We start from the raw sequence: 288,358 nt of genomic DNA, 5'->3' as shown, positions 1-288,358 counted from the left end.
TGTTACATTTGGGGCACCTAGAATGCTCGTCTTATACCTTGTCAATCTGGCACCAGTCAAATACTGTGTTTTCGTCCTTATCAGTAAGATCTCAACAGAGTGAGGAACCATTACCGTCAGAGGGTATCCCATCACTACTCCCTCCCATTGAGAAAGGCTTTGACCAACTGCGGCAACGGCACGCAGACAACCTGGTAAGGCTGCTGCGACTGTGTCCAAGGTAGCTGAAAAATAGGATAGTGGGTGATAAGCTCCTCCATGGACCTGTGTCAAGACAGACAAAGAACAAGCATCACGTTCATGACAAAACAATGTGAATGGCTTTGTGTACTCAGGCATTCCCAACGCTGGAGCTCTGCACAAACTTTCTCTCAACTCAGTGAACGCTTTCATCTGATCCTAGGCTAAAGTCATGGGGTCTTTAACCTCCTTATGTGTCAGCTGCTGAAATGGCGTGGCAATCTCAGCAAAATTCGGAATCCACTGACGACAACAACCTAGCATTCCCAGAAACATTCTGACGTCTCTCTGTGAAGTCGGAGGACTTCTCTGCAATATTATTGTGATCCTCTCTCTGGAAATTCTCAATGACCCTTTCTCAATTTGGGAGCCCAAGTATTTCACTGACTTCTGACAGTACTGCAGTTTTAAAGGTGACACTTTATGTCCAAATGTCCCCAAATGATTCAAAAGGGCAATTGAGTCGTACTTACATTCGTCCCTTGTTTGGACGCGATCAGCAAATCATTAATGTACTGCACTAGAGTCGATTGGTACGGTAATTCCAATGACTCCAGATTCTTTTTCAGAATCTGATTGAACAGAGACGGTGACTCTGTATACCCTTGAGGAAGCCTGCACCAGCTGTAGACTCTGTCTAGGAATTTGAAACTAAAAAGAAACTGACTATCCTCATGGATGGGCACATAAAAGAAAGCTTGTGACAAATCAAACACTGTGAACAACTCAGCATCGCAAGGAATCTGAAACAGTATCACTACTGGGTTCGGCACTACAGGACAACACTTGACCACCATATCATTCACTTTTCGCAAATCCTGCACAATAAGCATTTTCCCACACAGCTTCTTTAAGCCCATTTTTGGTGAATTACATGGACTGCTCAACACTTCCTTCAAAACTCCTTGTTTCAGAAAATCTCCAATTATTTGCACCACTTTCATCAGAACATTTTGTGCCATGTTATACTGTGGAAGCTGTGGAAACACTACATTTGGCTTCCAAGTGATCTTAATCGGCTCCACTCCTTTGATCAGGCTCACTTCTTTACCTGTCAGGTCCCACACATTCTACTGCACTGTTCTCTGTAAATCTGTATGCAATTCCTTCACAGTAAACATCGGGAAAAACTCAATCAATGGGTAATCTCCATTAATGTTTTCAGTCCCACTTTCAGGAGTCTGTTCTTCTTCATCATCACTGTTCGTCTGGACCTCTATTCCATTAGTTGAACAACTAATCAAACATCTGTTTTGCACAATCAGTCCCTTCCCAGTAGAGATACTGGAATTGAGTCACAGACTACAAATTTATGTAGCCCCTAGAAGGTGCCAATCCCAACCTGTACTGGATCTGTTATCGGATTTATCAGCTGTCTGTTTGCTACTCCCATAACTTGAACTGTTCTGCCTGATAGAGGTAAGTTTGGAACTTCTGCACTTCTCATTGTAGAGTGAGTAGCTCCTGTGTCTACTAGAAATGAGACCCTATGAACAATCACCTTTCCTTTTACAAAGGGTCCTCTCTGATCTACCTCTAGGGATGCTGCAAGCATACATGGCCCCTCATCCGAACTCTCACACACCCATTCGTCGTTATTTCCATAGTCACTATATAATGGGAATTGGTGCACTGTGTCACTACTTCTGTCTTGTCTCTGACCTGTTGCTGTTCCATCGAGGCTTGAGGTATTTGCATTTGCTGTCTAGGTATCATAGGAACCTGCTCCTGCATTGGTTGCAACTGTGTCACTTGTGCACACAGCACTTGCACTTGCTGCATGGGTTGAAAATTCTGCACTTGAATCAGAAAAATCAGATTAAGTCTTCTCATTCTAGGGAATTTGACAGTTTGAAATGTATTGACATCACCACTTTGCTGAACAACACCATCCGGTACCATCAACACACACTCCCGCTTCCAGTGTCCCACGTTTCCGCACAGATGACACGGTAACATCTTTTTCATCCCTTGCACATCATTCTGAACCACTACAGTACTTAAATCCGGTCCACGATTCAAATTGACTCCACGACCCCTACCTCTCACTTGGGGTTGGAACATGACAGTTCCCTGCTGTTGTGGCATCTGTTGCACGAAAGCTCCTTGCACTCCATTTTGAGCTGTCTTAATTTGCATCACCATCGCCTTCTCCTTCAACTTTTTCTGCTTCAACTCAATCTCATCACTACAGTATTTTGCATACTGCAATACCTCATCAATCGGCTTTGCTTGCCAACAATTCAAATGACTCTTAATCATCTGCCCTAATTCAGGTCTCAATCCTTCTACGAACCTGAACACAAAGTGCAACATGTCTTTCGGCTCAATCACTTCCTTACCACTGTACTCCTTGAACGCTTTCAGCAATCCCCCATAATAGGTATGTATAAACTCCTTTAGTTTCTGCACTGTCCTGTCAATCCTTTGCCAGTCAATATTTTTAGGTGAAATTCTCATCTTCAGGAACTCAATCAGCTTATAATAATGTTTCATCACTTCAGGTGATGGTGCACCTGTTAATCTATCCCTTTCTGGTTCACTCATCGGCCAATCCACTGCTCTCCTGCACTCAACCCACAAGTCAGCTGGAACTACTATCTCCAACAAAGTATTCAAGTCTTCCCACAGACTTTTAGAAAGCTTCACAAATCTATCTGTCTGCTGGTACCACTCAACCGGTTTCTCTCTCAATTTCAGATAATCATTTGTGAATGACAGAATATCACTCCTGTGCCAAGGTACATGAACAAATTGCCCTCCTGGAATTTCTCTCATTGGTAAAATCTTTACTGGATCCTTTTCTTTCTGAGCACTCTCAGACCCTTCTTGTGAATCTCGTTTCCATGTATCCTTCTCCTTTGCCCATCTGCCTTCCCACTTCTCTAATGCTCCCCAAATCTGAGCACCCTGCAATAATTCTCTAAGGTGCACTTTCATCCCTGCAGATCTCATGTGTTCAAAATCTTTTGCCTCAAAATCTAACCTGTAGCTCCTTTTCAAATGTTTCGTTTTCTCAATTTCTATGTCATGTTTATCTGCCAGATCTGCCAATTTCTGATGTATCTTACCCACTTCTCTAGTAATTTTCGGACACAAATATCTCAGCTCTTCTTCGGTATAGGATTCTAACCTATTCACTCCCATCGTTCCTTCAACTAGCTCCGTTATCTCTGTAGCCAATCTTACACGATTAATCTGTTCTTCACCCTTGGATGTGTTTAGAGAAGTATTCAAACTATTCAACCACTCATTCAATTGCTGTGCTGTCAATCCCTGTAACGAGATGTTGCTTGCATTTGGCAATGGCACCTGTTGTTTGCGGTGTCAAAAGCTTCAAGCTCTGACTTGCACTCGGTCCTTTTACCGCATCTGGAAGTGCAACAAGTGGACTAAGATCCATTAATGGTCTAAATTAATCAAAGGTCTGACCCATAGATGATATTACCTGCACATAATCTCTCACCCCCCTCCTCACAAGGCTTTGTGGCATTTCACCTTGTTCTCCAGCAATCGTCTGGTTCTGCACAAACAATGGTACTGCTGGACCAACAGTAATTGGCATCGATATTGCATCTAGTGCCGCTCTGACACCCCCATTTTGTGGAAGGGCTATTCCCATGCTCTGATTCATCACTGGTGTCACATCTGACTGTGTCCCTGTCATTGTTGTGAACTTGGGCAAACCCTGTGGCTGTGCCTGAGGCAACAACATTGGAGTTGGTTCAGTCTGAACTAGCATTGGCCTCGGAACCACTTTCTCCATCGGCCTCACTAAGTTCGAAGTTGTCTCAAGAATTGGTTTCTCTGGATAAATTCTCTGTATCGGTGGAGGGTGCGTCTGCGCTTGAACCACCGAAGTAGTCACTGCATTAGGAGTACTCTGCACTACCCCTTGTACCTGTCAATTTTCTATCTGTACTGGTCCCGCTGTCCTTGACACTTGGGTTGGGGAAGTTGGAGCAGAACTAGTACTTGGACCCCCCCTCCTGCACCGCATATGGTGGAGGTCGGTCCCTCAACGCCTGAGTAATAAGATCTTCAATATCTGAATCTTCTTCTTCCACTTAAGTCTTTTTCTTTTTCTTGCCCCCTGAACTCTTTTCACTTTTACTAGCATCCTCTTTCTCTTCTGTCTCATCTTCTTCTGTAATTGCAGGAAACAACTTAACCCCCTGCAACGTTGTCATTCCTCACTTTTTCTGTTCCCAAACCCATCTTGCCTCTGCTAGAGATTTCTCTACCTTCCTTATTCTCCTCTGGAATTTCATTTCTTGCTGCTGTCTTGCTATGTGCTCCTAAACCGCCAAAACCTCAAACTGTGCTGGTCTCGGAAGTGGCTTCGTCTCATATAATGTCATTTGCAACTGATCCAAAATTCTCAAATTGAACGTTCCATGCTCTGGAAATGCTAAAGCTCCCTGTTTCTCTGTCAATTTGCACCACTGCTTTATCCAAAGACATGGTGCAACACCTCGCTCCTCCATCACAATAAATGCCGGAGAATTTTCCAGTGGGATCGACTCCCCCACTGTCGCCTTAATGTAACTATCGCTCTTCATGGCACTCCTAAACACCTTGAAAAACTTCATCTTTTCTTTTTTATTTATTCGATTCAATAAGGAAATTACTTTTACTCCCAAGATCCCTTTCACCCGCTTACTCAACCAATTGCCTCTTACGGACGGCTGCTAATCCGCTCACAGCTCTTCTCACTAACCAACATATCCCAGCGCGGCTCACTCTGACGTCACACTCACACACTGCGGCTGACAAAGTCTTGCGGCTTGTCATCCTGATCTTCAATTCACACCAAACTAATGCAGAATTATTGCAAGCACTAACCAAAAACCAATAACCAAAACAAATCAGCTGGTTTACTACAGGAAGGTACACAATCGCTTCAGAGACCTTACGGTTTTTCACTGATGGCCCTTTCGCTCATGCAGCTATTCCTCTTTCTCAGTCTCCCACATTAGCAAGAAAAATTCAACCCGCAAATTTTACTCTCAACTGATCAATGGGTCTGTCCTGGTGCACATAGGACTCGCCAAATCTCAGTCGAAGATTTCCCTTACTCTCTTAACTTACACACCGACTTGTTGACCACGACAGATCAACCTACTAAACCAGACAGATAACAACATATAAGCAAGTGTCTCCTACACTTGGCAATATACTCCGGAGTCTTAGACCACGCAGGGTCCGTACATCACCAACAACCAAGTGGACAATGTTTTAGCACAAATCGCCACACACATATGAAGTTTGACAACTTCCCTACTCTCATACTGCGGAGTATGCACAGTCCTACTAAACCTAAACCTCAAATGGAGTACGCAAACTCCCTACTTCCCTCACATACATCACAATTCACCTGCGGTCTGCATAAGCCTTTGCAAGTGCAATCCTACCACTTTCACACTATCGCAAAGACGCCGAGAACATACCCAACTTTACTAGCGGGATCCAGGATCTGGGAAAGTCATTTCTGGGCTTAAGGGGACATCATCTTTGCTACAATTGCCATTTCAGAAAAACAAAATTCAAACCTCATAAAAATGAATAACTAACCCTAATATAAACTACCACCATAACTATCACCACATAACCAGTTCTCCAAGGAAACTAACTATCAAGCTGCTACCAAAAACTGCTAGCGCACCTGGCCCTTAGTAAGTAACTTACAAGGGGACGCGTATAGGCCAATGAACCTTTTGGATCACATGGAGTATCCTATCTATGTAGTAATCGATGAACAAGAATTATCATGTAATCAATCAATAACCACTAAGAGAATCATTAAGCAGGAGACAAATACATAATCATTTCATGAATAACCACAACTCAATTATAAGTTTTATCAATTTTATTTCCCTATTTGTTACAATGCTAAATCATCAGTTTAGATGAAACTTTATTCAATCAGCTTAGAATTAGCTCATTAATGACCACCAATAACATAATCTAATCAGAACTTGAGAAAACGTATGCTCTAATGCTTCAGCATAAGCTAACAAAGATGAATATATCAGCATTAATAGCAGCGTTCAGCAATCCGTTCGTCAATCATTTGTCACTGTCAGCGTCACCCAAAGATTCCTTACCTAACCCAGTTTAGCATTTAGCATGTGGGACTTCATGCGAAAACAATTTAGAAACGTGAATTTGGAAAACATCTAGCTAAAAGAAAAACTTATTCAAACAGCGCAGTTGGTACCTAGAAAGAAAGGTACAAAGTTAACAGTCACATTGTCATAGCTACCTATCCTCAGAATGGATCAGCAACAAGTCAGTCTTCATCCTCAGGTCATCAATCGATCAGCAACACATCAGGCTCTCGAGAGCATGAGTCCAGTGACAGAATCTCGAATCACGTCTCTTGGCGTCATCAATTCTCCCCTCACATCTGAAGATTTAGCCCCTTGTCATGACTTTTTATTAGAGTTTTTCAGTCCATCCCCCTAATTCCTAATTGGTTAATTAATCACCAGTTATGACTCTATCCAGTAATACTGTATTATTTTTGCAAATCTATGAATTCTAATATTTCATCGTTCTCAGTTCATTGATTGGTTCACAGAAAAATGTCCTGTTCATCCGGCTCATCAGGTATCAAAAATGTTGCATCTTCTTTTCCAGTCAGTGCTTCTATTGTTCAAGTCCTGGGAAAGTACATTGAGTCTGTCTCACACCAAAGTTGTTACATATCCTAGTCCCTCATCTCCTGTTCGTTGGTATTTTGCAGAATATTCTAGCTAAGCAGATTTTAATATCACGAGTGGTCAAGGTTAGTTCAACACGTTTGCTTTCCTTCAGTATGCTTTAATAATTCAGCTTCTGCATTAGGCCTGGAAACTAGGCCACAACTTCAGCTAAATTAACTTCTATAATATAATGCAAAACATGGGTTATACATCTTAATATGACATACTACTACATTATTTTTATTCCTTTTCAATACTTTATGCACTTTTAATCATTTTAGTACAAGTTCATATAAGTGGCTGCCACTCTCCGTGGGCACATTTTCAAACGTGCACATACATTTTTCTATGTTTTAGATTTCTATCAACTTCTTGTGACTCAATACACATAAACATTCATTAATACTTTCTATTTAGCATATCTGCTTCAACAACAGTAAAACATATACACTCACAATGCTATTCTTTAATAAAAGTGAAATAACACAAAACACAAGCTAATGCCAATTAGAAACAGCGCATTGTGTTCCAATGCCATTGCCTGCATTCTCATGTTACCAAGTAGCAAACATATGCAAACAGACCACTCGGTTTCAATAAAAGAAAAGTAACACAAAGGAAAAAAATGAAAAGTAAAACAGTTTCACATAAGCAACCCGACGGCGCCATGGGTGTGAAGGAGACACACAAAGGGAAACAGAAGTTCGCTCGCAGTGAAACGTATTGGCAAAAGTGCAATTATCCATGTAAACGGCAAAAGTGTAATTATCCATGTAACCGGCAAAAGTATAATTAGCCATGTAACAGAGTCGATGTCATGCAAAGCACTCAACTGCTACCCAGCAAGATCGCGCTGCCTACTAAATAAGAAGAAAAAGTAGTCCAGACACCCTATAGAAAACACAGAGCTCCGTATGTTTTCAGTAGTATGTTTTCAGCGACCCTTGACCCTGCTCTCAGACAGGCCGCTCCCCTCGCCGCTGCGACTGCACCTTGTGCTGGTCTGCCTGCTGCTCTAATTTTTCATTTTTCCCCGCCGCTGCGCCCCTGCGGCCCGCCCCCCTTTTTCTGCTCTAACTTTCAATTTTTCCCTGCCCCTGCCCGAATTTTTGGTTTCCCGCCGCTGCGTCCCTGCGGCCCGCCCCCTGCTCGCCCATTCGCCGCCCTGCTCCCACCTCCCAGCTGCCCCTCCATCCCACCTCCCCTTATATGGCAGCCGCTGCATGTTACAGGGAGCGACACTTGACCCTGCTCTCAGACAGGTTGCTCCCCTCGCTGCTGCCACTGCACCTTGTGCCGGTCTGCCTGCTGCTCTAATTTTTTATTTTTCCCCGCCACTGCGTCCCTGCGGCCCTGCCCCCCTGCCTCTGCTCTAACTTTCCATTTTTCCTGCCGCTGCGTTCCTGCAGCTCCGCCCCCCTGCCTCTGCTCGAATTTTTGGTTTCCCACTGCTGCGGCCCTGCGGCCCGCCCCCTGCTCACCCATTCGCCGCCCTGCTCCCACCTCCCAGCTGCCCCTGCCTCCCACTTCCCTTTATATGGCAGCCGCTGCACATTGAAGCGAGTGACCCTTGACCCTGCTCTCAGGCAGGTCACTCCCCTTGCCGCTGCCACTGCACCTTGTGCCCGTCTGCTTGCTGCTCCAATTTATTGCTTTTCCCCACCGCTGCGTCCCTGCGGCCCCGCCCCGTGCCTCTGCTCACATTTTTGGTTTCCTGCAGCTGCGTCCCTGCGGCCCCACCCCTTGCTCGCCCATTCGCCACCCCATTCCCACCTCCCAGCTGCCCCTCCATTCCACCTCCCCTTATATGGCAGCCGTTGCACAGCTGCGCTGCAGATGCGCGCAGCAGGCATGCCACTGGCGGGCCAAAGGCGCACCTAAGGCAAGCCCTTCTGCGCCCGTCCGGACCGCGCCCAGCGCCAGGACCTCTGGTTCCCAAGACCGCCACAGCAACCAACCCCACTACACCTCCAGCACCCTCCTCGCACTCAACACCGGACGATCACACACCTGCTTCCTGGCCTCCCCGAAGCACACCCAGTGACCCTTCACCTGCCAGAACTGCAGCTTCACCAGCCTCCAAATCGCCAAACTACCTACCGCAACTACCTTCGATGCATCCTACAAAACACCGCTCCGCACGCAAACACGCCGTCGAACTCTGGGACCTGCTCGACACCTCCACCCTGGACATCGCCTTCCTGATGGAGACCTGGATGAATGCTTCCTCGGCCTGGACATCTCCATAGCCATTCCGGATGGCTACAAGATCACCCGCAGGGATTGCAGCAACGGAGTCGGAATCGCCATCGTCCAGAAGAACACCAGCAGGGTCACGACCTGCACCAACGACATCCTCAGCACCGCCGAACACCTGCACTTCCAGATCCACAACAACCCCAACACGACCCTCAGAGGAACTCTCATCTACAGACCCCCGGGACCACGGCCTCAGGTCTGCGACTCCATCGCCGACCTCCTCAGCAGGCACGCCATAGCCTCCCCCGACTACATCCTCCTCGGTGACCTGAACTTTCACCTGGAGAACAACAACGACTCCAACTCCACCACCCTAATCGACAACCTCGCCACCCTAGGACTCAGACAGCTCATCATTACACCAACACACTCCGCTGGCCACACGCTGGACCCCGTCTTTTCCGCTAGCCCCCACATCACCTTCAGCCACACCACCAAACTCCCATGGACCGACCACCGCTGCATCCACTTCACCTTCCAGAAACCCACGGCGCACCACCGCAACCAACTGGTCCCCCGCCGCAACTGAGCAAAGTCAGCAGAGACCAGCTTAAAACCAGCCTCGCCTGAAAACCACCCACCGAACTCACCAAACCCCGACCTTGCAGCCTGCAACCTCTGGCGCTGGATCGACGACTACGCCAACACTCTCACCCTACTCCATTAACCCTCCAACAGAGGCACCAGCAAGAGAGCCAGCTGGTTCACCTCGGACCTCCGAGCTGCCAAGCAAACCTGCCGGAAACAGGAGAGAAAATGGCTCCACGAACAGACACCGAACAACCATGCTGCCTTCAAGAACGCAAACGCCATCACCTCATCAGATCTGCCAAGAAAACCTCTTCAAAGACCGCCTTGACAACAACGCACACAACAGCAAGGAGCTCTTCAACATTGTGAAGGAACTCTCCAACCCTAGCTCCAGCACCGACATCCCACCATCGCAAGACCTGTGCAACTCCCTCACCACCTTCTTCCACCAAAAGATCACAGACATCCATGACAGCTTCAACAACTAGACCACCCCGTCAACCACCGACTCCTCAGACTCTCCACCCACCTTCAACTACGACCCCCTGCTCATCTGGGCCAACGTGAACGTAGACAACACAATCAAAACCATGAGCACTATCCACTCTGGATCAGGGTCAGACCCACATCTTTAACAAAGCCAGCACCACCATCGCACCCCACCTCTGCAAAGTCATCAACATCTCCTTCCAGACCGCGACTTACCCGAGAGCTGGAAGCATGCTGAGATCAATCCCCTACTCAAGAAACCAATGGCGGACCCAAGAGACTTTCCGTCCCATCTTCCTGCTCCCATTCCCGGCCAAGGTTATCGAGAAAATCGTCAACAGACAACTGACCCACTACCTCGAAGAAAACAACATCCTGGACCGATTCCAGTAGGGTTCTGCAGCAACCACAGTACCGAAACTGCCCTCATCGCCACCACCGATGACATCAGGGCTCTGCTTGACAACGGCAAACCCGTGGCCCTCATCCTCCTGGACTTCTCTGCCGCCTTCGACACCGTCTGCCACCACACCCTACACACATGCCTCCACAACGCAGGGATCCGTGACAAATCTCTGGAGTGGACCACCTCCTTCCTCTGCGGCAGAACCCAGAGCGTCCCCCTCCCCCCTTTCCGATCCGAAGCCTCCAAGATCATCTGCAGCAACCCCCAAGGATCGTCCCTCAGCCATACACTATTCAACGTCTACATGGCCCCGCTCGCCCACGTCGCCCGGCTACACAACCTCAACTTCATCTCCTATACCGACGACACTCAACTGATCCTCTCCCTCACCAAGGACCCCCTCACTGCCAAATCCAACCTCCACGAAGGAATGAAGGCCGTCGCCGAATGGATGAGGAACAGCAAACTGAAGTTGAACTCAGATAAGACAGAGGTCCTTATCCTCGGCGCCAACCCCTCAGCCTGGGAGGACTCCTGGTGGCCGACCGCTCTGGGAGCAGCCCCGACACCCACCGACCACGCACACAACCTGGGCATCATCCTCGACTCAACACTCTCCATGACAAAGCAAGTCAGAGCTGTCTCCTCATCCTGCTCCAACACCCTCTGCATGCTCTGCAAGATCTACAGATGGATCCCCACAGATACAAGAAGAACAGTCACCCAGGCCCTCGTCAGCAGCAAAATTGACTATGGAAATGCCCTCTACGCAGGAGCCCCGGCCAAACTCCTCAAACAACTGCAACGCACACAAAACGCCTCTGCACGCCTGATCCTCGATGCACCCCGCCACAGCCACATCACTCCCCACCTGAGAGACCTACACTGGCTCCCCGTTAACAAAAGGATAACCTTCAAGCTCCTTCTCCACGCACACAAGGCGCTCCACAACACTGGTCCAGCCTACCTCAACAGACGACTCACCTTCTGCACCCTGTCCCGCCAACTCCGCTCAGCTGACCTTGCTCTCGCCACTGTCCCTCGCATCCAAAGAGTGACCACCGGAGGCAGATCCTTCTCCCACCTGACCGCCAAGACCTGGAACACCCTTCCATTGCTCCTAGGACAAACCGAAGACCTGCTGACTTTCAGGAAGCGCCTCAAAACCTGGCTATTCGAGCAGTAGCAGCACCCCCCCTCCCCTCAGCATCTTGAGATCCTCACGGGTGGATAGTGAACTCTACAAATGTCTTGATTGATTGATTGATAGTTGGCCGGTGCGTTCGAGGAGGGCACCGGCCAACCGGAAAAGGCATGACGTATGCATGCCTTTCACAACTGAAATGAAGCAAATGAACCAACCAAACTGATGGGGGTGGTTAAAAGCCCACAGAGAGATTACACCAGGGACAGAGCGCTTTGCATTCGACCCTAAAAATCAGGGCACCCAGTGACGCAAAACAGCAATATTCAAAATAATAGGCTTCTTAGCAAATTCTTGTACATTGCTAATTGTACATAAACAACAGATCGCAATTCTTACTTGAGATAAAAGGCCAGAGCAGTGCCAATTTCTCTAACATTAAGAACCATATTAAAGCGTAGTTTCTTCATTCCCAAAATTGTTAAAATTGCAACCAGTATATACAAACTCTGTAATCGTTCCCTAACACAGAGTAGAATTAAAACATGTGTAGCACAGCCATACATGTTACATTAGTTTTGTTCTAGAGCATTTGTGGCTATGTGGGAGCATATTGTCCCCCTTGCCACTCTGGAATGACATAAAAAAATGCCCATAGACACAAAACAGGTACTCAACCAGCCACCTTACTATCTAGGTGCTTAGTATGCCTCAACCATAGTGCCATTGGATATTTTGCCAATCCAAACACAAGTACTCTACTAAACATACTACAAAGTGCAGTCTGTGAATAGGCCCTTCAGAACTATTCAGCACACTTTCGGGTTGCCTTCATAATGTTAAAGCTTTGGTGATATTTTGCTGGCTCCAGATCAACCATGGAAAAATTTAAATTGTTACTGGTGGCCCTCCCTAGAGACTGTTTACTGTTCCTCAATCCCATTCCCTCTTGTTCCATCGCTGATTTATATGGCCAGGTTATTCACCTCAAACCTTTGTCAGAAACGTCCAGTTAGGTTGAGAAATTACTATCTGATCTCTTGTCTGATGAAAACAAGCAATCATTATAATTTCTTTGCAGGCTTACATGATTAAATAAAGTCACTTCATTAGGCAGTGTTTACATGGGAGATAAGATAACGTGAAACTAACTTTGTTAGCTGAATATAAGGTATCACTTTTGTAACTATTGAGAGATTAGCATTAAGAGAGGACCTCAGCAGTTTAGTTGTCTGTCCTTCTAGAAAGTTATTTAAGGACGCAGATCTGTGGGGACATATGATCTGTGTTACACATGTACTAATTAAGGACTAAAGCATGTATTTGCCCATGTATACCTAAAACTGCCAGGCTAAAAAACACAGGGGCCAAGTGGACCATGCCCTGCTTGTGCCATTTACCTGTACTGGAGCCCCAGTGGATTTATTTGTCACATTTCCTTTCCCAGTAAAATTGATCCCAGTATTCTCATGCTCATTAAAGCTGGGTGTGAGAAAACAGAGCCTCTTTTAATCCAGGGCATACCGCTCTACCACCTTGTAATTAAATCCTAAGATGTACACTCTATCAGAATCTTACACCCACCCTGCCACTACAAAAAGCAGACAGTGTCTGACGCTATGCTCTTATACAGAATCACATTTTAAATATGCAATCAGATCATAGACTGAAAACAGGCTTGGACACAATTAGACAAGGACACAGCCAGCAAGTCAGTTGAATTCACACAAGCCCACACCTGACAAGCCCCTAAAAAAGCATGACTGCAGACAAGTTAGAAATTGTCTCTCTAGTTGGCAGTCAGTTTACAGCCTGTCCAAGTAAGGACCATCAATCTAGTCAGGGTAAGGGAATCACACACCTAACATATCCCCTGCTCACCCCCTTGGTAGCTTGGCACAATCAGTCAGGCTTATCTCAGAGGCAATGTATAAATTATTTGTATAAACACACACAGTAGCACAGTGAAAACACCACAAAAGGACTCCATATCAGTTTAGAAAAATAACGAATATTTATCTAGATCAAACAAGACCAACACGACAAAAATCCAATGTACACAAGAAAAGATATTACTTTTTAAAGTAAAAAAAGAGTCTTCTTCCATAAGAGTCAATGGATGCGTTGTTTTAGCACAAAGTAGTTGGTATGCGTCAAACATACACCTGCAGGAGCCAGGGTGTGTCAGAAAAGCAAATGATGCGTCGCTTCCTCACTCCCAAGGGAGGCTGTGTGTCAATTCTTTTCCCGCCGGGTAAGCTATTCGTCGATTCTTTCCTCGCAGGGAAGGAGTGCGTCAATTTCCGGACAGGCAGCATTGGGTCCGTGCACTGATGTTCAAGATTTGACACCCATGGATGATGCGTGGAAAATCCAAGCACAGTACAATGGTGGATCTGCGCTGAAGCAGGGGATGCGTTGATTTCATTGGCGCTGCGTAGTTTGTTCAGCCACGGTGCAGGCACTGCATTGATTTTTCTGCTGCTCAACTTCATAGTGTGGATTTTCTCCCAGGTTTTACCAGCTTCTCCTTTCAAGGGCCTAGGGATTGGATGTGGCACCACTTGACAAGTCAGGGTTCTCAGCAAGAGAGCCTAGGTGCTGGCAGATGAAGTCTTTGATGGCCCTGAGACTTCCCAACAGGGTGCAAGCTCAATTCAAGCCCTTGGAGACCCCTGGAAAGCAGGATGTAGAAAGCAAAGTCCAGTCCTTTCACTCTGAGGGCAGATGTAGCAGCAGCAGACTAGCTGAGCAAAGCAACAGGAAGAGTGGCAGGTCTTCCTTAAGCATCCAGCTCTTGGAATTCCAGAAGTGTTCTGACGTTGTGAGGTCAGCAGTCCAATACACTCACTCATTTCTGCCTTTGAAGTAGGCAAACTTCAAAGGGAAGTCTTTGTAATGCACAAGACACTGCCTCTCCTCCCTGCCCTTGCCCCAAACACACTCCAGCGGGTTGAACACTGTATTGTGAAAGGAGAGGCACAGCCCTATACAGGAGCAAGTGTCAGCTCCTCCCTCCACTCCAGCCCAGGAAGACCCATGAGGATATGCAGGACATTCCTCATCTCTCTTTGTGTGACAGACTAGAGTGAATTCACAAACAGCCCAACTGTCAGTCTGACCCAGATGTGTCTTCCACAGTCAGACAAAGGCACAGAATGGATAAGCAAGAAAATGCCCACTTTCTAAAAGTGGCATTTTCAAACCTGCAATCTAAAAACCAACTTCACAAAAAGATGTATTTTTTTAATAGTGAGTTCAGAGACCCCAAACTCCATATCGCTATCTTCTCCCAATGGCAAACCACATGTAACCCTATGGGAGAGAGAGGCCTTGCAATAGTGAAAAATAAATTTAGCATTATTTAACTATCAGGACATATAAAACACAATAGTACATGTCCTACCTTTTAAATTCACTGCACGCTGCCCATGAGGCTGCTTTGGGCCTACCTTAGGGGTGACGTACATGTAGTAAAAGGGAAGGTTTGGGCCTGGTAAGCGGATGCACTTGCCAGGTCGAACTGGCAGTTGAAAATGCACACACAGACACTGTAGTGGCAGGTCTGAGACATGTTTCCAGGGCTGCTCATGTTGGTGGCAAAATCAGTGCTGCAGGCCCACTAGAAGCATTTGATATATAGACCCTGGGCACACATAGAACATTTTACTAGGGACTTATTAGTAAATCAAATGTGCCAATCATGGAGGAACCAATCACCAATACAATTTAGACAGAGAACACTTGCACTTTAGAACTGGTCAGCAAAAACGAAGTTCAACACAGGATCATAACAGGAAGACAGAAGCCCAAAAAGACACGGGAAACCATGCCAAGAGCTGATAGGTCTATGACGAGACACCAAGTATTGACGAACCACTGTACAGCACAGCTAAAAAATGATCGGAAAACAAACATTACAATGCGGCTAGCGCTAATGTGGTTTTATTTTTTGCATTAGCACTGGCTGTGCCATTGCTCTTTTTGTTTAAGTCGCAGCCTACCAGACACCATAGGTGTCTGGATTGCTAAAGACATCTTGGGAACATCCAGAAAGCTGACCTAGGAATGAATTCTGTCCATTGATTGCCATTGGCTTTGTGGGCTGTAACTCACTTTTTATTGCTTTCCATTTGTTGGCTTTATTTGTTTTAGGCTGTCCTTCTGGGGTTTGTACCTTCCCTTCCCAAAACCTTACTTACAGTATCCTTCCAAATGCTTCCTTTCTGTTAACAGGCCTGTAAATCTTGTTCTTATCTCATCACATTTGCTGTGCATCCAAAGACCGAGGTCAAATGTCAGGCACTGTCTTTCGAGGACGCTTGTTTACTTTTTTTTCCTCCTGACTTCAAAGTGAGAGGATTTATGTGACAATCTTGCTGGATACTGGGGGCAGGAAAGGTTTTTTAGCACACAACAACATTTAAAAGAATTGTGTATGTCAGAACATATCAGTAATAGGAACAAATGAAGCACATTTTTGTTATTTCTGAAGTGTGTTGTAAACAAATACATTAATATGATTAAAAAAAATCATTACCCTAGGTGATACAATTTTCACACATTTTAGCCTGCGCACTTTATAGTTTCATTAGCAAAACTGTATGTCTGTGCAATTGTAATGGTCATTTCAATTGAAAATGTGTTGTCTGTACTGGCAGTGTGCTACCACGCCATGAATACTCCACTCTACACCAAAGCTATCTATTCTGCACCACTCCACTCCACTGCACTCTAAGCCAGTTCATGCTGTATACCACTCTACTCTATGCCACTCTAATTTACACCACTGCACTCTACACCACTCCAGTCTAGGCCACGCCAATCTGCTTTGCACTGCTCCACTATACACCACTGTACTCTATGCCACTCTGCAACACTGCACTCTAAGCCACAGCACTCTATTCTAATACACTCTACCTCAATGAACTTCAATGTCTAACACTCAAATCTATGCCCCTGCTCTCTACGCCAATCCACTGTGCGCCACTCTAATCTGCTCTGCAGCACTGCACTCTATGCCACTTCACTCTACATCACTGTACTCTACGGCATTATACTCTATGCCACTCTATGCAGCTGCACTCTCCCGTGCACCACTCCACTCTACGCCACTTCACTCTACTCTGAAACCGTCTACTCTAAACCACTGCACTCCACGGCAATCTACTTCACTCTGCGCTACTACACTCTATGCCACTGCACTGTACCCCTCTACTTAATCACTGCACTCTATGCCAATGCACTCTACACAACTGAAGTCTGTTACTGGACTCTTCTCTGCATCACTATACTCTCCGCCACTGCACTCTACTCTCCACCACTGCACTCTGACACTTCACTCTACAATACTGCACTCTCTGCCACTGAACTCTAGGTCACTCTACTCTGCACTATTCCACACTGCTTCACGCTACACCTTTACACTACTCTGCACCACTCTATTCTACTCCACACTGTACCACTGCACCCTATGCCACTCAACTCTGCACTCTACACTACTTCACACTTTGGCATTCAACTCTACTCTGCACCACTGCCCTCTGCATCACCCCTCTCTGCACCACTCTATTCTGCGCTACTCCACTCTGCGCCACTCCACTCTACTGTCCATCACACTAATCTATGCCACTGCACTCAATGCCACTGCACTCTGCAACAATCTGTGGTCCAGGAATCCCTGGGGGTCTGTGAAGTCTTCTAAGAGGTTCTGCGTCTGCTTTGAAAATGTAATAATTTTAACAGATTAGGTCCCCAGCTTTTAGTAATGACTCACTGGGTGTCCCCAGATTCCAATTATGATTCCATGGGGGTCCCGAGGTTCCAGTATTGATAAAGTGGGGGTACACAGAAGTCAAAAGGTTGGAAACCACTGCTCTACGCCAATGCACTCTACACCAATCCTCATTACTCTATGCCGCTCCAGTGTATGCCACTCTACGTGACTCCACACTATGCCACCCCAATACACAACACTCTCTGCCACTCCACTCTACAACACTCTACTCCACTCTTTGGCATTCCACTCTATGACAGCCCATGCCACTCTCCTCTACGCCACTAACTTTTAGCCATGCTGAACAGCAGCCATACGTTTGTACAATATGGCTAAAACATATTGGCAAAGCCAATAGCGCTTGCATAGGCAAGACCTATTGGCTTTGCCACTGCTTGTCTTTAATTATTCTTAGCCATGTGCTCCCTCATCTGATCAGTCCTCTCCCCATCACTCGTGCCCATCTCTCCTGTCCTTTTTCCATGATGTTGTGATGACCCTCTAACCCGCTCAAGAGCACAGTCGAGAGGGATGACGGAGCACAGAGGCTATAGAAGGTGGGTGGGTGGGCGGTGCTACTGCAAACACATAGACAACGAAGGCTGGGTGGCAGGGGCTAGGGCAAGCACATGGATTATGGAGGGTGGGCTGTGGCAAGCACTTGGACAATGGAGGGATGGTCAAGAGGGGCTGTGGCAATGAATGCTGGGTATAAGGGGCAGGGAAACCACACGGATAATGGAGGGTGGTTGGAAAGTGAGTGGGGAGGAAAACAATGGGGGAGAAGTACAAGAGGAAGACAGCTGAAAAGCACACATACTCTTGCAGAGTGCTTGAACAAAAAAAACAAAAAAAGGTAGCACTGAGAAAGAGAGCTGTGGAAGGACAGAGTAATGCATCCATGCTACAAGGGACCAACAAACACATCAGAGGAAGGAAAGCGGAAGCTGATGAATTAGATGCAAGCAAATGAGAGTGACGATAAAGCCAAGCAATAGTAAGTACTAAGCGTACTGAAACGTAACACAATGTCTCTCAACAGGCAGTGAAGGCGCTGTCACAGAAGAGATCGAAAAAGGTAGCTAAATCACAAAAACTGGGAGCCTACAAGCTCCCATCACCAAAGCAGAAATGAAATACATCTACGCATTAACCTGTTTTACGGCTAAATGCTGAATTTCACGCACTGAATGTTCACACATGGTTTAACGGTTTATGGTGAGACGAAAGCAAATTGACTATGCTTCTGAAATCAACTGTATGCGTGACTGAAACCATACAATAATGCTCCTGAGGATGTGAGATAGCACCGCTGAAGAAGCTGCAAGCTTAGTCACATTCAGAACCAGAAACAGCACGAAGTGCTAAATGGGGAGCACTAGCCCTGGGTGGTTTCATCTCCGATGCAGGTGGCTTTGTGAAAGTCACCTGGTATATTCAGAAGGCACATCCGTGTAGCAGTGCAGTTAGGCTCTGGATTGTATACAATTCACAGCTTATTGCCGCCCCTTCAGGCCACCAATGGCATAGCTTTTAATGAACGTAAGAAAATGACAAGCCCGCCTATACAGCTTAATATTAGAAAAACATCAAATCTGAGGGATAGATCATTTCTTAACGTGTCCCAGTTAACTTTATGAAATCTCAAACTTTTGGAACTAGCTGTCCAATTTGAAGTTCATAACCAAAATATGGCAATCAAAGGGTGCCTCTTCAGGAGTCCACTGCAGCTTGCACCACTCCTTGCCTCTAACAGTGCCGCCAATGACAGTACCAAAACAACTACTAACCATCACACTCTTACAAGTGTAACAATTCAGATTCTTAAAATACATTAAAAATTACTAATACCTGCCGCCCCTGCTCTTCTTGTGGCTTTGGTTTGCAGGTATTAGTTATTTTCAATATGTTTTGAATAAATAACTGTGGATGTGGTCATCACAAAATTAGACAAACTGTGCCACGTGTGGCAGGCTGTCATAAGTGGCGGTGTTGACAAAGTGGCGGTGTTGAGCAGCGGAAACCACCAGTTCAAGTTAAGCACGGGAAGTTATTAAGTGTGGAAACACTGTGTACAAATGTCGATAACACAACAAAACATAAGAAGATTGGAATTGTTATATGTTCGACACAATATTCAATTTGCTTCAAAACAAACAAGTTACCTTTGGTAACACTCTTCATAGTAGATACTCTGTCTAAGTAAAGTGACCTTCAAAATCTCCTCAGTTGCTAGACTGGATCTGAAAACGTTTACATAGGAGTCCACCCATGCTCTGGTAGGTGGCACTTTGAGACTCACATTGACTTTGTTCCGTCCGGAAGGGATGAATGAAGTCGAATAAAAGCTCCATCATTGCACGCCGATGTCAGTTTCTTTCTTGACTCTGTCAATGCCCTCGAACGCAGAGCCCAAAAACTAATCCGAGTACTAGTTTGCAAATCTCTAGCTTCAGACCTTTTTAGATGGGAAAAGAGAACATTCCACCGACCACGGAAGCGAGATGGCAATGAGGTATCTACATTTAAATAGAGAATCCACCAGAAACAGCATTACTGAAGGTATGTTACTTATTCTTTTGAAGGATACTTCTAACTGCATACTCTTCACCTTAAAAACATAGATACCAAAGCATTACTTTCAAAGGTAGAGTTTCTATCCAATGGGTTCAGGCCAAAAAGTCCTCCAAAACTGAACAGGTGAAACATTGTACCCGTCAGACATGGCTGTCAAGGACGTAGTGCTTCAAGTAACATGTGTACCGATGCCCACTTTGCAGCCTGACTAATTTCAAGAATAGGCCCTTGGCATTCCAACGCAGTGGATGCAGCACTGGTTCCAGTGGAATGAGCCCTCAGTCTGTCTGGAGGCTGCTTTTGGCAATGCATTGTTGTATAGCTATTTCAGCCATATTTTAGTCATGTTATTTTAGCAAACTAGGCCTGCCATTGTGCATTTTAGCCCAGCTACATTTTATTCAAACATCACTTTATTTATCTAGCAATAGCCACATTTGCGGTGTTGTTTTATTTCTCTCTATCTAATTGATCTTTCGCCTAGGAAAGCATTACGTTCTGAGTAGGAAATTCATTTCACTTTGTGCTTTCTTCAAGGCTAGAGTCAGATAGGTTGCCGGCAAAAGTGGTACACTGTGTCTCCAACATTCACAGAAACATACACACTCATACTTGGGGACCATTTCCTAGAATGTCAACTGTTTTATTATAAAAATATTAGAAAGCTAGAGTTCCAAATGCTAAAGCATTACATCCATGTTGGATTCAATGGGCAACGTATCTGATGGCCACTGATGTTGATTATATTTTTGACTCAAAATTCCAAACTCAAGAGTTTTTGCAATATGAACACGAATATCCGGTTCCAGCAAATACATTGCCTATTGAACAATATCAGATAATTTTGTACACTGATGGCTCAGCCCAACCAGCTATAGGCACAAAACATCAATATTCTGCCGCTTGCGCAGTCGTGAGTAGATACATGAAGGGGGGCAAATTCCATCCACAAAATACTTACAAGCAGACTCTAGGAGACTGCACTGTACAACTTGCAGAGCTCAAGGCTCTGGTGATGGCACTGGAACATACGGACCCTGAGCAGATGACGCTGATTGACTGTGATTCGTACTATTGTGTCCAGTCCTTCAATGAATATCTGCATTACTGGCACCAGAATGGGTTCACAGATTTAAAAGGACACACCATTAAACACAGGCTTCTGTGGGGGAAAGTAGCAGATCTGAAAAAAACGCTACCCAACGTCCATGTTGTACATACACTAGAACACCAGCGTGTTGGAATACCCATTGCAGGCAATACTTTGCTGATGAGGCAGCCAAATCAGCAGTAGCTACGGCGTCTGTTGCTGCAGTAACTCGTTCTAGAACAAAATTGGATGATGAAACACTAACAGCTGTGAAAGCTTCGGCTGATAGCATGCCCTTACCAAAACCATATCCTGCTGAATAGTCCTACTGCATATCATGCCTCAATTCAGCCCTAGTAGTGATACCAGGGGGGGAAATCGTGTAATTCCCAATAAAGACCAAAGACCAGACAGAATTGATTAAAGCAGTGCATGAGGGAGTTGCTTCTGCCCGTGCTGGTGTGGCGGCTACAATTTCATTGTTACAAGCATGTTACTGGTGGCCAGGTCTCTATAAACAGACCAAGCAGTATGTCCTTTGTTGTGACATCTGCCAGCAGATTAAAGGATCCACTGTCAAATGCCCACCACAGACACCCCTCCTAATATCAAATAAACCATTACAATGTGTGTACTTGAACAATTGTGGTCCCCTGACATCAGAGTGCATACAAATACATCTTAGTCGCTGTTGCCTCCAGACGCTCAAACTGTTATTAAGGATTTGCAAGTCTTTATCGGCACATATGCTGCTCTGGCTTTCCACTCGGACCAGGGCCCTGCTTTTGCCTCAAGGGCTTTCAGGGACACCTTGGCTTCGCTAGGGGTCCAACTGCATTACTTGTCTCCATTTCATCCCGAAGGAAATAGTGTTGTGGAGGGACAAAACTGAGATTTAAAGCAATCCTTTACAGCCAGAGTATTAGGTATGGGTTGTAGTTGGCTTACACATCTGTATGGAGTCCAGCGAGCACTTAACAATCTGCCCAGAATTTTCTGAGATACTTTGGTAAACTCGTTGGACAAATATTCGATGCATCCAGTACTAGTGGAATCGCCCATTTTGTTAAGGCTGTTGGTTCTGGTTTTGTTCACACCTTTTCCTCCATATTTGGCTTAATACCTTAAGCCATACACTCAATATTTTCAAGTGTTTTGTTTTCGGGGGATTTCTGATTAATTTGGCTATAATAGGTGACTTCTTGCTGTTGCTATTTTTGCAGCAAGGAGTTCTGAAAGCACTTCCACCGGCACAACTGTGTCATGAACGGATGATGCAGTATTTCGGATCACCATTACTGGAAAAAACTGGAGTGTGACTGGTCCCTGTCATTCTGACCGGTTTTGGATTGTATGCAGCCCGTGTTTTGATGCCTATGGTGCCTCTTTGAATGTGCACTGAAAGTCTGTCTTTCTACGCAGCGCTTACTTTCATTGGACACTGACCTGTTGATGTTCTCGCCTAGGGCTCATTATCAGACATGTGCGCTCTGGGTGCGTTTGCTACAGGAAGTCGTTTATGAGTTGCCCTTTGTGGATAACGTCACTCTTAACTCAACATTAGGCACAACATGGTATGCTGCTGCCTCGGCTGGAGCTCAGGCTTTGGAACACAAGTGCTTTATAGTTTTCCTTGGAGATGATCTGGATATTTTACCACCTGCCGAATTAGAACATTTCCTGACTTCAATTGTCCCGGATATAACTGTTGATTTTCAAAATTAAATTGAACTTTTAATTTGGCTTTTTGGCGTCACTATTGAAATTTTAAATTGTTCTTCTTATTCCTGCTTAAGTGTCTTTTACCTTGCCACTATTGACATTTATGCTTATATGCTTTTATTAATAGTATTTTGTTAGGCTGTGTTTTATCTCGAGCTTTTAAACCACCTTTGAACCGGCAAGGGGAGAGTGTTGTATAGCTATTTTAGCCGTATTTTAGTCAACTTATTTTAGGAAACTAGGACTGCCATTGAGCTCTTTAACCCAGTCACATTTTATTTAAGCATCACTTTATTTTTCTAGCAATAGCCACATTTGCAGTGTTGTTTTATTTCTCTCTATCTAATCGTTCTTTTGCCTAGGAAAGCATTACGTTCTCAGTAGGACATTCATTTCACTTTGTGCTTTCTTCAAGGCTACAGTCAGATAGGTGGTATGCTGTGTCTCCAACATTCACAGAAACATACACACACATACGTGGGGGCCATTTCTTAGAATGTCAACTGTTTTATTATAAAAACACTCCTTTGTCCCATACACTTTAAAGGGAGATTCGAGCCACATGACCACGACTGCATGCTGATTGCCTCACTACAACTGCTTGCTTAGACTGCCGAACCTCTGATCTACATAGGGATGATGTCTTCCTAGACTACAGGCTTCCTTACTAAGGTATGAGGGTTGATGTTTTCCCAGGGGGAAGCCTGAAGGGCGGATTAGGCTTATTATGGTGTCCTCTAAATATAGCATAGGTAGGAGGACTCTACCTCACTCCTAGTGACAGTATGGTGAGACTATTTTTGTGTTTCACTCTCCTCATCACCTTATTGTTTTTATTGTGTTTTATCATCCTAGTTATTGCAATACATACCATTTTATCTAAGATGCAGTAGTTTCAATAAACCCTTATCGAACTATATTCTGCCTCTGTTGTCTTTGCCTGTGTGAGACCCATGTAACTGAGAGAAAGGGATGAGAACTGATCAACCATGATTCCTCTGAGGAGTCTTTCATGTCCTGGGCCCAGTTGCCTCAATCATCCCTGCACTTGGGTAAAGATGAGGCACTGCTAGTCAGCCGGAAAACCCGGATTAGGCTGACAGGCATCACATGGTGTGGAATTTTACTCAGTATCGCACAGTCTATGCTATAATTCGCCCAAATCCAGTAGCCTCATTAGCATAATGAAAACCTGCACTGCAGCATAGCAGATCTTGATACAGATGACTTTCCACCTTGACAAAATCATTTTCTGCACCACCTTCCCCTTGTTTGCATCAGAAAACCCCAGCAAAAGCTGATCGGCCTCCTAATGGTCTTTGGAGCAATTGATTTAAAAGGTCACAAGTCTCTTGGAGCCTAGCCAACTAAGTCTCTCCTCATCTTTCGAGGCTTGAGACATAGGAAATAATTTTGGGAGTGTAATGGATTGCCCAGGGTGAAGGGTACTGAGTTTGCCAGTCCAGTGCATACCCGACACGGATTGCTCCTGTGCCGAATGACCCATATTATTTGAACTGTGCCTTCTATGTGACACCAACACCAGGAATGTACTTGTGATTTCCATTGATAGCTGCTCTCTTACTTGCTTCCATTTAAGGCCATCAGTCAGTCTGCGCTGTCCTAATGAGACATGAAGATTAGTGCCCTTTGGGTGAAAAAAGCAACAAATCACAGGATTATCCAGTTAACTAAACTCAAAGATGGGGATACATTCTTTTTATTGTTGAAACTCATTATGGATACCCCATGTTTTGTTTAATGTACCTATGTAAATAAGTTATTTGCACTGAGCACTTTCTGTACCTTGCACCAATTTGCTCCACCTGTTCGAATTCATGATGTCATGATGCTGTAAAATAATATATCACATTTGCATTGTATTGTGGGCCTATAACTTCATTTATTGATGTACTACCTTACCCATAGTGGATCAGGTACCAGTGGGGTGGTAGATCGTTGAGAAAAAGTGGCCCACTGGACCAGTGTGTATTTCAAAGTTGACCCTGATTCTTTACGGTGTGTGTGGGTCAGTATTTGTATTTAGTATATATTAGGGTGAAAAAGAGTCATGACTTTTGGCAAACAGGCTGTACTGTCCTCAACCCCAGTGTGCCTGGGAAAAAAGTGGTGTAGGACTGCTGCACTATGAAAGCCTAAGCTCATTTACATGGCAAGCTGAAGGGATCACAGCAAGGAACACAGGGGGTCATTCTGACCCTGGCGGTCTTTGACCGCCAGGGTCGCGAATGACGGAAGCACCGCCAACAGGCTGGCGGTGCTTCCAAGCCCATTCTGACCGCAGCGGTAAAGCCACGGTCAGAAAACCAGGACCGGCGGTTTCCCGCCGGTTTTCCCCCGGCTGGGCGAATCCGCCAGGGCAGCGCTGCAAGCAGCGCTGCCATGGGGATTCTGACCCCCTTCCCGCCAGCCTGTTTCTGGCGGTTGTCACCGCCAGGAAGAGGCTGGCGGAAACGGGTGTCTTGGGGCCACTGGGGGCCCCTGCACTGCCCATGCCACTGGCATGGGCAGTGCAGTGCCCCCCTAACAGGGCCCCATGAAGCTTTTCACTGTCTGCCTAGCAGACAGTGAAAAGTACGATGGGTGCAACTGCACCCGTCGCACGCCCGCAACACCGCCGGCTCCATTCGGAGCCGGCTTCTGTGTTGCAGGCCTCCTTCCCGCTGGGCCGGCCGGCCGGCGCTACCATGGGTAGCGCCGGCCGGCCCAGCAGGAAGGTTGGAATGCCGGCAGCGGTCTTTTGACCGCGTAGCGGCCAAATGGCGGGAGTCAGAATGACCGCCACAGTCTTTAGATTCTGAAGATACAATGAACAGCTATGCATCAGCTTGAAGGGAGTACGCAGGGGAAAAGTAAGGACCAAATTGAGATCCCACTGTGGCATCACAATAGGTTTAGAAGGAAATGTGTGTCAAACCTTTTAGAAACCCTATCACAACAGATGATTTAAAGAGGGATAATAAAAGTGAGAACAAATAACCTTTAAAGGTACCCACTACTGTAAGACCTTGTTGGGCCAAAGACAAAACAAACAATAATGTATATGACAATATGCGTGTAATGGGTCTGTGCTGTGAACACCACACCAGGAAACAAAATGTGGGCCAGCACACAGCGTACATGTACTTTGTAGAAGGGTGCTGTGCAGCTCGGATAACATTCGCAACCTCAAGAGGACAATAAACGCAGTCAACTACTGCTGCTCCATCGCCAACACTCATGGAGGTGTAGATAGAGCAGACTTGGGTGAATAATTGTGTACTGTTGTAATAACAGAAGATTCTCCCAAAGCAGAAGCCGGATTGGAAGACAGATGCTCATTCCCAGAAGTTCATGGTACACATTCCCCTTGCCTAATCTGAAGCCACTAGGATGACTTGGGCCTGTTCGTTCCTGACCTTCTTCAGAACTCTGGTTAAAGGAGTCAGAAGTGGAAGGTTGTGCAGGAGCCATGCTCCACTGTAGCCTAAATAAGTCTCCTTAACAAAGCATACTAGGGAACTCAAACACAACAGAAGTTTGGGCACTGCGTCGCCTCAATGGTGGGGAAAAGATCAAGCCAGAATTCTCCCCACTGTCAGAAGATGCCTTGCACCACCTTGGGTTGCAACTACCATTCATGATCCACTAGACACCGTTGGATGAACTCCTCTGCCCTGCTGTTCAAAGATCTTGCAAGGTGGTTCACAAGCAGGGAAATGTCATAAAGTCCAAGCAAACTCTAGAGCTGAGGGGCCACTCAGCACAGAAGCCAGGACCATACACTGTCCTGCTTGTTGTAGTATCACTTGATGGTGGTGCTGTCTGTGAGGACTGGTACTATCCTCCCTTTTAAGGATGGTAGAAAGACCTTCAGCATCAGACGAATGCCTGCAACTCCAACAGGTTGCTGTGGAGTCAGGTTTTTGCAGGAGACCCAAGTCCTCTGATCTCCATCTCTCTCAGATGACCTGCCCTAACCCAGTAGTGGCACACTTGCCACTATCATCCGCTTTGGGTGGAGAAGGGATGGGTATCTGCCACTGGTCTCCTCTAAAACCTGAGTTGAATCTGACAAGATCGCTTGGTGCTGGGTCTACTAAAATTGTAAGTTCCACTGCAGATCCCACATGTGTCACCTTGCATAGCTGATGAGCAAGATGCAGGAGGCCGCAAAGCCTCAGTGCCACTATCACTGTGACCCAGGTTTGAGGCTGAAACATCAGGACTATATCCCAATCATCCTGAACTCCGGAAGGAGAAAAGGCCTGGAAATGCACAGTATACAAGATATCTTCAGTGAAAGGGAGCCTCTGTGAAAGAGTCATATGTGACTTGGGCACGTTGATTGTAAACTCCAGTGATGTCAGGAGTTTTGCTGTCATCTGGAGGAGTCCTATAACTGACTTTGGTGGGCCCACCTTTAACAGCCAGTCCTCGAGATATAGGAAAATTAATATAACCACCCTCCAAAGGTGTGCCGCCACCACACCTATCACTTTCATGAAAACCTGATGGGCACAGGTGAGTCCATATTGAAAATGTTCCTCCATTACCTTGAACTGCACATAATATCTGTGGGCCTGCAGAACGGGTATATGAAAACACACGTCCTCCAGGTTCCAGGGCTTACATCCAGTTTCCTGGATCCAGGACAGAAAGAACCAGGGCCAGTGTGAGCATCTTGAATCCTTCCCTCCAGAGGAAGGTATTCAGAGGGTGGAGATCTTAAATGGGACAAAGGCCTCTGTCCTTGGCCACAAGGAAATAGCGAGAGTAACAACCAATCCTTATTTCAGAGGCTAGCATCCTTTCTATGGCCGCTAAGGGCAAGGTAGAGTGGGCTGGAGGCTGATGCTGCATGGGTGGGGGACTGGGATGATTGCCGTTCCTCGTGACCCGCACATTGTCTGCCTGAACCCTGTCCCTGATCCCAAAAGGACTGGGTTGACTGCTGTGGGAGCCAGGGATCTGGCACTGTTGTGTGCCAACTCTCTGGAGTAACCTCTAAAGAACAAAATTGCTGGGGAAACTGCCTGACAATCAGCAAAAAGCCTTAGGAACACACTGTGGCTTGGCTCTCCTTAAAGTGAGGGCTGAATCTGCCTTCTTGTCAAACAGGTGAGGCTTGTCAAAAGGCGTATCTAGAAGAACTGCCTGGCTGGCCCCAGAGAACCCTTAAGAGCACATCCAAGTAAGGTGATGGTGCACTACACTCGTGTCAACTGCCTGACACAAACAATCAATAGTATCAAGGCCAGACCTCATGACACACTTGGCTGCATCCTGACTACCCTGAAAGGTTTTAGCCATGGATGCCTGTACGTTTTCAGGGACTTCTGGCTAGATCTCACCAATCCTATGCCAGAGGGCTTACGTATATCGGTCAAGTAGGCAAAAAGCATTGACCGACCTCAAGGCTAGGCTGGCAGATGAGAACATCCAATTCACAAAAGCCTCAATTCTCTTTGACTTTCCGTTGGGGGAGATGGGAAACGAATTGGAGTTCATCTTGCTGATGGAAGCTTGAGTCACAAGACTCTCTGGAGTTGGATGTTAAAATTGTGGTAGCCTGGTGCCGCTCTATGGCATCTCGCAGGCAGTGTGATCACTGGAGAGCAAGAACAAGGCTTTGCCAAATTGTCCATCAGTGTGTAAATAAGAGCTTAGTTGAATGGTAGCCAAGGCTCAGAGGAAGCCTGCCCAAGCTGTAACACCTCTGTGAGGACATTAGTCTTTATCTCCACAGAGGAGAAAAACTTCAGCTGCAATCATCATCACAGCAAAGGAAGACTCTCCTTCGTTGGTGGTCCAGGGCAAAAATCAACCCAGTATCAGTGGAAGTATCCAGTCCATTGGGCTCCTACAAGTCCATGTAGTTGCAATTTACAACCAACTTCATGTGGTAACACATTTGCAAATATTTGTAAAAACATAGCTAAAACATGTACTGAACATAACAAAAATGAGGACATGAACTGATCTAAAGATGTATTCTGAGAATCTGGGATAGTGGTGCCACTTGTTCATGTTAAAATGGTACTACAGTTTCTGTTCATATTTGAGCAGTTATGCTTATAGAAACCGTATTCTTTAATTGCTTCTCCTAGGATGTTAAAAGGGCATTAAAGCAGAGCTTTTGAAGAGATCCAAGGTAAACAGGTGAATACAGTTGAGAATTTTGAGGTGGGAGATTAGCAAGATTATTTCCAAAGTTTATGATGATGACAGTATTGTGCAATTTCCTAGTTGTGAAATTTCATCAGCTGACCAAAAGATTGAGGCTTTTGTTAGGATACCCTCTGTATATTCGGTTTGTAAGAGGCAAACAGAAGTTTCCAGCATAATTACACATTAACTGTGACCTTTCCTCCATTGTCTCTCCCACCAAGTAACCTCATACAGCACACAAAATGCCCCCTATGCCTGGTGCCCCACTTTCCAAGACATACTCATCATAATAACTTAGTACCCTCTATCTGCCCTCCCCCCAGCACCCATTGACATTACGGCCTCCTTTCAGCTTCATGCCAACTGTTTTCTAATGTTTCGAAGCACTGCTTGGCTTACTGTTTCTCCCAGAAAGAGGAGCCATTCAGTATAATTCCAAAGCAACGATCCTAAAATAACAAAGCAACTTACCTGTTTTTTTAGGGTCGAGCCTGCGTTGCATGCGCTCGCGCATGCGTATCGCAGCGAGACGCTTTTGTATTTAGAAAAGGGTTCGGAGCCCTGTCAACTTCAAATCAGTGTTTTTTATTGGTTCGTGGGCTTGCCTAATAAAATCTGCTTGCTTTCATTAGTCGAAGGCAAGCATACGTCATGCCTTTTCCGGTGGCTAGCCCTCCTCGAGCGCAGCGACCAAGTACAGAAAACATGCGAGGCTCGCTGTTTTCCATCGGGCTCGTGGACTTCTTTATCTCTCATTTACGAGCGCGATCTCGCTTGGCAGAAGTCGAGCGCTTTACATAGTTAATTTCACTTTTTCGGGTTGTGTACACAAATGCACTTTTGCCTGATAGGTGAAAAGTCGGGTTAGGATTTTACAACGCGATCAGCTCTAACATGAGCAAACGTGAGACCCGTTGCATTGTGAATGCTTGTCTTATCATGTGTTCCTGACTCTGGCTTCTGCATCCGGTCACACCCATTGAGTGTCGTCTTCTCCGGCTCCCAGTGCTCTACCTAAAGACAAAGAAAAGTAAAAACAGTGTTAAGCAACAGCAGACTGGACAAAAAATACACGTGCTATTGCACTGTACCATTGTCCTAAAGGTGATGAAGAAATTATTTTGAAACTCTTTTCAACATTTCCTAAGCCGTAATGTTAGATGAAAAGAAATTATAGACTAAGACTTTGAGATTTATAGTCAGTCTCTTGTTTGTAAGAGACGAAATCTGAGAAGCGAACAAGGAGAACAGTTACAGAAACCACCCTAATGTTTCCAATGCATTATTAGAATACTGCAAGGGTGAATGATATCTTAAGGTTGCTGTGTAACAATAGCTGTTGTTAGGTCTCCAAACGTACTGTTTTTATATATGTATATATATATATATATATACACTCTTGATCACGTCCTTGTTTCCTTTGTATGTGCATAATAGTCAAAGAACAAGATAGAAGGCAGGCCTCCAAGCTGAGCAGTTTAAGAACCCAGAGAAGAGCCACACCATCGCATCCACGAATCCCAGCTGCAGACTTCCATGATTCTTTCATTCATCTGTTGACCTCTCTCATACTAAATCCCATTCCCTTTGGCAAAAGCAGCCAACCGTCATTTATTCCAATTCACTTGTTGAGCGTTGACCAATAGGAGATAGGACTGGCTCTCTTCTCTCCAGCAGAACCTGGAAACTCAGGTGAGTGGACCTCAACAGTTTTGGCCCATTCATGTTCTCCCTATACTTTGACTGATCACAACATTTTTAAGACAATTAAAATGATGGAGGTGAGTATCGCTTGAAGGAATATCTGAACCTGCACATTTCTTTCAAGGGTTGAACCACATTGGGAAGGTTTTACTTCGAAACAAAGGTCAAACTTGTTGAGATGGAGATATCTAAAAAATTAGGCATCCTTCTTCTTCCCAACAAGTTTCATTCTGTAATATTATTGGAACGATTATTAAATGGTTTTGAAATATTTGTGAAGAGGTCCCAGATGTGTTCTCAGTAAAAAAGTGGGTTTCTAAAAAAAAGAGAACACAAGATAAAGTTGAAGGTGAACGCCACCCATACATAAAGTGCATCCGATACCACACCGAAGGGAAAAACCTTTGAAGAAATTGTTGACTAACTTAATTAAGAAAGGAGTCATTGAGTCAAATGAATTTTCAGAGTGGCCTATGACCGCAGTCCTATAAATAAAGCCTGGAAGCAGGATGTTGGGCTTTGCGTAGACTTGAGGGACTTGAACTCTGCTATTTGGGTTGATTGCTACCCACTTTCAGGTTTTAATGAAATCCTCAGTCTTGTTGGAAAGGTCTGTTGACCCAGGATAATTACACTCTGCTTATCAGCAGGTAGAGGTTTACCCAGACTCTAGACCCTGTACTTCATTTATCAATCTGTAAAAGGCTTTGCGTCTCTGCTGCATGTTTTCAGACTTAGCTTATATTGTGGCAGCTTTTCAACATATCATGCATCACCTGTTGAAAGACCTTCCTCAGGATTGTCTGCTTCCAAAATGACGTCTTTATCAATGGAACTGCTGTTTCTAATCACAATCATACCTTCAGAAATTTCTTCAAAAAACAACAGACTTTGATTTTACCGTAAAGAAGGAGAAATGTCAGATGAGGGTGGGACCAGTTACATACCTAGGTCAGGCAATTTAAAAAGATGGAGAGAAATCCAAAGTTGAGTTGGAAGAAGCAGTAAATAAAGCCCTGGTGTGTGAGATGAAAGATGAGTTCAAATCTTTTCTAGAGCTTGTAGAATTCTATTCCAAATGTGTACAGCACTATAAACTCCTTAAGATCACTTTTGAAGAGACACACAGAACATTCATGGGTTCAGGATTATCAGAATGTTTCTAGCAGGTTCAAAAGTGAAATATCCAGCATTAGGAGTGTTTGATGTAAAACAAAAAGCCAATTGGACCACAGATGCTAGCAGTAACAGATTGGGTGCCACTTTGTCACAAGTAATCAACCACCAGAGGGTGGTAGCACCCTTATCAGATCTTTGAGAAAAATTATTAAGCAGCGGAAATAACATGCATGTCATACTATGGAGTTATGAGGCATTTCAAATTTTATTTATAGGGCTTGCCATTTTCAGTCCACATGGATCAGAAACTTTTAATTCATTCCTTCACCACAAAAAGTTCACAGCGCAGTACACCCAGAGCGGCCAGGTGGTTCCTGGGACTAGAAGGATACAATTGTACCATGGAATACTTTCCTGGATTAAGGACTAAAGGCACCACATGCACATCCATTTTCCTTTTGATGGGCGGTGGAAAGAAGACAACCAAGTACAGGACAGAGTACTCACAGCTGAATTATGTAGTACTGAAAAAGAAAAATGGAAGCAATATGAGACCAATGATGAAATACTAAAACAGGTCAAAGGATGTGTTTTACGGGCTTTTCCTGTAAACATATTTTAAAAGAAACCTTGAAAGGGTATGGGAAGTCATAGACCTGGAGGGGGTGTTGCTGAAAGGGGGGACGATATCACCCTTTTACCCTCTGCTAAGAGAGAATTTTAGATCTGGGAGACGAGGAACTGTTAGAAAGGAGTCTGACTCAGACTAGAGTCAGAAACAGGTTTTGGAGGCCGGGGCTCGATTCTACAGTGGACCTTTCTAAGTACGTGACTGTTATTTGTGTATCCAGTGGCAAAATTAATATTACAAACTATAAGGCTGCAATAGTAAATTAAAATCTAATGACTAATTACTAATATGAGAATGGACTGTAGGCCCAGAAACTTTTGTTGCTTTAACATTTAAAAGCATGCTCCTAACTTTATGTAACCTGTGCTGCATGATTTGCAGATCTCGCTAGGCTGGCACATATTTCTATTAAATGTGTCTTCTGTAACCTCTTCTTGACTTGAAAGATGTCTTAAAACAATAGAACCGGTATTATATACAACTTTATCCACCTACTAAACTGCTTTAGTATGTGCTGACGTGTATTTAAAAATAACAACTGCTTGTGTGATTGAAACATCATTATATGAATGATGGGAATTAAGTAGGCATTACATCTATGTAGGTAAAATTGTTCTTGTAGAAGTGAAGGAATGTGTGAGAAAGAAAGTATGAATATCCAATTCTTGATGCTTGTCAAGAAAAGCATTGTTTAATTCTGCAACATCTCAAGAAATGTATAACTTTGTTAATCAATGTAACAATCAGTATAATTATAAAAAGTGTCTTTAGGGAAGAGCAAAATTGAAAAAGTGTGAAAAGATAGAGAGCGAGAGATGACAACTAGGACCTTTGCTTGGGCCACTACTTTTTCTGCTGCTTCTGCTGTCAGAGCTGGGAGTCACAGGTAATTAGAGAACATTAGCTATAGAACAACAGAGACGATATTTCAGAATAAAGGCACTAAGCTGACTATATTAGTTAAAGAAAGTGGAGTTGAGTGTAGAAAGCTTTGTGAGAGCCACCCAGCTTCAGAGCCACTAGATAAATCAGAGTTACTCATTCCACTGCAGATATTGTATTGAGGTTAAGAGAGAGTTGATAAATTGTTTCAGAACGAGTGATAGCTATAAATAAAAGAACAAGATAAACGTGAGAACTGAAGTTAATGTAATAGACTGAATGTTCTTTTGTAACTTTCCCAAGCTATGAGACAGTATTATTCCAACTTGCCACATTCTGTAAGACAGACGAACAGAGTAGGGACAGATTCAGGATACCCTTTATGCGTGGTTTTGCCTGTAGAAGTTTCCAGCAGGCAATGGTTCCATTGTGCCCCTAACATGGACATTGATGGACTATTCTACGGCCTCATTATTGATGGCTAGTTAATACTAGCCCAAATTGATTGCCACACCAAATGGGGCATAACACAGATTGCAAATCAATTCATGAGTTGGGCATTGATAACGTTTTGGAGAGACACGTTTATGGAGGGAAGATACAGTGATGAACAATGTTTTTAAACTCACCTCAGATCAAACAAAAAAGTTCCTGTAAAAGTTGTCTGTTGAATATTGTAAAATTGCCCTTTGTTGCCTGAGATGGTAGAAAGTATGAGCCATATGATAAAGAAGTGTCTTCAATTAGCAACAGTGAATGGCAATCGCTCTACAAAATATGCTGTGAGCTTTTTGTAAACTTTCTACAATCTGTAACAGGTCTGTCCTTCTAACTAAATTGTTGCCAACATGGCTTCATTTGAACCAGATGGTGGAGGTGGATAGGGATAATTTCAGGATTAAAGTGAGGTGAAATCAAACAAAGATACAGGCTCCATTATAACAATACATAAGGTATGAGAAACATAACATGGCATGAGGGAGACCTTGAACAAGTGAGGAAATCAGAGTCTCAGGGCAATAAGGCATCTATGTGCATGACAGGTTAGTTAAAGTAGGTTTTAATTTAGATGAACTTGAGAAAGGTCAACCTTGGGGAATGCAAAGCATTTACAAAACTAATGTGAGGAGTCATACTCATTGCTCACTTATGAGTGTGAACCAAAATGTAAATGAACCTATTTGCAAATCCCAAAGGAAGGTATGCATGCAACACACATTGGCAAAGAGACTACATCAGATATCAGCTCTCTGGAGTCTTACTTCTGTACAATGTGACAAGTGTTCTTTCTAAAATCTGTGTGATTACTCATTGGAGCATGGTAAGCATTTTTGCCTTCTTTGTTATATATAGTGTGTTCCATGCCACCTAAAGCTTAATAACCTACTTGTTTTCCTATTTTATTTTGGAGAGATGAGTTATAGTGAGCATAATTGGTTACAAACAATGTACAGTAACAAATGTTTATCAACTCAGTCACTCTGAAGGTCTTTCTTCCCCCTTCCCTTGGCCAGTGCTTACTTTCAAATGTTGATGTCATAAATTGTGGCTCAGTACTCTGTACTCAGCAGGCACATAGGCGTGACACCGATTGCACTCGCAATGGCTCCTGTCAAGGTAAGGAAAGGCTGGAGGTGGAAAATGAATGCTGGTGACATTTGGTGAAAGGCTTCATGTCTTTGGAGAACACGCTATGTGTCAGTACCAAACACAAACTATATTGGCCATGGTTCCTGAACTTTAAAGTAATTTAGGAATAGGTGGCCATCGTTAATGGAGTCTGTTTCTTGGTGGTCCACAGTGACCTTGTTGGCAATCAAGAAGTATGGTTTGTGCAGCAGGATCTTGCTACCTGAAACCTACAACAAGCTGTGGAGAGTTGTTTCCACAGATGCCTTTAGATATGGAACCCATCACTATGTTCAGAGAAGAATTCTAAGGTTGCAATTATTTCAAGGACCTGATTTTGAACATTTAAACTCAAAGACTATTCCATTTAATACGTTGTGAACTACAGACAAATGACTGGCCACAGGTTAAAGGGATTTCTGAATTATTGTTTCTCAGTTTGTTTGGATTCCTATTATATGAAGTTAACGGTTAGAATCCCAATAGCTTAGGATGTTTATCATTTTTACCATGTGCTTATTTTGTTCCAGTTTCCAGAAGTCCTAACCAGAAACTAATTTTTGTGCACCAATAACTGAAAGTGTGCCAACTGAAGGGCAAGTACTGCTTTTTCAGAAGTGATATAAGGAAAGGCTACAATATGTTTTGGCGCATTGTTCCACAAAACAAAACATGCATGAAGTACCATATGTCACACTTAGCCTGTGGCTAGGCCCTGCCTCCACCCACCGCCCCAAACCCAAGCCTTTGGACGTGTACGACAGGGGTATGGTGTGTGAGAAGGCACCAACATTATTAGAAAAACAAAAAACCCTCTGTGTATGTGAAAAGTTGGTCCTAACCTAAAAGTTTCAGACATCAAATATTTGCAGTATCTTAAATGTTTTCCAAAATCGTGATCGTTACAACATATAGATCACTATGACATCAATAAAAAAATCCGTTCTGTTATAGACTTGCAGTCTTCTCAGCCAACATGTGTGTAGCGTAACCTCTGCTTTTTCAAGGCTGATAAGAGAATATAAACCCTAAAATCAGAAAGTTATGTTACCATATTATTTTCAGATTCACATTACACCAAAAAAGGAAAGCCCTGAGCACCAGAGATATAGCCCTCTAGCTCAAATCCCTCATCAAAATCCAATATGGCAAAAAATACAATATAAAAAATGGAAAATTGTCAATGCTTATTTGAAAACACACACAGTTATCTAATTTTTATATATTTGTCTTGAATTACCATAGAATATGCAATACCATAGTTTATACAGTAAGTCTACTGGTTGCCAGTTCTATTGGTAACCATTTGAAGTGTATTTATCAGAGAGAAAATATAAAGAAAAAGAAATGGAACATTAATAGAAAAAACAGAAGGGAGTACACCATTGTCTAACTGGTAGTCAGAGCTTGTTAATGGTTAGTACTAATTCCAGATAGTCAACCTGCTTACCCTAGAAGGTAACAAAGTTTCATAAAATATATTCAAAATGAAATTATAATAATAAAGATCTTCTGTATGAGATCAGAATTCAGACTGACCAATCTTACCAGTACTATTTGTGCTTAGCATGTTCAACTCTCTAATGTATTTCTTTAAGATTTATCCAGATCATAATCAACATTATCAATCTTAGCACAATCCAAATCTTTTCATACAATATTCTGAAAGACATCAATGCTGTTATCTTTATGCAGAGATAGAACAAAGGTAAATTTAGGTATCAAATGACATTTCCTAGGTATATCAGAAACAATATTCAAATCCATGCACAAATCCTCAATGTCACCAATGTGACCCTCCTGTAAACTCGGCAAGACCATTACATACATAAGATCTTTGATAGTCATGAGATTAAAATCTAACTAGATACCTATATGTAGTCATTATTTGCTTTGTTTGGCAAATATTTTCTTCAATTTCAGTTTCCTTGTGAGCCTTACGAGTTCTGCTTGGGTCTCTAAGTTGTTCCAATATTTTATAGGTACAAAATTAAAATCCTTATCTGAGACTGCTAACTCATCCCTAGTCAAAATTCCATTTCAATCATGTTGATGTTTCTTTCCTGAGCTGCGATCTTGTCCTTACTCCTTATTGGTCCACACCTTCATATCTCTTACATGGGACACCCTCCTCTCATCCCCCTCAGTTTTCACAGTTATTTTCTGTTTTATGTTTCTGTCTTTTAGCGACATTCTTAATTCTGATATCCTCATTTTTTAATTTCTTCACAAAGAGTGGTACCTGCCCTCCCACTTATCTGTGAGGCAGCCACTGCTGGATTTTCTTAATGACATTCACTATATGCCAGACTAGACATACAACCAGTGCTTGGTATTACAATGGTTTGAATGGGATTAGAACTCTTGTTGAGATCAAATTTCTTAGCATACCTGTATGAACATTCTTGTCTATAATCTCTGTCATCATGTAGGAATGTTGATCTTTTCCCATTTCTTAACTAGATTTTATGTTTTTCAATAATTTCATCTAGAATTTCATATTTATTTTTCAATTTTTCGGGCAGTTTAACAGATCCATTTATCTCGCTATATCCTCAATCTCTTTGGTAAATTATTCTTGTTGTTTTTTAATATATCAATTGCCATTCTATTAATTGTCTTGAGGTCCGATTCAGCTGTTCAATTCATCTATTACCACTGGTCTCAAAAAGGTCCTCTTCTACCGGAGATATATATTTTATATTTATGTGTGTGTGTGTGTGTGTGTGTGTGTTAAAAACACAATTCAGAACTGAGTTTTGGGTTTCTGTCACAAACGTAACAAACTACATAGATTTGAGAGTTAGTTTGTGGAGGAAGCCACAACTCATGCCACCCCCTTCATCACACAATATTATTTATAACCTCCAAATAACACCACTGACGATAACCCTGCTTGTCAGTTTGAATTCACAGTTAGTGAAGTATTAGATAATTGTTTTGTTTTATTTTGCCTTTTATCTCCTTTTTCTATTTTTTGCCTGTTGATATTTCTTTTTTTCATCAATTTATAGATGCCATCGGACAAACATGCTATAATTTTCACCTCCTGCCATGTTATTCTCTTGATTCCTTTTTTTGCTTTCTGAACTGTGTACAAATTGATGTTTTGAACATGACAGGCAGCTTGAGATGTGGCATGTGTTTTGTGCGCTCCTAAACACAACTTGCAAAGTTCAGTAGTTTTTCATGTTTCCTTAATTTTAAACTATTGTTTTTTCCATGTATTTCATGTTTTATGATGTGCTACATTTCCAATCTCTGCACCCAACTCGCCACTGGGTATGCTCACAAGTCGTAGGTCACACAGCCTAGCCTGTGGTGAGGCCCCCAATCCAGCGCACAACATTTGGCGTTTTGCAGCTGAGGTTGGCCGGAGAGACAGGTATTTGGCACAGGACCTTGGCTGTGTGTATGCCCTCCAGTCAACCCAATATGGGTGGGCAACCACAACCAATCATTGTGAGCAAAGCCTTCATCCGTGCATTGTGGGGATCAGCCATCGCGCCTAAGCTGCGGTTTCACCCTGTCCCATCCAGTCAGGTCTTCCCGGTACCACATGTATCTTTTGTCTGCTTATTTGTTGCATCATTTCTTTGCCAGGTGCAGTGATGTCATCGGTAATGTGAGTGGCAATGACAGAAGTTATGTCATCAAGGGTGTCACTGTGATGTCATCAATGCTGTGTGTGATGTCATGTGCAGCGCAAGGGGGTGGCACAAGTTGTGTTTTCTGCCAGGAGCCACAATTTGAAAATTTGTGTGGTTTGTTGTATTTGAGCCAGAAAACTACAACAGAGTGAAAAGGCAAAACAGGTATACCTACTTACATCTATTCCAGGACTACTGCCCAGTTGGATACTGGGGATTTCTATTATGAGATACCAATTTGATTGGAAGAGAAAGCCTCACCAACTATTTGGAGCATGCTTCATCATCGGTGACCTTTCCCCACCCTGGTAAGATGGTACTATCAGGGCGGACTCAACCTCAAGGTAGAGGGAGCTCTTTGATAAAACCTTTCTAGACAAGAAGGGATCCAGATCACTTTAAATATACCTGAAGGTAAACCCAGGTTATCACCTTCATTAATGGGTACCTCTGGTACAACTAAAAACAATAATGAGATTGAGTGCAGGCATAATGTCCCCACCATCCGTTATGCACTAACATGTTTCTGCCCTATTTGTAGCCAATACAGGTCATCAACAGTAGGGAAAGTGTTTCACTTTGGAGGGATCAGATTTACTATTCCAATTCCAACACAAACACAAGTTTGGAAAGTGTTGGACCCTGGAGGCATCAGATTTACTATAGATACTTCAACCTCAGCAATACTAGAAACAGTGGGTAGCTTTGGGGTGGTGGTGCTTGGCGTGTTACCCCCCTAACAAATGTATTTTTTGATAAGTAATTGGGTACAGGTGCTTTCAGTTGGTTACTGTGAGATGTCAGTTTTCACCAGGGATATTTACATATACCCAGACAAAACGTACACGCACTCTCTCCCTCTCTGTTTTGAAAGCCCTGGAAATATTGGTTATTTTACTAAATATTGTGTTTTCTCTCTGAGAATCCCTACCAGTTGGCATTCTTCTCCCTTTCTTTTGGCCTTTAGGCCCCTCTTATGCACCTTGCCTGTTGTATGATGTATTTAAACGTTATATTCCAGCCTGATGTTCAGAAAATCTGAAGCTCACAGTCCCCCAACTTTACTGACCCAGCTATGCCCCTGACTAGAAAAAGTGTGGAACTTTGGAGGTGTCAGATTAACTCTTCCCACCACAATTTAAGACCAGTAGGGAAAGTGTTGGAATTTCAATCAGTCAGACAGACTATTCCTACTCCAACATCAGCAACAGTATGGAAAGTGTTGGACCCTAGAGGGGTCAAATTTACTATTCCCGCTCCAAACTGATCAACATTGGTGAAGATGTGGGACTTTGGAGGGGTTAGATTTACTATTCCAACTCCAACATGGGCTAGAATAGAGAAATTATTGGGTGGTGTAGGGGTCACAATTACTATTTCTGCTACATAAGCACCAGTAGGGAAACTGTGGGACTTTGGAGGGATCAGGTTAACTACTCCCACCTAAATGTAATAAACAGTTGGAAACGTTTTTGACTATGGATAGGTCGGATTTACTACTCCCACTCCTACATAAGCAACAGTAGGGAAAGTGTTGGACTTTGGAGGAGTCAGACTTACTATTCGCAATCCAACCTGACCAGCAGTTCAAAAAGGCCTCTGAAAAAAACACATTTACTATTCCCGAACCTAAATATTTAAACTAAATACATAGAAATAAAGGGACTATATATACAACTATACAAATCATAATAACAAAGTAAAAAAGTCTACTAAAGTGTAAACACAATAAATTAAGTAATTCAAATACAAATCAATGACTGTAATGTATAACATTTACAAGTACATTTAAAATATTAAACAAAAGTATAATTTAAATGAAACTTATGAGAAAGTGGATACAAATGTAAAAGTAAATACATTTGTATAAATTCAATTTATGTTATTGTAAACAATTACTTTACATAATATGTGATTTTAACAAATAGAAAATACATACAATGTAAAATAAAAAGATATATTTGAAAGTAATTCCACCCTACTTCCCTATAAACCAAACCATCACCAATAAAAAATGTATAATTCAAATATAATTTTTTTTGGAAATAATATATACATTATATTTTAAAATGTAAATTTAACAATTTTACCAAACAGTCAAATACTCAAAATGGTTGCCTAAATTGTTTGTTTAAATAACTTGTTTAATGAATAAACAAGTTATTGGGATAAAATACAATTAATGGATAAAAGGATAAAAAAATAATATATATATATATATATATATATATACATATATATATATATATATATTTCACAATTCTTCTAAAACCATATAGAAGATTACCCGGACAGCAAATGGAAGTCCAAAAGTACTTTAATCACCAATGCTTCCTCCCAGTACAATGCGTTTCAGCCGTAGCCTTGCCTATCCTATATTTATATATATATATATTTTTAAACACTGTCCATCCTACTCCACTATAACCCAATACATCAAAAAGTGAGAAATATTGAATCATTCTAAAAATGTATCATAGATAAAATGCACACAAATACCGCACTAAAATAATAGTACACAAATTACATTTAACACATTTAATAATATGAAAAATGTAAATATGAAAAGTAAAATGAATTAAACAATTAAATTTAGTGATTTAAAAATGTATTAAGTATTATTAAATACAAATTTTAAAACACTTCCCATCCTATTCCCTTACAAACTGAACAACCAACAACAAAATCTAAAAAATAAATTTAATAAGATGTTTTAAATATATTTCCAAACCAAAAACATTTAAACCTTACTAAAATGATTACAAATAAATAACATTAGAGTCACACTAAACATAACAAAACAGATATTATATATATATCACATAAAACAATATTAAATACTTTGATATTTTTAACTTGGTAGAAAAAATATAATTTTACCTTCAATATTATTGTCATCATAAATTAATAACAATATTACTATTAAAAAAGCCACACGCAAACATGCCTCACACTTGTAAATCTTCTACCCAAACAACTTCCTTTTCACCTCCACCAAAGCTGCAACCAGATCCATTCATACCAGAATCCCCTTTGCTCTCATTCTTCCTCCTAAACCACATTACACAATAAATTAAAAGAACCTTGAAATGAACAGGAGAGGAACACAATGACTATAGTGCTTAATCTTCAACGTAAAATCCATAAACAAAAATTATTGCAACATTTCTTACCTCCTCTCAAAAAGAACACCAGACCTCAGCTTTATTGCAGAGACATGAGCTCTGCAAAAATGTTGTGCCCACATACCACAAAGCCAACCATCTGACCAGATTTTGGCATCAACAACAAAATTCATAATAGCAAACCTGGAGGAGAAGCCACACCCATAACAATAAATCACTCAAAATAGCACAACTTGAAAACAATTCCATGGACAGCTGCAAAACCTTGGTAATAAGATGTCACCCCACTGCAACTATAATGTATTTATTCTCCTCAATAAATAAATCAGCCCAGTAATGCAAACTTTAAAGATGCACTAGATACAGTGACCAGGGCTAATCTGGACAACTCAAAACTACACACTCCTCACATCCTCGACATATGGTTTGTCAAGAATAATCTAACTAAAATCACATTCATCATAACTGTAAGAAGCTGGCCCTTTATGTGGTATGTAAATACAGTGGAAAGGTTCCAGAAGTTCCCCCAGTGAGTGGACAGGGCTTTCTATGCAATCCCAAAGTGTTCTATTTTGGGATAATGCGGTTGAGCAGCATTAGGCTTAACACAGAGCAGTGCAAGACAGCTACAAATATGTACAACAGTCAAGAAATAAGACACATGACCCACAAAGTAGATCCACACCAATTTATAAAAATAACAAGTATATTTATGTATGTTTAGGTGTCAGAGAAAAATCATTCAGGTTAGTACATTTTTAAATAGGAATTCTTTTCACTTTAACAAGTGGACACTGCAATTTCTGAATTCTACAATGTTATCCTATAGGAGGAAAAATATGTTTTGCAAACGGGTAGAGTACAGCAACTTACAAGACCAATCTCCAGGAGTTAAGGTGAGTAGTGGGCAAGGTCCAAGGCAGCACCAGCAGTACACCACCAGTGTCACAGGGGGGCTGAGTGCACGGTGCCAAACAGCATTGGGTGCCCCATGCGTTTCAATGGAGACTGGTCCCTGTGAAAAGAGGCTCCAGGTTCTGGCCAAGAGGCCAGTACGGTTCAGGTAGACACCTTTGGTCTTCCTCTCCACGGCTCAGGAGTGACAGGTTCAGAGTTGTCTTTAGTTGTGGGGTTTTCTTTACCGGAGCGGTTGCTGTGGAGGGGGGCTGCATGCAGAGGCTGCACCCGTGGTCGGGGAGTCCAAAGGAGTGAAACCACAATGGACTTGTACTCTGGAGGGCTGGGGAATATTGTTGGCACCAGTGGTCCACTTCAACTTATGTCGGTGATGGTGTGTGTAGTAGTAACCTCAGGCGTCAGGCATTGGTGGTTCCAGAGGCCTCAGAGTCCCTTCTCTTGGAGTTTGCTGAGGAACAGTTCCACTGTTCGAGGTCTTGAGTCTTTTTCGAAGGCAGGTAGTCCTCCCAGGTTTCTAGAATCACAGCTGCAGGACAAGTCAACTTATGGGAAGATTCCGACGAGGGATGCAGAAGGTGTGGGGTAGTAGCCAATGGCCACTGACATGGTCAGGACTCACCTGGAATCCCATCTAGAGACTTCCTGCAGGTGCACTTGAGGCATTATTTTTGTGGGGACAGGTAGGGTCTACAGTTCAGTGTCCAAGAGCCTTACAGTCATGACACCAAGCCTCACCAAGCCTCTCTAGCCTAAAAAAAAAAACACGTCTTCACCAAAGAATTGCAGCAAAACAGAACCAGTGTATGGAAATGAACAAAACAAAATATATAGAATAAGATGGTTTCGCATTGATGTTAAAAAAAACAAAAAAACTCATGATTATTTTGTTTTGCCTGGGAGTTGGTGGAACTTTTGCAACCTATTACACGTCCAGTTTCTCTTTCATGAAAAAAAAAGTAGTTTTGTATAAATACTGACTGGAATTTCTGGACTGCCTCTGGCCTATGAGGCAGGCCTTTTTCTTTCTCAAGTGTCATCCACTTGCGCCCTTGCTTTTTTAGGGTTTCCACCTACTTGTGCCTATTCTGTTAATTGTATTCTTTCTCTTCCTGTTCAGTCTTTCATTCCTCTTTCTGTGTTTTTACTAAGTCTTATTCTGCAGGGGCTCTCATTTACCCTTTGTTCGCGCTATAATTATGGCATCATATCAGTACTAATACCAATAACAGATTGCTAAAACTTCAAAATACCCTCTGCCTGTCCCTTTGCAGCCTGATGTTTTTGGAGGAAAAAGGTTTTTTTTTCAAACTATTTCCTTTGTAGTTCCTGGTCTTTGATAGTCAATAATACTTAGAATGTAGGGGGTGTGGCCAAGGTGTCAAGATGGCAGTAGCACTTTAGAAGTGCTCCGACGCCTCCATCATCTGCCTTCATCCTCACCCTAATCGCCAGTGCCTAAAGTGATCCCAGGACCGTAAGGACAATATAGGGAGCCGCACTGGGCTGAGAGCTTTTAAAAGAACAAGGAAGTACCCACACGCCATGGCCTCTGAGGCAGATGACTGCACAGCGGCCCAAGATGGCGGCCGCCATCAGAGCATTCCTGGGGGGAGTATTGGGCCCTTGAAGTGAGCGACTCTTCCGGCGAAGGTGCCCCAAAGCCGTAAAAGGGGAGGCCTGGCCTGCAGGGCAAGTCTGCATGGCCTTTTGCCTCCCGGGGGTTCACAGCAGCCTCCCCGGTCTCAACCGTGCCAACGTGTGTGAGTCAGTATGCTTCCAGGGAGGGTAGCGCTGAGGCCACAGAAGCATCACCTGGAGGCTATGTGAAAGGGAGCGATTCGTCTGCGCAGGAGAGGCCCAGGCTCTGGACCTGGTGCAGAGTGCCAGCAAATGGGAGGCGGCCGGTTGGTCACACTAGATGGCTGCTACAACACACATGCAGGAAAGCTGTAAGTGAGACCCATGAAACGTCTTGACTGGTAACAAAGGGGCCTGGACTCCGAAAGATCTAGTCTTGAAAATCTACTCAGCCCCCATGCACCACATGTTGCATGGTTGGAGGGGCTCCCCCTTGGGTTGAACCGCTAGAGATTCTGAAACTGCACTATGGGAATTTGGGAGCTGGGGGACCGGATTAGACATGTAACCAGTGATCCGCTGGCCAGATCACAATAAAACTTGCAGTGAGGACCGGTGGCCCTGAATAAGAATACTAGGGGTGAAAGGAAGTATTGCGACCATCCGGGAGGTCAATTAGGACCTACAGATTGGAGAGGCTTGAAATTGATACACAAGGTTGATAAGGCTATAGCTGTACTGCAAGTGAAGGCCCTGTGGCAGGAGTTCTAGGGGCACCCAGGACTTGATTTCTGTGGCTGTCCTCTCCCTCCCAGGAACGGGCCTTTACCTCTGATTCCCCTGTGTGAGGAAGATCACTAGTGATGGGGCACAAGAGGTAAAGCACTATAGAAAACAGAGGACGCTTGAGGTTGAGGCAACTGTCCTGAGGCGAGGGTCCTGCCTGCCTCACTGGGTCCTGAAAGCGGATTGGCCTCCGCCTCTTCAGTGTTCGCTGTTTAGAGATTTGAGGGCATCACAACATGTGCCTCTTGTTGGGAGTTGCCTTATCATCTGCAGTTAGGTGTAGAAGCGGGACCCAAGATGGGGAAAGATAAAATAGCCCCCTCAGCGACAGCGTGGATGGATCAGTTCACAACGGGCTCATCATCAGCCTGAACCAAAACAGGGAAGCCCGGGCCAAAGACTTTGCCAGCTGGAGAATTGGCCACTATTCTCCAGGCAATTCAATCATCTCAAGTGGTAGTGGAGACAAAAATCGGAGAGGTCAGAGTTGACGTGGCTCTTGTATGCCAAGATCTCCATAGTGCAATGGCCAGACTGACTGAAGTGGAGACCTGGGTCTCCAATGTAGAGGACAACGTGCAAGCCCTGAAGACACAGGTGTCCAAACTCAGTACAAATAATTGGCCTCCCCAAAATATGGAGCCCCGGTCATTGGTCCCTTTCCTGGAGAAATGGTTCAGGTCAATCGTGCCGCCCAATCGAACCCAATGGTTCGCGTTCGAGGAGGCACACCGCGCTCTTACGGCCAGGCCTCCTCCCTGCTCGTCAGCATGACCTGTGATACTTAGGTTCTTCAACTATCAAGACAGAGATGCAGTCCTGCAGGAGGCCCAATCCCAGGGGATTCTATTTTGCGGAGACTCCAAAGTTCTTTTGTTTCCTGACTATACCAGAGAGGAACAGCAACAATGCAGGGCCCACACGGAGGTAAAATAGAAGCTGCAGACAATGGAGGTGCCATACTGCCTGCTCTTCCCGGCTCGGCTCAGAGTGATCTACGCCGACAAAACAAATTTTTTCGGCAATCCTCCAGTGGCCCGGACTTGGCTCACGGAGGAGTGCCAGTTAGCCTCCTCTGATCATAACTCCCATAGGGTCAGTGAGGCAGTGGAATGGATCGTCCATCGGTGCGCCCCAAGCCCCAGAGGAAGCGTAGTCGCTCGAGGAGGAGGAGGTCCCACCGGCCATCGAGGTCTGGGTCCCCTTCTCCTTGGTCCCGGAGTGGAGGCCCCGGCCCTAAGTCGAGCAGAGGGGAAATGGAGCACACTTAACAGAACATAGCCTAGGGGATGTTGCTGGAGGAGCCTTCCCCTGACCAGGTTGAGGCCTCGAACAACAAGGACTTATCCCAGAGCCCGGTGCTGTGACGGGCCGACACAGGTGAATCTGGAACCCAGCAAGTAATTCATTGACTGCATGAGCTTGTATTTTTCTTCAATGTACTAGGTGTTTGTTAGTCACAATCCTATCCAATGGAGGAGTCTGCCACTACTCGTTAATTTTGAAGTTATCATTTTCGGATATAGATGTTTTATAAAGCCTCTCTTAAAAAAAACTAAGCTGGATCCCTCTGTCTTGGATAATTATTGACACATTGCCCTTCTTCCTATATTGGCAAAAATTCTGGAGAAGCACGTGAACCTGCAATTGACCAGGCATCTTGTGAGCCACGATCATTTACATCCTTCTCAAATGGGTTTCAGAACCCATCACAGTACAGAATCGGCACTCCTTACTGTAACTGAATCTGCTCTGCAACTTCTAGATCAAGATGGTCATGCTGCTATTATCCTCCTTGATCTTAGTGCAGCATTTGACACTGTCGATCATACTCTTCTCCTTGATAGACTTTCCAAGATAGGGTTAGGAGGTCAAGCCCTTGCCTGGCTCTCCTCCTTCCTCAAGGGAAGATCCTTTCAAGTTTTGGATCGCTCTTTTTTGTCTGACGTCAGGTCTCTATCTTGTGGAGTCCAGCAGGGTTCATCTTTAAGCCCCACCTTGTTTAACATCTATCTGTCATCTTTGGCCACAGTAATCGCTCCTTATAACCTCACTATGGTCACTTATGCTGATGACACGCAATTGGTGGTCTCCCTCTCTAGTAGTAGGGACTCCCCCTCTGCCAACCTGGCCGACTGCTTGAAAGATATTGGGGACTGGATGACCCTGTCGAAATTGAAATTTAATGACAGCAAATCAGAGGTAATGATTATAGGTAATGGCGCCCCTACCGCCCCTCTGGCTATATACTCTGAGGCTTTTAACAGCCTGCCTCCTCCAATAACACAAGTAAAAAGCCTCGGCTTTCTGCTTGACCCACGCTTAACTATGGAGCCACAAGCTAAAAGAATCTCCTCGATCTGCTTCGGCTTAATTAGAAGTGTCAGGAAGATTCTTGGACTTCTGCCATTCGCTGCCAGAAGAATTCTTGTACAAGCCCTAGTTCTCTCCCGCCTGGACTACGGGAACTCTCTATATCTTATTTCTCCAGATTATGTAATAAAGAGGCTGCAGGTTACGCAGAACGCGGCACCTAGACTTCTCATGAATACACCAAGGCATCTTTCCGCTAAACCAGCACTTGCAGCTCTTCATTGGCTCCCGATTAAGCAGCGCATTCAGTTTAAAGCTCTGTGTCTTGTTCACAGAGCCTTACACAATAAGGGTCCCCTTTCCCTTAGAACACGGATCTTTCTTTACTCGCCCCTTAGACCTCTTAGATCTTGTTCTCCTCGACAGGTTTACATCCCTTCGGTCAAGAGATCATGGGGAGGTAATTCGTTCTCCATCAGGGCTGCTCGGCTCTGGAATGCCCTGCCCTTTGAATGCCGTCAGGAATCCTCTGAACTTCTCTTTAGGAGGAAGTTGAAAACCATTCTCTTTCCCAGTTAATCTGCTTCCCCTGGCTCTTCCGACATTCATGGTGTACTTTAGCGCTGGGATGCCCCCGGGTAGCCATGCGCTCTACAAATCTATAAACTAAACTAAACTTATAGGGGTGACAGGTGCTGGTGGGGGGAGTATGGGGTGGGGAAAGCATGTACTTTGATATACTCTAGTTTGTGTTTTGCATTGTAGTTTATAGGTTTTCCCTTTTCTTTTCACCTCTGCGAATCTAAGCACACACCTCAGCAGGCACGGCGCTCTTGTAGTCACTCACAGGACAAACCCTGATTCCCTATTGGAAGGGAGGGAGGTGGTGGAATCCTGATGGGAACAATCTATGTTCCATACCAAGATAGATGGTAGGTCCCATGCAAGCAATCTCCTGGAATGATAATGGTCTCTTAGATAAAATAAAGCGTACTGCGGTCCTAGCCTTTGCCCAATGTCACTGCCCTGATGTGCTGATGCTCCAGGAGGCCCACCTCCTGGGAGAACATTGTTCCTTCCTGGCTGTAGATGGTTTAACAGGGTCAACCATGCTGGCTTTGTCTGGGGATCAAGAGGGGTAGCCATACTTGATGTCGTTCTTTCCCTATGGTGGTTACTCAGGTACAGAAAGACAAACATGGGTGCTTCCTGGCCCTCACAGGGTCTGTAGAGGGACACACAATCAATCTGATATGTGTTTATGGCCCTCCGGCACCCAACCGCATATGTTTGACCGACCTAGCTGACTTACTCCCGACCCTACCTCAAGGGATCACCCTCATAGACGGGGACTTTAATGCAGTCCCAGATACCAGATTGGACATCTTGAATTCGCCTTCAGCTCATAGGAACACCACAGCCAACATTTTCACGAGCTGATTGACATCACTGAGGCTCTCTGATGCCTGGAGGAAGTGGCACCCACAACGTCGCCAATATAACCACCTATCAGCAGCACTTTACACTCATTCTAGGATAGATCTCCTTCTCCTGCCGACACTAGACTGCTGTCACCTTGCCCACATAGAGATCCTACCTCGGGCATCTCTGATTATGCCCCGCTACAGTGTCTTATTGGCTCCAAGGGAGAGAGGACTCGCCCTATGTGGCGATTGAATGCATGGTACCTGCAACAGAAATCGTGTGTACACCACCTACAGAAAGTAATCCAGGACTACTTTGAACTCAATGAGGGCTCGGTAGCTTCAAAAGGCACCCTGTTGGAGGCAAGTAAGGCCGTCATCTGAGGGACAGCAAGGGGTCCGAAGTGCGCAAGAACGAAGCGCTCTATGCACATCACTCAGCTGGAGGCTCCTGCCCTCCAACTCAAAGCTTCCCTGACATTACACCAACCGTTTGTTAATACGTGAAGGAATCCGGAATTACTCAATGGAAGCTGCTAAACAGTTGTGACGAGCTTAGATAGCCCGGGTTTATGGATGAGGAGATAAGAATGGGAAACTACTTTACTGGTCAGTCTCCCACCATCATCAATCTAGAATGGTCCCTGAAATAATGAACACACAGCCAAATTACAGGATAGGGTGGAGGTATTCGCTGATTACTATAGTGGGCTGTATGGGGAGGGATAGACTGTTGACCCGAATTACACACTCCAATTTTTGGCAGATGTGCCTCTTCCCATGCTATTTAAAATAGAGGCAGAATTCCTGGATGAGCCCATCTTGAGTGCAGAAATTACGGAAGCAATCTCATCACTAGCCTCAGGGGAAACACCGGGCCCAGATGGCTTCCCATCTGAATATTATAAAATGTGTCAAGACATTCTGACACCCAAATTAATGGCCCTGTACAATGAAGTAGACAGAATAGGTTCCCAGAGGGACTGGACATGGCCAATATCGTGTTAATTCCCAAAACGTATCCTCCGTCAAGATCCTGCACTGACTACAGGCCAGTTTCGCTCATTAATGGTGATGTTAAGCTCTATGCTAATGTTAAGCTCTATGCTACCATTCTGATGACTCATCTCAAGAGGGTTTTACCGCTGCTGATTCACCTGGATCAATGCTGTTTTATGTCTAACCGGAGCACAAGACACTGTATCTGCCGTCTACATGTAGCTCTAACCCAGCGCCACTGTCTGTCCTCCGATTTGGCACTCCTTTTCACTGACTTTGAGAAGGCATTCGATAAGGTGGTCTAGGAGTATTTGTGATTGGTCCTTTATCGGATGGGTATGGGACCTCATTTCCATAGGCTGGTCAATGCCCTTTATGTGAACCCAGTAGTTCGTGTTCATCTTAATAGTGTTCTATCCTGTGCATTCTCGATTAGCAAGGGGACACAGCAGTGTTGCCCCTTCTTCTTTTTACCCTGGCCACGGAGCCATTGGCGCAAATGATCAGGGGGGACCCGCTTTATCAGGGCTGGCATTGGGGCCACAACCAAGATCATGTAGCATTATATGCTGATGACGTGCTCCTGTATACGGTAAACCCTATTGACACTGGTCCGCGAAGCCTTCACTTACTGCGTTGTTTTGCAGAGACGTCGGGGCTTCGTATGAATACTTGGGCATCTGGATAGTGCTACTTCCGGAATTGACGTGGTCCCTCAATTTAGTTCCATTGGTACATCGGGCCAATGCAGAGCTGGTGAAATAGCAATGCCTAGCCCTAAATGTGCTGGGTAGGGTGGCACTATATAAATTGATGATCTTGCCACAGCTCTTATACATATTTCAAAAATGTCCACTCCCGATCCCACGCTCCTGGTTTCATGCCCTGGACAGAAGTGTGTCTTCATTTCTCTGGCGAGGGGCTAGGCACCAAATCGCATTGGAACATTGTCAGAGGGGTACGTATGACAGTGGGATGGGTATGGCTAACCCGTACCTGTATTATTTAGCTACTCAACTATTGGTCATCAACGACTGATTTACAGGGGGAGGGGCAGACCCCGCGTACCAACTGGAACTTGGCTCGCTTAGCTTCCCATGGATCCCAGGCCTGCTATATGGCTTCCTGCTCCCTAGGGTAATGTCCCCGGAGACCAAAGTGGTATTCCTTGGCTGGCGGGCAGCTCTGCAACACACTCAATGGATAAATACTCTGACTTACCCGACACCTCTTTGGCAAGGGACTTAGTTGAAAGAGTTAGCGGCCCTGCAAGGATTTAGCAAATGGGATTTACTAGGCATATCTCAGCTTGGGGACGTATGGGCTGGTACATCCAGGCGGTCCTTTAAATATCTACAGGCTACCTACCAACTTTCTCACACTCAATTTTATAAATATTTGCAACTCCACCATGCCCTCAACACACAATTATCCCATCAGGGCTCTATCCCTGAATACAGGAATAGGTAAAATTGCTCATGGGGGCTCCAGGGAGGGGCGGTGTGTCACAGGTGTATAAAATGTTGATTAATCATGCGCCAGATAACTTGACCCACGTCAGAACTCGATGGGAACATTGATTGGTCCCCCTTGAGGAGGAGGACTGGTGAGACGCCCTGATGGCGCCAAGGGCGATCACAGGTCATCCAGATGACGACTGATACAGTTGTATTTCTTGCACGGGTCCTATCACTCGCCCAACAGACTACATAGAGCTTGGGTCCGTTCTGATTCTAAATGCCCCAGATGTTCAACAACCGCCGCAGACTTTTATCACGTGATATGGACGTATCCACACATTGTACAGGATTTTACACAAGCTCACAGATATAGTGGGATGGATAATCCCGTTTTCCCCAGTGTTGGCTCTTTTGGGGGTAATAGAAGGTGTAGATGGTACACGATCAGAACGCTTGATGGTGGCAAAGAGAGACATGGCAGCTAGATCGAACTCTCTGAGTCTGCCATCCCTCTCGAAATAGAGACATGGAGTGGACTGGTGCGTGTGACAAGAGAGACCAGTGTATGAAGCCTGAGGGTGTCCCCATAAACACTCCAAGGTATGAGGAAAATGGCTAGGCCAGCTACCATAACCACTTGTAGGGTTTAAATGGTATTATGTATCTCTGTAAATGCACCTGTGGTTTTGAATTGATTATGGATGCTAATGTTAACATACAATGGTGTAACCCTGTACAGGGGATTAGTATGGGGGATTGTTGTGCTTTTCCTCTTTGTACATTTTGTTCAAAACTCAATAAAAAATGTTTATAAAAAAATCCTTAGAATTGAATAGAATGGCCCAGTTTTAAATTATACTGGTCCCTTTATTTAGCTATATTTAGACTGAAGGAAGTAATATTTAGGATGGGATGAGTGTTTAGAATGCTTTCTTCTAGTTGAAGAGTTGTTTGATGTTTTTGATTCAACCTTTCCTTAAAAACTGCAACGATTCACAGCATTTTCCTCAGCTACACTATCAGCATATTTAAACTATATCTTCTTAACTCAAAATGTATTTCAACATATGATCCATGCAGATATCCGCCCTATCCTAATTTCAGGTGCCCCGTTGCAGTTGATCATGACATACTAAATGACACTCCCTGGTCAAATAAATGGAGATTCAATAATGCCATATTACTTGACAACAATTTTGTAGAACAACTCAGTTCCTTCTTGAATGATTTTTCAAACGTAATCTCACTACAGACACTCAGATGCATTTTCTCTGGGATGCTTTTAAAGCGACCACGAGAGGACTTGGCTACAAAAACAGAAAAAGGCTATTAATGATACTATAATTCTTTAAATCAAATTAAAAACCTGGAACATGAATATTATTCCTCCAATAAACAAAATACTCTAACACGACTAATTAAGGCCAAATTACAGCATAATAAAATATCGATTGACAATGCCTGTTGCTCCTTATGAAAAAATAAATCCTAAATACTATGGCGGCCGCAATAAAGCTAGAAGACAACTTGCTATTTATCTTCAAATATGAAAGCAAAAATCCAAGATAACAGCATTACTGATACACACAGTAATAGACATAATAAAAATTTGAAGATTTTGGAGTGTTTTACAGAATACTAAACTCAGCTATATATGCCAGAGTCATCCCGACCGGGGAAGTTTTGGATGTTTTCTTCAAATCAATACCTAAACACCCAGACCTTCAAGTGGATTTCTCCTCTCTAGATTCTGCTGTCTCTACAGAGGAGCTTCTGACAGCTATTGCCAAACTTCCAAAAGATAAACTCCTATCCTAGATTCTTTCTCTGTTGAGTTTTATTCTCATTTTTCCCATATCTTAGTACCAAAGTTATTGCTTCTTATTCAATATTTTCTCTCCCAAAATAGGACTAAATGTACATTTCTTGAGGCTATGTTCTGCCTGCTTCCCAAAAAGGACAAAGACGTGTCCTTTTGCGGAAACTACAGACCTATTTCTTGAACAAATATTGATTGTAAAATGTTTGCCAAAAGTATTGGCTTACGCATTAACCAAGTCATTCCAGATCCCTTGCCATTCACTGCTAATTACCACACATTTTACAACACTCATGACATCTTTGATAACTTCATTGATAATATCAATGAAATATTTGCAGTAGAAGTATTGATGAGCTAACTGCGCATGGCGGGGACATGAGCTATAGTTACCTTAGGGAACCACTTATAGTTATTTGAAACTAGCCATAACAGCTGAATTGCTATGGTTTTGTATGCTTGAAATTGGAGCCTTACTATAACATCCCTGTAACCTTTGGTATTTTAAATGAATATGTACACACACACACACACATATTTTACACAGTGGTGTTCACTAATGTATAGTTATAGTTAGAACCTAGTTACCATAGGAAATAGATTTTTTTGGTTTCCTAATAACTTTGGCACTGTGTAACAAATCTTCACAAAACTTTCCAAACAAAAAGGTTCATCCACCTCAGCTCCTTCCTTGAATGTTTCGGGGTGATCTATCAAGTGCAATTTCCCCATGCAATTTCCATAGGAGATTTAGGATACAGCTACAGCTAAAACAGCTGAATGGAGTTACACCAATTCAGTTCAAGTAACTTTATTTCTGAAGCTAGTGCCATAAAAGCATACAATAAAATTGAGCATAAATATTTACCAGAAAAGTTACATCTTTAAAAAAGCTATCATAAGCATAATATTAGATTATTCTTAAATTTTTCCTAGCAAGTAAGCACATAAGCAAGGTGATATAATCGTGAACTAGTACAATAAAAAAGATGCTCCAAATCAAAAGCAAAATGCACAGGCAGCAAATAGCATGATACAAGAAACAATTCAATCGAAAAGCTAAAATGATCAGAGGGAGCGACTTATAGTACAACACAGCCTTAGACAGGCTGTCACATCATAAATTGCTGTGCAGCAAAGAGCCTCTGCATGAGCTATTGGCAGAAAGCTAGATCTTTACCCAGAAACCCTGCTTCTTGCCATTTAGTGTAAATCCGTTCAGGTGTTTTTTGAGAAATTAGACACCGCAGCCAGGGCAGCGAGATTCACATGTGAGTGCTTTACATGGCACTGATGTGAAACTAACCCACTTCACTGCAGGAGACATAATACATTTGACTAAAACAATGAAATATGCTTTTTAATTTAAAGCTATAAACCACAGTTGGAGGTCTCTGTTGCCCCTCTGTGAATCGCTATTCTCTCTTAATAAAATGTTTTTCTTCTTTTCCCGCCACTCATCCAGCGCTTTCCTTTTGGGATCCTCAACTCCTTTCTTACATCTGCTCTCTACTGCTTGCTGCACCATAGTTGATGTGCTTCTGCAGCCACATTTGTCTTCTTGTGGTTCGTGCATGCTCCTGCATGCTCTGTTGTGCCCATAGAATCTGTATTGTGCTCCAATAGTCCCCGATATTCTCCTGTAGTCACTGCCCAGCTGTTTGTTTTGTGCCAAAGCAGTCTCTGTTGTGATTCAAAAGAGTGTGATGTACATTTAAAATCTCTCAAATGGAACCACTACCTATTTGGCTAGATAACTGCTGGCTAGTCACATGTTGAAGTGCCCCAAATAGGCTGGTCTACAAGGAGAAGGAGATAAAATACCCCCCATATAGTCATGTTTTCCCGTGACATGAGCTTTGGCAACAGGTGAAGCATTCTCAATAAGGTTTCACAGCCTTTCCACACATTAGATGGTCCTTTATTCTTCGAAGCTCTATCTGCAGCACATTCAAAGTCTGATTACTCACGGGCAAAAAGGATGCCAAAACTGAAGTGGTAACAGTTTGTGTAGGTCGGATTTCTGATAACAACTAAGGGCCAGATGTAGAAAGATTCCAAATTGCGATTTGCAATTTGCGAGTCCCTGCGACTCGCAAATTGCAAGTCGCAATTTGGAATGCAGAAAGGTGTCTCAGACACCTTCTGCAACTCGCTATGGGGTCGCAAAGACCCACCTCATAAATATTTATGAGGTGGGTCGCAGTTTGCGACCCCATAGCGAGTCTAGGCACTCACGGGGATGGTGGCCTGCTGGAGACAGCAGACCACCATCTCCGTGACTGCTTTTAAATAAAGCAGTTTTTTTTTTTCTCTTTGCAGCCCGTTTTCCTTAAAGGAAAACGAGCTGCAAATAGAAAAAAATACCGAAACCTTTTGTTTCGGTTTTTTTTCAGAGTAGGCAGTAGTCCATAGGACCACTGCCTGCTCTGAAAAAATAATTTTGTGAGCATTCACAAAGGGGAAGGGGTCCCGTGGGGACCCCTTCCCCTTTGCGAATGAGTTACCATCCACTTCAAGTGGATGGTAACTGCGAGTTGAGTTGCGACCGCTTTCGCGGTCACAAATCAACTTAAATCGCGGTGCGAGTCGCAAATAGGAAGGGAACACCCCTTCCTATTTGCGAGTCGGAAACACATTTTGCGAGTCGGTTCCGACTCGCAAAATGTGTTTCTGCATCGCTTGAGGGCTTTTGCACCTCGCAAACGGCGTTTTTCGCCATTTGCAAGGTGCAAAAGCCTACCTACATCTGGCCCTAAGTTGGCTATTTTCCCTAACCTTTTGAAGCGTAATATTGGCACCCCTCCTATACTGAGGGTTAATCGTTAGCAAGTAGGAACATTTTATCCTTCCTGGGATGAAAGCAGTAGGGTATTGGAAGTGAGAGAGAGAGTCAAAAGAAGGTGAAGAGGGGAACAGAAAGAGGTATAGCACAGGTGGGAGGGACAGAAGGGAGGAAATATAGCAGAGGAATATGAAGAGCAAGAGAGAAAGGGCATAATGGAAGGGTAGAGGCAAGGGGGTGAATATAGAGAGAGGAAAGATGTCAAGAGAGAAGGCAGGGAACAGAGACTGAGAAAGTGAATGAAGTAGGGAGTGGCATCAAAGAGGGCAGGAGGGAGAGGATATGAAAAGAGGGAGGTGTACATTGCAAAGTGAAGGATGCAGAGTGGCTATGCAGAAAAAAAGAATACCACGAGATACATAGCCGAAACCGTGAGGGAAAAATAGATAGTCCACCCACTCGCCACGCATCAGTCTTTGCGTCTGATTTAGGGCTCATGCAGGTATGTAGAATCTCCCAATTCCTGAAAAAAGTTCGAACCCTAACAAAAATTCCAGTGGTAGATGTTCCTTCCACAGTTAAGGAAATATCAATACAAGAAGGTCTGAAAAGGGTCCCCTCTGAAAACTTGCTGTAGCTGGTGATTATCCATCTCACTCTTGTGGCATATTGTTTCCGTGCTGATGTAATCCATTTCATTGTCTATGCATGGCAGATGCTCTTTTGGTTTTGAAATGAGTGCAAGAGCAAACTATTCTTTGATAGGTGTCAGATTCCGAGTACCCTTAAGTTTCATGAGCATAACTCAGAGCGAGGGTTACTGAGCAAGCACCTGTCTGTTTGGCCTTTTTTCTTCAAAGGTCACAGTATTTTCAGATGGATGAGAAAACCTACCCAGGTGTGGTCCCTAAACTACTGGCACTCTTGCAACACTGTGTCCACCTTATGGTGGGCAGGCCTGGTGAGCTTGGTCATTGCTAATGCCTTAAAGGAGGTTCGATATGCCACAAGCAGATGAGTTGAAAACCGAAGTATCCTGGTCTGTGAACATGATGGCTGAGGGCTCACCTGTTCTCCAATGTATGCAGTCCATCCCCGCCTTAGTCATCAGCAAATTTAAAAAGCACCTAAACGATGCTGTGTCTGATAGGAAACTCAGACTTTTGTCATTAACTTCCAGGTTACCTGCAGCTTGACATTACTATAGTGCACTATGATGCATTCTTTTTTGGTGATCACTTTAATTTCCCCTACTCTCCTATACAGAATCACAAATATCAGGAAAACAAGAGCTCAGTCATGCATTGGATCAAAAGACTTACAAACCCTACTTCCCACCTAGCTGTCGGTCTTCTAACCAATGGAAATATTTACATCCGAAACTTTACAAATCACAGGCTGAACATGTAGGGTACCATGGTCAAGCCTCTTCTTGTAGCAACACATAGTTGCAACATATACGCTTAAGGATTATGTTGCATTCCTGGCTTTGTCATGTCCAGTAGATCTGACAATAGCCCAAGAGATTCGCTCATCCCTCAATACAGGACTGCCTGCAGGTACCAGGCACATATCTTAGGCAGCCATGGCAGTGTTTGCCATTGAACTGACAAACACCTACATGCATTTATGGGACACGTCTAAATGACCAAATTATAGGGCTGTAGAAGTAATGATGAGAAATTGGGGAACGCTAGAATATGAAGCAGAATCCTGTCTGTATCCCGGTTCAGAAGAATAGTTGCAGGCAAGTGAAAGAGGCAATTTCAACATGTGGAGAACTCCAAACTAGGGGGAAGGTGTTCCCCTCAACCAGTTTGGAGCCACAACGTCATTCAATACTCCAGCTGTCTTCCCATCAGGGAAATTCGTGAGAACGCATAGAAGAACTCCTGAACACCCTAATTACTTATTCTTGAAACCTGTACCTCCTGTCAATGTGTTATTCTCGGGAATCATTCCTGAGCCTGCTCTTATTCGTGCAACTTAGACACCAACCTATTGTGGTCCTCTGCCTTGTCATTCTATACTCCTGGCAGGTGTCATACTATCATTTCACTAGGGAAATGGTCTGCTTGATGAACTACACCCAAGTGGCCAATACTTTCCCAGTGACCAAGCAGGTACCACCTTTCTTCAAGATGTTGCATATTATTGTGGCATTTATTGTCATCATCAGCACTATCCTTCCAGTGATTTGTGCCGTGCTTGGCATGCTCAATTTGATAGCCACAGATCCATCACAAATAATAGTACCTTTTTGCTCTTGGTTCTCTAGCTTTGAGTGAGGTCTGATCTGCTTCACAAGCTTCCAGGTAAGCACCCATACCCAGTGACCTCTGCAGAGACCTAAGGGTGGAAGGGAATGCCAACCATCAGAAGCAAATCCACTCAACTGAGGCTTTCATCATGCCAGTCATCTGAACATTGTCCTGCCATTCCACGGCAACCTGCCACTAATGTCAGTGGCACGGTTCTTACAGGACTGGTATCCTGAGCTTGCACAGTGGAGACATGCATTCAGGAGGTCATGAGGCCTAGCGAGGCCACAAACTGTCAGGCCATCACACTGATTGACTTGCTGCAGGTATTTCTTTGCACTCTGAGAAGAGAAGCATAAAGTTTAGGCCTGGTACCAGAAAGTATTACTGGTATTTGACAGAGGGATCCAGATCAGGATCCCTGCAAGGAAAGCTGCCTTGGCCACCACCATTGAAGGCACTTTAATCAGCATTTCAGATAGGGAGTAGTATCACTTCTAGCTAACATGAGCCACCACAAACACTAGGTCATTTGTGAACACTCTGGGTCAAACCCTGATATGCTTTTGTCCTAGACACACTTTAAATTTGAGGATCTGCTTTGCTCCTGCTGGACCCAAGCGTAGAAGTATAAGTAGGAATCCCTGAGGTACAGCAATGACCTCCAGGCTCAGTGTGTCAGACAGAGGATGACCTCTGCCAGTGTTACAATCATGAACTACTATTTCCAAGTAACGTACTGACAAAGTGCACATTTTTGATGAGGAGGAGGCCATGAGCTACTTCTACACTAGGAAGTACCTGGAAGCATCTGGTGTAATTCCCTTGGATTAAGTGGGGCAACTGCACTTGTTTCAATGCACCATTGTTGAGAACAACTGCACCGCCCATAATTGCTAGCATTCTTGTGGGACCTGGCGAGAGGTGCAGCAGTGCTTCTCTGTAAAGTCCTGCTTATGACCAGATGAAAATAAGCTCAACACCTGCATGGGTGATGTGATTGCAACCTACATAGATGCCTTGTGGAATGCTTCCTATGTACCAACTTGTCCTTGAACCAAACACACCTCGATCTGGGCAGGCCTGTGGTAACCTAAACCCTTGCTGGCTTCTCTGAGGGTACTGAACCTGAGAGCCAGATTAGGACATACAGAAGACTTCTGGTGAAACTACAGCGGGGAAGCTCTGTGTGGCAGCATCAACCTGCCTCTGTAGCCTTAAAAAGGAAATAACAATAATATTTAATGTGTTGGTGTAGGCTTGATGGACTGAAGCATCTTGTGAATCTTCTGGGGAGTTCTTCACACTTCAACAGCCTCTCTAGCCCCCAAGCATTTACCTCCCGTTGGAAAAGGGTAAGCTTCAGACCCACATGGCATCTGAGGGTGTCAGAAACCTGTATTAGCTACATCCAAGGATAGGTTTGCAGCATTCTAGGAGGTCAATATTCCATCTGACAGTAACTTCAGGCTTGTTAGCTGAAACTATTCTACCACCTTTTTACATTGCTCCTGGTCATATTTGGTGAGCAGCACAATGGCCCTAGCACCACATTTGTTGAAGGACACCATCCATTATATCGTCTTGTTCATGCTTACCAGTTTCCAAAAGTCCTTCTCCAGGGGCAATAGAGAAAATAGTGACAGGGTTCAAGGAACGCCAGAGTGCGGCCAAAATCAGAGTCCTGCTTAGCCACAAGTCACATACACTTCATGAATGAGTCTGGAGCCCTATAATTCTAGCTGTACAGTAAGGTGAATTCTGGCACACAGATTGGGTTCTTGAACAGGGGCTTGCTCTTCTTATAAAAGTGATCCAGCAAAGGCAGAGTAGTTCCTGATCCAGTGAAAAGAAAAATCTTGAATCTCTTGCCCTAGGGTGCATGGATTATCAAAGGAGTAGCCAGAAAATTAAAATACCTCACCCCTCCCTGCTATGAACTGTACCTGTTGTTGCCTAGCTATGCGAGTGTTGCCCACCCTGCCTACAAGTTACCTCCACTCATATTTCCATCAAGCCTTTCATCATTAAACCCACCCATGCATCAATTCCATCCATTCATTCACTTTTCTATCCACCCATCCTTTATTTCACCATTCCATCCACACTTTCACTGAGCCATCTATCTGGTCAGTGTTCCATCAATCATCTATCTGTCCACTTATCCATCCTTTCACGCACTCCTCCATCCACCCATTTAACCATCCATTCAAACTTTTACCCACACACCTATCTTTTCGAATCCCATACTTTCACCCATTCATCTATTAGTGCAGCCATCTTTTCATTTTTCCATCCACCTAGTCACCCTTTCTATCTAACCATCCAGACATTCCTCTATCCATACTTTCTGCCCATCCACCATTCATCCATCTATCATCTCAGCCTTCCACTGATCTGTTGATCAATCCTTTTACCCTTCTCTCATTCTTCTATTCATCTTTTCACACATACTTGCTTCTTGGCATCCACTCGGCTTTTCACCAACTGACATTTTACCCTTCCATCTATCCTAAAATACCTACATCCACACTTCCTTACTTCTATTTGCTCTTCTTTTCTCAACTCATGTTTCCATTCACCAACCCTTCCTTTCACTCATCTTCCTTTCATTTCAACTGTCCTTTTTTCAATCATCCCTGCTTCCTCTATACCTATTTTCCTTATCTTTCTTCCACTCTTGCCTCACTGAACAACTCTCATTTGACAGTTCTTGGCCAGTACCCTTCGGCTCTGCCATGACATACCTATAAAATGTTACATGTGAGCTTTTGTGCTTTCAGACAGAAGAGACACATAACTTAACAGCACAGTAATTGGACTCTGCTTACCAGCCCATCAGTCCCAGTGGCAACACACATAATAGCTGATAGAGTTGGGGATTTACAACACCATTGCAGAATACTAAATATTCAGGCAGAGAGATAAACTGGAAGAGAGGATGGGAATATTCTGAGGAGAAATACCTGTCACAATGGCCATGGTTCCCCGGTAAGTGTAGGCCCCTTTCACTCACATTGTAGCCTGGAGAGACACACAATACTCCTTACTTCTCATTTAACTCTCAGAGTTCATTTTGCATAAGAAGCATCTTTTTAAATCCTTTATCTAACACTGAATTTAACAGTGTTGTCAACACTGTTCAGGCAGCTCATCGGAGCACTCCTCTGGTTGACGTGCGACACCAGGGAATAGAAGCTGGGTGGATGCTTTGCCATACACTGACCATGGTATCTAACAACACAGCTCTATAGTGCAAGGAGCAGTCTTTCCTCTCCTGGATGTATTCATTCTCTGGTAAGCCTTTGCTATTGTACTTGTCAGATATGCAAGAATATGACCAACCTCCTGAAGCTTTGGGCTTATCAGGGTGCATTAAAAAACAACAAACAAGGGAGTATGGATGGGAGAAGTATCTTCCCACAAACACAAATAAGAGCATTAATGTGCCCAATGCATCAAAAATTAAAGTTGAATATGAAAAGTCTGAAAATCACAAATTTCTCGAACATCATAATTTTGTTTTCCTTGTACCACAACTTATGGTAGTTCAGATGGAAGCCAGGAAGGATCAGAAACATATGCTTCAGTTGAGATGAATGAAAACTAGAATTAATCCTTCCAGTACAAGGCAACCTCAATTGAAAGGCAACAGGATTAATCAGACGACCAATCCCAAACGGACCAAAAAAATCATAGTCAAAATACAACTGGCAATACATGAAGAAAATGAGAGAGAGTCAGACTTTTCAACCAGGAACAAAGCAAAACTAACATAATTTGATGTTGAGTTATTAGCATACTCATTCATTTTGACCTCAGAATGGCATACAATTTTAGAAACAAGGTGGTTATGTTTCTGTACCTAATCCAAAAAAACAGTAGTCACTGGAACCTAGAAATCAATGAAAGGAGAAGATGGATAAACTCTTGGATGTAACCTTTGCATACAAAATAAGGGTAAGACCTTGGTGGCATTACGAGTTTCAATATTACAACTCCCCAATTTGTAAACAGAGAGATTGATTGTCAGGAGCAGCTCTACAGTAACGCCATAGATATTGGTCTAAACTTTAATTGGTTTGCTCTGCTTGTCAATTTCACTGAGGATGATAACCTAAAGAAAGACCCTTTTACACTCCCAAAGCTCTCCACACATGTGAAAACTATGTTATACCTCTATAAGAAATGATAGCATGAGGCATTCCAAAAAGGAAAAAAAGTATCAGCCAAAAACCATTGTAACATGTCTTCAGCTGGTGGTAACTTGGGAAGAGAAAATGGATAATTTTTGAAGATGTGTCTTTCGTAATCATTATCACACTGTATCACTCTGAAGATGGAAGAGTAGTTATAAAATCTGTAGATGTTGTCTCACAAAGTGCAGGAGCCACACCTAAGAGGTATATGTAGGCAAAAAGCTTAGATTATAAGGATTTATGCTGTGCACAAACAAGAACATATCCGTGAGAATCAAAAACAACAGTACGCCACAAAAAAGATCATAAAATGAAATCCAAGATAGTCTTATCTCCTCTCTGATCAGAAATAGCAGAGTCATGACATTTTTATAACACTGAACTCGAATTCTTTGGCAAGCACAAACATAGCTTTTGGATGAAATAAAATTCATTTTGTTGAACCAGTCAAATCTTTAGATCTTCAAACTCCTTTGGCTTCATATGTTCTTGAGCTATCTTTGCATTCACTAAGAATGACTGAAATATTCCTATAACATGCTGAAAGGGAACTACAGGCTGATGAATCGGGATAACAGTTGGGTAGAGGTTCTGCCAACACAGTGTTAACCAGGAACATATGATGATTTCTTATGCACTCAATTCAGATTCCAACTGGTCCTCTATCTCCGATTAAAATATGCCTCTATTCTGTACTAGTCAGCATCATGGCTAAGAGTTCTCTTTCAAGTACTGAGTAGTTCAGTTTTGGCTCTCACAAAACAATAGTATCTTCTTCTAACAGAAATTACCCAATTTCTGAGGCAGCTGTTTTCACAATAAACATCTTTGAAGTATCAGGGTGACATAAGATTGGTGCTTCAGTAAACATCAGTAAACATCTGTTTGAATGTATTAGAAGCACTTTCAGCAACCACCTCTCTTCATATTTTATTTTTCAAAACACAAGTCATGTCACTGGATGCCCCTGCAACGTTATTGATGAGACTTTTTTTGGATCCATGGAAAGGAAAACAAACATTTAATTTAAATCCAAAGGACGTCTTCCTTCTTAAACATATTATTTTCAGGTTTGAAAACCAAAATACGTTGCTAAAATCTTGCTAACACCAACCTCATATGTTTTTGATGTTTGCACGAGTTTTTGAAAACACTAGAATATCATCCTTACAGAGCAACACAAATTGATTCAAGATATCAGAGAATACTGAATGCCTTAAGTACTGAAAAATATCAGGAGCACTGTACAACACAAATGGCATTATCTGCTATTCTAAATGCACAAACCTAATGCGAAAATACATTCCCACTTGTGATTTCCATGTATACTGAACAGCTAAGCACTTCATAAATCAAATTTATTAAAGGCGTCTGCTCGATGGACAGGCCAATGTGTGGTTTACAAGAGGCAAAGGGTAGCTACCAGTGATTGAACTCTGATATAATGTGATTTAAGTAATATTAAGAAAGCGTAATCACTATTAAATTGGGTATGAAGTCCATCTTGTCCCTCAGACCAATGACTTCCTGAAGCAAAACAATTAGGACAAAAATAGGAATACAGAGATATTGTTCAAGTTGACCAATTAACATACAGAGTATATCTCTTTAACCAAGTGTTCGAAATGGGGTCTTTGGTTGGCAGTTAGGTTACCTCCTGCCAAGCAAGGACCCTCACTCTAGTCAGGGTAAGTCACACACAATCCAAATTATCCTGTGCCCACCCTCTGGTAGCTTGGCACTGAGCAGTCAGGCTTAACTTAGAAGGCAATGTGTAAAGTATTTGTGCAATAAATCATACAATACCACATTATAACACCACAAAAATACACCACACAGTGTTTAGAAAAATATATAATATTTATCTGGATGAATGCAGGTCAAAACGATTAAAGATGAAATAAGCAACTGTAGGGATATCACTGAAAGTGATATCAAAATGTCTTAGAGTTGAAATATTACTGTAAAAACAATAAAAAGTGTCTTACGTTCTCCTAGAAACAACAAGTATCTCTTCCAGGGCAAAGTACCTGGTTTGCGTTGAAAAATCCTCGCATGGGACCGCAGAGGAGGAGGTGCGTGGAAAATGGTGAGTGTGCGTCGGTTTCGCACCTTCGCACAAGGACTTGCATCATTATTTTCCCTGTGGTGAAGACGTTGCGTTGATTTCTGGGGCGCGGACTTGGATCCTCTTCGGGTTGCGGGGTTTTCAGATGCCCCGGGGACGATGCGTGGAATCCTGGGCTTGCGGAGCAAAGTCACAGGGGCTGCATCGATTCCAGTAGGCGATGTTTGTGGAATTTTCTTCTGCACAGCAGCCGCTGCATCAATTCCTCTCAGGAAGTCGGGGGCGTCGTTCTGAGTCAGCTTGCGTCTATCCAGTAGGGCCATGCGTCGAAATTCCGGTCATGTCGCTGGTGCTGCGTCAATCTTCTGTCGTGAGGTCGGGTCTGCGTCGTTCCGGTCTCGGTTTGCGGTGAATTTTTCACCGCAAGCAGGCTGTGCATAGTTCTTGGCAGGCAGTGCGTCAAATATTCACCGCACTGGGATTTCAGCTGCAGGAGGAAAGTCTTTTTGGTCCTGAGACTTCAGGGAACAGGAGGCAAGCTCTATCCAAGCCCTTGGGGAGCACTTCTGCAGCACAGCAAGAGAGCAGCAAGACAGCAGGGCAGCAGCAAGGCAACAACCCTCTTCAGAAAGCAGTCAGGTGAGTCCTTTGGGCAGCCAGGCAGTTCTTCTTGTCAGGGTGCAGGTTCTGGTTTAGGTTTCTTCCCCAGGAAGTGTCTCAGGTGGTAGGGCAGAGGCCCTGTTTGTATACCCAAATGTGCCTTTGAAGTGAGGGAGACTTCAAAGAGTGGCTTAGAAGTGCACCAGGTCCCCTTTCAGTTTAATCCTGTCTGCCAGGGTCCCAGTAGGGGGTGTGGCAGTCCTTTATGTGAGAGCATTCCCTCCAACCTCCCAGCCCAGGAAGACCCATTCAAAATGGAGATGTATTCAAGTGAGGCTGAGTATCCTGTGTTTGGGGTGTGTCTGAGTGAAAGCGCATGGAGCTGTCAACTAAACCCAGCCAGACGTGGATTGTAAGGCACAGAAAGATTTAAGTGCAGAGAAATGCTCACTTTCTAAAAGTGGCATTTCCAAAATAGTAATATTAAATGCAACTTCACTAGTCAGCAGGATTTTGTATTACCATTCTGACCATACTAAATATGACCTTCCTACTCCTTTCAGAACATCAGCTACCACTCAAGCAATGTATAAGGGCAGCCCCAATGTTAGCCTATGAAGGGAGCAGGCCTCACAGTAGTGTAAAAACGAATTTAGGAGTTGTACACTACCAGGACATGTAAATTACACAGGTACATGTCCTGCCTTTTACCTACACAGCACCCTGCCCTAGAGGTGACCTAGGGCACACCTTAGGGGTGACTTATATGTAGAAAAAGGGGAGATTTAGGCTTGGCAAGTACTTTTAAATGGCAAGTCGAATTGGCAGTGAAACTGCACACACAGGCCTTGCAATGGCAGGCCTGAGACAACGTTAAGGGGCTACTTAAGTGGGTGGCACAATCAGTGCTGCAGGCCCACTAGTAGCTTTTAATCTACAGGCCCTGGGCACGTACAGTGCACTCTACTAGGGGCTTATAAGTAAATTAAATTGTCCATTTGGGTGTGATCCAATGTTACCATGTTTAAAGGGAGAGAGCATATGCACTTTACCACTGTTTAGCAGCTGTAAAGTGAGCAGAGCCTAAAAAACAGCAAAAAACTTTATCTCAAAAGTGGAGGGAGGCAGGCAAAAAGTTAGGGGTGACCACCCTAAGGCTTTCAGGCAACACCAAGGAATTCCAAAATGTATACTTCTATATGCTCCACGCCGAGACAAAGGAGAAGAGATCTCTCTTATCTGTCCAGAGGTCAGAGCCATTAACAGTTTGAATCGCATCAAAAGTCTTCTAAACTCCATTAGGAATGTTATTTTTGGTGCCCCAGTCCTGGTGAATAAACATGCCACACGTGCCATTAAACAGCAAAGTTCTCATAAACCGCTGTTAGAAGAAACAAATGATTATCGGTATTATTTACAGACGATCCAATATACGGAATATAAGGAAGCCTCCTCACCCCTGTGTTTTCAATATGTGATAGGATTCTTCCAGCATTCCCCTGAGACCATTTACCACATGCTTGAATCATATGTCTAGCATCACCACAACATGGACATAGCCCAGCCTTCCCGCCACTCCATTTAATTGTTAGTCAAATGACCCCTCACAGATTTTACATGCATGGGCTCTTCCTGAGACAATGTGTTCACTGAAACCAGGGAGCGCCCAGACGACGAAACCAGGGAAGAAAAAGAATAACATCTCCAGATGTTCCTCCTATTATTTAGTCACTTTTATAATCTGTATTCTCTTAACTGCACTAATTGGCAAGGTGAGGAAGTGCAAATGGATCAATTCATCCGTAACAACTTCTTTCAAACCATATAAAAAAGAACTATTTGTGTTCTTTCAACCCAGGTAGTTTCCACTGCAGAATTGAAGAAAACAAGTTAAATAGGTCAATGCTTCCATTCCGTCTTGTTAAATATTGCACAAATCTCTCTAAGCAGAGTACTCCAAGTCAGCACTTTCAAGCATCTTACATGCTATTAAGAAAGTATAAAAAGACTGAAAACACGAATCTGAATTCATAACTAAAGAGGCTGACCAGGCCAACACAAATTCAGTAAAGCAAGGAATCAGGTAACATGAGACACAGAGAAAGTTACTTACCTGTAAACACGGTTTTGAAGCTTTTAGCTATTCTGGATTCACATGTTGTACAAATTCAGCATCTAATGGTTGGAGGTTGGGTCCAGAAATGTCCCTCTTTTTTTTGGGGTGCCTCCCTATGGCATCAAATGTAAGCCCCAAATGCCCCAGTACTTAATTACCATCTTCAAATTCAGCGGCAGCAGCTGCAAATCACAAGGGGAGGGGTGGGGGCAGACACGGAGGGGAGAAAATAAAAAAATAAAATATAAGAAATTGAGCTTACATTCATGGACGCCGCAGCCTCATTCGTTGCTCCTCCTTAGTCGATGTGGCGACCCAGCATTTGCTGGGACACCAGCACAGGCTCCCCAGCAAATCTGGTGCTGCTTACATGCTAAACACAGCATATAAGGAGCCTCAGGAGTGGTCAGAGTGGCAGTCACTGCCGCTTAGACACAAGCCTGGGTCTGTGCTGTTTTTCAGCTCTGCTGTGTATGGAGCTGGGCCGGAGAAACCTAAGTGCGCATGTGTGTTTGGCCTGGCTTCAGACAGCTGGCCAAACACACATATGTACTTAAGTGCACTCTCCCTTCAGCCCCCCTCCTCCCTCCTCCTGTGGCCTAGCCCCACCCCTCCCTGCACTGCTGTGCCAGAAGCAACAAAAAAAAAAGATAGAAAACTATTGTTTTATTTTTCTGCTTCTGGCTCAGCCAGTGGAGCGACACTCCTTCGCCATGAAGGAGCCACCCTGTTCAGATCCCCCTCACTCCTCTTTCTGGTAATAAATTTTGTTATATTTTGCAGTCTTAGCTTCCCTGAGGCTTCATATTTTTGTACACTTGTACCACCTTCTCTAGAAAGGTGCGTGGGTTGCATGTGAATCCAGAATAACTTCAAGTTGATAAAATATTGTTAGAAATATGTTACCTTTTTGTGGTGTGAGTCTTTACTAGATTTACATGTTACGGACTAATTTTGGAGCGGTGTTAGCGGTTTGTGGCAGGTGAGGAATGAAATGTGTATGGTTGCGAAAAGGTATAAGTACAGTCTAGCCCACCTCCTGATTACCATGGATATTCATAAAATGTTCTGTGAAAGTGTGGATTGATGACCATGTTGTAACCACTTGTGTGTCACTGATGGAGACATTTGCTAGAACGGCTAATGTTGAGCCTTTTAAGTCCTGTGGAAGGAGCACTTGATTTTTGTTTTTGTCAGGAGCTTTGCCTGCCAAGCACCACGATGTTTGGATAGTTGGAAGTCTTGAAATTATTCTCTTTGAAACTGGAGACCTCTGTTTGCTGCTTACTGTTCCACAGAAAACTATGCTTTCCTTACTGACTTGGTTTCTTATATGTAGACATGATTGCTCTGCTCAGATCTAGTGTCTGTAGTGAACTTTCTGCCTGTGCTTTTGAATGCTGGAAAAAAGCCAGTAGTTGGACTGACTAGTTCACATGGAAATGTGATACAACCTTAGGAATAAAGTATGGGTTTGTGCTCACAACCACTCTATACTTGTGTATCTGTAGGTATGGTTTTCATATTATTGGAAACTAATTCACTCTCTCTACACAAAGAGGACTGTAATTAAGGTCAGCTCTCCTTTGTGCACTGATTTGAATCGATGTTTCAGAGCTGTGGTAGTACCAGTTAAGGTTCCCGGTGTGAGTAACAGCTGACCTTGATGGAATATTTCTTTTTGCCCACTCTGGGAGCTGTTCAATCAATAGGGTGGTGAAAAGGCTCCTACTCGAACAGCCAGGATATCTGAGACTATGGTTGAGAGATGAACTTGTGGAAAAGTATGAGAGTTTAGAACCAAGTGAATAAAGTGAATACCATTCTCTCTATTGCGAAGCCATTAGCCGTTTTTCTTTTGTGCCCCAGTGTATCTGGTCTATTTAGCTGCACAGCATCTCTGTGTGGTAGTATGTCCTGCCTTGTTTAACATTGTGATACACCTGCTAGGCTGACAATCACAAACTCGAGGTATTCAGGAGCAGCTTGAGCCTGAAAGGTTCTGGGTCTCTCTCCCTGAAAAAACAGGTTTTGGAAAACGTGTATTTGTATTGTTCTTCTCACTGTAGTGAAATCGGGGTACTTTGTCCTGGTTGGTGCTTGTATTTGTTTATCACAATTGATATTAGTAGAATAAGTGGAAAGGAAAATATTCCTGTCCAGACTTTCAAAAGTGCATTTTCTTGGGATTGATGGTATGGGTATCTTTATGCAATGTCTTGGCATTTTGCATTCGCATGTGTTACAAGTGGGTCTATTTGATTGCTCCCCATATCCGTAAAAGTATGTTTACTACTCCTGGGGCTAGTTTCCATTAGTGGGTTATTCCTTCTTGTCAGTTTTGTCTAACTGCCTCTAATTATTACTGTTAGACCCGTCAGCCTTAAGGTGGTCTTCCCCCAAACATTTTGCCTACTTACCTCATATTTTTACTGATTAGTTTTGGTGGTCTTAGGACTGAGCACTTCTCCCCTAAACATGGTTACATTGGGGTACACCTAATCAGTACATTTAATTTACTTGTGAGTCTCTTGTAAAGTGGTATACCATATGCCCAGGGCCTGTAAATTAAATGCTACTGGTGGGCCTGCAGCACTGATTGTGCACCCACATAAGTAGCCATTTAAACATGTCCCAGGCCTGCCACTGCAGAGCCTGTATGTGCAGTTTGACTGCCACATTAACTTGGCATTTAACACTCCTTGCCAAGCACTAAACTCCCCTTTTATTACACATAGGTAATCCCTAAGGAAGGCCCTAGGAAGCCCATAGGGCAGGGTGCTGTGTAAGTAAAGGGTAGGGCATGTTCTTTTAAATATTGCATGTCCTAGTAGTGAAAAACACATAAACTGTTTTTCACTACTGTGAGGCCCACTCCTCTCTTAGGTTAACATTAGAATTCCTTATTATGCTTTTAAGCTGTAATCTCTGTTTGAGAAGGTGTAGCTATGTCATGTTTCACATAATTGGAAGGGTAATGATAAATCCTCTTTACTGGCAAAGTCGGATTTAACATTACTATTTCAGAAATACCATTTTTAGAAAGTGGGCATTTCTCAGCTATTACAGCTGTGTGCCTGCAGCCTGTCTCCAAATCACCTCTGTGGTGGGTGACAGCTACACTTTGTGTATTCCCTCTAGACAGCCACAAACACAGGAAGGTTAGGTGCGTCTGAGCACACTTCTACATTCTGATGGCTCTTCCAGGCCAGGAAGAGAGGGAGGAGCTAACACTTAAACCTGAATAGACAGTGAATGTCCCCACACAAGGGGCTGATTATCTTTTATTGATAGTCTGGCGCCAGGGCTAGGTAGAAAGATACTTCGTACATTTCAAAGAGACTTCTTTGAAGTCACTCTCACTTCAATGGCACAACTATACATAAATATTGCGTGTCAGACCCCACCAAATTAAACACTTCTGGACCTACAACTAAACTCTGTCAGAAGAACTGCTGGGCTGCATCAAGGACTGTTATTCATCTAGACTGCTGACCTGAAAAGACTACCTTTCTTCTGTGCTGTCCTGCTGCTTGCTGCTCTCCAACCCTGCTGAGGGAGAGCTGGACTCTGCCTTGCACCCCAAGTGATCTCCAATGGCTTGTTGGCTTACCTCCTGTTGCTTGAGACTCAGGGATATCAAAGACTCTACCCCTGCTCTTGTGCCTGGTTCACTGGAAGTGGAACCAGATATTTGTACTAGAAAAATCAAAGCATTTCCAATCTGCTTGGAGTAGAACTATCGCATTGCTCTCAGAACCAACGCATTGCCTCAGGAGCCCGATGCTCAAACCAAGCATCGCCGTCGCAGCATGTTGAAGATATCAACACATCCCCTCAACTGCATAGAGAATCCCACTGCATCGCACTTCGGAACTAAAGCATCTCGGCTTGGCACTTCATCTTCGGGACCAATGCATCACCACCACTCTGTGGAGAAAATCAACGCATCCCCTTGACTGTGGAACCGACGTCAACACATCGCTCGTCTGCACCCCGCATCTCGCTATTGCAACCAGGATCAAAGTAGTCTGCACTTTATCGTGGGCAGCCTGAACTGTTGACTTTGTCCCGGTCCCACGCAACCAGATGACCCCTATTGGCGCTTATTGCTTCTAAGTGCTAGAACTCTTTTTTATTCTTTCAAAAATCATAACTCAACTTCTACCTATTGGATTATTGCTGTTCTGGTAATCCTTTATTTAAAAGTCATTGTTTTTTTTCTAACCTGGAGTACAGTCTTTTTGTGGTGTTTTCATTGTGTTACTGTGTGTTGTGTTGAACAAATACTTACAAATTGCCTCTTTAGATTAGCCTGACTGCTCTGTGCCAAGCTACCAGAGGGTGAGCACAGGTAATCTTTTAGAATGTATCTGACTTACCTTGACTAGGATTGTGGTTCCTGTTTGAACAGGGTGTATACTCTGACAACCAGAAACCCAATTTCTAACAGTAGTTTACATGGCTAGGGAGAGGGCTAACACACCAGCATTGACTGGTCTACCAACAGAATAAGAGAACAAACCATTCAAAGCACTAGGCCAAAAATGGTGAAAGCAGCACCCTCCCTGTGGCCACTTGGAACGTTCTGCTTAGCAGATATGGGCATTAGCAGTGAAATGAAATTAAGGATATGCTAGTGTATTTCCAAAGGAAGTAAAGACTGCCATCCAAGTCTGAAGTGCTCAATGGATGCTAACAGGCAGCTGTATACTGGCACCACATAAAGTTGATCTGTCTGGCTGAGGATATCAAGTTTCATACCCAAGGTTCGCGCAACAGTAATCGACATGGCCTCTACAGGGGACAATGTATTTAGACAAGCAGTGGATGGATGCTTGCAGCAAATTAAAAAGGGAGCCATCACTGCTAAAACAATAGGTGTATTGAAGGCTATGGGTTTCTTCATGAGAGGCATGCCTATTCATCAGCAGATGGATATGAAAGCCTGCTCTCTAACAACTGCAACAAAGCCAGACCAGTCAGTGAACTGTAAATTGAGGAGCATGTCCACAGTGGCACCAGGCTGAATCAGGGAGACACTTCTTGCAGGCCGAGCAAGAGGTAGGTTCTGTGCATGAGTGACTGCCAATCAGGTCATCTTTAAAATGTAACAGTTGGGGCAGATTAGATTTTCTTTAGGAGTGGAGAAATATAAACTCTGACAAATTAGTTCTAAATATTATAAAATATCATAGAAATTGAAAAATACCTCAAACCAAAGCCTGCAAAACAGAACATCTACCATTTGTAACAGGAAAGAAGGGGGCAACAAAAAGAAAAGGTAAGTGGAGAACATAATCAGAGGTTTACTTGGTGTTTAATTTGAGCTTCTGGAGGCCACTGGCGCTCATTTTTTTGTGACCAGCAGACATCTCTTTAGACATTTCCAGAGAGCAAGAGTAGGAAAAACACACAAAGGGGAAAGAAAGAGAAAGACATAAAGATCATCACAAAGGGGGAAGGCAGGACCCTGCAAGAATGAGATAAAAAATAAGGGAGTGTCTGCCAGTGGATTATAGAGGTTTGGGGTGGATTCAAATCTATACATCCTTGGTATTCAGAACACTGACCTTCAATAGTGCCAGCCAAGGGCTTCTGAGCAGAGCTTTGGGCACCAGCATTCAATCTTTTAATAATAAAGCACTAGGTTTACTGTATACTTTTAATCCTGAAACAGGACTTGACATTAAGGTCAAGATGTCTCAAGAGGTTTCTCAAGACAGAGACATACAAAAAGACCTCACTTTAGGAAGTGATCCTACTATTACAGAGGAGACACTACATGGCGACTATTGATCTCAAAGACACCTTTTTCCACATTTCTATGAATAAGAACCACAGTAAATACTTATGAATTATGGTAGGAAATGCAAATTCTTACCCTTTGCGATAAAATTAGCAACCAGGTCGGTCACAGAATTTTTTCATGCAGAGGCAGTGCACTTGCGCAGACAGAGGAAACATTCACTCTTCACTAGATGACTGGCTGACAAGGGGAAACATGTTCTAGCCATGCTAAAACAGCATAGAGAAGGTAATAAAGATGGCATACACACAAAGGTGGCTATTCACAAAGGTAATCTTACACATGAGTAAATCTACATGTGAGTTTACTCTTACACTTTGTAGTAAATTTACCACTTTAAACTATTCACCATTTACAAGTGTAAATTTACTATAAAGTGTATAATTATGTCTCTCTCCACTCCCTGAAACCAGTGTGTGGAGCCTAATTTACAAGTGTAAAGACACTTCTTGTAACCTTTCACACACAGTCAGAAATCTGTGCGTCTGTGGTGGAAATGTCCCTTGATAAAGTACAAGAGAGAACGTACAACTTTATAACTTTTTTTTTAAAGTAAACATTTAAGGTAGATAATAATGTAAATTATTTAATATAGTCAACAAAATACAAAATGCTAATGCACCATTAAGTTAATTAAAAGTAGTACATTAGTAGCACTATTCAGGTGCTACTGAAGGTAATACAAAATGCACTTTGTGATTAAACCCTAAGGTTTCGCAGTGAACATGGAAAAATCCTCACCTTATCCTACAAACATCAAGATCTTGTTAAGAGAAGAGTTAGACTGAAACAAAGCAAATCCTTTCCTGTGACTTATATGTAACAAAAAGGGGGCTTAAGACTTAGCAAAGGCAGCTCATCATCATGCTGCCGACCTTTGCTCTGCCCCACCCTTGCTTGGGTATCTATTCTAAAGTATGGAATCTGCAGCTAGAAGTCTTTTAGATGAACAAGTCACTAACCTTCGGTAACGCTTTATGTGGCAGACTGTCTAGTCGCAGATTCCTTACCAACCCCTCCACCCTCCCCACTTCTGTGAATGGATTGGATTTATTAGAAGGCCCCTGTAAGTCCTCAGTGTCTGCACACTGGTTCATCGGTTCTCTGCGCTTATGGGGCAGAAATGTCACAAAAGAAACTCATGTCAGCATGCTGGGGTGTAGCCTATATAGGCCAGGGGAATATTCTAACATAATGAATCGGCATCTAGATAGTCTCTACCAAATAAGATGGGACAGAAGGTAAGTAACTGGTTATGTTTTTAACTTCATAGAAAAGGTCACAGGGCTAAATAGCTGCTGTCAATTTTTCTTAGGGAAGGAACTCACTGTAATTAAACATTACTCATGTGTTTAATTATGCAATAGGGTAGTTGTTTGCCTGCCCACACTGGCTTGAGAAAGATCTCTCTCTCAAGCAACAATAACTAACATTAAACATTATATTTCTATATATCAACATTTAAACTTACTTTTGTTTTCATTTCTTTTCAAGCTCCGCGTGATGCGCTGGCCGATGTGAAAAGGAGTCACCACTTTCGGTAGGAAGGAGGCAGTTTGTCTGGGAAGAAATTGATTTATGAAGAGTGTACTGAGTGCCTGAAGCTGGCTAATCCTCCTGGCCAATTAATGGCCACTATGAAGACTGTTTTAATGGTATATTGCTTTCACTTAAACTAAGAGGACACAATGCCAAGAGAATGCAGCACTCCTTGTCTGAATAATTCATTTATTAAGGTACTTCCCAAATATCAAACAAAAGTCATACAAATACATGAGTAAGCATATAAGTCAAGTGCAGCAGAACATATGTATATACAAAGATAAATGCATATATCAAGTGGTCAAGCCTGATAAAGAAACGTGCAATGCATCAGCAGAGCATGTATACATGAGCTGAATAATCAAGATTCAAAATACTTCACCAATTGAGTTGAATTCATCATCCTTGCCAGCGCGGCGGAGGGAGCACTCAAATCAGTCAGGCAGGAGACCCGATTTGGATCACAAATCAGATCTTGGGCAGCACGTCCACTCCACGGGCAAGCTCCTGTCTGAGCGCCAAGTCTCCCAGTCTCTTATACATTAAAACACCTCAAGAAGAGAGTTCTAGAAAGCCCATGCCCTCTATTATGAAATTAAACGCTGGCTGTACTTCATCTGTGTCAAAAACACCCTGAGAAGCTGTCCAGGCTCCCATTGTTTGTTCTGGAACAGATTTGTACATTCCTGTGGTAAAAGGAGTCTCAGCATTGTGAGCTCTTGAGCTCTTATCGTGTCCGCATCCCACATAGTATGTTCCAGCACTGTCCAATCTTGTGCTGGTACGGAGAAAAAAACAACTTTTGTGAGGAAAAACACTTGCGCTGCCCTGCAACTGCTGCAGGGCCAAAATGGAATCACTCTAACAAAATAGTGTTGATGGTCAAATCTAAATAGCATCACAAATGGTAAAAAGTAGCAGGGGGCAACTGTGCTTGGACTCAAAGGCCAAATGCATCACAAATGTCAGAACAAGATTAAAATCCGAAAGGGGCATAAACAAAGGATTTTGAGGAAAACATTTTTTGGAGTCCTTTTAGGAAGCAGGTCACAGGTGGTGACTCGAACAGAGGGTGCCGATTTGGCAACCGTAGGAAAGCTGATATGGCTGACAGGTCCCCTTTAACTGTTCCCAAAACGAAGCCTTGCTAGGCTAGTGAACAAAACAAATAACAGAATTTCAGACAAAGGTCCAGAGAGGGGATCAATTCGTTTGGTAGTGAACCACACCCCTAACTTGTCCCAATGGCAGCGATACACAGTCTTAATGGCGGAACGCCCGGCTGCCAGAATGACATTAGAGACTTCAGAAAGGAAGTCAAAAACTGTTAGCTATGAGGCTTAATCTTGATGCATGAAGGCCGAGCCTGCGGAGGTTGGGGTGCAGGACCCTGCCCTGCTGCTGCGACAGGAGTTTCTCCCGAAGGGGCAGCCTGGTCAAAGGACTGATGCTTATGCTCAGGGGGTCGGGATACCATACTCTCCGTGCCCAATCCTGAGCAACCAGGATGACTGAGGCCCTGTTGTTTTGAACTTCTTAAGATCTCTGGACAGAAGGGGTATCACCAGGAATGCATACAGGAGGCCTGATTTCCACCTGAGGTGAAATGCATTGCTGAGCGAGAGCCACCTCGGAAACTTCAGTGGACAGAAGAGCTGACATTGCGTGTTCTTGGCGATAGCAAAGAGATCTAACCAAGGTTCTCTCCAGTTCCGTAAGAGACTTTGCATAACCTCCGAATGGAGGTCCTATTTGTGATCCTCAAGGCACTGATGGCAGAGCTTGTCCTCTCTGGCATTCAGAGAGCCTGTCGGATGCTGTATGACCTGGGAGATGTCCAGTCATGTCCAGAGGTGCAGAGCCTCTTGACACAGGGACCACAACCCCACCCTGCCCTGCGTGTTGCAATATCTCATGGCGGTGGTGTTGACCATGAACACTTGAAGCAGACTCCCCTTGAGAGAAGAAAGGCTTTCAATGTTAGGCAGCTAGTCCTCAACTCCCAAGAGATTTATGCAGAGCTGGGACTCGGCCAGAGACCAGATGGCCACCCCAACTCAGAAGTCACCCATCTGTCACTACTGTGAGCTCTGGGTAGGGAAGGGAGAGGGATCTGCTGCTAACCCAATCATGGTTCGTCAGCCACGACTGCAGGTCTTCTGCAGTACCCTCTAATATCTGGACCAGGTTGGAGAGGTTATCCTGATGCTGTGCCCACTGGGACTTCAGGTCCTACTGCAGAGCCTGCATAGGCCAGCAGGCATGTGTTGCTACCAGGATGCAGAGGCATGAGGGTCAGTTGCCTCAGAGCCAGTTTCACTGAAATTCAGTATATAGACTGAAACTCTGAATCATAGCTTGAACATCTTGGACTCACCACTCTGGAGGACAAGCCCAAAAGTGCACTGTGTCCAGAAATGATCTGATGAAAGGAATCATTTGAGAGGGAGTCAGGTGTGACTCCCCGTAAATGCAGATCTGCCATACTCTGGAGGTGGGAGATGACAATCTGGGGCAAGCTAGCTTTCAACAGCCAGTCTTTGAGGTAAGAGAAAAGACTGGACCCCCTGACCGCTGCATATGGGCTACAACCACCATCATCACTTTTGTGACCACCCAAGGCGCCTGAGTAAGACCAAAGGGGAGCAGGGCAAAGACCAAAGGGGAGCAGGGCAAACAATGTGCTGGTGGTTTATCATGGACGGCAAGCAACGTCTGTGGCCTGGCAGGATGGGTATGTGGAACTACAAACTACCATCCAGTCTTTGGGGTCCAGGGCAGACAGGACCTGAGCCAACATGAGCATTCTGAATTTCTACTTCTTCAGGAAGAAGTTGAGAGGGCACAAGTCTATTTAGGCCTCCGTCCTTTTTAGAAACAGAAAGTAACATGAATAGATATCACAGCCTACGTCTGATGTTGGCAACCTCTCAACAGCTCCTTTGCCTGAAAAAGCCTGCACTTACTGAAGCAAAAGGTAGAGGTGGTTTTCCATCTGCCATTTTGTGCATGGTGCAATGGAAGGTGGTGTTTCTGTGAATGGGAGGGTGTTATCTCCCTTTACAATTTGAAGCACCCATTTGTCTGATGTTAGGGACTGTCATCGGGCAGGATGTGTGTCTGCTCCTGCTGCTGACCAATTGCTGTTGATGGTGAGAGGTCGAATGAAAGGAGTTTGGGGTGGAGGCTTCAGCTGTTGGGGTGGCAGACTGTGTAGATTGTTGGCCTTGGGTTCCATGGGGCTTTTGGGAACAGCTTCTACAACCATGAAAGGACTGGGGAGCCTGTCAGCTGTAGTGGTTGGGTGGAAAAGGACACTGTTGGTTGCACCTACCATAGCCACGGAAGGGGAAAAAGGCAGAGTGGAGCTGATGCAGAGTCATGGGAAGTCCCGAAAACCGAGCAGTGGCCCAGCTCTCCCTAAAGCGCTAGAATGCAGAATGCCTTCACACCAAAAAAGTGGGTGCTGTCTAAGGGCATGTCCATAAGAGCTTCCTGGATATCCCAAGAAAAGACAGTGGACCTCAAAAAGGCTTGGAGACGAAGTGCCACTGACTATGCAATCGCTCGGCCCAGTGAGTCAGCCATATCAAGTCCACAGCGTATGGTGAACTTTGCTGCATTCCTGCCGTTGGCAGTAGCCTAAGTCAGGATGGCTCAGGCCTCCTCAGAGACCATGGGCAACACATATGCAAACTAATTCCAAACTGTGTGGAAGTATCAGCCCAAGAGGCACACAGTGTTCACGGACCACAGTGAAAGGCTGACAGAAGAGAATATCCTCCTGCCAAACTTGTCCTGCCTCCTGGATACCCTATCTGGTGAAGTGGTAGGAAACGCACCAGGGTTGATTTTGGATGTGGTGGCCTGGACAACCAGGCTCTCCAGGGTGGGGTGCAAGGTGAGGAAAGTTGGGTCCCTAGGAGAGATGTGATGGCAGTGGCAATTGTTTTGTACACAAGAGTCCCTATGCAGTGATCGTCCCGTGCCCCGAGCGGCACATCCGGGAGGGCTTTTTTAAAAGGGAGGAGAGGGTCTGTGGGGAGAAAATGCGGATGAGCATCTTAGAAGACTTTTGTCTTGATGTCTACCAAAGGCAGCTTAAGGTCCAGAACCTCAGTGACCCTTCTCACCACCAGGGCAAATAAAGCCCCTTCCTCCATAGCCACAATAGGCAGAGATACTAAGCCAGTGTCTGGGGACATGTCCAAACACTGGCATCAGCCAGTTCCTCATACCATTTAATCCTCTGCCTCTTCCATGGGGATGGGATAACCATAAGGATCTTCCCCAATCATACTCTTCACAGGGTGAAAAGAGCAGGCTTATATTCTGACCCAGAAGGTTGTGTACCAGCCAGCACTACAGTCGACATCAGGAGTTGCATTTGAGTCGGATAGAACAATGGGCTCAGTGCTGCTTGGGGCGCGTCGATGGTGCCAGTAACAGTACCACTGAAATGGACTCCGTAGAAGGTTGCCGTCTCACGACCAGTGGCATTCCAGATTCGGGAAGGGATCCAAAGGTCCCAAGAGGTGAGAAGCCAAACCAGCAGGTGGAAAACCAGCGGGGACATCTGCTGAACCCCTGGTGCATAAAAGCACTATGCATGGTCAGCCCACCTTATTATGAGGTGCATTGCCTCAAACAACTCCTTTAACTGGACGGGGGTCACTCCAGCTCTGGGAAATTCCTGGAGGTGCAGAGTGGACCCAGGCTTTGCAGCTGACAAGTAGGAGTGGGGCTTAGACCTGTGGCGTCATTCTTGCACCTCATCCAAAGTCTTGGGAAAACGCAGGTAAATCAGAATGCTTTGACAATTTAGGTTTTATTTCTTGTGAAACTTCCCTAGTGACTTTGAGAATGATAATGAGGGAGTGTAACAGCTTTGTGAATGGGCCTGGGACCATCCACACACCAGGGACCAGAAGTGCTGCAGAATCGACTGGCATCGGGCAACCAGGAGCCTCGGGGAGTACTCCTGAACCACCTTAGGGTTCATGGCACGACAGTCCTGGCAGGTCTTGCTGTAGTGGCCCAGCTCCAGGGACCAGATGCAAACCAGGTGGGGGTGTGCCTGTGACAGGACCCACAGGGTTTAAACCACTCAGGTTTATTAAGGGACATCCCTATTTGCACAACGGGAGCAGAAGCTCAAAGAGCATCGACAAAACAATAAAAAAAAAATAGTAAAAAAATAAAGTGAGGTAGTAGCTCTCACCAGATCTGCACTGATTGCATGAATATGAAAGACTTTATGTCAGGGCACCAGGGTGCCCTTATATAGGCACCATCCACGTCACTACCGGCTCAGCGCCGATTGGCCCCACCTACCGGTGCACAGAGGTACTGATCAAGATTTTCCAGATCCAGTTGGATGCCTGGAGAATATTTTAAATTAAGGAATTTGCAGCTACAAATTCCTTAATTTAAAATATTCCCCAGGCATCCGACTGGATCTAGAAAATCTTGATCAGTACCTTTGTGCAGTCTATTAGATTTGAAGCGCCTATAATTCGACACTAGATGTTGCCATTGCAGCGTAATTGCAGTAAAATTCTGTGTTCAGGCAACAGCAAGCTTCTGCTTCTTCAAGCTGCACCCCATAGGCAGATTCGGAGTGGCAGGTAGGGCAATCAGGCAGCGTCCAAAGGGCTGATCTGACGTCCGTGAGTGGGCCTGTTTCACGATCTGCAAGGCAAGATTTTACTGTAGATTTCCATGATATTGAAACAAATATTGTCTTCAGCAATCTAGAATCCAGGCAGTCTTCCATACCTTTCAAAAACTTATATTTATTACAAGTTCAAAACTGCCTCAATTTGAAAACATGGGCCACTTTAACTTTACGTTTATATTTGGCTTTAAATAAAAGATGACACATTTTGGTGCTCGGGCCTATTTTCTATCACAGTCCGACCGTGCCCATATGCGTCTAATCCCCTTTGGGCTACCACATTGTAGAACGACTGACCATATTGACGCGAGGGTCATGAGGGGCGGGACTCCGGTACTACTCCGAGCGTCAGCCTGGACTTTCCGTCATGTCACCCTCCGCACGTAAGCCCTCTTCTACCAAGGGCGGTTCATATTGACCATAAAAGCTCTCCAGTGGTCTGTTTCGCCTGTGGGTCTGGGGCTGCTGGTGGGGCAGAGGTTGTAAGTCTACAAGTATCTCGTCACTTGGCCTTTTCCAGCTCTCTTGCAAGGTATTCAGTGTGATTCTAGAGTACTGTCAGTATAGTACTGTAGTAAATAAAGCTGCCATATCGACCTCTTGACACCGTATATTTTCCTCTCGACGTGGAGCAGAAGCATTTCGAAGTCGCAGTGTTGGCGATTCCAATCCCCTTTCTGAGGCAAAGTGGGAAGCCTTGTCCACACCGCTGTCTCTGTTTTTCAACCCGAGAGGATTCGTGTTCTTTTCGTGGCGAATCGACTACGGAATGTTTTAATGCCGTAGGCTGTTTGGGTGTCCCCGGGTCAGATTTTCTCAACACCACAGCCACCGGCACTTAGGTGTACTATTTTCAGCAATGGTAGGTTCCTTTAAGGCAATACCCCGGGTCCCAGAAACCTTTTTTGCTCGGGTCGTTCCCCCGTGGCGCCGAATGTTTTTCTCTGACCACGGTTCTTAGGAGGAAGGCCTCACACGCTTAATACCGCTTGGCTTATGGTCGTTAGGAAGGCACCGACTGCAGACCATCTGAGTGCCCTTTTTAAAAAAAAAACAAAACAATGCAGGGTTATAATTTCTACAAAATCTAGAAGCAGTGTGTTCTATTACTTAGACTAGTCAGCACCCTCAACTATGCACTCTCCGACGCACTGCTATTGAAGCCAAGAAAAAAAAAAATCACTTATTTTGATATAATTATTTTCTTCTTGATGTTTTCCCCATTCATTATTTATTTTCTGTTCCCATCTCGGCCTGCATCACAGTGACCCTCTCTCGAGGTCAGAAGACCAGGTACTCTCAATACTGCTTCTGAAACCACTGATGAAAAAACAATTGAAAGGTAGCATACAAGTGCTGGGGCATTGTCGGCTTCCTTGGAGGCGGCATGGCCCATCTTCTAGTCAACACTCAAAAGAAACAAGCATTTGCAATGCAACCGGTCTCGCATTTGTGAAAGTTATAGCTCTTGGGGTTGAAAATTGTTTTGTTTTTTTCTTTGTTTTTTTGCATGCAGTGTAGTGATAATATTTGCATAGCGCGATTGTCATTCGTATGACCTTGTGGCGCTGGAGAACTAGAATACACTGTTCTCCAGCGCCGCAAGATCATACGAATGATAATAGCGCTATGCAAATATAATCACTCCACTGCATAGGAAAAAAAGTAAAAGAAAATGCCATTTTTAATGCCAATAGCTCTAAATTTCACAAATGCGAGGCCGATTGCATTGCAAATGCTTGTCTAAATATCTCAGTATTCTAAATTCAAAAAAGACAAGCTGACTAATGACCATGATGAATGAAAGATCTCCGCTCGCCTCCTAAGAATGTCACTACTTTCACTGACTGACACTATATGGTGGGACAGGGGAGCAGGGGGACAGACTGCAGATGGGAGCCGACTGGCCACAAAACGAGAGCTAAGCATTTCAGACAACCACCCTAACCCTTTATTCTCCTTCTCAGCCACTCACTGTGCGCAAGAGAACCTCTCTCCGCAGAAGGGCAGACTCAGGCACAATACTACCTTAATACGGGCAACTTCCAGATCCAAGGCAAATATTGGTTCACTCTGTGTTTTATTTACAGGAGAGATTGTAAACGTATGAACTATTTATATATGCTACTTTACCAATTGAAAAGTTAACCCTATATATCCTCTCCGGCTGCTTGAATCAAAGTAAACTCTTCGCCTTTCAGATCCGTTTGAGGGCTTAGTGGCTTCGTCACTGTTATCGATTACTTCTGGGTTTTTAATTGATCCAATGAGTAAGATGTATCAAGCCTTGGAGAACCAACAAAATAGTTTTTCAAAACTTTATTTACAAAAGGTCTGAGACATTTACTGAAGCGTTTGCAAAAGCTTAATGAATATCTGTCACACACAACCATCAAGAACACGTTTCCTCAGGGAAACGTCTTACTTGTGAAAAACTAAAGGTTTTGTACTTGAAATGAAAATTGTAATAAAAATGTGCAAATTTAAGCAGGACCTTTGTACCCTGAAAGGGGAGGCGCAATCCACGGCCAAAGGAGATCTGGATCACAACTCATAAACAATTTGCAAAGATGCATTCAGCAGAACGTGTGGCCAGACCGATGAAAGGGCTCTGGCAGCGACAGCACTTTACACCCACGTCAGTTGCACAATGACCAGGCTCAATGACAGAGTGAGACTCCTAGTGTATCACTAACAGTGCATGTCTTTAGAATCACACAAGGCATATGGCACACTTCCTAAGGGTACTTTGTATTAATTACTATGCATATTTAAATGTCACACTGTTTGGTGAATGGTCATGAGAAGGTGCAGATCCATGGGGAAATACAGAATGCTTATTTGAGTGAACAATTGTTAAATCTTCCTAACATTTCAACGGCCAATTTTAAATTGTAGTACTCACATTTCAACAAAAGAAGCCACATCAAAGGCCAACAAAGTTGCATCTACAGAGTTGCTTTTTATATCTGGAGCAAAGACCAGAGCCCAACACACTAAAGTTGTAGTACATTATATGTAAACTAATTAGTAGTATGTCGGCTCTCTATCATCGTAACTTGATTTATAGCTGTCGTGCGGCCCTTTTGTTATGTTTACACCCTCCACCAGAATTGACTTTAAAAAAAACAGTGCAACTCGCATCCATAGGATTTGCAGTATTACTTTTACAATCATAAAACTAGGCCTTGCAGTTCACTTCATTTTAGTTATTCATTTAAAACAGCAAGAAGCAATTTTGATCAGAACTGCCATGCAATGTCAAATATATCACAGTACACAGGGTACAAAATGCTGGGAGTGACAAACATTTAGAACTTTTCTGCTGACCACGCACTGGCAAAGCCAATAAGGCTTGCATTGTCGACCATGTTTTTCTGATTCAATTCAAGCACATGTTATGATTATAAGGCAGTCTCAGCAAAACCACACGTGTGTGCATTTGTAATGATGTAATGGTCGATTTGATTTTAGTTTTATCATTCAAAGTTGGCGGATGCCCATCTTCTCGTTGTAAATAAAAATAAAAAATAAACCAAAAAACTGCAAGTGTCATTCAGTTATTATGTTTTGTTTTTAGAAAGGTACAGCCTGCTGGTAAATCGCAGCTGTCTAAATGTCCCCCCCCAAAAATAGTAATAATAATGAAAGAGATAGAGTGGGAGGTAAAGCAGACCTGAGAGTGTGGGTGTTTCAGTCAGGAAACAGCATACAAGGACTTTTGAATGCTCCTAGCACTGTAAAGTCTATACATCTCACTTTTAAAATGCATCCACCCCAAATACATCGCAGGGCATAAACGTTAGAAGTGAAAATCACATTTAAATAAGTGTTCAGTTCTTTCTCCAAGTGCCTGCATGACAGGTTTAAAACTTTGTAATGAAAGGGAGGGGGTGAGAAAAACACTATGATTTCTTATTCTACATCGCCACCTAGCGATTCTCCATGAGAACCAATTGCACGCAAATGTGTCTCCCACTAAAACAAGAAATGACTAATTAGGTAACTGTGAACAATGTGACCAGTGTTATAATAGCAGATCGAGTTCACACTGCCTATGCTGAAGTATATTGGCAAACGTGCAATAACTAATGTAACAGGGGCAGTCTGCAGGGCGTGACAAAATCAGCCTCAAGGTGGGACAAACGTAAGGCATTTACCAATGACATCAAGTGACTTTTGAAAGGCAAACCCACCAATGAGTGAAAGTGATGGGTATGAAATGGGTGTGGTTAAAAGCCCACAATACTTACAACACATCAAATCGCTTGTGCGCTCAACCTAAACAAAAAATAAATAAATACAGACACTTATAAACATAACCACTAGAATGAAGAGTAATGCACAGCATGTGCATCCAGGACCAACATATCCTGGTAGTGAGGACACTCAACCCTACGTTGAGCTGAGCTTGGCATCCAGAGATACACTGCCCAACAATGTGATAAACATTCCTTACTCTACTAAGAGTGTGAAGTCTGTTAAACTCTGCACAGAGGCTACAATCAATCCTGCATGCATTATCTTTCAACTTTTTTTTTTTTTTGTAAATCTTATTTACACCAACAACTCTGCTAAAAGCTGCATGAATAGTTAAGTGTAGAGCTGCATTTGTGACCATAAGTTCATTAAACATCCCCATATTAGGCAGTGCTATTTCTGGCTCAGGGCAGTTGTTAATATGAGATATTCTATGTTTGCTACGGGATTTGAGACTTGGTTAACCTGGGAGCAGTGAAAGACACAGACAAGGTGGGTTGGGAATGGGAAAGAACCAGCAACAAGAACAACAGGGGAAGATTAAAGAAAAATAGAATTTCACTCACAATGTCAGCAGTGAAAGGACCTAATCAAGATGAAGCAATCAGTACTTGGGCTACGCACCGGATAAAAGAAAGAGGAAGTAAAGGCGGCACACACAGCCCAATTAGGAGGCAGCAATGAGAGTGTCAAAGAAGCCTACAAATGGTCATCAATGGGCAAGTTCCTTCTAGGAAGCAATCTCTTGCATGTGTTGTCACAGGTGAGACCTAAATCTATTGTTTTTCGAATGTGCCACAAACAACTATCCAGGCTAACGCTTCTGCATTTTCACACAAAAAAACCTTTAAGTACATTACAAATGTGAGAATCAGGGCATTTCTCAAATTAAGACAAGAATAACAGTATGTAAGATAAGTGTGTGTGGTTTCTAAAAATGTAGCATCAACTCAGATGAAAAAGTAGAAATTGTTCAATACTAAATGACTACCATTTTATCTACAACATACTAAAGCATTACAAACTAGCTTTGGGGTCAGATTTTTTCCTCACCTCTTCTAACCGAATAAGAACTAGCACCTACCAAAAAGCTTTAATATTTAGCAATTTCAGCATAGCTGGTAAATATATATTTTACAGAGTGGTGGTAGCCACTCTTAACTATAATTAGGATTCACACAGGAATTCCTTAGATTTTTGCTGGTTAATAACTTGCCCCAGTTAACGGTCACCATTAAACTTTCCAGACCTATAGCTTTTTCTCCATTAGAAGATAGTGGAAAGTTTTGGAATGATTCATCAAGGGGACTCAAAGAAAAAAAAGAGGACCATAGTGTGAACCAGCCTTACCTCGATGGACACTCAAGTGGCAAATGGAGCATATTGCAATGTAATCTTCCTGCTTGCTAATAGTAAAGAAGTCCCCAACTGGGGAGGATAACATTTTAGTGGGCCCCTGGTGCCAATGCCCAAAGGACTGGAGGTAGGTGTCAATGATTGCCTGTCTGCAGTGCATACTTCGACTGAGGTAGAGGTGAATGCAGGTCTCAGTTGGAGCCTTACAAACATGGAGGCTAGCAGTGGTACCAATCCCATGTCACTCATGGCAAGGTTGAATAGAATGGCTAATGTTGGTGTCCTCTTTGCTAGCTTCCATGACAATGACTGGCTTGTCCTCCTCACCTCCTCCATAATAGTTAGGCTTTCAGGAACTTTCCTTGTCCCTTGTCTCGTGGTGGGTCTCAGACTCTGCCAGGGTCCAATCCATGTCCAGATCATCAGAAGGGGGCTTGGAGAAGATGGTGGCGTACCCTTCCTTTTTTTTGCTGGAGATCGGGAAGCCAATGGTTCAAGAAGAGGTCCATCTTCCTCATGGGAAACTCACCCTCCTGTTCTGCTCCTACTTCAGGAACATCTACTACTGCTGGCTGTGATTGTTGTCCACTTTCTCAGTTTCCAGTGACAAATGGGTACTAGTTTGCGGCGGAGACAACTCCAATTCAGACTCACTGCTTGTCACCATGAATGCCTCGCTGAGAGACACAGCTTTTGGCTTAGGTTGGGGAGGCATTGTGGATGAAGGAGTGCTGCTCCCAGCTTGCTGGCCAGAGAACAGTGCGGCAGCCACATGTTTCCTGAAAACAGCTTGCAGCTGCGCACCAGTGGTGGAAATCCACTTCTTCTCCTCACTGGCTACTTTCTTGGCAGCACCTTTCTTTGGAGCAATCTAGAAGATCGGTCAGTTGGCAGTGGCACTCAGCTGCACAAGCAGAAGAGACTAGAGGACTCATGGGCTGTAGTCATGCCACTTTGTGACAGCCTTCTGTTTGTCAGTACTCCATGGGTGATGTCTCTTTACTCTTGTGCACCTAAAAGCAAACAAGCAAGAAAACCATTTAGTGAAATGTGGCGTTTTTGCAGTTTTCCTTTACTTATTCACAGTACAGACAACATAATGAGACAATACAGTATAGTACAGACAATATAGTGTGGTTAATGTATCTATTCCAAAGCCAAAACCACTCCACCATAACATTTCATTTTCAATCAGGATAACAACATACAGATGTAACTTTCTTCTGGTGCATTTAAGGGGAGACACACTTGGCAGGCAGGGGTATCTAAGAGAAAACGGATTAATTTAAAAAAATGAATGCCGGTGTGCACTTATGGCAGGCAGGGGGTCCAAGGGAAAATTGAATAATCCTTAAAAAATAAATGGTGTGTGTGTGCGGCTGTGTACCTATTGCAGACGGGATCCGGGGGAAAATGAATAATGACAATCCTTAAGAAATGAATGCTGGTGTGTAACAGGTGCCTGCGTCAGGCAGGCAGTGGATGGAGCGAAAATGTAAAAACAATTAAAACATAAAAAAAATACTTTGAAAAAAATAAATCTAAATACATACAATTAAAAAACACATTGGTGTACTAGGCGACTATGAGGAACCCATTTGGATTTGGGAGGTGCTGGTAAAAAAAAACAAATGCACATAACATTAAACATTGTTCATACATATACTACAATGATCCTCAAGCATAACATTAAAACTGACATAAAAAAAACATATGCAGGCCTATGGCAAAAGCACACTGATTGCCTATAGAAAATGGCCGCCAGTTACATAGTTAAACACCAACAAGCAAGGAGGCATGGACAACAAAGAAGAACACATGCAGGCCTATGGCAAGAGCACACTGGCTGGCTGCATAAAATGGCCATCGCCCACATGGTCAAACAACATCAACAACAGCAAACAATGAGGCATTTGAGAACAAAAACACAAGTAGGCCTATGGCGAAAGCACACTTGCTGGCTGTACAAAATGGCCACTGGCCACATGGTCAAACAACAAATGAAAGCATAGAGGCACTGGAAAAGAAAGAACACATGCAGGCCTACTACAAAAGCGCACTGACTGCCTGTACAAAATGGGCGTCAGCCACATGGTCAAACAGTAATAGCACGCAAAGAGGCATTGGAGAAAACAGAACTTATGCAGGCTTAAGAGCATTGACTACACAAAATGGCCGCCAGTCACACAGCATGGAGAACAAACAAAGACAAATGATGGCCTATGGCAAACACCCACACACCCACACACACTCCCTCCCCCCATGACAAAGAAGGCATGGTACCAATGAAAACACTACCAATAATTCAGCAATGCCAAAAACTAAAATTAAGTGAGCTATGAAACTTTTCAAACAAACGCACATGCTCGAAAAGCATCATTTATTACCCCACCAAAATACACTTTTGGCAGGAAAAAAAGTAAAATACAAAAAAAAAACACATTTTTAGTTTAACCCAATGCCATCACTGGCCTAAATGATGTCTTAAGACAACCTATACCACAGAAACAGTTGTTTCATGTACCCATGACTAGTACTGACTGGATGGCCCCAGGGCAGACTAGTCATCAATCCACATAGTACAGTAAATGAATAGTGAAAATTTAACAAACATGTAGTTAATTTACTGAACTGTGCAACTTTTTTCCCTTACATAACATAAAAAATGAAATAAAAAATAATAACTAGGCCCCTACTGAAACTCCAAGCCACCCACCACAATCACAATCCCATTTAAAAATCGAATAAAAGCACAAATAAATACTGGTGCATGCCCTCCATCAAACAACACCCTCATGCAAAGTTTTTCAACTTACTTGTGATATGACAAAATCAACGTCTTTAAAATCCAATGGTATATAAGCAGCAGAAATTGCAGACAGAGAGAGTGATCCTTTCACCTCGAAATGCAAGGGAAAAGTGACCAGGAGATGGTTAAAGGACTAGAGTTTAAAGTTAGAGTCCCTGGGCCACTCTCTTCCTGTCGAAAAAGAAAGTAAAATAAAAAAAGTGTTTTTCCACACTAAAAAACAAACTGAACCATTTATTGGAGTAGAATATTCACTCATGAACTCCTTTGAGTAGATTTAACTGCATCTTGAGTAGGAAATCTGCTTGAGAATTAGCTGCAGTTGTATGCCATTGCCACGAAAATGGTGTCGGAAGGCTCAGTGGTGACCAGAAGCTGTGCAGGCAGACTGCAAATGTCTAGTGCGCTCGCTAGCAGCCGGCATACCTCGCCACACTTGCTAAACCAACTTTGCGAGAGAACAAGAAAAAAAAATCTACCATGCGGCAGATGGCAGAAATGTAACGAGAACTCAGTGTTGCATAAGTAGCAGGGAGTTCCCAAATTTTGCGGCACAGAGGAATTTTTCATCCACCCCTACGAAAAATGTGACTTTAAAAGATTGCAAAAGCCCCTAGTAATCATGGTGGGTGATTAAGCCCACAATTCTTGGAGTCTTAGGGTCATCAGCTGAGATTTCACAAACAGAAGAGTGATAATAACTGTAAGCTCTTGTAAGCACTCTATATGGGGTTAGTTCCTATGAAAGCCAAATTCCGAACCAGTATATGAGTGGTCTGAGCTTAATTACATCTGCCATACCTTTAATACCCATGTCTAAGTGAAACAGTAATGTACGGGTATTATAAGGTAGGTTTAACAAAGCTTTTAGGAAATTATTCTCAGCACAGGCAAGATCAACCCCATTTGGTAGGTGCCCCTCTTGCCTTTGCATTTGTAGACCTCCAGTGCTGGTGATATTAATCTAGTAGTTGCCAATTTGAAGTACTTTAATACAGTTGTTGCTGAACTTTGGAATACTATCTGGCTCTCAATAATATGTGGGGACCAGGAAACAGACTTTGAGAGTTTTACCTCAAGATAGTCAAAATGTTGAACTTTTTATATCAGTGGCGCACCCACAGTCAATAAATGCCTATGCAATTTATGTGGATTAAAATTCCTATACTTTGTTTTCTTGGCATTTAGTTTGAGACCTTGAGCATCACAAAAGCCTGCAAATTGATCTAGAAAAAATTGGAGGCCCATTGTTGTTTTGGATATGAGCAAAGTATCGTCAGCAGATAGGAGAGCAGTGAACCTCATGCTAGACATTTTTAGAAGAGTCATTATTACAAGCATTAAGACAGTCAGTGGCACCATTAATACAAAGTGAGAAGAGGGTTGGTGCAACAACACACCCCTGTCTAACCCCTTTGTCAAATGAAATATGGTTAGTTAGGTCCCATCTGTCCTGGGCATGTGTTGTTATGGAGTCTGATTAAAGTGTCCAAGATGTTACTGGGGACACTGATTTCCCTTAATACTGTCCATAGCTTAACTCTGGGGTAGTGTCTACTGCTGCTCCGTAAATCAACAAGGGCAACATACAGTTATATTTTGACAATTTTTCGGCATATGAAAAAAGCGAAATATTTGATCTATTGAACACACTTTTTCTCTAAACTCTGCTTTTAAGTGGGTAGTGACAGAATTCCCCAACAATCAAATCATGGAGCTTACTAAGCAAATGCCTCCATAATATTTTTTGCAGATTGTCGATTAGCATGATGGGAAGGATGTTAGCAGGGTCTTCTCTGTTCCCCTTTTCATAGATGGGTACAATTATAGCACCCCTCCACCTGTCAGAGGTATCAGCCCTTGTCACAACTGCATTTGAGACTTCATTTATGTATGGGCCCCATGACCTGGGCTCACAGCGGTAGAGACCTCAAGGGATTTTATCAGGGCCTGGGGCATTCCCACACTTAACCAAGCCTATTGTTATCAGCAAGCTCAAATGGATTTTCTGCAGTGGCCATAGTTTGCTTCAGGGAATGCACATCGCCAAAGTGTTTCATCCATGCCTGAGGTTGGATTTGACAATCTAAGGCAGCTTGTGTTTGATTGCCTCCTTTGACCTCAATATGCCAAAATGATTGACTATTCTTAGATTCTAGGCCTTCCCTAAAATCCAACCAGTTATTTGTTTCCCATGCTGTTTAAGCTTGGGACAGGATAATTTATAATATGTCACTGCTTCTTTAATTACCTTCTTCTTGCCTTTTTTATTTGCGGCTGTAAAGATGGTTCTTGCCCTCCTGGAGGTATTTGAGAAGCAAGGAGTTTTCTTGTCAGTCAGCTCACTTGTTTGAATTCCTTAAAGAGGTATGCCTTAGTGAAGCAAGCAACTTGTTATGGAGCATTACTTTGGACCCAGATGAGTCTTTGTGGCACTGTGTTTGAAGTTTTAGCACTGTACCTGCAACCTCTCCATAAATGGAAGCTAAGATGCCCAGATGTTTGATTAGATATTCCTAGGATATGGTCTTCCTGTTACTTTTCACAGCTATCCCTTCAGATAGTTGACTGGGAGATCCCTTGATACAATTAAATAAACCTTTTAGTGACATGTATAATGTCACGATCACTATCCACCAGTTCAATGATTCAATATCTTCCACAGCCTGCCATAAACTAGTGGAGACCATGATGTGATCTATTCTGGTCCTGCAGCCAACTCTTTGGAAGGAGGGGGCTCCTACACTGTTGGAACAAGTGGCAGCTGTCTTATGTTTACGGAGGGGGCACAATATTAATAATAAAGAATAGACAAAAAAAGGCACTTAACCTCGAGACATCTTCCTCGCAGCGTCCTTCCGCTCCTGGAAGCTTCTTCAACACACGGGACCAGGAAACGCCACTAACCAATCCAGACGATGCTTTCATGAGGGTAATCAGCATAAAAGCAGCATCAGGATTGGTGGGAGCAGGCTCTCTTAGCGTTCACCAGAGGGCTGGATGCCTTCTCTAACTCAGCTATCATAAGACAGCTGGGTTAGAGATGTTTAAAGTGTGTATGTCTGGCTGGCCACCGCAAGCCGGCCGGCCAAAGGGACATGCGCACTTTAAACTAGAGCACAGCTCCATGCTGCCATTCGCCAGCAATTGCCTGCCCCATCCTGACACTCGATTCAGGACAGGGCGCTGAAACATAAAATGGTAAAAAAAAGTTAATTCCCATTTTATTTTTCAGTTATGGGGGCATTTATTGGCAGGGTGACGCTCCTCTGCACAACTGGAGGGGCTGCCCCTGCTAGGAATTAGTCCACGCTACATTTTCTTAGTCCATGTGTCAGTGTTATTGCTAATAGCTGTAATGCCGAAGACCACTTTTTAATCGGTTGGAAATGCAAAGCAGGTATGCTCTACTTCTCATCCTCAGCATCTATTAGGGGAGAGAGATCAAGCAGTTCAGATGTATTAAAATCTCCCACTAGGATGAGGGCAGGTATCAGTGTTTATCTCTAGAATAAGCTCCAGTTTTCATAGAGTCTGACTTAGCATGGTTGAGTCTGGCGCTTATAGATATTAAACAAGTTTAATTTCTTCCCCTCCATCAGTAAATATTAAGCCCATGAGATCGAGTCAGTGCTCATTTGTTTTTTCATGCAGGCCAGGGAAACATTCACCCAGATAGTTAATCCTCCAGAGCGGCAGCCTGCTTCCTTGTGAGATGCTTTCAAACTAAAATAAATGAAACTTGATCAATGTACAGGAGATAAATGCCACATTTCCTGAAAGATTTCAAACTGGTTGATAAAATCTTCCCAATCTGAATCAGTCCTTTTAGAATTCGTACCTCCATTCCATGACACGTTTGGATATTTTACTTAGTCAAGATATCCCTGACTGCCAACTATAAATAAATACATTCAAACTGTCAGCTGAGGTAGGCCCTCATCAGTATCCAACCCTCAGAGTAGAATTATTATCTTGAACAGAGATCTCATTAGAGTGTGGGGGGAGATGTTGAGGTTAAAACCCCAACATCGCCAGCCCGTGCCTCGGGAAGAGCTTTTTCCTGAACATTGTTACGGTTTCCTTACTGAAGTGGTTGAACCGTTGGAGAATGCCAATCTGTTGGAGCCACCGCTACTAGAGGATTATATTTCATTTGTATATGAAATGATTGAACGAGGTGTAGAGAAGGCATTCAGTCACTAATACATCCGCATAAGAAGTTTTTTTTTTTTTTTTAAATAAAGCTAAATAAAAAAAACTCTATGCAGGATTGATGCCGGGACATGTATGTATGATCCAGAAGATAGGTTTATCAGTGATGCTGCATCCTCACGTGCCCTACTGAGAGCTTTGCTTGGGAAGATGAGTTGTCTATATGGTCAATGTTCCAGAGATGTGGGGGTATGCTCATTTCCTACGTGTCTACCTAATGAAATGTACCTGGGGCCTTCCCGTGAGTAGTTCTGGGTCCCACTATATTTTTCATCAAGGCAAGATTGGGGCCTGATATTTATTGAATGATCAACAAAATCTCTAGTTAAGAACAAGCTACTTACCTTAAGTTATGCCTTTTTTAGTAGAGACTATGGCCCTCATTCTGACCTTGGCGGGCGGCGGAGGCCGCCCGCCAAAGTCCCGCCGTCAGGTTACCGTTCCGCGGTCGAAAGACCGCGGCGGTAATTCTGACTTTCCCGCTGGGCTGGCGGGCGGTCGCCTTCAGGCCGCCCGCCAGCCCAGCGGGAAAGAGGCTTCCACGATGAAGCCGGCTCGGAATCGAGCCGGCGGAGTGGAAGCTGTGCGACGGGTGCAGTTGCACCCGTCGCGTATTTCACTGTCTGCGCAGCAGACAGTGAAATACATTTAGGGGCCCTCTTACGGGGGCCCCTGCAATGCCCATGCCAGTGGCATGGGCACTGCAGGGGCCCCCAGGGGCCCCGCGACCCCCCCTACCGCCATCCGGATCCCGGCGGTCGGACCGCCGGGATCTGGATGGCGGTAGGGGGGGTCGGAATCCCCTCGGCGGCGCAGCAAGCTGCGCCGCCTTGGAGGATTCAATGGGGTGGCGGTACACTGGCGGGAGCCCGCCAGTGTTGCCGGTCCGACCGCGGCTTTACCGCCGCGGTCGGAATCCCCATTGGAGCACCGCCGGCCTGTCGGCGGTGCTCCCGCGGTCCTCCGCCCTGACGGTCTTTGACCGCCAGGGTCAGAATGACCACCTATATCTAGCTGCAGATTCCTTACCTTTGAATTCTCCTGAGGTTTCAGATTGGATCCGGACAATTTTCATTAGCAGTACCCCTTCACACCAGTAGGTGGCAATCGCTCCTGTGTCCGGCAGCGGCATCCACGCCAGAAGTGATATCATAGTACTTACATAGGCGCCACCCAGGCATGCCAACGTCAGTTTCTTCTCATGACTTTCCACACCAGAAGCGCAGAGTCATGAAGAACACTGACCACTGGTGTGACAAAACTAGCTCCCTCAAAGAGGTCATCCAAATCCCGAGAAATCTGTTTGATGATCGGAGAGCATGGGTGGGTCTGTAAGGAATCTGCACCTAGATATAGTCTCTACCAGAAAACGTGTTACCGAAGGTAAGTAACTTGTTCATCTGATAAAGACTTCTAGCTGCACATTCCTCAGGTTTGAACAGATACCCAAGCAATACCATCCCAGGGGTGGGACTGCAAACCAATTTCAAACAAGAAAGTCCTGCAGGACCAAACGGGCAAAGTGACCATCCCTGGGGACCTGTCTGTCTAGGCAATAATGTTTGGTGAATGTGTGCAGAGATGCCCACGATGCTGCCTGGCAGATGCCTAGGACCAGAACTCCAAGTGCTAATGCAGTGGTCGCAGCTTTAGCTCTAATAGAATGAGCTCGCAAACCTTCAGGAGGCTGCTTCTTGGCTAGTGCAAAGATGACATGGGTCTGGTCGTTCCTGATGATCTTGAGAACTCTGGGCAATAGTGGTATGGGCAGAAAGGCGTACAGGAGGCCTGAGCTCCACTCAAGATGAAAAGCATCTCCAAGCGAGAGCTGCCTTGGAAACTCCATTGCGCAAAAGTGCTGATCTATCCAAGGCTCTCTCCACTGCTGAAAGAGACCTTGCACCACCTCTGGATGGGGAGGCCATTTGTGATCAAGTAGACATTTTCGGCTGAGTTTGTCTGCTCTGTCGTTCAGAGAGCTCACCCGATGTTGAACCACCAGGGTTATGCCCTGGTGTTCCAGCCATGCCCAGAAGCCCAGAGCCTCTTGACAAAGGGTTCACAACCCCATCGCGGCCTGCTTGTCACAGTACTATATGGCAGTGGTTTTCCCCACCTGCACCACCTTCCCCTTGACAGAGGGAAGAAATGTCTTCAATGCTAGCCGTTTTGCATGGAGCTCCAACAGGTTGATTTGGACTCAGGAGTCTGCCAGAAACCAGATGCCTCCAATCGTGACCTCTCTCAGATGGCCACCCCATCCCAGGAGTGATACATCTGTCACTACTGTTAGATCTGGTTGGGGAAGTGAAAGGGATCTGCCTATAAGCCAGAACCACTAGACCCTCCTTACCCCAGAAGACACCCTGAAGCTCATGAATATCATCCACACTGGGGCACCCTCGGACCCATGCCCCCAGCACATCTTTAATCGAGCCAGCACTACCATTGCACCTGAACTATGCCGCACCATCAACTGCTCCATTGAGACTGCCACCTTCCCAGGCACTTGAAAACACCCGGAAATAAATCCCCTACTGAAGAAGCCCTCCCGAGACCCAACAGAACTGAAAAACTACAGACTGATCTCACTGCTCCCTTTTCCAGCCAAGGTAGTTGAAAAAGCGATGAGTGCACAGCTCACTGACTTCATCAAGACCAACCACATCCTCAACCCCTCCCAATCTGGGTTCAGGAGTGCCCACTGCACCAAAACCGCACTCCTAGCACCCATGGATGACATCCGCACTCTACTGAAACTGCAGTCTTCATCCTCCTCAATCTGTCCACCACCTTCAACGCCGTCTCCCACACCACTTTGTGGACCAGACTATACGACCCTGTCATCCACTGCAAAGCTCTGGAATGGATCCGCTCCTTCCTCACCTGCCGAACCGAGAGAGTCAGGCTCCCATCTTTCACCTTGAAGTGGACAGAAACCAGATGCGGAGTTCCCCAGGGCTCCTCCCTGCTCCCCACTCTCAACTTCTCCATGACCCTGCTCGCTGAGATCGCCAGACACCACAGGCTCAACACCATCTCATATGCTGATGACACACAGCTCATTCTCTCCCTCACCAGTGAACCATCAACAGCCAAAGAGAACTTTAACAAAGGAATGAAGGCAGTTACCGACTGGATGAGAGACAGCTGCCTCAAGCTCAACTCAGACAAGACAGATATCCTCATCCTGCGCCCCACCACTACTGCATGGGGCAGCTCCTGGTGGCCAAGCGCCCTCAGAACTGCCCCTTTTCCTACCAAGCACGCAAGCAACCTTGGCATCTTCCTCGACCTGTCACTGTCCATGACCTGCCAAGTCAATGCCATCTCATCCTCATGCTTCCAAACTTTCTGCCTAGTCTGGAAGATCTTCAAGTGGATACCCATTGACACAAGAAGGACAGTCACCAAGGCACTCATCAGCAGTAAACTCAGCAATGCACTCTATGCGGAATCAACAAGACTTCAGAGAATACAGAATGCTGCAGCCAGGCTGATTCTGGATATTTCCCACCACAACCACACCTGAGAGATCTACACTGGCTCCCTGTCAACAAACACATCACTTTCAAGCTCCTGACACACAAATACAAGGCCCTTCACAACATCAGAGCTGCCTACCTCAACCACCACTTCTTCTTCTACACACCCTCCAGGGAGCTCCGCATTGCTCAACTGGCCCTCACCACCATCCCCAGGATCCAGAATAGCATAGCTGGAGGAAGATCCTTCTCCTACCTCGCTGCACGGACCTGGAACACGATGCTGCTCTACCTCAGGCAGTCCCCCTCGCTGGCTCAGTTCAGGAAGGACCCCAGGACCTTGCTCTTCGACTAACCCACCTTCCCCAAGTTAGTGTGCCTTGAGACCCCCCCCCAGGTGATAAGTCATGCTTTACAAATGCTGATTGATTGATCGTGGTTCGTTAACCACCACTGTAGATCTTGCGCAGTTCCCTTTAAGATCTGGACCTTGTCCGAGAGACTTTCCTGATGCTGTACCCACTGAAACTTCAGATCCCACTGCAGACCCTGCCTGTGTCATTAACAGGATGCAGGAGGCCATGAGGTCCAGCAGCCTCAGAGTCATTCTCTCCAAAATCCAGGATAGATGTTGAAACATCAGTATCATAGCCTGAATATCCTGGACTCCCTGCTCAGGAGGATACGCCCAAAACTGCACTGTGTCCAGAACAGCTCCAATGAAAGGGAGCATCTGAGAGGGAGTAAGGTGTGACTTTGGCACATTTATAGTGAACCCCAGCAAATGCAGGAGGTATGCCGTAGTCTGGAAGTGGGAGACGACAGCCTAGGGCAAGCTCACCTTCAACAGCTAGTCATCGAGATAGGGGGAACACTAAAAGCCTTGATCTGCGCAGATGAGCTGTGACAACCACCATCATCTTGGTAAAGAGCACTGGTAAGGCCAAAGGGGAGCACGGTGAACTGAAAACGCTTGTGGCCTCCTGTGAACCACAAGTAACATCTGTGGGCAGGCAGAACGGAATTTTAAAATAAGCATCTTGCAAGTCCAACACTACCATTGAGTCACCTGGGTCCAGGGCAAATAAAACCTAAGCCCGAGTGAGCATTCTGAACTTCTCCTTCATGAGGAAGAGATTGAGAGATCGAAGGTCTAGGCTAGGGTGGAGATCCTTGTCCTTTTTTGAGCACCAGAAAGTAGTGGGAATAGCAACCATGACCTACTTCTGGCACGGGAAAACTCTACATAGTTCCCCAGGCCAAGAGAGCCATAGCTTCCTCTCAGAGAAGGGACAAATGATCCTCCATCATCCAAGCATATGATGATGGCATGGATGGAGGGGTAGTCTCACGGGAGAGGGAGCAGCCCCTTCAGACTATCTGCAAAACCCACCTGTCTGATGTGATGGACTGCCAGAGGAGCAGGTCAGGGTGATTCCTGCCTTCAACTGTTCCTGGATGGGGGGGTCTGACTAAGAAGGCTTAGAAACTGCTGCAGGAGGACTGGGGAGTGGGGCATGGAATGTCCAGATTGCTGGCTCCCTGATCCATGAGGTTGGCAGATCCCACACCCTCAACCATGCAGAGGCTGGGCAGCATGGGTGGCATGGTGGCTGGCTGTGAATGGAGACAGTTGGAGACACTCTTCCATAGCCACAAAAGGGCCAAAAGGCATACAGAGGTGGACAAGGGGCCGCCACGCGGCCCAATGACCTGCCCATAGCATGAGAATCCTTGAAGCACTTGATCGCCAAGTCTGCCTTGTCTCCGAAGAGATGGGTGCCTTCAGTGGGCATGTCCATCAAAGTAGCCTGACATCTTCGGAATAGCCAGACATCTTCAACCAGGTGGGGTGCCTCATGACCATTGTCGACTAAACTGCTCTGCCTAGTCAGTCAGTTGTGACTAATCCACAACGGATGTTGAACTTTGCTGCAACTGCCTGAGAGAGTATAGTCTGGACCTCCTCTGGGATCTGTGGCAGCACTTGTGCAATCATATCCCACAACATGTGGGAATAACAGCCCAAAAGGCATGTGGTGTTCACGGACCGTAGTGCTCGGCTGAAAGGGAAAAAACTCTTATTCCTAAGAGTTCAACCTTTTGGATTCCCTACCCTGGGGTGCCGAAAGGAACACGCCCTGGGAAGTGGAAACTTGGATGACCAAGCTCTCAGGGGTGGGGTGTTGCATCAGAAAGCTTGGGTCCCCCAGAGCAAGGCAATGGCAGCCGGAATTTATCCTGTTTAAAGGAACCCCTGTGCTGGGCTTCGACCAGATACCCAGTAGGACATTCGTAAGGGCTTCATTAAAGAGGAGCATGGGGTCTGAGGAGGAAAACCGAGGCACCTCTGCCATGAGGTTAGTTTTGACTGCCACCGAAGGCATCTCAAAGTCCAAGACCTCAGCTGCTCTTCTCACCACCATTGAATAAGAAGCTCCCTCCGCAGTAGCCATGGTAGGAGGAGAAAGCATGCCAGTATCTGCAGAAGTATCCTGTCCGCTGGCCTCACCCAAGTCTGTAAGCCAGTCCATAGGGTCTTGGAGCTGGTATTCTAAGGGGTTCAGCGGCCCCTCCCATTCCTCACAGTAATCCAGCCCATAAGAAAGGGGCTCAGCATCCGAAATAGTCTACAAGACGCCTGCCAGCGGCGGAGTCATACAACGCCCATCCGATTCCATGTCAGAATCAGCAATCAGAATGGGGATGGTGCCACCGGGAACGTTGCGGAAGGTCGAGGTGTTATGACCAATGCCAGTCCAGATCCAGGAACGGATCCATGGGTGCCCCTCGACACCGAGGCCAAAGCCACCAGTGCAGATCCCAAAGGGGCCCCTTCCGACTCCGCAGGCCTGAAGGTTCTCCAGTGTAGTTGGGCTGCCCAAAACATTAGGCACATACCCTCATAAAACTCTCAGAGTTGGGCAGGGGTCGCTCCAGCTCCCGGAAACCCGGGGAGGCATGTAGTCGGCCTGGGTGCAGCTTCCTTAGAAAAAGGCCTAGAGTACCAACGTTCCCTTGTCGGCCGATGGACAAGAAGTCGAAGAATGCTTAGACTTCTTGATCTTCTTCTTCTACCTTGACTTACCCGATCACTCCGAGGACTTGGAGAGGGACAATGACAATGGAGGACTCCGCAACCACTCCCCGGACTTTCCTCTTGACCAGGACCTCGACTTTCAGAGTCGAGCGTCGGGAAGCCATCAACTTCAGGGACTGTGTTCTTTAAGCCTTTGGATGCATGGCCCAACACTTTGACGACTTCAGATCGTGGTTGCGATCCAGGCACCATAGACATACGAGGTGTGGATTTGTCATGGACATCGCCCTATGACAGGAATCAGTGTTTAAACCCAATTTTCCCTAATGACACCCTTGACGCACCAAGAGTTGAAAACTCAAAAAATCTCCAACAAAAAGTTGAAAAAAGGCCAGTTTAAAAGTGACTGAGGGGTAGCTCTCTTACGATCAGCATTAGCTGGTGCAGAAAGAAAAGAACTGCCGTTAACGTACCGGGGTGACACCTCTATATGACCTGCAGTGTCCTATCCGGATCTAGTCTGATGCCTGGGGGAAATTCAAATGTAATGAATCTGCAACTAGAAGTCAGTATGAGTGGGATGAATACCTTTATCATGTTGCTGGAATGTGGGCCTCTTGTATTGTTACACTTGTTATGTGCCCTAATAAAGGCTCTGGATTGTACGCAAGTTCTTCTACACTTTCAATCATTATTGCGGCAATAGATTTATTTCTCATCTCCTTTCCCTCTTTGCTATTTTGCCTCTGTTGCATGTGTGGGGGTCAACTGTCCTCAGCAATGCAGTGTGGAGACATATTTCATTGTATGTCCAAAATCCCATTGTCCTCCTCCAGTTTTCTTGTCGTGCATTTTGGAGTCATATTAACATGGTAATATAAACCAGTAGGCACCATCTGTATCAGATCTGCTTTCTCCTCAGTTTTTCCATGATTTCTTGTAGTGCTCTTCATTAGTTAACTGTATTTGAAGACATGTCCTAAAACAGTTGCATTGACCATTCTTCAAAGACACTTCTGTTGCAGGTCCTGTCTTTCATCATTGGACAGGTTGTGGGTGAAGCCTTGTTGGGGCCCACTGATGTGCTTGAAATCTACCTCCAGCTCGTCAGAACAGTAACTGACAGAACTCTTCGTTATTATTCTCATCAAAATGTACTTGTGTTTTTCAGATGCTTATGTTGTTGTGCTGTGGCTTGTCCTACAAGTATTATTTTCTTATGAAACTGTTCTACTTCTTAGCAGAGGGTCTAGAGGATTGCATTAATCAAACAGATTTGTGTTCAATTTTTCTCAGATTCTGCAGACATCTTTGGCTATTCCTGCCACCTTGGAAAATACTTGTGAGATGTCACAATTATGACTCTGAAAGTGTTGATCTTCTCTTGCAGATCTGCTATGAATAACAAACGATAACATTGTTAAGAGTGTTTGATCTCCCTTCTTGGTTGCGATCACGGTGCACTGGCGGTTTTGAATCAAAGCATCTTTCTTTGTGTGCTTTTTATAGTGGGAAAAGTCACAACAGGTCTTTAAATCACATTGGCTGCTCTTTTGTGCCAGATTTATTGATGTGAATTGAAGCCAGCAACATGGCTTGATTTGTTCTTTCACTTCATACTGAAATTGTTGCTGAAGCCAGCCTAAAAGGGATGAGTGCCACCTTGACACAAGGACTAGCACATCCACCTGTTCATACATAGGAAGAATTTACAGAAGTCAGTGATTACCAAGATGACACCAAAGATTAAAAGATTCAGTTTGCATATTAAGAACTATTGCTTCCAGACAGTTAAACAGGCCAAAAAAAGGAATATGTTGCTTACCCTGTAATCATTAGTTCATGGCATGTAGTTCTGGAGATTCACATGCTGTGCATACTTCCACCCTCTAATGTTGGGCTCGGACATGTACAATTTGTTTTTCTTCAAAATAGGTCTTGCAGACACTAGACCTGGTGACTCCACCTATGACTGGTATTGCGTTTGGGCATCTGCTCGGTTATTCAATTGTTCCCTGCACAGAAGGCAAGAGCACAGATGGAGCATAACATACAGTAACGATGCCCATGCAGAGCAAAAGCATAAAAGAGAATGAAAGGAAAGAATATCTGCAATGGCAGGCAACTGGGGACCAGGGTGGACACGTGAATATACAGCACTACGTGCCACAAACAGACGCTTACGCAGTAACATTTTCCATTCATGGCATATGTTACTGTAGATACACATGCTGTGCACAGACTGTAAAGCAGTCCTCCTTAAAATGGTAGCTTACCCTGAGGTAAGGGTATACGGGGTGGCGCAAGTAGCTGCCTTACAGATGTCAGCTAATGGTACATTGCCTAAGAAAGCCATAGAAGCCCCTTTCTTAAGAGTAGAATAAGGTCTGGGTGGAACGGGCAGGGTTCTTTTAGCTTTGGTATAACACGTCTGTATGCATTTGACCAACCAACATGCAACACGTAGCTTGGAAACTGAATGCTCCTAGTGTGGCTTGGAATAGAATACAATAGCCAGTGTTTTACAGAAAGATTTTGTTCTGTCATTGTACTACATTAGCGCTCTCTAGACATCTACAGTATGTAGAGTGCGTTTCACTACTGTCTCTGGGTGCAGAAAAAACAGACTTGGAGCTCGACTATCTGGTTAATGTGAAATCTTGAGCATACTTTAGTAAGGAATCTTGGATTGGTCATGAGGACCGCCCTATCACGATGGACCTGGAATAGAGGTTCTTCCAAGGTAAGAGCATGTATTTTGCTGACTACAAGGAAAGCCACCTTCCAGGAGAAAAACTGTAGTGGTCAAGAGTGAAGGGGTTCAAAAGAAGAGCCCATGAATCGCATAAGGGCTATGTTACAGTTCTACACAGGAGCAGGAGGCTTACAGGTTGGGATAACCCTTTTGAGACCTTCCATTAAAGCTTTTATGACTAGTATTCTGAAGAGTGACGTACGCTGCCCATTCTTCAAGTAGGCAGCTACAGAAGCCAGATGTAACCTAATTGAATTCAACATCAAGGCCTGACTTCTACAGGTGGAGTAGGTAACATGTCTTGTACTGATGCTGTGAGGACGGATATGTTTGGGAAGACAGCAGTGCATAAAGCCTTTCTATTTAGCCGTGTACTGGGCCCTGGTAGTGGGTCTGCGTGCCTCTTTGAGAGCAGACATACACTCCTTCAGAATGTTGAGGTAACCAAACTCTAACACTTCAAGAGCCAGATCACAAGGTTGAGCTGCTGAGGACTAGGAAGTCACAGAGTGTTGTAGTTCTGTGTGAGAAGGTGCGGCCTGTTGGGGAACTTCTTATGCAGATCTAGAGAGAGAGTTCTAGCCATGTGGAGTAGCAAGGCTGGTGCGCCCAGGTTGGTGCCACTAGGATAAGAGAGGGATTTCTGCCTCAGCCTCTGGGCAGTGAACAATAGAAGTGGGACAGACAGAAAAGTGTAGGCAAATAAAACTTACCAGTTCATCCAATATGCACTACCCATGGAGTGGGTGGGATAGCCTGGCAGGGAAGGTATAATAGCAAACAGGTCTATTTGTGGGTAACCCCAGCACCAGAAGTACAGGATCCGGATCAGCAACCTGTATGGCAAGCAGCTCCAGGTTGATGTGGACGGATTGCTGGCCAAATGTCCACCTCCACTGAATGGCGAGGTGATTGAGATGCTCACCCAAACGGTCAGTGATGTATCTGTGGTGACGGTCTCTTGGGGAACTGGGTAATATCTGTGTTTGTGTTCCACCACTGCCGACAGCGATGTGAGTGGCCCCAAACCATCACTAGATTATCCAAATGACCATGCCCTTGAGACTACTTAATCCTGGCCCCCCGATATCCCTCTGCATATATAAAAATAAAAAAAACTGTTGTCCAGAGATTTTTGTTTTTGAAACATTAGAAGAGTAATTTAACTTGGGTAGACATTGCTTATCCGGGCCAGATTTTTCTGGACATTTTTTTTTTTTTACAAATACTGAATGTGTTGCAGTGATGATGTAATATTTCAGGAACCATGAGACCTACATACTTAGTTTTGGTGTCAAAACTGTTTTTTTTTTTTGGGTGGGTGGGGTTCAAGTAGTCTTATTGAGACAGAAAATAACTCTTCAAAGCAACCCTTCCACTATTTTCTAAAATGGCTGCTACAATAGAGGAAGAGATATATAGAAATTAAACAAATGATGGTTTTTAATCCTTTTATGTATACACAAAACAATGTTTATGATCTGAATAGGAAAAAAATAATGTTTATCACTCCTGCTTTAGTTGCGTAGTCCACTTTAATTTTTTTCATTGCCAATCACTCATGGTACATTTGCAGATTGTTGAACATTTGAGAAGGGCATAGCGACAGGGACATCTTTTTGTAGCACAGGGTTTTGTAAGAACATATATGTTCTGTGGGTAGAAGCTTTAGAATTTTTGTAGGTTTTAGCACCCCATCAATATCTTCCCAGCCAAATTCACACAGATCTTTCTATACATTTGCATGATCCAAAATATTTACATATCTTATGATCAAGTAGAACACTCTTTTAATGTGTCCATGCACCGAATATTGTAGTGTAAGGTCACTTAGTGGGACTGATCTCTTGAATTCACTGTACCGAAGATCCTCAAATGTGTGACAGTCAGAACTCGCTTTCCACACACGCACAGGGTATTTGTCTACATCTTTAAAGTCACATTCTTTTTCTGTCCCAGTCAATCCTTTTAGAAAGTTCAAAGGTTCAGCAGTTAAAGCTCCAAGCTTTGTTCCAATTTTGCTCATAGTGTCATCACCCATAACAAACTGTGCCTTAATAAGAAGACTGGGCATCTCTAGATCTAGATCAAGATTCTGGTACAGAATATGAAGCTGGATTAAGTATCTTTTCTCACCTGTTCCATTACGTATCCATAACTCTGACAATCTTTGACTTATGAGCTTTACAGCAAATCTAGGTAGCACAATACCATCTGTGTCATTTGACAGTGCCATGACTCGACTAGAACCATTTCGAACAGCCCACTCAACATGCAGCAGGACACAAAGGTCAGCTTCTTCCATATAGCTAAGTTCTTGATAAACATGGCCCGTACCTTTTGAATAGATCTCTGCAGACTTCAACTCCTCATTGACATTCATTCCACTTGCAATAATTGGAAATTTAGTGTTCAATGAAGCATCAGCAATGTTTTGGTGAGTTATGTTCAATGATGATAACCAGAATTTATCAAGTTGCACAGGTATAGTTGTTGAATGTTTGATGCAGGCTAGGTCAATTGTTCACTGCTCCATAAATAAAGAATATGAACACACACAGGGCTAGTGATAGTGGTTAAGGAGAGCCCTCACACATTGAATAGGATGTCTAGCTTCATCATTGGGCAATCTCCTCGTCAGACCGGCGCTGCAATGCCTGACGGGCCACCCCTGTTAAGGTGGTGGTGCTTAACAAGAGATCATCAACCAGAATTGGTCAGACCTAGGATGAATACTGGCTATCAAGATATGTAGGAGAGAAGAAAAAGATGAAAGTTAAAATTGGCTCAGAACCATAGGCATCAAATTAATAATTCAGGAATAGGTTAAGGCCAAGATTAAAAGAAAAGAGGGGAGTGCTAATGGAGATAATGTTCCGTTGCACTCCACTCAAGGAAAATAGGTAGTGCCCCAAATCCTGAGAAAATAGGTCAACATGTTTCGCGTCTAAGTGGTCACTATTGATCCTGTGACGCTTCTTCAGGACCGCTACTACTACTTTTCCTATATTAATGTGAAAAAAGAAAGCACTGGATGGTCACTTACTTAATGTAGATTGCCCTTCAAAGTCAGTTTGGTCAGCCAGTCGCCCTGCGTGAAAGTGAAGAAAAAAGGTTCGTTGGTCAAGGGATAAAAGTGCATAGTAAGAATTAAAAATTAAAAGCAGTGATCAAACGATTTAGAAACCGGTCCCAGGCGTGGTAAATAGGAGAATAAAAATGGCTTACCATCCCATCACAGTGTATGGACTTCATAGGAGTATGCAAGCCTCAAAGCCAAGAGAATAATACTAGGCACAAAAACATAAAAGCACACACATATATTGGATGTACAATAAAATCATCAAAATGTATCATGGTACAATTACCATAATGTTGTGTCAGGTAAATCATAATGCTCCTCCTCAATTAAATGTAAGTTTCTAGTGTGGGGAACAGTACTCGAAATAACATACCCACTCATATGCACTGGAGGTGGGTCTGTCGATTAACTGTAGCCCTACAGTGAAAATCGTAAAATAAAAAAAGGTTTATATAGTAACTAAATTGGGTGGAAAATCATTAGCCGCATGAACGTTCAGTGGATCAAAAAGAAATAAAGGAAAGAAAACGGTCCCTAAAGTAAGCGCTTTTGATAAGAGAGGACCGATAGTACTCACTTTTTGTCCTTCTCGGCATGCGGCGTAGACCTACCCTGGGCCGCGCTCCTGTCGACAATAAGGGAGCGCGGTCACGGAGAATTTAAAGAGAAGCACAAAGACACTTGTCATAATATAACTAAAGCTATTAAGGACGTCAGTGAAAAGAACAGTAAATAATAAAATTCAAAGAAAGCCAAGTAATGATAGTCATAGTTCGTTGCATGTCACAAGGTACAGTTAAGGTGTCAAGGTACACCAAGGGATGTCATCATTCAGACCCTTACTAGATGTCTTTAATCTGAAAACCCAGCATTGTTCAGCCCTAAACAGGGCTGTGGGGTCATTGTTAGTCCACTTTGGAGCTTGTAGGACAATCCACCATAGATCATCAGGACCTTGGTGTGCTTCTAAAAAGTGGGAGCTCAATTTAGTGGTGACACGAGAACACCTTTTTATTATTCTTGCTTGCCCAGTGATGAGGCCACATCGCATTGACGTTAGGCCTATCAGGCACCAGGAATTACTTCCTGGTTTGATTCTACCGATCGCGTCTTTGTGCTTCTCTTTAAATTCACCATGACCGCGCTCCCTTATTGTCGACACGAGCGCGGCCCAGGGTAGGTCTACGCCGCATGCCGAGAAGGACAAAATGTGAGTACTACAGGTCCCCTCTTATCATAAGCGCTTACTTTAAGGACCGTTTTCTTTCGTTTTTACTTTTTGATCCACTGAACGTTCGTGCTGCTAATGATTTTCCACCCGACTTGGTTACTATATAAACCTTTTTTTATTTTACGATTTTGACTGTTGGGCTACAGTTAATCGACAGACCCAGTGCATATGAGTGGGTATGTTATTTCAAGTACTGTTCCCCACACTAGAAACTTACATTTCATTGAGGAGGAGCATTATGATTTACCTGACACAACATTATGGTAATTGTACCATGATACATTTTGATTACAGTCTTTATTGTACATCCAATATATGTGTGTGTTTTTAGGCCTAGTATTATTCTCTTGGCTTTGAGGCTTGCGTACTCTTATGAAATCCATACACTGTGATGGGATGGTAAGCCATTTTTATTCTCCTATTTACCACGCCTGGGACCGGTTTCGAAATCGTTTGATCACTGCTTTTAATTTTTAATTCTTACTATGCACTTTAATCCCTTGACCAACGAACCTTTTATCTTCACTTTCACGCAGGGCGACTGGCTGACCAAACTGACTTCGACGGGTAGTCTACATTAAGTAAGTGACCATCCAGTACTTACTTTTTTCACATTAATATAGGAGAAGTAGTAGTAGCAGTCCTGAAGAAGCGTCACAGGATCAATAGTGACCACTTAGACGCGAAACATGTTGACCTATTTTCTCAGGATTTGGGGCACTACCTATTTTCCTTGAGTGGAGTGCAACGGAACATTATATCCATTAGCACTCCCCCCTTTTCTTTTAATCTTGGCCTCAACCTATTTCTGAATTATTAAGTGTGATGCCTATGGTTCTGAGCCAATTTTAACTTTCATCTTTTTCTTCTCTCCTTCATATCCCGATAGACAGTATTCATCCTAAGTCTGACCAATTCTGGTTGATGATATCCAGTTAAGCACCACCACCTTAAAAGGGGTCGCCCATCAGGCATTGCAGCCCCGGTCTGACGAGGAGATTGCCCAGTGATGAAACTTGACATCCTATTGGATGTGTGAGGGCTCTCCTTAACCACTGACTATCACTAGCCCTGTGTGTGTTCATATTCTTTATTTATGGAACAGTGTACTTTATATATTTCATTTACTGCAATTGGGAGAACGTACACTGGACCAATAATCTCTCTGTTCTCCCTTTTTTTGTAAAAAGGTCAATTGTTCCACTTGTAGACATTAGTCTGATTCTCGCTCATTCTTTGACAGACAGTTCAAGATAACTGTCAAAGACAATGTGCAGTTCTTGCAAGGTGCACTCTGACTTTGATATCTGTAGAACAGTCTGAACTACGTCTCCGACGTTTTGCATGGATCAAATCTTGACCATGCGCAATTGTAACATACAGTCCACGACAACAGCAGTTTTCAATGAGGACACCTTTTCGAATTGAAATTCTTCAGGTGAAAGTCTTTTTCGAGCTCTTGTACAAGTTTGTGCTTCACTGGTTGGGTTGCAGCATTTCCATCAAATAAAGCGTTTGTGGGAAGAAGATCATGCAACAGAATGTCCTTGATAAATTCACCCATTTCTTTTGCTTCATTCATCTCTCTATGTGCTTGCATAAGTTGTTTTTTTTGCAACCTGTTTTGTAGTGGCTGGTGGGATGAAACTCTTACCATAGCAATTGAAGCGTGGAAGTTTAGCTTTAGTGATTATGTGAAACAGCCTTTTCTCTTTCAATACAAATCTCTCCTGCTTCAGCTTTGCATATAGTTTCGATCCATGTTCCAGGACATCTAGTAGACATGTCTTTCTTTCCTACAAGCTTGTAGTGAGGAAAAGTTTTACGATGGTCCATTTATTTTGAATTGGTCATCTCTCTGAATACACTGCAAACAGAAAGGACTTCATGGTAAACTAGCTACCATTGAACAACATATTCACTGTTACATGTCTGACCAACAATTCCCTTGGAGCTTTTCCGTGATCTCTGGATAGTCTGTTCCAGTTTCATATCTGTAGCTACAGCATAGAACCTTCCCTCTCAGTCTTTCATTTCAAAATGTCTTTGGATGAATTTTCTGTAGAGATATGGGTTTCCCACCTCTAGCTTCTTCATTCTCTCCAAATACCAGGACCCATATCTCAGGTATTTTATGGAATCAAATTTGCATAATACAGTATTTAGAGACTCTGCAGTCTTCACATGTCACGCCCAATCATCTTCCTGATCAGCATGTACCAAGTTTTTTACTAGAGCCATCACATGTAAAACATTTCCCAAGTAATTGCAAAGTTCTGATTTTTAACCACATTCTTTGACAAACTCTATTAACTTGTTTTTCAGTTTTTCTAATTTTGAACTGAGTGTACTGAACATTGCTTGGCTTCGCATTATGTCTTTTGAAGCGCACCCTGTGCCTTGTTCACTTCTGAGATAAGATATGCAAAACCTAATTTGCCATACTTGTTCCAGAAAGCATTCCAACGCAATGTTTCTATAGCCTCAGATATGATGAGCGTACCTGGTAACAAGTTAACATACTGTGTTCTCAATATGGACTGGACAGTTTTGTTTCCAAAGATTTCAGCCTCAATAAGTGAATCACTTACGCCACATCCACTGAGACAACTTCCTGCACACCGCAAAGCAACTTTTGCTATGTGGAAAATACCCATCATTAGATAAAGATCATCATATTCTACTGGATTGCTCATAAAAATGTCAGTTACAAAACGTAAAACACCTTCATCGCAGAAAATTGGCAGGACAGGCTGGTCTTCAAGCTGAGCACGCATACTTTGGAATTTTTATTATTTGGAATTTTTATTATTTGTGTATACTGTTGCATAGTTTGAGGCTGGAGATGGCATTACTGGTAAAATCAATTTTTTCAAGAGCAGCAATTGTAAATTCTTTCCCGGTAAAGTAACTTGGAAGTGGTGTTCTGCCGGATTCACAAGATAGTAAATCATGAGCTGCTAACAAGTTCCTGCTCCATACTATGTCATAACTTGCTGATACACCAATCCTATTCACTGAAATGATTAGCTCTCTGCTTTTGCACTTGTCATTGATTGCGTGGGCAGTCACGTGTAGTGGAGTTTTCTTTTTGCCGTGATGTAATTCACAGAACACGAATTGGAAAAGACAATACATTTGCATAGCATAAACCTGTTGGTTCATAGGAATGTCTTCCACTTCTTCGCTTGCATCTTCAAAGCAATCATTAATCTTGTTGGCTTCTGTTCTGAACTCAAGAACTTTAGTTTGTAACAGTTTTGCTTTGCTGATATTAGACAATGATGTGAAAAAATGACAACAACAGGCATTCTTGTCGACTCCAATGATTTGCGGAGCTCTGGGGCACCACAGAATTTGTTATTAAGTACAAAATCTAAATCTTTCAGGACGTTTCTTAAAATGGTTCCTACTGATTTTACTGCATCCTGCAATCTTATTTTGACAGCAAGAACTTCAGGAGCCAAATCAGCTGGAAACCTAAGTGGATCATTCTTTTCGTTAGACTGACAAAACAAATGTCATTGTACATTCTCACCAGAAAAATCTTAATGTCATTATTATGGATCAATACAGTTTCATCAATGTTGACCATTATTTTCTGATCTGTGAACCTGGAGCCAGCACACAAGAGTGGCTTTAAAACTTAATTTGCTTTTTCAAAGAGTGCAAATTTAACAGAAGGCTGGCAGTTACGTTGCTGCTGGGAGCTCCCTTAACATTCATATTTTCAAATTTATGCACGCATGCAATTCGGGTAGGCATACAAATCAGCTGCAAATACATTCACCTCGTTGTTTAGATTCTAAGTGGATGGACATTGGGTTTGGTGGACATCGCTTGCTCAGAAGACTCCGATTCTTGTGGTGATTCACTGGTTTCTGCTATTTTTTTTTTGATGATTTTGTTTTCCAGGCTTTTATTTTTATGTCCATTGTATACGACTTGTAGCACTTGTTACAGTAAAATATTTGATACCCATCAGTTTCAATATTTTATTAACTTTGTCTTGCTGTTTTTTCCGAAGCATCTCAAACTCTTTTCTGTCCAGCCGCAGTTGTTGCTACCTTTTCTTTCAGATTAGTTTGGCATATGACAGATTTTTCTTTGTTGAAAGATTCCTTAGATTTTGTAGTTAGCAATACTGTTCAAGAGGTAAAGATCCTCTGCTACCACTGGCTTCGCAGAATCAACGAAAAACCTGAAACAAAAACAATACTAAAATAAATTAGCAATAGGATGGCTAAAACACCTCATTAGAGAGCTCTGAGGAGTTATTTTCTGTCTCTATAAGCCTAATGGACCCTCAAAAACCTATGTTTTTACACCAAAATGAAGTACGTAGGTCTCATGGTTCCTGAAATATTACATCTTCACTGCAACACATCCAATTTTTTATTTAAAATGTCATCCAAATGAGGGCAACTGGGGGTTGGTTGGAGAAATAGGCCTGGTTTAGCATTGTCTACCCAAGCTAAATTACTTCTCTCATGATACAAAAATTCAATATGATTTTTTTTTTTTCTTTTTTAACAGAGATAAAGCAAGGGGCCAGGTTTAACTGTGCCACTAAGCACTTTGCAACAGGCACATGTGCAGTCTGGCATGAGGAGCTATGGCTATGCAAGATGCCATCATGCTGAGAAACTACATCACATTTCTTACTGTTAACTGACGATATGGATGAAAAGGAGGTGAAAAGTTTTGGAATGCTTCCATTCCTGTTGGACTGAGGAAAGCCTTCCCCACCAGTGAGTCTATGATAGCCCAAAGAAACTGCTACACCTGAAGAGGCTGGAGGTGGGATTTGGCCAATTGCTGCACCTGAAGAGATTGGAGGTGGGATTTGGCCAGTGACAGTGAAACCTAGACTATGTAAGGTACAGATGCTGGCCTGGGTGTGTGCTAGGCATAACTAGTGCCTGGCGCTCTTGATCAGCCAGTCGTCCAGGTAAGGAAACACATGGATGCCTCTCCTCTTGAGATAAGCTGCCACCACAGCCAGACGTCTGGTGAAAACCATTGGTGAAAAACCCTTTGGGTTTGTGGTAACCCCAAACAGAACCCCTTTACATTGTTCACTAACCACAAACCTTAGGTGTCTTCGATGTGCTGAGAGGATGGGTATGTGTAAGTAGGCCCCTTTGGTGAGGAGGGCCTGTACCTCCCCCTGGGAGGAGTCGCAAATATTCTGTGTTGGCGGGTAGGAATGTTTGATGGTGGTGGCTAAATAAGTTCTAGGCAGTATCCCTTCTGTATAATGTCAAGAACTCAACAGTCTGAGGTGCTTTCTGACTAATAGGGAAGAAAATCCTACAACCCTACCCGGACCGGTTTTGTGTGGTTTGTGCTGCTTTGGAGGCACTGCCCCTTTTAGGGATGTGCCCTTTCCTCTATATATGCCATAATTGCCTCTGTATCTACCCCTGTAATAGCCCGGAAGGCAATTCCTGCGTGGGCCTTGTGAAGGTGGAGGTTTTCTGGTCGTGGTTTTTGCTGCACCATAGTATTGGGGACATCATAAGGAGCCATGCAGAGTGGGTGCCTGTATAGCACCCAGTGCTTTGGCCATATCAGTGTCCTTTTGGATTTTTTCTAGCATCTCTTCGACCTGAGGCCCAAAGAGATATAAGCCCTTGAAGGCTATTTTTTGGTGGTGCGGCTGGACCTTCAGTTCAAAGCCAAACACCGTCAAGTATGGCGACGCAAGAGAATGACAGTGTTAATGCAGTGAGCGGCTGTGTCGGCTGCATCAAGTGCACAACAAATGTTGTTGTTAGAAATAATTTTCCCCTCTGCTACCAATACCTGCCCCTTCTTGTGGTACTGCTCTGGAAGATGTTGGATAAGGCCTCTCATCTGGTCACAGTGGGTGCAGTGACACCAGGAGAGTAAGCCAACGGAGTTTGCAATGTACCAATGTGTAGCAGACTGTGCAGTTACCCTTTTGCCTCTAGAATCAATTTTTTTGCTCTTGCAATCTAAAGGGGGCGCATTACCTGTGCCGTGAATGTTGACATGTTCCTAGCTGTATGAACTACAAGAGTGTCTGGGGGTAAGTGACCTCATATATATGAAGAGTCATTAGGGGAGGCCTTACATTTACGATCAACCCTAGGTTTAACATCCATCGCTTTGACTGGATCCTTAAATATTTCAGTGGCTGGTCTGAGCACCCGCATGAGCATGGGATGGTACTGTAGTGAGTGCTGTGCAGAGGAGAGGTTCTGCATGAGGAAATCCTCCTCCTCATGTTGCATATGCATCCCCATGTTATGGAAGGTAGCTGCCCACCCTGTCAGCGATGGAGGATCATATGGGTCATAGGGTAGTCTTGACTGTCCCCACAATGTGAGGCCCCCCCACCGGTAAGTGTTGTGGCAAATCCACAAGCAGTAAAGGATACGGTGGAGGAGGGAGTGGAGAGTTAGCTGTGCTTTTCAAACTTTTTGGGAGTGGGAGGCACATGAGGGTTGAAGGTGTACTCAAAAGTCAACTTCTTCTTCTGAGAAACAGAGTCCTTCAGCAGCTCCTGAGGCTTCGCTAAGATCAGACAACTGCCCAACTGGATGTGCATCCACTGCTGCTTGGTGTTGAGATGTCCCTGCAGCTGCTGGAGGATTGGTTGGTAAAAGTCCTCAGAAGCAGCAGAGAATGCAGTAGTAGAGGGCAGTCTTGAGGGAGCCAAATACGGTCTACATCCAAACTCTCTGAGGTGATGTCCTTTGGCTCGGATTGCTTCAGGGCAGCATGTCACTGCTCCGAATGGTTCGGGTCCACCTATTTTGAATCGGATGGTGTTTGAAGCTGCATCTTTCAGCCCAGCACTGAAGTGGCAGTTGACAACAACGCTCTAGGGTTGGAGGAGAATTTCAGCGCCAAGTGTTTAACAGGTGTCAGGCCTGGCTCGGAATAACAGTGTCAACCATGGCCAGAAGGCAGTGGTGCACTGGAGGCCACAGAGGGCGCACGGGAGCCCGAGGCTGGTGCCTCCATTTGGTGAGTAGAAGGGGTGCCACCAACACCTGATGGAATTAGTTCTCAAGAAGGAAGTCACAAGTTTCTTTTAACTGTTGACATTCATCTGTTGTTGCAATACTGAGTTAGTGTTCTTTTTAAGTCTTGCCTACCCAGCTCACGCAATGCAAGATGTGTTGTATAAATTTCAATGAGTTCACAACCCACACACAGAATACCACTTGTTTTTGTTGTTAGTCTCATTTGCAATCTTCTGATTGCTTATCTTTCGTACGTTTCCCTTCCCTTTTCATGATAGCTCCTCCCTGGAGCAAGTACGTGTTCTTCTTAATCTTTGTTGTTCTTGCATTTGTACACTATTTCATCTCACAGGATAATACAGCTTCAGGCAGATTCATGTTGCTTACTGTAAAATGCATCTGCTTTCCTTCTTTTCACACAGGCATGCAAGACACTTAGTTCACATTTTGCTTAAGTTTATGGGGACAGCATATGCATGGATTCTGCCATTACATTCATGCTGATAACCATAAAACACATCTAATTTCTTTTTTATACAGACATACTAGACACGCTTTTCGTGTACTTTTTTGCTTGATTTTATTTGTTTTAAGGCACTTTAAGTGATTTGCCCATAATCACAGGATGTTGAGCAGAGACTTTAATCTGGTTCCCCAGGTCCAAAGTCAGCAGCTCTACTGCAACGTTATATACGCTGCCTCTTGGGCTCCTCTTCCCCGCACTCCATGCTGCGGTCTCAGATGCTGCAGGATGCTTTTACCCACCCTCATGTGCTTCCATCCCAATTTTTTTTTTTCCTTTTAAACTTGAGTACTCTTCCCATCCCCGTGCTCTAAATTGTTCAATCTCTTGTGATGCCAGCTCTTTCGGGCGACTCCCCCACACTTTCTGCCTCCCAGAGCTCTGTTTTGTCTTACGCATCCACCTCTCCCCGTGCTGCTCTTCCTTATTTGCTCCTTTAATGTACAACAATACATTGTAAACAAACGCTTAAGAGTACACAAGGGGGGGGGGGGGGGTAGGGGGTGGGGGGAACCATTAGGGTGATGCATGCATATGGTTTAAAAATAAAAAAAATAAAAGGATTCTGCCCATGCCTAATTGAAACCCAACACCCTCTCTAGGTACACACAGTGTCTTTGTCAACAAGAGGAGCTAAAGTGGAGAAAAATATAGCGTTTTGCCCAGGATCATTTCCTGTAAGTATTCTACACCCAGCTCTTAATTTGGGCCCATGGTCGCAGGCAGGGGACACTGCCACTTATTTTTCCTCAACAGACTTTGGTCCAGAAGAAGAAACAGAAAAAACAAAGGTGGAAAGGAGTGTGTTTGAGGGACATGGAGTGTCTGGTAATGTATTAAAGATGCATGGGGGGGAACTCAAGACTATACAGCCTTAGTATTGGGCACCACAACCTTCTTCAGCACTAGTGGCAACTTGTGAGCAAACGTTTGGGCCCCAGCACTTGTTTTACTAATTAAGCACGTCTATACCACCCTAACACTATGCAATAACACTAAATTTTAGCCACGCTGAACAGCAGCCAGGGTGTTGTATAACATGGCTAAAAGGCATTGGGAAAGCCAATAGCTCTCACCTTAGTGAGAGCTATTGGCTTTGCCAATGCTTGTATACAGCTGTTGTGGCACCAGAGTTCTGAAGTACCCTTTGTTCTCTACCTACCCAGTGTTGACCACACCACCCCCTACATAGGGAACAATCTAAACATATGAATCTATGAAAGATAACTGAAGTGATCTGGTGACATTTTCCACAGGAAGAACATTCAATTCCATTAACTACATCGCATCGCCATATAGCAATGAAAAATGTAATTTAGATTTTATTTACATCACATTTCAAAGGAAAGCAGAACACTGAGATAAAAATTGTTTTGGGAGCACAGTAAGGAGAGGAGAACAAGAATGTTAAAGTTAAAGGCATTAAGAACACAAATACTTTCAACAATATAGGCTAAAACAGTTTTTGTTTCTCAAAATACAAATGGCAAAAAGAGAGGCTTGCTTCTTTGAGGCAACAGTCTCTTGCTTCCTGGCAGCAGATGTTTATATACTCTAAATAAACTGTGTATAACACAGATAAAAACGTATTGCTCAATTTTTATCCATCCTGTCGAAGTTACGAAAAGCAAGGTACACATCTTGCGTATATTAATTCACCTTCTTTCGGCAAAAATGAAAAAACAGCAATGTTTAAAGTGCTGGCCTAGAAGTAAGTTAGGGCAGCATTCACATGCTTATTTATTGCAAATTTTACATGTGCCATTACCCTTTAGATCTTTTGCCTCACATGCGGATAGTTAAAAGTGTAGTAAAAGTAACCTTGCTTTCAGTGACCAGGAAACCTGCATTACTAACCCAATGAACTCTAAGTGTTACAACTCACATTTCTCCAATTCATACATTCAAAAATACAACTCAACTGCTTCCCTCTCCACCTTGACACAAGATGGATTAACTTTAAGCTGTAAATTCTTTACTAAAAACAAAGATGGAAAATGTTACATTTCAAGTCTCTAATACTTGACTTTCGTTTTTCTGAAACATCTCACACGATGCTTTACAGGTAGCAACTAGAGTTCCATCTCCTCATCAGAGGCAGATTCTAAGTTGTTACACATCAAGGTTGGTGATGTGGTTCTACGTTCACCTTTGGACAAAGTTTCATTTAGCTGCAGGAAAGCCGTAGTCATAGCAGCAGTGTTTGGGTCCTCTTCACCTTCAACTCCTTTAACCTCTTTCGAAAATGAGTGGCGCTTGTCTGCATCAAGCATCAGCGGTGGTTTCCACAGCACCAATTCCATGGAAGGCGAGCTACTGTTTGAGAAACGAAGTATGAGAGTAGTTAAAGCAAAATGCAGGCAAAATACAAACAGAACACCATGGCTTGTGCCACTGGCTGACCATTAAAACGAACAAAAGATAAACGAATGCTCAACTGGGACATTTCCCCCGCCATGTTCTACAAGTTAAAACCCCAATTATATTCACAGGCTTTTTTAAAAGCAGCACCAGATGAATGATGAGACTGAAAACTCAGACAGCCACCACTCCTCTGGATGACAGAACCACACATGCCTTTATTACGTGTACATAACCACGCACTGTCTTAACCACACATATGCCTTTAGCATGAAATAGTAGATGCCAGGCAAGTGAAACCGTTGTTTTATTTATTGACTCCTCACCCCTGAACTCACCCACTCCTAAAACATTTAAAAAAAAAAAAAAATTATAGTCCTTTCCTCCCAAATACCCTTACCCACCTAAAAATAACCCTGCCACCCAAATACGCTTACCAACCCCCAAAACCTAAAAACACCCTTGCCACCCAAATACCCTAACCCACCCTAAAAAACCCTTTCCATCCAAATATCCTTACCCACCCACCCTAAAAACTCTTAGCACTCAAATCTCTTACCCACCCCTAAACCCCCAAAACGCCCTTACCCTAATACACACAAACTTGCCTGGCATATACTTACTAATTTGTGGTAAAGGAGTATGCGTGGTAATGACTTGCATGATAAAGCCAATCTGTAGTAAAAGCATTGTGTGGCAAAGGTTTTGCGTGGCAACAACTGCATAGTAAAGGGTGTTTCCCCTTAAAGAATAATGATATGCTTCAGCCCCCAAACGCTTGCAAACATTCTCTAGTGTTATGATCTTTCATAGATTTACATGATTAAAATTATCACATGTTTGTAGCATAACAATTCAGTTTACTGGTAGGAGGACCTTGGTTTTTATTGAAGATAGGAAGGCTAGAATTACGCACAACTATTTATTGTCGCTCCTTCATAGCACTTTAGAGAATACAAAACCTTTTCTCCTAGTAACATTAGAACTGGAATACTGCTCTTCCTTAACTCCTCAACACTCCATCCCCTTTCCTCTTTCATTGTTCTGATGGAACTCTGCTCGTTTTGTTCCAACTTCTCCCATCTAGATAACATCTTACACTCCTCTCATTCTCTGTCAATAAAGAACATGTTCAAATTCCAAAGCTGTATGGTGTCAGAGCCACACTTATTCAGAGACACCAAGGTCCAACTTAAAAAAACTCAAATTAGAATTACATGTTCATGAGACCAATTAGCTAAAAACTTTATCTGCATCTCATTATGAAATATATCATGCCCCTGGAGGCCTCTAATCTCATGCCAGTCAAACTCTGCACAACAAGCTCACCCTACGAACAGAACCACAATTTATCAACAAATGCCCTGCCACCACACCTGGCCTATAGCAGCCCTATAGCTTAACTCCTTATTGAACAAATCTGTCAAGAATTAACCAACTCCACCTCAGAAGCCCCAGCTGATACCAATTCATTTCCTTTCAAAAACACCCACATACCCAGGTTTCTCTACATCTCTTTCTAGAACTGGAATCCAAGTACTTCTGTAAAAGAGCTGAATCCTTGCCTGAAGGATCTCTGAAATTAGTAGATCCCCCAATATCCTCAATACAAAATGGTTCGGGACCGTGCCCTTTTAAAGAGTGCTCTTTGCCATCCACTCCAAAAAAAAGCCCCTTCACATCTCTTATAAACAAAGGTTCCTCCATCCTCCTCCAAGCCGAATGAAAAGTATTTATCCCCCCCCCCCAAACACGTCTGGATCTTGGTGCCAACTGTGATGTTTCATCAGCCTGGACACAAAAAGATCTCCAATGGGCCCCAAATGTTTAGAATCCTAAACACAAGGGGATTCAGCTTCCCAACCACAAATGGAGCTCCTCTCTTGCTTCTTGCGAAAACTCCAACACGAGTACCAAAGACTTCGCCACAAACAAAATCACATTGTTCCTCTCAAGTGCCAGGTAACGGAGGGGAGCGAGAAAAACATGCCTCAAATTAGGACATCTAGCCAATCAATCTGGATAATGCTCTCAAATCTACCACATTACTTACCAACAACTGACACACTTTTCTCCTTTTCAAACTTTAAACTGCATGTTTATTTTGAAACCTAAAAAAAAAAAAAATGTACTTGGGCCCCCATCACCGACCTCTCAGAGGAAATACAAACCAAACAATATCACTCTTACGTAGACCAACTGTTTTTTCACATCATTCATACACTGTTATATTTATTTGGATAACATTATGATAATGTCTCAATGACCCCAACATCCCCTACTCTAAAGTCAGTTTTTCATCAAGTGTTGAGGTAGGTGATTAAAGGCAAACTGATAAGGCTGCCCCTTCCATCTGAACTGCAGAAAAGCCAGACTTTCCTCTTGTTATTGGGATCATGAATTATGCATTCTTCTAGTCCAACTTTGCTAGTCAATCGCCTTTCTGCAAAATGTTGCCTAAAGAAAATTAGGGTCCGCCTTGAAACATCTGTGCACTGTGGGGCCCATTAACAAAGGTAAATTTACATGCGAGTAAATCACATGTGTAAAATTTGTTATCAAAAGTAGTGCAGTTACTACATAATGTAAGTCCACACTTGAGTGTAAAGTTATAATAAAGTGCAGACTTACATATCTCCACCTCTGAACTCAATAGTTAACAAGTGTAAAGTTAGCACCTAGACTGAGGTAGGCAGACGTCTAGTGGGGCAGAGATCTTCCAATAGTAAAGCATAAGGAAACTGTAAAACGTTTATTAAACTTAGAGAAACAGTAATTTATGTTCAATATTAAAGTAGATTTCATAAAAATTTCTGTTAAATGTAGAAGTAAAAAAGCCTCTTAAATGTTCTGAATAAGAAAATGCCAAAAGCGCTACTTAATTTTGAATACTGAATTTTTTGTATTAACTTAATAAAAGTTAAATTTCATTAAAATAATTAACTACAGTAAAATGTTTATTTTTTAAAACATTTCATTTAAATTAATTCTACACATAATATTGTAATACAATTTTAATTTTTTTTTTTTAAATTGAACAAGATTATTAAAATATGACATCACAAAATATGCATTTTATTTTTTGTTTTGCAATTCTTTATTGAGCATAGAACCAAAAAAACAGACACCACAACAGGCTGAGAAAGGAAGCAATCACAGGTATAGAAGGAAAGAAGGAAGGGGAAAAAAAGAAAAAAGAAAAAAAAAAAAAACGGGTTATAGCAGGACAGTGACACCCACTGTGAATCTGCGTGGGAGTCTGGCTCTGGGGAGGGAGGGATATGTGACAACTTAGACAGGGAGGGGGAACAGGGTATGGAAACAGGGAGATATGGCCCCGGTGGTGTGAGCGGGAGGACAGGGTTTATTGTGCAGATGTCCTATCCGCAAGGGTATACCGATGTTGCTCCATGGATCGCTCTACGCAATGAGTGATTGCGCAGTGAGCCATCAGGACAAGGGCATGAGAGCATGACAAAATGTGGGTAGAGCGTGCCTGTGGAATTACAGCAGGGCCCTATACGCCACAGTAGGGGGAAGAGGATGGGGGCCAACAAAGGCCTAAGGGAAGACGAAACATCCCCGGAGGGTATTAAAGTAGAGGGACCTGAAAAAGTATGGTGTGGATGCGTGGGGATGAGGGTAAAATGGGGGAGGGTCTGCCAGGCAGGTAATAGGCAGACCAAATGAGGGGATGAGAGGAGGTGGGGCGGACATAAGGTGGTCAAATGTAGGCGGGGGAGAAAGGTCATGTGGCTGTGTACAGTCTTATTTAGTCCCCAGATGACTGTAGGAAGGGCGGGGTCGAGGTTTGTAGGAAGACATCCACTTTGTCTTAGAGATTGTAAATGGTGCGTTCATATGTCGCCGTTTGGAGGGTGGGGAGTTTGGGAATCACCAGTGACTGAGTATGCAGAGTTTGGCTGTGGTGTGTGCTGTGTAAAGTATGTGGGTTTGCGGGCGGGTCATATCAGAGGGTTCTCAACCTTGTACAGGAAGATCAGGGAGCGCGAGAGTGGGGTCTGGAGAGGGAGAGTCTCACAGAGTGGCCTCCCCACCACCTCCCAGTATGGCGTGATAGAAGGGCAGTCACCGATATGTACAAGGTCGCAGTGGGCACTAGGACAATGCCAACACTGTGCAAGGGGTAGAAGACCCACCGCTCTCAGCCTGACAGGCATCCAGTACCAATCATGGAGTGTTTTGAACAGGTAGAATTTCATTTGCGCTTCCCCCGCTCCACGATCACAAGCCTCTATAAGTTCTGCCCAATCTTCCAGGTCAAATTCTGTTTGACGTTTCACTTGCCAGGAGATGCAGAACTTGTTCAAGAGGGGTAGGGAGAAGAAATGACGAACTGAAAGGACGTGAATGACTGACACCACCCTGCGGGATCGACCCCACAATCTAAGATAGGAGAGCACAGGGGAAGGTGGTCATATTCGTTGCCTAGAATTGCAAATGGCTTGAGGGTCCCATCGGCAATGACCTGTCCATAATGACTGATGCCTGCATCGTGCCATTCTCTCCAGTTGACCCTTTAGCCCCCGCTATGAAGTCTGGCGTTGCCCCATATCGGTGCGTATTCATGAAGGTACGTGTCCACGCCTAGGAAGCAGTGAGCTTGTTGCCAGTACTTCACCATGGCTTGCACCACAGGGTGAACGGCTCAGACTCTTGGATCGCCATCTCCATAGAGCAGGTCCAGTCCTCACGGGCTATGTGGAAGTGTACGTTCTACTTGGACCTATTACGGCAGTTCAGCCGTCCCTCTGAGCCGGTAGCTAAGATGTGAGAGATGTAGGGACAGGGCATATTTTTCAACAGACGAGAAGCCATAAGCCTCCGCAGGAGGGATGACCCATCAGCTTGGCGTTAGACAGGTGGGGTCGGGCCGATACTCATACGAAAGAGCAGATGCTGCGATCAATGGCTAGTAAGATGGGGAGTGGGGTGAGTCGGGCAGCAGGCCGAGGACATAGGTGAAATGAGGTAATGTCACCATTCCCACAGCCAGCACCCTACCCCAGAGGAAGAGACCTAGTTGCGACCATTTTGCAAAGTCCTGTTAAATGTGTGCGAGCAAAGGGTCCAGGCTATCGCCATGATGCGGTCCAGGCCCCTGTTAACATATATACCCAGGTATTTAAGATGGGACGGTGTCCAGATCACGGGGAAAGCCGCAACAGCCACCTTGGTGGTTAGTCAGGATATGGGCAGCACCTCACTTTTGTCCCAGTTCACCTTGTAGCCAGACAGTGCTGCAAATTTGGTGAGGAGTTCCTGAAGCTTCAGGAGAGAATGCAGGAGATTTGTTAGGGTGACCAGGACGTCAGTGTAGAGGTAAACTGTGGACTTGACCCGGGACGAGGACGCCAAAGATACCTGGGTCTTGACAGACGGCAGCTGCTAGCGGCTCCATGGCAAGGAGGAATAGGAGCAGTGAAAGGGGGCACCCGTGACAGGCTCCGCGTCTAATGGGGATGGGGTCAGATATAAAACCCCTGTAGTGCACCAGAGCTGTGGGCGAGTTGTACACCCAACGGACCTTGGTTATGAAGTTGTCGCCCAGGCCAAAATGACATAAGACCTGGAAAAGATACCACCACTCTATTCTATCATATGCTTTTAAAATCTGCATTTTCATTGATATATTTGTGACAATTAAATTGATACATGTTAAACCAGTTAATACATTTTACTTCATCATTAATCAATATTGGAATTAATTTAAATCCCATATTCCATTATTTTCTATAAAAGGGTGTCGCCTACGTGTGGTGACAGACTTTCTCCAAGTCTGAGTTGGAGTACATTTACTACTCCTTTTCAGCTGCAGTAATTTTAAAAGTAAAGTTTGTGAATAGCAAAGGGCTTGTTCTTTTGTCAGTGGGTGTCTCTCCATCCCCAAATCCCTACTTAATCCTCTGTAAACATCTACTCCTTTCTTCAGCCGAACACCATTTTCCTTTTTTACACCCTATATAGTAAGTATTCCCCTTATTCCAGCCACTCCCGTTTCATAATATATCTAGTTACAGGGTTCATCGGTCCCAATCTGGACTACGTGGATGTCTTATAGAAAGAGGGCTAACATCTTCCATTGGACATCCTTCAATTTTTTTCTGCTGATCTCACGCTCCTTACAATAAAAATTTTCTTGTTCCAGATTATCCTTTTCTAAATGCAGAAATCATTACACTTCTTCCCAGAAGCAAACATAAAATTCCTCCTCATGCTAGCCGTGGGATGTGTTGTTTCTTCAGTGCCACTAAGGACATGTTACACTTCCATGCTGTTATGGCTCCTTTATTCTCTTAAGGAGCTACAGCCACCCCCATTTCAGCACTGCTGTAATTCACCTCTGCCCTTGGGCAGAGTTCTGACATTTTCAATTTTTTTCATGTTCAGTAAAATAATGCAATTTAAACAAAACCGAACACTTCATGTCAGGTGTTTGCCTCAACTGATGCATCCAATAGTTTGCGGCCTTGTCACACACAACTATTCATCTTGATATTTGAGGCATTACGAACAAAAATGCGCACCTAATCTCAACTTCCTGATCAGCATGTTTTTTTCAGAGTAATTGTATTATCTTGCTAAAGAGTTACAGCCAGTGCTTTAAATGGAAAAATAGAAGTGCCGGTACTCTGTAATAGAGTACCTGCTTGTTTCTGAGAAGTGCCGGTACTCTCCAATTAAAAGTATTACGTTTTTCCTGAGATATGCCGGTACTCTCCCTCTCAAAATAAAAAAGTGCCGGTACTCAGTACCGGAGAGTACCGGCCCATTTAAAGCACTGGTTACAGCAATTAACGCCATTTTAACAAAGTGATATCTCCATTTACACACTATTGGAACATATTACAGTAGGGTCATTGTAAGAGTTATAGGCATCCAGCTTCAGACTACTACAAAGACAAGTCAATTCAATTAGTATGGGAAAGGGGCAGGTACAGTCGATGGGGCCCGTGCCCAATTAGATGCCTAATCGCAGCTGCAAATGTACACTATGCAGTAACAAGGAAAACAAGACATACTTGAGAAAGAAAAAAAGTAATGAGTAATTAAGTGCTGCCCGTGAAATAGCTTTTTATAATTAACAACATTTTGGAGAGCAGAATTAAATGTGTAGAAATAACATGCAGGCCTGAAAATTTTAAATAAATTGATTTAGTTTCCTTTCTGTGCTAGACTATCAGCCGATAAAGCACAAGGAAACAATATCTGTAGGCTTTAGTTGAAGAATGCATCAATGAGCACATATTTTACTTGATTTGTCACTAGTGACCTAAGTTAAGATTGTATTACGAATAACTTAAAACTAGTTTACAATCTCAGACGATGTGAAAGATATTTTCTAAACTTCAAAAGTTCATTAATTCATCTAATGAATACAAATCTTAGTAATATGACAAAACCTGTTTCTTTATAAGCTGAATAGAAAAGAGAGTATGGGAAAGGAAATGTGAACTGCAAATATACATTGCACTAACTAGGATTGTTTTCTCTGGTTTCTCGAAATGGTGAGAACCAGCATTCAATAGATAGTTTAGTTAGAACAAAATAAATGAAATGATTCTTAACTGCTTTATTTAGATAGATTAGTCAATGGAAGCGGTCTTGTTCTTATGAAGACATCGAAAGTTTGTTGGACGAACCAGTGGTGAAGACAAAGAAAAAAGATACAAGTTCCAAAATGTTATGATTATAAAATGCGTGTTCCTAGATCAGCTTGAGAATGTTTTAGCAGAGAAGATTTGAGACTTAGGGAGTCTGCAAGAAGTCAGTGTCAGAATGGAGTAGGATTGCTGTTGAATGAGCCCGAGATACTTCTCAGACTCACTTGGAGCTGCTTTTTAATTTGACACTTAGATTCAATCCAAGACTCTGCCTGAAATTTATTTTGCTCTAAAACTCTAATGAGGTCACTCAATGCTTTCACATATTTGGCTTACAAACTCTTTATGGATTGCTCTAGCGAATTGCTGGTCTCTTTTATAGAACCATCTTCTAGAGTAGATTAGGGGATTTACACTGTATGGAACACGCTTCATGCATTGTTATGTATAACTGATTAATTGTCCTTTGATATACGATTTCGGATTCTGTCAATAAAGAAGAGAAATTATGAATTTATAATAAGAATACTAAACCTTCTTCAAAGTTATCATTGACTCATTTACAATGCTATTGATGTACTACAACTTGTTAGTTGTGGTGATTGCAGTTTCTCCCTCTTATTTTTCACCTCCAAGATTCATTGCCTGTGGTCCATTAGTAAAGTAGAAAAACTCTTAAATTATTTCTTTCCAGGCATTTTCAACTCTAGCATCTGTTAGGGTGCCCAGTATAGTAGGAGGTGAGAGAGATCTATGGAGTCCTTGTTGGGACGTAAAGCTGTTCCATGGTGTGGGGGCACAGGACTGGTATCAGGATGGACAGAGCAGGAACTAGATACTGACAGATGGATCCCATTCTGTCTTTGCCCTCTCCCTTACTGTCCGAAAGGGAGACAATTCTCAGCATGTAATCAATCATAGGGCAGTTGTGCAATGTTAAGCCCCATACCTGTGCATGTTCCAGGGGTCTCCGGTCACGTAAGGCCTCCCTCCGGAAGATTGACTCCTCACAGGCTGCCCACTTCAAAACATCAGCACTCCAATGCCGAAGGGACGGACCCCAGTGGTTCTTCCAGGCGATAGTCACTAGGTGATATGCAAGTATTAATGCTGGATCAATACATTTAGATGTTACTGCTTTTGCCTTGGGCCTAGGGAAAAGGCCCAAACAGCAGTAGGGCTGTGTATTAAGGATGTAATGTCCCATCACAATATATCCAAAAATCGTTTTCCAGAACTGGAAGAGAGCAAGGCACTCCCAGACCATGTGATAAAAATCAGCATCTATGACTATATATCTCAGGCACTCTGCCTGAGCTCCTGGGAACATTAGATTAATTATCTTAGGTGTAAGGTACGCTCTATGTAAGTAACAGTATTGTATGAGCTTGAACTGTCTCTACGCAGGAAAAACACCCTTTACCTCCCTGATTAAACATCAGATTCTCTTCGTCGGGTGGATGCATTGCATTCCTCTTGCTCTACCCTGCCCATGGGATGCCTGGTGCTGAGCAACGTGAGGGTCGGGTGGGGGTGGGGGGTAGGAACGTTCCAATATAGCGGTCCAATCCCCGTCTGAAACAGAATCTGCATGTCAGTTGCTTACCTGTCGTGGAGCGCTTCCGAGATCCATTTGGTCTGTCGAAGAAGCAATTTATATAGAAAAGTAATGGCTTTGATTGTACCAGACCTAGTGCACAGAACCTGCAGAGCGTCCGGGTCAGTGGCTCACCCAATCCGATACAACATCTCACTTGGACCACAGTCCTTAAAGGCACATAGGTTTTAAAAAAAAAAAAAGAAAGAAAGAAAAGGTGGCCGGGGATTAGGGGTAGTTCTACTGCAATCAGTAGTCTGGAATGGTCTGAGTGTGTCGTTCCAAAAGAGATCACCAAGGGTTCAGAAACTGGGCCCAGCACAATCCTGCGGTTCCTTCCAATTATGCCCTGGGCTCAAGAATGAGACCGCATCCAATGGTAGCCCCTTAACATAAGGACATTTAACATGCATTATCTGTAGTGCCCAAGCATAGCTGTGCATCTGTTAGAATTTTAGGTGTGGCCCTGTGAGTTTTATGGAACAGCTTAAGGCTTATCTGAAACCATGTGGTGCATGTAGGAATGCCTAAAAAGGCCTCTTGAGTGGTGCCCCAACTTGCTGCTCTCCACTTGGTCACCCGAATCAGTTGTGCTGCCAAATAATATAGCGCAAAGTCGGGCCCCACCAGGCCACCCTCCACAGTGAGAAGCAGAAATAATGAGTTGTCCAGTACCTAAAATATATGACGTGGCACTCTAAGTGAGAGCACAGAGAACAAATATAGTAATCTGGGCACCATCACCATCTTAGCCAGCACAGTGCATCTCATGGCCAAGAGTGGAAGCGTATGTCAAAAGGCCAAAGTATGAGGAGAAGCGATAGTCGCTTGTAGGTTGCCTTCTAGTAGTTGAATTTCTGTATGATAAAGCTGAACTCCTACATAACAAAAAGGTACAGGGTACCCAATGTAAATTTTGGGAAATGTCTGGTGGGCATGTTTCACTTTCTGACGGGCGAAGCAGGTTGTATATATGAGATTTACATCAGTTTACTCCCAGCCTTGACACTGCAAAAAACTCTAAGCACTTCTATCACACCTTTCATGTCAGAGGGAGGAAACAGCCATTACAATGCGGCTGTTTCCACGCATAGCTTGAACCATGCATTTTTTTTTATTTATTTATTTTTAAACGCATAGGCATTTACCACGCATGCCTTTACAACAAATTACGTTGTAAAGGTATAAACTGTAAGGGCATTAGCATGGTAGCCATGGTTAGGGCATGTGTAGTAAAGGTCTTGAAAAGGCTATCAGCATTAGAGGAAACGGAGAGACCCTTTAATTTTCTCTTTACAACCTACCTGCCAGGAGAGCCGTCTTGTGTAGAGAGTGAGGTAAGAGAAAGGGTGGGGGGGTGGTGGTGGTGGTGGGGGGGGTGGAAGACTACAGGGGGGGGCAGTTTTAGGACTTAGGGAGGGGTTAGGCTTTAGGGCTTTGGGCAAGGGGCAGTTTTAAGGCCCAGGGCAGAGGGTGGGTAATTTTTTATTTAAAGGCTTGGGGGTCAAGGAGGGGAAGGTGTCGCGCTGGGGTACTGTTTTAGGCCTTGGGCAGAGAGGTATAACTTTATGGTTTGGGGCAGGGGGTGTTAGGGCTCAAGGAGGGGAGAGGGCGGGTATTTATTTTTATTTAAAATAGTTAAGGATCAAGGGGGGAGGTGTCTTGCTAGTGTCCTGTTTAAGGCCTTTTATAGCTTTAGGGCTTGGGCAGGGGTGGTGTTAGGGGTCACGGCAAGGGGGCAGGTTTATTTTTTTTTATAAAAAGGTTTGGAGGGAGAGGGTGGGGGTCTGGCTTTAGGACTTTTTGGTGGGGTTTAAAGGGCTGTGGATGGGGAGGGGTGGGGGTGGTGCAGAGAGAGAGAGACAGAGAGAGAGACAGAGAGAGAGAGACAGAGATAGTGTGCGAGAGAGTGCTTGGGGAAATGGGGGATTATATATTTTTACTGGGGTAAAAAAAAAAAAAAAAAAAAAAAAAAAAAAGTTACAGGGACGTTATAGTTAGATTCTGAATTTAATGGTACAAAACCAGAGAAATTAAGCAGTTCTAGTTAACCGTTATTTCAAGTAACTATAACTTGCGCCCTAAAGTAACTATAACTCGGCCCGACCATGCAGTTTTTTTCTTCAATGACTTGACTGCTAATGTAGTATTTATATTTGTAATGACGTTATAGAAGTTGTCATGAGTGCTGTAATATCTGTGGTAATTAGCAGTGCATGGTGAGGGTGGGAGTTATAGTTACCTTAGGGCACAAGTTATAGTTATCTGAAATAACTATAACTGCTGAATTTCTATAGTTTTGTACGAGTACATTCAGAACCCAACTATAATGTCCCTGTAACCTTTGTTTTTTTCAGTGAATTTCTTTTTTTTTTTTTTAACGTAATTTTAATTATTATACAATAATCTAAACACTGCCACACAAAATGCGGGGCATGGCCACAGGGCCTGCGGTCAACCCCTGATAACCACCCAGCACCGCACACAACCTTTGGCCATGCGCAGTGGGATGGTGTTTGGCCGCAGGGCCTACCTGCACCCAGGCCCTGCAGCCAAACCCCATAACCACCCAAACCTGCACCATGCAAAGCCGAATGGTCTGTCTCTCTTGGCGTGAGAATAGGTGGGAGAGTGGGTGCATGAGGGACTGAATGGTTCTGTGAGTGGATGTGTGACATCAAAGTGGGTCTGTGAGTGGGTGCATGAGGATCTGTGAGGGGGTGCGTCAGTATGTGTGGGTTGGTGAGCGGGTGGGAAAGTGCTACCATAAGTGAGTGACAGTGTATGAATGACTGAATTTCTTTAGTCAAATATTTTTAAGGACATAATTATAATTTCACCCTCACAGACCCCTGTATCACAGCTCTGGGGTCAGGGTAACTCCACCCTGACCCCTCATGCCACTTTATTTTATTTTTCAGCCCTTGGGACCATGTCTCATTACCTAAAATGGAGACTGCACCTTTCTAGTCGGGGTGCGGGTCAGCCAATCACAGCAATCCTGTTGGTGCACGCATTCGCCATGATTGCCATCAAAATGTCTCAAAAACTACTGAACGGATTTACTCCAAATATGCAAAAGTGTAATCTGCGAACTGAATCCTACCTTTCTGCCAAATTTGGTGTAATTCCGTTCAGCGGTTCAGGCTGTAGTCGTGTTCAAAGCTCCTAAGGGAATTAACATGGAAAATGCATTTTTTTTATCCCTCTTTTTTCCCCCTCGACCCCCGCTTGACAGATTTGACAGATTCCCTCCCCTTCCCCCCCCCACCCAGAACGTCCCATCTGCAATAAGAATCACCAGCACTTTCTTTTTGTGGGGGGTGGGGGGGCTCATGAAGATTTTTCAAACAATGCCAAAGACATAGGCAAATCAAAAACGCTTTTTTTTTTTTTTTTTTTCAAATACAGAAACATGGTCCTAACTATAACTACATACTGGCAACCGACAGTAGGTTATTTATTTATCTATACACACACAAAAATAAATTATTTTCTGATATTCACTTTGGTACTAAAAGTGAAAACAAATCCAGACTGGTCTGGGTGCAGGATATCCTTCAGGTGTAGCTGTAGTCTAATCACCAATATTTTGTTGAGGATTTTATAATCCACATTCAGGATGGGGAGAGGCCTATAAGAGAATACCAAATTCGCCTCCCAGGCTTCAAGGGTTGGAATTAGCAGGGCCTCCCGCATCACTGTTGGAAGAGAATCCCCAATCCGCACATCACTATACATCTTGGTTAACCTGTTGGCCAGGATATCACTAACCTTAAAATAAAACTCAATCAGCAAACCATCAGTTCCAGGGGTCTTAATCAGAGTCAGGGACTTAATAGCAGTGTGCACCTCCTGCACTTAAATGTCCTCCAAGGGCAACCGCTATCCCATGCCCCACTCTCATGGTTCACACATTCATGACATGTCTATGCAATGCCGGGCGGTCAGGAGCAGCACTATGGAGTCAGACATAGCAATCTCGAAATTCTGCATTAATATCTGCCTGGGTATATACCAGTCTCATTGGCTCGAACAAAACACAATATTTGCTGGCAGCCACGGGAGGGGTCTGCAAGCCAAGCTAATAAAAACCCAGACTTGTCCTATTTGCTGTGGGCGTTGATGATCTACTCTCAATAGTCAAGCCTCCTCGGCCTTTCCAGGAATTCCAAGATTTTTTTCCTTTGCCTCCTGCACCTGCTGCTGAGCAACGAGTTTTGGGAGGGGGGGGGGGGGAGCTGGAAGCTTCTCTACCTCGCCCAGCGGTCAAGTATAGGTTCCAGATTATTGATCTCTGTCAGTAACTGTGCGTGTATCCTTTTCTCTGCCGCTAGGCAATGGACTCTGACCACAACCTTGAATGCCTTCCACTCCACTAAGGAAGAGGAGACAGTCCCGTTAGTAGAAAAAAAGTTTTGGATAACTGATTTCAATGGCTCCCCACACAGGGTCTTCAAGAATTTCCATACACGGTTGCCAGGAGGGGATTGGTAGCCTAGGGGAATCCTACCAGAGGGTGGGGAAGAATGGGTTATGATCCTAGTGCGTTTCGGCAAGGTATTCCATATGTGGAACCCTTTCGTTCAGTGAGCCCCAACAGAAGAGTACATCTAGCCGCGCAAAGAGGCCTTGCGTCCCGGAGTAATAGGAATATTCTCTGCATTGGGGGTTATGCACTCACCAAACATTTACCAATCAGCGTGTATGCTGTCATCACTCAGTCATCATGGTCTCAAAAAAGGCTATATGCGCACAAGTTCACTTCCAAACTCCACCACGTTGTGTGTGGCCTGGTGCCCGCCAGCTCTGCCAACACGATAGAACAACAGTGAGCCACCTCAAAAAGTACATCATAAGTGTGCTGCCTTGAAATGCCAGTACAACTCCAACTAAATCTCATGAAAAAATTAGTCATTTCAAAACAGAGGCAGCAAGTATCGCACGTTAACACCAAAACTCGCACTCTCAAACAGTTCATACCATTTCTAAACACTCCCTCGAAAAAAAACTCAATCTTCTTTCTAAATCAAGCATAATATAATAATAATACCGTGAGAAATCTTCTCAAGTACTTATCTTCGCAAGGAGCACCTTCAAAAAAGGAAAACGGATGGAATGTTGAAGGTTTAAGGAGGAGCATTATTTCATTTTCATATATTACTAAGATTTACGTTTTTGTTTTTAACAGTGCTATGAAGGACAGGAAATAAAGAGTAATGCATAATAATAGCCTCTGGTGTGAACATAAAATGACCTTACTATATGTAAATACGGATGTATGTTTGGGTTTGAAGGCTGCTGCCATGCATGCTCAGCACCAGGCATCCCATGGGCAGGGTAGAGCAAGAGGAATGCAATGCATCCACCCGACGAAGAGAATCTGATGTTTAATCAGTGAGGTAAAGGGTGTTTTTCCTGCGTAGAGACGGTACTGTGATCCAGAAGACTGACCAAACGTGTACAAATGAGTCACACTTTAGCATTAGAGGAGTTTACATTTAGATTGTAGCTAGTCTCGGAAGAGTGTAGGTGTGCATCGTAAGAGTTGCCCATGCAGCAGTTCTGTGTACCGACGCTTTGCCAGGCCCAGTGTAGACGTCAGGAACGTGATACTGCATCTAAATGCAAAACCCTGTTTGGTCATGGTTCACTTCCATTTTGGCATTAAGCAGGCACAAGCCAGTCTTCACCAGACATAAAGAGGAGCAGGGGTGTGGAATTCCTAATGCCCGACACGTAGAACATATCGTTTGGGGTCAAAGACACGTTCTTGTGCTCATTTTATCCACTGAACAAGTATGCCCAAATCCTGTAATGGATACGATTTAGCTGCCAGTTTACGGCTGTTGGAAGAAGGCAAGATTTGTATCCATGTGCATAAACTATTAAAATCTGCACACATGATTCACTAATGCAGAGCCTTTACTATACGAGTAAGAGCTCTAGGAAAAGTTAGTGAGCTGTAAGCTCAGCTAGCATTATTTGGTGTTTCCAATGTAAAAATGCGTACGTATGTTTGGAAAAGTTAACAAGATTTTGCTATTTTTAATGCTCGAAAGATGCTTCCTGTTTATATTCAAAAACATGCAGAAGATGGTTGACTTTAAAAATAAACTGTACACCAAAAAATTAGCAACCTTGAAAAAAATATAGAATATAGCAGCCAACAAGTATTTGATCCTTTATAAAAGACAGCTGCTGTTTAGGCAGTATATATCAAGGAAGAGCTTGGTACACCAAGCTTTTTATATTATATAAGAGATCGATTGGTTATCAATACAATCTGCAAGTGTATACTGGCCAGGGTTCCAGCATAAAACCTGCTGGCTGCCCTTGTACATTAGGAACTAGTAAAACAACTATGTGGGACCCTGCTCAATAACTTTCATAAAATTTCACAAGTTAGACATTTTCTATACAGGAGAAGAGATGTTCAGCAACTGCACCGCAGTGGTTGTAGGACAATTCAAAATCGTTACAAAGGAGTCCATCAGGAGCTTGGTTGCAAAAAGCTTGCTTAAAAAAAGCTCAGGTCAATACATTGCAACTAACTGCCAACTGTGAAGTTCTCAGACGGGAAGTACATAAGCTCACTACAAATAGGAGTGAAGTCACGGTTTTGAGGTCAGTTGGCATAAGTGCATAAGCCCAACGACATACTTCATCAGAAGAAATACATGGGTGAAGTGATAAAACTAACCAACTACTTTAACCACACTCGCCCATGGTACAAGAAGTTGGGTATCCACCGCATTTATTTGGCAATATTCAATTAATGTTGTGTAACGCAAGACTGCCACGGGAAGACTGATGACCTCCTTTGCTTTTACACTAGCTGTTACAGTTAGTCTCACTGCTGTAGAAGCAGTAGCTTTCAACTGATCTGTTGTGGGGACACCGAAAGAGTACAGGATCAACATGTTCCAGACATCATTCCTGCAAAAGAGGAAGAGTAAGCCATATCACAAATGAGGAGTTTGTACTCGGCAAGTAAAGAGGCAAGAGTTGTTACACTGTCCCAAGTGCCCATCTCAGATGCCTGTGCATTCCGACTTACTTCACTTTATACCAAACAAAAACGCTGGGAAACTGACAGAATTGGAGCCGGCAATTCATGTGACCTTAAATAGCTGTGCAGAAATACATACCTTTCATAACCCATCCCTGACTTGCCATTTCAGCCTTTTAATTTGTTCCATCTAAACTGGATAAACGCCCAAAGAATGACCACAATCTTTGCCTGCTTTTCGTCTTAAAATTGGACTTAAAACAACTAGGTCTTCAATTACTCTAGTGCAACACTGGTCACACTTGCTTTGACCTGCTTGCGCCTTTCTTCCTAAATCATAACATGTCAGACGTTCCCGCCCACTGCATTACAATCACGGTAGGCAACGCATTGCACACAACAAACTTTACAGCCACCTTGTTGTGATAGACGACCCTATTCACAAAACACCAATGTCCTTGGTCTTCCTGAAAATGCTGTTAAGGGAACAGAGTATGTACCAATATTGTAACTACAGATTTCCCATGTCGTTTTGCTCACACTGTTTGAGGAATCGCACAACAGGATATCCTTGGACAACCCCCCAAATTACTAACATGCAGGTGAAGGAGCTGAATGTGGTAGCTGTGGACTACATTCAAGGCAGTCCCATTGCCAGCCAGGAGCCAACTTTCAGCTGTGGGAGGGCTTGGCAAACAAGTGGAGCCCATTAAAGGGACAAGAGACAAGTTCTGAACCTAAAGAGGCTGATATGGGGCTGCATTAGTAAAGGTTCACCTGATCACACACAATATTAGTCTGGAGAGAGAGGGAGATGAGGATTGTCAAGATGTAGACCAGGCTTGTTTTCATTGAGATCTCGAGTAGATAGAAGAAAGAAGGTAACAGTGGGAGTGACACAATGATCACTACATCCACCACTAATCACAATGATCACTACATCCACCACTAATCACACAGCTCTTCAATCACATATGCAAATCATCATCCTCTGTGAACAGACGGATGTTCTTCACCAACCTCATTTTTCCCCTGCCTCATTCAGAGGTGGATGAGCCTCAGAGTTACCAGTAACATAGTCTCACCTGCTTCACCACTGGAAATCACTTTGGTAGAAGGCAGTCTGCCAAAGGGCTGTCACCATAAAGGCATCTGAAAGCCCATCCAATTTAATGGATGTCTTTCAACACCCTTTTCAAAATAATCAAAGCATGTAACCCAGGACATCTCCAAGCTCGTAGGAGAATACAATGATAAAGCATTCCACACTATCTGGGAGAGTGTCCAACTTCCTACACAATTTTTTATCTTGTAGTCAAAAGAATAAAATGCATAACAATGACATGACTACACCGATACTGGAGTTTTGGTATCTGTGATGCCACTTTCAGGCTACACTATTCATCTATTTGACAACTACACTGGCAGGTATGTATTTTCTGTATGGGAGAGGAAAGGCACCCAAATAACGCAATCAATGGTGACTTCACGTAGGGTGCGACTAGATTATTTGTCTTATTGTTCACTTAATGAAAAATGTGATCTCCCTGTGTTCCCAAACTTTTCCCATTTGAAACATTGTCTTGCATTCGTCAGTGGACCCCAAAGAACGTAATAGAAACTGATCAAAACTGTAACCTTCTGAGGGCTTTATTCACACAGAGCACGTTGGGGGAGACCAAAAAACTCCATAATTCAGGCAGTATTTGACAAAGGGCCGCTTGAGGTATCAAATGCATTGGAGATTGGGTATTGAAAGCACTAAAGGACACTGTACAATGAATAAAAAATGACGGAAGTAATACATTCTTGAAATCCTATGTGAAGCGATCATATTTAATTTGTTATACTACAATTGCAATCCACGATTAAAAACAGGTTTTGAAGTGAAGCAAAACAGGAAACCCGTGGGGTATCTAACAGAATGATGCTAGTAGGGTGAGAATCCTGTACGGGGCTAGTGTTAATAGATAAGACCTCATTAACACCATACTGACTTCAAGCAGCCCAAGCTTTGACTCATTGCTTTTGTGTGCAACAGATGCGGCCACTTAAGTGGGGTAGCTTTTCTCATGAGGATTTCAGAAGGGGTGTGTGAGGGGGGTGGGGGGGTTCATTCTCAGTGGCATTAAGATTGCGAACACTCCACCGATTTCCCTCCCACACACTTCACCCTTGTTAGAAATGGGGTCTTTGGTTGGCAGTCAGGTTACCTCCCTGTCCAAGCAAGGACCCTCACCCTAGTCAGGGTAAGTCACACACAATCCAAATTATCCACTGCCCACCCTCTGGCACCTTGGCACTGAGCAGTCAGGCTTAACTTAGAAGGCAATGTGTAAGGAATTTGTGCAATAAATCATTCAATAACACAGTAGAACACCACAAAAATACACCACACAGTGTTTAGAAAAATATATAATATTTATCTGATAAGATGCAGGTCAAAACGATTAAAATGCAATAAGTATATTTTGGAATATCACTGTAAAAATGAAATAAAGTGTCTTTAGTCTCTTAAAAGCAATAAATCTCTTGCAAGCACAAAGTACCTAATTTGCGTTCAAAATCTCCACAAAGAACCGCAGAGGAGGAGATGCGTGGAAAACTGGAAGGTGTGCGTCAATTTCTCAGGTGTCGTTTATTTTTCACGCAGGGAAGGCTTTGCGTCGATTTCCAGCACTCAGTCTTGAATCCTCTTCAGGTTGCAGGGTTTTCGGACTCCCTGGGGACAATGCGTTGAAATCCAGCGCTGGCAGGATGAAGTCACAGGGGCGGCATCAATCAGGTAGGTGTTGCGTGGAAAACTCCACTGCACGTCAGGCGCTTTGTCGATTCCTCTCTGGTAGTCGGGCTGCGTTGTTACGGCTCGACTATGCGTCAATCCAGTGGGCCTTGCGTTGAATTTCCAGTCACTACGCTCGTGCTGCGTCAATTTTCTCCTTGTGAAGTCGGGCTGCGTCATTTCAGTTTGGCGTGTGGAGAACTTTTTACCACGATGCAGGCTGTGCATTGTTTACTGACAGCTGTGCATTGATTTCCGCCACACAGCGAGTTCTTCTTGCAGGAATGAAGTCTTTTTGGTCCTGAGGCTTCAGGGAACAAGAGGCAAGCTCTATCCAAGCCCTTGGAGAGCACTTCTCAGCACAGCCAGAGAGCAGAAAGGCAGCAGGGCAACAGCAAGGCAGCAGTCCTTCACAGAAAGCAGTCAGGTGAGTCCTTTGTGCAGCCAGGTAGTTCTTCTTGGCAGGTTGCAGGTTTTCTTCTCCAGGATGGGTCTGTGACAAGAGTGTCTTGTCAAGAAGTGTCTAAGTTGGTAGGGTCAGAGACCCTGCTTAAATACCCAAATGTGCCTGGGGGTGTGTGGGGGGGAGACTTCAAAGAGTGGGTTAGAAGTGCACAAGGTCCCCTTTTATTTCCATCCTATCTGCCAGGGTCCCAGTAGGGGGTGTGGCAGTCCTTTGTGTGAGGGCAGGCTACTGTCCTTTGACATGTAAGTGTCAGGCCATCCACCCTCACAGCCCAGGAAAACCCATTCAATATGCAGATATGTGCAAGTGTGACTGAGCATTCGGTGTTTGCGGTTGTCGGAGTGAATGCACAAGAGAGCGGTCAACTAAACCTAGCCAGACGTGGATTGGAAGGCACAGAAGGATTTAAGGGTAGAGAAATGCTCACTTTCTAAAAGAAGCATTTCTAAAATAGTAATATAAAATCCAACTTAACCATTAAGCAGGATGTTGTATCACCATTCTGGCCATAATAAATATGACCGGCTGCTCCTTTCATATCAGGATCTACCACTCAAACACTATGAGGGTAGCCCTAATGCTATCCTATGAAAGGAGCAGGCCTCACAGCAGTGTAAAAAACGAATTTAGGAGTTTTACACTACCAGGACATATAGAACTCACATTCATGTCCTGCTATTACCTACATAGCACCCTCCCCTATGGGCTACCTAGGGCCTACCTTAGGGGTGGCATATGTAGAAAAAGGGGAGTCTAAGGCTTGGTAAGTACTTTTAAGTGCAAGTCAAAGAGGCAGTAAAACTGCACACACAGGCACTGCAGAGGGAAGCCTGAGACATGGTTAGGGGGCTACGTATGTGAGTGGCACAACCAGTGCTGCAGCCCACCAGTAGCATTTGATTTATAGGGCCTGGGGGCACATGTAGTACACTTGACTAGGGACTTACAAGTAAATTAAATAAGCCAACTGGGTATGAGCCACTGTCACCATGTTTTAGGGAGAGAGCATATGCACTTTAGCACTGGTTAGCAGTTGTAAAGTGCATAGAGTGCAAAAGCCAGCAAAAATGAGGTCAGAAAAAGAGAAGCAGGAAGGCAAAAGGTTTTTTGGGGGGGGGGGGGGGGGGGGGGGCTGCCGAAAGGTCATTTGCAACAACCCTCAAAAGATTCTGGAGCTTTATTTCCTTATAAAAATGTGTAGAAATCTAATTTTAGCCACAATTTGTTGTCTGCAAGGCAATCTAGGTAAGAAAACAGAGGGTTCCAGGCAAGTCACACCACCTTGGAGTTCCTTGGGGGTTAAGGTTTCAGAAGGGTCTGGAGTATGTAGGTTTCCTTGGGCTATCCACATGTCCAGGGTGAATGACTTTCGAAGGAAAAATCTTGTTTCCATGTTACGTTTTGCAATTTATTGTAGCAAAAAGGGAGGTAATGTATTGAAAAACAATTGTTATTAATTGAATTTCTATCCATTTTTGGTTTTCAAGGGTAAACCAGTGTGCCAGAAAGAATACATTTTGCAAACTGTCCTTTAAGTCACGATATTATGAGTAACCACAAATTCAGAGTATTACAAAATGAGAACTATTTCTAAACTCATTATCATGAGCACATTTAAAAAAATTAAATCCAAAGTTAAAACTTTAAAGTGCAAAGAAGTTACTTTCATACCCAGGTTCAGAATATTATTGTTACAGACTGGCCATCAGGGGAAAAATATTACAGAATAAAACATTATTGCCATTTTCTATATTGCTAAACTTATTTTCATTAGTTTTTGATTCCAATTGGCAAAACCATGAATTTAGGCACTTTCCACATATTTATAACTTTAAGGAATTAACCGCACACACCAACGATTTTCTTGAGGCCATTCTTTGGGAAAGAACATATACTTTCTTGCACACTCACTTTTTCTATTACTTTTTTTTTGTCCACATATATATGGAAAATGTCACTTACCCAGTGTACATCTGTTCGTGGCATGTTCCGCTGCAGATTCACATGCTATGCATATTCTGCCATCTAGTGTTGGGCTCGGAGTGTTACAAGTTGTTTTTCTTTGAAGAAGTCTTTTCGAGTCACGAGACCGAGGGACTCCTCCCTTTCGGCTCCATTGCGCATGGGCGTCAACTCCATCTTAGATTGTTTTCCCCGCAGAGGGTGAGGTAGGAGTTGCGAGTATACTAGATGTGCCCATGCAATGGAGTAGGTATGTATGTACATATTGTGTATCAAAAGAATATTTATTTACAAATTTACAATTTTCATTCAACTAATAACGGCTACAGGCTCCCGGGGAGGTGGGAGGGCGCATGTGAATCTGCAGCATCTCATTCCACGAACAGATGTACACTGGGTAAGTGACATTTTCCATTCGGTGGCATGTGTAGCTGGAGATACACATGCTGTGCATAGACTAATTAGCAGTAATCTCCCCAAAAAGCGGTGGTTTAGCCTGTAGGAGTTGAAGTTGTCTGAAATAACGTTCTTAATACAGCCTGTCCTACTGTGGCTTGTTGCGTTGCTAACACATCTACACAGTAATGCTTAGTGAATGTATGAGGCGTAGAACAGGTGGCTGCCTTGCAAATTTCTGTCATAGGTATATTCCCAAGAAAAGCCATTGTGGCGCCTTTCTTCCTAGTGGAATGTGCTTTTGGTGTAATAGGTAAATCTCTTTTTGCTTTAATATAGCAAGTTTGAATACATTTAACTATCCATCTGGCGATGCCTTGTTTGGATATATGATTACCTGCATGACGTTTTTGGAAGGCTACAAAATTGCTTTGTTTTACAAAACTGTTTTGTTCTGTCAATGCAATACATTAGTGCTCTTTTTATGTCTAATGTATGTAAGGCTCTTTCGGCTACTGAGTCTGGTTGCGGAAAGAAGACTGGGAGTTCCACAGTTTGGTTTAGGTGGAATGGTGATAAGACCTTTGGTAAGAAATTGGGATTTGTACGGAGAATCACTTTATTTTTATGTATTTGTATAAATTTTTCTTGAATAGTAAATGCTTGTATCCCACTTACTCTTCTAAGTGATGGGATAGCTATTAGAAAAGCTACTTTCCAAGTCAAGTATTGCATTTCACAAGAGTGCATGGGCTCGAATGGTGGTCCCATGAGTCTTGTTAATACAATATTAAGGTTCCACGAAGGTACTGGTGGTGTTCTTGGGGGTATGATTCTTTTTAGTCCCTCCATAAATGCTTTAATGACTGCGATTCTAAAAACCGATGTTGTATGCGTAATCTGCAGATAGGCAGATATTGCAGTGAGATATATTTTAATGGAAGAGAATGTTAGATTAGACTTTTGTAAGTGTAATAAGTAGCTTACAATGTCCTCTATGGAGGTATGTAGTGGTTGAATGTGATTAGTGTGGCAGTAGCATACAAATCTTTTCCATTTGTTTGCGTAACAATGTCTTGTTGTAGGTTTTCTAGCTTGTTTAATGACCTCCATACACTCTTGTGTAAGGTTTAGATGTCCGAATTCTAAGACTTCAGGAGCCAGATTGCTAGATTGAGCGATGCTGGATTTGGGTGTCTGATCTGTTGTTTGTGTTGTGTTAACATATCTGGTATGTTTGGTAATTTGATGTGAGGTACTACTGATAAGTCCAACAGTGTTGTGTACCACGGTTGGCGAGCCCAGGTTGATGCTATGAGTATTAGTTTGAGTTTGTTTTGACTTAGTTTGTTGACCAGATAAGGAATGAGTGAGAGGGGGGAAAAGCGTAAGCAAATATCCCTGACCAAATGTCCATAGTGCATTGCCCTTGGATTGCGGGTGTGGGTACCTGGACGCAAAGTTTTAGCATTTTGCGTTTTCTTTTGTTGCAAATAGGTCTATGTTTGGTGTTCCCCAGCGGAGGAAGTGATCATGTAGGATCTGGGGATGAATGTCCCATTTGTGAGTTTGCTAGTGACCTCGACTGAGATTGTCGGCTAACTGGTTCTGAATGCCTGGTATGTATTGTGCTATCAGGTGAATGTGATTGTGAATTGCCCAATGCCAAATCTTTTGTGCTAAGAGACACAGTTGTGACGAGTGTGTCCCCCCTTGTTTGTTGAGATAATACATTGTTGTCATGTTGTCTGTTTTGACAAGAATGTGTTTGCGGGCTACCAGTGGTTGAAATGCTTTTAATGCTAGAAACACTGCTAGCAGTTACAAATGATTTATGTGAAGTTGTTTTTGTTGATTGTCCCATTGACCCTGTATGCTGTGCTTGTTCAGGTGTGCTCCCCACCCTATCATGGAAGGATCTGTTGTGATAACAGCTAGAGGCACTGGGTCTTGGAATGGCAGCCCTTTGTTTAAATTTATAGGGTTCCACCATTGAAGCGAGAAGTGTGTTTGGCGGTCTATCAACACTAGATCTTGAAGTTGACCCTGTGCTTGTGTCCATTGTTTTGCTAGGCACTGTTGTAAGGGCTGCATGTGTAATCTTGCATTTGGGACAATGGCTATGCATGAGGACATCATGCCTAGAAGTTTCATTACAAACCTTACTGGGTAGTGTTGGTTTGACTGTATGCTTGATGTTATATTTTGGAACGCTAAGACCCTTTGTGGGCTTGGAGTGGCAATTGCCTTTTGTATGTTGAGTGTTGCTCCCAAGTATTGTTGTATTTGGGATGGTTGCAGATGTGATTTCTGGTCATTTATAGAGAACCCTAGTTTGTGTAGAGTTTCTATGACGATTGCGTGTGAAGACGACACTGTTGTTGAGTTTTGGTTTTTATGAGCCAGTCGTCTAAATATGGGAATACGTGCATGTGCTGTCTCCTTATGTGAGCGGCTACTACTGCTAGGCATTTTGTGAATACCCTTGGGGCCGTTGTTATTCCGAACGGTAACACTTTGAATTGATAGTGTACACTGTGTATTACAAACCTTAAGTATTTTCTGTGAGAAGGATGGATGGGTATGTGAAAATATGCATCCTTGAGATCTAATGTGGACATGTAGTCCTCCTTTTTTAGTAAGGGAACCACGTCTTGAAGTGTTACCATGTGGAAGTGGTCTGATTTGATGAAGAGATTCAGTGTTCTGAGATCTAAGATAGGTCTTAACGTTTTGTCCTTTTCTGGAATTAGGAAGTATAGTGAGTAGATGCCTGTTCCTTTCTGATGGTTTGGTACTATCTCTATTGCTTGTTTTTGTAATAGTGCTTGTACTTTTATTTGTAGTTGGTCTAAGTGTTGTTTGGACAGATTGTGTTCTCTTTGTGGCACATCTGGCGGGAAATTTGTGAATTCTATGCAATAACCATGTTGGATAATGGCTAGGACCCATGCGTCTGTGGTAATGTGTGTCCAGTTTTGATAAAATGCGGTCAGTCTCCCCCCCACTGGTGATAAGTGTTGGGGTTTTGTGACATTGAAGTCACTGTTTGGTCTGGCTTGTTTTGGGTGTCTGGAACTTTCCCCTTCCTCTTGTGAATTGTCCTCCTCTATAGGAACCACGAAACCCTCCCCTTTGGTATAGTGCCTGATAAGTGGGTCTGGTTTGAGAGGTGGAAGGCTGTGGTGTTTGCATTCAAAAACCTCCTCTGAATTGTGGCTTTCTAAATGTGCCTCTGACTTGTGGGGAGTAGAGCGCGCCCATGGCTTTGGCAGTGTCTGTGTCTTTTTTCAACTTTTCAATTGCTGTGTCCACTTCCGGCCCAAACAATTGTTCTTGGTTAAACGGCATGTTCAACACCGCTTGTTTAATTTCTGGCTTGAATCAAGAGCTTCTTAACCATGCATGCCTGCGAATGGTTACCGCAGTGTTGACCATTTGTGCTGCCGTGTCTGCAGAGTCTAGTGCGGACCTTATTTGGTTGTTGGATATTGCTTGTCCTTCTTCCACAACCTGCTGGGCACGTTTCTGGTGTTCTTTGGGCAAGTGTTGTATAATGTGTTGCATCTCGTCCCAGTGTGCCCTGTCGTAGCGAGCAAGTAGGGCTTGGGAATTAGCGATCCGCCATTGATTGTCTGCCTGTGCTGCCACTCGTTTGCTTGCTGCATCAAACTTTCTGCTCTCTGTCAGGCGGTGGAGCGTCTCCTGACGATTGAGAGTTTGCTCTCTTTCTTGCTGCTCCTACAACCACTGAGTCCGGTATAAGATGTTGTGTTATGAACACAGGATCTGTTGGGGGAGGCTTGTACTTCTTTTCCACCCTAGGCGTGATAGCCCTTCCTTTAACTGGCTCCTGGAATACTTATATTGCGTGTTTGAGCATACCCGGGAGCATTGGCAGAATCTGGTAGGAAGTGCGGTGGATGCCAAGGTGTTGAACAGGAAATCATCCTCTATTGGCTCAGAATGCATTGCTACGTTGTGGAACGTAGCTGCCCTGGATAGTACCTGCGTATATGTAGTACTGTCCTCTGGAGGTGATGGCTTTGTTGGATAACAATCCGGACTGTTATCCGATACTGGTGCATCATATAAGTCCCATGCATCCGGATCATCCGGTGTCATCCCTGTATGTGTGGGTGACTGCATTGGAGGTGTTCCCACTGGAGACAGTTGTGGTGAGTGTGGTGGGGAAGGTTGTGGTGAAAACCTTGGTGGTGGGGATTTTTCTCTAGCCACCTTCGCCTTCGGCTGCATTTCTGTCTCCTGAAATGCCAGTTTTCTTTTAGTCTTGACTGGAGGGAGAGAGAGTTTGTATTTTTCCAGTCTCTTCTGGATATGCAACCTCCTTTGTGTATGGTCCGGTTCGTCCATACTTATTTCCTGCTCAAACATATGTCTTTCCTTCATTTGGCTGGAAAGTCTTTGCTCTTCTGTGTAAGAGCTTCTTTTCGACTCCGAAGCTGCTTTTTTCGGTACCGATGTTTCAGAAAATGTCTTTTTCGGTTCCAATGATATTTTTCTCACTTTGGGTGAGTCGAACTCTCGGTGTCGAGATCGTTCGGTGGCGGAATCTCGACCGGAGTCTGAAGTCTTCGGCAAATCTCTGGCCTTTTTCGGTGCCGATGTTTGGTCACCTTCTTTTCGATGGGTTGAGCCATGGCCTGCTGGCGGTGGCGTCCCCTTGGCCTTAACGATCTTGGTGTGAGTTTTGGACGGGGCAGGTTTACTCACTGTTCGCTGCACCTTCGAGGTTCGGTCACTTTCGGATTCGTCCGAGTCCGATCACTGGATGGAAATTCTTTCCTCCTCTCCGACGTCGAGTTACTCTCTTGGTGTAAACGCCATTTGCAGTCTTCTCACTCGATCACGTAGGGTCTTTTTAGATCGAAACGCTCTACAAGCCTCGCAAGTATCCTCCCTGTGTTCTGGTGATAAACACAGATTATAGACCAGGTGCTGGTCTGTATAGGGATACTTCGAGTGGCACTTCGGAGAGAGGCGGAAGGGGGTCCAGTCCATTAGTCTTCGACGATGGATGTGGTCGGGCCGCCCAGGCCCCGCTGAAGGACGGAAGCCCCGAAAGGCCGCCAGAGCGCTCCTGTTGTCGGTGCCGATACAATAACACAAACCCGGTACCGAACGAGAACAATACAGTCGAATTTCCGATATTTAGCTAACTTTCCCGATTCTAAATACGGAGCGAAGAGGAACACGTCCGAACCCGATGGCGGAAAGAAAACAATCTAAGATGGAGTAGACGCCCATGCGCAATGGAGCCGAAAGGGAGGAGTCCCTCGGTCTCCTGACTCGAAAAGACTTCTTCGAAGAAAAACAACTTGTAACACTCTGAGCCCAACACTAGATGGCAGGATAATGCACAGCATGTGTATCTGCAGCTACACATGCCACCAAACATATACATACATATATATATATATATATATATATATATATATATATATATATATATACACACACATATACATATACATATATATATAGATATATATATGTATTCAGAAAAACTGGTGCAGTGTAATCGCACACCAAGGGCTGCACAACATCCAAACAGGCTCGTAAAAATGTAGAGTCAAAAACCACTTCTAGTTAATTTCATCGGCTGCTATTTATTGAAAAAAGTTTAAATGCAGGTTAAATTCGAACCGCATAAAAAGGTATATGAAGCACAAAAAAAGTCAATAATGTGCCCACCAGGAACAAACACACGCTGTCCCAACCAAATGTCGACGCGTTTCAGCAAAAGCCTTCAACAGGACATTGGCAGACATTTTAACACCCAGCTATTTAAACCCTATAGTCCTTCTTTGTTGTTAACTACATAATTAGAGGGAAGTGCAAAAGGAGTGGCCATTTTGTAACATAACAGTTTTAGATTTGAAAGTTAGAAAATAATAATCCTATGCTTAGATGGAATATAAACTTCAAATATAACATTGTGTATTTCTTTTATATTGTAATGCAATATCACATATATGATGTGATCGCCTGTAAATGCATAAATGATATATAGTCTTAATTAATAACTATTAAATACAGGGAAGAGAACAACCCATATATATGTTTTTTTCTCTTTTTTTTTCCTTTTTTCTTTCTCTCTAATATCAAAGAATTATCCACTTTTTACTTGACAGTTTTGGAAGCATGATATATAATTAGATAAATACATAAATATGTGTACTATAATTTAATTACAATACAATCAATCTATATACAAGCTATAAATAAATAAATTGAATAATTCCAATCGATTCTTATCAAGGAATGGCAATAAGAGATATATAAAAAGGACAGATATATAAATAAATGTTAATAACCAAAATTCTATACAATTTGTGCTAATATACAAATATCTCAATTGATCCTAATAACAATATCAAATTCAATTATGAATAAGTAGTTACACAATACATAAGATTATGGTCCTCTAAATATTGATATACTGTCAAAGGAAAAAATTATTGTATCCATAACACAGGCAAAACTATCATTGATCTTGAAGTTGCAAAGGAAACCCAACAAATTCGGCAACAGGGATATATATGTACAGACCGCAAGAACCTCCCTCAAATGTGCATAATACAGTGCAAAGGTGAATTAGATGAGTGTAACACCATAAAAGAAATTAATACTGTGATATATAAAATAACAAAATAAACTAAGTTCCAATCCAGAAATCTCATTAAACAATAGAGGATCCTAAAAAGCATTTTTTTAAGTGTCAAATGAATTTCATGTTTTCTACTGTAAAAATGTATAAAGAGGAATCTAAAATCTCACAGATGTACATGAAGCTCTGCATCCAAATTATGATCCCAGGGGTTTTCTGTGCCTAAAAGTAGAATCATTTTCGACTCAGTTTGTCTCAGGTTGGCAGTTCTATTGCCCCCCCCGGGGGTGAGCAGCAATAGTTTTAACACCATAAAATGTGCATGTGAATCTGCAGCAGAACATGCCACGAACAGATGTACACTGGGTAAGTGACATTTTCCGTTCAATGGCATGTGTAGCTGCAGATACACATGCTATGCATAGATTACAAAGCAGTTTTACCTCCCATAAGTGGTGGTCAGCCTGTAGGAGTTGAAGTTGTTTGAAATAGTGTTCCGAGTACAGCCTATCCTACTGTGGCCTGCTGTGTTGCTAACACATCTACACAGTAATGCTTAGGAAATGTATGTGATGTTGACCAAGTGGCTGCTTTACAAATTTCGACCACTGGTATGTTTCATAAGAAAGCCATTGTAGCCCCTTTTTTCCATGTGGAATGTGCTTTAGGTGTAACTAATAGCTGCCTTTTAGCTAACATGCCTGGATGCATTTTACTATCCATCTATCTAATCCTTGCTTTGAAATAGGGTTACCAGTATGTGGTTTTTGAAACGCCACAAATAATTGCTTGGCTTTCCTAAAATAATTTAGTTTTATCTATGTAATACATTAGAGCTCTTTTAATATCTGATGTATGCAGGGCTCTTTCTGCTACAGAGTCTAACTGTGGGAAGAAGACTGGTAGTTCCACTGTTTGATTGATATGAAACGGTGATAAAACCTTGGGGAGAAATTTTGGGTTTGTTTGAAGTACAACTTTATGTTTGTGTACTTGTATGAACGGTTCTTGAATAGTGAAAGCTTGGATTTCACTAACTCTTCTTAATGAAGTAATTGCAACTAGGAAGGCAACTTTCCATGTTAGGTATTGAATCTGACATGAGTGCATAGGTTAAAATGGTGGACCCATGAGTCGTGTGAGCACTATGTTTAGATTCCACAAAGGCACTGGAGGTGTTCTAGGTGAAATGATGCATTTTCATCCTTCCATGAAGACTTTGATAACAGGGACTCTAAATAAAGAGCTGTGTTGTATATTTTGAAAATACGCAGAGATTGCAGTGAGATGTATTTTAAAAACGGACAAAAAGGCTAAATTTGCCTTTTGTAAATGAAGCAATAACTTACAATGTCTTGTATTGACGCTGAAAGGGGGGGTAATTTGTTTAGATTGACAGTAATACACAAACCTTTTCCATTTGTTTGCATAACACTGCGTGGTAGTGGGTTTTCTTGCTTGTTTAATTACTTCCATACATTCAGTTGGTAGTTGTAGATAACCAAACTATGACCTTAGGAGCCAAATCGCTAGATTGAGTATTTTGGGATCTGGATGCCTGATCAGTTGTTTGTTTTGTGTTAACAGATCTGGTCTGTTGGGGAGTTTGATATGTGGTACAACTGACAGATCTAACATTGTCGTGTATCAGGGTTGACGTGCCCACATTGGTGCTATAAGTATGAGTCTGAGTTTGTTTTGACGCAGTTTGTTGACTAGAAATGGAATGAGCGGGAGGGGGGAAAAGCATAAGCAAATATCCCTGACCAATTCATCCATAGAGCATTGCCTTTGGATAGAGGATGTGGGTACCTGGATGCGAAGTTTTGGCATTTTGCGTTTTCGCTGGTGGCGAATAGGTCTATGTCTGGCGTTTCCCAGTGGGGAAAGTATGTCTGAAGCACTTGGGGATGAATTTCCCCACTCGTGCGTTTGTTGATGATCTCGGCTGAGAACATCTGCCAATTGGTTGTGTATCCCTGGAATGTATTGTGCTACCAGGTGAATGTTGTTGTAGATTGCCCAATGCCAAATCTTTTGGGCTAGGAGGGACAGTTGAGATGAATGGGTCCCTCCTTGTTTGTTTAGGTAATACACTGTTGTCATGTTGTCTGTTTTGATAAGGATGTTCTTGTGAGTGAGAAGAGGCTAAAAAGCTCTGAGTGCTAGGAATACGGCTAGCAATTCTAGGTGATTTATGTGAAATTGTTTGTGTTTGGCGTCCCATTGTCCGTGAATGTTGTGATTGTTGAGGTGTGCCCCCCATCAAATCATTGATCCATCTGTTGTAAATATGGTCTGAGGCACAGGGTCTTGAAAAGGCCGCCCTTTGTTTAGATTTGTGGAATTACACCACTGAAGTGATATGCCTGTTTGGCGGTCGATCAACACTAGATCGTGAAGTTGACCCTGTGCCTGTGACCATTGCTGTGCAAGGCACTGTTGTAAAGGCTGCATGTTTAATCTTGCATGTGGGGCAATGGCGATGCATGATGTCATCATGCTCAACAGTTTCATTACGAATTTGACAGTGCGCTGTTGGCCTGGCTGAATTTGTGCCAATACATTGTGAAATGCTTGTACTCTTTGTGGACTTGGGCTTGCAAGTGCAGTTTGTGTATTCAGTGTGGCTCCTAAATACTGTTGAATTTGCGCAGGTTGTAGGTGTGATTTTTGGTACTTTATGGAGAACCCTAGGGTGTGTAGGGTTTGTATTACATAATGTGTATGGTTTTGACACTGTGTATGACTGATTTTATTAGCCAATCGCCGAGATATGGAAAGAACTGAATGCGTTGTCTTTTTAGGTAGGCAGCTACTACTGCCAGCATTTTGTAAATACTCTGCGAGCTGTTGTTATCCTGAAGGGTAAACTTTGAACTGGTAATGTTTTCCATGAATTACAAACCGGAGGTATTTTCTGCGCGCTGGGATGGATGGGTATGTGAAAATACGCATCCTTGAGGTGTAATGTTGCCATGAAATCTTGCTGCTGTAGCAGTGAGACCACATCCTGTAGTGTTACCATGTGAAAGTGTTCTGACAGGATGTTAAGATTGAGAGTTCTGAGATCTAATATGGGTCTTAAGGTTCTGTCTTTTTTGGGAATAAGGAAGTACAGGGAGTAGACCCCTGTTCCTATTTGATCTTGTGGCACAAGCTCTATCGCTTGTTTGAGTAACAGAAATTTTACTTCTTCTTGCAACATTGAGATAGATATGTTGGGTGGAGAGATTGTGTGGTTTTAGTGGAGTATTTGGGGCAATTTGTGCCAATTCTATGTAATAACCATTGTGGATAATAGATAATTCCCAGTTGTCTGTTGTTATAGGTAGCCAATTGTTGTGGAGCCTTTGCAGTCTTCCCCACAGGTGAGGTGTGAGTTGGGAAGAGATGGAGTAAATCACTGTTTTGGCTCCTGTGAGGCTTGTTTTGTTGATTGATATTTTCCCCTGCCTCTGTGGTATTGGCCTCTGTAATTACCTTTAAACCCACCTCGTTGGTATTGAGGTTGGTAGGTTGACTTTGATTGTGAGGTGGATGCCTCTGGTGTTTGCGTTCTAAATCCACCTCTGTATTGAGGTTTCCAAAAGGATCCCCTATATTGTGTTGTATACAAAGCACCCATGGCTTTAGCGGTGTCTGAGTCTTTTTTCATTTTCTCAATAGCCATGTCTACTTCAGGGCCAAAAAGTGTTTTTTGATTATACGGCATATTAAGGACTGCCTGCTGAATTTCAGGCTTAAACCCTGAAGACCTAAGCCATGCTTGTCTCCGTATAGTAACAACAGTATTAATTGTTCTAGCTGCTGTGTCTGCAGAATCTAGGGCTGATCTGATTTGGTTATTGGTAATAGCCTGCCCTTCCTCGACTATTTGTTGTGTCCTTTTATGTTGGTCTTTGGTGAGATGTTTTATGATATCCTTCATCTCATCCCAGTGGGCCCCATCATATGTAGCCAATAGTGCTTGGGAGTTGGCTATCCTCCATTGGTTGGCTGCCTGCGATGCTACCCTTTTGCCCGCAGCATCAAATTTTCTGCTCTCCTTGTCTGGTGGGGGTGCATCTCCAGATGAGTGGGAGTTGGCTCTCTTTCTGGCCACGCTTGCAACTACAGAATCAGGAGGCAGTTGTTGGGTAATGAATCGTGGATCAGAGGGAGGTGGTTTATACTTTTTCTCCACTCTGTGAGTAATTATCCTGGCTTTGACTGGCTCTTGAAATATCTGGTGTGCATGCTTTAACAGGCCTGGAAGCATGGGAAGGGACTGATAGGTAGTGTGTGTAGAGGATAATGTGTTAAAGAGAAAATCATCCTCTAAGGGCTCAGTGTGCATGGCGACATTGTGGTAGGATGCGGCCCTAGCTAAAACCTGAGTATATCTGGTGCTATCCTCCAGTGGTGATGGTTTGGAGGGATAGCAGTCTGGGCTGTTATCAGGAATGGGATCTGGTTCATAGAAATCCCATGGATCCACTTTGTCTTGTGAATCAAAAGAATGTACAGGAGATTGTACAGGTGTGTGAGTAGTAGGTGGAGAGACAAGCAGGTGAGGGGAATGAGGAGAAAATTGTGGAGGTGGAGATTTTTGTTTAGTCTTTGTCACTTTAGCTGGTGGCTGAGCAATGTCCAATTGTTCTTGAAAGACCAGCTTCCTCTTAGGGTTCAGAGGAGGTGCAGTTATAATTTTGCCAGTGTCCTCGTGAATGTGACTTCTGGCTTGCCTTTCATCTATATCCTCCATCTGTATGTGTTCCTCCGAAATTCTATGGCTTTCTTTAAGTACTTTCGAAAGTCCATGTTCCTCTGTATAAACTGGCCTTTTAGGCTCCAAAGCTGTTTTTTTCGGGATCGAAAGGCTGGGAGTGGATGCTGGCCTCTGCTCCGAAAGCGATTTTCGAGGTTTCGACTCGAAGGGTCGATGTTTGATAGTTTCGGAGCCACTGCTTCGGCTTGAGTGCGAAGGCTTTGGTGGCGTGGACTTTTTCGGTGCTGAAGTTGTTGGTTGGTCACCGAAGGTCTTTTTGCGGGTCGAGCCATGGCCTTCCGATAGTGGCGTTCCCAAGGCCTTATATTTGGGTTTGGCTGTGAAAGGGCCAGGCGTACTCACGTGCTGTCTTGCCATTACCGGTCTGTCCTCCTCGGACTCCTGCTCGGAGTCGGACCATCGGACGGAGACTGCAGTGTGCATAATCTCCTCTTTCCCGACGTCGAGACGTTCTGTGCTCTTCGATGCCATCTCCAGGCTTCGTGCTCTTCTGTCTCAGAGAGTTTCTTTGAACGGAAGGATCTGCAGGCCTCGCAATTTTCTTCCCAATGGTCTGAGGAGAGACAGATTACAGAGGAGATATTTGTCTGTGTAGGGAAATCTGGAGTGGCACGGAGGACAAAAGCAGAATGGGGTCCGGTCCATGAGGCTTCCACGCGGTCTGCCGGACCAGACCAGAGTTGGCCACGGGCGTCCCAAAGGGCGAGTAAAAATGTTTGACCCGACGGTACCGAAGTGTCGCTGAGAGATGGTACGCAATCGAAACAATACAGACTAGAATTAGCGAGTTATAGAACTTTTCCGACTCGAACTATCGGAGCAAAAAGATACACGTCCAAACCCGATGGCGGAAAGAAAACAATCTAACATGGAGTCAATGCCCATACACAATGGAGCCAAAGAGGAGGAGTCACTCGGTCCCGTGACTCGAAAATACTTCTTTGAAGAAAAACAACTTGTAACACTCTGAGCCCAACACTAGATGGCAGAATATGCATAGCATGTGTATCTGCAGCTACACATGCCATCGAACATACATACACACATATATATTCCCAAAATGTGCTGGAAAAGGACTCAAATTTGGCCTGGTTAACATTTGTGGAAAAAATTAAGGAAGGTTAAGCACAAACTGGCTCAAGTATCAGGGCTCAGCACTGGGTAGACTAGGGAGTAGAGGGGAAGATGGAATAGTTTCTTACCTGTAACTCCAGTTCTCTCGTAGGGGTATTTCCATGATGGTCATAAGCATTAAACAGTTCCACCTGCCTGCGGGGATCCGGAGCACTTTTTCGAATATGTCTTAAGTATTGATGTTCACCTTTCTTCAGGAAGGCCTGCATAGTCACTTAAGAATGTCATTATGTAGCCTAAAGGATTAGACTACACTGGCCAAAGTTCTTCATCTTGTTAATACAAAAGGAAAATAGACCAAGGAGATGTGCATGAATATTTTGTAAAATAACAGAAAAAAAAAATTCTTTCACAAACCCTTTTGTAATCTAAGATAAGGATGAAGGCGTGTAAGGCAGTGTAGCCCATAGGCTGCCATTATAAAGGAAGAAAAGAAAAAAAAAGAAGACTGTCTTTAAGAAGACCTGGACCTCCAGTATCCCATCATGCCTAGTGAGAGGCAGTTACCTCGGTTCTTTTTGTCGGCGGTTCTAGCAGATTTAGAGTGATACGTGAAATATTATTTGTCTAGTCCACCAGGGAGAAGGCAGGGTTGCTTATGACGATCATTGAAATACCCCTACGAGAGAACTGGGGTAACAGGTAAGAAAATATTCCTTCTCTTGTCTGGGATTTCCATGTATAGTCATAACCGTTAAATATAGTAGCAAGCCCATCCTACTGAAAGCAGTGGAGTATACAGAACAATAATGAAATAGTTAATCAAGCAAAGAGATTTCAGAGAGGAGCCTGCCCTACTTGAGCATCTGTCCTCGCATCAGAATCAAGAAAGTAGTGCTTAGTGAACTTGTGGACAGACCTCCATGTAGCAGCTTTACAAATATCTGCTAGAGGGATACTTCTCATTAAGGCAGTCATGGCTGACTTGCCTCTGGTAGAGTGTGCTTGTGGGCTGTCACTAGCTGGTAACAGTACAGAATACACAAGACAATCAACTTAGAGAGTGACTGTTTGGAGGTGGCAAGACCGTGTGAACCAGACCATGGTTAAAGATCAGTTGCTGTGATCTGAGAATAGATTTGGTCTAGGTAAAATTTTAAAACCCTCTTTACGTCCAGAGAGTAAAGTGCTCTCTCAGCCAGAGTAGATAGATTTTGAAAGAAAGTTGATAATGAAATAGTCTTGTTTACATGAAAAGACATACCCTTGGATAGGAATTCAGGATGTGTCCTCATAACTACTTTGGAAGAGTGGAATACCATGTATAGTTCCTGAGCAAAGAGGGCCTGGATCTCACTAACTCCGCGTGCTGATGTAATTGACACAAAGAAAGCAGTTTTTAAAGTGAGGTGTTGGAGAGATGCCTTGTGTATAGGGTCAAAAAGTTGCTCCACTAGACGTCAAAGGAGCATGTTAAACTCCCATGGCAGAGAAGGACGCCTAATAGGAGGAAATACCTTCTTTAACCCATCTAGGAAGTCTTTCACTGGTACTTTAAAGAAAGAGGTTTGTGAAGGACTTTTTCTGTATGCAGCGAGAGCTGCCAGGTGTACTTTAATGAAAGTATTGCAGACCACATTAATGAAAGAATAGCAGACCACATTTAGCAAGGTGCAATAATTATGGACGAATAACACCCTCTTTGCAAGATGTGGGGTCTATGTTCTTGGAAGAACACCAGATGCAGAACCTCTTCCATTTGAGGCAGATGGAATGGATGACCGCTTTGCCTCTTTCAGAACCTTCATATAGTCTTGTGGTAGGTTAAGGTGACCATAATGTACTAGGTAAGGAGCCATGCTGCCAAATTCAAGTAGGAGATATTGGGGTGTCTCATCTGTCCTCCGAATTTCGTCAGGAGGTCTGGCCTGCATGGCAGCCTGAGATGTTAACTGAGCGACCGGTGAAGAAGGTCTGGGAACCACCATTGTCTGGATCGATGAGAATCATCCTGGCTGTCGTTGACTAGAGCTTAAGTAGGACTGCTGAGGTCAGGGGAATTTGTGGAAAAAGGTAAAGAAATTTGTTGGACAAGTCAATCCATAGGGAATTCCGTAACAATTCTGGATGGTAAAACTAGGCGGCAAAGACACTATATTTTGTTTTCCACTATGGCGAAGAAGTCGAAAGAAGATGTGCCCACAAGCGGAAGATATTTGGAATGACGTCTTTGTTCAGTACCCAATCGTGGTGATCGTCGAGAACCTGCTAAGTGCATCTGCTTGGACATTCTGAACGCCTGGAAGGTGAGTTGCACTTATCTTCAAATTCCTGGCAAGGAGCCAGTGCCAGATCATCCGGACTTCTTGTGACAGGGCTCTGGATTTGGTTTCCTGCTGCTTGTCCAGGTAGTACATGGTGGTTTTATTGTCTTTCTGAAAAAGCAGGGTGTCAGTATTGAAAGACAGGAGAAAGGCCTTGACAGCTAGGTGAACTGCACAGAGTTAGAGACTGATGTGGTATGTTGTTTCCCTAGGATACCATAAGCCTTGTATTTGTAGGTGATGCATATGAGCTCCCCATCCAAGCAGAGAGGCATCAGTCAAAATGGGGTATGTTGAAGGCTGTTGACGAAATGGCATCTCGATTGGTTGGAGACCACCACCAGCTGGGGGATCAGATTGCATGGAAGGACAGAATTATTCTGTCTTCCCAGTTTCCCATCAATTGGTCCCACTGGTCCAATAGGCACCCCTGTGGAGGTCGCAGGTGGAGGCGAGTGTTGAGTCAGAAAATGCTGGAGGCCATGGAGCCAAGAACTGAGGAGACTGTGTGCACTGTTGGATGATGCATAGTTTTGAGACCTCGACACTTCAGGAGAATGGATCAGCGTTGTCCCTCCAAAGGGCACACGTTTTCTTGAAGTGTGACGATGGTAGCTCCTAAGTAGTGCAACTTCTGGACTGGTGTTTTGAACTTGAGAAAGTTGACATGAAGCCCCAACCGATAAAGGAAATCGCAGGTCCATTTGAAGTGCAGTTGGGCTTCTGGAAAGGTGGATGCCTTGATCAGAAAGTCGGCCATGGATGGGTAGACAAAGATTTGGTGCTTCCGAAGATGTGCTACTAACACAGCCATGCACTTGGAGAAAGTTCTGGGTACCGACTTAAGGTCAAATGGTAGGACGGTGTACTTGAAGTTGTCTTCCCCACAACAACCTTAGGAATTTCCAATGCTTTTTTGAGATGGGTATATGAAAGTAAGCATTGTGCAGGTCGACAGAGAAAAGTCAGTCTTCCTGATGAATTTCTGGGTTTATTTGGTGTAAGGCCAGCATCCTGAACTTTTCCTTTCAAATCCATTTGTTGGCGAGCTTGAGACCAAACATAGGTCTGAACTCCTGCTTGTCCTTTTTTTGGCCTGAGGAAGTACCTTGAGTAAATGCCTTTTCCCCGCTGGTTGAGGGGAATAGGTTCCACAGCCTTCTTTTCCAACAGGATGGTGACCTCCGCTTTTAGAATGTCGAGATGAGAAGTGGATGCCCTTGGTGGAATAGACTGTGGTGGGGCACAAAATCTGAGACCATACCCATTCTGCACAATGTTAAAGATCCAGGCGTCTGTTTTAATGTGTTACCACTCTGTCAGTTAATTGGTGAAGGTCCTACCGCCTCCTCCCTCCCCCCTCCCAGAGCGGGTATTTGAAGAGGGAGAAGAATGGATTCAGGGTTTGAAGGCTGGAGGTTGATGAATACCCTGTTTGGGCTGATGTGCCGCCCGTCGTCTTTGCTGTTTATGCTGAGGTTAGAAGGGCCTTTGATACTGCTACTGAGATCTTCCAGGCATCCAATGAGGTATTGGAACCCTGAGAGGGAAAGTAACATTGGAAAGGTCAGAAGGATCTGCGTTGATCTTTGGATCTTTCAAAACCTACAGTTTTCACAGTGCATATATCAGTCTTCATCCTTGCCATTTCATCATCAGCATGACAGCCGAACAGAGTGGAACCCAAGAATGGCAAGTTCTGCATACGTTGCTGAGCGCTGGGTTTTAGTGATGTTAGCTGGGGTCCAAGCATGCCTTCTCAAGGTCACTCCATGGCAGTAAGAATGTGCTGAGAGCAAGGATGAATCTGCTGCTGCACTAATGATTTGATTAGAGACCACAGCACCTTCTTGGACGATCTCCAAAACATCCTCCCTCTGATCTCTCGGGAGGTGGTCTGCAAAATGAAGGATGGAGTCCCATAGGGCTCTATCATATCTGCCCAAGAGGGCTGTTGCACTGGGCGCTTTTATAGATGTAGCTGCTGAATTACAGACTTTGCGACCTGTGGAATCCAACTTTCTACTCTCTTGTCCGGTGAAGTAGCAGAAGGAGATGTGGCATGTGACTTGCGGGCAGCCAGGATTACTACTGACTCAGGTGGTGGATCGGTCTGTAGAAACAAAAGATCTTGTTCCAGAGGGTGATACTTTTCTGGAGCTTGGGAGGCGCCCACTTAGCCACAGCACGAAAAAAACTTCCACGATGTGTTCAAGAAGACCCGGCACTAGCGGAAGCATAGGCCTCGAGGATGTAGATTGATGGAGCGTTTCAAATATTGTGTAGTTGGATGGTGTTGGAACAGCCATAGGAATATTGAGCTTCATTGCACCAGGAACAAGAACTTCCTGAAAGGTGGTTATATCATCCACCGGTGAGGAATAAGACTGAGAAGAGTCTGATATTGTGGGCGAATAGTCCTGAAGGATGATGACGTATCTCTGTGATCGAGACGGTGAGATCGCAATCTTGACCTATGTCACATTCTGTGAAGGGAGTGTCTCGATCTTTTAGATGAGCGGCCCAATGTCTGATGGCCATGTCTGAAATGGTGGCACGATCTTGAGCGTAGTCTGGGAGCTGGAACGGTGCGAGGCACATGTGGCACTGAAGAAGATGGAGGCACAGGTGCCGGAAGAACTGGAGAAGCCAGTAGCACCAAAGGCAGACCTTGAGGTGAAGGCTGAGAAGATGTTGCAGCCGGCAGGGAAAAGGTGGCCGGAGGAAGAGGAGGAGATGAGGGGAGGAGCACCAGCAAAGGAGAAACTTCTCTGGAATGGCGCAACTCCAGTAGAGAATAAACCCTTCTGCGTTTTTTCTCCTCGACGTAGAGGGGCTCTTTGACGTCTAGACATTGACATTAATTGGCTCCTCAACGCTGCGCTGTCACGCCGGCGTTTCCTTTGTTGCGGCGGCGAGTTAATCAACATTGATGTACTCCGATGGCGTGCGTGAGGAGCAGAACTCAGACATCAAATGGGACCAAAAAACGTGTTCTTGCAGAAAAACCCTCTCAGACCACCCACGCCCACTGGCAGCTAAGGGAAGAGCTCTAGTGGAGGACCAACCTTCCCCTCACTCAGAGGTTCCACTGGCTTCTTGCTGGTGTTGTCTCTCTGCTCTCCCTTGAAGTCGAATCTTCTGTCACACAGGGTGGGCCTGGAAAATGTCTTACAGGTGTTACAGGAGGCAGGAAGGTGTGAAGAAGGTAGGCAGATGATACAGACGTCATGGGAGTTTGTTTTGGCCTTTTTCTGCCACAGCGTGGACATTTGTCAAAATCGAGAAGGCATTTTTTTAAAGCAAAAATGCCTTAATTCCAGTCAATAAAATACAAAAAACAGGGAAAAGTAAAAGAAGTCGAGTAAAGCTGTTGTCACTGACATTTTTGATCAATTTTGGAAGAAAAAAAACCTAAGTCGAGCTCAATGCTTTAGGGTCCTGTTAGCAGGAGCCGGAAAAAAAGAACTGAGGTAACTGCCTTTCATTAGGCATAATGGGACATAGGACGGCTAGGTGTTCTTAAAGACACAGTCTCCTTTTTGAATCTCAATTTAATCACCAACCAACTTCTGATTAACATTACCTCCCTCCTTGCCTTTCAACAACGGGCCAAAACATCTGCTTTAAAACCAGTCACCCATGAAGCCCATCTACTCTGTAATGTTACAATTTACCATGTGCTCCAAGATTCTGCTTTGAAAGGTGTTCCTTTGAGGGCCTAGAAACCATGCAGAGACCCCTCTTCAGTCATCACCTTTCAATGAACCAGACTCTTCATGAGGTCAGACTACTAGAGTGCTCGATCCCTTGCAGTTCCTTCAATGACTGCTCCTCTTTTGAAATGTCAGCTGCAGCTGGTTTCACCACTCTGTTTCTCCAATACCTCCTCCCATCTCTCTACATGGGGATCCAGATGTTGCATACCACCTGCAGGTCAGGCACTTCCTCTTCAATTCATTTCTCAGGATTCTCATGTAAACGGATGTAGGCAGTCCCATAACGCAAGTCCCTCCTTTTCAGCAAAGCAACACACAGGTTTAGGTACATGGTAATTCAATGTCCCGGAAATCGGAATTCTCTGGTATTTGTTGCTGCCCAATTATCATTTATTTATTCTGGAAATGTGCACTCAGAAGGCAATCTGGGTGCTGTGGGACTGTGAATAAGGGGTCCTAGTAAGATAAGTTCAATGATCGCCACCTAACTAGAACAGCCTACAGACACAACCATCAAAGTAGTTTAATTTGGTCTCCTAAGAAAGTCCCTGAATTCTAATGTCATTGCATAGGAAGCAGCTTTTGCAGCCCACAACATATCCTTAGTGAATTACGTTTTGTTCCATTAGTATGAGCTTCTGCTTCAAGGATGTGTGCCCTTATGTTTGCCTGCCTCAAGCGTCTTCCAGAGAAAACAATCCCTCTCAACTTATTCAAGGCTCTCATGACCACTTCAATCTCTTGTTTTACCTCTCACTTAAGAAAAATCATTATTTAGGCATCTCAGGAACTGCTCCATGAATGTCAAGGTTATCAGAGTAACCAGTCTTCTTCACTGTATGGAAACATCAGGCCCACTGGAGGTGAAACTGGTTGGGTGTTCTTTTGTTGCTCTTTCTGTGTAGCTGATGTAGAGAGCAACCCTCAACCTTACTGGTCCAAATTCTTTGTTGGAGACCACCATTGTTGCACTTTTCATGGATTATCCAGGAGAGAGCAATACTTTGAGGACAGCAGACACTACTACAAGTCCCCTTTTTCTTGGGTGTCCAGAGTCCCATAGGGTCCTTCCTCCGAATTACCATGCCTCGGTTTGGGGATAGAAGAGAAGTATGTTATAGTTTCAATGGGGGGGCTCAATGAGAGCTCCCTTCTCTGCAAGGGGACCGCCTACACCATTTGGATATGTGTACGTCCGCTGTGGGAGGCCAAGATCAGGGAATCCACTAGCAGACCCTCCCATTAGGGTTGATTCCGTTGCTGCTAACACACAAGGCCCTGGTCATCTCCCTACTCACTCCAATCCACAGTGAGTCCCCCATCATTCTATCCAGAGTTGGATAATGCCTCATGTCCATTGCAGGTGCCATTGCCTCAGTTTCTGTTCTTCCGTTTCCTGCTTCTTCAGGTTTCAAACTGTGTTTCCTACTGTGTCCGCTTGGGACTACACAGTGCAGTCCTAGTGTATAGACAAACTCATTCCCTTGTTGCTTCTACCATCTTAGACATTCATACACAAGGGCCTTCAAGATGCTCTTGACAGTTTGCCTGTGGAGCCTCTACCAACACTGTGGTGCTGAGAAACTTGTCCTGCAGCCCGCAGGATACAGGATCCCGGTCTCCCTCCGATGCACCTAGTGACAGAGTTCCACTGCGAGTAAAGTTGAGACGCAGAGGAAAATATTCAAGCCTACTCCTCCGCCATACTGCCCACATCTCACAAATGGCTGACTTCAAAGCCTAGAGAGCTTTAAAACTTGAAGGACCTAAAAAAAAAAAAAAAACGAAAAGATAGATGTACCCTTTTATGAATAATCATTGAAATGATCTAAGAGAAAAGGGAATGTGTGGCACCGGCGATCGACCTCGGTCCCTTGTGAGGGACTTTCAGATGGGGTGATAAAGGCGGGGGGCGATGCACTTAGGGCACTTATTTGGAGGGAGCAGGCTCTTCATCTTAGATAGGATTAAGATATGCTCTTTGACTTGAATGTAAACAGAGGAAAATAATGTATTGATACTGATAAAAGACAGATGAAAGTTAAAGTTTTTTACCACATTTTGGGGGAAATCGGTCATTCCTGAGATGTCATCTGGTAAAAAAAAAAAATCTGCCATGAGCCTAACACAGAGCACTACGATTGCTTTAAAGTACTACAAGGAGGAATTTGTAGTTCTCTGCAGCACAGATAGTCAGAGGAAATTGTAATCGCCTATTTAGCTCAGACATAGAACCTATCTTCATCTAGCAGCCACTCTATGGTGAGGCGTGCAATTGGGTGATTATAACCATCCACAGCTTGAGTGTTTTGTTTTTACTTCCACTACTGGAGATTATATTTTATTTTTATTAATTTGAGCATATGTCAAATGAAGTGAGTTCTTGCAAGATTATCCCTCACATTATCTGACAACTTCTTGGTCTCACTCTGGGTGAAATTTTAGCTTTCTTTGCTCCTAGATGATTTACTAACAAAAGCACACTTTTGCCAAAGCATAAATGATAAAGTGGCAATTTTGTGGAAGGTAATTTAGATTGAACTGATTTTCTGAGATGCTCTTGTGTTGCATCTAGAGTCAACGTTTATAGGAACTAAAATTCATGAATCAAAAACCTAGAAACTGAGATTCTGTGTGAACCCTGAACTTCCGAAAAGTGACATCACACCTGGGGCCTTAGGACACCCATCTGAAATGAACTGAAAATAAATTAGCTGGGGTGTGATCTGTTCCGGAAAGAGCTCCTACTTACAGCTAGACCATTGTGCTCCTGAGACCTGCTTTCTCCATCTGCCAGGTTGTCCAATCTCCAAACGGCTGCAGGACCAGCCCAGCTTGCAACCGGGAAGACCTCCCATGCCTCCATTCCACGGGCTTCATCCTTGGCTGTAATATTTCTGGAAGCCTACTACAGGCGTCCCAGTATTGATGCAAGTCCTCCGACTAAGTGGACCTCTTGCCGTTTGTGCCTGCTGCTCCTACTTCCCTCTGCATCAGATCAGACCACTGGGGAGCATGCAAAATAGGATACTATAGTACTACTCTGCTAAATTGGAGTGCTCTACCTGTGAAGGGGCCCTTTTTGACTCCTACCGCCCAATTTCAAATATTGACTACCTCTACCTCCCTCATGCTGGTTGCTGATACAATGAAATACATATGCTGTGCACCAATTTCACTACAGATGTGCACCATTTGACGAGTTACAGACTACATGAACATCTCTCCACACTGGATCTTCAAAGGATTTAAGAACAAGTTAGTGCTTGTGTCACTGTTGCTGATGCTTTTCAAGGCATTCTTCTGCATGCACAAGTTGCAGTGTTCTCTGTGGAGAAAGCACACACAGCTGCCAACATCCTGGAAGAATTCAGTATGATAGAAGCCTGCTCATTTATGTCTCTTCCAGATAATCAGGGCACAGTTTACGAGTAAGGCAGAAGTAATAATATGATCCATGATGTGGAGAGTAGAACAAGCACAGCTTATTTCTTGGATGCTTAAATCTCCAGATAGACAATATGTATTTGTTGCATAATGTCCACTAGTCAAGTTAATTTTTCAGTGTATAGGTCTGACTTAAACACGTGTCTATCAAGGTTCAGACACAACACAATTCACCTCCCGCCCAGATTACAGGCTTATCCAGATTAGGACATTTCAGGATATGTGGTTTAGAAGGAAAAAATGAGACGTCTTCTATATAGGTACTGTAGACACTGAGTAAACATGCTTTCCTTCCATTCAGGGTACCATTAATAATTATATATCTCCTTTCCAGGTCTTGGCACCTCGCCTTTGGAGACCACCAGGAGCATAGCAAAATGGTAGAGTGCAGTTGTCCCCTCCACTTTACAGCCAATTTGGAGTTTTCTTGTTAAATTATGTGTTTCCTGGAGCAACATTAGGCACGTAGGCGTTTAACGAAAGAAAGGATTCGGTTTAATATACTTCTTAAGGCCATGTATGTTCCAGGAGGTTAGTTCATTACTGCCCAGCGTAACATTGAAATGCTGAATAAAAGCCCCCCTGACTCAACTCAGAAATGGCATAACCATGTAGGATCGGCATAGTTTAATTTGTGGCAGTGGTTTACGGTGATAGGCACCGGGACTTATTTCACAGGGCCAGGACTATACATTTTTTTCACCTGCGGTCAGAATTTCTGATAATTGTTCAAAATAGTTATAACTAGCTTGGTGACTACCAGATATGTCTTGACATGGGGCCACCTTGTTTCAGGCATGATGAATGTGTATCGTTTATCACATTAGTGATGTAATTATGTCCTGCTGTCACAACCCGGGTCAATCACTAGTTTACTGAGCCGTGCTCTCTAGCCATTTATCACTGGCCTGCTTGATGCAGGGTGTGACACCCTCCACCCCCAAATTTAGGTAATTACAGCAGGGTCCGGCTCACTGTTGAACTGAGGCGAGGCGGGCTGTGAAAGCAGACGCAGGACAGATTTGGGCATAAATGAAAGAACAGACGTTGAGCTCGCTTTGCTGCCCATCCTAGTACACATCACTGGACATAAAACTGTCCTTGACGTATCATGCTCACGGCCCACTGGCAAAACCACTCTTCCCAACAGCACCGAGGAAGGCTGTCTGCAGGGAGTGCACCCAAATTACAGAGCTGCGAGAGTCTAGCAGCATTACAGGGACCAGTACTGTGCAGCAGGCAGTGCAAGATGGACAGTGTGTATCAGACCTCCTGGCCTTATTTACAGCACCAGCCCACTGGGGACCGTCTGTAACCTGCCATCACCCCGAGGCTCTACGGGAAGTTGTGGCGAAGGGGTGCACAGTTGGCACAGTCACCAGGGTGCCTAACAAGCAGTTACCATTTTTCTGAGCCTCCCAATCAAGCAGTCCCTCGGCACTGTATCTGCGGCAGTGGAGTGTGTGAAACCATTGCCTGTGTGACCTGCAGCCTCCACAGAGAGCCAAAACCGTATAGTTGATGATCAGGCCAGGAGTAGCTGACATGCCAGATGACGGGGGCAGACCATTTAGCTGCCCGTGATCAATAGAACACTGAGGAATTCAACATTCATGTGTAAGAAATTCAGCTCCAGTTGTGTGTGTGAATTCTGGTACACGCAGGGATATTAATTCCCATTATCAAAACAGCATTGGTAGATGCTCTGAGATGCTGATATACCTGTTGGCACTAGTGAGATATTCAGAGTGTACACAGTAACTATGGGGGGACGTGGAGGGGGTGGGGGGAAGGCAGATGGAGATACATCTGGGAATGTTCTTAATTTGTAAATAAAAACGTGCTGGTGTCCAAAGGCCTCCTCTTAAACACGCGGCGGCTGCAATTAAATGTGCGAACACGGGATAGTGAGGTAGTGTAATTCTAATGCCATCTCGGGCCTCTTCGATCCAATTAAAGTCATTCCCTGCCCCTTCAGCTCACTCTTGCAGCTTCCTTCCTTTGCGACGCTTTTTCGGTTTTCTCTTCCTCCGTTTTTCCCATGTCTTTTGCTCGCAGTAAAATGCTTGAGGAAGAAAAAAAAAGAAAAGTGTCGGCCTTCCAAAATAAGTGCTGGGGCTCCACATCGGAAACAAGCACACATTGAGCACTGCATCTGGATGAATAGAAGGCCTGTGGGACCCCTGTGTGTTAAGCACTGACTAAACCGTGTAGTCACAGAGCCTTCTCCGTGCAGCTCTAGTCGATTCTCAGGCATCAGAACGTTTCTCTCTAGCATACAATGCAGGTCTCATTTCTAGGGCCCCACACAATTTTACTCTGAGGTTTATGTTAAGATCTACACTACAGAGCAAGGAAAAAGGAAAAGAGCTCGCCGAGAGCATTTATGACAGTACCTCTGTGCTATTGTATTGGGTCTATGCATAATTATCACCTAAGCTTGAGTGTCATCCCCAACATCACCAGTCAAACTGATGTGGCAATGACCAGAAACACTGATGTCCAGACCGGGATAAGGCACTGCACTAGGTCCTTTAATGTTGTGCTTCCAGTACAGAATAAGCTTCGCAAAATTAAGATGCACAGATGCACGGTTTAACTCCCCAATTGATCTGACATACTCTTCGAGTCTTTCAGATTGAGTAAAAGGCTTTGTCAGTGTTTTGTGTTCACTTTAAGTATCTCCATTAGTTTTGACGTAAATTGCATGTGTTTCTACATGGTAGTTGGGCCTCTGGAATTAATGCAGTTTTGTGGAGCTTGTTATTTAAGTAAACAGCGAACCAGACCTCAATCCATAGTACAGGCATTGGGTTTCTGGTCAGGTATTGTCATTTTTGGTAGGTATGATACCTTAATTTGTTTTCCGAACAGCTTTTATTATAATGAATTTTACTGTTGTCAAAAAAAGTGGACTGCTATAATCCATGCCATGCTAAACAAGTAGTAGTATATTTCGGATTTTGGCTGTTTTTACATTGTCCATGTAAACAGTGAGTATGGCAATGGTACACCAAGCGTACAACTGGAAGTAGTGGCAGTGGCCTCCAAGAAAAAACAAAACTGTGGACCCTGGGACTTACTCTTTTACAAATTGAATACTAGGGTCAGTAACCATATGGTCACGTATAATATAGGCAGTGTGATGTGTCCCTATTTACAGTCATGCAATACAAACTAACTCCATCCCTCTCCCTTGGACATTAAATGGAGCCTCCCTAAAACAAAGCAATGCATAAGCTGGGCAACACAATCCAAATATACGTACAGCTAAATTTGCAGTGAAAAAGAAACATGGGCTGTGCAACAACTGTCACATTCTTTCCAGGTCTGAATCCACCAAGCCCCTCCCCCCCACCCCACCCCTCATCCTAACACATCAACTCCACCAACAATAACAGCACTAGAAAAAGCTACCACAGCTCCCTACCGACCAAGAAGGATGAAACCACACTGGGCCGCCTACAGCAGCAGTGCCAAAGGAAATGCCCCTCAGAAACAGTTGTGCTATTCGGCATTGGCAAAGGTGCAAGCCCATATGAGGGGTAGGGCCGGATTCACCCGGCTACATTTTCTTCAGAATGTATATCAGTAATCAAAATTATAAAATCACTTTAATCCATACCAATCTCCATTGGACTGTCATTCCGGTACTAGGTTCTGCTCAAGGCGCATTTTCATTTGGGATCAGCGTGGAGTCCATGAAGCCCTCATTAGCATTAGGAGAGCGCTCTGGTGTGTTAGCGGTGCGTCCGCCTGTCTATTGTGTTCCAGTGCGAGTTGAGTGCTGTGCCCTGGTTCTATACAGCCATGGGCGTAGGAAATGAGGGGGACGTGGGGGATTTATCCCCCCCCACCCCACATATCTTGGACTAGGGGGACAAAGTTGGAGGAACGAGGGTGATAAAAGAAAGTCATCCTCCACGGCCTCTTCATCTATACCCCGCCTGCCGTCTAAGTCGAGGTTCACGCTGACAAAGAGGAGGCTGAAAGTGCCGCGCTCCCGGACATCTTGTGCATTTCAGTGGCGCTATGACTAGGGGCGGGGCAGTGCTGCTGCACCTCTATGTAGCTTGCAAAGGTTTAGCAGGGCAATGGGTGGAACAGGCAAGTTGCTGTGTCTTTCTGCATTTGAAAGACAGTGAAAGGTTGAATACTATTATTAAATTACTTTTAAATCTCCTGTAGATCTATGTTTTATTTGTCTTCCAAGGAAGCACGCATTTTCAAAGAACCAGCACATGAAATTTGTAATAAAGAAGCATATCTCAGTGCAAGGAACCAATATATTTTTTATTTGAGCCTCTTATTATTGTTTTCAGTTTACATCTCACTTTTTATACCACTTGTGAACAATGCGGCTCCATACATAATGTACAGATGTGTTTTTGAAGGTATGAGGTACGTCTTCAGAAGGCTATGGTATAATATATAAACACGAACAATCACTTAACAAAACGAGTCAGTCAATGAATATTTTTTTATTGGATCTAATGCTTATGAAGTAACTTTGTTGTGTGGCTGCTAGCAAACAATCATCACTTTAAGTCTGTTCTACAACTTGGGGCACCACTTTGAGAATGCAAACAAATATTATAGTACAGTAGAGCACGCCAGGCTGTGTTATGCAACCAATCTACTTCTGTGTCCTCCTGTAATGGTCCTTGTATAAGCCTATATTTAACAAAGCTCTGCAACACTTCATACCACACATCTAACAATGGGCGCCTTCACATCCTGCATGCCTTTTTGTTCCTTAATGTCTCTTCCTCTGCCCTAGCCTAATCATCAGCATCCCTTTTCCATCTTGCAAATGTTGGTCCATGATTAGATTTCTACGTCACTGCCACTAGTTGTTTTATCAATGAGAGTGCTAAGTCTAATAGTCTATCACACACTTTTCTAGGTTTGAGACTAGTGAATCCAACTAGTAAACAAAAGCCTGGCCTGCATTTAATCAATCTATCTTGAGGCCCAAATAAATGCTGTGTTATATGAGCCCTATATTCCCTAACCCAGATACAGTCTGTGTTGAAGTAATTTGCATGTAGAGACTGGCACAAGGCGCTGGGTCCCCTTCATATATATCACATATTTTCATGGAGAAGAGGTATGACTGATGTAGAAAGTTAAACTGTAAAGACATCAGCCTAGTATTTCTCAGCACTTTTTAAGTATATGCTAGTATTGTCTCTTATTCTTGTCCTTTATCTCATGGCCTATACTAGTCTCCCATCTTTCTCTGGATTAGTCTAGATCCTTCTAAACATTCCATTAAGTGCTGTATAGAGATATGCAACCATGTGCCTACTATTCCCTATCTTCAAGACTGAAGTAATGCATGTATAGTCCTGTGCCCCACGGTCCCTCAAATATTAGTTTCAGTTCACAACAGTTCAAAAATTGACCAGGGTCCAAGCCCAAACAGGGAGTTCCACACGTGGGAGGCCAATCAAGGACAAAGCTGAAGCATGCAATGGTTGTCCAGAGGTCCTTGCAATGCCTGGTTTTCAAAATGTTAATGGTCCCCAAAGTAATGAACTGGGTCTAAGGGTTTTGATGGACTTCTGCATTAGAACCTCAATCAGAGCACCCTGGTTTATTACCCCAATTTCCACAGTTCCTTAACATTCATACCATCAATCTATCTTGCCATGCATTGTAAATGGGCTGCCATGTAACGTAACTAACTCAGGAACACTAAGCCCTCCTTCCAAATTGTGTGTTTAACCGACTCCCAACAAAACCCTCTGTCTTCCTCTTTTCCATATTATTGGTTGAAGGATAGTGTCTATGAAAACCACTTGATAGAGCCGCAAACCAGGGAGTTAGTAAAAGCATAGAATTTTGGGTCAGGCCCCCATCTTGGCAAGAGCGATTCTTGCCATAATCGTCAAGATGAGGGAGTGCCAAAATGCCAATGATCCTTTCAGTGCCCTTAATGTGACTCCCAAGTTACCATTTCTCAGGTCAATTGGTCAGTGATGTATATATACTCTGAATACTTAAAAGGTATGAGAGGTCCACTGCATTCATATTACAGCTACGTCCAGTTCCTGCCCAATCCAACAAACAGAGAAGAAATAAGACTTAATAGTATTGGTCTTAATCCCAGCGACCCTTCCAAACTCATCTAGAAGGTGCATGGTAAACCCTATATCTGAAGTCCTGCTGTGGACATATGATAATAAATCTTTCCCATAAAGTGATATAATATTCACCCTCGTCCTATAGTGGGATGCTCTTGGTCCCCCCACCCTCTGCCTTACTGCCGCAGGAAGTTTAATAGCAGTAGCAAAAACCAGAGGAAAAAAGGAGGCAAACCTATCACATTTCATGTTATATAAAATATTGTTGAGATACATACCGTCTGGTTTTTACTAGGGCCACTGGATTAGAGTACAGTAATCCATTTATTTCAATCCGCCCCAACTTCATTTTGTCCATAACCGCCTCAAGATAATTCCATTTTACAGTGTTGAAGACATTTTCAAGGTTGACATGTGAACATCATACATACTGGAGTAAAATGAGTATTCCCTATGGCGTCTGTGTTGGAGCCTCCAAAAATCCACCAATTCCCAATCCGCTGTCCAACTAGTAAAGCCCTTAGCTGCTTTAACGTACTGAGCACCTGCCAAAGGTGGCATAGAGCGAGACGTGTACATCCTTGAGACAGTTAAAAATCCCCTCCAGTGAGCGTAGAGGACCAAGACAGCAAGGAATGGTACCTGCTTCTGATTAGGCACATAAATACTGACCAACAATAACTCCTGTCCATCTAACTTAACTGTCACCAGCACATATCTTCCCTCTTTACTACAGTATTGGAGGCAGGGAACGGGACTCTGGCCCTGATTCAGGTAAGGCCCCTCCCTTGCAAAAGATGAGTACCCTCTCATGAATATCGGACCACTCAATCTCCGTTCTAGTCTACTGACCACAGTCTTACTAAGATGGGTCCTTGGAGGAATGCGATATGCGTACCACTTCTCTTCAAGTATGCAATGATCTTATGCCTTTTTGTTGCCGAGCCCAGCCCTTTTACATTCCATGTATTAAGGGAGATCCTATTCTTCAGTGACACAATAATGAGTGTTAGAGTGGGAATTTATCCTGCCACCCTGTCAAGTAAAATGCCATCAGGTAGCCAAGTTGCCTCTTTGCCTGAGCATGCAAGTGTACAAAGCACTACCACTTGATAGAATGTTGACTGGATTCTCAAAACTTAACGTCAAGAGCCAATAAAACCTTTTGATGGGTAAAAATCACCCTTTTAACTAGTAACAAGTCACCACTAAGCAGGCTTTGTTGCTCCCAAGGCACCAAGGCAAGATGCATGGTATTTAAAATTAGATATGTAGCAATTATACGTTAACATGTGCTAATGAACAGTGACTAGCACCCAAAAGCTATTTTCACTGTAGCAGGTCTAGCGGTCCTATGCAGAGAACCAGAGTACAGATTAAACTCCTAAACCTGTGTCCCAGGAATAGGACTAGCTATAAAAATAATTAAACAACTATTTTTAATAATTCTTAACAATCCAATAACATAGGGAAAGCAGATTGTCCTATGAGACATCTGTCTCTGGGTTATACATATAATACTTGGGGTGCACTTCAACGGGCAAAACAGGATGCCAAGGCAATTATTGCGTTCCAGAGTCTGGTTTTAAGAAAAGCCTGCTTTTTTCCTACCAGACTTCGGTCTCTGGGTTTATTGGGGATGTAATGGTTATCAGAAACTATTTCAGTTTTCGATGTGAGAGGATGCTAGGATTACTATAGCACACTCCAAACATACAGACTGAGCTCTCAGAGCCCACATTTAGTGTGGCCAAAGTCTTTCACAGCTGCAAAAAAGCCCAGTATGCAGGGATGGCCCCAGGAACTTATGCCCTATTGGTTAGGGTGTGCCCAGGAGTCGTTTCCACCGGCTAGCTCGTGGCAGGCATAAATGTGGCACATCCAGTGACTCGCTTCAGAACACTCCCAGACCTGAGGAAGAACAGTAGAGGACTGTACCTGCTATCTGTGAACTGAGAGGAGCCTTAAAGCATTGAGCATGCTGTTATTTGTATACAGGACAAAGAACTAGACCTAAGGGTCATATGGTTGACCCTCTGTTCACACAACATTGACACAAGAAGCTACAAGAGGCTTTCACAACAACTGGCCAGCTGACCAGTGGCAACTGGACCTTTAATGGAACCTGCTGTTGGCGTCTAACGATTCGGGAGACTCTTAAATGCCTCTCTGGAGGTGGTGGGGTGCGGTGGGGGAGAGACTTTATAAGTGTACTCCTGTGGAATGGGACACACAGTGATAAAGTTGGAAAGTGCAGTCTTTGACCAGGACAAATGTGGTTGGTGTATCTGACCTGTGCTCTACTGTAGTTAGCTTCACTTAGATCCACGTCAATCAAAAGCATTGACTCATTGGTGCTTTGAGCTTTCCAGAGCTATTTCCACACAAAACTCACATCTTCAGTTCCCTTTATTGGATTTTTGTCATTTTTGTGTTATTTTGGTTAATCGTTTCTACACTATTTTCTAATTCAGTTTGGGATTTTTAGTATTTTGCATTTCAATTTTATCACTGTTTTGGTACCGCATAAATACTTTACACATTGTCCTAAGTTAAGCCTGTTTGCTATGTGCCACAGCTACCAGTGGGTTGAGCTCAGGCTCATTTAGTGACTTTTAGGGTTCACCCTGACAAGGATTGTGATTATTACTTCAGGTGGATATTCAGTGGCAAGCAGGGAGAGGATGTGGCGTAGCGACCAGAGCTGCTGACTTTGGAGCTGGGGAAACTAGGTTCCACTCTTGGCGTTAGCTCAACATCATGTAATTCTGGGCAAATCACTTAATCTACCGATTTCTACAAATGAATGTGTTCTTGTGTCATGTAAAGAACTCCAATACCTTCAGATCGAGTTAGTGCTCTATAAAACTGAAAAAAAAAAAGAAAAAAAAAACGAATTCCCCAATATCTTGCAATATGTCTATTAAAAATAGAAAAGTTGTGATTAGATGAGAAACCTTCTAGTTCTTTGGCTGAAAGTTGCATACAGGACCATATATAGTGGCTGGGTGGTGCGGTCTGCTAGCACAAATGAATTGTCAACTGGCAGTCTGGTCAAAGGTCTTTAAAAGCACTCTTTCTAAGCACTTTCATTATTTTCAGTTTAGGGAATAAAGATATAAGAAGACTGCAGCAAGAAAGAATGGTTTCTGATTAGTCCATTTGCATTTTGGGGTTTAGGAATGTCATTAAGAACATTTAGTTTATTCTTTTTTACTCTAGGAGCCTTGTTTGCTTGGTGCATGAAGATGCAAGGTTCATTTTCACTTATTTTACTTTATACTTTGCAAACTATAAAACAAATAAATAATGCTTGCGAACTATGATTACATGCCAACTTTTATCATTATTTACCTTTTCCCCCTTCAAAACTATGCAACTGTATAAGGTTTATCAGAGCCTGCGGCTCACAGACAACAAATACATTTGTATGAGGTCAGTGGAGAGTCCACTGGACTGTCCCCTACAGAAATTTAGTGTTTCCTCCGCCGCTGTTTGCAGACCCACCAGCTCAAGCCAGTTCAAAGCAGATTCTAGACACGAAAAGCAGCGTAATAACCTTTACTTTGGCTGGTTAGAGGAGCATGTATTTCAGCCTAGGATCGCGGAGCATTCCACTAGAAGGGTTCAACATGACAGGAGATCCTCTGAGGCAGTCAAATCAGGGCAAAACTGAGTAGGCGAGCATTCGTAGTGTGTCACACCCAGTTTTGAAATTTTGATGCACCAGGCAGTTGTGGATTCGTGAAGTTAAGAAAACAGGCTATAAATGTTCAGGGGGTTTTGGGAGCTGGGAGGGAGAAGGAGAGAGGAGGAGGTAGTGAAGAAGGCCCACAGTGGCAGTGCCAAAGCCCTATGGGCATACTCCACACAAAAATAATTAGACAGGCCTTTGGCTTTTGGACATTCAGTATCCAATCCCTCTGAAAAAGCTCTGCCCATGGGCACCTCTGCCCTCTTCACAAGTTCCAAAAAGCATAGGTTATTCGGTCAAGATCTACCTTCTGCGTTCTCTGAACTTTTCTGTGGTATTTTCACTGACTCCTGCAGTTTAAGAACTGTCATGAACATCTCCTACATAGAATACCGGAGCATGGACACACTACCCTCTACGGCCTTAGTTCTATCCGAAAGGATCCACAGGTCTCTGTAATTTCATCTCAAGTGCCTTAGATTCTATTTTGTGTTCCAGTATTTGGTGAGAGTCAATGATGGCTTTTAGTAAGTCAGTTGTCAACTGCTCTTGAATCCCAATAAGCCCCACAGTCGAGGAAAAGGGCAACTGTCTGGCCAGCTGCTGTCATCATGTATTTGTGCTGTACATTTTTTGTGGCTTTGTCTCCCACCCCATTTAACACTAAGGGAAGAAAGACCAGGGGTTTTCACCCCTGCCACAACTTAGCGCCCTAAGCAGAGTTAGTTCAGGTCTCACAGTATGAACCTCCTAGGCTCACATGGTCATTCATGGAACCAAATAATATTGCTCTCTGCTAACAATGTGCCGCAGGGCGCCTGTCACCTCTCAGTGATCTCAGTAGTGTTGATTTAGAGCAGACAGCCATCACTCGGCCAACATGTCCACTGAGGTAGGTATTTACCAGCACTCTTCTCAGTCCATGTGTCTCCAAAGGGCTGCCATTCATTTAATCAAGGTCCTCAGAGTGCCCTGTCCAGATCCCCAGATACAGTCTCTAAGTGTGTCAACAAACAGTGGCCTGGATGTTCAAGCAGGTGGTGTCTCCGCCAATCTCGACCAGAGTCCCACCTTTTGCATACATCCTCTCCAGTATAGTCTGGCCTCTGTCTTCGGCCCTTGAGTCATTCAGCAGTGTCTCAGAGTATCAGACACTCGCACACCTATTTTTCAGAAGTATTGCAGGGTGCCAATAGTCAGTCCATCCCATGCACCACATGTAGCCCTCTGTGTGTCCCACTGACTTTGCCAGGCGCCTCCACAGTCCTGGCATCTTGTTGAACTGCCCCCCCTTCTCCCAGGGCACTTTGCACAGCCACCAGTCAAGGGCATCGAGGGGCGCTGCTTGGTCCAGGCAGTAAATGTATCTCGTTCTGAATACCAGCTGGTCCACAGACACAGGGCGCAGTACAAGGGCTCGATTTTGGGCATTTCCACAGCCCCACTGAAATATCCCAGAGCAAAGGGTTACCAAAGTCAAGTGGAGGATCTCCTCGGAACCCCGATCTCACTGCTGCCCTTCTTCGGCATGCAGCTGCGAAGGGTAGTGCTTAGCATGCCGCCATGCCATTGGGCTGCATTGCCTCAGAGACCACCCAGTTTGGCTGCACCAAGCGGCAGTAGCATGGGTTTCAAGCTCTTCTGTGGGTAGTAGAGAGGACCCCTATGTGAAGTTAATTGTCGCAGAGCAGGACGGCAACTTTCAGGGCAAATTACTGCTGGATATTAGAGCAGGCTGACAGAACTAAACAGAAGGAAGATACTTATCTGTAACTGTAGTTTTCTAGTATTGGTATTTTTCATAGATTCACATGCTTGACTCACTCTCCTTTATCAAATTGAAAGCCCCACAGAACTATAATAAAACAGTACTGAAAAACCAACATAAGTCTGTGTTAAAGACGTTCACTTTAATAGCCTATTTACCTCATTTGAAAAGACCCTTAGTCCAGCTAATCCGGCGACAGTACCCTTTAGAACCTTCACCTCAGAGGCTCAAGTCCCTCAGATTTTCCAGCACAAGTGGGATATAATATTTTAGAGAAATAAGGGGATCCTCTAGGGGAAGGAGGGTGGGTCACATGGGAATCTATTAAAGATAATACTCGAGAACCACAGTAATGAAAATGTCACTTACCCAGTGTACATCTGTTCGTGGCATCAGTCGCTGAGATTCACATGGTCTGCATAGCTCGCCATCTGGTGTTGGGTCGGAGTGTTACAAGTTGTTTTTCTTCGAAGAAGTGTTTTCGAGTCACTGGACCGAGTGACTCCTCCTTCTGTGCTCATTGCGCATGGGCGTCGACTCCATCTTCGATTGTTTTCCCCGCAGAGGGTGAGGTAGGAGTTGTACTATAGTAATAGTGCCCGCGCAATGAAATGTGTAAGTATGTACCTATTAAAGGTTTAAAGAATATATATACAAATGTACAAAGTTGAAGGTAACTTCTGAACTGCTACAGGCTTCCGGGGAGGTGGGTGGGCCCATGTGAATCTCAGCGACTGATGCCACGAACAGATGTACACTGGGTAAGTGACATTTTCAGTTCGATGGCATCTGTCGCTGTAGATACACATGGTCTGCATAGACTAGTAAGCAGTTATTTCCCCATAAGCGGTGGTTTAGCCTGTAGGAGTAGAAGTTGTCTGAAATAGAGTTCTTAATACAGCTTGACCTACTGCAGCTTGTTGTGCGGATAGCACATCTATACAGTAGTGTTTGGTGAATGTGTGAGGCGTAGACCATGTGGCTGCCTTACATATTTCATGCATTGGGATGTTTCCTAAAAAGGCCATTGAAGCACCTTTTTTCCTTGTTGAATGTGCCCTGGGAGTAATGGGCAGTTGTCTTTTTGCTTTAAGGTAGCAGATTTGGATGCATTTAACAATCCATCTGGCTATACCTTGTTTTGATATTGGGTTACCTGCATGAGGTTTTTGGAATGCAATAAATAGCTGTTTAGTCTTTCTGATGTTCTTCGTTCTGTCAATGTAGTACATTAATGCTCTTTTGACATCTAATGTATGTAGTGCTCTTTCAGCCACAGAATCTGGCTGTGGGAAAAAAACTGGTAGTTCTACCGTTTGATTTAGATGGAACAGTGAAATAACTTTTGGTAAAAATTTTGGATTAGGTCGTAGGACGACCTTATTTTTATGTATTTGTATAAAAGGTTCCTGTGTTGTGAACGCTTGAATTTCACTTACTCTTCTCAGAGATGTAATGGCGATGAGAAAGGCAACTTTCCAGGTTAGGAATTGTATTTCGCAAGAGTGCATGGGTTCGAAAGGTGGGCCCATGAGTCTTGTTAGGACCACGTTTAGGTTCCATGAAGGAACAGGTGGTGTTCTTGGTGGTATAATTCTTTTAAGACCTTCTATGAATGCTTTGATGACTGGTATCCTATACAAGGAAGTTGAATAGGTAGTCTGCAGGTATGCAGATATTGCTGCAAGGTGTATTTTAATAGAAGAGAAGGCTAGCTTTGCTTTTTGTAAATGGAGCAAGTAATTTACTATATGTTTTGGAGTTGCGTCTAGTGGTTGTATCTGATTATGATGGCAGTAACAAACAAATCTTTTCCACTTACTTGCGTAGCAGTGTCTAGTTGATGGCCTTCTGGCCTGCTTTAAGACTTCCATACACTCTTGGTTAAGTTGTAAGTGTCCGAATTCTATGATTTCAGGAGCCAGATTGCTAGATTCAGCGATGCTGGATCTGGGTGTCTGATCTGTTGGTTGTGTTGCGTTAACAGATCTGGTTTGTTGGGCAGTTTGATGTGGGGTACTACAGATAGATCTAGCAGTGTTGTGTACCAGGGTTGTCTTGCCCACGTTGGTGCTATTAAAATGAGTTTGAGTTTGTTTTGACTCAATTTGTTTACTAGATAAGGGAGGAGAGGGAGAGGAGGAAAAGCGTAAGCAAATATTCCTGACCAGTTCATCCATAGGGGATTGCCTTGGGATTGCTTGTGTGGGTATCTGGACGCGAAGTTTTGGCATTTTGCGTTCTCTTTTGTTGCAAATAAGTCTATTTGAGGTGTTCCCCAGAGTGTGAAGTAGGTGTTCAGAATTTGTGGGTGGATTTCCCATTCGTGGACTTGCTGGTGATCTCGAGAGAGATTGTCTTCCAGTTGATTCTGGATCCCTGGAATAAACTGTGCTATTAGGCGAATTTGATGGTGGATTGCCCACTTCCATATGTTTTGAGCTAATAAGCTTAACTGCGTTGAATGTGTTCCTCCTTGTTTGTTTAGATAATACATCGTTGTCATGTTGTCTGTTTTGACAAGGATGTATTTGTGGGTTATGATTGGTTGGAAAGCTTTTAGTGCTTGAAAAACTGCTAATAATTCTAGATGATTTATATGCAGTTTTGTTTGATGTATGTTCCATTGTCCTCTTATGTTGTGTTGATTGAGATGTGCTCCCCACCCTGTCATGGAAGCATCTGTTGTTATTATGTACTGTGGCACTGGGTCTTGGAAAGGCCGCCCTTTGTTTAAATTTATACTGTTCCACCATAGAAGCGAGAGGTAAGTTTGGCGGTCTATTAACACCAGATCTAGAAGGTGACCCTGTGCTTGAGACCACTGTGAGGCTAGGCACTGTTGTAAGGGCCTCATGTGCAGTCTTGCGTTTGGGCCAATGGCTATGCATGAGGACATCATGCCTAGGAGCTGTAGTATTGTTCTTGCTTGTATTGTTTGATTTGGAGACATGTGTTGAATGACTCTGTTGAAATTGTGAATTCTTTGTGGAGTTGGCGTTGCTACTCCTTTTGTCGTGTCTATTATGGCTCCTAGATATTGCTGTACTTTGCTTGGCTGAATGTTGGATTTTGCAAAGTTGACGGTGAACCCTAGTTTGTAGAGGGTTTGTATGACTTGATTTGTGTGGTTTGAGCATTGTATGAGCGAACTGGTTTTGATTAGCCAGTCGTCTAGATACGGGAATACATGTATTTGCTGCCTTCTGATGTGTGCAGCGACTACTGCTAGGCATTTTGTGAATACCCTTGGAGCGGTTGTTAAACCGAAAGGCAATACTTTGAATTGGTAATGTATTCCTTTGAATACAAACCTTAGATATTTTCTGTGTGATTGATGTATTGGTATATGGAAATATGCGTCTTTGAGGTCTAGGGTTGTCATGTAGTTGTGTTTTTTGAGCAATGGTAACACTTCTTGTAGTGTGACCATGTGAAAGTGGTCTGATTTGATGAATGTGTTTACTACTCTGAGGTCTAGAATTGGTCTCAGTGTTTTGTCCTTTTTTGGTATCAAGAAGTACAGTGAATAAACTCCTGTGTTTATTTGTGTGCTTGGTACTAATTCTATTGCATCTTTTTGCAGTAGTGCTTGAACTTCTATCTCTAGAAGCTGTGAATGGTGTTTTGATAAATTTTGTGATTTTGGTGGTATGTCTGGAGGGAATTGCAGGAATTCTATGCAATAACCATGTTGGATAATTGCTAGGACCCATGTGTCTGTAGTTATTTCCTCCCATGCTTCGTAATATTGACCTATCCTTCCCCCCACTGGTGTTGTGTGGGGGGGGTGAGTGACGTGTGAGTCACTGCTTGTTGGTAGTGGTTTTGGGGCTTTGAAATCTTCCTCTATTCCTAGGGAATTGCCCTCCTCTATACTGGCCCCGAAAGCCTCCCCTGTACTGTCCCTGGTACGTGGACGGTGCGGACTGTGAGGTACTGGCTTGTGTGGCCTGACCCCGAAATCCTCCTCTAAAAGGTGTTTTGCGGAAGGTGGTATAAGATCCTCTGCTCTGCGGGGAGTAGAGTGCGCCCATGGCCTTGGCAGTGTCAGTGTCCTTTTTGAGCTTTTCTATGGCTGTGTCGACCTCCGGACCGAACAGAAGTTTTTCGTTTACTGGCATGTTAAGTACTGCCTGCTGAATTTCTGGCTTGAATCCAGACGTTCTGAGCCATGCGTGCCTACAGATGATAACCGACGTATTAATGGTCCTTGCGGCTGTGTCTGCTGCATCCATAGAGGAGCGTATTTGATTGTTGGAGATGTTTTGACCCTCCTCAACAACCTGTTTTGCTCTTTTTTGTAGATCTTTTGGGAGATGTTCAATGAGATGCTGCATCTCATCCCAGTGGGCTCTGTCGTATCGCGCTAGCAGCGCTTGTGAGTTTGCGATGCGCCACTGGTTTTCTGCCTGGACAGCGACCCTCTTCCCGGCTGCATCGAACTTTCTGCTTTCTTTATCTGGGGGAGGTGCATCCCCAGAAGTGTGTGAATTTGCCCGTTTTCTGGCAGCCCCTACCACCACAGAATCTGGTGGCAGCTGAGAGGTGATGAATACAGGGTCCGTAGGAGGCGCCTTATACTTTTTGTCCACTCTAGGCGTTACTGCCCTACTTTTAACTGGCTCCTTGAAGATCTCCTTTGCATGGCGTAGCATGCCTGGGAGCATAGGCAGGCTTTGGTAGGAGCTGTGGGTGGAGGAGAGGGTGTTAAATAAAAAGTCATCCTCTACTTGTTCAGAGTGTAGTTCCACATTATGGAACTGAGCTGCTCTAGCCACCACTTGTGAATAGGCTGTGCTGTCCTCAGGTGGTGATGGCCTAGTTGGGTATGTGTCTGGGCTGTTATCAGACACTGGTGCATCGTACAAGTCCCACGCGTCTTGATCTTGGTCGTCGTGGCTCATGGCGGTGTGAGCTGGCGAATGTGACGGGGTGTAAGTTGGCGAAGCCGGAGTTACAGGTGGAGGCGAGGGAGGAGGTGTTACCGTCTTTGCTGTTTGTTGCTGAGGAGCCTCTCGTGCTCCAAACTGAAGTGTTCTCTTTCTTTTGACAGGTGGAAGGGTACTGATCTTCCCTGTCCCCTGCTGAATAAAGATACGCTTTTGCGTGTGATCCACTTCAGTGGATTGCAGTTCTTGTTCGAATCTGTGTCTTTTCATTTGTGAAGACATAGAATGTTCTTCAGTATAGGAGCCTGAAACTGGGTCTGTTGGTGCTTTTTTCGGCTCCGAAAACCCTGTTGTTTGTTTTTTCGGCTCAGAGGTAACCTTCCTCTTCTTCTGTGCCGAAAAATCTTGGCCTCTATGGTCTTCGGCGCCACTGTCTCGGCGTCGATCCGTGTCGACACCGAACTCTCGGTGTCGATGCTTCTCTTTAGCACTCTCTCGGTCCCGAGGAGGCTGCGTGCCGGTGTCTCGACCGGAGTCGGACGATCTCGACACTGAATGGGCCTTTTTCGGTGCCGATTGTTGGTCACCGTGAATTTGGGTTGAGCCATGGCCGGTTGGCAGTGGCGTCCCCTGGGCCTTTTTGCCTTTTTTAATTTCTGATCTCGACGTCTTACTCACAGTTTCTGTATTGTCGAGTTCGTCGGAGTCTGAATCCTGGATGGAAAAGGATTCCTCCTGCTCCTCTTCTGTCTCGAACTGCCGATGTTCCTTTGGCGTGGACGCCATCTGCAGTCTTCTTGCTCGACGGTCGCGCAGAGTTTTTTGGGACCGGAACGCCCGACAGGCCTCACAGGATTCTTCGCTGTGCTCGGGTGACAGGCACAGGTTACAGACCGAGTGTTGGTCCGTATAGGGATATTTATTGTGGCATTCAGGGCAGAATCGAAACGGGGTCCGTTCCATCGGCGTTGTTCTCCACGCGGTCGGGCCGACTAGGCCCCGACGGTGTGCCAAAATCTACCCCAAAGGGCACCGAAGCGCTTCGATGTTCAATGCGTCGTCGTATGTGTTTATCTCGAACCGGATCGCAACGATACCGTCGAAAATCTTCCGTTTTCAGCTATCTTTCCGTTCCGAAACTCGGAGCGACAGGAACACGTCCGAACCCGATGGCGGAAAGAAAACAATCGAAGATGGAGTCGACGCCCATGCGCAATGAGCACAGAAGGAGGAGTCACTCGGTCCAGTGACTCGAAAACACTTCTTCGAAGAAAAACAACTTGTAACACTCCGACCCAACACCAGATGGCGAGCTATGCAGACCATGTGTATCTACAGCGACAGATGCCATCGAACCTAATTTTCTTGTCTAGTAATTGATCTTTTATGGATTCACATGCTTGAATCAGAATAGCTAGCAGTTAACACGTGCAAACAATATCATAATATAATCTAGCAGATGGTGGGAAAGCGTTAGAAATGGCTCACCTTATTGAAACAGATGATGTAACACTGCCTTCCCACTGCCGTATAGACCTTGTCAGAAGAGTCCAGGCAATAATGCTGTGTAAAGGTGTGGCTGTTGGACCATGTAGCTGCCGGCATATTTGCTGAATGGGCACACCAGCAAACAGCTGTGGTGGTAGCAACTGCTCTGGTTGAATGAGCTTTGACTTTGTTTGGCAATGGTTTTCCAGCTTGGTTGTGACAGAACTGTATAGTTACTGCAATCCATCTAACTATGATCTGTTTGGAAACTGGTAGTCCCATTCTTAGGTTTCTGTTGTAATGTATATGTAACCTTAAGCTCCAAGCTCTACATTAAGGCAATGTTCAGAACAGGCCTTTGAGGAACGGCTTTATTATTCTGCTAGATCACAGCAAGAGTATTATTTGCTCTTGTGTATCTTGAGATCTCTGCAAGGTGCACTCCGATCAAAGAGTGCTTGTTTTTGAGCAGATAGGCTCATGTGGCGATGTGGTGATGCAGCATTTCCCCTGTGTCACTTGACATGAACCACCTCTGGTCGCTCTTCCTCCCCTTCAACTAGTCTTTCAATAACCTTCAGTTTACCTGGTCTCCACTCCACTGGCAGGGTCAGGGGGTCCAACTCCATGTAACTGTCACCTGAATCAGGTGGCTTGGAGAAGATTTTTGTTTGGGGTGGGGTGAGGTAATGGGGAGTTTCTTTCTTTTCTTAGTAGGAGATGGTGAAGACAATGTGTCTAATGTAAGAGCGTTTAAAACATTATACTCGGCAGCATGCTCAGAATTCTTCTCCGTTCCTATACCCAGGAAGATCAGGTACAGCAAACATGTGTTGCGGTTACGTTTCCTGGGACAATTCAGTTTGCTGAAATTTTCGATTCAATGGCTGAAGCAATGACTGCAGTAACTGCACCAATGAAGGACATTTTAAGTGGGGTTGGTGCTATAGTTGATGAGCCACCGGGGGTGGTCCTACTTCTAACTTCTTCCTGCTCAAAGAGAGTGCAGAAGGTACTGCATATTTCACATCCTGGCAAACAAGGTCCAGGACTCTATGCCAGTGGTGCAAGAGACTTCTTACTGGCTGCTTTCTTAGTAAGAGCCTCTTTCTTCCATGCAGTCTTCCTCCCTTCTTCTTGGGTAGCAGCAAGACCAACAGCACTTAGAGAAGTCTCTGAATTGTCTGTGCCAGCTAATTAACAAACTTCTGTGTCAGGCTCTTCCGCCTAACTACAATAAAAAAAATAATAAAAAATAAATAAATGACAGCCAGACTTGGCAAATCTAGACAGTGTCATATATCAGCGGTCCGCAGACCCCCTGGGGTCTGTGATACATTCCCGGGGGGTCTGCAGGCATCTCAAAGCCTGGGCTGGCAGGATGCCACTTCTGCATCTGGGGACTCTTCATATTTGTTACTTAATTTGTGCAGCAGTTCTAAAAGCACTGCAAAATGTCTTGTATATCCAGCAACTATCTGGCAAAAATACATTTGTCAAGATAACTCTGATGATTAGTGTACCTGCTGGAGAGATGTTAGTTTTGTCTAGTAGCAGCTTTGACTCATGTAAGGTAGCGCAGATGGTTAATATGTCTGTGGCAAAAAATGTATATCAAGCATATCAAAGAACAGTATATTATGTGCATAGCACTGTAGGTTACAGCTTATGCCACATTTTTGTTACTGAGCAGTTCATAAGTTACAATCATAATCTAGCATAGTGAGCTACAAACTGCCATCAAAGAGCTGCATGCAAACTGCATAGTACAATTCAGAAAGTTTTTTTTTCCACAGTCTTTCATTATCCTGATGCTGCTGTTTTGTTTGCGCAGAAATAGTTATTATTAAAATCAAAGCTAAGCACTGTGTTAAGTTATGAACCCTGAGTTTGTGTTTCTCCAAACACAACACTCTTCGAAAATGCCTACCACTATGGATGACGTGAATCCTACACCTTGTAGTCCCCCTTGCAATATTTCCTATGCACTTATTCACACATGTATGATTCATTGTCTCTTTAGGTGTGTGATGTAAAGTGCACCGACAACATACACTAGTATGAGAGGTGCTACAGAACAAATTAAATAAATGTGACAGAGGGACTAAGGAGAGATGAGAGGCACTTGTGATTTTACTTCCATTCCTTACTACATATTTATGTGAAAACGCTTTCTCAGATCTTATGTTACTAAAAAATAAATACCGAAATTGCTTGTGAAATGTAGAATCTGACCTGAGGAATCAACATTCCGAAATAAAACCAAACATTGAAAAGTTTGTCTCTGAGATGCAGCACCAACCGTCCACGTTAATTTTTTCTCTCGTTTTTTTTCATATTTTTCTTAATATGAAATAATTATATCTTTAGTAAATACAGCACTTGCTGGGGCTTTTTTTGTGTGCAAATTACTGTTTTAATGTTTGAAATTTAAATCGTACAAATTGCTTGTGGAGTCCACGGCATCCAGTAGTTATTCTTTGGGGTCTTCAGGAGTCAAATGGCTGGGAACCACTGTAATACATCATCGTAACAATAATACAGCAATGTGTGAACTGTTGTTAGGCAGAACACTGCTTGGACCACAGTCAGTAAGATTCCAAAATATCTACTGACCTACAGGGCCTTCCCCTATCGGTGCAGTGAACGTTGGCAAAAATCAATCAAATTTAATAGGAGTAATGACAAGACCCAGAATATCCAATCCATGTGGCAGTACATTTAAAAACAAACTCTAAAACAAAAATGAGAAATAAATACCATGTGCACGTCAAAGACCATGGGACTCATATGGGAGCTAGGAGGAGGCAGGCAAAATCCAATTAAAGTAGAAATAGTAAAAACCATGTACTATATACCACAAACAGCCCAAAAGCATATTATATGGGAACAAGTATAGAAGAACAAAAGAAAGATGTGCAAGATCTGTGGGCTGTTAAAAGACCATTAAAATATAATGCTTCCAGCAAAAGTAAAGTAGCATCTGGAGGTTAACAGACAATGACCACACACTGATTTTATAAACTGGTAAACAATCACAAGGCCTAGAAAGGTAGAAGGCATAAAAAATAAAAAATAAAAGACATAAGGCAACCTACAAAGCACTCAATGGTTTCGAAAAGTGCAGGACAATCATATGGTCTGGAAAGGCAGAATGCATGGGAAATGAGGACAAAGTTGTCACTGAAGAGACAAACTGAGTTGAGCATTGAATAGAAAGGATTGCACACTTATATGGCACAATATATACCCATAACTGGTCTATACACCGTTGGCGATTAAGAGAGCAATGAGAATTGAAAAATACCACCAAGGCAAAAATACAACTGCAACATGGAAAAATAAAAATAAAAAAATTTAAAAAAAAAGTTTAAAATAAAAATTAGAATGTCCTAAACAATAATAATAAAAAAAAAAACAGCCCTCAAAAAAAAAAAGAAAAAAAAAATAGCTTTGCGAAAAGGTGTCAGAAAATGCACATTAAATCAATCATCTGCAGTGGCAGGTCTGAGACATGATTACAGAGCTACTTATGTGGGTGGCACAACCAGTGCTGCAGGCCCACTAGTAGCATTTGATTTACAGTACCTGTGCACCTCTAGTGCACTGTACTAGTAAATCAAATATGCCAACCATGGATGAACCAATTACATATATATTTTGTATAGGAGCACTTGCACTTTAGCACTGGTTAGCAGTGGTAGAGGGCACAGAATAACAAAAACACCAAAATCAGAGTCCAGCACACATCAACAACCTTGGAAACAGAGGCAAAAAGTTAAGGGAGACCACACCATGGATGAAAAGTCTAACAGAAACATTAAACATTTCAGCTAAAATTAAATGCGCAAAAATGAGCTGTTCATATTGTTAAAGTGTAAAGTGCATGGAGAGAAAGGGGAGAAAAAAAAGAGGAAGAAAGAGAAAGGAAAAAAGAAAGAGGAAAAAAGAAAGATACCAGCTTCTCAGGGGAGGAGGGTGGGTCATATGTGAATCTATGAAAGATTCCAATATTGGAGAACTACAGTTACAGGTACGTAACTTATTTTCTTACACCAGTACTGGACCTTTTATAGATTTACATGCTGGAATCAGAGTATATAACAGTAGTGAAGCACATTGCAATCTCCGGTGTAACAAAACATTTATAACCGCAAATAAGTATGCTGATATCTATAAAAAAATGTTTAGAAACTTTGTTTTATCGTATGTACACAGCAAATTATGCATTTACTCATATGCTGGCATGTCAAATAGTATTAAATACTAATACTGGGATGGTGGGAAAAATAGGAGCTAGCCCACAGTTACTGAAAAAGATGTTTCTGCATCGCCTGACCCACTGCCACATCACCTTGAGGCATTGAATCTAAGCAGTAGTGCTTTGTGAATGTGTGCATATTCTTTCAAGTGGCTGCTCTGCAAATGTCATGAAGACCAGTAAACAGTACTGTTGATGTTGACACAGTCCTAGTAGAATGAGAATGTGCTGAAGTCTGCAACGATTTTCCTGCGGCCTGGTGACAGAAGCGAATTTGCGTTAGATAGCCACCAAGCGATACTTTGTTTGAAAAGGGGATGACCGTGTATTGGAGCGCTAAACGCCACAAATAATTGGTTAGATTTATGAAAACCTTTGCTTTTTTCCCCCAGGTAAAATTTGAGACATCTCTTGATGTCTAAAGAATGAAGAACGTGTTCGACTGGTATAGTAGGGTTCGGAAAGAACATCTTTAGAATAACTGCTTCATTGAAGTGAAAGGCCGAAGGGACTTTAGCAATAAACTTTGGGTTTCTGCAAAGGATTACCCCCATCTTCCTTAAATTGTAGAAAAGTCTCTAGAATGGTAAGAGCTTGGATCTCGCTAACTCATCTAGCTGAAGTTAGAGACACAAGGACAGCTACTTTAAATCCACCTTGCGAATGGATTCAAATGGGTGCTTCAACAGCTATGATATCACAGTGTTCTGTTGCCAATATGGAGGAGATCTGATTGGTGGGAAAACCCTAAACAAACCCTTGAGGAACTGCTTAATAACTCTAGCAGACCACTATGACGGTGACTTGTCCAATCGTCTAAACCGGGAATATAGCAGCCAGATGAACTCTGATGGAAGTATTAGTCAATTTGGAACGTGCCAGCTGTAACAAATATGGCAGGATCTGTTTAGGTAATGATGAGAGCGGATGGATCAGTGCTTGTTTGCACTATATGCAAAAATCTCTTCCACTCATGCAGGTAGGTTTTATTTGTGCTTTCTACTCGGGCAAGTATATCCCTACAATCTGGAGAGATGTTTAAGGGGGCAAGTTCACTGAGCCAAGCTGATAAGTGGAAAAAAAAACCTCAAGATCCGGATCTAGCACTTGGCTCTTGTTCATAGTCAGGAGAAAAGACTTGTCGTAAACGGGATGGGATGTGAAGATTTTGCGAAAAGAGAACTAGCTCTGGAAACCAATGCTGGCGATGCCACTTAGGGGCTAATAGGATCAACCTGCAAGGTTCTGTCTTCATCTTCGTGAGAACCTTTAGAATGAGGGGAATGGTGGATAGGCGTAAGCATACATTCTAGATAATGCCATTGAAAATGCATTCCCCCCATTATTCTGGATGCTGATCCCAGCTTGCAAAGTATCGACATTTGGTGTTCTGGGGAGTTGCAAATAAGTTGATGTTCAAGCTTGCCCTACTTTGAGAAGATTTGATTAAGAGCTTCTTAATTTAATTCCCAATCATGGCACAATGTTTTCAATCTGCTGAGAGTGTCTATCGTGTTCTGCTTTCCTGGAATGTGCTCCGCTCGTAAATGCACCCCGTGCCAAATGGACCACTCCAGATGTCTTGCGATTCCAGAGACAGGAGAAGTGATCTGGTGCCGCCTTGTTTGTTTATATAGTGCATCGTTGTATTGTCTGTACATATCAGAACTGCACAGTTCTTTATCTATGGAGGTAAAGGCTGCAAGGCCAGTTGAACAGTCTTGAGCTTGAGCAGATTAATGGGATAGCACTTGTGATTTTTTTTTCCATTTGCTGTTGACTTGTAGGCCCTGAAGGTACGCTCCCCATCCCTCCTGGGATTGGTGATGACCAATAGACAGGGTAGACTGAGGAAAGAGAGACCAACTCACAGGTGTGAACGCTGAGTCCACCAAGAGAGGGCTGTGATCATGGCTAGCGTGACACTGATTAGGTCGTCGAGAGAGGATGTATTCACTGGCTGTCCAGTTCCTCTTGGAGGGGGTCACATTCGTAGCCAGCAAAACAGGATTAGGGGAATGCATGATGACATCATCCCCAACGGGGATTTGCAAAGGCGCACTAAAAGAAACTTTTTTAATCTGTTTTGCTAATGATTAGTCTTAGTTGTCTTTCGCCATATGGGATGCTTTGTTGTGCGTAGTGTCTAGTATTGGCCCAAGAAAGTTATGTCCTTGAGGATTGAAGAAATTACTTTCCTGTGCATCGTGAGACCCAACTTGCTAAACAGGGTTATGTAAACTGCTGCTGATCTTTGCACTGCTTGTCTGGAAGGAGCCCTGATAGCCAAACCTCCAAATATGGAAACACTTGATGCTTTTGTTTTCTTAAGAACACTGCAGCAGGGGCAAAACACTTTGTGAATATCCTATGAACTGACTTCAGGCTGAAAGGAAGAACCCTGAACTGGTAGTGGCTGCCGGCTACCATGAACCTTAGGAATCTTCTATGGGATGGATGGGGATGTGGAAATATGAAGCAAGGAGGACAAGCGCAGGCATATAGTCTCCATGACTTAGGAGGATATCCTGCAATATTACCATGCGGAATGACTGCTTGGAGATATTTGTTGAGATCTCAGAGGTAAAAGGATTGGACTACACTCTACCACTTTCTGCAGACCAGAAAGAAGCGAGAATAGAATCCCTTTCCTTTTTGTGAAACAGGAACGTTTTCTATTGCCCCCTTCTTGAGCATGGTTAGTACTTCCAGTTTTAACAGTCAAAGATGCTTTTAAATGGAGGTGTGAGGGCGATTTGATGGTGGACTCTTCACGAATTCTTGAGTGTGACCAAATTGGACAAAGTTCAGGACCCATTAGTCCGATGTTCTCTCTAGACAGCGCAGAATGTAATGGGCTATTCTTCCTCCTAGTCTGAATGGCGAGGGTTAAAATGGTAGCCGGAGCTTGTCAGTGGTCATTGACAACGACCAGCGTCTTTTCCTGGACATCTTGCTATGCCCTTAGGCATGGGTCTATTGTAGGCCACTTGCACTGGTTGCTTTTGGGTGTATCGCGGCCAAAAATTGTTGGTAGGTTGAGGAGTAGGAGAGATATCTATTGTTGGAATCTTCCCCTATCTGATGGAAAGCCTTGTCCTCTAGCCACCACAAAATGGTCACCTTCTAAACTGGAGATTTCCAAGGAACTTAGCTATGTCAATATCTGTCTTTATTGCTTGAAGGGCTTTGTTGAAATGATTGCTGAAGAGAGCTTCACAATCAAATGGGAGATCCAATATCTTGTTCTGTACTTCCAGTCTGAATGAGGTCGCTTTGAACCAGCCTTGCTTAAGTACAGCTGCCCCTGCAAACTGTCAAAAAGACGTGTGGCATTATCCAAGGCACAGTCTATCACTTCCGCTGAAGTGCGCTCACCTTCTTGTAGAACCTTCTTTGCCTTGGTTTTGGGCTCTTCTGGCAACTGGTCAAGATACGGTGCGATGTTAGCCTATAGTTATCAATCATACTTGTCTATAACCGCCAGAAAACCACTCTGGCAGTAAGTGCTGACATTGATGATAAACGTTTTCCAATATTATCCAGGCACCTAACTTCCTTGTCCAGTGGCGCAGATATTGGAGTAGAGAGATTCTTGGATCTACGTTGGGCTGCTAAAGTGATCACTGAATACTATTTTGGATGACCAGTTAGATAGGCTAGGGCATCTTCTGGAGCCTTGTATTTCTTGTCCAGAGGCAGAAGAACAGCAGTGACTGTGGCCGGATTTTTCATCACTTTAAGGCCCTCTTTCCAAATGTAGTTGACAATGGGCATAGATGTTGTGCTCTTCTGGAATGGTTCTGTCTGCTTAGTGGGCATGGGGAGTGCAAACTTTTTTGCCATCCTTTCCAATAAACTATGAAATCCCCCAATGTCCTCAGTTGGGGCGTCCACTGGAGTAGGTGAAGGAGAGGGTGGCGTGGTTATGAGGTAATTATCCCATTCCATGCTGTAGCAGAGCTCTCCTTCCTCTCTGTCCTCAAAGGATGCCGGGTCTTGAAGAAGAGCTTTCTGAGGGGCGTGACTTACTAACTCAAGCAATGGCACTAGTCTATGCCTAGGTGTAGAAGGTTGTGCTGTAGGTGACTTTTCAGGTGTGGATACTTGTTCTGTAGACACTGACGTAGGTTGAAAAAGATTTTTATAGTCTGCAAGCATGTTTTGTAAATCTGAAACCAGAGAACCAGGTACATAAACTATTTCCTCCTTGTATGGGTATTGTTCCTGAGGAGCATAGCACGCCTGCTGGTCATAATCCTCTGCATCATACTCTTCTTCCTCCTCCTGGCATTAAACATGCAGTTCAGATGGACTGTGTGCCACGCCAAAGGGTCTTTCGTCCTCTGAATCTTCCTCTTTCAAGATGTGCGCAGGTATCAGAGGGGATATCTTGCTTGGACAAGCGTGAGATGGGGTCAAATGTCTACTCGTCAGATTTCTGTGTTTTCTCCCCTTGTCAACAAGGTGACATCGAAGACCCTCTCTTCCGTCTAATATGTCGCCATCAGTCTCACTAACGTAGACAATGGGATGGATGTTGACGGTGGAACAGTCATCGCTGTAGTCAACTGTGCGGTGAGGAAAATCTTTAACGTCAAAGGTCTAGCTGTCGCCATAGACGAGGTGGTCATATTCATCATGAAGGAAGAAGCAGTGCACAGCGTGGAGACAGGGCTGGTAGTTGTCACCATGGTTGACGGTGCTGTGTATGTCTTAGTTACCGACAGTGCCAATCACATGGCTCTCCTTGACACTGGAATGTACGACTTGTCAGAGGATGGAGCTGATGAAGGTTTAAGTGACAAACCTTAGAAGGTGGTGTAGGCGGTTCAGATGATGCCTTTTTTAGCCTTTGAAGAGGCAGAATGTCCTTTCTTTATGTTTGTCAGAAGGTGTATGTTCCTGTGGAGATCTGGAGGCACTGTGGCGTTTGTAAGACCCACAGGTGGCCTTTTATGAGGCTTTTTTGGGCTGCTCATTGGAAGAATGAGAGTGGGGAGATCTGTCCCTTTTGAGAGATTTTCTTGAGGATGTAGAGGAATCCTCATTCTCAGAGCCAGACACAGGCTCTTTCCTGGATGTAAGCTTGTGGAGCCAAATCAGTAGCCTTCTTTCTCTGTCTTTTAGGGTCTTGTTGGAAAATGATCGCCATACCTTGCAGTCCTTAGCTGTATGGTATGGTAGGTGCAATCCTGGTGAGGATCCTTGATGTAGAATCATATTGCCACACGTTTGACAGGCTCTGAAGAGACTTTTTTTTTTTTTTTAAATCCTTATCGGACATGACTAGGTGAGATGAGAAGCCAGATTGGAAACCAAGTGTGACTTTGGTGTAGGGGAAAGAACACCAAAGCACAAAAATACTGAACACATTCCTAGAAATAACTTAGAGGCATAACTGAGCAGAGCTCAGTGGAGATTCCCTAGCACAACGTGTGGTAGAAAATCTGAGGGCCTGGAGCTTCTCACAGGAGTGTTCTAGAGAGCAAAGCAGCCCGATTGGCTGAAACCCAGGTTTGGTCCCTTTTTTAAATTGACTAAGATATGCTTCAAAGGTGAAGGGCCTAGTACCTTCATTCACTATGCTTAACCTTACATTGCTATTCAAAGGTATCGGGGGAACGACAGAGAATGATTCAAGCATGTGAATCTATAAAAGTTCCAATACTGGAATAAGCACATTAACATCTCAATATATTTCATGAGCAATAAAGGTCTAGTTTCAAGAGCAAACACTTTAAAAGATTTTCAAAATACAAGACTGGTACCAGGCCTGCGCATGTCCAATCTCTCATACTTACAATGATCCCACAATTTTCTTGGTTAGTCCTCCAGTGAAGTCCCTCTTTAGTTCTTCTTTAAGAGCATCAGACAACACAAGTCTTGGGAGGTTGCTATCACAGTTTTCAATTTCAGTTTCCACTTCATCACACGTTAAGCTAGAAGAACAAATATTAATACAATTAATTTCCTTCATCTATACCAATGCACCATATACTACTGGATGGCAAAAAACAGTTGAAGTCTAAGTGAGACCACATGTGATTTACTACTGGAGGGCGAAAATCACAGACTGAATAGTGCCAGGGGCACTTCCTCACTGTTTTTTTTTTTGTTAAACTGTTTTTATTAACATTACGCGGGCTACAGGCTGTGAGCTGTATGCCCCCAGAAAGGAACCTCAACAGGGGGTCCCAAATGTAGTCAAAGCTCCTCCTAGAATTGTCCAGTTTATCAGCTAAACGCTCCATAGCGAGCCCGCGCCACAGTCTAGCGTACCAGAGTTATTGGGGGTGGTTCTGTTTACTTCCAATATGACGCTAGTACTGTCTTCGCTGCACCCAGTGCCAGCCAAAGAATAGAGCGGTCTCCCTGAGTCTGATGTTGCAGTTCCGGAGCATGCCGGCCCAATAGAATATGTGCTGGTGATGCCAGAACAGGGGAGCCCAAAATCTCTTTTAGATGCAACAGAATTTCATTCCAGTATGGGCGTATAGTGGGACAGTCCCACCAGATATGCCTAAAATCTCCCAACATCCCACGTCCCCGCAAACACCTATCAGACACCTGGGGATAGAGTTTAAGTTTCTCCGGGTAGAGATACCAATTGTAGAGGAGTTTATAATGAGCTTCCCTAGTGCCCATGGAGCGGTTGTATTTGACTATGTCCTGAAACAGGCGGGTCCAGAGACCCCCCTCCACCGGCGACTCCAGAATCTCTCCCAAAAAGCCAAATGACAGGGGGTGTAAGCGTGCTGTGCTGACATCAATCTATATAGTGTGAAAATATTTCCCCGCGCTAACCCCCCCGCTGAACAAATCACTCGATGGGAAGAAGATCCCTGATGGCTGCCGCTCTCATACGGGGGTTGAGTGACCCAGTGGAGTAGTTGATTATGATGAAAGCGCTCAGAAGTGGGTAGATGGAAGTCTCTATAACTATTTTAGAATGTACGTACATGTTCCCCATGAAAAAGATCAGCGATCGTCAAACAACCCCCCTCCCTCCACTTATCAAAAGTCATGGAGTAGCTCCCGGGGGAAAGGCTGTGTTGTAGTGGATTGGGGTATGGGTTGAGGGAAAGGTTGAGAGTCTATAGGCGCTGGTCACCGAGTCCCATACCTTGAGGGTAGTAGCCGTGGGGGTTCTTCGGGCGGTCAACCTTGGGTTTCCACAGCACATCCCACAGTGTCTGCCCAGTCACTGCCCTATCCATGTGTAGCCACAACTTGTCAGATTTTCGAAAAGACCACTCAGCGATAACGCGGAGCTGTGCCGCTCTATAATATATGAGAGGGTCCAGGAGGGCCAACTCTCCCCCGTCTCTGGGGCTCGTAAACAGTCTGTTGGAGAGCCGAGCTCTTGCGTTTTGCCAAATAAACTTAGTGAACAACCTACGAAGCTCGGTAAAAAAATCCGGAGGAATGTCAATGGGCAGGCTTTGGAACAGATATAACAACCATGGGAGAACCGTCATCCTAATGGTGTTGATACGACCTAACCAGGAGTGCCAGAGTGTTGACCATCTCGTAAAATCTGCTCGCAATGTCCTAAGGAGGGGTGGAAAATTTGCCTTAAATAGGTCAGCCACCCTGGGGGTGAGCCATACTCCCAGATATAGAATTTCTTTCTTGGCCCAGACAAATGGGGAAGTGGCGGGTGACACTCATCTCTGCGGAAGGAACTGTTAAGTTGAGGATATAGGATTTCCCCCTATTCACTTTGAAGCCTGATACCTGCTCAAAGAGACCCAACTTCTCCTGAATTGCCCTAAGGGTCGTACGTGGTTGAGTAACAAAAAGCAAGATGTTGTCGGCAAATAGTGAGATCTTATGTTGATCAGAGCCAAACTGAATGCCATCAAAGTTCGGATTCGCCCTTATCTGGGCTGCCAGAGGCTCCACGCTAAGTGCAAAAAGCAGCGGGGAAAGAGGGCACCCCTGTCTGGTTCCCCTGAAAAGGTCAAAGAAATCCAAGGTCACCCCACTGACGCACATACTTGACCTGGGGCCCGAGTAGTTACTCATTACCATTGCTATGAACTGCTCTACAAACCCAAAGCGCCGCAGGGTTGCCACCAAAAAGGACCATTCCACCTGGTCGAAAGTTTTTTCAGCGTCCAGTGCTAACAGCATAGCCGGGATCTGCTTCTTCGTCACCTTTTCCATCAGGTGGATGACCCTTCTAAGGTTATATGTTTGCAGACCCTTGATGAAGCCCAATTGGTCAGGATGAACCAGATCCGGCAATACCCCTTCAAGTCTCCGTGTAAGTATTTTTGTTTTAGGTTTTGCATCGAGATTAAGCAGGGCGATGGGCCTGTAGGAGGCACAGAGCTGGGGGTCCTTCCCCTCCTTAGGAATAAATGTGATCAGGGCTTCTCCCATAGTGGGGGGAGTGTGTGTGCTCAGTTCTTATGATATTGAACAGTGCTGCTAGGTGGGGAATTAGCTCGGCCCCAAAAGTTTTGTAAAAATGCACAGTGATTCCATCAGGACCCGGCGCTTTGTGCAGTGGAAGGCAGACGATGGCATCCCGCACTTCATCTAAGGTGAATGGGGCCTCTAGAAACTCATTAGTGTCACAAGAAACATGCAGGAGCAGAGTGTAGCACAAATAACTCTCCTGGGTGGTAGCACTCGGATTATCTGATTTATACAAACAAGTATAAAAGTTCCTGAAAGCTCACACTTTCTCTGCTTCCGAATAATGCTCCCGGGATTCGCCCCACACTTGCACTAAATGGTCGTTAGATTGCTTAACATGCAATTACCTGGCCAGGAGAGTGCCTATTTTGTTTCCACTGATACAGTAAGACCTCTGGAGCCGTAACAATGCCACCTCTGCTCTGTTCGTGTAAATAGATTGCAGTTTGCCTTTAATGGAGGTTACATTTCTCTGAGTCTGCCAGGTAGGGAAAAGTTAATGGGCCTGTTCAGCCTCCTTCAATGCACTCTCCAAACCTCGTCTTACGTCAGCTTTCAGCCGATAAAGTGAGGTCACTAAAGAGATGCAGGTGCCCCCGAGGACAGCTTTAAACGTATCCCAGGTGGTGGGGAGAGGAGTGTCCCCTACTTTGAAAAAAGTCTGATAGCTCTCCGCAACTCATCTCGAGTCGTTGGGACTCTAATTAACACGTATGGAAAATACCAACGTCCACAGAGTGACCTCAGACGGACCACTCCAAATCCACCTCAACCAGTGCGTGATCTGATATGATTATCGGGTGGATAGTTGCAGTTCAGAGAAACTTTAGAAGGCGCTTGCTTAACAATATATAATCAATAGGATCTGTGAGAATGGCAGAAAAATGTATAGTCTTTTACCGTGGGGTAATGCGCACGCCAAGAGTCAAGAAGCACCAATCTGTGAAGTGCCGTCTTAACGGATTTGGCAAAGGCACTTGTAAGCGGTCTTCGGGGATGTGTCGTGTCCTGAACTCTCTCACTCTCCGCAAAGCCCCCCAGCACATCCAGGAAGTGCAATAGGAACTGTGTTTGGCCACTATTAGGTGCATAGAGTGTGGCTATCATACAAACCTGCCTCCCCAGGGAGCTCTTGACCAACAAGAATCTACCCTCTTTATCTAGTTTCAACCCTGAAAGTTGGAAGCGTGTGGATCTATGAAACAGCAAGGCCACCGCACAATGCTTTGTTGCCGCGGAGGCAGTATATATCTGCAGGTAATGTTTGTGCTGTAGTCTATGACCTTCAGCCTTCTTGAGATGTGTTTCCTGCAAGGCCACTGAAGAATTTCCGGAACTGTGACCCCTTGTTAGGGGAATTTAGCCCCTTAACATTCTATGTTAGGTAATGCAGTTTCATGTCGGTGTGGCTAAGAAGGCCTAACCCGTGAGTACATCTGACCTAAGGTGTCACCCAGGGTCCCGAGCGCTCCCCCTCCATCCCATGACCCCCGGCCACTCCTGCCCCCTCCAGATTGTGCATCCACATGAAGTAGGGACAACAAACAGTAATCAAACATCAAGAATATCAATAAAAAAAAGTAACAACATAGAAACTATAAGTCATTGATACTGAAACTGAAATCTCCGTGTGGTCCTCGTGATCGGGAGGGGGTATTCATCCGCCTCCACCCCCAACAGACCACTTACAAAAGCACAAACAGTGTCCGGTGTAGGAACCTCCGTTGTCGCTTGTTGGAGAGATGATAGGGAACCATTCCGGAAGCGTTCACGCCGCCAGCGCCCCGCCGGCCAGTCCAAAGTCTCCAGACTCTCCCCCGGGGAAAGGGGGAGGCCCAGGGGCTCCCACGCTGCCCCCATCCAGATCCTCCTCATCCACTCCTAGGTAAACCTCCAGCTGATGTGAGTCAAGTGCACAATACTACAACTTGGGGGCTTTCCTCCCCTTCCGCGGCAGCCTCCAGTAATCCCCAACGGAAGTCACGGAGGGGTCCTATAGACGTCGCGACTCTCCTTACACAGCGAGTCCGATGTCCGCACTCCTCTCCTGCAGTTCCAGTGCGGCCGCCGCCTCCCCATCCTCCACGAAGTGGTAGGGCTTGTTAAGTTCAAAAGCAATGCCAAATGGAAATGTCCATCTGTACCTGACATTTTGCACTTTCAACTCATCCGTGATCGGACGGAATCTCTGCCAGCGGAGTAATGTAGCTGGAGCAACGTCCTGGAAAAGTGTGCACTGAGCTCCTTGAAAGGGAACCAAGTCCTGGCGCCTCGCCTTCTGAAGTAAGCGCTCTTTAACCTTGAATGAGCTCAATTTCACCAGGATGTCGTTGGGTCTCGTATTCTCAGTGGCGGGGCGACTCCCCATTGTATGCAGCCTTTCAATCTGTACTTCTGGGTGTTCGTCGCCCAAGAGAGTGGAGAAGAGACCCACCACAAACGCCTCCGGCTCCGCACCCTCACTGCCCTCCTCCAGCCCCCGCACTCTAATGTGGTCTCTTCGAGAGCGGTTTTCCAAGTCCTTGCATTTGATTATCGAAAGTTGGAGTTGCGACTTGAGCTTTGAGACCTTTCTCCAAGGGACTTACTTGTTTATCTCTTCGACCTGTGTTTCAAGATCTAACGTGCGGGTCCCCACTGAATCCACATCTGCCTGAACAGAGGTCAGGGGACTAGTAACATCTGATTGAAGCACCTCCAGCGCAGTCTTGAAGTAAGCAGTGAGTTCCTCTCGCAATTCCACCTGAAAGGTGCAAAGGGATGACAGAAGGTCCTCCTTATTGAGTGCCATGTCACTTGACCACTGCGACGCGAGCACCCCGGATCCGGCAGGCGTGAAATAACTAGAGACCCTATTAGACTGTAGCTTCTGTCGAAGCACAGGCGCCCCCAGACGTCACTCTCCCTGATGCTCCTCTTGCCACGATAGGTACCACTTCTGCTGCTCCTCACTGGGACATGACTCCCCACGCTGACAACCCCAGGAAAAAGAAGAAAAAAAAAAAAACCTGTGCAGGGGAAGGAAAAGTGTTTGTCCTGCTATTCCTCCATGAAGGGCCTCCCTGGGGAAGCCCCAATGGTCTGACACCGGGAGCCATTTTAAAGTCAGGCAACCAGGTCAGGCAACCAGGTCAGGCATGCCCCGAAACCGGGCATCCAGGGGCCAGCCGCCACCATCACCCCCCCTAAGCCTAAAGGATGGGGAGGTAAGGGGGGTTTTCTCCAGCCAATGTCCCCTACTCCGCGGTCCCCGCTCACTCTCCTTGCCGGGGCCACCTTGCACTCGCGTCTCCCCAGGTGCGGTTGCGCGTCACTCCAATCGTGCGGTTTCTGGGTGCTCTCAAAGGAGCCCTACTGCCCCCCCCCCTTCTCCGGGCCGCCGTGGCTGCCATCCCGTTCCCCAGTCCAGGAACGCCCCCTCACCTTATTCGGGGCCACCCTGAAGCGCAGGGCCTCAAGGCTCCCAACCCGCACTCCGGCTCTCCAGCATCGGGCGCAGCCCATGCTGGCGCGAACAGTCGCTGATCTCCTCCGCCACACCTCACTGAACCCCCAGGCGTCCCCATCATCGTCACGGGGGCCAAACCAGCGAGAGCCTCCCTGCCCCCCCCAAAGACACCAGATTATAGGGTCTGCGGGGTGGGTTGTCGGGGAGCCTCCGGGCTTCACGACCGGTCGGCCATGATGGTTGGCCCCGACCCCTCACATTTTATTTTTCCATTCAAGTATCAGGAAAAAAAAGTCTCCAAATCTCAAAATATCCCAATGCCCCAGACACTCTTCCTTATTTGCCATTTACATGAATTCTCCTTATTGTAAGGACCTGTACCAAAAGGTATCCAGTTTAGGGTCAGCAGGGCACAGCCTGGTTTACAGCCCAAATATTGTTCATGTTACTTACTTACCTCAAATATATGAATTAATCTTATTTGGAAATCCAAAAACACTGTCAAGTATCAGCCCTTCTCAACGTGTGATGCACATTTCTACTCTAGACCAAGATTCAGCAATGATAAGCTAAGACTGTTTGCAGGGCAATCACATCAACATACTCTCCCTCTCTCTGACCCATCAGTTAAGCTGTGGATTATCAGTGGAGGGCAGACCAATCTTCAAACCCAAAGTCAAACACACCAGTGGACTATTCCCTTCACTGTTCTCCTGTAGTGTGGGAGGAGATAATTTTTCTGGACCACCAGCTCAATAACACTGGTCTCAGCATAATCGGACTTGATAACCTTTTCAGAGTGTCTAGAGTTGTCCTTCAAGAAATTTTTGCAGACTCAATATCACATGTTTTTTTCCATACCTAATGGTCAGAAATCCTAATTTGATGAAGAATTTGGGGTTCTAGGTTTTTATAGCCAATTAGCAACATATGGTGCATTCTAAATAAAACCAAGAAAGTTGACCAAACTAATATGACTAACAACAACTTGTTACAAGACATTTTGTCATCCTCGTAAAGGGAGGTTTGGAAAACTGGTAATGAACTGAGCAGTTAAACGTTTAGATATTGTTCTGTTGATACTGCATTTACCAGTACATAATCAGTTTATGTTATTTGTAAGATAGCATATAGGTGTAAGAGGAAACTCCTGTTCTTGGAGTGGGGGGCTAATGAAGGATAGTTTATATCAAAGCTCTGTAACATAACTTAGAACCTGTATTCCATAGTACTTTGTGGACCAATTCTCATGGAATATGCTTGGTTCTAATATACTTGGGCAGTTATATAGCCTGGAATTAAACTCATTCTTGGAAATATTTGCTTTAATAATTAACTTAAGAGACCGGACTGAAAAGTATCCAAGGTGCCCCATACCATACATTGGCATCATTTAGTGGCGTGAGGACCGCTAGGACCTGGGTTGATTGCTCCTGTTTTAGCTTAGTTTTAAAGTTCGTTTTATTCACATTTTATTCATTTTAGTAAGGCTGCTTTTCAGAAATGGCTCTTACACCTTTTATCAGTTTGCTTTTATTCTAGGAACACAAGGAACATGCTGCTCATTTAGTCAGCCTTTGCACAAAATATAATCAGTACTTTTTGTGTGGAAGGCGGTACACAATATGCTAGCGTGTGTTGCCAATTCAGGAGACAGCATCTATCACTTAGACACAGCATTCTATCGGAACTACATTTCCAGTTGGTTTGGTTTATTTTATAAACTGTGCACTGACCCAAACAGGGTAGAGGGCATTCTGGCCACGACGATCCCGGGATGCATGCTATGTGACACGCAGCTCACCTGGCGCTGATCTGCCAGCTTCCCGAGAGGACTGCAATCCACACCACAGGCTGATTCCTGCCACTCTTTCCAACTATAGGACTGGGGCCAATCCTTTAGATCGGGCCAGGCAGAGGGTTACAATCACTATGCTATCATAAAAGACATAGGGTTATGTAGGAACATCTACCACGTCTAGAACCACATATCATGGTCAGATTATTCATCTTCACCATGTTCGTAATGCCGATTACCTTGCTTTGTTTCATCAGCCTTATTATCCCAGCTTACTTTTTATATGCTAGATAGCGACTGATTCAATAAATGTATTGAAAACTTACCTCACATCTTTCTGTCTCACTTTGGTATGCATGAATAATTCCAAAGGAGTAAGATATGTTTCTACAACTTCCCTCGGGAGTCAGAGTGTCATGTCCATGTTGCTGTAGTCACCTTGTACCCCAGTGGGTTTGGAGGTTTAGGTGAGGCACTGTGAGCTAGCCAGGAGTCATGCTGGCAGTTAATAACTGCGTGAATAGACTCAGTCTCCCACACTTTATCATTCTGTCTTCCTAAACAGGCAGTCCTATCACCAAAGTAGGAATCGCATAACACTAGGAGTTACCAGGGGCAGAAAGTGCTAAACAAAGACTTGCCATTTGGTACCCTTGCCAGAACAGTTTCAGGGGTCCTGCATTCAGAAGTAGGACCAGGAAGCAAACAGCTTTAAAAACTCTATTTGCTTTAGAGTGCATTTAGTAGTGAGATGGAGGGAAAAGAATATAAACAAGTGCAGGCGCTAAAGACAGTGGGTCAACTCTTTGATGCCACTTGTGGTCAAAGGGTGTGTGTGATGTCACTTCCACTACCCTAGGAATTTTAATAGCTGAACATTCGTAGCAATACAGAAGATACCAAAGTTTGAAATATACATATCAATAACCAGTAGGATCAAATTATTAAACAGTAATAACCTCTTTGATAAGTATTTGGCAGCAGTGCGTGAACAAAAACATTGCTACAACTCAAGTGTGTAAGTTGTAAATATGTTTACAGATAGTTTTTTGTTTTTTTGCAAACTTAGCATTAAATAAAACCTCCTGAAAGGACACCAATATGCTTTTCACAAAAGTCACACTTCTGTTTCAAGGAGGAAAGAAAATCCTTTGGGAGGTAAAATGGCAAATGTCACTTTCGTGGACTTGCCCCCACTCGATTTGTAGGCCTCCACTTGACGGACACACAAAACTTGGCTTGAAAGCAAAACGTTTAAGACCATTTTTTGGAACGTTTCATGCAGATCTGTTGACTAATACCAAAGTTATTAAGGAGTGCGGAGGATGGTATTTTCATGAAATGTCTGACTCAATCATAACTACTGAAGCGCTACTGCTGCCTCAGTAATACACATTCTGCAGTTAGAGGCAGCAAGTAACGTACAAACACAGTGCCACCAAAGTTAGGAAGCATGTCTCCAGGAACAAGTCTCTTGCAGGTAAATGCCCGTTATGATTTCATCCTGTAAATATATGGCTAGAGTACGTTAAGTTAAATGACAGTGTCACTTGACCCCAGTCCAGTAAATAAGTATGACCTATGCCCATGCTTTCCTTTCAATATTTTCAGCCTTTGTTGCTGGGTAAGAGCTTCCCCAGCAACCAAGGTTGAAAATATCCCCTCCCTGTAATGACGATGGGCACACCAACGTCATTACAGGGAAAATGAAAGTAAATTGAGCTAATCAGCTCATTTGCTTTCATTTTCTTCAGTACTCAGGGGCCTATTTCAGCCCCATGAGCACAGATTTCATCAAAAGAGGTACAGTTGGAAAGCGAAGAATTTCTCCTTTCCAAAGTTACCTTTCCCTAGTGGATCCCTGTTTGGGTGAGCCCACAAAGAGAAAGAGAAACAGATTTTTTTAATAATAAAAGATGGGTGGGGGCTGCCCACTGTGATGGAAGCTTCTGGAATCCGCAGAAATCCACAAAATTCCTACCAGCTAGCATTGCTCCACCTGTGCCGATAAAAACGTTGCCTCACGTTTTTGGATGGGCCTAGTACCAGTGACAGGAACTGATCCAACCAAGGTTAGGAGTCTAATAATAGTCAAGGGCTCCCATTGTCCTTGGATTGATCCATGTGTGTCGTGGTACTAGACCCAGCTACACAAGTGGGGCAGCAGTTTTATCGGCACAGGTGGGACAATGCTGGGTAGAAGGAGTTTATGGATTCCTAGAGTTGCCATTACAGAAATGTAAGGGAAAGAATTGTGATTTCAGGCGAAGTTTGAGGACTGCAAGGCATGATGAGTATAAAAAAAAAAAAAAAAAGAAAACGAATTGGATCCACGCAAATCACAACATCCTGGATTCCCCTAGGTTTCTGGTTTTCAAAAATGTACAGGTTGCCTAGGTATCCTTAGGCGCCTGCTGAGCTAAGGTCCAAAATCTAGAGCTACCCACATCGGAAAGAGTGTTAGTTTTCGTTGGAGAAATGTGCTGCATCCATGTTCTGTTTTGGGCCATTTTCTGTTGCGGTCACTAGGCTTACCCACAAAAGTGAGGTACCATATTTATTGGGAGACTTTAGGAGAATGCTAGGTGGAAGGAAGTGTGTGGGTCTGTGCAGATTCAAGAAGTTTCTATCACAGACGTGAGGATTTTGTTTTTAGTCAAAGTTTGAGGCAAGTTAGCTTGCCCTGGATACCGCTAGGTGTGTAGTTAAAAAAAAAAAATGTACAGGTTGGCTAGGTTTTCCTAGGTACCAGCTGAGCTAGGGTCCAAAATCTAGAGGTAACCACATTGGAAAAAGCAGGTCAGTTTTCGGTGAGAGTAATGTGATGAGTCCATGTTGCATGTTGGGCAGGTTCTCGTCACAGGTGCTAGGTTTAGCCACACAAGTAAGGTACCATTTTTATTTGCAGCCTCGTAGGAGCATAGAATTATAGAACAGTTGTTATTACCAAATCAATTTCACTGCATTTGTGCCTTTCGGATGTGAGTCATAATAGAAGACGACATTTTTAAAAATACCTTCCAAATCATAATCTAGTATGGGTAGCCACACATTCAGTGGTGTAAAAATAATAACTGCTCCTAAACTCTATATCTTGTGGCCATTTCAGAAACATATGTGTTTTCTTGATTCCCATTTTTTATTCTGCCTATTTCGCTCTAAGAATTCGGCTATACTTGGTACTCCAAGAAAACCCATTGTAGTGTGCAGCACAGTTGTTTCCTCTGTGTACCTTGGGTTCGTGGAGAACCTACAAACCCTATATATACCTGCAAACGGCCTAGCAGACGTAATTGTAGATTGCTTTTGTCAATCTAACATTGTGCCTCAAAGTTACAGATAAAAATGTTGTCTCAGATGTCCGTTTTTTCCTAGTCATTTTCAATGTTTCTTTCCCCCCCCCCCCCCCACAGCTATTTTTCTTGGGAAAACTCCTTACGTGATCTACACATACAACCCCTTGCTGAATTAAGAATTTTGTCTACTTTTCAGGAATCTATAGCTTTTCTGGATCACCCATGGATTCAAACTGGTTTCCACCACAAACAAAGTAGGATGAGTGAACAAAAAAAATTGGGAAAAAAAGGCTACCTCTTAGGAAAATCCTAGAGCTGTGGTACAAAATGTTTTTTTTAAATATTTTTTTTATTCAGTTCTGCGTGTTCTTGAAAGCTGGTGACTTTACTACAACAAACCGTTCACAGATGTTATTTTCAGGGGGGAAAAACAGACACTTATCTGGAGCACTTTTTCCTTATTTCTTTTTTTTTTTTTTATAAAACTCAAAATTGTGCTATTTTTCCCTATTTTCTCAGTCCCCTCTATGGGAAGGCACAAACCCTGGGCACCTTTAGAATACCCAGGACATTGGAAACAAGGCCACAAATTTGGCATGGATAGCTTATGTGCACAAAAAAAGAATAGAGTCTTAAGTGCGAACAACCCAAACTGCCAAAAAAGGGCTGAGCACCCGTGGGGGCAGTGGGAGGGCATATCACAGGCTATGACACAGAATCTGGCTTGGGCACTTCAGTTTTGAGCCCTAAAGTGCCTAGGGCTGAGTGTCCATCAGTGACACTCACAGAGTGGGGTAGGGTCAGTAGTCTCACTGAACCCCATACCACTCCGACGAGTAAAGGGCTGCAACCTCAACACAAAGCCAGCCATGAGAGATGGTGGCAGTTCCAATTCTCCAGGAGCCCCGGAGGCTTCCCTCCTGCCACACGAGATCACCTCTGCAGACGTTTGACGCATGCATATGTGTATTAGTGCATGGATGCTGTCAGTGGATACTTGCAGGTGTATGTGGTTGTGAATGCATGGGTGCAAGCCAGTGTGTATGTATAGAGGTGAGCATATGTATGTATGTATGTTTGTATGTATGTATGCGGTCGACCAGCCTGATCAAATTACCAACAGCCACAGCACAATATTGTTCAATAAGTATACACATGAAAGTTAAAGCCATGCTTCAGGACCCCCATACATGTTTAAGCTGCGTTATGAGGTGAACAAAAAAAAAAGGAAAGACCCTGAAGAATTATTTTCAAGTATCAGCATTCAAAGGTCGAGAAAAGATTAGGCACGTATTTTCTTACTCTACGTCCCTTTTGCTAGCCTGACCCATAAGATGTCAGAACCAGAATATTAGTTAATAATTTTTCTTTTGCCAACTAGACATACATGGTGGCAAAGTTCTGTACACAATTGTTTACAAATAAGTTCTACAAAAAAACTGTGTATAAATAATAGATTACAAACGTAAACTATACCAGTGACTAGTCTGGACAGATAAGAGAGATTAACACTATTCTGGTGTGTCAAGCATTGTCTTAACATTAGGTTCATGAGTTCTTTACACGGAAAAGGAAATACATCCTTTGCACAGCAATGGCTACACCTTTTTGCTCCTGTATTTCATAAAACATTTAAAAAATAAAAGACTGAAATCAGAACGGGTAATAGTGAGCAGTGAAAGCCCATCGTTTTAAAGTGTTCTAAAATTATTTATGCGAGAAATGTTTGTAACGTTACATCTAAAAGGGCAAAAGCCCAGTTCTTGTAATCCTCGTGCTTGGAGTTGGGAAGAAAAAAAAAAAAACAAAGCAGAAAGCAGGGCCGTCTGTGTGAGCGACTATCACTATGTGGCAGACTTTTCTTTTTTTTTTTAATAGCTCCACCCTTCTAGGGTGCACAGCTGTAGAAATATTTCCTTTCGTTTCTACTTTTTAAAACCTGTACCTCGCTAAGCATCTTGGTGTAGTGAAAACCCACAGCAAACAAATACATACTGAATAGCCAGATACTCTAGAAGTCTGCTGACAGACCAAATCCCAGGGAGGACAGAAATTGTCAGCATAGTGATTTGTTTCAAGTTGCGCCTAAGACATTTATCCCATATTTGAAAAAGAAAAAACATACACCATCCTAAGAGACTAGTAAGAAATATTGGCTAGAGATGCCAATAAGGTTTATTCTTGTCCACAAAAAATATACTGTGCATAAAATAGACTTTAAAAATAAATAAAATAAATAAAAATGACAATTACAAAAAAAGAACTCAAAAATAAAATTCAAAAACTCAATATCAATTATTTAGCAGACTGTTAATCATAAGCGACTGACCACTGAATAACGGAGTTCAAGATCAGGGAAAAGATGAAAGGGTTTTATTACAAAAATCTCAAATTCTTAAATTAGGAAAATTAAAAAGTTCATTCACAACATAAGCACGCAGCACAGGGGGAGAAGAGCAGGAGTGAACACCAAAGCAGCATCATTAGCTCAACTATGGAGATTTTTTTTAAAAGTGAACTAAATTACATGAAAACACATCATATTAAAACTGTTTCAGTTGTAATCATGTTAATTATGCATTTGAGTATTGGAGCCATTATAAAATTTATTATATGTCATTATTAAATTTTCACAAAAATATAAGCCTGGGAAAAATGTTACCACAACAGTAGTCAGATAGTGCATGTGATTTAGAAATGGCCCATCATCGTGAGAAAAATGAGGCTCAATGGAAAATAACCCACCAACAAAAGAACAGAGACGTTTGTAAAACTAAAACTCAAGTGCCTGAACTCTGAAGGAGGATCTGGGCCATGAAGGTATGCATGATGACCAACTGGGGTGTCTGAATACCAGATAAGGACCAAATCACTGAGGGAACACTATGGGTCTGCTCAAAGTGCACCAGAAGACCAACTGGGAGAGCATGAAGTACAGCTGATGGTCCTAGAATTCACTTCAGACACAACCATTTGGTCCTGAGGGACAGCTGGGGTGGAGTCTGAAGGTCAGCAGAGGGTACTACTGGCCTGATGGGGGCATCTTCAAGGACCAGACAGGGGTGTCAGGGTGGGCTAGGGTTATCTTGAAGAATGACTGTGTCCAGGGCTGGCTATTCGAGAGCATGCAGAGGAGTCCGAACACAGGCTGTTTGCATGTGGATGATAGCTCTTGGTTTCTACTAAACAGTGGGGGTTTGGCGCATCTGAAGCTGAACAGACATCTGATAACAAAATGTGGTGTCTCAAGGTAGGATGGACCTTAAGATCTCGCAGGGCATGCTCAAGATCTGAGGAGCTGGTCCAGGGTTTCCTAAACTCAGGGGTCCAGCAAGTGTGTTTAAGAAACAGTTGAGTGACTCAAGATTAGGCGCGGGCCAAATCTTTACCTCCAACTGAGGCACAAATCTCAGTAAATCAATCTAGTGTTGGAGACGAGGGAGAGGCACATTTGTTGTGATTTCAATATTAATGATGCCATGGAACATTATTGAAGAAAACAGCTAATGGGGACACTTGAGACAATCTGAACAGGAACATAAGGTAGACCACAATTCAGATTTTTAAGTGCGGTTTTCAACTGAGTTCTTACACTTAATGTCCGGGGGAGAAAGATAGTGAGACACCATATCAAAAATAGGACTTATATCAAGCGTTATACAGACCAATTATGCCATTGCTTTGATACTTCAATACAAACTTAAATGTTCGTCTATCAAATGACATTAACCACAACCCAGATCTAGGCCAACTGATTCTCACCTGTCCTCTATTTCTTGGAGTGTTCTTTGAGCACTTTCAGACTGCTGTTCCCAGACAGTTTGCTCCATTTCTTCATACGGAACTTCAAACATGGAGGCTGATGAAAGATTACCGACAGTACAGTGACTCAAAGGAGTTACCACTCGTCCACCTACACATTGGCCCCAATCAGCCTTGGTAGTCATAGAAACAGTGTCTTCTGTAAGTCTTTTTTTCTTAAGTGGACAACTATAAAGAATAATGTTAAAGTTAAAAAAGGTTACTTGTAATAAACCTTCAACAGACAACTAATACTAATTTAAAACATTTCTAACATTTACATAAATCAACAGTTGGCAATCAAATGGTAATAGTGTACAGATCCTATTTTCACCGAAGCAGGCCTTCTTATTCATAAAACACACAAATCAACATGTATTGGCCACAGGTAATGGCAGTTTTATTAATTGCAGTAGCGGGCAAGTGCCCACTATTGCCTTTAAAATATAATCATACCCCATAGGAGTTTAAGAGGTAATTATTGACAAAAAGGTAGAGCGGCCTCCCTTTGATAACCTGGAAAATTGCAGGTTCTCGAATGGGTCTACCGAAACTTTCACTTAACCAGAGGTGGCCTGAGAATTTCGGACATATGCCTCCCTAGGGGAGGGCCGTATACTCTAAATGCAGTAAATATCTGAGCTACGGTGGATTATGGGGAGTTGATCGGTCAGCACACTGACTGCATTTGCTGAAGCTTGGGAAGTTTCAAATGAGGTGGATATACAACAAATGCTATTGTTTTGATTATAGGCATGTTGATTCAGAGGATTTCTGTTATATCGATTATTCCTAGCCTGATGGCTGAGAAGGAGTCCAACAAGCCAATCGATGAAAACTCCAGTGATGTAAAATACTGTAAATAATTTAACACTCAGTTCTGATCAGAACTGCTGGATGTGCAGAATGTGAAGCCAGACATCAGGTCCGTAAACCATACATCACAATCAATTTCAACTGTTTATTATGTTTCTCAGCACTAACAGTAGCCCAAAACTAAAGGGATAAATGAAACGTCAAGAGCTTTTATTAGTGTTACTACTGTGGGCCTCCACATAGAAAACTATAGCACTGTAACTCGAGCTGCTTTAGGCTTGGACCTCACACTTCTGATTGGGGTGAAATATGTTCCCATATATAACTATATCATTAGTTATGAGAATGATCAACTCACAGGAGTTCATTCACATTTCAGTCAATACGAATAATTTTATCAAATGTAGCGCCATACTCAATATAAATGTAGTGACTAGGCATACCAAGAACTAATGTAGCTTTTAGAATGAAACACTAATGTCATTAAGCAACTAACCGAGAGCCAACTTTAAAGTTTGTATGGGGCAATGGCAACAAACTTAATCCATCATGTGATCTTTATTCTGTTAGCTTTTATAGAACTCATGCATATAAACAAAACATCATGACTAAGGAACACCGAGAATACGGCACCTCCAGTGTACACAGAGAATACAGACAAGATTCAGTTAAAACACAATCACTCATAGCCAAACCTAAACAGTGCACATTCCATCAGATGTACAGTTTAACACTATGCATCCAGCTATGCACTGCATACAACAATACTTGTCTAAGTCACTGACAAGAACACTCAACCCTTCTCTCAAGCAGAACCCTTTGCGAAAAGTCAAACTGATATGAAGCATTATGTGATACCTACAATTATTTTTATCTGTTTTGAGTTTCTAATATGCCCAACACATTTTACAGCTTTCTAAGATTTACAGTCAAATTACTTTAGTGTACACATTTATTTATATTATTTACATACACATGTTCAAAAGCTAGCCAGTGTTTGGGAGGATGGGTCGTAACTAGAGCCTTACTTGCATAAACAGAACTCTAACTAAAACTGCACCTATCTGCAAATTAACATTTTCTGACAGTATATTGTGTGGATCAAACGGAGTAGCTCTTCATGTGTGGAGTTTGGCGTGGGTCCCCGTCTGAATTTAAAATGACCACTAAGAATTACGCCTAGACTGCATGATCAGGTTCCACAAAGGTCAGGGTACTTCATCCCGGAAGCGAACAATTGATTTTTTGTGAACCATTCTGTTATGGCACTGTGTTTAGGCGGAATACGGGCCTCGTGGGTAGAATGCTGGTTGGTAGAATGCGGGAGGTGTGCTTGGAGGACAACGGTTGGGCAACATCCGGCAGCACGTATTGGAGTTGGCTCTGTATTTTACTTGCAAAAAACGTGAAACTTGCTCCTACCTCGTGTGTCATATTCAATGGAATCACAACATAATTCTTTCGACGAGCGATCTTTCAGGAGCCACCTCAGAACCTACGCAAAGCGGTAGTTCGCTCTCCAGAGGCGGACTCGGCACCATTAACGAACCCTTCATCTCCTTTGAAGGGGAGACTCGTTCCGACGCCGCTTTAATATTTATGTGCCCTCCGGGTAGAATTTACTTTGTGCGGTCTCCTCCGACAGCTGGTTGCGCTGATCTATACTGGAGCTGCCTCACGCCATTACACAAGCGCGAGCAAGGTGTGCGCGCGCACTCTCTCCCTGCCCTCGCTCTTCCCAGCTGGTACATTAGCAACGAGCGCGTACCATAGTAACCTGGACAAGGAAAATACATTATTATTGTTAAACACACGTTTCTGTGCCTGCGTCTTGAGGGCTGCATCTGGAATTTTTTTTTTTTTTTTTTAGCACATTGACTATCTGTTTTGAGTGTGTTATACATTTAAAAATATATATATATATATATATATAAAAAAAATCTTGTTTTTTTTTTTCTTGGAACTACTGCTTCTTCAAATTTCAAAATCTTGGTTGGTTTTCTAAACTCCAGGATAACGTCGTTTTGGACATAAAGTTAGCAAACACTATGCAGTCTGTTTCTGCTCCTCCTCCATTTCTAGAATCACCTGGTGAACCACCGGTGTTTTGGCCTCAATGGTTTGATGCTTTTGAAACCTACTTAGGAGCTATAGGAGCATCGAGGTATAGACCCGAGAGGAAAAAATTTCTATTGTTACACTCACTTGGATTTGAAGGCCTTGAGACTTTGAAACACCTTCCTGATGCCGAGGCGGTAGAAGGTGAAGAATTGGACGAATATCAAGAGACGGTAAAAAAACAAATTTTGAGATTCGACAAACAACCGAGTCTTGTGGTGTTGCGCCACAAATTCTTCAAGAGAGTCCAGTTACAAAGTGAATCAATTGATGAGTTTGTCAGTGCTCTTCGCAAACTGAGTGCACAATGTCAATTTGGTGCATTCCGTGATCAGCTGGTCAGGGGTCAACTTATAGGGAATTGTTTTGACAAACACATCCAACAAAGACTTCTTACCATGGGGGATTCGTCGCTTGAAGATGTGATTAAGCTGGCGAAGAGCATTAAACTGGCTCAAGCTTCGCTCATGGAACTTTTGTCTCAACGCAAGGAAGAAGAGAAAGCTAGTGTTAACGTTGTTTCTTTTTGCAAAGATCTCAAGACCAGCAATAATCAATTTTTCAAACGCAGCAATGTTTGTTTCAGATGTGGGAACTTCCCACATGCAAAGGACTCTAAGGGTTGTCCTGCTAGGAATGTGATGTGTCACAAATGTGGCCGGACAGGCTACTTTGATAGGGTGTGTCAGAATCCTGGAAACAAGAATGCTAAGATCAGCAGTGTATCTGATGCCAGTGAGAGGTCTAGTCAATGTTTGGAGAATGAGTTCCGTGACATGATTGTGGTGGTCACAGATGAACAAGCTATTTCGGGAAATCCTGAGGAGTGTGTGGATCCGTATGTGGATATTCGCGTGGTGGGCAAAACGCTCCATCTACTTGTGGATTCCGGTGCACGCATTACAATGATAACCTTAGACCTGTTTAAGAGAACGTGGGGTGCTAGGAAACTGTTTCCACCTGACAGAGCTCTAGTTTCCTATGAGGGAAGGAGGATAGAGCTGGAGGGTTTCATCGAAGATGTGTTAGAATTCAAGGGGCGCAAGATCCATGGAAAGGTGTATGTTGCTGTCAAGGGTCTCAATATAATAGGTTGGTTTCATCAAGGCCTCTTTGGTATGGTACTGAGACCAGGTACCACTGAGCAAGTAATGGTAGTCAAAGACCATAGTGGTATGAACTTGTCTACTCTCCATATGATGTTCCCTAGTGTATTTGAGAAACAATTAGGATGTATCAAAGGTTTTAAACATAGTATCAAAATAGAAAAAAACGCCATACCCATTAAGCACAAATTAAGAGCGATCCCATTCAGCTTGAGGGAGGACCTTAAGTCAGAATTGGAGAAATTGCACTCCTCAGGGGTAATTGAGCCTGTTGAATCTAGTTTATGGTTGTCTCCAATTGTTGTCGCTCACAAACGTAGTGGCGAGATGCGTTTGTGTGTTGACTTAAGGAGTCTCAACAAGGAGATTTGGGTCGACTCCTTTCCGTTACCCAGGATCAATGAGTTGCTGGAGAAAATGAGTGGTGCAGTATGGTTCTCGAAAATTGACTTGGATTCTGCGTATCACCAGGTTGTCCTTGAAGAAGACTCTAGACACTATACGGCTTTCAACACACCTTTTGGGTCTTTTCAATTTTGTAGGATGCCTTTTGGTCTAGCGTCGGCTGCCTCAGTTTTCCAACGCATCATGTCACAGCTGCTGAAAGATGTTGAAGGGGTCCTGGTGTTTCAGGATGATGTGTTGATTTTTGCCAAACAGTTACTAGAACATGACACGGTACTTATGCTAGTATTACAGATTTTTGAGGATCATGGGGTGGTTGTAAAAGAGGACAAGTGTGAATTTTGGAAAAGAGAAATTGAGTTTTTGGGACACGTGGTTTCGTCGGAAGGAGTCAAACCGAGACCTGGGTTGGTGGATGCTGTTCGCGATTGTCTTCCTCCGAAGAATAAGGAAGAGCTACACTCTTTTATAGGTTTGTGTACATTTTATTCCAGGTTTAGTCCCAATTACACTTCCAAAATGAAATGCCTGTCTAATATGTTGAAGAAAAGTGTTGAATTTGTGTGGGACAAGGATTGTCAGGACACATTTGAACTGGTAAAATCTGAGATGACCAATGCCAAAGCACTACGCCCATATGATCCAGGATTAATGTGTAAGATTATGGTTGATGCTAGTAAGTACAGTTTGGGTGCTGTTCTAGTCCAGGACACAGAACAAGGTTAAGCCACAGTCAGTTATGCCTCTAGGGTATTGAGAGAAGCTGAATTGAACTACTCAGTAATAGAGAAAGAATTGTTGGCTTGTGTCTGGGCAAGCGAAAAGTTTCGGAGCTATATATGGGGCAGAAGGTTTGTTATTGTGATGGATCATAAACCGTTACTTTACATTCTCAGTGGGGATAAAACCAACTATACTACACCACATATTGCTCGTCTTACTATTAAATTGTTGCAGTACGACGTGGACGTTAAGTTTTTGCCAGGGAAACTCAATGTGAGAGCGGATTTTCTTTCTAGATTACCTATGGAAGGACTGGATGATTTTGACTCGGAAGAGGATAGAGAGGATTGTTTTGTTGCCACTGTGGATCTTCCTGTGTCCAAGGCCTATAGTAAAACTGACTGGGAGGTGGCCTTTTGGAAGGATCCCATCCTGACCCAAGTTAGAGAATTTGTTGTCAATGGGTGGCCGAGAGAAAAGAATGTCCCCTTACCATTACAACCATTTTGTAATGTTGCAAGTGAAATATCAATAGAAGATCAGATACTTTTGAGGGGTGAGAGATGTATTCCTCCCCATGATATACGTTCTGGTCTGATTAATTTGGCACATGAAGGACACTTTGGAGCGACTATAACCAAAAGGAGGTTAAGGGAGAGTTATTGGTGGCCATCTATGGATAAGGAGGTTGATTTTTTGGTCAAAAGGTGTGTCGTTTGCAATTCGGCGGAAAAGGGGATGAAAGTACGTACTCCACCCCTGCATCCTATTGAGGTGCCTGTAAGACCGTGGTCTAAGGTGGGAATAGACATGATTGGGACGTTTAATTTGCTCCCCCACAGTTTACGGTATGCATTTGTTCTCATGGATTATCACAGTAGGTGGCCTGAAGTTAGTTTTTGCACTGTCCCATCAGCGACCAATGCGGTTAACTTTCTTAAAGAAGTCTTTATGCGAGAGGGTTTTCCGGAAACCATAATTTCGGACAATGGGGTACAGTTTGTTAATTCGGAGATGGAGGGCTTCTTGAAACAATCTGATATCAGACATTTGAGAAGTTCTTTATATCACCCCCAAACTAATGGCTTGGTCGAAAGGATGAATAGAGTGGTTGGTGATTGTATAAAATGGGCTAATCACAATAATTATGACATCCTTGAGGCAGTCAGTACCATGTGTTGTGGGTTTATCGTTCCACACCCCATACATTAACCAATGTGTCACCTTTTGAGGCATTAAGAGGTCGTAAACCTACCACCGTCCTGTTCCCATCTTGGTTTGCGAGTTCTTTGAAAAGCAAAGGATTGTGTGGAAGGAAGAGTGAAGTTGAATGGGAAAAGGTGAGGTCAGGACAAGAACGCGTGAAAAGTAGGTATGATACGATCAAAGCACCAAGTTGTGTATGGTTTGTCCTGGAGATTTGGTACGAATAAAAAAAAAAAACATGTCTGTTAAAAAAGGCGATGTTAGGTTTGGAAAACCTGTCAGGGTGAGAAAAGTTTGTGGAAACGCAATTATGGTTGATGATGGTTGCTGGTGGAACTTATCCAAAGTAGTAAAGCTTTCCGTGAGTTCAGCGTCGAGTGCTTGTGATGAGAGTGACTGCAGCAAGGATGGAGAAAGGGGCTACGGCGGAAGCCCTATGATACGTGTTCAAGGTTCTCATAAATTTAATACACAAAAGTCTGCCTTAGATTGTATGGAAGGAATTCCACGCAGATCTTCTCGGGAAAGATTTTTATCATGGAAATTAAGACCTGATCAGTAATGTTTTCCAGCCGTATGGTCTTTCTCTCCTTATCTTCTCAGGAGTTCTATTTAAGTTTGTTTCTTACAGGCTTTTGGGTATATTTCGTGGTATTATTCTCTGTGTTTTCTTTTTGTTAGGTTCATTCACAAGCTGTAAAAAAAAAAAAAAAAAAAAAAAAAAAGGGAGAGATGGTATGTTGTGGCATGGAACGCGGAATGTAGGGCTCATGAGTGTTTAGGCGGAATGCGGGCCTCGTGGGTAGAATGCAGGTTGGTAGAATGCAGGAGGTGCGCTTGGAGGACACCGGTTGGGCAAGATCCGGCAGCACGTATTGGAGGTGGCTCTGTATTTTACTTGCAATAAACATGAAACTTGCTCCTACCTTGTGTGTCATCTTCAATAGAATCACAACACGTTCTCCTTTCTTCACCTTGTAAAGCAATACTTTCACTTTTGGCCCACTGAGTGAATTCCTTTTGTCAAGGGGTTTGTGTCAGCCCATATTTTGATTTCCTTGTAGGCATGTTTGTGCCAATTTCTGGAGGTGCCTGGCTCCTGCGTACAGTGGGCTCCATATTAGAAGGGGTTCATACCCTTTTTTAGCTAGCTTTTATGCTTTATTTTTCTCGTTTTATTTTAGTTAAGATTAGTTTTACCAGTACCATCCTTCACCAGGGGAGCCTGTGGAAGGATCGAGGGGTTGCTGGACCCGGTTAGTTTTTAATTTTCCCCACCGGTTTCACTTGTCTTGGTAGCAATGCTCTGGAAAGCGTTGGACCACAGCCTTGCCCGTTGCATGGCATGCATCAGTCAGCACATCAGCTCAGTTGGTGCGCCGTGCTAGCCCATCTGTACCTAGCGGCAGACCCCCGTGGTGGTTTCAACTCCCACCACCTCGAGAGAAGCAGCTGTACTAGAGAAGAGCTATTAGCCTAGAACAATATAGGTAAGGGCCCTAGCTGCGATAAATTAGATCTATGTACTTAGCCAGAAATGCAGTTCCTTGACGGCGCACACAGTCACAGGGAAACAACATGCCAGAAATGATTGCCATCATTACCCACACTCTAAAAACACAGTAAGAGAAGGTAAAGCCACCTGTGCCTTAATCAACGCTAGATCACTAGTGAAACATAAAACTGAATTAGAAGACTTCCTAGATAATTAAATATTAGAAACTTGGGCCAAACCTACTTTTGGCCTTGACCTGTTCTCAGCAATTCCCCTCCAGTTACTCCATTTATTTATATAGTAGACAGGACACAAAAAAATGGGAGTGGATGGTATAGCATTTATCTATTCAGACATGTTGGCAATCTTTTTACCAGGATCCTCTTCAGAGTGTGAAGCACCCTCTTAGTATTGAATTGTGCAAGACTCGCTCCTTTAATGGATTACAAGTTTATCACCCACCCGGCCCTAGAAACACTTTCACACATGCTATCAGTTCCCTCTCTACTGATTATACAGTGTTAGAAGATTTTAATTTTCAAGTAGATGCCTTCATGGATAAAGACACTGAGGTATTAATTGACATGGTGTCCAGTTTAGGCCTAACTCAAGAGGCAGAAGGTCGGACACAAATAATCCCTTTTTAATGAAGACGGACGTCTTACCCTTAACCTGGTCGGACCATAAGTCAGTGATGTTTGAAATTCATATTTTCTGTTGAGTACTCTTGGCTAATGCCTCTTATAGAGGTCAAACACTATGTGCCTGGCATACATGTCAAACTCATTCAATCAACCAGCTGTTAACTGGTTCACAGCCCGCGGGGGACGAGGACTTAGGCTAACTAACTTTAAATTTCACTAGCTGGCTGGGTTCTGCAGTAAATTCCCTTGTACCTGCTAGGTTATCCTCACACCGCAGAAGCAGACCATCGGCTCCCTGATTCATGGCTAAACTAAGGACTCAGAAACAATGCTGTAGGAGACCGGAACAAAAACGGAGAAAGGAATATAAATCACTTGGAGAAAGCAGAGTACAAGCAACGTGTGGCTGATTAGAAAGCACTCTTGGTGAAAGAAAAATCTTACTATCAAAAATGTTTACAAAATTCAAATCTCCAAACATTCTGCAATAGAACTCTTTCAGACAGCCACCAAATTGTCTCCAACAACAATTTAGCAGAGGCTAGCCAATCTTTCTGCAATACTCTTGCACAGTTAAAAAAAAACAAAAAAAACGTTGAACAGTCTATAATAGGTTCTCACTAAATATGGCAACGAATCCAGAGGAAAATAAGCCATCCCCTCTTACTCAGAAAATTATAACTTTAGCGAATTCAGCTCCTTAACATGGGAGCAGGTAAAATTGCAAATTAACTCAACAAAGTCAAACTGGGCCCCAGCAGCCCCTTACTAATATTGTATTACTGGGTTAGGCAGGATTTATCCCTACAGCTCAGAATAGCCGCACTATCTAGAACCCCTCTGTGAAGACCATGGCAATGCTGTTGGGCGCCACTGAGGCGTTAGACTATCACTTGGACATATATGTTTACTATTCTGCAGAGGATGGGAATCCCCTCCTCATTCATTCAATGGAAATGGCTGCTGTATGTAGATCCATTCGCCAGGGTGAGCTTTAACGGTCTCACCTCAGAATCCATCACGGTACACAGGTCAGGGCTGCCTCAGTCACCGATCCTATTTGCATTCGCTCGAACCACTGGCCTGCATGATAAGACAAAGTCATGTAGCAGCAGCCTTAAAATTCCAACTCCACCCGTTAGCCATATCATTAGACGCAGATGACATGGTGCTGTATTTAGGTAACCCAGCAACGCAGTTCACTTCCCTCTTCTGTGAGTATCTGCAGTTTGAGCATTAACTGGGGAAAATCTTACTTACTGACCCTTACCACTGTCACTAAACAATATCCTACAGAGTTCCCCTTGCAATGGTGCTCATGCCCTGTTAAGTACTTGCATGTGTGGCTGCATAGGGACCCGGAGCATGTGATCAGATACAACTATGGAAGGGCGATCGGCAAACGTGAGGATCGGGTGCAGTAGTGGTTGTATCTGCCTTTGCCGGTGGCTGGTCGAGTAGCTGTGATGAAAATGGCAGTCTTACCTTAACTCCTTTATCTGTTTAGTAATATACTGGTGCCCCTTACACATGCCTTCTTCAAATCGCTACAATCCATTCTGATATTACTGATCTGGGTGGGTAAGCAACCAAAGATAGCCTGGAACCAGCTAACACTTCCTAATGACAAGAGAGGCCATAATGCCCTCTATTACCTCCATTATCTATGTGCACAAGCACAACATGCACATTACTGACTACACCCAAAACGATACACTCCGCATTTGGTGAACACGACGATGTGCATCCCATACAATTACATAAGCTGCTCTCACATATGCAGACAGACATGGCTCGGGGCAGCATTAGTACCATTCACTGCATCTTAAGAGGCTGGCAAGCACTTGGTAAATGGGCAGGCAAATAACCACTGTATGCCCCAGTGCTCCCTCTGGTCCATCATCCAGCCCTGTCTGTTACACAAGAACCAAGAGCTCTAGCCCTTTTGTCCAAGGTGGGTCTTAGGACGATGGGAGATGCCTTTCCTAATAATCACTTTATACAGCCCTCGGGCCTGCCACAACCCGACTGTTATTCACCCCTCTTACACTTCACTTACATGAGACCAAGAGCAGCCCTACGTGAGCACTAGCCGCATTTCCTGCAGGCTCCCCCAGCCTGCAATCACTTCAGACCCTACTGTGGTATTAAAGATGTAATGTGTAGCCCAGAATGTTGGGGTTGGCCGGGAAACAGAAGGTTGGAGCGGGGAGGTTCAGGAGACGACGGTTGAGGAGACGACGGTTGAGGAGGCGACGGCGTACATGTCTGATATGTTTTGCTGGCACCATCTGCTGCGTATCTTGAAATAAACGTTATTTGGAAATACCTTTTGCCTCCGATTTTAATAGTGGCAACGAGCGGGATCTTTTCAGCGGTGCCGGCAGTGATGCAGTGATCAAGCTGTGGAGTTCTTTTGTGTAAAATTGAAGCCGACGGTGGAGCAACGCAGTGGTGTTCTTCCGTGTAAGACTAAAGGTGCGTTTTCGCTGTATACGCGCATGGGCGTGTCTTCCATCCGACGTTGGATTTTGGGGTGGGGTGTCGCCTAATTGCTTATTAGGCTGCAGTTTCCTTACGGTATCTGCATTCAAGAAAAACTTCAAATCTCCATAGCAACGCTATTACGCTTATACGCGTTGAGAAATCTTTTGACCTTTCACGTCGGCAAGGCAATTCTGATAGGCGTGCAGTTTCCTTATGGTATCTGCGTTCAAGTAAAACTTCAAATCTCCATAGCAACGTTATTACGCTTATACGTGTTGAGAAATCTTTTGACCTTTCAAGTCAGCAAGGCAATTCTAATCAACGTGGTTACCTTGGCAAAGTGTAAACACGTTGTGAATCCATTTCCAAGTCAGCAAGCACTTGAATTGTTTTTAGCCTATCTGTGCTACATATTATATATTGCTAGTGTTGCATTTTACACTGTCCTGTTGTTCTGAGTGCAGTGTAATTAACAGGGAAGTGGCAAGTTTTTTTTTCCATTCATTTTTTGATTTCAAAAAGTATGTCAAGCATTCGACCTCCCCCATTTTTCTTATCCGAACCAGGTGAACCACCCATTCAATGGGAATTATGGGTGGATATTTTTGAAGCATATGTGGAGGATCAAGAGTGTTCACCAGAAAGATATTTAGCACTATTAAAGCACAGACTTGGTACCGTTGGTTTACGTGAATTTAAAAATTTGCCGCCAATTGAGAATGCTGGGGGAACGGATGTGTACCAGCTAGACAAGAAACAACTGCAAGAACGTTATGGTAGGAAGATTAACGTGGTCCTGGAACTGTATAAATTTTATTCAAGGATGCAACAGGAAGATGAATCAATTGATCAATTTGTAGCGGCTCTGGGAGGATTAGCTGTCACTTGTAAATTCGAGCAAATATCCTATGGCCAGGTTTTAAGAGACCAATTACTAATGACGAGCAAATCTCGCAAAATACAGGAGAAGTTATGGTCGTGCAGCGGTGACTTAACGCGGAGAGGTGCAATTGAAATGGCGAGAACTATTGAAATATCGGATAAATGTGTTCAAACTGTTAGGAAGAATCCTAATGATTTTGAACCAGGAGCTGCCGCTGTTAGTTCTGTGAACAAGAACTCTAAGGGATTTGAGAAGAACTTGAACTGGAAAAAAAAATAGTGAAAACAAATGTTATAGGTGTGGTGCTGGAGACCATATAGCGAATTATAAGAAATGTCCGGGTAAAATATGTAATGCATGCAAAAAAATTGTCCATTTTAGCAAAGTATGTAAAATTAATATGAAGAATGTTAGTTATGTTTCCGAGCATGATGACGTGGATGATTGCAGAATTCAAGACGTTGTTCTGAGTGTTCTTGGGGATGATAGCAGTGTTGAGCGCAAATTTTCCAAATTACCTATGAGCAAATTATTTATTGATGCAAGAGAGGTAACAGTAATGGTTGACTCATGTGCCTGGTTCACTATCATGAATATAGATATGTTTAAAAAGTTATGGCCTGGAAGGGAACTAATTCCAACTGATGTGAACCCCGGTAGTTATACAGGGCACAAAATTTCAATATTGGGCTATGTAAATGTACACATTCCGTTCCAAGGGAGAAAATGTGAAGGTAAATTGTATGTGACTGAGAGGGGGCAATTGATTTTGGATTGGCCACATATTAAGAAATTAGGCATAAGGACTGATTCAACAAAAATGTCACCGGTATATACTGTAGTTGGTGACGATTCAGAACAGCAATTGAATTAAGACGAATTAGATAAAAGTTTTCCAGCGGTATTTTCAGAATCCTTGGGTAAACTAAAAGATTTCAAACACAGAGTTATTTTGCGAGAAAATGTGACTCCTATAAGGCATAAGGTGCGAAATGTGCCTGTGAATTATAGAGCTATGCTGAAGCAAATGTTGAAGGATTTATGTGGAAAAAAATATCATAGAACCTATTGAGAGTTCAGATTGGATTTCGCCTGTGGTGATTTCTGTGAAAGCGAATGGTGACCTCAGATTATGTGTTGATTTGAGGTCCCTGAATGAAGCTATTTGGGTTGACACATTTCCTTTGCCAAATTTACAAGAATTGGTATCATCTGTAAGCCAAGCTTCAGTATTTTCTACAACAGATTTATCCAGTGCCTAGCATCAGATTGAATTAGATGACTGTTCTAAACATTACACAGCATTTATAACGACTGAAGGTGCATTTCAATATAGAAGAATGCCTTTTGGTCTTGCTAGTTGTAAGGAAATGCCTCCTTGGCATGGTTACCCCCTGACTGTTTGCCTTTGCTGATGCCAAGTTATGATTTGAAAGTGTGCGGAGGCCTGCTAACCAGGCCCCCGCACCAGAGTTCTTTCCCTAACCTGTACCTTTGTCTCCACAATTGGCACACCCTGGCATCCAGGTAAGTCCCTTTTAACTGGTACGCCTGGTACCAAGGGCCCTGATGCCAGGGAAGGTCTCTAAGGGCTGCAGCATGTCTTATGCCACCCTGGGGACCCCTCACTCAGCACAGACACACTGCTTGCCAGCTTGTGTGTGCTGGTGGGGAGAAAATAAGTACGTCGACATGGCACTCCCCTCAGGGTGCCATGCCAACCTCACACTGCCTATGGCATAGATAAGTCACCCCTCTAGCAGGCCTTATAGCCCTAAGGCAGGGTGCACTATACCATAGGTGAGGGCATAGGTGCATGAGCACTATGCCCCTACAGTGTCTAAGCAAAACCTTAGACATTGTAAGTGCAGGGTAGCCATAAGAGTATATGGTCTGGGAGTCTGTCAAACACGAACTCCACAGCACCATAATGGCTACACTGAAAACTGGGAAGTTTGGTATCAAACTTCTCAGCACAATAAATGCACACTGATGCCAGTGTACATTTTATTGTGAAATACACCCAGAGGGCATCTTAGAGATGCCCCCTGAAAATATACCCGACTTCCAGCGTGGGCTGACTAGTTTTACCAGCCTGCCACACACCAGACATGTTGCTGGCCACATGGGGAGAGTGCCTTTGTCACTCTGTGGCCAGGAACAAAGCCTGTACTGGGTGGAGGTGCTTCTCACCTCCCCCTGCAGGAACTGTAACACCTGGCGGTGAGCCTCAAAGGCTCACCCCCTTTGTTACAGCGCCACAGGGCATCCCAGCTAGAGGAGATGCCCGCCCCTACCGGCCACGGCCCCACTTTTGGCGGCAAGGCCGGAGGAGATAATGAGAAAAACAAGGAGGAGTCACTGGCCAGTCAGGACAACCCCTAAGGTGTCCTGAGCTGAGGTGACTGACTTTTAGAAATCCTCCATCTTGCAGATGGAGGATTCCCCCAATAGGATTAGGGATGTGACCGCCTCCCCACCGGGAGGAGGCACAAAGAGGGTGTAGCCACCCTCAGGGCTAGTAGCCATTGGCTACTAACCTCCCAGACCTAAACACACCCCTAAATTGAGTATTTAGGGGCGCCCACAACCAAGGAAGATAGATTCCGGCAACCTGAAGACGAAGAAGGACTGCTGACCTGAAGCCCTGCAGAGAAGACGGAGACACCAACTGCTTTGGCCCCAGCCCTACCGGCCTGTCTCCCCACTTCGAGAAAAACTGCAACAGCGACGTGACCCCCAGGGTCCAGTGACCTCTGAAGCCTCCGAGGACTACCCTGCATCTAAAAGGACCAAGAACTCCCGAGGATAGCGGCCCTGTTCCACAAAGACTGAAACTTGCAACAAAGAAACAACTTTTAAAAGACCACACGTTTCCCGCTGGAAGCGTGAGACTTTCCACTCTGCACCCGATGCCCCCGGCTCGACCTGTGGAAAACCAACACTACAGGGAGGACTCCCCGGCGACTGCAAGCCCGTGAGTAGCCAGAGTTGACCCCCCTGATCCCCCACAGCGACGCCTGCGGAGGGAATCCAGAGGCTCCCCCTGACCGCGACTGCCTGCTTCAAAGAACCCGACGCCTGGTAAACCCACTGCACCCGCAGCCCCCAGGACCTGAAGGATCCGACCTCCAGTGCAGAAGCGACCCCCAGGTGGCCCTCTTCCTAGCCCAGGTGGTGGCTACCCCGAGCCCGCCCCCCCCTTGCCTGCATCGCTGAAGAGACCCCCTGGGTCTCCCATTGAAACCTATTGCGAACCCGATGCCTGTTTGCACTCTGCACCCGGCTGCCCCTGTGCCGCTGAGGGTGTACTTTCTGTGCTGACTTGTGCCCCCCCCCGGTGCCTTACAAACCGCCCCCTGGTCTGCCATCCGAAGTCGCAGGTACTAACCTGCTGGCAGACTAGAACCGGGGCACCCCTATCTCCATTGGAGCCTATGCGTTTTGGGCACCACTTTGACCTCTGCACCTGACTGGCCCTGAGCTGCTGGTGTGGTAACTTTGGGGTTGCCCTGAACCCCCAACGGTGGGCTACTTTGGACCCAACTTTGAACCCTGTAAGGCTTTACTTACGTGCAAAACTAACCAATACTTACCTCCCACAGGAACTGTTGAATTTTGCACTGTGTCCAATTTTAAAATAGCTTATTGCCATTTTTGCCAAAACTGTACATGCTATTGTGATGATTCAAAGTTCCTAAGATACTTGAGTGAAATACCTTTCATTTAAAGTACTATTTGTAAACCCTGAACCTGTGGTTCTTAAAATAAACTAAGAAAATATATTTTTCTATATAAAAACCTATTGGCCTGGAATTGTCTGAGTGTGTGTGTTCCTCATTTATTGCCTGTGTGTGTGTACAACAAATGCTTAACACTACCCTCTGATAAGCCTACTGCTCAACCACACTACCGCAAAATAGAGCATTAGAATTATCTCTTTTTGCCACTATCTTAACTCTAGGGGGAACCCTTGGACTCTGTGCATGCTATTTCTTACTTTAAAATAGTACATACAGAGCCATCTTCCTACACTAGTGCTTCAGCGGTGTTCCAAAGGGAGATGAACAGGATTTTCAGTGGGGTACCAAATGCAAGGGTATTCCAAGATGACATTTTGATTTATGGTAAAGACAGATCTCAACATGATGAGGTGTTGAAGGATGTTTTGGTTATACTTTGGGAAAATGGACTGACTGTAAGAAAAGATAAATGCAAATTTGGTCAAAAGCAAGTGGAGTAGTTAGGTCATATTATTTCACGAGATGGAATTTGTCCAAAAGTTGGTCATGTAAACGCTATCATGGATGCTCCTGAACCAGGTAGCAAGGAGCAATTAATGTCGTTCTTGGGTCTCACTGAATTTTCTTCTCATTTTTTAGAGAATTTTGCAACCAAAATAGAGTGTTTAAGGAAACTATTGAGAAAAAATGTTCTGTTTGTGTGGGGTACTGATCAATCAGTGTGTTTCAAAAATATTAAGCACGAAATATTGCAAGCTCAGTGTTTGAAGCCTTTTGTAACTAATGTGGATTGTGAAATTGCTGTGGATGCCAGTGATTACGTTGTTCTTGCTCAGAAGAAAGGTCATGAGAAGTGAATTGTAGCCTATGCTTCCCGTAGGCTCTCACAATCTGAAAGGAACTATTCAGTGATTGAGAAGGAGATGTTAGCTGCAACTTGGGCAATGCAAACATTCCGGCTGTACATCTGGGGACAATAATTTAAATTGTGTACGGACCATAAGCTGTTGGTGAATATCTTACGTCCTGCTGGAGGAAATAACTAGTCACCAAGACTTGCGAGACTAGCTTCTAAACTACAAATGTATTTTGTTTTTTACATAGAGTACATACCTGGAAGGTGCAATGTTGTGGCTGATGGGTTGTCTCGGTTGCCAATTGAAGACGAGAATGTTCAAGTGGAGTGTGACGTTGCCTTTACTTATGAAGATGTGCTGTCTGGTTTGGAACCTCATGAAAATGTGGGCCATGGAGTTTTGACAGAACAGGAATGGGAGCGAGAAATGAAGGATAATGAAATGCAGCTGGTGAAGGGTTATATATTGAATGGTTGGCCTGCTGGACGTGTGTTGAGAGGTGAAAGTGCAATATTGTGGAAACTGAAGGATGAGCTTAGCATTTTTGGAGAAGTAATTTTGAAAGGTGACAGAATTGTTCCACCGAAAGGATTATGAGAAGTCATTGTAAAGAAAAGTCATATTGATCATAGTGGCATGTGAAGGAACAAACGGAAAGTGAAGGAATTCTTCTGGTGGCCTGGAATTGATGCAATGATTTTCAGGTTTGTGAGAAATTGTTCGATCTGTGCGCAGAGTGACAAAAGTGCAAAAGTGTGCACGGCGCCTTTAATTCCTGTGGAGTTACCTGATAGAGCCTGGAGGAAATTAGGAACAGACTTTGTGGGGCCATTTGCTACTCTACCAACTAAGGAAGCTTATGCCATAGTTTTGGTAGATTATTTTTCTAAATGGCCGGAAGTAGAATTTGTGAATAAGATATCTACAAAAACGGTTACTGAATTTCTGGAAAATGTATTTTCTAGGGAAGGTGTACCAGAGGTATTGGTATCAGACAATGGAGTGCAATTCACCTCCACTAAAATGTCACGGTTTTTGGCACAGTATGGAATAAAGCATGCTAGAGTTGCCTTATATAATCCATCTTCGAATGGCCAAGTGGAAAGGTTCAATAGGGTAATTAAAGAGACAATACAGCTGGCTCTAAAAGCTGGTATTCCATGGAAACAATCTGTACGAGATATGCTTACATTGTATAGAGTGACTCCTCATTCTGTGACTGGTAAGATGCCTTTCTAACTGTTGAGAGGAAGGAAAAGAATCAAGTGAAATTTGGTGTAGAATGTGATGAAGGGATGAGGGACTTGGTACAGACTTATCAGTTGCGTACCCAATTGTACCATGATACGAAATCTAGGTAGTTGTAAGTTGTCGGTAGGACAAAGTGTTTGAGTTAAATTACCTGGGAATGTTGATAAGGGAAGACCACGATGGTCAGAACCGAGGAAGATCGTTAAAGTGTTGAGGAATGCAGTTAAGTTGGATGATGGCAGAATTTGGAATGTGAGACGGTTGTCTATAATTCGCATGATGATAGAGGCGAGGATGGATGTTCAGATGGGTGTAATGGGTACTTAATGGAGAATGTTTCTGGTGAGCTGAATAATAATATTCAAGAAAGTGATGAGTAGTGAAAGTAGTTCGCTACATCGCAGTGAGAGGAATAGAAAGGTACCTGCCTATTTGCATGGCTACGTGGTCAACTAGATTTCTCATCTACTTGCCATTTTGTATTATTTATAATGGTATTGTTAGAAAATTTGTATTACTTGGTATCTATGTCCAATTATTTTGACCCTTTACAATCGATTTCCTATATCTTTAAATTCTTTGTACCTTTATTTGTTTTGGTTGTTCAAATTTGTTGGAGAGAAGATGTGTGGTATTAAAGATGTAATGTGTAGCCTGGAATGTTGGAGTTGGCCGTGAAACAGAAGGTTGGAGCGGGGAGGTTCGGGAGACGATGGTTGAGGAGGCGACGGCGTACATGTCGGATATGTTTTGCCGGCACCGTTTGCTGCGTATCTTGAAATAAACGGTATTTGGAAATACCTTTTGCCTCCGATCTTAACAATTACTTACTTGCCCTAATAACACTAGTCTTATCACTAATCTCTACACCACTGAGCAGTCCAATGAATTTTAAGAACACTAGTACATTGTTAGATAAGTGTAATACCCTCTTAGACCCTCCACTCACTAGGTCAGAGTGGACTTTTTGCTGCACATTAACAGGGCAGCTCACGGCCGATGGTAACTTAGGGATTATCCATTTCAAATTTTTACAGCAGATTTATTACACACCTACCCGACTATTCAGGTATGAGCTTAGACTGGATGATAAATTGTGTAAGGTTTAGCACGCCAGGAGCAGATTTTCTGCATCCATAATGTAGATGTGCCAAGATTTATCATTATTGGAAAGAAGTCAAGTTGACGTTATCTACTGTAACATGGGAGCCTATATCCTGCGATACACGTACAGGGCTGTGTATCAATTGTAGCCTGCCAATCTGAAACTAGCCTGCTTCACTTTACTAAGAGGAGGGTTGCTAATCACTGGGAGAAGAGAACGCTCCCAACAGTGAAACGGTGGTTCTGGGATATTGTATATTAAAAGGGTCAGCTGGAGACTTATGCAGAGGAGCTACCAAGTACCTACATCCCAAAGACTTCTGCGCAGGAATGACTGCGTAACGCTTGTCGTTGCCTGATGAGATTCCGATGTGGTATGTTTCGTGATGGGATGATATGTTAGCTTTTTCTCAAACGGGACTCTGTATGTGTCTTGATATGGCATGTGCAGTAATGTTACTATTAAGGGTAATTATTGTTTTCTTGGTTGTCTTTGTAATGTATGACTTGGAAATGCTTAAAAAAAAAAAAAAAAATTTTTTTTTAAAAAACCTCTACAAAGTCAGGCTCCCCACTTGATCCATGCCCTCAGTCATAAAATTAGCACCAGAGATTATTGCATCTCATCTTACTGGCATCTTTAACAAAATGTTTAAGGCTGTGTACTTCCCTATACAGTGGAAATCTTCAGTGCTGCCACTGATTTAAAAATCTAATCCCATCCCTAAGGATCCCAACAGCTATCACCCAAATTCTCAACTCCAGTTCCTGGCTAAGATAGTGGAGAAGGCCAGGAATCAGCAACTGGCCTCCTACATACACAAAAAATAATCTCCTTGTTTCCACGCAGTTCTGATTCAGGAGTGGCCACAGTGCTGAAACTAATTTGATCGTTGTAACAGAGGAGATAAGGGAAGCCCTTGACAATGGTGGGTGAGCAGCCCTTATCTTGCTGGTTCTATCAGCAGCATTCCAAACAGCCCATCAAACTCTGCTGCTGCTTGCATGCTTTTAGGGATCCCTAAATTCCAATCAGCTTCTCAAGTCATATGAAAGATCCACTAGCTACCAATGAAGCAACAGCTCACTTTCAAGGTCCTGTACATCGCCTACAAAGCGCTTCACAACAAGGGCCCAGACTAACTGAAAGGCAGCTTTAAATGGTACATTCTAAGCAGGTCATGACCTTAAGCATTTAACTTTAGGGACTATGGCATTTTTGGCCCCAGCTTATCTTGGGGTGGGAGAAGCTTTGTCGTCTGCATGACTAAAGTGTGAACACTCTACCTCTATATCAAATCCAAGAAGAATCTTATATCCTTCAGAAAAGAACAAAAAAGCGTGCTTTTTCTGTAAGAGTCTTTCTAGACCTTTTAGAGCAGTGATGGTGCCAAGCCCCATCTGGTTATCTGTGTGCTGTAGAAATATTTAACAGTATTCCTGAGATCACGTCCCAATACAGATTATTTACATTACAAATCTATGCCATGCGAAAAGGGGAAGAAAAGAAAAATAAATAATCAAAAATGAGACTGCACCTGAGGCATCTACTTGAGCTCACCCCTAGCTACTGATTTATTGTCGGTGGCACATGTGGTTATGTAAGTGATGATGTATTTTAATATAGCACTTCTTGATACCTTCGGTAGGCATCCTAGAACCCGCGGCTATGTGTTCTGATCAACTACTCTTCCGACCATTTCTCATTAAATTTTAATCTCTTGTAAATTCTGCTTGGCATATACAATAATGATCTCTAAAGTTAGGTTGCGCATTTGGAGTGATTCCTATTGGGAATAATAATTGTAATACTTTGTGGGTTTGCAGTTCATTGTCTCTGTGTACCCCATGTGTTTCATGGTTTGCTGAAAAGCTCTATATGTAGGGAAACTGCGACGTCTGAAGCCAGAGTTCTTCAATCGTTGTTATAAAAAGGCACCGTTTTTCCAGAGAGAAAACTGTCCTGTTGTGCCCGTGCATACAAAGAATAACTGAATTCTTACAAACCATAAGAGTGGCATTGTGCAACCATAAAGCAAACTGAGCGAAGTCTTTACACATTTCCAACATCTTAGGGCTATCTACAATAGCCTATGTAATTCTTCTACGTGTTAGAAATTGGGACTCTAATTGGCAGAGGTATGCGTCATGTCCGAGTAGGGATCACAATCCTAGTCAGGGTGAGTCAATTAGACAACATAAATTAGCCTGTGCTGACCCCTTGGGGGCTTGGCGCAGAGCAGGCTGACTGAACTTAGAAGGCAAGGTGTAAAGCATTTGTGCATATCAAACAATGAGAGGAACAGGGAGATTAAAAGGTCCAGTGTACAGCCTCCCTAAACGCATGCATTGATTTATACGATTTCACGTGCAACTTCAGGACATCATTAGACACGCATTTCACCACTGCCATTGACATTTAGTTTTGTTAAGTGTCTTTTCACCTCATATCGATGAGTTACTGCGCTTCTTCCTTTACAAATATTTGACAAGGCTTTTGATTTTTCAGAGAGACCAGTTCTCCTGTACAGGCATATGTTTTTGCTGAAATATGTTATTTACCATTAGTACTGCATATGGCTTACATACATATTTGCCTGGTGTCCGTTTGTGTAATGCAATGTTTGGTGTTTCATGGATTCTCATAGAACGACGTCAGTCTACTGGCTTGCTTATTCCCCCCCAAAGGAGCCCACTCCTTAGTATAGGAGGGTAAGCAGCTTTATCTTCTGATCCTCGTCACCTTCAGCATGTTATCACAGTGTCACAACACTATTATGCGTGTATTGCATTTTTTTACAATTGTACTGTATTATATACATACTCGTTTTGTCACCTTTTTTCCCCTATCCACAGGTCCTCACCTATTTAGGTCACGATTTGTGTCACGCTCTATGTAAGTTACTTCTGCTCATCATACTCTTAAATTTAATTAGGGCTGGTAGTGTAGCTTAGGAGATACGTTTGGTCCTGACGTTGGCGCAGTTGTGCGTCGAAAAGTATAAATATGGCCCCTAGTGCTCTATGACTGTTAGGAAAATTTGATATTATTAACAGATGAATTAAGAATAGAAGCCTAAAAAAGCAACATTGAAAACAGAAAACTTTAAAACGCTATGTAAATGTGAAGGAATTTGGAGGGACTCCTTAGGCGTGATACATGCTGCCCTCATTTACCAGCTGAAGGGAAATTGTTCCTGCCGGCCTTTTTGAGTTGGTAGAGTGGTGGAACATTATTTCCATTCCACTCTTGTGTTTTTAATTTTGACCGAGATCCTCTATGTTTAATAAAGCAGATTGGTTTGGGGCTCTCAAGCCGATATTAATTTTCTTCCCTCTCCTGCTCTTGACTGTAGGTTTAAATTTATCCCTACTTCTAATCACAGCACACACTTCAAATTAAGATCCCCGGCAAAGAGCCCCCTAGCGGGGCCAGTCAGATATTGCAGTGCCAGTCTAACAAGGAGCTAGCCCTATAATGAAGCAGGACATCCAGTGGATGTGTGAGGGCTCTTGCTTCTAATTTCAGAAGTGCCTTTAGGACCTCTTCCTTTTTCTGTGGAACAGTGTATTCTATAGATTTCTAAAATATTTGTGCAACACACACACAGTAATCACAGAAGGTACACCACAAAAAGACTCCACACAAGTGTAGAAAAATAAAGCTAGTTTATCTGGTTAAATATTCGCTTTCCAGGATTAAGTAAAAAAAGGTTGATAAATCGATGATGTGATAGAAGAGATGGTGCTGGAGACTCCTTGGCACGAGTGCGTGTTGATTCCACAGTTTGCAGTAATGTCTGAGCTGAGCTCCTCTCGTGAGTGGTTGAGTAATTCCCAGGTGGGCTCACTAGGGAAGCAGGTGGGGACTGCAGGGAAACAGAGGCAGGCGAGTTTAGCAAGGCCACTCCAGGTACTTGAAGAAAGAGGGTGGCGAAGGATGACAGGGCCGCTCCGGGTGATTGAAGCAAGTGAGCGGCAAAGTAATGCAAAAGCCGCTCCGAGTCACTCTGGGTTTGGTGGATATGTATGGGGCAACCGGGTAGAGATCAGCAGACAGCAGGACTGCACAGCAAGGCAGGGCAGCAATTCCTGAGAGCAGTCAATCCAGAGGCAGAGTAGCAATCCTGGCACACAGCAGTCTTTACTCTAGTTGCATTTCCTAGAGTCCAGAAATTTACTTATTTGAGTGGGACATGAACATAGTACTTATACTAAAAAGTGCCTTTGATGTGGTGGATGACTACAAAATGTTCTTGTAAACTGCACAGGTCCCCCTTACAAGTTGGCCTCAGCTCCAGACTACCACTGGTAGAAAATCAGACCCTTTGTGTGGACTCTGGTCACTACTCTTTGAGATGTAAATCTGAGCCCTTGCCAACATCCTCCCCAGAAGGACCCATCAGTACACAGATGCATGCAGATGCAGCCAAGCATCCTGTGTTGTGGGTGTCTGAAGGGAATGCACAAGTGTAGCTGTCACCTAGCCTAAGTCAGATGTGTATTGGAGACAGGCTGTAGGCACAAAGGGCAGGGAGTGCAGAGAAATGCCCACTTTTAAAAAGTGACATTTCTAAAATAGTAAAAGTAAATCCGACTTTACTAGTAAAGATTATATATTACTACCATTCCAATGGTACTAAACACAATGCAGCTAGTCCTCTCAGATCAGGAATTACAGCTTAAAGGTACTGCAAGGAATTCCCAATGCTGGCCTATGAGGGGTGAAGGCCTTGCAGCAATGAAAAACTACTTTGGGAGTTTTCCATTATCAGGACATGAAATATCATGCCTTTTCCTTACATTGCACCCTGCCCTATGGACTACCTAGGGCCTACTTTTGGGGTAGCTTATATGTAAGAAAATGGGAGTTTAAGGTTTGGCAAGAGGTGTTAAAAGCCAAGTCAGGGTGGCAGTAATACTGCACACAGGCTTCGCTATGGCAGGTCTGAGCCATGTTTATAGATCTACTCAAGAGGGTGGCACAATCAGTGATGCAGGTCCATGAGTAGCATTAAATTTACAGGCCCTAGGTATATGGTATACCATTTTACGAGGGTCTTACATGTAAATGAAATATGGCAATGTTACCTTGTTTAGAGGAGAGTGCACACAGACTTTAACACTGTTTAGCAATGGTAAAGTGCCCAGAGTCCTAAAAATCAACAAAAAGATGCAACAGAACATGAGAAAAAGACAAAAAGGCTGGGGTGAGACCACTCTAAGGATGCCAGGTCAACCATTATTCCAGTTTCTTTTGATCAGGAAGAAAGCTAGAAGCTGCACTTAATTCTACTCAAAGCACAATTTGCTACACTTCTGAATAGGACTGCCATTCAGTCACCCAAATAAGCATTGTGCTTTTTCTAACAGATAAGAGCTCAAGGTCTCAAAACTTCCAAACAGGCTGTCTGTAGATAATTTCAGGTTAACTCCGAGTTGATCACCTCCCCAAACAAAGTCCCCCACTGCAGAGCAAAAAAAATAAAAATAATAATAATAATAATAATAAATATATATATTTCACACACATACATATACACACACACATAATTAAGCAGCTGTTTTTTTTTTCCTTTCCAGATCGGCAAATGAAAAGAAAGAAATAAGAAAAAAAAAAAAAAAAAAAAAAAAAAAAAAAAACACACAACACACCACACCACACCACAAGAAATGCACAAAAGCCTTATGTATATATTTTTTTTTTTTTTTTTTTTTTTTTTTTTTTAAAGCAGCCAGTGGATCACCACAGGAAGGAGGCAGAGAAGCAAAATAGTAGAGTGGATGGGTGCAAAGCAAGTGGGGGAAAAGTCCACAGGATAGGAGGAAGGTGGGGGGTTGTGCAGAAGCACCAATGAGCGGGTGGGAACTGAAGCAACAGGGGCCGGAAGGAACAATGAGGGTCAGAAAGGTGGGGAAGCAACACAGACTCACAGGATAAGCAAAGGGACGCGAGGGAGAGTCAGATGGGTTGGGGGGGGGGGGGGGGAAGCTGGAGCAAACAGGTGTGAGGGGTTAGGAGGGAGAGAAGCACATGGGTGAAAAAGCAAACACCAGTTCCAGGAGCAACAAAGACAAGCGCATTGCGGTGGGGGCAGGAAGAACCAAATGGGCAATAGAGAGAACAGAGGAAGAGAAGCACACTTCGAAGACATCTGGAAAACGTATGCACTCTAGTGGACAATGCATAGTCTAGTAGCCGAGACCTAAAAAACCCTTACAGTGTGCCTGGTGGTTGCCAGTGCAAAGAATGGTTCACAAATTGAATAGGAGCAAAATATATTGGTTGTCTAGAATGTTTTCTATAATGAAAGATCTTTCTAAGGGATAACAGTCCATACCAATGGTTTCTGCTAAGTAAACAGTTGAAGTGCACACAAATAATTGCATACCACAACAACAAGAATATTTAACAGGGAATGGGTTACATTCATTTTATCAACCTCAAAAGGACGAAAATCTGAATTACCCTACTAGGATTCACACCTAAAGCCAGGGCCTCTGGAATTATGGAATTCTGTAGCAGCAGGGTTTTTTGCATAGTTATGGATTTACCACATAATCCATCATCTGCTGCAAAATGTGTATATTTTAACAAAATTTGTTTCTAGCCCAACACAGATCAAAAGTTACAAAAAATGCAGCAAAGCATATTGCTGTGTAGCGGAACATGTTTTAAATTTAACAAAGCAGGACAAGCGGGAGGCTGATGACTAAATCAGCATTAAGGAAACTATCAATTTCATCTGGAGCCTGTAAAGTGAGCTAATCTGAGATACGACTGTTATGCACTATACGAATAAAACCATTTAAAAAAGACTAAGCGGACAGAGAAGCAGCTCTCAAAGATGTGAGAACGTTAATAAGAAAGGCTGCAATTTCAAGAAGGTGCATCAAATGATAGAATTTGAAAAGAATAATTAAGTCAGCAAAGTGAATGCCAAAGAAAACAACTAAGTGATGGAGGGCAGTAATGAAAGTACTAGAAAGAAATTTAGTGAACTCCAGAACTATCACGTCTGTAACAATCATTGGTAGCTGGTTCAGCTTCAACATTTTGCAAGTAACAGACTGCCAAGCTGGGAATCCGAAATATTTATGCTCTGGATCGATTGGGTATTTCATAAGAGTTAAGCATGTTAAAACAACAAGAGTCAGGTACTTCAGAAAGTGCTGACAATAGCAGTGAATGAGGGAGTGTTGCAATGGATTATTAAGTCTTGCAACATATCCTTATATAAGATGAATATTGCAGGGGTGGACAAAAATATTTCAGCCAATTCAGAATTAACCTATACAATAGTGAAAAAAAAAAGGGTATGAAGTAAAATGTTAGAAGCTAGTGACATCCATCCTGACAGAATTACAGGGAAATCATTCCTATGATGCGTTTTAGGTGTCACTTTTAAGTTTAAAGTTAGAATACCTGAAGAGAAGTTGTGTGTAGCAGAAAATAATCCTTTGGTTGTAGGATGGGTGGATGAAAGATAAAGATATTATTCTTGATCCCAATCGGCAGGAGCAAGTGTTGGTAGTAGGTGAGAGTTTTAAATCAGGGGACAACTGGAAGAAAAAATTCCCTGCAGTATTTTCTAGAAGGATAGGAAAGTCTGAGGGCTTCTAGAAAAAAAAATGATTTTGAAAAAAATGTTTGCCCAGTAATTTATAACGCAACAATCGGAACATTTCTGTAGGGATAAGAAAATAAGTCGAACAATAGTTAGATAACAGGATGCTCAAATCAGAAATTTGAATCCAGTGACTGGATTTCTTCACTGATGGTGTCACGGCTGCTTAAAAAAACAATTAGACTGCACTTTGCCTGACTTGAACTACAACATTTTGGTGGACAAATTTCCTCGGTCAAGGATTGTCGAGTTATTGGCCAAAACTAAAGTAAGCAATCAGTTTTCGTTGACCGACTGACCACCAAGTGCCACTTCAAAAAGTAGTAGAAAGCTTACAGTGTTTATAACCCATGTCGGATGCTTACATTTTTTTTTCAATCTGTGAGAATGGCTTTTGGCCTAGTGTGGGCTGCAAGCGTTTTCCAAAGGGTGCTACATCTAATTTTGAAGGTATGGAAGGAATTTTGATCTTTCAAGGTGACATTTTGGTAATGGGAAAGGATAAGGAACAGCACAGCACTACTTTAGTCTTAAGTTGTCAACCATTTCGCAGGAAAAGGGCCTGACATGAATATTTAATATATATAAATTTGCAACTCAGTCACATGACATTTAATTTGTGTTAAACCTCAAAAGAAATTATTTGAAAAAGTGAAGAATGTTCGCAATATGGTAAATAAATTAGATAGAGTTACAATCCTTATTAAGGTTAAGACATTATTATCAAAATTTGTTGAAGATTTTGCTGAGGACACATGTACTCAGACAAATTCTACCAAATAATTCAGAATCTGTCTGGATTGTAAGCAGACTGTAAAAATGCTTATGAGAACAATAAAAACAGATATCAGTATGGTGCCTCCCTTAAAGGAACATTATCCAGTATTCAAAGTGTGATAACAAGGGATCCTCTTTTTAAAAAAAATAGGGTGGCAGATTGCTTTAACAGGCTTCAGCTTCCGTTGAAAGTACCACCTTAGAATGATTATCAGGACCGCCAAAAGCAAGTATGAATGAAGAGGATGAGAAACGAATTAATCATGAAGAGTGGAAGTCTACGTACAAGAGTAAGCAAGTTGGGCAACTTGAAGGAAGGTTGGCCAAACAAATGTAAATCGAACCCTACATTAATACATTAAGAAATGAGTTGGTTATGAAGAATAAGAAGATAAAGAATTGTCCCACCTTTTATATGAGAAGGAAAATTCTACAGTTGTGTACAGAACTGTACAGAATGTTGTACTGTGGATAAGACAAGTACTCTACTTTCTACACTAAGGCCATTAGAATGTGCTAAGATGATATGGGAAACTAAAGATAAGGATATCATGGGTCCGATACAATATGAAGAAAGAATGAGTTAATAGGTGATTCATTTATCTTTCCTTCCAAAATTGGCAGAATTGGAGGCAACAGAGCTGATGCTGTGGTTTGTGTCTTCGTACGGTAGTGTTGGCTGAAAGAATCAGAAGTGACAACAGATCACAATTTAAATTAGTTGAAAACTTGCTGAAGAGAAAATGGCAGTATCATTCAGTACAATCCACCGGATCATCAACGTGTGCTGCAGTGAGGTTTAATAGGGTACAATTCGGTGTGCTGTGATGAGCTGTACGAATTAAATAGAAGAAGCAAAAATAATGCTTTGGGCATATAAATCAACACCCTCAGTTACAGGGTACAGCCCATTTGAATTGATGAGAAGTAGGAAACAGTACCCTATACATAACATGATATGGATGAGTGAGTGAAGAAAAGTTGAGTGGTCTCCGGAGGTTGAAAAATGTAATATTAAGAAACCCAAAGAGATTTACAAAACAAAGCTATGATTACAATCATGAGAATACTGGTATTACTTTGAAGGCAGGATACTGAATAAGTGTGAAGAAACTGAGAAAAAAAAAAATCCAAAAGGGATGAGTTGTTTTTGAAATAGAATACTATTTTTCGTAACCATTGTTTTTGGAACCGTTTTATTTCTATTTTACTGGCAGTTGGTGCAGACCTGGAACGAAAAGAGTATCACAGGGTTGCTAATAAACCAGTTACTTACTGAATAAGCGTGGTGAATTTCTTTGTTTGGAGTGCAAGAAGCAAGGCAGTCTATGCCAGCTGGCTCAGTAAATCAATGTTGATGCTCAAATTGAAATTAACATTTCAAATCCATTTGTCACATTCTACAAAAGGTAATCTTAGTAATAGCAGTGCCAAATATAACAAAAACATATGGGAAACACCCTCTTTTCTTAAAGTTATTACTACAGTGTAAAGGTCAAATTGAATGTTATTCAAATTGGAAGTTATTACCAAGGAGCATAGCAATTAAACATTCTTCCAGAAGAGCTACAATGATGCCTGACCCTCAAGTAAAGAATAAAAAGCACCACGAGGCACAAGCTCCATGCAAAACATACAAGTGCCTTTCAGAGGTTGATTTGGGGGTGGGTGGGGTGGTGATGCACTCGGGTTAAGACTCCAGCTCCCGCAACACAGATACAACTACAGGGTGACTATAGGACTTAGGCTTAAAGAACAATCTTATTTAGGACAAAAGGTTCCAGGCCCACCACCTTGCAGATCAGGAGATTTAAGGGATATCCGACATATCACTATTAGTACAACAATTGATTTTAGAGGAAGAGGGGGGACAAAAGTGATCCTGTATGACTGCTTTACAGCAGTGAAGCTTTAGTGTGAAGAACCTATGTTGAACCATTTTTAGGGGAGCACTAAAGTCCAGATGGCGAGGTGGAACCTTGTCAGATGTTCAGTTGTGACACTTTTCTTCGCACATTCAACACATGACAGAACTTACTCATCCTCCTCATGATTTTCATCTTCTAGCTTGTGTTTCTTACCACAATGAAGGAAGTTCCTGCACGAAGAATAACAGAACCTAGTAAGTATGTTGGAATGTAACAAATACAGTACAAATACACTTAGATGATTAGCCATTACGTGACAAACATTGCCAGGGGTCTCCAACCTTTTCTGCAGTACAAGCTACTCATGTTCAATGAAGATCATCCAGACCTACGAATATTAGAATGTTAATTCTGATCTTAACAGACAAGTTTACACATTTGTTTTAAATACACTTTTCAGTTTTTGTAGGCTGGGCTGCACACAGAAGAGCTACTTATGGGTAGCTCACGAGCTACTTGTTGGAGACACCTGAATTACACTAACACTGTTTTAATGTGCACCGCCACTAGCTTCAATATCATTTGTTAATTGAAACTAACATTTAAAGTATTTGCTTGAGACACTTACATGCACTTTGTCTTACAATTCCTACACTGCCAATTACACTATGTTTGAAATGGGGTCTTTGGTTGGCAGTCAGGTTATCCCCTGTTCAAGCAAGGACCCTCACTCTAGTCAGGGTAAAAGTGAATCACCCTCAGCTAACCCCGCTCACCCCCTTGGTAGCTTGGCACGAGCAGGCAGGCTTAACTTCAGAGAGCTAGGTGTAAAGTATTTGTACCAACACACACAGTAACTTAATGAAAACACTATAAAATGACACAACACAGGTTTAGAAAAATAGAAAATATTTATCTAAACAAAACAAGACCTAAACGACAAAAATCCGACATACACAAGTCACCTTATTAATTAAAAAGCAAAAAGAGAGTCTTCATGTTCTTTTAAACACAATGCTAACGCGAACGTTGTTAGCGTGAAAATTTACCTGGGTCGCGTCAAAAATAACTCTGCACGGGCGAGTGTGCGCAAAAAGAAGTTTGTGATGTTCCGATATCACTCACGAGCGAGACCATGCGTTGTTTCTCCTTCAGTCGGGTCGGCGTGCGTAGTTTTTTCCTCTCTGCAGGAGAGAGATGAGTCGATCCGGACAAGCACTCTCGGGTCCAGGAAGGCTTTTTTTTTTTTTTTTTTTTTTAAATGTTTTCTTTCTTTTTTTTTTTTGACACGCCCGCAATGTTTGCATCAGAAATCCTGCCACACGGTGATCCAAAAACTGCACAGTGTAAGTTGCGATCTCACCAGCCTCCGTCATCAATGCTGCCTGTCGTGTCGTTTCGTTTCCCCAGCCGCGTGCGTCGATCTCCCAGCCGCGCTGCAGGCGGGGCGTCCATTTCAGCGGCAAAGCCAGCAGCACGTTGTTTTTTCCAGAGGTTGCATTGAAATTTTCCCTACACGGCGGTCTGTGCTTGGATTTCTTAAACTTGGAGTGCCAGCTTCTCCTTTCAAGGGCCCAGGAACTGGATAGGGCACCACTTGGCAGGGCAGGAGACTCAGCAGAGGCTCCAGGTGCTGGCAGAGAGAAGACTTTGCTGTCCCTGAGACAGCAACAACTGTAGACCAGTTCAGGTTCAAGCCCTTTTAAAGTTCTTCACAAGAAGGAAAGCACACAAAGTCCAGTCTTTGTCCTCTTGCACAGGCAGAAGCAGCAACTGTCGGATAGCTCCACAAAGCACAGTCACAGGAAGGGCAGCTCTTCTTCATGCAGAGGTTCCTCTTGGTTTCCAGAACTGTTCTAAAGTCTGTGTTTTTGGGTGCCCTTCTTATACCCACTTTGCCCTTTGACGTAGGCTTACTTCAAAGAAAAGTCTCTTGATTGTGAAATCCAGCCTTGGCCAGGCCAGGCCCCAGACACACACCAGGGGGTTGGAGACTGCATTGTGTAACGGTAGGCACAACCCTTTCAGGTGTGAGTGACCACTCCTCCCCTCCCTCCTAACACAGATGGCTCATCAGGATATGCAAGCTACACCCCAGCTCCCTTTGTGTCATTGTCTAGAGAGAGGTGCAACCAGCCCAACTGTCAAACTGACCCAGACAGGGAATCCACAAACAGGCAGAGTCACAGAAATGGTATAAGCAAGAAAATGCCCACTTTCTAAAAGTGGCATTTTCAAACACACAATCTTAAAATCAACTTTACTAAAAGATGTATTTTTGAACTGTCAGCTCAGAGACCCCAAACTCCGGATGTCTATCTGCTCCCCAAGGGAATCTACACTTTAATTATATTTAAAGGCAGCCCTCATGTTAACCTATGAGAGGGATAGGTCTTGCAACAGTGAAAAACGAATTTAGCAGTATTTCACTGTTAGGACATATAAAACACTTTAGTATATGTCCTACCTTAAACATACACTGCACCCTGCCCTTAGGTCTACCTAGGGCCTACCTTAGGGGTGTCGTACATGTAAGAAAAAGGGATGGTTTAAGCCTGGCAAGTGAGTACACTTGCCAAGTCGAATTGGCAGTTTCTAACTGCACACACAGATACTGCAGTGGCAGGTCTGAGCCAGGTTTACAGAGCTACTATTGTGGGTGGCACAACCAGAGCTGCAGGCCCACTAGCAGCATTTGATTTACAGGCCTTTGGCACCTCTAGTGCACGCACTGTACTAGTGACTTACCAGTAAATCAAATATGCCAATCATGGATGAACCAATTACATACACATTTTGTATAGGAGCACTTGCACTTTAGCACTGGTTAGCAGTGGTAAAGTGCCCAGAGTACAAAAAACAGCAAAAACAGAGTCCAGCACACATCAACAACCTGGGAAACAGAGGCAAAAAGTTAAGGGATACCACGGAAAGAATGAAAAGTCATTCCAGAGCAGAGAAGGAATGACAACACTTTACACAGTGTATATATCAGTGCTGCAGCACCTGTGCTAAAGCCAGAAGCTTACATTCCCTTTCTGCTTTGTGTCACAGCACTTATTTAGCTCCAAAAATATATTATTGTTATGTGCACACAATAAAAGATGGCACAGATGGCGTGTGTGATGACTAGAACAGAGGGTTTAGGTTTGGAGTATAAAAAGGTATTCTAGGCTCTATGGAGTCACAAGTGGGCCACGTAAAAGAAAAGGCAACTAAATGGCCCCAGCACAGAAACGCAAAATAATAAGGTTTTGGAAATAAATGGAGTAAAGTATGCTGCACAAGATCTGGAAAAGAATCAAAAGAGTGGTCCAACAGTTGCACCACAAGACTAAAGTTTGCACGTGATGCTGTCAAAAGCAAACTGGCACAGCTGGACTTAAGTGCGAGGACTTGGACAATGATGTAAGGAGAAGGACCATAGGGTAAAGCCCTAGAAGAGTGAGAAAAAAAGAAAAAAGTGTGAAGAAAGGTAATGAACCCTACATGTAATCCTAGTACTCTGTCACAAATAGTCTCTCTGAATCTAGTAGATCACCTCAAAGCAGATTCGGGAGATGTGAAACTATAAGAAAAAAGGAATTAAAAATACCTGCTTATTGGGGGGGGAGGGGGAAATACATTTTAATCCACATTTTGCAGGTGTTAAAAAGTATAAAGTAGTCAAACAGTACTTTTGGCTGAAAAGACCACTGCTTTTAAATGTTTTTAAAACAAAAGTATGAAGGAAAAGGTAGCCTATTCGATGTGAAGTGCTAACAAAATAGAGCTCACCCAAAGCTGCAGCCTGAAGAATTCCAGAAGGCCGACTGCCTTGACATCATGCAGTACCATGTCAGGGAGGCCATCAATTTTTCCAGGTCTCTCAGACAAATTCCTAAACACTGTAGCTTTTCAAGGCCTTTCTAGATGAAAACGAAAACGTTACTTACCTTGTAAGCATCTGTTCATGGAGTGTAGTGCAGCTGATACATCCACTCTGCATACACTGTAAAGCAGTGCCTCCTCAAAAGCGGAGGCTAGTGTGTGCATGATGTAGATATGTGGAATAATGTCCTAAGGTCTGACTAGCCAACTATTGCTTGTTGTATAGCAAGAACATCCATACAATAATATTTAGTAAATGTGTAAGAGGTTGACCAAGTAGCCGGTCTACATATGCTAACTGGGTATTATGTAAGAAGGCCATAGATGCTGCCTAATTTCTAGATGAATGGGCCCTAGATATTACAGGAAAAGCTCTTTTTGACTTGAGATAGCAGGTTTGGATGCATTTAACTATCTTTCTAGTAATTTCTGCCTTGGACGTTGATTGCCGCTAGTGAGGTTTTGCAGAGGCTACAAATAGCTGATAAGTTCTGCAAAAAGATTTTTGTTCAATTAATGTAGTACATGAGAGCATGTTTTATGTCTAAAGTATGAAGGTCTCTCTTTGCTACAGAATCTGGGTTTGGGGAAAAAACTGGAAGCTTTATAGTCTGATTAAGGTGGAACAGGGAAACTAACTTGGAAAAAAATATGAACCAGTATAAAAAGTTCCTGTAACATGAGAGCTTGTATAGCAGTAACGTGTTGTAAAAAAGTCAATCAACCAAAGAAGGATACCTTCTAGGAAAGGTTATGTAGGTCACAGAAATGTAGCAGTTCAAATGGAGGAGCCATTATTCTGGTGAGTACCACATTAAGATTCAACTGTGGCACTGGTCAAACTCGGAGGGATAACCCTTTCAAGGCCCTCCATGAAAGATTAAACCACTGGAACACAGGAAAGGGAGTTGTTCTGCATGTATGCTGCTAACTGAAGAAAAATAGAAGTATGCACCAATCATGTCTTTTGTAAATGAACTAAGTAGGTAATGATGTCCTCAACAAGTGCTTTAAGCACAATGTTTTTTTGCATTACAGTAGTGGACAAAAAGTTTATAGTTGGCAGTGTTATGCTCATGTGTACAGGATCTACAAGACTTCCTCAAAATATTCATAAGTTCTTGGAGTAAACCTAAATAACAAAGTTCTAAGGCTTCAGGTGCCAAATCACCAGAATCAGCTGTTTGGGATCGGAGTGTCTGATCAGTCCTTGTGCTCTAGTGATTAGGTTGACTGTTGGGGAGCTTCTCTTGTGAGCTGATGTACAGTTCTAAGAGGGCAGAATAGTAGGGCTGCCTCACTCAGGTAAGGCCAATAGTATGGGGGTTTGTGAAGTTTGCCTGAACTTCAGTACTATTTGTGGAAGGAGAGAGAGAGGCTGAAATGCATAGGCATACATGCATGACCAACTGATTCATACAGCATTGCCTGGGGAACACAGGTGCAGGTTCTCAGAGAAGTTTGGCTATTTTGTGTTCACTGGTGTGGCAAACAGACCCACATCTGAAGTGCCACAGTGGGTGAAATTCAGTTTTACAATCTGTGGGTGGAGTTCCTACTACTGGACTTGCTGATGCTTTGGGCCTGGCAGGTCTGAAAATTTGTCAACCGCCAATGAGTATTCCACCAACAGGTGAATACCGTGGTGAATGGCCTAATGCATATTAACTGTGCTATGAGACAGAGTGAGAGAGTGGGTACACCCATGTTTCCTTAGATAGTACATGACAGTCATGTTGTCAGTCCTGATGAAGACTACACTGTTGCGAATAAGTGTTAGGAAGGCTTTGAGGGCAACTGGATTCCCAGAAGCTGCAGGAGTCCATAACCCTTGAACTGGGTTGTGATTAAGGTGAGCTCCCCAACCAGCTTGGGAGGCGTCTGTAGTGACGACCATCTGTGGAATAGGGTCCTGAAAAGGCATGTCTGCCAACAAATTGCTGCTGTTCCTCCACTTCAGACAGCGATGGGCACTGGCCGTTACCAATACTTGATCCTTCATGTGACCTCTTCGCCTGTGACAACTGAGCTGCTAGACAGTGTCCTAAGGAACACATATTCAGCTGAGTAGAGTCCATTCTGTATGTGAGGATTTACATGTTTATTTCTCTAAGTAGATACCATGGAGGGACCTTAGGAATCTCACTCCCTGCCTTTTAGTATAGTTGACAAATGGAGCCTATGATTAGACTTTTGGATGCAAAAGAAAAAAAAGAAGAAAAAAAAAAAAAAGAGCCAAGCAACCTCTTTAAATGTCGGTTTTCAGGGAAAAGTCTGTTTAACAACTAAAAACGAGCACTGTTATCACACATAGATGATTTTTTGGTGGCCTGAAAAACAACGTATGGGGAACAGGTGGTATACGCTCGTTAGGAATTAGGTCCCTAGTTGGCAGGGGTATGCACCCTGTCCAAGTAGGGACCATAATCCTAGTCAGGGCAAGTCAATGACACAACTTAAATTAGACTGTGCTCATCCTCTGGTAGCTTTGTGCAGAGCAGGCAGACCTAATTTAGAAGGCAATGTGTAAAGTATTTGTGCCACACACAAACATAATAAAAGGAGGTACACCACCAAAAAGACTTTCCGAGGAAGAAGAAAAATAAAGCTTGTTTATCTGGTTAATTTAAGATCAGCACGATACAGATCTAATTCGTAAATGGTTACGTATTTTCTTTGCAGACTCAAAATAAAACAAGGTTGATATCCAATGATGCGATCAAAGATATGGTGCTGGAGACTCCTCAGCACAAGTGTGCAATGGTTTTATACAGTGCTGTACTGTACTGTCCTGGATGCGCTCCTCTCGGGAAGCAGATCGGTGATTTCCAGGTGCGGTCACCACGGAAGCAGGTGGGGACCACAGGAGAGCAGTGCGCAGCTGGTTTGAGCAGGGCTGCTCCAGGTCTAAGGAGAGCACGGGTGGCAATGATTTCTGGGGCCGCTCAAGGTGATCAAAGCTGCACACAGCCAAGCTGGGCAAGGCCACTCAGGTTGACTGATGCAACGATCAGCAAGTTCAGAAGGGCCGCTCCAAGTGATCAAAAAGTTGAAAGTGGCTGGGTTTGGCAAGCCCCTCGGCAGTGACTGAAGCAGCGAGCGGTAAAGGTTCAGCTGAGCTGCTCCGGGTGAACAAAGTTGCAAGCATCAGAGTTTGGCAAAGCCGCTCAAGGGTGATTGAAGCAGCAGGCGGCGAAGATTCATGAGAGCCACTCCGGGGGAACAAAGTAGCAAGCAGCAAAGCCGCTCGGGGTGATTTAAGTAACGAGCATCAAAGGAAAGCTAAAAGCCACTCGGAGTCACTCTTGGTTTGGTGAAAGAGTCTTGAGCTACTGGGCAGAGATCAGCAAGGTGGCACAGCAAAGCAGGGCAGCAGTTCCAGGGAGCAGTCAATCCTGGAAGAGTGGAAATCCTGGAATACAGCATTCTTCAATCCAGCAGCATTTCCTTGAATCCAGAAGTGTTCTGTTTTTAGTAGGTCAGGGACCCATTACTTATACTAGTAAGTGCCTTTAATGTGGTTGGGGGGGGGGGGGACTACAAAGAAATCTTGTGAAGTGCAGAGGACCCCCTTTCAAGTCTGTCCAGGCTCCAGTCTATAAGTGGGAGGTAATAAGACCCTTTGTATTGACTCTGGTCCCTACCCTCTGAGGTGTCAGTGTAAGCCCTTTCCAACCTCTTCCCTAGGAAGACCCTATCAGTATGCAGATACAGCTGAGTACCCTGTGTTGTGGGTGTCTGAAGGTAATGCACAAATGTAGCTGTCACCTAGCCCAAGCCGTTAGACACACAGGGCAGCGAGTGCAGAGAAATGCCCACTTTCTAAAAGTGGCATTTCTAAAATAGTAAAAATAAATCTGACTTTACCAGTAAAGATCTATTACTACCCTTCCAAATGGTACTAAATACAATGCAGCTACTCCTCTCAGGTAAGGAATTACACTTTAAAAGGTATTATAAGGAATTCCCAATGTGGGCCTATGAGAGGGGCAGGCCACACAGTAATTAAAAAAGACTTTTGGAGTTTTGATTACCAGGTCATGAAAAAAACTTAAAAGGTATACGTCCTGCCTCTTACTTACATGGCACCCGGCCCTATAGGCTACCTAGAGCTTCCTTTAGGGATGACTTTAACAAAAGGGGAGTTCTGGGCTTGGCAAGAGGTCATAGGTGCCAGGTCTGGGTGGCAGTGAGACTGCTCACACAGGCTCTGCAGTGGCAGGCCGGAGACATGTTTACAGAGCTACATAAGTGGGTGGAACACTCTGTGCTGTAAGCCCACTAGTAGCATTTAATTTACGGGCTCTAGGTATATGGTATACCACTTTACAAGGGACTCACAGTCACATGTAAATCAAATGCGCCAATTGTGGATACACCAGTGTTACTGTGTTTAGGGGAGAAGCACATGCACTGGCTATGAATTGTAAAGTGTTCACAGTCCTAAGGCCAACAAAAAGTTACAGCAACAAACCAGGATGAAAAAGGCAAAAAGTCTGGGGCAAGACCACCCTAAGGATGCCAGGTCTATCACCTCTCCAGTTTCAATTACACATTTCTAAAATTCTAAAAAAGGTAGCTGGAAAGGCTGAATCTCAGCATGTGAGTACACCAAAAGATCTAATGCTTAAGAAATGTTATGGTTCAGTGCTTTTAATATCAATGCTATTGAGTATGGTTAATCGTTTTGCACCAAATATACCTGGAAAGTCAAAGAGGACAGCCCAAAAATAAAGTAAATCAACACGATATCTGTTCACAGTTTTAAAGTGCCAATCATGTCTACTTACTTTTTAATATGTTGTGGAGAAAACCTTAGGATTTCTTCAGAATTAGTATATCCATCCAAAGTAATAAGAGGAACCAATGGGCTTGTGGCTTCAGCAACAGAGACAAGATTCTGATTGCTCTGCACATCGATGTAACTATGCAGAACATGCGTGTGCCCCAACTTGGCTGTTCCATTCAATCCAGCAGCAACAAACTGGGATTGGTGCTCCATGTTTTCAGTAGGACAGGACCATTAGTCAAAAGTGGCAGCAGAGTGAAGCAAATCCAGCAAGCATATTTCAGACAGTCCACTTGTATTTCTGTTCCCAGCCACAGTTACAAATTTCACCTGTAAGCAAATCAGAAGAACAGAGCTGACATTAACAAGAAAATAAGCCTGCAGAATATTAAATTGCTTTCTGGTGCACCAAGTACTCCTAGTCATAGGATTATCCCAACATGTTTTATGAGGGCCAGACACAGATTCTTATATTGCGGTTTAGCATATGTATCTTCTGTAGGTCAATTTTCTCCATATTAGATACAAAATTATCTCTCTCTGCTCCCCGAGAATCACCAGTTACCATTCACCAGTCAAGAAGATTTAAGGGTAGCCAACAACAATAGTAAATAAACACAAGTAGGAAAGATAACCCTAAGCATGAGCGTAAATCAAGCTTCATTTTACTTACTAGGCCTGGTTTCCAACTTGGAATTAATTCCCCAAAACACACACAAGGGAAGACAACATAGCATCTACAACCCAGGTTATAAGGAAAGAGGACTCTGAAAATGTTTTGGGAAATATCATCCTAGGAAGAGACCTACATGGAATAATTCCTTCAAAAAAACTTGTACCTTATGTAGCTGCTCTGCAACCACCACAAATCACACAAATTGCCACAGATGTCACTATTACCACAGTCAAACAAGGAACATAGAATTAGGTCAGATGTACAAAGGTGTTTTGCAGTTGCAGTGCATGAAATATAAGAAAACAGACGTTTTGCAGTGAGAAAACACTTTTAAAAAGTGCTGAGCCCCCAAAATTCTTTTGACTGGTAAAAGGGCCTTTGCAATCTACTATGAATTGCAAATAAAAGGGGTGTGCTAAAGATGCCTTGGGGCCTACTTGGAATGAACAATTGGAAATATCAACAGTTGGTGACCACAACTGCAGTCAGAAACCATTCATCAGTTATTGACCCTCAAGCTGGGATGGTAAATGATTTGCAAGTGAACAATGTCCCAGTGGGGCGGATTCCCCTTTAGGCCTGGTGCCAGTTCTTTCTGAAGCGTTCCAAATAGGGGCAGGGCAGAGGGGTAAAATGCATAGCAACTATCTAATCAACGGCTGCAGTTTCTATTTCCCATGTGGACATGCAGAGATGGAGCATCAATGCAGGCTGCATCCCTGCATTTGCAGCCAATTACAGGGGTCACAAATTGCGACCTACCTAATTATTATTTTAGAGGTCTCTATGTGACCCTTACAAATGGATAATTTGATGCAACATATTAGTAGACAGGCTGCATCGCAAAATAGCTTCCAATTTGTAAACAATCAGTGTGCAAACTGCACATCTCTGCTTTGTTAATGGAAATAGTACATCAGGGCCATGATTCCATTTGGCAATCTTGCAGCTCAGAACAGTTTTTACTTCAAAAGACTGTCATCTCAAATGACCTTAGAGGCAGAATATACCATATGTGCAAACTTCATGAGAAAAATTCTGACTAGTAAGAATTTAAATCCTCACTGAACATTCCGGACATTGAGCACACCCTCAACTGAGGAAGTATGATGTTGGGCAGACATGTGGGAAGGAACAGCAGTCCTTAGACATGTGAGGAAAGTGGCTTGGAAAGAAATGTAAAGGACATTTTGAGCACTACAAACAGGGGTATTTCCTCACCTGGTCACAGATGACACGATTCTTCAAGAAACCAGTTCTAGGCCTACGGAGACTTGTGGTTCAAAGAGCTTTATATGACTTCTGAAAGCAGTAAATTCAAAATTAACTGCCAATGAGTTTCTCCCGTGAGATTAAGCAGAACAGATAAATGAAATGGCCATTAATGTAAATGAGGGGGAAAAAAAGAAATGTAAATTAAATCTACTTCTGCAGGCACGGATAGTTGTCCAAGCGTTAACGATGCCCACCTTATCACCTGGTACTGCTAAATGTTCACTGGCCATGCCTTTATAAGAGGACCCAGTTGAGGATTATCTGACTGCTGGAATGATGTGCAGATTGTCATTTGGGAAAAGGCACATGGGTGATGCATCATAAATTGTACTCATTCATTCCTAACAAATTTCACTGTTTATGTCTGCAGACCACATACTCTGAAGGCCATTCTTTAAACCGGATCAAGTAACACAACATCACAAAACTGATCACTTCTCTAATCTGCTGACTCAACAACCTCTATATATTTCAAATTTGCCAAGCTACACTGGGATTAAAAAAAGCACAAAAATGCCACCTCTCTATCAGGCTTTGGGTTAAAGTCACCACAGCTGCCCTTCAAGAAGTCATCTCTCTTGAAAACATCTTCCCACTACAGCATTACTAAAAATTCAGAACTTTGAATTAGAAAAATAATTTACAAATATTAATAGGGAACACAAAGATGAATTTTGAACAACAAGAACTGCCAAGAAAAAGTATTAAAAAAAATAAAATGGAGATAAAACCAAAGAGACCAGCAGTCACCGTTAGCAGTTCACCTGAATCTTGACATGGTTTCAGGCTGACAGCAATGAAGCAGAGGTCCGATATATGAAGCGGGTCATCCTGGTTAAGATTTTTACCTTCTGATTTAGCCATTTTTTTTTTAAATGGAAGTCTAAATCCTCCAGTGGGCAAAGTTGAAGGTTGTATAAGGCAAAGTCAGATAGTCAATGGCCAAGATGCTGCTGAAGCCAATGGTTTTGGTCTCAAATGCTCAGACCAGGAAAAATTCTAGCTTTACGCTAACTGAAGTCCTCCAGTTGGGTGGGCATTGTAAAGGGCCTTTGCTCAGTCAAGATTACTACATTTGGACTCTTTTTTTGGAGCTCCAAAAAAAGAGCCACCAGCGGGGTTAATCCGGGTCGTTATATCTGACAAATTCCTCTTGAAACCGGATACCTTTTTCGCCATATCCCACTGAAGGTCTTGAAAGATAAAAAACATTTCTTTATCCCACTTTGTCCAACTTCTTGGAGCAGCTCCTCTTGGCCCCCTAAGAAGCCAAGGACCTCAAGCTCAGCACTTAGGGGCCAGAACCTACACCAGCAGAGGCCACAAGCAGGGTCCAGTTCAGTTCTGCATGCTGCCCGTTATTACTGGAAAAGGGGCCTCTCTCTCTCCCCATAGCCACAAACTAAGTCAGCCAACTGACCTTTGGAGCTCACTCAGTCCTAGGTACAAGCAGAGTCAGAATCAGCTGTTCAAGTCTCCACAGAGGTTGAAGACAGCTAATGCAGCAGTCTTATGTTTTTCTGCAGTTCCTGATGTGTTCTAAAGAGTTGGGGAGATGCCACCTTTGAAAAATCACTAGCTAGTGCAAGGGGATGAACACTGGACACTGCCTGACCAAATGTGAAAACGTTTCCAAGGTCAAACCTGTTCTCAGATGTGATGAACCTCCTTACAGAAAACAAAGACTACATCAAATATAATATATCCAAGGGTTAACGCAATGCTTTGGTGTCATTAAAAAAAACAAGACATTTTTTCTGCTTTCAAGAAGGCTACTTTTACGGTAATGGCTACTTCACAATTTAAAGTAAGTTTTTTTTGTACACAATGAACGCAACTACACACTGAGGGGGTCATACCAACTGCAACAGCACTGATGGGATATACGTAATCAAGTGTCTGTGTACCTATTGCTATGTGGGACAAACCCACCAGAAAGTGAAGGCACATACACAGCAGCAGGATATGCTGCAGAATGCTGTGAGTGTCTTGTTGACCATTTCACCACCTTTGAACACCCAGTTACAGTTTGAAATGGGTGGTGATTGAAAAGGTCACAGCCAACCTAAGGGGTGTTAATTTTATCAACACACTGAACCTACGTGAGTACAAGTGGATACACGCACTGGACACAGTATTGCGGGGGTTGAATGAGTTTGAGGAGCTAGCGAGACAAGTGTCTACATTGAATAATGGATGAACCATATTCTCCTTTAATTTGTATTTCTGGTCAGGCTGAGACTCTTGTGATACTTATTAGTCTTATCATATTACGGCATCACATACTTCTAGGCACATACCATGGGGGCCTATTATACACGAAAGTCATGGCTACGTGTGTATTTAACATGAGCTTCTCATTTCCTCATGAATCTGTTTTGATATTTATGTTTACAATTAAGCAACTCAATGAAAACAACTGTAATTTAATCATGGATAACGGCATTGTTTTATTGAAGGGAGTTACATTTCTGTATTTTATAGACATGTCAAGATTTAGCTCAAAACCAGCCCAGTAATTTTGCACAGGTGCTTTTTCCTTGTTTTCTCTCTTAACAAATTCATATTTAAAAAATAACGCTTTCGGGTTACTGCTTCATATTAAACCTGAACAATAGCGCACATCCTCCATCCACATTTCAAGTAATCCTGCTGTCCGGTATTATATGGACTCCCACATCCCAGTTGCACTGGCAACTGTACCGCCAAATCACAATCCTGAAATGTATGCACACATATTGGTATACTTCTTATTGGATAGGAGTTTGAAGTTGTGTCCATTATTACATTTCTGTATTTTAATGAAATGTCAAGATTGTTAGTTCAAAACTGGCCTAGTATTTTTGTTTCTTCACAGGTGGCTTGTTACTTGCTTTTTCCTCACAGCAAATGCGCATTAACAATGCCCCTTTTTCATGTTACCATTTTATCTCCAACCTGTCCAATAACATGCAGCCTTCTCAATGATGATAATCCTGTTATACGGACTCTCGCATCCCAGTCGCACTGGCAACTAGACCGCATCATGGCAATCCTCCATTTTAGGAGGCCTGCGACATCCGCAAGCTCCAAAGTGCACATCACAGAGCTTAGCTTTATCTTCTCTCCCGTAGGCCTGCTCGCTGTCTATGCATCAGAAAAGGAGGAGATACTTTGTTGCAAGAGCAGTAAGAAGGGAGCGATGCCGCTGCAATTTATTTTTGTTACTAGAATCGCTTTTGGTGTTACAAAACGGACCAGTTTGTAACCTTGTTATTAACTTTTGTTTACGGTCCATTCTGCACATAATTTCAAGAGATCTCCCAACCTGTAGTTTTTCAATGCAAGAGACCACAGTGAATAATCACCATTAAGCCTTGTTTGGACACAATATTGTTTTTCTTTTCAATGATATAACTACAAGTTGCCTTTTTTTTTTTTAGCAATCTTTAGATTTAACGATTTCAAATGGGTGAGTGCCAATGCATATTTAGCATTTCTATATAGTGATTTGGGCTCATATGTGGTTTTACAAATGAATTTTGTTTTCACACTGCAGAAAACATTAGACATGTGAGCCTTAGACGAGGAGCATACAAGCATTCAACTATATATGTGTTTGCTTGCGAGACAAACATCTATACTACTATAGGTCAGTTTTGCACATCAGTAGAATAATGAGTTTTAGGAGGACACACCAGACACATTTTAAACCTATAGTATCCTCATTAAGGTTTCCCCATTTACCCATCCTGATGAAGACCCAAATAAAATGTTTTGAGTGGCTTGGTGTTTTTTTTTCTTCTTTTTTTATATATCTGGGTTGAAACTGTTGACAACTTACCTATGCATGGACTGAACCACTGTCCTTGAGGAGGACTTAGATTTATTAAAACATTACCTCTGTCAGAAGGATATTAAGTAGGATATAGAGCTTCAGCTCCGACAGTCTGTATGCAGTTGCTTGCATGCATGCCAATTTATACTCCATTCTTTTATTTGTAAATAATGATCGCTTACAGGAAGAGGCTGGGCTGGGCCCCCCCCCCTGAAATCTCCACTGCTACAGTGGGACTTGAGAGCGTATGGTCACTAGGAAATTAGGCAGGTTCTCTTGTTCATCGTTTGTTGCTGAGTGAATAACTGCATGCTATTACAGGCAACTCTATTAACAGTTTTCTGTATCCTGACAAGGTTATTCTCACCTTTGTGCCATTATAAGGCCATTTTTGACTGTCCTAGTTGCGTTTGCTTTCCTAGTTTTAGTTATTGGTTAGAAGTGTTTTAGAGTAGCATCAGCTGAACCTCTAAAAGCAAAGTAATTAGTTAAAAATGGGTAAGAGGAAGCAACTTAGTGCAAAAGATACTTCTTCCCATAAAGACCACTCTTCAATACTAAAATGTATTTCAGGAGCAATGGGGGCTATTGATAAACAGATTACTAACGTCTAGGAAAGGATATTAATTCAGAAGTGCCCGTTGGGATCTTCATCTAATCATAATAACCCCGCTCCGCTAGTATCAGCCTCTCCAACACAGATAATGTTGTCGGAAAGTGGGGATCAAATAAAAGGCCCAAATGGATGCATCCACTATCTAAACGAATCTATCTCAGAGGCTGATGACCATTCACCTTCACCCAAACGCACAAGGAAATCCAAAGCAGCAAGAAAGGGTAGATCATCCAGTCAAGAGCCGTCTGTTATAAGCAGATATGGCAATTTTGGATTTCAACCCACGGAACAAACTCAAATCAATCTTGACAACATAAAATCCGGTCAGAAGCCTAAACAATCTATAGCTAAAGCAAAACCTAACACCTTAGATACCATTAATGCCCTGGAACATCTAGTTAAGTCATCCTTTGAGTTATTGACAAAGCGCCTAATCCAAGTGGAGGAAAACGTGGAGTCAATACTCAATTTAGTGAAGGCTCAGACTTTGGGCCCAATGCCTGTAATTTCTCAACATTGTGGCGATATAGATTTAAATCGGAATTTACATTCCTCCAAAGAGTGTCAACACCCACCAAGTATTCCCCGGGTTAACCAATGACATGTAGAACCCTGTACTTCCCTAACCAGTACCAGAGGTTTCCAACAATCAAATGCGAATACAAATGGTTTAGAACCACAGAATAGACTGAAACTTCCCCTGGATATTTTACCAGCATCAAGAGACACACTAGACCTCCCTCCCGCTGTAACTCCCTATGTGGTAGTTCTTGCAAATGTTCCCACCTTACCCGTGGATAACAGGAAAACATGGAGGGCACTGAGGAATAAATCCCTCAATTGGATAGGGACCCGTATGAAACCTGGTATGACAGATACACTTTTTGAAGATATTAAAATGGTCAGTAGGGTAAACTGGGCGGGCAGGAATGACAAAACATTAAGAGGTGACTGTGTGGTACTTTCGTTTAAAACCCCAAAATTGGTCGAGGACATTTTGAGAAATTTAAGCCCACGACAGATTTCTGACCATGGCATTTCACTGCTCCGTCTAGATTTGCTTTATAATTTTAATGGGAGGCATGACCAACCTAGCACAGATCCTGTAAAACAGCAAAGCAGACCCGAAAGAAATTATATGGTCCCTACTAAGAACAGATTTCATGCCCTCGCTTTGGAAGAAGTTGATTGACTGACAATAGATCAGGTTGCGGGCAGGACAAGCCCCATACTGATGAGCACTGCTCCTGATCTATTGAAGGGCGATGACGGCCTGGTGGGGAGAACAGGAGACTAAATGATGGTAATGGAAAAATTACCCCGACAGGATCTTATTGATGAAACACTAACAGGTAGAGTTCCTGCTCACCTGCCCACTCCCATATCAAATTCCACACTCCACATAGAGATGGAGACTAATATCTCCACATCAATAAGGAAAGTAGGACAACACGATCCTCCGGGTTAGGGCCTAATTACACCGGGAGACAATCTTCTATTCTGGAACGTGGCGGGTCTGCGTAATAAAATCGAGAATGAGGATTGGCTAGAATTTATTAGATCTTTTACTTGGTCCGTAGATCCCATTCATATAAATGGCTTTAGGACATTTCACACCCCGCAGTCCCCTGTTCACGGGCAGGGCGAAAGGTGGACTGGGCACATTTATTTCCAATAAGTTTGATTAAAAAAAGGTGATTAGCTCAATTTCTAATACGTTCTATAAACTGATACTATGTGAATTAAAAAATGAAGCGCAATTGGCAATTAATTTTTATATTAATGCCCCCCAACAAACATTCTCATACACACTCAGGCAATTGCAGGACGATCTGGATCATGCATGTAATTCCTCACATAAAGAGACCTTTATCGTGTGGGGGGAGCGATTTTAACACCCACCTGTGCTCCCAAACAGATGAGAAACCCTGTTCCCTTGGCATAGGCGGAAACAATTACTTATTTAATTTTACCCACAACTACTACGGTCATTTGTTGAATGACGTACTATTTAAATTTGATCTCTTCTTTTGTAATGGTTTAAACAATAGTAAGCTACAGTTTAAACCTACCTTTAATGGCAGATGTGCCAACACTATAATTGACTTTATATTAATATCTAATAATTTTGTTTTTTGCACATCTGAGTACAAAATCCATGACATCGCGCTTAGCGACCACTACCCTCAAAGTTTACGTCTTGTACTCCCTCAAGCTATAAACAAACATAAGGGAGTAGCAGAGAAGGTAGTGAATATTGAACTGGATGCAAGGAATGGTTACTCTATTTGTTGGTCACAGATTGAACCAATAGGTTTTATGAAACAGCTATTGAGTGATTACGCTAATGAGTTTGAAACCTGCCTCTCAGACAACATCAGCTCACAGGAGTGTATTAAAGCATTCACAGCAATCACCACTGGAATCAAACAGTATCTCGCAGTAAGCATAGGTAAATCTAGACCACGAGGAAACAAAGGGTGGTTTGATACTGGATGTACACGGGCCCATAAGAGACTTAAACAGTACCTACATAGTCAAAACCCAGATAAATATGAGATCACTACTCTCAGACACGAGTATAAAAAGGCTATAAAAACAGGAAACAAAATTTAAAAGATGAGGCGTGTCATTCTCTTTATAATGCAAGCCTCCAGAATGATAATGCCAAATTTTGGAAGATAGTGAACTCCCCTCTCCTGGGTGATGGAACGCCACCAAGTATCGAAATAGCCATCACGGAAGGGGAGTGGGTTACATATTTTTCCGAAATATACTCCTCAAAATTTTTTGTCCTAGATACAAACGTCCACAGACTGGACTTTCAGCCTATTACTCCACCATTCAGTTTAAATGAGGTCATTGATGCCATCAATGCCAGCAAGAGAGGGAAAGCACCAGGTCCAGATGGAGTACCAATCGATAACTATAAGTCTAATGTTTCACTCTGGGGCCCTCTATTGACACAGGTCTTACGAGCCTGTTGTGCCAGAGCCTTTATCCCAACCTGGGCAGAGTCCGTTATTGTTCCAATATTTAAAAGAAAGAGTCCGCCAAAACCCAGCATGTTACAGGCCAACTTCACTGCTTCACACTCTCGCAAAGATTGCAGGACGTATTGTCCTAAATAGGTTGCGGGAATGGACAGAAGTTAATAATATCCTAATGGACCTACAATACGGCTTCAGGGCTGGGATAGGGACTGTGGAACAGGCCCTGAATTTAGATATTATAAGTGGTAAATATACGAAGGCCAAGACAGGAGCTTTACACCTTGTATTTGTGGACTTGACTTCGGCGTTTGACTGTGTAATTCACAGCAAACTTTGGCCTATTTTGCCAGATATGGGGGTAGATATTACAATAGTTCACTTCATCTGGGAACTATACTCTGGAGCCAAAGCTAGGGTGCGTTATGGGTCTCAGGGGGAGTGTACCTCCATCTTTCCTGTAAAGCGGGGGGGTACGCCAAGGCTGTGTTTTAGCTCCCCTATTGTTTGCCCTATATAAGAATAAATTAGAGGCTGTCTTATCTACTGCTTGTAGAGATCTTCCACAAGTTGTCTTTTGAAAGATTCCGGTATGCTGATGATGCTGTTTCAATGGCACGCACCCCAGTAGCTTTACAGCAACTATTAACAACTTTCGACAATTATATGGAAGACTTAGGCCTTAAAATCAATCACTCTAAAAACTTCACGATGACCTGTGGTATAAAATCTGCAAAAAAATCCCAAGTCATTTTAAAGGGTGTCAAACTAGATGATATAGAAACCTTTTCATATCTAGGTATTATGTTTGATAATAAAGGCACCCGGCTGCAAGCCATCAGGTCTAGGAAATTACTTTTTACGAAAATTATGGCTGTAAAAACCAATTCCAAAAAGGTCGGTAGGGCCACTCCCAAAGACATGATGACAATCTATAATGCAAAATGTGTCTCTGTTGCACTGTATGGGGCAGGCCTGTGGGGATATAGGAAATGCAACGCCCTACAGCTAGCTGAAAACGATTTTTTAAAGTCCATCCTAAGTGTGCCAAAATCTACCTCAACCTTGGCGTGCCATACAGAAATGGGGTTAACATACATTACATACCTAATAAGCACGCAACCAATCTTACTTTGGCATAAATTATGGACCTCCGACTTTGCTAGTCTGAATAGGGCCATTATAGAAGATGATCAATTATTAAGTCATTCGCTGCAAATTCCATGGCTGGATTATATAAAGAACTTTCTTACGGACTTGGGCCACCCTGAGTTATTCTTTACAACAGAAAAAATGGAAACACTTTCCAGGAAAGATCTGAAAAACATCTGTCTTACTTATCTGGCTGACTCGAGGTGGGCTATTGAGTCCAAGAAATCTAGTGCAAGGAGGAATCTTCTGCTGCAGCAATCAGATGGCATGGAACCATATTTAAAATATGTACTGAACTCCAGGCTTTGATATGTCCTCACACGCCTAAAACTAGAGACATTTCACCAACTCGTCAGTTTTTCCGCTAACCAACGACTTGAATCCAGTTCTGGGAAAATGTCCTTGTGACTTAGTGTCAGATCAAAGCACAATGCATATAGTTTTTTTTGCAAATTTTACTTTGATTTAAGGAAAGGGTTTGTGATTCCACTCTTAAACTCTATGCATTTTAAACAGTGCCGCCCAGCTTTTATTCACTTGCTGTCCCTTCCATCAATCAAAATATGTAATGGTTTAGCTCTATATTTGTGTGCAGTAATTAAGGCCAGATCATATTTCTAGGCAAATTATGGAGGCCTTTCATCTCTAAATGTTTTTAGCCAGGACAACAGTTCCTGCCTTTTAAATATCTGGTTTTATTGATTTGATACCGTTTTTTAGAAGAATAACTGGACTCAGTTTCTGTATCAAATTTTATCACATGGTATCAATTGTTGTATGTCTTGATTTACTTTATTTTATCTATCTTATGTGGTTGTTGATTGGTGTTACTTTGTATATTTCATCTGCTTTTATGATTGTGAGATACAATCGAGTAAAGTATTGTTTGATGATGATGATCGCTTCTCACTTTGCACAAACACTATTTTTTGCACTTTTTCACTTGACTGAGTAGCCATTATCTAGCTTTGAATTATTTGTATATACTACACAAACTTGAATAGATCAAATGTTTCATATTTCTTGACTCTGGTATTGTATGTTGCATATTTCCTGCCTCTGGTATTGTATTTTTGTTCTCTCCTTTTTATTCTCCATAGGGTTCAGCATACAATTATGAACATTGTGTCCCCCGTGAGACTTTGTTTCTCATTTCAAAGATAACATTTGTAGTCCCCGTTTGGACCTATAGGGAAAAAACAGCAGACATAAGAGCAAACCACAAAATACAGCAGAGTTTCAGTGATTTAAAACGTTAGTCTGATCTCATAACCCTGCAACTACTTAAAACCTCATTTACCATAGTCAGTTATTAAAACAGCTATGGGGGAAGATGGCCAGAACACACAAGATGGCGGACATAGACTAACCCGGCTTTGTGTTGCTTGTCTTACATTCTTTATCATCCTGCCTTAAAGGTATATGCCAAACACACTCAAAAAGGTGAGTATACCAGATGACCGCAGAGGTTGTGAATGCGTCATTTGGGGCCTCACTAGCTGTGTGGAGGCAAGAAACAGGCCGGCGGGTGGCACCCTAGAGAAAGGGGTGTGGCACACCAAGAATATGGGGCCTGAGGAAGGTCTGCTCAAGGCAAAAAAAATGGTTGCGGCTCCCAACACTTGGAGTAATTAAGGAACACGCTGAAGGCGTCAGATGCTAGGACATGGGAGACTCCTTTCTGGCAGCTTCACCACCTAAGTCAGAGAAGTGGGCTACGGAGGCATGGCCGGCAGCACTTGCTCCCTGGTGCGGACAGACCCCACCTAAAAAAATTAATTAAAAAAATAAAATAATTTAAAAAAAACACACACATCTGCTTGGCGTTTACCACCGCTCATACTGCCTAGACGGGTGACGCCAGGTGCTGGCGAGTCTTGCATTATGTGAACACCTCCTACTCTGCTGCCTCAGCCTCTTGAGGGGACCATCATGACAAAGGATCAAATCTCTCACCACAGCAAACAAAGGCTGCTAGCTAAATTTGCACACTCGGACACAAAATCAGCTGATACTTCACGAGAAGCTGACAACAGAGCGCATGGTGCCGTCACAGATACCGCCACGATCATCGCAGCCATTAATCAATCATGAGACACAGCAGCCAAGACCAGGGCGGTGAGAGTGGACGTCATGTTATTATACCACAACCTCTGCCGTGCTGTGGATAAAATAGCTGAAACGTAAGTCAAGAGTTTCTGGAGTGGAAACCACAGTGACAGAAATTTAACAGACAATCTTAAGACTCTCCTCCATTTCTACATAACTAGCCATGAAGGTGGAGGATGCAGAAGTGGAGCTCCAAAAGAACAACTTGCCTCTGGTGGGTTTCCCAGGGGGCAACTAAGGGTCCTCACTAGACAAATTCTTAGAACAATGGCTACACTCCATTTCACCAGCAGAATCACTGTCCTCCTGCTTTGTCATCAGACAAGCCCACAGAGCTCTGGCCCAACAGCCACCCCAAGGAGAGCCAACCAGTCATCTCAAAGCCCACATACTGAATTATTGTGACTGAGACAAAATCCTACATTAATTTCACACTCAAGATTCTCCAGTCTTACAAGGTCACAAAATATTGCTTTTCCCAGCATACACCAAGATGGCACAACACTAATGCAAGCCCTTTGTGGAAGTTAAGAGCAAACTGTGCAACCTTAACATTGGTTACATGTTATTCCCCACCAAGCTTAAAGGCATGTAGCAAGCCCAAACCCCCTTTTTATTTTTTTAAACCTCCTGAAGCTCTATTCCAGTGGACGGATGAAAGGATTCCCCATGCGATCGCACACACCACCACTTGACAGATTGTGTCCCAGAATTTCCCCCCACCACTGCCAAAGCAATTCAAGACTAACAGACACAACAGCAATTGCTCATGCTCATCCTGGTGATAAAGACAAGATGCATTAAATGGACTTCAGGAACGCCGCAATTGGGTGGCAGATGATATCAATAGAGGCTGTGGCCGGCTATGCACTGCTGGACACCATGGCAGACTAGAAATGACACCATGCTTGTGGCAAGCGGGTTATTGAAGTGGAACACTTCCCGGATCTTTCACCAGAAGAAGTGACAAGTAGACTGCACAGAGGCTCTATTTCTGAAGTGCCACTTACAGCGGGATGCACCAGACCTGCAAAACACATGCCTGTGACCCCCCACCTCCCCCTCACCCCCCACCACCACCACCACCACCACCCCCAGGGCCTTTGCGAATTAGACACATTAGAACTGAGCTGCGGCATGGGCTCCAACCATTTGGGAGGTGATCCTTTTAGAGCAGAGTAACACCAGTGTCCTGTTGGCACTGGTCATTGGTCCGCAGCACAACAGATGCTTAATGTTCTCATGCAAGGTGGAGGAGATCTGGATGATCGTGTTTCTGTTTATTGTTCATGGTGTGGCTCCAAGACAACCCTCGCTGGCTTAGAGGCACACTCGGCCACAAGACCTATATCCATCCCAGATGGCTCACTACACAGGAAAGGCTCGGACAGGCAAGATACATATAGTGTCCTAGAATGGTAATGCTCTATAAGGCAAGATCAAGAGAATTGCTGTTCTTAAGGCTGCAGGCAGGCACTCTATCTATTCAGGAGGGCCATCTACTGGGTAATAAGACTACTTTCCTGGTGCACTATGGGTTCACCCAGGGCTTCCACTCGAGCTTTACTAGGGACTCACCAGGTGTAGCCATTCTCATAGCAGGCCTCCTCCCCTTTGTAGTTATGAAGGAACATTCAGACAAATTGAACAGATGCATAGCGATCACTGGCCACTGCATAGCGATCACTGGCCGCTGCTGTATGGATAATCTCTGACACTGGTTAATGTCTATGTACCACCGCTACTTTGTGAGGTAAAAACTAGACGTGCTTGGGACCTCTCTGGGACACCCCCAGGGGTGTGGGGCTAGACACAGGAGCAGAGCTGGAGCTATTCAAAGCTGCTCTCTAATGGCACCCTTTATGGAGGCTCTGGGCTGTGTCAATGCCTGGCACCTGTTCCATCCTGAAGAGGTAATTCACATTCTACTCTGGAGCACACAATACCTTCTCACGCCTAGACTACAATATACAAACTAAAAACAAAGGCATACAGGGTGACTAAGGCTCAGATTCTTGCCTGCAGGCTCTTACATCACTCCCTAGTGGAGCTCTCCCTATTGTTCGGACTCAGTCGGTCTCCACTGCGGTGGAGGATGGTCACATGGTCTCTTCAAAACATGTACCACACACATAAGCAAAACAATAGATGCATTCTTTGTGCACAGCAGGGATTCAGTAACCTCTTCAGGCATTCTTAGGGAGCCTTTTAAAGCTACCCTCCTGGGCAACATCATACGCAACTACATAGGGAGTATGCACGGGGGGGAATTAATAACACCCCCCTCCCCCCAGTAAAGGATCTGGAGTCCTGGATACTGGATCTGGATAAGCAAGGCTGGTAAAGACCAGACCCAAGTCTGCGTGGGGAGTTAATTCATGCCCGATCACTGTTGCAATACACACTATTGAACAAGGCAAAAAACATGTGGCTTGCCTCATATTATGGCTCTACCAATCGTGAGACAAGGTGAGTAAATTACTCCAGCGCCTGTGCTCAAACATACCCTTATCATGTATCTCCTAGGTTTAAGTAAGTCGAAGATCACTGGTGACATAGGCATCGCCCAAACCTTTGCACACTACTCCACCAAGCTATCTGCTCAACATACTATCGGAACAGAAGTTTGTGTCTGACTTGCCTCTTCAGACACTGGGACCGAAAGAAGGTCCCTAGAGAGACAGCTCACAGGAGGTGAACTATGAACAGCTCTGCGCCAGTAGAATTCAGGGAACACACTTAGGCCTTCATTACAATCTCGGTGGTTAAAACCACCGAGATCTGGGTTGGCAGTCAATAGATGACCGCCAGCGCAACTAACCGCCCCCTCCCCCTGCCAGCCGCATAATGTTTTCCCCGCTGGGCCGGCAGGGAAAAGGGCTGTAACATTGACAGCGGCTCCAAATGGAGCCACCGCCAATGTTGGTGTGCGGCGGGTGCAGCTGCACCCGTCGCGCAGGTCTGCGTGATGGGGCACTGCACAGGGGCCCATGCCAAGTACATGGGCAGTGCAGGGGCCCCCAGGGGGGCCTGGAGCACCCCTTCTGCCAGCCTTTCCCTGGTGGGTTAACCCACCAGGGAAAGGCTGGTGGCAGAAGGGATCATTATCCGAGGGGCAGCGCTGCTTGCAGCGCTGCCCTGTCGGAAAATGATTCCCTCCACTGTCAGGCTGCCTGTCAGCAGCAGCCTGGAGGTGGAGGAGGCGGCCCTCACTGTGTCCAGAATATGGCGGTTCAGACCGCCATTCCGGTGGCGGTCTCTGCCCCCACTGCCTGCATGGCGGTCTGAACCGCCGGGGATCATAATGACCCCCTTAGTCTGAATAAGTTTCCAGTTAAATTCTTCAAGATGCCCACATGTAAACTCAAAGAACCCCTGACATCAGCTCTGATTGAAGCAGTAAAGAACCTATGGTTGCCTTCAGCTGTCTGGAGGGCGGAGATAGTGGTGATTTGAAAACAGAGTCTCTCTAGATATCTGTTCCTCATATTGCCCAGACTCACTCTTGAATATCAAGGTCAAAGTTATTGCTAGGGCCTTTAAAGACCAGCTGCTCGCAGGGATTCCCTCACTGGTCCACCCAGATTAGGTGGGCTTTATGCACCTGAGAACCACTAAGCATAAGATTAGGCAGCTATATAATGCCCTGGCTTTTGCTGACATATTGGGGAAACTGGCAGCTGGGTTACTAGCAGATATTGAAAAGGTTTTTGATTCTGTGGGCTAGACATATCTATTCACTCTCCTTCACTGCCTCAAATTCAGGCCCCACTTCCTCCCTATATACACAGCTTTTATACATGACTGCCCATGTCTTTGTAGGTACTGCAACATCCAAACTGTCTGTCATTCAACGAGGTGTGGCAGCCCACTGTTACCACCCTTCTTTGAAATTGCCACAGGACCACTGAAAGAGTGGATCTGCATCAATGTACAAATAAGGGGGCTTAAATGGGTCCTGGGTCTCTGACAGGGTGGCCTTATATGCAGATGTTTTGATTTTCCTGACAGACTCAGAGTGCTCAGGTCAAAGGCCGTTACAGATCCTCCAACTCTTTGCAGAGACATCAGGCCTCTTCATCAACCCAACTAAGTCCTTGGTGTTTCAGATTCCCTCCCCACCTCAAAACCTAGGGTGGGCAGCTCAGCTATAAATTGTCCCACAAGGCTTCAAATACATAGGAGTATATGTTACCCAGAATGTCACAGTATCCAACCACTATTAAATGGATTAACAGTGAACATTAGAATGTTACATGCGCTGTCCCTTTTCCTACTTTAAAATCCATCTTTAAAATGGTGTCACATCCCGCGGCCTTTCTATATCACTTTCAGAATTACCCGAATGACTTGTCGCACTCCTTGTTCTGTAAAATACACTCCATCCTTTCCAGTTTTCCGTGCAGCCAGGGTTTCCCCTGCATAGCCCTTGAAAATGCTTTCAATCTACCTACGATGGTGACAGCGCAGCAGCCCACATTGAATCGTACAAGACTTCTCATTCGCTGATTATCAACGAGTGGCAGTACAACACCCACGGGTCCCCGCATACATCTCTGAGAAATGGGTGCTACAGGGGACCTCTATACAACACCTACTCTATAAAGGCCACGCACAACTGCTGCTTCCAAAAACAGTGATCCAGACATAGAAACCCACTAAATGGTGTTGAGGGATTTCACAGCAAACAGTGCTGTATGTGGGGTCCACTCTGTCACAGGTGGAGTTTCTGAAAGGATTTTTTTTAAAAGAGACGTTAGAAATGGGGCCTCTAGTTGACAGTCGGTTTGCACCCTGTCCAAGTAGGGACCCTCACTCTAGTCAGGACGAGGGAGATACCCAGCGCAGCTAACCCCTGCTCACCCCCTTGGTAGCTTGGCACAAGCAGTCAGGCTTATCTTAGAAGCAATGTGTAAAGTATTTGCACATAACACAGTAATACAGTGAAAACACTACAAAAAGGGCATCACACCAGTTTTAGGAACGTACACAATTTATCTGTGAAAAACAAGACTAAAGCAAGAAAAATCCAACATAAAGATATGAATTTTGAACAAATTAACGTAAAAATACAGTTCCTTGAAGTAGATAGCCCCAGATGAAGCTATCACAGCATTATGAACAACAAATCCAACAGTTCATGCCAGCCACAGTCGCACGGGCCAGCTATGGTGTCGGGAAGACCCACATACAGTACCTTGGAAATGTAGGGCATTTTGATCCTTGCAATGAGTTTCGGAGTGTGGCGTCGCAGGCGTCTGTTCCGGAGGTCGGCGCGGGGGTCGTCAGGCCCTTGAAGTCACAGACGTTGCAGCTCAAACTCCAGGCGGATGACGAAGTCAAGAGCACCTGCGTGGATGGCATCGGGGCTGTGGTGCGAAGAGCGACGAAGCGATGTGCCATGCCCACATGTCACAGTGCAGACAACACCTCGGTGACGGCGTCCTCGGTGAGACCAGGGCTGCGGTGTGAAGCAGGGTGGTGCGATGTGCTGTGTCTCCAGGTCACAGTGCAGGCACCAGCAGCAGTGTCGGTAGGCCCAAGGCGGCGGTAAAGCACGGGCGGGCTCCGTGCCACGCCCACAGGTCGCAGTGCAGACAGTGGTGTCTGTTGACAACAGTGGAGAGAATGGCGCGAACCTCTGAGGACCAGGCTGTGGTATGGGACAGTGTTTCGTGTACCTCATGAGTGGTGTCCACAGGCCACGGTGCAGGCAGCGGCGTCACTGTGGAACAGCGTTGCTGAGGATGCCAAGGACATGGTGTGAGCAAGGCAATGCGGAGCCCACAGGTCTCAGTGCAAGCAGTGGCTCAGTGACAGCGTAAGGTGGCGGCAGTGAGACCAGGGTTACAGTGCGACATGGGGCACAGCTCTGTGTGACGTCGTCAGGTCACGGTGCAGGCAATGGCATCGTTGACGGCACTTCAGTGGTTTTTCTTCTGTTGCAGCTCAAAAAACGCCGTTCCCAGTGCTGTAAGCAGATGAAGCTGAAGCCTTTGATATCCCTGAGACTTCCAACAGGAGGCAAGCTGTACTTCAAGCCTTTGGAGAAACTTCACAAGCAGGATACACAACAAGGTGCAGTCTTTGTCTCTCTCTTTAAGGCAGAAGCAGCAACTTCAGGCCAACCTAGCAAAGCACACACAGCAAAAGGGCAATATTCCTCCTCCAGCTCTTCTCCTTGGCAGAGGTTCCTCTTGATCCATAAGTGTTCTAAAAGTCTGGGGTCTACTACTTATACCCCCTTCTGCCTTTGACAATGGCAAACATCAAAGGAAAGTCTCTGTTGTTGAAAAAATCCTGCCTTGCCCAGGCCTGGCCCCAGACACACCAGGGGGCTAGAGACTGCATTGTGTGAGGACAGGGACAGCTCTTTCAGGTGTAAGTGTCAGTTCCTCCCTCCCCACTCTAGACCAGGAGACTCATCAGGATATGCAAGCTACATCCCAGCTCCCTTTGTGTCACTGTCTAGAGGGAATTCACAACAGCCCAAGCAAGGGTCTATCTGACCCAGATGTGGAATACACAAGCAGACAGAGGTAAATAATGGTTTAAGCAAGAAAATGCCCACTTTCTAAAAGTGGCATTTCCAAACTGACAATCTAAAACCAACTTTACCACAAGGTGTTTTTTTTTTTTTTTTTTAATTGTGAGTTCAGAGACACCTCCCCTCCCCCCAAACTCCAAATCTCTATCTGCACCCAATGGGAAACTGCACTTAAGATATTTAAAGGCAGTCCCCATGTTAACCTGTGAGAGGGATAGGCCTAGCAACAGAAAAAACTGAATTTGGCAGTATTTCACTGTCAGGACATGCAAGTAAAACACATCAGTACATGTCCTACCTTTAACATACACCGACTAGGGCCTACCTTAGGGGTAAATTACATGCAATAAAAGGGAAGTGGGTACACTTGCCAGGTCGAATTGGCAGTTTGGCACACACACTGCAGTAGCAGGTCTGAGACATGTTCACAGGGATAGTCATGTGGGTGGCATAATCAGTGCTGTAGGCCCACTAGTAGCATTTAATTTACAGGACCTGGGCACACATAGTGCACTTTACTAGGGACCTATGAGTAAATCAAATATGCCAATCATGGATAATCCAATCACCAATACAATTTACTTAGGGAGCATCTGCACTTTAACACTGATCAGCAGTGGAAAAGCAGGGCTCGAAAAATCATAAAAATGTTACTAGAACCTGCAGGTCGAGTATCTTAAATAATCTACTCGACCTAACTGTAATGTATTTGACCCGTAAACGGGTCTCAAAATTGTTTGATCCTAGACAAATAGCTTACAGAGTCGCCTTTTTCTTAATTTTCACGTATGATTGCACATTCAAATATGTGAGCTCAGCATTTCTGCAGCACAAAAAAAACTCTTTTGTTTGATTAAGTAGACTAAGGTTTGCTGCATGCATCTCGAGAATCTAGCCCACATGCCCATGACGCCTAGCCCACATAACCTAGGACTTCCTTTAGTTAACTAACATTGCCATCAGGGCAGGAGTGTTTCTCAGTTTGTTTAAACACTCAATTTAAATAAATATATTACTAAACCATGATGTGGTAACATATTGTCATCTACACACAGTATCTTTCCAAGAAATGTCTAAAAACTTCTCCACTAACTTGGAGCTTTACTGATAAAACTTTATAGTGTATTAATCTTTGAAAATTGGGTTTCAGAAAACTTATCCTTTGCACATCAACATGTAAAGTGCTCTGATTTGTTTTCATCCTATTAAAATATTTTCTCATCACACAGAAAATGCCCAAGGAGACGTCAGATTATTATTTTTTGGTTCCCTTTGTTTTTTTGTGTGCTGGGGGCACCCCCTTTGACAAGGGTCACCCCCTTCCCCCCCCCCCCCCAAATGGGGTACAGAGCTGTTGGCCATGGGCCTAAAAAAAAAAAAAACAGGGAGAATTTCTAAGTTCTTGGTGGCGGTGTGTTTGTCAACTGGCGAAGTAGCTGTATTTGTGATTATAACAGTTTATTTCTTCTTTTTGTTGTAGTTCAAAGCTTTTGCTTCCTTTGCTGTGGATCCTTGCGGTTTTGACAGTAGTTGTCCTGTGGTTTGCATAGTCGCATGTTTTAGGTAAGTAAAAGCAATTTACTCCAAAGGAGTATTGTTGACATGCATGAATGACATTTTTGTAGATGGTGTACTAAATGCAGGATTGTGTGTGAAATTGTCCTTAGATTTGAGCACAATGATATTTGTGTTGTCATATGTCTAATTTGCTTTTCTTTTTTTAGTGGGATATCATATGGTGATTGCTGTGTCTGTGCATAGTAGTTGCTGGTGAGTAGCTTTTTCAGGCAGGCGAGTGGTATAGTTTTTTAGTACATAACTCTTTGTGATAAAGCTACACTTTGTTTATTACTTATTTTAGTGCTGTTAGTTGGCAATCCATTTGTTGTTAGAAAGGATCATGACTAGCCACAGAGTGACCGCTCAGCAGGTTGTTGGCATGCTTTTTGAGTTGTCTTCTGACCATGATTGAGGCTGACTCTGCATCTGAGGCAGAGGAGGAAGTGAGAGATTCTGGCACTGAGTTTTCTGTCTGAAAGGATTCTTCTGATGAGGCAGCCACGCCACTCTCAGTGCAGATGAAGGGCCTGTTTTAGAGGAGGGCATTGATGTGCCAAGAGTGCAGCAGCCTGGGGCTGAAGGGTTTCCCATTAGAAGACCCAACACCTGAACTGCCCCAAACATGGAGCAGCCACAGTTACCTTCATTTACTGGTCTCCTAGGGTGTAGAGTCCAAACGGAAAACTGTTTGCCTATCAATTTCTTTCACTTGTATATGGACGATGTATTTTTGGAAGAGATTGTTGAGCAGACTAATTTGTATGCGGAGCAATATTTGAAGGACAACACTGCCAGACTTAGACCTCAGTCTAGAGCTACTCAGTGGGTTCCCACATATCTGGAAGAGATGAAAAAGTTTTAGGGTTTGACTTTTTTGATGGGGTTGATAAGGACTACTTATGGTCTACTAGTCCCTTGATGGCAACGGTTATATTTCCTGCAACTATGACTTGTAATCGCTATTTGCTTCTTCGTATGCTGCATTTTGTAGGCAATGCTTTAGACTTGCCACAAGATCACCCTGATTGTGACCGTCTTTTTAAGATTAGGCCTGTCCTTGATCATTTTGTAGATCGGTTTTCAGAGGTCTATGTTCCAGGCAAAGAGATAAGTGTGGACGAGTCTTTGGTCCTTTTCAAGGGGCGTTTAGTTTTTAAGCAGTACATTCCTAGTAAGAGGGCACGGTATGGAATTAAATTGTATATGCTGTCAGAAAGTAGTACAGGATAAGTGTATAATTTCCAGGTCTACACTGGTAGGGATTCCAGTATTGACCCCCCTGGTTCTCTGGCCACTTTTGGAGTTAGCAAGAAAATCGTGTGGGAACTTGGTTAACAAAGGTCACCATGTGTACGTAGATCATTTCTACACTGGAGTGCAGTTGTTCAAGGAGTTGTTTAGAGTGGACACTGTTGCTTGCTTGCCGGAAAGGCTATCCAAGGGAGCTTGTCTGTAAAAAAAAAAAAAAAAAAAAACCTTGAGGGGACAGTGCAGTGCCTTGCGGAATAATGAGCTGCTAGCTCTGAAATTTTCAGACAGGAGGGATGTGTACATGCTATCTACCATTCATGATGAGAGTACTTCCCCTGTGACTGTTTGGGGTCAGGTTGCTGAAGTGCACAAACCTGCGTGCATTTTGGACTCCAATAGGCACATAGGTGGTGTTGATAGAGTAGATCAGAGGTTGGAACCTTACACTGCTCTTCGTAAGTCTTACGTGTGGTATAAAAAGATGGCCCTACATTTATTGAATTTGGCAACTTTTAATACTTTTATTGTGCTCAAGGATTGTTCACCTGAGTCAAGGATGATATTTGTTAAATTTCAGGAGTCCGTGATAGAGAGACATAGTGTGGTGCAACAGGCAAGAGTTCCTAGAGTAGCAGTAGTGGAGGATGTGGCTAGATTGAAAGATCGACACTTTCCAGATCACATTCCTCCCACTCCCAAAAAAGACTTGCCCACTAAGAAATGTAGAGTATGTGCCCAAAGAGGTATCCGGAGGGAGAGCCAGATGTACTGCCCTGATTGCTCTTCAAAGCGTGGGCTGTGTGTGGCCAGCTGTTTCAGGAGTTACCACACCCAAAACATTTTTGGGGAAAATACCGTGAGCGTAAACTGCCGGTTTTATATTTTCAGATGTTCAGTTTCACATTTCTGTCATGTTTTCAGTTAAAGCTTTTGTGTTTGTAGATTTGTACTTATTTTATAATTAGTTAGTGGTTTCTTTGTCGTTTATAAACAAAAACAAAAAAGTGATGGAGGTGTGAATGGGGTGGCGCTTGGCTGGCGGTGTGCTTGGGGTGGCGCTTGGCTGGCGGTGTGCGTGGGGTCACTGCCAGTCCACACACTCCCATCAGCTAGTGTGATTGTTGTATCAGGCATGTGGGCGTATGTAAGTGATGGGCCCTTGAGTGGCGCTGTCTGTCGATTTGAGTTGTAATGTGCTGGGCCTGTGGCTGGCGGCATAAATGGTCTTGGCATATCATGTATGAAAGGTGTATGAATGGACTGTAAAACGGTTGGTGCATGGACGCGGCTTTAGAGCTCACAAGCTGAGAGTCATTGGGTCCGTTTTTTTGGCCTTTCAGTTATTAACAGTGCATTTCACTTTTGTGAAATCTCTTGTTATTAAAATCTGATCTATTGAACCATCACTCACCCTTGTGCCAAATCCAACCAGTATGTGTGGTAAAAATGACAAAACCTGCTCCGCTGTAATCAGGCGTTGCAGCACACTTGTGACACCGCTAGGTGTCTCAGGTGGGACCCCGATGATGAAGAATGCCACCAACTTGGTTAGTGGGTGAGGGGTCTTTTTAACATAACCTAAGTGCGTTTCTTTTCACAATTTTAGTGTTTGGCACATTACAGACGTACGTGGACACATCAAAATGTTATATTACAAAACTACCTGTGTTTTGGGGGGGGGCCTATGTTTTTGGTCCCGGGTGCGGCCTTCATCTAGGGAAACCTACCAAACCCAGACATTTTTTAAAACAAGACACCCCAAGAAGTCCAGGGAGGTGTGGCTTGTGTGGATCCCCCAACATTTTCTTATCCAGACTCCTCTGCAAACCTCAAAATTTGCTTAAAAAAGCATATTTTTCTGAATTTTCTTTGTAGGATCACCGCTCCGGCACAAAATTCTTACTCCCCATCGTTCCCCTCAGTCTCCCAAGTAAAATGACACCTCACTTGTGTGGGTCCCCAAAGCAGAGTCAGCCTAATGATGTATAAGAGAAAAATATGTGCTTATCAACTCGCTGTGCTATTCCCACAATCTCTACAGGTTTTTGGCCTTTTTCTGTTGCAGGCACCTGCCCCGCCCCCCCACACAAGTGAGGTATCATTTTTATCGGGAGAATTAGGGGAACGCTGGATGGAAGGAACTTTGTGGCTCTCTCAGGTTCCAGAACTTTCTTTCACCTAAATGTGAGGAAAAGGTGTCTTTTAGCCAAATTTTGAAGTTTGCAATGGATTCTGGGTACTTCAGCTGTTATTTTCTGAAGGAAACCCTTGTAGGATCTACACAAATTACCCATTGCTGAACTCAGAATTTTGTCTCCTTTTCAGAAATAATTAGCTTTCTGGGATACAGTATTGGTTTCACACCCATTTCTGTCACTAACTGGAAGGAGGCTGAAAGCACACAAAAAAAAAAAAAAAAAAAAAAAAAAAAAAAATGGGATATGTCCCAGTAAAATGACAAAATTGTGTTGAAAAATCGGGTTTTCTGATTTAAGTCTGCCTGTTCCTGAAAGCTAGTGATTTTAGCACCGTAAACCCTTTGTTGATGCCATTTTCAGGGGAAAAACCCACAAGCCTTCTTCTGCAGCCCTTTTTTCCCCCCTTTAAAAAAATAAAATAATAATTTTCTGTATTTTGGCTAATTTCTTGATCTCCTTCAGGGGAACCCACAAGCTCTGGGTACCTCTGGAATCCCTAGAATGTTGGGAAAAAAGGGCGCAAATTTGGTGTGGGTAGCTTATGTGGGCAAAAAGTTATGAGGATCTATGTGCGAACTGCCCCAGATAGCCAAAAAAAGGCCTGGCACCTGAGGGGGAAAAGGCCTGGCAGCGAAGGGCTTAATTTAGACTGCCACATAGAAACAAGAGTAAATGCATGTAACGACTTCCTTAAGAGCGCAAGACCAATCCCAATAACGGACAACCACTTGAGGGATAAAAATAAATAAACACTTAGCCTTCGTTTCCAGAGCAGCCTGCTGCTCGCCATAAAGTGCTTCAATGTCTCATCATGGGTATTAAGCGCTACACATGCAATCACAATAAAATATCCTCCCGGCCTATACCAATTGTAATATAACACTTACCAGTCAATTGTAGCGCATACAGGCTGCATAATTCCCTTTTACCACTTGACACACTTGCACTCACATAAGACGACAAGCCCACAAACCAACGAAACTGATGGGAGTGCGGTGGGCATGGTTAAAAGCCCACAGAGATTACAGCAGGCTTGAGCGCTTGCAAGCTCGACTCTAAAAATGGTTATGGGTCATGTCTAATCACCCAGTACTGGTACACGTGCACAGCCCATCATCAACTGTACAGGCACGGAATCACTGAAGAGATCAGCCACATGCTATTGGCCAATGGAGGACTTTAATTTGGTCCACGACTGAAGGTCAAGACAACCTGCATGGTATGACCGCTCTCTGACATCTCATAATAACAATCACATATGGGATGATATTAAAGTCCATCCCAGAAGACCTCTCCACAGTTTGTCCCTCCAACCTATGCCTGCTGCGGATCATAAGCTTTAAACAAAATTCCTCAGAATGAACCTCGCCCAGTACAGATAAATGGACTGTGCTCGTAAGAAATACCAGATAGGTGCCTTCAGAGCTGCTCAAAACTGCCAACGCATTCAAACCATAAACCGCACACCTGTCGTTTACACTTATTCATCACACTTCTCAGCAGTGCCTTCTAAAATATGATAACCGCACCTCATTGGCGATCACACACGACACGGAAACACTCCCGCACACGATCAAAAGAAAGACAAGACACATCCAACCATTCACCCTCCATGGTGCAGTGTGCTACCCATGTAGACAAGAACCCCACGTAGGGGTTGTAAACGCTATACGCAGACAATATTAAACAGGATATATGATAGTTTAGCAATTATGCCGTCGTGCATGTTTTTTAACTGGGAAATGGCACTAATAAGAACCACTTCCTCGGTGCGATATTAGATGAGAACTTAATGTCAACAGTCACCGTCAGAACAAGCGTGCCCTTGGTTTATGGGCTAGGTGGGACATGAAGAATGTAGTAATCGTCATGCATCTTCCAAATTAATCTGGACACAAGTATCTTTGCGTTCAACTGACATTCTGCATATTATGCTCTACACTAATGTTCTATATTTTTTAATCAATACTGTGTTTATTCACAAGCTTTTCAGGAATTGTAACACAATCTTCCCTGTATCGGAACAGCTCATGCTCACTCTGAAAGCAATGGCAGTGAGGTGTGTAGGTGTTTTTTGTGGCAACTGGGACGTCTTGTTTGTCGGGGCTAAATATTCGGTTCAGTGTAGTTTATCTAAAATGCATCTGAAAAACAATGTCTGCAAATAATAAGGAATGACTGATCTCTGACCCATTGTTGTGCTGTTCCGGAGTTTCCAACCATCTACTATTTCGCAGACCAAGTGCATACATTTTAGTGAGGGTTTTAAAGTTTTAAATAATTTTACAATTGTTTTGGGTGATCACTTCTCACGATGCATATTCTCAGAGGTCATGCAACTATGCCTAGTTACCTTCACTAGACAGCAAAGTGCCTTGTGCCAACGCTTCTAGCGTTACAAGCCAAAGCAACATGTTCTCCGACACAAAGACGTGAAAGAAGTCACGCAATGGGGGACTTCACAAGTGAGCCAAAAGGAACGACTTCTCACGTGTACGTTTCACTCAAGAAGGGAGGTAACACTAGTTTACACCAATGGCACAAGAAAAGCTGCAGCCGGGTAACTTTCTTCACATTTATATTCTTCTGCCCACCCCACAACCTGCGACGTCCGCCAAAAACTTCTGCGTGGGTATGTGAACCAGTATCGCTAACAACACGCCGTTTTTTGTCAGCAAACACCCTTCGCTAAGCACATCCATCACAGGGTGCATCCATGTACACCAGGTCATCCTGATGATTGTAATTTGGCTCCGCTATCAATACGTCTATGAGACAGCAGTGGCCGAGCGTGATAGCAGTAAGCGCTTTTTGTAATACTGTGACAGGCTAAGACTTAATAGCCACACGCGCCCTGTCCATACGTACACTATGGGTTCGAGCCTGAGCTGCACATCCACCGCAGCCGCGCGCCGCTCACCTCGACCGCTGCTGCACGTGGAAGGGCTCGAGCCCCCAGTCCACATCAACCAACTGTCGAACAAGGCTCAAGCCTCCCTCCCTTCCCAGCAGCCAGGCATCCAGCACGGAGAATCCCTCTACAACATAAACAAAGCTGGAGGCTGGGCTGTTTTGGTTCATTCAAAAGGGGCGGGGCTATTGGAAGCACAACCTCCCTCCGCCATTCTCGAAAGTTCACCGTAGCAAAGCCTCAGAGTTGTAATGTAACTAGAGAGCTAACTTTTGTATCTAATCTAGAACTGAAGAGAGGCGGCAGCGAAGGGCGCCATACTACTTGAGTAGAAACTCAACAGTTTAACGTATTCCCCACATAGCGAAATGAATAAAAAGGCGTGAAGGAGAGATTGGTTCTGTATTATTAAGCGTTTTAAAATTAGAACGGTACTATATTTTGAAATTATTTCCTTTCTGCATATAACCAACGCTTCCCTTTCACAGTTTCAACCTACAGAGGTTCATGTTTGTTCAGAGCTATAAAGGTTTAGACATTCTAGAACTGTAAAGTTCCCCAGGGTGCATTCTGGGACATGTAGACATGTGTAATGCATTATAAAATCAGGGTTACAAGTCACAGAATGCAAAGCAAAAATCGTAGACAGGATGAGCATCTCCTGTTGACCTGACCAACTTGAGAACTCCAACATTCTTATGAATACTAATAATCATAATGGATGACATCACAGGATGTGACTTCAACTGAACTGTGACCCAATGGCATTACAAGAAGTGATATCACAGGAATTAACATTGCAAATAGCACATTCACCATAGGTCTGGAGTGGCTACAAACATTTAGCAGGCCCTCCATTATATACAGGAAAGTTTACAACAAGCATTGCCAAAGCCAATAGGTATTGCCTTTCTAAGAGCTAGTGGCTTTGCCAATATGTTTTAGCCATGTTGTACACCAGCATGGCTTCTGCTCGGCATGGTTAAACGTTAGTGAGGTAAAGGAGACTGGTGTGGAGTGTCATAAAGTGGAGTAGAGTAGGGTGTTATGGAGTGGTGTGGAGTGGAGAGTCATGGAGTGATGTGGAGTGGTGCACAGTGGTGTGGAGTGTCATGAAGGGAGGAGAGTTGAGTGGAGTACAGTGGAGTAGTATAGAGTTGTGGAGCGGTGTAGAGCAGAGTGGAGTGGCATAGAGGGTGTTGCATAGAGTAGAGTAGAGTGTTGCAGAGCAGAGTAGATTTGCCATAAAGTGGCATAGAGTAGAGTTGAGTGGCATAGGGTGTCATAGAGTGAGCAGCATAGAGTGGAGTGGAGTAGTGGAATGGAGTAAAGTGGAGTAGTGTGTTGTAGAAGAGAGTGGAGTAAAGTGGCATAGAGGGAGTTGTGGTGAGCATTGGAGAGTGCAGTAGTGTTGTAGAATGGCATATAGTGGAGAAGAGTTGGAGAGTAGAGTGGTATATAGTGGAGTAGAATGTCATAGATTTGGAGTAGAGTTTAATGGAGTAGAGCATCACAGAGTGGAGTGTTGTAGAGTGGAGTGTAGTAGATTGAAGTGGTGCAAAGTACAGTAGTGCAGAGTAGACTGATGCAGAGTGCAGTGACATAGAGTGCATATATTTTGATTAAAGTGGTATAGAGTGCATTGGAGTAGAGTGCAGTGACATAGAGTAGAGTGGCATAGAGTGCAGTGCATAAACCAGAGTGGTGCAGAGCAGAGTGCGGTGGCATAGAGAAGATTGTTTCAGAGTAGAGTGAAGAGGCATAGAGTGGAGTGGTGCAGGGTGAAGTGAATTTGTGCAGGATAGAGTGCAGAGGTGTAGTGTAGAGTGCAGTGGCATAGAAAGGAGTGGCTCATAGTGCAGCACAGTGGGGTAGAGCAGAGTGATGCAGAGTAAATTGGTGCAGAGTAGAATGATGAAGAGTAGAGTGGTGCAGAAAGCAATGGCATAGAGTACAGTGATGCAGGGTAGACTATAGTGGGGGAGAGTGCAGTGATGCAGTGACGTAGAGCACAATGGCGTAGCATGGCAGAGCATGCAGTGGCATAGAGTACAGTTGTGCAGGATAGAGTGTCCTAGAGTGCAGTGGCATTAAGTGCAGTGGTGCAGAGTTGAGTCATGCAGAGTAAAGTGGCATAGTGTGCAGTGGCATAGAGCACAGTGGCATAGAGTAGAGTAATGCAGAGCAGAGTGCGGTGGCATAGAGAAGATTGTTTCAGAGTAGAGTGAAGTGGCATAGAGTGGAGTGGTGCAGGGTAAAGTGAAGTTGTGCAGGATAGAGTGCAGAGGTGTAGTGTAGAGTGCAGTGGTATAGAATGGAGTTGTTCAGAGTGCAGTGTTGCAGAATGGATTAGAGTGCATGGAGTGATGCAGAGTGTAGTTGCGTAGCGTGCAGTGACATAGAGTGCATTGGCTCATAGTGCAGCACAGTGGGGTAGAGCAGAGTGATGTAGATGCAGAGTAGAGTGATGAAGAGTAGAGTGATGCAGAAAACAATGGCATAGAGTACAGTGATGCAGGGTAGACTATAGTGGGGGAGAGTGCAGTGATGCAGTGACATAGAGCACAATGGCGTAGCATGGCAGAGCATGCTGTGGCATAGAGTACAGTTGTGCAGAGTAGAGTGTCCTAGAGTGTAGTGGCATTAAGTGCAGTGGTGCAGAGTAGAGTCATGCAGAGTAAAGTGGCATAGCGTGCAGTGGCATAGAGCACAGTGGCGTAGAGTAATGCAGAGCAGAGTAGTGTGTGCAGCGTAGAGTCCAGTGGTATAGAGTACAGTGGTGTAGAGTGTTGCAGAGTATAATGTTGTAGAGTGCTGTCGTGCAAAGTAATTGATGTAGAGTGCATTTATTTTGAGTAAAGTGGTGGTGAGTGGATTGATGTAGAGTGCAGTAGTTTAGAGTGAAGTGTCATAGAGTAGAGTGATGCAGAGTAGAGTGGAGTGGCGCAGAGAGGATTGGCACTGAGTGAAGTGGCACCAAGTGAAGTAGCACTGAGTGCAGTGACATAGAGTGGATTGTTTCAGAGTAGAGTGGAGTGGTGCACGGTAATATACAGTGACCTAGAGTGGCAAAGAGAGCAGAGTAGATTAGAGCGGCATAGAGTGAATTGGCATAGAGTGCACTGGAGTAGAGTGGAGTGGTACAGAGGAGAGTGCATTGGCGTAGAGTGCCATGGCATTGAGTGCAGAGGGGCAAAGTGGAGTGGTGTAGAATGCAGTGAAGACGAATACAGTGATGCAAAATAGAGTAGAATGCTCCAGCATAGAGTAAAGTGGTGTAGAGAGGCACAGAATGAAGTGGCATACGGTGGAGTGGTGCAGGGTGGACTGCAATGATGTGGAGTGGTACAGAGTAGAGTGGAGTGGGGTAGAGTGAAGTACGCATGGTGTGGTAGCATACTGGCATTGCAGACACATCTTCAATTGAAATGACCATTACATTTGCACAGACATACAGTTTTAGAGATAAAAGTATACAGCACACAAGTGATAATGTGTGGAAATGTCATCACCTAGTGGATTGATTTGTTTTGATCAGATTAAAATATTTCTTCCTACCACACTTTGGAATTACCCAAAAATGTGTTTCATTTGTGCTTTTCTGATTCTGATATATTCTGTAACATCTGCACAATTCATTTATAGACATTTACATTTTGTTGGGTGCTAGGAAAAAAATAACATTGTACAGCCTTCCTCAAGCTCACTCCCAGTAGCCAGCATGATTGTCCTATAAATTCCCTCACTTTGAAGTAAGAGAAACAAAAGTAAACACCAAGCTCCCTGGAAGACAGAGCCTGACATTTGACCCCTGGCTCTGAATTAACAGCAAATGTGACAAGATAAGAAAAAGATTTAAATGCCTGTTTACAGAAATCGGGCACTGGCAAAAGAATACTGTAAATAGGGTATGGGTAACAGAAAGAACAAACTCAAGCGGGACAGCCTAAAACAAAAAGAGCCAGCAAATTGAAAGACAGCAAGCTAATGGTAACCAATGAGCTGAATGCATTCCAAGGCAAGCTTTCTGAATGTCCTCAAGATCTTATTAGCAAACCAGGCAGCTGTCTGGTAGGCTTTGACCTAAAAAGGAAGGTTGAGGCTGTCTGAACAATGAAAAGCATATTCTCTAACATGCATGGTATACCATATTTGCCCCATGCAAATAATCTGCTGCCCATCTCTTAAAGGACAGGTACTGCTAACAATTTGAGTACCTTAAAAGTAAGCAACAGAACTGCCAACCTCACCACACTCGACGCTGTGAGCCCCGCAAACCACATAACAACACCTGCCTAAAAGCAATGTTAAGAGTGCCTACTTTACTTGTTTCGCTTGTTTTCTCCTTACTTTGTTCTTAAACACTTATCTACCAAGAGCCTGGTTTTTGTGCACTGGCCCCTGGTGTCCTATTCGTTCTGTGCTCATCTAGTAATCAAATCCCTCGGACAGAGAGTATCAAAGTGGCAGGAGCCCCATTACCTCCCTCTCTCTCCATCCAGCCCTACACCGAAAAACATGCAGATATTTTGAAATTAGAAAGTGGGAGATTTTTAAAACAAAACTGGGGCTGAATTTTCTCCATATATTTTCATTGAGGCAGGGGCAATTTCAAGTGGGAGACTGCTAAAATAAAGCTTTTTTTTGGCTGAAAAAAGTGTGAGTCGTCTGCTTCAATGAAGTTTGTTGCCATGTATGCACTAAAATCACAGTCTAAGGAAAAGAGAGAGTTTTTGAGATGGATAGATAGATACATTATTTATTGTGCAATTATTTAAAATAGTTACAATAAACATGCATGCATAAATTCTTACTTTTTCACCACTTTAAATTATAACTTTGTATTGGCCACCTGAATGTGTTAGCAAAAGTATCCTTAAAAATAATTTAACTGTTAAAACAGAAATTAAAAGGATGGGAAGTCTAAAGTGCAAGTTTTTGATCCTAATGGAGTACCAAACTATTCTCAGTCTGAGCTCAAGACCTTCATGAGATCCCCAAGGCGAGCAGAAGTCTATTCAACCCGATTGCTCTCAGCAGCTTTGTAAACCTAGCTGCCATCTGTGAGCACTCACTTTTCAAGCCACTAATTGTGTTAATAAAAGTAACTTCAAAAATACTTATCTATTAAAAACAGTAACTAAAAGGATGGAAAGTCTAAAGTGCGTTTTTTTTACCCCAAATGGGGTACTAAACTAGTCTGAGCTCAAGGCATCTATGAAATAATTTATATTTTTGAGTGTCCAGCCATTAGGCTGGTATCTGCATCTGCCCAAACAGTCCATTTTTAGGTTTTACCTGCACAGCACTTGAGCTGTGCTTGGAAAACCGCTTGTAAACAAACAAAAAAGTTAAAATCGGACTTAAAGCCCATCCATTACATTACATAAGGTCAGATTCATTCATTTTCTTAGACATGGGGAGATTAAGTGATTTGTTGAGAAATCACTGGATGTTGATCCGACACTAGAACTCAAAGCTGGTTCCCAAGTTGGCAGCTGCTCTGGCCCTACAGCCACATCCTCTTGTACCGACTTCTCTCACTCGTGTTGCTTGCCCTTCTCACTGTCTGTTGGGTTGCAGCCCCCCACCCATCCCCTCCATCGTGGCACAAAAAACATTAACAAAACCAAATAGCTCTTGCATTTGTGGTCAATGCTGGCTGTGTCACAGAGATTTGTTTTGATTTACTTTAAGCCATGTTGCACAGCAGTCCAGCATGGGCTGGTGTGCAACGTCTAAAAACATCAACCCATTTAATGCAGAGAACATCCTCTACACTACCTCAGCAGGGCAGAGAACATCAACGGGTCATCCTCCTGGGGGGTCGCAAGGTACAGGGGAGGCTCTGGTTCTCCGACACGGAGGCTTCCCCACATTTTTGCTTCAGCGGAGGCTGATGCAGAATTGCTTCAGCATCAACTCCCGCCCCCTCCCCTGCCCAATGGTGACATCAGATTGCCTCAGAACATGCTGACATCACTCCTCCCACCAGACAGCATGAAGAGGAGCAGGTAAGGAAGCTTCCTGTGTGGCCTGTGGGTTTTTGCCCTTCTAGGCTATCTCTTCAAATTTAAGAGCGGCATCACTGGAAAGGGGAGACTCTTGCCTTTCCAGTGATGCCATTTTCAAATGCTCATAGATGGCGGATACACCATGATCCATGAGTAGGGACTACTAGACACCAGGGAGAATATTTTAGAAGTTGGGGTTAGCCCCCAGCCATGGTCAACCCAGAGGGGCCATACATTTTATATATATATATATATATATATAGTTGTTTCTTTTTCCCTGGGAACAGATAACCAACAAGAGAGGGGGCATCAATGGCCCCTCCAGGGAAGGGAGAATTTAACAGTGATTTTGGTTTTTAGTTTGTGCTGCCCAATGCCTTTCCAACTTTCCAGGGCAGCACTGTAGTGAAAATAAGTATGTTTGACCATTGACTTTGTGTTTCACCACTGTGCATATTAGTTGTTCAATGTTCACCAGTAGCACATTCAGTTTAGCTGCCTATTGGCTTTAATGTGGCATTGGACATTACATTTTGTATTCAGTTTAGCTGCCTATTGGCTTTATCGTGGCGTTGGACATTACATTTTGTACTCAGTTTAGCTGCCTATTGGCTTTATAGTGGCATTAGACATTGCAGATGAGCTGTGTTTTTCCACATGGTAAACTAAGCTTGTGTTTTTCCTATTTTCTCTCACCGAACACAATAGCATGATAAGGAAGCACATATTTTGGTGTTTTTCTTTAGTGCAGAAAACAGTCTGACCTTGAGGGGAGTGTCTTGAAACGGTGGCCAGCTTTCGACTCATTCCTGTCAAGGTTTACCTAAACAAGCCAGCATGTTTTGAATATTCACATCTGAGAGGGAAGGCCTTTTAGAAGGCTTTTTCCCATGATTATTTATTCTATAAAAGGTGTCACTGGGCAGCAGCGAGGGGAATTTTCCGAGACTTCAGTCAGGAGTGGACGTCAACTGCCTGACCTCCCGTGAGGGTGGAAAAACTCTTTCTCGCAGTTGAACAGGGGTCATCAACTTGCTGGCATGAGAAAGATGAAGAGCAGTGACAGGCCCTATGGTGATGAATTTTGACTTTATTCTTTGCCTGGCAATTAAGCTATAATATAATCACATGTATTTGCTGTGTACATTGCAGTTGAGAATCAATTTGATATATTTTCCTTTCATTGCTGTGACTATTTTTGAACGTGTGGCTCCAACCTACTAATCTCCTCTCTCAGGAACCTCGTGGTGAAGTAATAATACATGTCTTCTTTAAACTAAGAAGTGCATTCCAGAGATTTTTGTCAGCTCGGTCATTAGTGAAAGCAAAACATTTTGGCGTAGAGTTGTCAGTCTGGGAGTGAAATTGGAGATTGGAAGTGCACGATTTAAAGGTGTAATTTTTGTTGCTGTTTAGGGAATTAAAGGAAGCACCACAGACCATGTTTGAAAATGCATGTGAAGTTGAACTGCCTTATGGTGCTGTGACAAACATGTTTTCTTATTTATCAGGACTTTCTAAGTTTTGGGATGAGTGCTTGGATAAAACAAAAGTGTTTTTTCTATTTAGAAAAGGTGCTTTTTGAAAGAAATGATGCGCCTTTTGTTCTTGACAGAAGGGTTTGGATACTTTTGTCTGCTTACAGAAAAATACATGAGAGATATAAACAGCTAGAACATGAAAATAAGAATTTACGTGAGCAAATTAGCCAGAACAAATTATTGCAAGATAAAGCTGAAATTTACAAAGCTGTTACAGGAGACCATTAGCTCTTCAAAAACTCTTAACTACTTGTATTACTTTTATGTCACACCTGGGTCTCACCGTTAATCGTTCCAAAACGTTTATCATGAACTGTGGTAGGAAATGCGGTAAGACTTACAACACCACCACCCAGGACGGGAGGGTCGAAATAGCTCGAACATTCTCATATTTGGGGATAATGTTTGACAAACAGGGCTCTTGGGCACATTGTATGAAAACGAAAAGAGACCAGATCATCAAGACAACGGCGGCTCTAAGGATTACCCCGCTGAATATGATAAAAATCTATAAAGCCAAGTGTATTCCGGCTGCTAGGTCTAGGTCAGGAATTTGGGGGTATATCAATTGTAACCCGGTCCAGACAGTGGAAAATGACTTTCTCAGATACCTGCTAATGGTACCAAATGGTACATCATCGTATATCAGTCATTCAGAGTTGGGGGTCCCTTTTTTAGCTGATTTGATAAAGATCCAGCCATTATTGTTACGGCATAAAGTCTCGACTTCTGAGCACACCGGACTAAATAAGGCAATTTTGTCTGACTGCATGGCGTCAACATACTCATCGAGGGTCCCCTGGTTGACACATATTATGATCTTCTTTGAAAATATGGGTAGTAAAGATTATTACACAAACCCAGCTTTGCTAATTAAAATCTCCAGGAAGGAACTGAGGGCCTTGACATTAAAGTATTTAGAACAACTGCGATGGGAGGCAGAATCAAAAAAGGTCAGTGTTATGTCTAACCAATTAATTCTGTCGGCGGAGGGCATGCAGCCCTATTTGGTAAACGTGGTAAACCACAGACACCGCTTTGTTCTTACAAGACTAAGGTTAGACACTTTTCACCGCTTAGTAACCTTCCCAACTATGAATGACTGGAGTACCATTTTAAGGGTATGTCCCTGTGATGCAAAGACATCTCAAACCACGTTCCATGTGGTCTTATTCTGCAAGTTCTACACTGAGCAGAGAAAACGCTTATTAGTGCCCCTTTTGAGATCAATTAACTTGCCTCAGTGTCGTATTGCGTATGTTAGCCTTCAGGTTTTATCTTCTATTGAGATGTGTGGAATTTTGGCTGACTTTTTATGTTCTGTATTAACTACAAGAAAGTCTATGGGGGTAGTGGTGTAATTTTAATTAGCTTATTTAAATAACTCCTAATGGGAAATCTAATGATATGTGTTTTATTCTTGTTATTTATCTTTTTATAATTTTATTCTATTTACTGTGTTATTATATTTAGATGGGTTATATTTGATACTTTTATGACTTGTGGAAAGTCGAATAAAGTTGCTACTACTACTACTACAAAGCTGTTACAGGAGAATCTGGCTTTTCACATTCCTGTAATTATGAGGTTAAAAAAGGTGGGGGCCAGTGGGAGCCTCATGAGAAGAGCATAGATCTTTGTGCGCAGAGCAGCCCATAGTTTTTGGCTGGAGTTGAAGTGCATTCTTTAAAAGATTACTCGGAGCAAAAAGTTGATGATGTTACCGGTATATTTAGACCACTTTTGCAGAGTACGATGTGTAAAATTAATTCAGACAAGACAGTGGTACTGTCGCAAAATGTGCAGTTTTGGGGAATTCAGTGGAATCCAGAACATAGACAGATGTTGTTACAGGTAAAACAAAATATTTTGGAGTTTGCTATTATTTGCACTAAGCAAGAGACGCTGAGTTTCATGAAATTGTTTGATTTTTGGAAACAGCATAGCCCTCATCTGAGCAAAATCTTAATATTTTGGTACAAAGTAACTAGGAAAAAACATGAGTTTGAATGGAGTGAAGAGCTGCTGTGTGCTTTTGATTTGGCAAATGAAATAATTCAACAGACTTTAGATTTGTGCGCAGTGCAAGAGGGAAACACTGAGTTACATGTAACTGTTCAGGAACAATATGTAAACTTGAGTATGTGTCAGAAACAGGGGAGGACAAGGGCGCCCCTCGGGCTTTGGACTAGAAAACTATCTGACTTTGTGGAGCGCTATACTCCTTTTGAAAACCAGCTTTTGACTTGTCATTGGGCTGTAGTGAATACTGAGCAAATGACATTAAATTATAATGTAATTCTGAAATCTGAACCACAAATCATGCAGTGGGTGATGAGTTCAACTAAATCTCGCCATATAAAACATGCACAAGAGGCTAGTATCATACACTGGATCTGGTACATACAAGACAGAGCTCGAGAGGGACCAACAGGCACTGCAGCCCTACATGAACAGGTGTCGCACGCCCCTCTACAGGATGAGGAGAGGGTGCAGGGAGTGCCACAGGTAAAAGAGTCACCAGTGAGATTGATTGCACCATTTGAAATCTTGTCAACTGAGGATAGAAAACGTGTTTGTTTTACTAATGATTCATTGAAATACGTGAGTACTAAAAGACAATGGAAAGCAGTGTTACACAATCCAGTTACTGAAAAGTTGTTGTCTATCACAGGAGAAGGAAAAAGTAGCCAATATACAAAGTTGTACAATGTGTGTCAGACTTTAAAGCAAGAGCTGCTTGAGACATGTTATTTTTACACTGATTCTTGGTTCACTACCAATGGATTAGCCGTTTGGCTTTCCACATGGCTTGCACATAACTGGTTCATTCATTCAAAGGAGATGTGGAGCAAAGAGTTGTGGCAGGAAATCTGGTAAATGTTAGAACAGAGTAAAGTCATAGATGCTCATTGTCCCATTGACTCATTAGAACGCTGGTTCAATTCCCTTGCAGATGTTAAAGACAAAAGTGCAGAGACAGAAGTGTCAATCCAGAATTCTGACTTGGTTGGGATGGCTATGTGGGCGCACCAGAAATGTGGACACCTGGGAGAGAAAGCCACTTATGGGTGGGCAGAGATTAGAGAGATGCACATTCCCCTAGATTTGATAAAAACAGTGATTTAGCAATGTCCTATTTGTCAGCACACACAACAGAGATCTGTCCCACAAACAGTCAAAGATCAGTTGGGGAGAGGAAAGTTACCAGGACACATATGGCAAATTGATCAAGTTTTAGGGGGAGTGATTGCTGCAGATTACCAAGGAGAAATCAAAGTTATTGTGATAAATAGTAGAGAATTTGATTTATTCATACAGATTGGAGACAGAATTGCCCAACTTGTCATAAGTGCAGTGAATGGAGGTTTGGTAAGGAAGGAGTCTGCCCCAGCCCTTCTGACAGTGCAAGGAAAGGGAAGCTGTGGTGCAGCAGGCAAAACATTCAGTGCTAAGGGGTGGGTTGAACCCCCAAATGGCCCTCCAGAACCTGCAGGAATTATAGCAAAGTGCCCCAATAACGCCCTGCTGATTATAAAACAAGGAAAGGAAAAAGGAGAGCACATTTCAGATGACAAATGTTATTTGCAAGAAAAGTCATACTTTTTTCTTTTGCATATCCTACTACGACTTGCCACTGACCATGAGTGTGCTGTGTGGCATCCCTTTGGGCGTTTGCGTGTGGGGTCAGGGGAGGGACTGCACCCCCAACCTGAACCTGATTCATTACAAAAACCCATGGATCCATTTTGCGCAACTTGCGCCTCCGGTTCACGTTCTACATGGGATCAATATAGATTACCATGGATGTTCTGTCAACTTGTTTGATTACATTCTTCCACTGGAACTAAGCAACATTGCCAGTTAGCTGTCTGTTTTTCGTGTGGAAACCTGACTTTCACTTACATTCCAGCAATCCTTTCAGGTGGACCGTGTACCTTTTCATGATTAGAACTCATGATGTTTCCATCTAATTCTACAACAACTTGCTATATTAGAGACACTCTTCAATCAGTTATTATCCCAATTAGAATATATATATAAGCTTCAGTGTTTTCATTGTAGGTGTATCTGATTTGAAAGGTTATAAGATCAATACGTTAATCCACTTCTATTGCTTTATAGTGATTGCTTTTATCATTACATTATGTTGCTGTATACAATGCAAACCTGATTTGCTTATAATGTTTTTGTTTTTTCTTTTAAAATAAGAGAAAAGTAAACAAAAGTCATTTGTCAGAGGGTAGAGATGTAGTGAAAATAAGTATGTTTGACCACTGACTATGTGTTTCACCACTGTGCATATTAGTTGTTCAATGTTCACCAGCAGCACATTCAGTTTAGCTGCCTATTGGCTTAAACGTGGCGTTAGACATTAAATATTGTATTCAATTTAGCTGCCTATTGGCTTTATCGTTGTGTTGGACATTACATTTTGTATTCAGTTTATCGTGGCGTTAGACATTGCAGATGAGCTGTGTTTTTCCACATGGTAAACTAAGCTTGTGTTTTTCGTATTTTCTCTCCCCGAACACAATAGCATGATAAGGAAGCACATATTTTGGTGTTTTTCTTTAGTGCAGAAAACAGTCTGACTTTGAGGGGCGTGTCTTGAAACGGTGGCCAGCTTTCGACTCATTCCTGTCAAGGTTTACCTAAACAAGCCAGCATGTTTTGAATATTCACATCTGAGAGGGAAGGCCTTTTAGAAGGCTTTTTCCCATGATTATTTATTCTATAAAAGGTGTCACTGGGCAGCAGCGAGGGGAATTTTCCGAGACTTCAGTCAGGAGCGGAACGTCAACTGCCTGACGTCCTATGAGGGTGGAAAAACTCTTTCTTGCAATCGAACAGGGGTCATCAATTTGCTGGCATGAGAAAGATGAAGAGCAGTGATAGGCCCCACGGTGATGAATTTTGACTTTATTCTTTGCTTGGCAGTTATGCTATAATATAATCACATATATTAGCTGTGTACATTGCAGTTGAGAATCACTTTGATATATTTTCCTTTCATTGCTGTGACTATTTTTGAACGTGTGGCTCCAACCTACCAATCTCCTCTCTCAGGAACCTCGTGGTGAAGTAACAATAAATGTCTTCTTTAAACTAAGAAGTGCATTCCAGAGATTTTTGTCAGCTCGGTCATTAGTGAAAGCAAAATAAGCACAAAAGGTGCAAAGGCATCATTGGGAAGGGGAGAGTTTACCTCTTCTATCGATGACCTGGTTAAACAGATCTCTGTTCGTGGATCGTGATTGCACTGCAATCCACAAGCAGAGATTCCACTGAACACCAGGGATATCTTACTATGTGTAGTGGGTTGGTTCCCTGGGCGTGGTCAACCCTTCCTTGTGTACTTATGTTTTCCCTTCTCTGGAAAGGTCAAAATATAGGCCCACGAAGTGGTGCCCAAACTGCTCTCCAGAGAAGGGAAAATTTGGCATCCATTTGTGTTTTTTACATGTACCAGGGCTTTTCTGGCCCCTCTTCACTCATGGGTGGATCTCTGCAGGGGTCAATATATTACATTTGGTTGTTTTCCCTTACAAGGGGGGGCGATTGGACCCCTGCAGCAGTTTAGTGTGACATTCACGTTTTATTAAAACTCAGCAAAGCTTAGATCATGAGGCAGTGGTGATCCCAATTTAGCCAGTCAGTCATCTATTATACAGTCATTAATTTTAGTATGACCACAGTATGTTAGGAGCCCATGGTGGGCTGACACATTACATTATGCTATGGGGGTGGAAGCAAAATGTGTATGGCTTAGTAACTGAGCAGTGGCTGAAGTGGATTCAGCAATGCTGGGCAGACTTACTATATGAATGGCGCAATAACTGATAAATGGCTGAAGTGTGCTCACCCATTTTTGCAATGACATATGCTGTAATGGGGAAAGTAGAATGTGAATGACACAAGAACTGATCAGTTCCTGATGTGGGCTGTGGTGGATCGAAGCAGAGGGGAACATAGTGCAAAAGGTTAGCTTCATTGTGAGTCACTCGCATTCTGCTCTTTCACAAGGAGCACGTCTTGCAAATAATTTTCTTCAGCATCAGGGATAGACATAGCATAATGTGCTTTTTATGTTATTGTGTGTGTTGCTACATGACCTAATATTTTTCTTATCTTTTTTTCATAGCTTTGTTGGAGATGATTTTGGTGTTGGATGTTCATTGGATCTTTGGAACAGTTATTTGTGCCAGATAAGTGTGAGTTTGAGACTGTTGTTCTTGTGATCACACTTAAGTACACTCTGACAGCATTATATTCTTTCACTTCACAGTACTTCATAGCACACCTTCTTGCCCCCCACACAGCAATCATTTCTACAAGTACCACTGTATTCAACCTGGGTCTGAAAGTTTTAGTTAGAAAACAGAGATGGAATCTCATTGGATAACTGTTTCTGAGGCTCTAACTTGAATAATGGAGGAGAGCTTTGAGGCAGGGTCTGATACTGAGACAGCATCAGAGAGAGGGTCATGGGGCAGGATCTGGGAGTTATGTTTCGCTCTAACCTCTTTCAGGTGACTACTCATCTTCCAGTGATTCAGAGGAACAAGGGCCTGGTGATTGTGATGTCCCTTCGTAACCACAAACTGTACAACGAAGAAGTAGTGACAGTGTAGACCAGTGCAGAGTGTAGGAAGAAAGGGCACAGAGTACTCACTTGGCAAACTCTTTATTTAGTTGAGCCAGAAATTCCCCCATTCACTGGAGATGCTAGATGTAAGGTCAATACAACATTGTTTGCCTAATGATTACTTCCATCTTTTTTAGATTCAGACTTCCTTGAGGAACTAGTGCCGCAAACACATTTGTATGCTGAACCGTTTTTGGGGCAGCATGGAGGCACATTGGTGACTCACTTTAGGGCACACACATAGACTCCCACTTCACTTGGGAAGCTGCAAACACTTCTGGGCCTAACGCTGAAGATGGGAATAGTCCATAATCCAAACATACAGTCCTACTGGTCTACTTGTGTGGTTTAAGTAATACCCTTCTTCGCACAGTTTTTTTTTATTTTGCAGAATATGGGGAATTTCAGTGACAATTCTGCAGCATTACCACAGGACTACCCAGACCATCACAGGTTTATCAAAATTGAACCTTTCATTGAATATTGGTCTGCCAAGTTTCCTGAGATTTATACTCCTGGAAAGAATATAGCAGTTGATAAGTCCTTGATATTGTACAAAGGCAACTGCTGTTTCAGCAGTACATACCTAGTAAAAGAGCTCATTATGGCATCCAGATGTACATGTTGTCTGAGAGCTCTACTGGTTATGCTTACAGCCTGAAAGTATAAGCAGGGAAGGATTCTGCAATAAATTCTGTTGATTTTCCTTCCACTTAAGGAGTTAGTGAGAGAATCATGTGGGGGCTTGCCTGATCTCTCAGTCTCTCCTTATGTTGATAACTTCTAAACAGGAGTTATTATTATTTAAAAAAATGTATAGACTGTGCAGCTATCCATTTGCATTCCAGAGATTTTTGTCAGCTCGGTCATTAGTGAAAGGAAAACATTTTGGCGTAGAGTCGTAAGTCTGGGAGTGGAATTGGAGATTGGAAGTGTACGATTTAAAAGTGTAATTTTTGTTGTTGTTTAGAGAATTAAAGGAAGCACCACAGACCATGTTTGAAAATGCATGTGAAGTTGAACTGCCTTATGGTGCTGTGACAAACATGTTTTCTTATTTATCAGGACTTTCTAAGTTTTGGGATGAGTGCTTGGATAAAACAAAAGTGTTTTTATATTTAGAAAAGGTGCTTTTTGAAAGAAATGATGTCCCTTTTGTTCTTGACAGAAGGGTTTGGATACTTTTGTCTGCTTACAGAAAAATACATGAGAGATGTAAACAGTTAGAACATGAAAATAAGAATTTACGTGAGCAAATTAGCCAGAACAAATTATTGTAAGATAAAGCTGAAATTTACAAAGCTGTTACAGGAGAATCTGGCTTTTCACATTCCTGTAATGAGAAGGTTAAAAAAGGTGGGGGCCAGTGGGAGTCTCATGAGAAGAGCATAGATCTTCGTGCGCAGAGCAGCCCACATTTTTTGGCAGGAGTTGAAGTGCATTCTTTAAAAGATTACACTGTGGAAGAAGTTGATGATGTTACCGGTATATTCAGACCACTTTTGCAGAGTATGATGTGTAAAATTAATTCAGACAAGACCGTGGTACTGTCGCAAAATGTGCAGTTTTGGAGAATTCAGTGGAATCCAGGACATAGACAGATGTTGTTACAGGTAAAACAAAATATTTTGGAGTTTGCTATTATTTGCACTAAGCAAGAGACACTGAGTTTCATGAAATTGTTTGATTTTTGGAAACAGTATAGCCCTCATCTGAGCAAGATCTTAACACTTTGGTACAAAGTAACTAGGAAAAAACATGAGTTTGAATGGAGTGAAGAGCTGCTGTGTGCTTTTGATTTTGCAAATGAAATAATTCAAAAGACTTTAGATTTGTGCGCAGTGCAAGAGGGAAACACTGAGTTACATGTAACTGTTCAGGAACAATATGTAAACTTGAGGATGTGTCAGAAACAGGGGAGGACAAGTGCACCCCTGGGTCTTTGGACTAGAAAACTATCTGACTTTGTGGAGCGCTATATATACTCCTTTTGAAAAACAGCTTTTGACTTGTCATTGGGCACTAGTGAATACTGAGCAAATGACATTAAATTATAATGTAATTTTGAAATCTGAACCACCAATCATGCAGTGGGTGATGAGTTCAACTAAATCTCGCCATATAAAACATGCACAAGAGGCTAGTATCATACACTGGATCTGGTACATACAAGACAGGGCTCGAGAGGGACCAACAGGCACTGCAGCCCTACATGAACAGGTGTCGCACGCCCCTCTACAGGATGAGGAGAGGGTGCAGGGAGTGCCACAGGTAAAAGAGTCACCAGTGAGATTGATTGCACCATTTGAATTCTTGTCAACTGAGGATAGAAAACGTGTTTGTTTTACTAATGATTCATTGGAATACATGAGTACTAAAAGACAATGGAAAGCTGTGTTACACAATCCAGTTACTGAAAAGTCGTTGTCTATCACAGGAGATGGAAAAAGTAGCCAATATACAGAGTTGTACAATGTGTGTCAGACTTTAAAGCAAGAGCTGCTTGAGACGTGTTATTTTTACACTGATTCTTGGTTCACTACCAATGGATTAGCCGTTTGGCTTTCCACATGGCTTGCACATAACTGGTTCATTCATTCAAAGGAGATGTGGAGCAAAGAGTTGTGGCAGGAAATCTGGGAAATGTTAGAACAGAGTAAAGTCATAGATGCTTATTGTCCCATTGACTCATTAGAACGCTGGTTCAATTCCCTTGCAGATGTTAAAGACAAAAGTGCAGAGACAGACGTGTCAATCCAGAATTCTGGCTTGGTTGGGATGGCTATGTGGGCACACCAGAAATGTGGACACCTGGGAGAGAAAGCCACTTACAGGTGGGCAGAGATTAGAGAGATGCACATTCCCCTAGATTTGATAAAAACAGTGATTTTGCAATGTCCTATTTGTCAGCGCACACAACAGAGATCTGTCCCACAAACAGTCAAAGATCAGTTGGGGAGAGGAAAGTTACCAGGACACATATGGCAAATTGAGCAGGTTTTAGGGGGAGTGATTGCTGCAGATTACCAAGGAGAAATCAAAGTTATTGTGATAAATAGTAGAGAAATTGGTTTATTCATACAGATTGGAGACAGAATTGCCCAACTTGTCATAAGTGCAGTGAATGGAGGTTTGGTAAGGAAGGAGTCTGCCCCAGCCCTTCCGACAGTGCAAGGAAAGGGAAGCGGTGGTGCAGCAGACAAAAACCGCAGTGCTAAGGTGTGGGTTGAACCCCCAAATGGCCCTACCAGAACCTGCAGGAATTATAGCAAAGGGCCCCAATAACGCCCTGCTGATTATAAAACAAGGAAAGGAAAAAGGAGAGCACATTTCAGATGACAAATGTTATTTGCAAGAAAAGTCATACTTTTTTCTTTTGCAGATCCTACTACGACTTGCCACTGACCATGAGTGTGCTGTGTGGCCTCCCTTCGGGCATTTGCGTGTGGGGTCGGGGGAGGGACTGCACCCCCAACCTGAACCTGATCCATTACAAAAACCCATGGTTCCATTTTGCGCAACTTGCGCCTCCGGTTCACGTTCTACATGGGATCAAAATAGAGTACCATGGATGTTCTGTCAACTTGTTTGATTACATTCTTCCACTGGAACTAAGCAACATTGCCAGTTAGCTATCTGTTTTTCATGTGGAAACCTGACTTTCACTTACATTCCAGCAATCCTTTCAGGTGGACCGTGTACCTTTTCATGATTAGAACTCATGATGTTTCCATCTAATTCTACACCAACTTGCTATATTAATGACACTCCTCAATCTGTTATTATCCCAATTAGAATATATATATATATATATATATATATAAGCTTCAGTCTTTTCATTGTAGGTATATCTGATTTGAAAGGTTATAAGATCAATACGTTAATCCACTTCTATTGCTTTACAGTGATTGCTTTTATCATTACATTATGTTGCTGTATACAATGCAAACCTGATTTGCTTATAATGTTTTTGTTTTTTCTTTTAAAATAAGAGAAAAGTAAACAAAAGTCATTTGTCAAAGGGTAGAGATGTAGTGAAAATAACTATGTTTGACCACTGACTTTGTGTTTCACCACTGTGCATATTAGTTGTTCAATGTTCACCAGTAGCACATTCAGTTTAGCTGCCTATTGGCTTTAACGTGGCGTTAGACATTACATTTTGTGTTCAATTTAGCTGCCTATTGGCTTTATCGTGGCGTTGGACATTACATTTTGTATTCAGTTTAGCTGCCTATTGGCTTTATCGTGGTGTTAGACATTGCAGATGAGCTGTGTTTTTCCACATGGTAAACTAAGCTTGTGTTTTTCGTATTTTCTCTCACCGAACACAATAGCATGATAAGGAAGCACATATTTTGGTGTTTTTCTTTAGTGCAGAAAACAGTCTGACTTTGAGGGGCGTGTCTTGAAACGGTGGCTAGCTTTCAACTCATTCCTGTCAAGGTTTACCTAAAGAAGTCAGCATGTTTTGAATATTCACATCTGAGAGGGAAGGCCTTTTAGAAGGCTTTTTCCAATGATTATTTATTTTATAAAAGGTGCCACTGGGCAGCAGCGAGGGGAATTTTCCGAGACTTCAGTCAGGAGTGCAACGTCAACTGCCTGACCTCCCATGACGGTGGAAAAACTCTTTCTCGCAGTTGAACAGGGGTCATCAACTTGCTGGCATGAGAAAGATGAAGAGCAGTGATAGGCCCTACGGTGATGAATTTTGACTTTATTCTTTGCTTGGCAGTTATGCTATAATATAATCACATATATTTTCTGTGAACATTGCAGTTGAGAATCACTTTGATATGTTTTCCTTTTCATTGCTGTGACTATTTTTGAACATGTGGCTCCAACCTACTAATCTCCTCTCTCAGGAGCCTCGTGGTGAAGTAATAATAAATGTCCAGAGATTTTTGTCAGCTCTGTCATTAGTGAAAGCAAAACAAGCACAAAAGGTGCAAAGGCATCATTGGGAAGGGGAGAGTTTACCTCTTCCAGCGATGCCATAGTTAAACAGATCTCTGTTCGTGGATCGTGATTGCACTGCAATCCACAAGCAGGGATTCCACTGAACACCAGGGATATCTTACTATGTGTAGTGGGTTGGTTCCCTGGGCGTGGTCAACCCTTCCTTGTGTACTTATGTTTTCCCTTCTCTGGAAAGGTCACCATATAGGCCCACGAAGTGGTGCCCAAACTGCCTTGCAGAGAAGGGAAAATTTGGCATCCATTTGTGTTTTTTAAATGTACCAGGGCTTTGCTGGCCCCTCCCCACTTATGGGTGGATCTCTGCAGGGGTCAATATATTACATTTGGTTGTTTTCCCTTACAAGGGGGGGGTGATTGGACCCCGGCAGCAGTTTAGACACTGATTAGTGTGACATTCACGTTTTATTTAAACTCAGCAAAGCTTAGATCATGAGGCAGTGGTGATCCCAATTTAGCCAGTCAGTCATCTATTATACAGTCATTAATTTGAGTATGACCACAGTATTTTAGGAGCCCATGGATGGTGGGCTGACACATTGCCTTATGCTATGGGGGTGGAAGCAAAATGTTTATGGCTTAGTAACTGAGCAGTGGCTGAAGTGGATTCAGCAATGCTGGGCAGACTTACTATATGAATGGCGCAATAACTGATAAATGGCTGAAGTGTGCTCACCCATTTTTGCAATGACATATGCTGTGCTGGGGAAAGTAGAATGTGAATGACACAAGAACTGATCAGTTCCTGATGTGGGCTGTGGTGGGTCAAAGCAGAGGGGAACATAGTGCAAAAGGCTAGCTTCATTGTGAGTCACTCACATTCTGCTCTTTCACAAGGAGCACGTCTTGCAAAGATTTTTCTTCAGCATCAGGGATAGATGTAGCATAATGTGCTTTTTATGTTATTGTGTGTGTTGCAACATGACCTAATATTTTTCTTATCTTTTTTTCATAGCTTTGTTGGAGATGATTTTGGTGTTGGATGTTCATTGGATCTTTGGAACAGTTATTTGTGCCAGATAAGTGTGAGTTTGAGACTGTTATTCTTGTGATCACACTGAAGTACACTCTGACAGCATTACATTCTTTCACTTCACAGTACTTCATAGCACACCTTCTTGCCCCCCACACAGCAATCATTTCTACAAGTACCACTGTATTCAACCTGGGTCTGAAAGTTGTAGTTAGAAAACAGAGATGGAATCTCATT

The 288,358-nt window shown here is 43.4% G+C and overlaps 1 protein-coding gene across 3 annotated transcripts; it reads right to left on the bottom strand.

Annotated features, from left to right (window-relative positions):
- Positions 1 to 115,239: 115,239 nt before the first annotated feature.
- Positions 115,240 to 268,146, bottom strand: CCDC117 (coiled-coil domain containing 117). Of its 3 annotated transcripts, XM_069214463.1 has the most exons (7): positions 267,974 to 268,132; positions 240,864 to 241,192; positions 232,374 to 232,433; positions 203,054 to 203,281; positions 188,124 to 188,261; positions 118,375 to 118,432; positions 116,142 to 116,276 (listed from the first exon to the last, which is right to left on the bottom strand). In XM_069214463.1, the coding sequence occupies exons 2-6, from the start codon at positions 241,073 to 241,075 to the stop codon at positions 118,408 to 118,410; spliced, it is 663 nt and encodes a 220-aa protein (XP_069070564.1). In that variant the 5' UTR covers positions 241,076 to 241,192; positions 267,974 to 268,132; the 3' UTR covers positions 116,142 to 116,276; positions 118,375 to 118,407. The 3 variants fall into 3 exon arrangements, with proteins under 3 accessions (XP_069070562.1, XP_069070563.1, XP_069070564.1); XM_069214461.1 differs by lacking the exon at positions 118,375 to 118,432 and having other exon boundaries at positions 115,240 to 116,276; positions 267,974 to 268,146; XM_069214462.1 differs by lacking the exon at positions 118,375 to 118,432 and having other exon boundaries at positions 115,240 to 116,276; positions 267,922 to 268,136.
- Positions 268,147 to 288,358: the final 20,212 nt, after the last annotated feature.

Source organism: Pleurodeles waltl, chromosome 11 (genome assembly GCF_031143425.1).
Source record: "Pleurodeles waltl isolate 20211129_DDA chromosome 11, aPleWal1.hap1.20221129, whole genome shotgun sequence".
NCBI lineage: Eukaryota > Metazoa > Chordata > Amphibia > Caudata > Salamandridae > Pleurodeles > Pleurodeles waltl.
Note: the sequence above shows the minus strand (reverse complement) of the source record. Positions and strands in the feature narration are given on the sequence as shown.

Coding starts and splice junctions, on each gene's coding strand:
- CCDC117 (XM_069214461.1), bottom strand. CDS start 241,075: ATGGAGCACCAATCCCAGTTTGTTGCTGCTGGATTGAATGGAACAGCC. Junction 232,434..240,863: donor TCTCCACAACATATTAAAAA/GTAAGTAGACAT, acceptor TTCTTCGTGCAG/GAACTTCCTTCATTGTGGTA. Junction 203,282..232,373: donor GAAAATCATGAGGAGGATGA/GTAAGTTCTGTC, acceptor TATTCTTTATAG/TTGTCCACTTAAGAAAAAAA.